Below are 284845 nucleotides of genomic sequence, written 5' to 3'. Positions count from 1 at the left end.
GGCCCCCTAGGATATAGGACCCTGGCAGCTGCCCAGTTTTCCTCCCCCTAAAGCTGGCTAGGATGAGGGTGGCACAATGTTTCTGCCACTTGATAGTCACAAGTCACTTTATTAGGACTTTGTAAATAAGTGAGTCTGTCCTGGTGATTGCTCCCGTTGCCTCTTTAAAGCGCTGTATTTCTATGTGTACAAACCCCCATCTGTACACGACATTCATATCACTGTATATGTGAAGATGTGCAATCCACCGTCTCGCTGTCTTAATGTATTTAATATGCATGCCGGTTGCCAGTGACCATCCATCTGTTCCTCTGTCCTCCGGCCAAGAGGGCATCTGTAGCTGCTGATGTTTGTTCTCTTTGGCAGCAGCGAGCCAGCGGTGATGTTCTGTGCGTCCGGCGCAGATCATCGCTGCTTATGCTTACGTATAATAAATGACCCATCCTTTCCTCGTACTCAGTCCTGCAGAATATCGGAGTTTCTGAATCAAGTCCATTCATACTACATGCGTTCTGTTGGCGTTCTACACCTGATCATACCAAGTTTATACACGTCCATGTTCCAGTAATCAGCACCATCTTTACTAGCAGTGTAAATATATATATATATATATATATATATATATATATATATATATATATATATACACAGAGATATAGATCCGACAGATCTAGACAGATATGAGTCGGAAAAACACATCGACTGATAGATAAAAGAGGAATATATAAATATATATAAATAAATATATATATATATATATATATATATATATATATATATATACACTGAGATATGGATGCATAAATAAACGTACCGACAGATAGATAGATAGATAGATAGATAGATAGATAGATAGATAGATAGATAGATAGATAGATAGATGGATGGATGGATGGATGGATGGATGGATAGATAGATAGATAGATAGATAGATAGATAGATAGATAGATAGATATGAGATAGATAGATAGATAGATAGATAGATAGATAGATAGATAGATAGATAGATAGATAGATAGATAGATAGATAGATAGATAGATAGATGGATGGATGGATGGGTGGGTAGGTAGGTAGGTAGGGAGATAGATAGATAGATAGATAGATAGATAGATAGATAGATAGATAGATAGATAGATAGATAGATAGATAGATAGATAGATAGATAGATAGATATGAGATAGATAGATAGATACAGACCTATGAGATAGATAGATAGATAGATAGATAGATAGATAGATAGATAGATAGATAGATAGATAGATATGAGATAAATAGATATGTGATAGATAGATAGATAGATAGATAGATAGATAGATAGATAGATAGATAGATAGATAGATAGATAGATAGATAGATAGATATGAGATAGATAGATACAGACCTATGAGATAGATAGATAGATAGATAGATAGATAGATAGATAGATAGATAGATAGATAGATAGATAGATAGATAGATAGATAGATAGATGGATGGATGGATGGATGGATGGATAGGTAGATAGATAGATAGATAGATAGATAGATAGATAGATAGATAGAAGAAAGACAGATAGAAGTTGGAAAACACATTGACTGCTAGATAAAAAAAATATTTAAATGTTGATCTATATGTATACACTGAGATATGGATGCATAGATAATCACACTGATATATATATATATATACACACACAATATGTGCAGATAAAGGGGGAATATATAAACACAACAGATATGGATGCATAGATAGATACACCGATTGATAGATAGAGGAGGAATAGATCAAATATGTATATATATGAAGATATAGATGGATAGACAGATATTACATATAGTAAACTGATAGATAGACTATTGAGTAGTGAATTGTGTCATATTCTACAACATGGCAGCAATTAAAATAATTTAATGATGTGCAGATGTTGTTTTTGGCACAGCGAGTCCTTTCTTTTTACACTTACACTGGTTCGTATGAAGCCGCCTCAAGTTTAGTTAAAAACAATGCTGAGATTTATTTGAATACACGGCACAGTGTAAAGTCAAATACTCTGCAGTCTGGGCTGAGCTGTACCTCTTCCTGTATCCTCAGGGGAATATATAGTACCGAAGATATATGTAATGCCAGAGCCGGGCCTTCCGGATATGAAGTTTGTGCTTACACACAGGATGCAGCAGCCTCGCCTGTTAGGCCGCCTGCACACGGGCGGAATCCGGAGCGGGCGTACGCCTCTGTGTCCTGCAGCAATTACCGCCCATAGCATGCTATGGAAAAGTGATTCTTTCAGCACACAAGCGGAAATCAATTGCAATTTCCGTTTGTGGAGGAAAAATTGCAGCCTGCTCTGTTTTTAAGCGGATTCTGCAAGAACGTCTGCCATTGAAGTCAATGGAAGCTGTCCGAGCAGCGGCCCTTCTGCAAGTAACATTGCGGAAAGGTTGTGGGCACCCTCGTTCTTGCTTTACGATGGCGCTCCAGAAAATCTGTACCGCTCATGTCCAACGGCAAGCCATCAGGACGCTCCACAATACAGAAAAAGAAGACGACTGACAGGTATGCAGGGTCGCCAGCCACAGTCAGGGCAGGATTCCGCTACGGGATTCTGCATATGGAATCCGGCTCTGTCGTGTGCAGGAGCAACTTAGCAAGCATGGCACCTGAGGCTTGCCCTAAAGGAATCTTTTACGACTGTGATACTAATAACCAATCCTCAGGATAGCTGGGGTCAAGTGAATGGGATAGAGCTTGCAGTTCCATTTAGACCCACTACACAGTGTACAGAGCTGTGCTGCTTCCAGTGCGTGTTCCAGTTTGCACACAGTTGATCAGTGGGGGTACTGGTTGTTGAACCCCCAAAGATCTGATATTGGTGGCCTATCCTGAGAACAATGGCCTATTAGGTCAGCAATATTATAGTCCCAGCAAACCCTTAAAGTATTACTTGTATGCAGTATTAGTGATACATAATATTATTACATTATATCATGTATGGAGCTGTTATATGGTCACTGTGTGTTAGTATTATCTGAGCACTGTATGGTGGTTATTATGTGTCGCAGATTATTATTGTAGTCTATAGATGTATTATTAGACCAAATATGGAACCTGCTGTTTGCTATGCTTATTTTTATACTGTATTAGGCCTAATTCCACCCGGTGAATTCAATCGTACTCACCCGCGGCATGTTCTATTTGCTGCGGGCGTACACGCAGACGGCTTCCATTGCAGTCAATGGAAGCCGTCTGTCACGCTATCTTCCGCTGTAGCACAGCGGAAGATAGCGTGAAAACGCTTCCCCGCCTACCGCTGGGCGCGTCACATGACACTGCCGGTGTGTCACGCGCACCGGAGCCTCATGCAGGACGTCGGACAGTGGATCCAGAGGTAAGTATGGGGTCTCTGGGGGGGGCGCCGTGACGGGCTCTGCTGCCGTATTCCACTTGCGGAGCCTGTCACGGCCATGGGCATTAGGCCTTACAGTTCACAATATGGGGGCACCAACAGAAAGCACCACAAAAGGTACAAATTGCTACAATTTGCTTTCCAAGCACAGAAATGGGAACCATAACTTTGGATGGTGCTAAAAGTTAAGTAGTTTAGGGCAAATTACCGAAAGATCCGACTGCTCATGGTTGTTTACAGTCTGTATGCATAGAAACACATAGATCTGCATAGGAGCTGGATACATAAAATGGTAGATTTTTAATTAAAAGAAACATTAAAACCACCTCCAGCGTCACGCTCCGCACCTTCAGGCCCTGCATTAGGTATTTCACAGTGGATTTGTTTTTTTCTGCAGTTTCCCTTTAACAGCTTGACAGAAGAGACAACTCCAAGACTCACTAAAAATTTTTATTTTTATTTTTACTTCAGAGAGATGTGCTCTTTCAAACTTCACTCTATGAAGAATATTTACACCTGATCTCATAATAGAGTAAACCTCCAACATGGTCTCACTGCATGATGCACTGGCCATGAGATCCATGAACATGTAGCAGACTTCTACACTGACACCTTCTGGTTGAAAAGGCTATAGCAGGGTATTTCTTTTTGCATCACACCACCTGTGCTCTGTACAGGTAATAACTATCTACCAACTTTCAAAGTGCGACTGTGCTTTCAAAAAACTTTTGACATGTCATAGGGATGAGTCGAAAGTTTTGATCGTGGGAAATTTGAGTGTTAAGACCTCTGCAGGCGGAGACGGGGTTCGTTACTACATGTATATCATCTATACAGTTGTCGCAATAATATTCCCAAAACAACGAAAGCTGCCACTGCTCACTAGCTAAAGACAGACCCACAGCGACTGGTGAGGGTTTCAGCACTAAAGCGATCAAAACTTTTCACATGTCCCTACAAGAAGTCAAAAGTTTTTGGAAAGTGCAGTACACTTTAATCCAAATTGCTCACAGTGCTGGATATCATCCATTATTATAGAGTAATGTCGGGGCACTCACTAACAGCCATTTAGGTAGAGTTAGTATAGCTGACTTGTTAAAGGGATTTTCCCACCTCCAGCTAAGGATAGGTCATCATCAATAGCAGATCGGCAGGGAACTGTTGCAGGGCACCACTAGTTGCTAACTGTTCCCCCGGGCAGCTGTCTTACTGCAGGCTGAGTACAACTGAAGTGAGTGGTGATCCGTCTGCAGTACCATGCCGGGCTATTGCACATTGTACGGAGCTGCCTGTCTTCGGCAGCAAAATAGCTTTATACATTAAGCTGTAGTACTCCGGAGTAGGGGTTCCATAGCATTGCTATTGTTACCTCATGTGGATTGTATATATATTTGTATATGTGTGAAATTATGTGTGTATGACTTTAATTGGCCTATTATGGGTTAATCTTTGGTGTTATTGCTACCTAACACTGTATGACTGCGCAGAATGCACCCTAACCTAGCCCCTGTTAATCACCCCTAGCTAGCCTGGGATTGGGTAGACAGATTTGCCCTAGCTCTGGATAGATGTCAAGGGAGAGTATAAAAGGGGAAGAGTGGGCGGGGTTAGCCAGTCTAGTCCAGGGGAGCCAGAGATTGAGACCGGGGAGGAATTTAGAGAAGATCTTACCACTCATCAGAAGTAGTCTAGTCCTGGAGTTCATGAAGATAGATAGAGACCGAGGAGTTATCAGAACATCCTTCACAAAAGTCTTCCACAGAGAACATCTACATTAGCCAGTGCAAAGGGAAGTTAGGATACCTAAAGTGTGAGTACTATCCAATTAAGTTGTTCTGGGGTGTAAGCAGAAGGGAGAGAAGAAGAGAGAGAGATAGAAAAGAGGGGACAGAGAGAGGCAAGAAATCCAGTTAGGAATCACTGTTAATTCAATAGTCAAAGCCAGGGAAGAAAAAGTGGGAAGCTAATGTCAGTCCCCTGTGATAAGGGTCAGAAAACGTTTCATGTCTGCAGTGAATATAATGCAAGGGATGTAACTACTGCCACATCAAGTACTCTCTCTCCCTGCAATAAAATGTTCAAGTGTTTTCACTATCCAAAAGTCTGCCTCCTGAAGTCTCATCCCATCACCAACATACTGCACTGAGGTACCACACTACTGCTTCAGGGACAAGGACTACTTTTTGTTTAGTTCTCCACTTTTTGTACTTTATTATTTTTGTCCGGAATGGGTCCATACCCATATACAGACTGGCGTCAAGACACACTACCCTCTTCCCCTACCCGACTCTGCAGGTAGCAGGCAATAACAGCTGCCTACTGTTAATTTTAGTTTACTACGCTTACCACTGGTCTAGCTTGACCCTAGGACTGATATTTTTCCCACCTGCCATAAAGAGCAGCAGAGCCCCCGTGACTGTCATCTCAATTTCCCCTTGCTGCTTAATACCGCCTATATCTGGGTCACTGCAAAGACACCAGTCAGGAGGACCCCCAGTGATCTGCAGAAGATAGGTCAGAACTGCTAGAAGTGGGACAATTACTTTAAGCATGACACACATAGTGAATTGGGACAATTCACCTTATAGAAAAGTGTGGGTTCACTTCATGTACGACTGATACATTGGGGGGAGTTTATTAAGGCAACTGCATCACTTTTCTGGTGTAAAAATGTAGCAAATTTTGGTACACAGATTGCTTGTGGAAAAATGTGCAACTTTTTAACTTCAGGGACATGCATCAGGTTTCCAAAGAGATTAGTCACAGTACTTACATACAGAATTCTTCAACTTCTTCTGATCAAGGCCTCCACCCCCTCTCTCTCTATATATTCTTGCATGATGATGTCATGTTGTCCATAGAGATTAAATGTCACTAAGGATGAGCGAGTATACTCGCTAAGGCACTACTAGTCCGAGTAATGTGCCTTGGACGAGTATCTCCCTGCTCGTCCTGAAAGATTCGGGGACCGCTGCGGTTGACAGGTGAGTCGCGGCGGGGAGCAGGGGAGAGCGGGCAGGAGAGAGGGAGAGACATCTCCCCTCCGTTCCTCCCCGCTCTCCCCCGCAGCTCCCCGCTCCGCGGCGGCTCCCGAATCTTTAAGGACGAGCAGGGAGATACTCGTCTAAGGCACATTACTCGAGCGAGTAGTGCCTTAGCGAGTATACTCGCTCATCCTTAAATGTCACATGTACAGGCCTGCTAGTCACCACCTGCTATCTTGTGCCTAGCTATAGGGGGTGCAGAGGCAGCAGTCTCGCCTTGTTCCTGGAGCCTCAGGGGCCCAAAGGCCCCTGTGCTACATAAGAGAGCACCAGTATTGTAAATGGCTTATGGTAGATGGAGCCCTTTTAATGGTTTTTCCATTGCTTAATTTGGTGCGCTTGACAAGTCACTGAAGTGGGATGTGGTTAGCTGGCTCTTTCAGATCACACATTATCATGCAATGTGGTTGGAGCCTAAACAGCCACATTAAGGAAGTGGCAATGACTTCTGGTGCCAGTTACTACGGTAGGAAGTTGAGCTATTGTGAAAATTCCTTAAAGTAACCTACTAGTCTAAGACAGCTAAACCAAGTTGACCACACTACTTCTCTGACTACCTGATGCACACTGTGCATTATTATAACAGGCTGAATGCCGGGTACCAGGTTACAACACAGCGGATGGAGTAACCAAGGTATACAATATTTTTTTTAAGAAGACAGAAATAAAAGCAAAGAATGGAATAGCAATTGAATTTTCACCTTCGATCTAGTCACATTGTACTATCTGCTATAAAGTAGTAATACCTTCTAAGTAATATCCGCACAACTTTATTAATATAATCCCGTTTGACAGGAATACAGAGTTCAAACCATAAGACACAGCTACGTCAGCTTTTGTCACATGCTACGATTTTGGTGCAATTTTTGGTGCATTTCCCCATTACATTCCTATGACAATATTAACTACTGGGGTGTGTCCCTCACATTAATATGCATTGGTAGTCTAAGACAGTACACACTGCATCTCACATGAACAGTACTGGCCAATGAGAGTACCATGTACAGTCTTAGACAACTGATGCACTGCTAATGCACAGTATGAAGCAGGTAGTCAGAGAAGCATTGCAACCACTTTGGTTTGTCCAGGACTGGAGGCTCCCTTTAATTGTTGGTAAAAGAATAGACGTGAGATATTCTGACACAGTTTTATCCTATTATTAGGTCCCAGCTAAATCATTAATCTTCCATTTAATAAGCCTCTTCCCAATAAATAATTAGCACCATAACAGGAATGATATGATGAATGGCTTGCTCAAGGTCAGGGGAGATGGCTGGCCATTCATTACCAGTGTGCAGATAGCTTAGCTATGCTGTTTTTATTTTTACTTGTTTCAGAACTTTTCTTCTGTTCTGGCAAATATCACTAGTTTGGTCTCTGAGGTCCGATGAGAAATGATCACGGATCGGGAAGCTCGGCTCAGGCAGATTTTATAATGTAAAAGAAAAATGTACATTAATATCATATGCTGGAAACAAGAATCAAGGGAAGTTATGTAGAAGGCTTTGAGCCCTACTTTATGGATTTATTGTGTTCATTAGTTTTTCATTCAGTCATAACAATTTTTTGTCTCTTCACCACCAGTGATTGACAGCCACAGTGTATACAGCAAGAGTCATCGTAGGCTATCAATAATTGGTGAAGAGGTGGGGGAGTGCCGGGCTCATGAATACTGCATGACCCGGGTATAACAGAATTGCCTCCGCTGCAGCCATCCCTTCCAAAACCCCATCTTACCTAATTAACCACTGACACTTTTTTCTTTGGATCAAATTGGCCACAGCAGCCATTTTTATTACAAACATAGCATTAAATATATAAACAACATTTTAACCCAATAGGAAACATCGGGAGAGATCCTTGGAGCCCCGAAAAATTCTGCCGCCTCACCAACCAATAAAAAAGTCTAACTGCCTCCCGTCGCATACCAACCGAATCAGGAGATCCTATTTCCCAAACCACGCCACCTGCCACAAGCCATCTGACTCGGGAGGCCCACCACTCACCAGCAAGCCTTTAGTTGCCAACCTCCCGACACTGAGGCCGGATAGCCATACCTCAGCTAGTGACTCCCACCATCTTTGCAGGGCACCGCCCTGTCAAAGCCAAGAGGCGACAGACCCACCTACTAATCAACCAAAAGGGGATAGGTAGCTATTCAGCCACTGCCTTCCCCTCCACCACACTTTTATGCTGACTCCAAGGACCCCTCACCCTCTCCGCCACAGCCAGCAGGCTTGACCCCCTTAAGCCTGCACCGCCCTCCACAAAAGTAAGGCTCGCTCAATGCCCTCTTGCACAGCCAACAACCACAAATGGATTCCAATTTCATTTAAATTCTCCATACCAGCCTCCAAATCTGCGTGCCTCACTGCCACTCCACCATTCCGACCCATGAACCGAGACACCTCTCTATTTAACTTTATCCTTGCCTTGTCCATACCCTTCATGGATCGCATGTATCTCCACATGTTCCGGGGAACTATTTCCGATCACACAATTACCAAGTCCCGATATGACGCTAACAAACGAAGCATATCACACCTGATGTCCCTTGACAGATCCCTGAAGGCTCTTCTGCCTAAATCATCCCCCCCCCCTATGTGCAGGACCAAGATATTCGGTACGCTATCCAGACTAATCATTCTCTCAACCTCCTGTAATACGCTACACCACAACATCCCCCTCACACCCATCCACCTAATCATCGCATCACTCCATGCAAACCTTAACTGTCTCCCATCTGGTCTAACTCCCGCCCTTTCTCCTCCTCAGTAAACGTAGGAGTGCCCCAAAATCCACACTAACACTGGTCGACTTATAACAAAAACAAAAACCACAGAATGAGTCACCCTCGCCCCTGACAACCAAACTCCCTTTCTAAAGTAAGTGAGGTTGTACATTCGACTTTTAACGCCCAGACTCCCATCTTCCAATCCTCTTAATCGCCTTTACCTTCATTCCCTGAACAGATGTCTCCGTTGCTGCACCTACCCTAAATGAGTGTGTCCCAAACTGTGAACTAACTAAACTATACTCTCCAACACCCTCTTGAAAACAATTGTAAATTAAAACTTTGGTAAAAGCTGCCCATCTTCATGCCTCAAAAAAGGTATTCACACTTGAAACACTTTTGTAATTCCCCCAAGATTGTAAAGGGCACATCCTCACCCCCTTAACCCCTCCTAAACGTATCAACTGCCCCCAAACTGCCTTGATCCATTTTGGAGCGAAGGATAGAAAGTTCCATCGGCCCCCAACCATTTTAAAAGGCCCATTTACACTGACGACCCAGCTTCCCCTTGAAAGGGCTGACCAAAATGCACTGGAGCCATTACCCTCAGCCACAACCTGATGTCTTTCTGGTCCCATCTGATTGATGGCGAAACTGCTTTCTGCTGCCTAAACTGCTCATCATAGCGCAACCAGGTCTGACTTCAGTATACCCGATAGGCTTCGCTTATCGAGTCTAAGTAGCAAAAAAGGCTGGAACAGTTTTCCGTTGCCTTTTCCCCAATTATGCTCACCAGAATGGCAAATGCCAATTCGTGAACATCTGAGGAATTAGATGCCACCTACATTTCTTCTCCTCCTCCTTCTTGTACTCTGTCCTTTTTCCTTTATCCAAATTAAATTTTTCCAAGGGAAGGAGGGAGAATATTTCAACATATTTATCCCTCCCTATTTTTTCCCTCACCTCCTTCTTTAAGTGAGCCCCCAACAGCCCCTCAAATCAAACATATACTTCACCTTTCACCCTATTATCTAAGTGGATCCCTTCCCCATCTTTCTCCATCTAAACTGCCACAGTTACCCCCACCGCTTGTTTGCTCCCCGTCTCCCCAGCCGAGCTTCCTCCTGGAATACTCTCCCTGCTGGACGATTCACTCAGTGGTATGTTTCACATCATAACAGGCAACGGGACATGACCTACCTCCTGCCATCGCAAAAATTCCCACATGCATCCTACTAATCCCCGCCAACGCTGCAAGCACCCACAAACGCCTCTCCCCCCCCCCCACACATCGACTCCTAAACTACCTCCCGCAGGCGCTACTTGGCTAATGACAATTGACACACCAGACATAGATGGTATATCACCAGGCTGCATAGGGGCTGTGGACCCACCAGATGCCGATCCATCTTCCAGCCAATCCATCCCTGCATTTGCTCACAGCCACCACCAAACCTCTTGGCGCCGAACTCCTCCTGCCTACCACTGAGCCAGTCGACCGCCGTCCCCAGGCATCTTCCACCCAAAGTCTAGCTCCTCCTGCCACTTGGTCACGCATCCCTCCTCTCTTTCTTTGACTGCCTCCACGACAGCGCTGTCCCCCGACTGGTTCATTGCCAGGTGAGGAGCTTACCGCTATCTCCTCTCTCTCCAGTGTTGGTCCTGTACTGGGCTCCGCTCCCCTCTCAGCACGAGACCTAGTACCGGGTGCTCCGCCACCATGCAGGATTTCTTCTAGGCCTACTCTTCCTGCTTCATGGAGTTGCAGGAGAGAGCCTGCCCGGAGGGACCTGGGACAGGCTCCCTATGTGATGCCAGAGCGTCAGCGTGTGCTTGGGGCTCAGCCTTGCCGGCGCACGTGTGCTCCGCGGCCTTCTCTCTCTCACCGCTCCAGATACCGGACCCGACTCCACCGTGACCAAGGCCTCTCCTGACATTCGTTCCAGACACTCAAGTCCCTGCTCCTCCTACATCGTTCAGATCCTCGCCAGCATCACCTCCATCTTCTGATCGGTAAGTGCCGTCCTCTTCGGGTTCCTTCTTCTTGCCTTTCTTTCTACTCTTCTCACTTTTCTGCGATCTCCTTTCTCCTTTCTTCACAGTTCTTTTCTTCTTGCATCACTCTTCTCCGCTCTGCTGATCGTTCTTCTTCCTCTCAGCTTTTGGACTGACTCCATCTCTAGACTTTCATGCTGTTTTTCTCCTTAGACCCCCTTTTCTCTGCCCCCCCCCCCCCCGTTACCCAACATTCAACTAGCCAACTTAATCCCTTCCCTCCCCATTAACCCTGTCATGCCTGCCTTTCCCTTATTGCCCTGCGAGCTTCAGTTCCGGCATTCCTGGAATGATAACAGCAGACCTTCCAACTATCCTGGATCCAGCACTACAGTCCTAGATTTCAAGGACTGCCCCAGAAGATCTTCTGCATGTACACCTGACACCTAGCCCTAACCTCATAGTTGGCTGCCTAATCTTTTAGCACCAGTGGTGCAATATGTTTCACATAGGGAACCGGAATCAATGCCAGTTGGGCAGTGAGTTGCTTTTTTGGTCTCTGGTAGCAGTGTATTACCCCAATTAAGATTGATTGGTAAACAGTAATAATAAAATGGTCAACATCATTAAAGTGTTTTTTGGGCATTTAACGCCCTACAGCACTGATTACCCATTCCCATTCCCTAAAGGGGTTATCAGTTTTAGAAAATACATTTTTAAATGCATTATTAGAGGGCTCTTTGAACAGGAGCTAGAAAGAGCTTAGAAAGTGCCAGGAAGACCCATGTCTCTGCATTACACAGGCAGCTTACTGATTTTTTTAAAGGCAACATGTAATTCTCCATTTCACCTGTAGTGGTGCTGTAGAAAAATTGAGCACTTACTTCCAGTGCAGCGGGCGAGGAGCGAGCCCACGGTCGAGGAGATGGTGGGGCTAAAGATGTCACTTGTCACGGTGGCTCTACCATGTCCTCCCTCGTAAGGGAAGAACGAGACCCGTCCAGGCCACCGCTAGGGGGAGATGTCAAGGTTAGAACAAATCAAGCAGTGATTAAGAACTTACAGTTTGATATCACGTGACGCCACCGTTCCTTCCTCCACGGTGAAGCGGGATGATGAAACACACACACAGAGTATAGTTAAAAACAATGCCGGGAACTGTCGGCAATGTTGCTTTACTGGAAAATGCCAACTTTAGACAGTCCAACAGTAGATAGGCCAGAGCATAGCACTGGGGCTGGCAAAGTGGGTAGTGAGACAAGGAGGCAGAACACAAGATGAATATCGGGCCCACAGTCCAAGTTATCTGTGTAGTTCCGCTCCTGGACAAAAAACACACTCATCTCCTCTCCGGACTCTCAACCTGTCAACACTCACTCTTTCCAGCTGCCTCACAGCGCTGCTTAGCCATCTCCTCTCCTTTGCTTAGTGGGAAGCACTCCTGGGGGTAATAGTCCCAGGGCAACTCTCAGGAAATCGCTCGGCCTCTTCCATTCTCCAACTCCTGTCTCAGACTCTGACTGAATGAAAACTGACTTGCAGCCACCTTCCAAACACATATAAGAAGCGTGGTTAGGTGACCACCAACTCACAACATAAAACGATACATTTCCAGACAGAAATCTCACATAGCAGACAGTTAACCCTTTCAGTGCTGCAGCTATGCAATACACATCAATCATGCAACACAGAAGATACTGACAATACAGTTAGACAAATGCATGCACATTTTTATGTAGGGGCCCTATTACTCTGGGCTACTACACCAGGTCCACTCACAGATTAAAGGGAATCACTAGTGCTTGTGTCATAAGTTTACCATTAAAGGACCCAACTAACATAGTGGACAATGCTTTTATGTACTTTATCAGCTCTATTGGTTTTCTTTTGAGTGAAATTGACCTTGACCTACAGCTAAATCCCCAGATTCTCCATCCTTCTATTGATCTTGGCATACATTAACTTACATTCTTTTAACGTCCTCTTCACATTGACATCCCCCATCTCTGTTATTCAAACTTTATGAAAAAGTCAGGGACCTTTCAACTCAATTATAATGACAGTCACTGAGCAGAGACACTCCAGAGAGATTGACAAGGTAATGGAACATTCTGCGCAGATCACTTATTATAATGCAAGGAGAAGACTGTAGTTTTGTGCCTCTCTAGTGGTTATAACACAGCACTAGAAAACTTGGAGGACATCATCAAAGGTTTCCAGCAGACTAAGTGAATATCATCCTACTCGTCATTTTCCCCACTCTTAGAGATTATACATGTTGGATCTGTCACATTTTCTATACACTTATGTTGATGGTCTGTGATAAAAGTGGGTTCATTATGTAGGGGCAGGAGGGAGAATGGCTTACAATGTCTGCGGCTGATGTGCATTATGTATTAAAAGTCACAAACAGCCGTGTTAACTCGCTATTAAGCATCTGTTATATTCGCTGCCTGCAAACATTACTGGTAATGTCTTAGGACAGATTTCACATCCAACATAAAGTCTACTGCAGCCTTGTGTCATCATCTTGTCTCATTGTTTTGCTGGAGGTTTAGGTCCATATATCCCTCTAAACCATATTTGAGGATTCAACATGCCACCCCAAATGACGCTAGACCAAAGGAACCTCAATACTCTTCCAAGAACCACCCCTTTGCAGAGGCATGACATGAAGCTCCTGGGCCATAATGCAAAATTTGGATGATTGTTCCCAGCTACTATGTCCTATTTATAATATTGGGACTTTCTTATATGGCAGAGCAGCCTGTGGGCCCCTTCAAGCACTATGGACCAGCTGTGACTGCTACCTCTGCACTAGATAGATAGATAGATAGATAGATAGATAGATAGATAGATAGATAGATAGATAGATAGATAGATAGATAGATATGAGATAGATAGATAGATAGATAGATAGATAGATAGATAGATATGAGATAGATCGATGATTGCCACAATCGCTCAGTGAATGGAGATGGAGTGGACTGTAGAATGTTCTGGCCCTCCCACCTCCATTCACAGTAAATTGGCAGATGCAGCAACAGACCAACAGTGATTTTATGGTCTGCATAAAAGATCCAATCAGCGATTTATCACTGATTGGTCTTTGACTGCATGTATTTGCACTGCACAATTATTGCGCAAACAACTTGATCTAATGAACAGTTTGCACGAAAATAATACAATAAAAGGGGATTAAAGGGTTAAAATTGGAATATTGGCTTCTACCTCATTGTTTGTTTTTTTTTACTTCCTCTGGATCAACATTGAGGGTTGTAGGCTGAACTGGATGGATGTGAGTCCTTTTCTCGGCCTTACATATTATGTTACTATGTATTTTTTAAGTTCTGCAGAAAGTGCCCTTGTCATATGACTCTAACCGTGGACTGAAGTCCCGTAGACATTGTATGGTCCTTAGTCTGGTACCATCTGACCCTGGTGCCTGGTCTTACTAATGCCATGACATAGCAAGTGTCATTGATGCAGAGTAGCATCCTGCATGCTACAGTCTTTGTGGCTTTTTGGGTTTTATCAGCGGCACCATTAAAGTAACATTTTATATGTAAAAACTAGCTGTGAAGCCGATGGATTTGCCCCGGAGTCCGATTATGACCTTGGTGTCTTCTGTCCTTCTGATGCTCTTTTTCTTTGATAGAACAAAATGTTTAAAGAGCCCTATAGACACAAAAAGAAAACCGCTCAGTAAGTTAGAGAATCCCTCGAGTATCTGCAAGAGTAGAGCTGAAAACTACCATTAAGTGCCAGTGGCAAAATATGCTAAATAACTGGTGACATCAAAATGATGAAATGGTAGACCTAGACCTTTCATTAACTCCTCCAGGACCACACTAATTACATTTTCATCTCAGAATTCTAAAACCTTAATTTTGCAGTCAGGTAGTAAGGAGACTTGATTTTTGCAAGTCCTAATTTCTACACATACATATACATTAACGTATTTTTGTTTAGGAATAAAGTGGAAAAAACACCTTTCAGACATATCTTCTTTTCTTTATCTACAATGTTCATCGCTGTCGTACGGTATATGTACTATGTATAGTTATGGTAAGATTTTAATAAATTAAATCAAACTGCTAACCACCACTTGTCTTAATGTATGTGTGTGAGTGCTTCTGATGCTCCGCCCCTGCCGATGTCATTTTTCCGCCCCCTGGAGACACCATCGAAGGTCCTACAACATATATAAAACACAAAGTCTGACCAACAGAAGAACAACACAGTTAGGGCTTTTGGAAGGGGAGGACAAAAATAACACACTGAGAACACTGAGGGCCCTCAAAAATGATTTCAGGAACCTAGGATCCAAGTTTAGGGCAAGAACCTGCAGGGTAGTTTTCTCGAGAATACTACGTGCACCAAAAGCCACACTAGAATGGCAGCAGGATCTTAGATAGGTAAACAAGTAGCTCTGGAGTTGGTGTAGAATGGAAGGGTTTGGGTTCCTGGAGAACTGGGCTGACTTTGCTGTTGGCTACAGACTCTACCTTAGGGATGGGCTGCATCTCAGTGGGGAGGGTGCAGCTGTGCTGAGGGAGAAGATGGCTAGAAGGCTGGAGAAGTGTTTAAACTAGGGACTGGGGGGAGGGCGAAATAAGAAACACGGGGGTAGACAGTATAGATAGCGACCTTGGTCCAAGTAATGGGAATGGGGGTCAAGCAGGGGGTAGGGTTAGTACAGTTAGATCTGACAGAACAGCCAATAGTACGATTAGTAGCAAACTGAATTTAAAGAACAAAAACAACCATGTAAATTGTATGGCTACGAATGCAAGAAGTCTAATCAGTAAAGTGGGTGAGCTTGAAGCTAGAATGACCGATGAAAACTATGATATAGTTGGAATAACGGAAACATAGCTTGATGATAAGTGCGATTGGGCGGTGATTTGACAGGCTTACAATCTCTTCAGAAGAAACCGTGGGGAACAGAAAGGGGGAGGGGTATGTATATACATTAAATCCTACTTAATGCCGCGGCTATGGGAGGATATAGGGGCATCAGATGAACACGTGGAATCTCTGTGGGTAGAAACACAGGAGGAACCTTCCTACAACAGAAGGAACTGAAATATTATTAGGGCAGATAGAAGAGGTGTCAAACCACAATGAAGTAAATTTTATGGGGGACTTTAATTATCCAGATATAACATGGGAAAACAAAACCTGCAAATCTCACAAGGGTGAAAAGTTATTGAGAACAAGTAAAGATGACTACCTTTCCCAACTTGTGCAAAAGCCAACTAGAGGGAGGGCCACTCTAGACTTAGTACTAACTAACAAACCAGACCGAATAATGGGGGTGCAGGTTGAGGGACACTTGGGAAATAGTGACCACAATATAATTAATTTCCAGCTGTCATTCAATAAGAAACCTTACCAGGGAGCGACAAAAAAACTAAACTTTAGTAAAGCAAAATTTGATCAGCTCAGAACTACTATCGGTAACATTAATTGGGACAACATCCTCATAAATAACAGCACAGACAACAAATGGGAGAAGTTTAAAAACATCCTAATGACCTCATGTGGGCAGTTCATACCCCTTAAAAAAAAAGAAACACAAGTAGAAGGAAACCAATGTGGCTCAACAAGTCTAAAAGGAGGGTGATAAACAAAAAAAAAAGAAAGCATTTAAACTACTAAAACAAGGCAGCAAAGAAGCGCTAAAATCATACAGGGAAAAAAACAAAATATGTAAAGAAAAGATCAAATTTGCTAAGGAAGAGGCAGAAAGACTGATCGCCAAAGAGAGCAAAAACAACCCAAAACTATTCTTTAATTATATTAACAGTAAAAGGATTTGCACCGAGAGCACTGGCCCTTTAACGAATAATGCAGGAGAAATTATAGAAGACGATGGGGGAAAGGCAAATCTATTAAATGTTTTTTTTTTTTTCAAGTGTATTCACGAACGAAAAGGAAATGTCACACGAGATGCAGGGAAATAAAAAGAACCCCCTGCTAAATATTGCATACCTAACAAAGGTGGAAGTGCAGAGACATTTAAAGAGGATTAAAATCGATAAATCGCCGGGCTCAGATGGAATACACCCAAGGGTTCTACGGGAACTAAGTGATGTGATAGCTAGACCACTATTTCTTATATTTATGAACACTATCAAGAGCAGGGTTGCACCATTGGATTGGCGCATTGCCAACGTGGTTCCAATTTACAAAAAGGGGTCCAAAAGATAGCCTGGTAACTACAGGCTGGTAAGTCTCACTTCATTAACTGGAAAAATATTCAAGGGGTTTCTGAGAGACGCCCTCCTAGAATACCTCAAGGAGAACAAAAAAATAACTCCTCTCCAGCATGGGTTCATGAGGGGTCGATCACGTCAGACCAATCTGATCAGCTTCTATGATGAAGTAAGTTCTAAGCTGGACCTGGGAGAGTCTATTGATCTCATATATCTGGATTTCTCTAAAGATGAAAGAACTGGGTGAAAACATGTGTATCTGAGTAAAGAACTGGCTCAGCGATAGAAAGCAGGGGTAGTAATAAATGGTTTGCACTCTGATTGGGCCACCGTTGCTAGTGGGATGCCTAAGGGCTCAGTACTAGGCCCCATTCTGTTCTATATATATTCATTAACAACCTGATAGAGGGGCTGCACAGTAAAATATCAATATTTGCAAATGATACAAAATTATGCAAATTAATTAATGCAATGGAGAACAATGTACAGCTACAAACGGACCTAGATAAGCTGGGGGCTTGGGCAGAAAAATGGCAAATGAAGTTCAATATTAATAAATGTAAGGTTCTGCACATGGGCAGGAGAAACGGATGTCACCAATGGGGTACTGCTAGGGAAAGGTGATATGGAAAAAGACCTGGCGGTACTAGTGGTTTGTAGATTAAACTGGAGCAACCAATGCCAAACAGCTGCTGCAAAAGCTAATAAAGTCTTGGGGTGCATTAAAAGAGGTATAGGGGTGAAGGACGAGAACATTATTCTTCCACTATATAAGGACTTGTCAGGTCCCACATGGAATACTGCGTACAGTTCTGGACATCAGTGCTCAGGAGATATGGTGTAGTGCTTGAGGGGGTTCAAAGAAGAGCAACTAAACTAATACATGGAATGACGGGACTGGAATACCCAGAGAGGCTAACAAAATTAGGATTATTCACTCTGGAAAAAAGACGGTTAAGGGGCGATCAAATAACTATGTATAAATATATGAGGGGACAATACAAGGATCTCTCCCATGATGAGTTTATACCCAGGACTGCGACGGTAACAAAAGGTCATCCTCTACATCTAGAAGAAAGCAGGTTTCATCACCAACACAGAAGGGGGTTCTTTACTGTAAGAGCAGTAAGACTGTGGAACTCTCTGCCTGAGGATGTGGTGATGGCAAAATCCATAGAGGACTTTAAGAGGGGACTAGATGCCTTTCTAGAGCGCTACGATATTACAGGGTATAGACATTAGGTGACCAGCGGGGGGTTGTCCCGGGTCTTACATTTAGGTAGGAACTAAACGTTGATCCAGGGATTATTCTAACTGCCATTATGGAGTCGGGAAGGAATTTTTCCCCCGAATGGGCTAGTTGGCTTCTGCCTCTTGGGGTTTTTGCCTTCCTCTGGATTAATAAGGGGGGGTGGAAACACGCTGAACTAGATGGACACTGTCTTCATTCAGCCTAACCTACTATGCTACTATGTAAGCCATTATTATCTCAGAAGATACAACTCAGCGGTCCTGACAGAAGACAACAACCTACCTTCACCAAAGAGATCCAGTGGGCTAAACGACATGTGGTGATGTCACTGCTGTGGGAGGAGCCAAGCTGTGTGTGTGATGTGTGGGGAGTAGTAGAGCTGTGTGTGGGATGTGTGGGGATCATAATGCATCAACCATGTAGCAGAGCTGTGTGGCGCATTGCGCCACCAGAAATACTGGTACTATAATTTCCTACACTACTCAGCAGTCCTGACAGAACACACTGACCTATCACCACCAAAGAGATCCAGTGGGCTGAAGAACCTGTGCTGATGTCACTACTGTGGGAGGAGCCAAGCTGTGTTTGCCTTTTGTAATCAAGCTACTATGTGTGTTTGAAGTTGGTTTGTGTACTTTTTCGCTTTATTTTATCATACTTTACTACGTGTTTATGTTAGAGGTTTTTTGTTTCATAAGGGAGTTTTTTTTATAGATGTTTTTCTTTTATACTATACTGGCACCTGTTAGGGCGTACAAGTGGCTCAATGGTTAGCATTGTTGCATCGCACCACTGGAGTCCTAAGTTTGAATCTGAGCAAGAACAAGATCCACATGGAGTCTGGGTTTCCTCTGGATATACTGGGTTTCTGCTACGTTTCAAAAGCATACGGATAGTTTGGAATTTAAGGCCCATTTAAACACAACGATTATTGCTCAAAAGCCATCTTTTGAGAGATAATCGCTGTGTAACTGCACTGACATCAAGCAGTGTTCGTAATCCCATCGCTAATCGACGATGAATCTTATCAGGGATTCACAGCAGGATACAGCTGATACTATTGTTTCAGCTGTATCCTGCTCCCTGATGACAGGCTGGGTATAAAGAACAGAGCGGTCCAGCTGTGTTATCGATACCCCGCTTGGAGTGCTCGGCTGTATAACAGCCGGGCGCTCGGAGCAGAGAACAGCTGGATGCAGAAGACAAGCGGGGACACCCTGCTTGTCTTCTGCATCCTCCGCTTGTAGTGCTCGGCTGTATAACAGCCGGGCACTCCGAGTGGGGAACAGCTGAATGCAGAAGACAAGCGGCCGCGCTTGTCTTCTGCATCCTCTGCTCGGAGCGTAAGGTGATCGCTCATCATTTGAGTGATCATCTTGCACCGTAAATGACACAACGATTATCGCTCAAGTGTTGTGTCTAAATGGGCCTTTAGATTGTGAGCCCCAATGGGGACAGGTACTGATGTAAGTTATTGACAGTTCCAGTACAGTACCATGAAATATGTTGGCATTATACTCTATTCTGCCAAAAGTAATTGGACACCTGAATCAAACGTAGTATTTATTTCCATATGTTAATACGTAGTGGGGCTCCTTTGGACCTAATTACATCAGATACTCTCCATGGAATACTTTCTGCTAATGTCTGATACACTTCAGCTGGTATTTCCCTCCATTCATCCAGCAAACAACTGGTGAGTTCTCTCAAAGAAGATTGACACTATTCATATTTCCTGAACTGATGTTTTAGTTCATCCCGAAGATGTTCAGTAAGGTTCAGGTTGGGACTCTGTGCAGTCAGTCCAATCATGGAACATCCATATCCTTAAACCAACATAAAACAATGTTGGATCTGTGACAAGGCACATTGTCTTGTTTGAAGTATTGCTGACCATTCCCAGAGTATTACCACAGTGTCAGCAGCACATTATTGTCTAGAATGTCAGGGTACAGCTCTGTATTCATGGTTCTTGTCGCTACAACCAACGGACTGAGACCATGCCAAGTAAAACATCCCCAAACCATAATGGAACCTCGGCCGTACTTAACTGTTGTCACAACACACTCAGACAAAAGGCTTTCCCCAGGCTCCTCCACAACCAGGTACCTCCATCTGATTTGAAGATGGAGTTGTGTGATTCGTCACGCTATAAAACGTTCTTCCATTGCTCAACTGTCCAATGATCATGCTCCTTGTACCACTGTAGACAGGCTGATGCATCTTCTTGGAGAGAAGTCGTCAGACATTTGCAAGATGAATGGAGGGAAATACCAGCTGAAGTATATCAGACGTTAGTAGAAAATATGCCACGGAAAGTATCCAAAGTGATTAGGACTAAAATAACCCCCCTAAGGAGTAACATATGGAAATAAATACTAATTTTAATTCTTGCTCAAGTGTCCAATTACTTTTGGTAGGATAGTGTAGGAAGGGGGGATCTTTGTCAGGTCCCAGGCTGCAAAAATAGCAAGACCAAAATCAACATTTTGACGTGTGAAGACATTACGATTTAAGGCTGCACAGCTCTGATGTTGGAAGATGTGTATCGGGGTTCTCTTACTGTATATTGCCAGCCGCTCTGCTGTCGGAGTCTATCCAACGTGTCACCTCATGCAGTACTGGCTTTAGCCAGCATATAGTGCCATTGTATAATGGCAGAAAAAGAGTAAGCCCTCTAGGAAAAACCAGGATACAAATTGGATTGGAAAGGGTTAAGGCAGCAGTATGCAGTCCTAAGCTCTCGCTCACGACCTGAAGGTTGCAGGTTCAATCCCTGCATGGTTCAGCTCAGCCTTCCATCCTTCTGAGGTTGGTAAAATGAGTACCCAGCTTGCTGGGGGGTAATAAATAAATTACCTGAAAGAGCTGCGGAATAAGTTGGCGCTATACAAATAACAAGTCCTTTTCCCTTCCCTACTTTTGCTCACTACCATACATGAAATGAACACTACAATAGTAGCGTCAGTAGACCTTTACCTACTAAGGACCTTTCAATACCATTACCGCGGCATGCGTGAAGGGGTTAAATGAAATTTCCGCTTTTCCATCACGCCGACCCTGTGCAGCACTATAGAATGTCAAGTGGTAAGGAAGAAAACAAGTGAATAAGGACAATGTTTTCTCCCCTCATCAAGTCGCCGTGTGATAAACAGCCCTGTCTGCATATTATAAATCACATTAATGCCAAACACAATTTACAGCTGCTTATTGAGGGGCACAGCGGGTTACGGCTTTACAGACAGCGCCACTTGGAACTTCATACATCTCGAGTGACTGAAGTGCTGTTTTTAAGTAGCCCCGGCTCAGAGGACCTGCCGGGAACATGTCCTGTTCACAAGCTCGCAGCGAGGGACTCAACCAAGGCACTTTGCGGTAGTCAATTTTCACACAGCTCTGTGAAAGCCAGTCCTATAGGCTTCTATCCACTTCCCGGGAGTTAAAAGCCCACATTAATTCCCTCTATTATTTCTGTACCAGGCTGCATGACGGTAGTACTGTAGAGATTTTCAGACAAAAAAGTGAGTGGGATGTTAATTGCAATATGTCTAGAAAAGAGGAGGAAAATAAGAACTGTATGACAGCTGTTGAAGAAAAGCTTGGCTGCATCTTCATTCACAAGAGACTGTTAAAGCATTTCACCCTTAATGTATTTTTGGGGATTGAAGGCGCTGTGCAAAAAAAAAAATAAGAGGAAAAAATGATATGACATCGGATATGCAGAATGACAGCGGGGAATGTCGGAGCAAATTTGTGAAATAATTGTTCCTTTTTTTTTGAGATTTAGAAAAAAGGGAGAAAACAAAAACATTAATGATAAAAAAAAAGACTCGAAGACAAGAGCAACACGGTAGAGCTTATACTACCGCTGTATAGCTTTACTAAAAACAATACGACATGGTTGGAACATATGCAATGAGGAAATATCCACATGTAGTTGTGCTGCAACTGTCATTCATCTCGCCAAGAAATACTACAGTATATACCGTACTGGGGCGTTGTGATGTGATAGAGTGTGGAGCTCCGATGAGGGATAATGGTGGGATGTACTGAATGTGTATGACAGTCACAACTTTACATGGTATAGATGTACTTCTCACTTTAGCTTCCCTGGATAGAAATTAGACCAGTGACTGCAGCATAAAATGAAGGGAGTAAGTTTTCAATTTCAGTATGAACCCACGTTAGAATGGAAGAATCCAGTGATCGGAGTGACTTTCAATGAAGCCTGGTCAACGGTGCTGTCTTGTCGGAAGTATAGCTGACTAGAGATGAGCGAGCGTACTCGCTAAGGCAAACTACTCGAGCAAGTAGGGCCTTAGGGCGAGCACCCACTGGCGTTTGCGTTTCCCGCGGGAAAAAAACGCAGCGTTTTCGCCGCGTGTCCCGCGTTTTTCGCGGCGTTTTCGCGGCGTTTTCGCGGCTTTGCCATTAATTTCCATGGAGAAAAATAAGGACACATATGCAACTGACAGTTCCTATGTTAAAAACGCAAACGCAACGCAAAAAAAACGCCAGTGGACAGGAACACATGTTATCTCTATGCCTGTGCAGGAAAAACGCAAAACGCAAAACGCAGGTAAAAAAACGCCAGTGGGTGCTCGCCCTTATGCGAGTACCTGCCCGCTCGTCTCTAAAGATTCGGGTGCCGGTGGGGGCGGGGGAGAGCGGGGAGGAACAGGAGGGGGGAGATCTCTCTCTCACTCTCTCCCCCCCGTACCCCCTGTTCACTCCCGCAACTCACCGCTCTCCCCCGCCGGCACCCGGATCTTTAGAGACGAGCAGGCAGGTACTCGCGTAAGGCACTACTCGCTCAAGTAGTTCGCCTTAGCGAGTATGCTTGCTCATCTCTATTGCTGACCATTCCCAGAGTATTATCACATTGTCGGCAGCACATTATTGTCTAGAATGTCAGGGTACTCCATGTTCATGGTTCTTGCCACTACAACCAACGGACCGAGGCCATGCCACGTAATACATCCCCAGTAGGGTGGCCCAAGAAACTCAACTTTCAACTGCAAAGCAAGGCACCCTTCAATTTTTTTTCCTTTTAACAAACCTTTATTTGGGGCAGTTGCAGGTTCCTATGTCTACTACAGGGTTTGGTTCCAAGACCATGAATTTTCAGACCTTTTACTAATGATGAAGAAGAAAAACTGTTGCTTCAAGTCGTGGAAGCAAATCCCAAGGATGTTCCAACACAGATTACCAAGACGTCTGCTGTCCAGTCCTTAAGCACTGACTGGCAAGTATTTGTGTCCTAATTGTGACTATTTTCATATATTTGGAAGTATTTTTGTAGGAACAGCCCAATGTGTTGATTGTCAGGACAAATGCCATTGTTAATAGGTAATGTTTTATAGTATAGTGGTTCTTTTGCAAAAAGATGGAGTACCATGATTTGTCACTCTATAGAACGTTCGTCCCTTAACATAGTAACATTGTATTTAAGGCTGAAAAAAGTCATATATCCATCCAGTTCAGCCTATTACCCCCCCCCCACCCTTCCTTCAATGTAGATCCAGAAGAAGGCAAAAAAAAACCCCAATGAGGTGGAAGCCAATTTTCCTCATTTAGGGGAAAAAATTCCTACCTGACTCCAATCTGGCAATTGGAATAATCCCCGGATGAACTTTCCAATGACGATGCTAATTGCCCCATTGACTGATGCATTTCACTTCATGATGGACGGCTTGTGTGCAGCGGCATAACCCTTATAACTAATAGCATGCAGTTCCCATGACAAACTATGGCTGATACCTTCAAGGGATTGCATCTTATGCAGCATGGTTTAGGACACGTGATATGCTAATAAGTCACGATCCATTCCACTGATAGAGGTGTCCAAATACTTTTGGTAGGATAGTGTATCTTTCAATTTGTCATATTCATCCTGCTCTCAGCAGAGAAGTGGATACAATTGTATTCAATGTAGACAATGCTCTGTGAGCGAAAAAAACTGGACTCCACAGTGACACATTGCAGCAAGCTACCAAATACATTTCAGCGGCAGCTGTGGATATATTTAGCTCACAGAGCATTGTCTAGACTGGATACACTTGTATCCACTTCTCAGCTGAGAGCAAGACTAGTTATGTACTCTATCATACTGCCTCTGAACGGAAACAAGGGTTATCATTCACTGACAGCAAACTAATGCCTTGAAAAAGTTCATTAGAAAGTGTAGAACTTTTCATTACACACTGATTAAGCTTTATTTACATGGAAGCAGATAACTACTTTAAGCTTTCTATCAACAGAAAACTGAGTTTTTTCCATAAAATTGGAATTGTACGAATGCCATCTCACCTGTCAGCCATTAATCTGGCTATTCTTAAAAGTAGTGACTTCTGTTCATATTTCTATTTTTTTAATAGGAAAATAAATGTTCTAATTATATGTAAAATAATTTTGAAATAAAAACATATTTCAGTCGAGAGACAAATGATTAATTCATAGTGAAGAGATTGAAAGGCTGTAATTGACTTGAAATTAACGTAATACTTTGATATCTGACAACTCGTACTGGTTTCATTTAATATTCCGTTTTATCAGAGACGGATGGATGGTAAGAATGCATTTTTTTAATAAATTGGCTCGGGTTAGAAAAGAAAATAGAAAACAAAGCAAAAAATGTGTGAATTTGACATCATTTTATTCTGTATGTCATCTATGAACCTTGTGTGAAGGTATTCTATTGATTATACCCAAAATGAATGATGGTTAAAATAAAAAAAAAGTTAGTTTGTACATCTAATGATGTATTCTTCTGGATGAATACCCTCCAGTTACATTTGCTTTGCAAGGTCCCCATTAGAGGGTTGGTCTGGCTTGTAGAACCCAGTTTCAAACAAACTATTAGGATATTCTAAGTTAATAGATTTTGTTCCAAAAGTGAAGAAATTGGGGAGTGGCTACGAGGAGCACCCTGCCTGCTCTGGAGGACCCAGCATATCTGTGCATTACAGAGACAGACAATTCATTTCAGTGGGAAATGTGTAATACTTCAGGTACTCTGTGGTGGTGCTACAGGGGAATGAACACTGCCAGATTCACTAGGATTCCAACAGCAGAAAACACTATTATCCACTTATTGTTGTAAGACTCTTCTAACCATGGATTGTTCAAAGAGGACAACCCCTTAGAATGCCAAAGTCCATGTCACACTGCATTGGATACATTATTGAAAAACAGCAGAAAGTTTTTACATCTGACCAGGACGTACTATTTGTGTCCTTATAGGCCGGATATACGTACCAGGTATAAATGCATAGAACACAAAATCGAATAAGGAAACACAAAATTGAGGAAGGAAAAAACAGGTCCTAAATCTGTAGAACACACAGACCCAACCTTAAAGCAGAGTGATCGCCCTAATGAGAGTGACCCCATGTAAGAAACCTACAGCAATCTTGTCTGTCCATGGGTGGTGACAAGGGGCGTTACAACTTACAGATGGAACTCACAATTGACACCACAGTACAAGATAACTGCTATTACAAAGCCAAATAATAAGAATGGACACCATAGACTTATATGACAGTATGCTGGGACTCGGAGGATGCTGACAAGACTAGACTTTCACCAAGCAAATGAATAACCAGTGCCCTCTGAGAGATGGGCTTGAACAGTGGGCTGTGACTAACAGAATAGTATTTAACAAGGAGAAATGCAAAGTCCTACATCTGGGCAAGAAATGAAAATAGCACATACAGAATGGGAGGAATTGAGCTAAGCAGCAGCCCATGTGAAAAAGACTTGGATATACTAATAGATCACAGACTGAACATGAGTCAACAATGTGATGCAGAAGCAAGAAAGGCAAACACAATTCTGGGATGTATTAGGAGAAGCATGGAGTCTAGATCACGTGAGGTCATTATCCCCCTCTACTCTTCCTTAGTCAGACCTCATCTGGATTACTGTTTCCAGTTCTGGGCACCCCACTTTAAAAAAGACATAGACAAACTGGAGCAAGTTCAGAGAAGAGTTACCAAGATGGTGAGCGGTCTGCAAATCATATCCTATGAAGAACGGTTAAAGGATCTGGTAATATTTAGCTTGCAAAAAAGAAGGCTGAGAGGAGACTTAATAGCTGTCTACAAATATCTGAAGGGCTGTCACAGTGCAGAGGGATCAGCCCTATTCTCATTTGCACAAGGAAAGACCAGAAGCAATGGGGTGAAGCTGAAAGGGAGGAGACACAAATTAGATATTAGAAAAAACTTTTTGATCAATTACTGGGACAGGTTGCCACAGGAGGTGGTGAGTTCTCCTTCAATGGAAGTCTTCAAACAAAGGCTGGACAAATATCTGTCTGGGATGATTTAGTAAATCCTGCACTGAGCAGGGGGTTGGAACCGATGGCCCTGGAGGTCCCTTCCAACTCTACCATTCTATGATTCAGTACTGTATGTACTTTTTATCTGAACACACTATTTTCATACTATTTATAGGTATTATTTAAAATCTGGGCACCATGTGGTACTATTTGCACTGCCTGCACTATCTATCTGGGCTATGAATAGTGCTATCTGAAATGTTAAGTCTTTGTTTTACCCTCTGCCAGTGTTTTTGTCTCTCCAAAATGGTATATATGGCAAGTAATGATACGAGCTGCTACACAATGCATACAATCTTGATAATGACTAGTGGAATATTATTGGAGTATAAAAATATATCTGTCATTTTTGGCACCATGAAGTCTTCTGTGGATCATTTTGCCAAGGAAATAATTTCAACATATTTTGATCTTGTTTTTGTTCTCGTGCTCATTGTGTATTTAATTCCCAAGGAGAAGAATTTGGTCACAAATGAACAAGATGTGTTTGTAGAAATGATGAGGAAAGTCTCCATCTGCCGCAATGTGTGTATGCTGTATGTCTGATTGATGGCATTGTATCCTCACAGCTCCCGGTGTAGATCGCCAGGCGGAGAAAATGGATCCAACTGATGGAGACAATAACAGAAGGAAAATAAAATCTATTATACAGTGAGTGGCATTTTGGGCACATTTCACTACACACTATAGCTTTTTTTCCCCTTGTCTTGGATTTCAGCTCTACAAATACATGTTTTCTCCTGTCATAAGCCTGGCTGTTGACAAGCATCCCTTTTGGGGCAGTGCCCATTAGAGCATAATGACGGTATGGCAGTCTGTCATGGATGAACAAGTAAATACACACAGAAAATACCTAAAACACCGACTGCAGCAGATAATCTATTTCACTTGTATGGATAATGAAAGGGATACATTGGCAACATGGGGATGGGAGGCTTGGTGCTGCACCCGTTGCCAACGGTCCATCTACAGCTTAGTCCCGCTTTTGGATTGTCTGTCTTCTGCCCCCGTACCTGGATGATATCTCTCCCAAGTTTCTTCTGCTTTGCTGGAAGGAGGGTAAAATAGAAAGTAAATGCATATTAAAAGGATTGTTGACTCTTATCGTTTCCATGTTTCATGTCATGCATGGAGGATAATGACGTGCTTGGTGTGGTGTGCACCTACTATCAGGGAAAAAGAAGACTGACAGCCGCACTGAATGACCCAAATGGTGTCTTGTAATGTGACCATTCGCATAAGGTAAGGTAAAGTCCCCTGGTGCAAGCACCGAGTCATGACTGGCACCTAGGGTGACGTCACATCGTGATATTTCTTGGCAGACTGTTTTTGCAGGGTGGTTTGCCATTGCCTTCCACAGTCATCTTTACCCCCTGGCAAGCTGGGTACTCATTTCACATGGCATGGTCTCAGTCCGTTGGTTGTAGTGGCAAGAACCATGAACACAGAGGTATACCATGACAATCTAGGTAATAATGTGCTGCCGACAATGTGGTAATACTCTGGAAATGGTCAGCCATACTTCCAACAAGACAACACGGCTTGTCCCAAATCCAACTCCGTTTTATGTTCGTTTGAGGATATGGATGTTCTACAATTGGACTGATCTGCACCGATTTCTGACCTGAACCCTCGGACAAACTAGAACATCGTCCATCTTCTCTGAGAGAACTTGCCAGATATTTGCAGGATGAATGGAGGGAAATACCAGCTGAAGTGTATCAGACGTTAGTAGAAAATATATCCTGGAGAGTATCCAATGTCATTAGGGCCAAGAGAGCCCCACTAACTATTAACATAAGGAAATAAATACTATTTTTGATTCTTGCTCAAGTGTCCAATTACTTTCGGTAGGATAGTGTATATCTGCGCTCTATGTGGTACTATTATTCTCCCTCTTTCTTTTCTCAGAAATCTGTAAGGCCTAAAAAAGGCTAATAAGAACTTGTATTATTCCAACTAATATTACTTGTCAAAGTTTTAACCCTTTCCAATCCAATTTTGGATTCAGGGTTTCCTACGAGACTTTCTCTTTTTGATGTTATATAATGGCGCCATCTGCTGGCTAAAGCCAGTGTGTGCGCGCCAGAGAGGCTCCAACAGCGGAGTGGCTGGCAATAGACGGTAAGAATACCCTGTTGGACGTCTTCTGATATTGGAGCTGTACAAGCTTCGATCAGAATGTAGGAAGACGTCAGACAGTGGATTGGAAAGGGTTAACATGCGTGGCATCACAGACTCGGAGAGCAAATAAACCAACCAACAACGTCTGGCTTAGTAACTAAAAATCGAGTTTATTAAAGCAATCATGTCCAAATATTTTTGTATCAAATATTACAGCTTGAAGAGTGATATTCAGAAAGCCAAAGTATAGCATCTTCAGTGTGCGGTATACAATCAACATAAATTGAAGAGATGCATCGTTGTAACGAACGTCGCGGATGGAAATTAACATTTAACGATGTTCTATAGGAAGAATACAATAGAAAACTTTCTCGCTTTGCACAGAAAAAACAAGAGAGAAAACTCCGGCATTAGAAAACTATTAAACATCCATTCACTCCTACACAGTGTAGATAATATTTGCACGCATTCTTCTCACTTATTACCAGTTATCAGACGCTCACTCGTTAAATATTTAGACTTTGTATCTTGCTCATTTTTAAAAAGTGAACCCCACTGATGTTAAGGAAGTTTTATTCCCCTCCGCCCACCCAATGACATCCATCGTTCCTCTTTAGGAAGCGTTGGCAGTGTACGAGGTTGTGTCTTTGGAATGTATAATAGAGAACGGTAACGAGCCTGGCTCATGTATAGAAGGCTCGTATATAGGAATAAGTGCCTCGAAGACACACAGGGGGTCATATATCCATAGATAGTTCATACAAGACATTTTTCATTGTGTTTTTGACAAAAATAGAGGTATTTTGAAACTTTTGCATGGCATGTATTTGGGAAGTGGAAGAAGTTTGTTCGAGTGGTTTCATCTTTCGATTTTTGTTTGAGTCATGAAGCTCTTTCCTTATAGAAGAGAGTTGATATGTTGCTCTATATGGGCTTTTCTAGTGTTGCAAATAGCCCTCATTTGAATGTGGGTGAGCTGCAATACCAGGCAGAGCCTATAAACAAGAGTGGTGCTGTTATTGGAAAAAAGACCCTTTTTAAAATCTATTTCCAGACAACCAATTTATGTTTTTTTGTATATACGGTTACGGCTCACCGAATAATGCTTTATGTCTCAATGACTCTGCTACAATAATAAAAATATTATAAAATATTACCTTTTACAATGGTGGACTTAGGACTCATAAATGCAGCCAAAAATGGTCATAAAATTTTAATGTTTTTTTTTTTTTATTAGAATTTTAACCCTAAAAGAAAAAAAATAATTAATTTTAAAGACTTTCAAGCTTGAATTTGTGAGGAGATTATTGCATATTGTAGAGCATTTCCACCATAATACATAAACACGTTAACATAAAAATTGTCAGAAGTTAGATTAAGAGCAAACTTCATGAAAAGGGGTTTTCCAGGACTTGGACTTTCCTCAGGATAGGTAATAAATATTTGGGGTCTATCCCTCAGGATCTCTATTAATCAGTTGTTTGAAAAGGCCATAGCACTCACCCAAGCACCATGCCCTCTTCACTGCATACCAGTTATAGCGCCATACATTTTGTACTGGTTGTTTGTGGTATACAGCTTATTTCCATTCACTTAAACAGGATAGAGATGCTGAAAGGACATGTGACGAATGAAGGTGACATCACAGGCCTGAGAGGATGCAGCTGTTCGGCAGGGGACCTCCAACAATTGGATATTAGTGGCCTATCTTGAGAATAGGCAACTGGAAAACATGAGCCTGGTGTACGGCGCAATCTACCGATAGGAAATAGTTCATGGGGGTAGAATTTTTTATTGTAGATTATAAAGTGCCAGCAATAAAACACATTTCAAGGGACAAAGCCTCTTCATCAGTTATGTTGGGTTACAAGCGGAAGAAACAGTAGTAGGAGTTCAGAACCGTTGTCCTAAAGGAAGGTACGTCAGGCACCTATCGTATTGGCTGCTGTAGCGCCGGAGATCAGGCTCAACCTTAACCTTCATCCACCTGATCTCTGGGGCTATAGCAGCCCATACAATAGCTGACATACCTTCCCGAATTCCTACCATTGGTTCTTCTGCCTGTAACCCAGTGTAACTGATGAAGAGGCCTTGTGTCTCGAAACGAGTTTTATTGCTGATACTTTGTAATCCACAATAAAAGATTCAAACCTCCTGAACTTGTGAGAAATAATTTCTATCAGTAGGTTGTGCCATGCACCAGGCTGATTTTCTCCAGTCTCCAAATTCCATGCCACCCACCTGGGTCAGACATTCGAGCTGGTTAACAGCACCGCCATCAGGATTACATCTCCAGTTTTTGAAACATGGGGCTACACAATGCTTCCCCAAACTAATATCTTTAGAGGTTTGCTTTACCCATCTTTGGTGTGTTCACCTAGTTGACCGTAGACTAGGTCATCAATATTTTGGTCCAGGAAAACCCCTTTAATGTTTTATTTCTACTTCCATTCATTCCCTCCACTACTATATTGCTTGCAGAAACCCCACTAATAGGAATGACATACCTCCTAAGAGAGGGACATAAAGGACTATAAAAAGGGACAACCCCGATGTTAGGATGTAGACTGGTCACTTTCTACCCACACTCAAGAAACATTCTAATAGGTATGTTCAAAAAATCGTTGGATCTTGCGAATTAAAACATTAATTATTCAGTGTAAATACTGCTAACGATTGAACGACAAACGATAATTTGTTCACTTATCATTTATCATTGGGTGCGAACAGCGATCATTCAGTCCTACACATTCACTGGCAACGTGAATGTCCGAACGATTTTTCGCTCCGTGTAAAAGAAGTCTAAGTGATGACAATCTCTGTATAGTGCTATAGAAAAGAGTACAAAAAGTAATCTACAGAAGTGCCTGGTAGGTAAATCACTGACTTTAGCAGATTACATAGGACTATGGAGGTCTGCCATTGTCCCCCAGTGGATGCATGGATTGCTGCTATGCAATAACCTAGGTAAATTCTGGTAGATATCTTACAATGAAGCAGCATTGGCTTCAGCAATCATGATCTTAGCTAGCAATTATCTGGGGTTTGGACTAGTGTTAGCCTTTAAAGGATTTGTACCAGGATCATAAGTTAGTCTCTATCCACAGCATAGGGGATAATTCGCTGATGAGTGGGGTTCTCGTCACTGAGACAATCACCGATCTCGAAAGCAGATGTCTCATGTCCTCTTCTGTCTGTCATTGCAGGGTTGCTTCTTCCCCCAGTGACGTCAGAATGAATGGAGCGCTCACTGAGCATGCGTGGTCAGCACTCCATTAATTTCAATGAGGTTGACGGAAATACCCAAGTGCTTGCTGCTCAACTATCTCCAGCAGTCCCATTGAAAGTGAATGAAGCAGCGGTATGCTTGTGAAACCGTCGCTTCATTCAGTCTCCTCCTTACTGCGGAGGGGTTGGGGTTAGAGCAGTAAGCCCGTAGTGAGTAAGACATGGGACCCTGTGGAGAGGGGATAACTTGTGACTCTAGAACAACCCCTTTAAGAACAAGGCCGGATTCACTCGCAGCCATGTTGCTAAGCGCTAAATCAATTAAAACCGAAGTGTCAAAAAATCTAAAATTTTTTAAAATGTTCGGCCCCAACAGCCAATCAAATCACTGCAATAAATGTATCTGCATTAGGAATATGGAATCAGACATCTTATTGTTTTATTACCCATATACAGATGTGGAAATCGCCACCATGCAGGGGCATAATTATATGGGGTGCAGTCACACCAGGGCCCTGGAGCCTATGGAGCCATAAAGTTTCTCTTCCCCATATGAGGAGCCAGTACTATAAATGAAGCATTATAGTTGGGGACCCTGTTGCAGATTGAACAATCTGCACAGTAAATTCATTCACATTGTGAGTTGGATGTGGAGCCAAAAAGACAAAAATGTCAAAACCACTCTGATGCCATTGTGTGACACCAAAAGCAGTCATAGTGGTGGATTACTTAAGAACTTCGAGGTCTCCTGTATGGGATAGAAAACCCATACAATTGAGTACATGCTTTAAATGGGTTGGTCCACTTCTAACTGTTTTGATACAGGGAGTAGACAGTGCTGTACATTGCGCAGTGACCTGGGTGGGTACTACAGGCTCAGTCTCATTCAGTTTAGTAGGACTCAGCTGCAGAAGGAACCCGGGCCACAACAAGAAGTGAGTTAACTCCTTTAACTCAATGCTTTTCTGATAAAAGACCATGAAAATATATTAATGGCCTGTGCATATGGCAATGGCATGTACTGCAACCCTGTATGGTGGCAGGTAGAGTCTCCACGGTTGCACAGTATGGAATAATAGGCACACTGCATGCTGGTGTGAAGCATCATTCACAAGATGTTATTAAGCCAGGTACATAACTATGGAGTGCCTGAAGCATGAGGGGATTCAAAATGTCTCTGACATAAGGAGAAATGTACTAGATATGGTGTTGTGGGGCCTAGAGGCTACAAGTCATGACTCTGCATGGATTGCAAAAAAATTAGAACCACATGGACTCCCAAAACTGTATGGCCTCTGTATTATGGAATCGAAATATGGCCATGTGAAGAGACCCAAAAGGTACTTTTCATGGTGCTCTAGTTAAACATGGGTACTCAACTAGGATCCACCATGGTTTTATATAAGGACGTATGCTAACATTTTGCCATTTTCGCTCATTTTAACTTGTAAAAATTCCGGCTCAGATACCAGATGTCACTTTTTGCTCTAGTTGCCAAAATATTTATTGTGAGTCAATAGTAGACATCCAACATGAGTCCTCAGCTAGATGAGATCTTTGTGTAGGTCCTACACGCCTGTGGTTATGAGCAAGATCCTGACACCTGCATGCCGTTTTCTTAAAAGATTGTTTTCTTCGAGTGGCTACATCACAGAGCAATAGTTTTGGTTGCTATGTGGGCGGTTGAGCCTAGATTTGTCATATTACCACCTCTGAAAGTTGTTTGGATGATATTGGCTAAACTGCTGCATCTGCTCTGCGAAATGCAAATGTAACGTGAAGATTCACTGGGGCTTACAAGATTATATGGTTCAAGCCTAAAGGCCCATTTACTTTAAGCAATTTTTCCCGTGAAACTGGTACCGAATAACGAGAATGGCGCTCGTTTGACTGGCCTTCACACTGGCTGATTCGGACTCTTATTAGGGGATGAGCAATATGTTCATATGTTTGTATGACTTCCTAAAAGTTCATATGAATGTTCGTTAACCATAGTGTTTCAACATTGTTGGCAGCACATCCCCCATTCACACGGAGAGATGTGCTCCCAATGATGTTTTTTTGTGACGTACAAAAGATGCCACGATCACCCGACTAACAAATAAACACTCGTTTGTCAGAGTGTTTATTTGTTAGTCGGGTGATCGGTGGCATCTATGTAGAGAGGTTGCCCCTTTACACAGTTGCTGCCATGTAGGAGGTCCCGGTAAAAAGAATTATAGGGGAGTTTGCGCGGCCTAGAGATAGAATGTATAAATTATTGCTCTGTCCCAGATGAAGGACCACTATGGGCGTTGCCTGGTCCCATTCGTCTATTGGCCAGAAAGCAAGCCTGGGTCTGAGTTCCTGTTGAAAATAAAGTTGAGTTCTGACAGTAACCAGTGGTCAAGGCATGTCTGGGTTTGAATGTCCAATTCATTGCGGATTTTATCCTCTGCAATGCATAGGGTGAGTTCTGAAGAGAATCCGCGTGTAAAGCATATGCGACTAGTGTAAGTGTTGCATCCCTTCACTTATAACCATTATTATCAATCTTCGCAGCCTGTACCTTCCTAACAGTTCTTTTAAGTGCTGCTTTTGAAATTGCTAAAAAAGACACAAATTGCCAGACAATTTTAAGCAGCGGGGTATACTTAAATTTGTAAAAATTGTAAACATATGCTGTAAGACACTTATATATTTTAACCTCATGTATGCTGAGTTACTGCACCCAGTCCCTGATGTTCAGCGTCCTGCAGGTTCCTGCAGTATTAGGGAAGTCCAAGTTCTATACAATAATGATCTCCTGCTAACATACAGGTTTACATAGTGATTACTGAGTTCAAATAGTTTTGAAGGCTTCATAAACTTTATTGGCATGGGGCACAGGCAATTCTCAGTCCAACATTGGCAAGTGTCATGTTTTTAGGGAATGCCCTAAACTGCACATTCCCCAGTCCCTCCCCTCTGCTGCAAGTGGCGGCTGTAGAAGTCTCCTGATTGGAGGAGAGGGAAAAGGTCTATGACACCTTTCCGGGGCTATATGGGTGAGCAAAAACTTGTTGACCCTACAGCAAAGACCATATATCACTTGGAGGGGTTACGGGTTAAAAACAGGGTTACCCAGGTGCTGCCTCCTCAGATAGCCCAAAGTCAAACCAGTGTGTGGCAAGGCAGATCCACAGCTTTCTAATCTACAACTACATATAAAGTACCCGCCCCCGAGGAACTTGTGGCTTAGCAAAAGGGGGCTTAAAATTGCATCCTGTGTGATACAAACATGAGTAACCATCAACAGAGGTATGTTTAAAATATTCTCCCTATCACCAATACAGTGTAGTCAACTGTTCTGAGGGGTCAAAAATGTTGACAGTCTCCCTTTAAGAGATCTGGCTAGCTACCCTCCAGCTCTCCTGAAGAGCTTGTGCACATCTGAGGTTACATCCATTAAAATGCACAACGAAATAGTGCAATATGGTGAGCTATTTCATCCTGGAAGGTGCTGAATGGCATGCTGGACTCCGGACGGACCCCATTAAAGTAAATGGAGTTCATTTGGTGTTGTTCGTATTCCCTAAATGGCTTTCTATTTTTCTGGTCCCAAAATGAAACAGGAAAGCTGAAACCCGGTTGGTGATGTGAATAGACCCTAAGCTCTCCTACAAAGATTATGCATGGCTGCCGCAGTACTTGCCCAGCGTTAATGCATTCTTTCTCTGGATCAGAAGAGGTCTCAGAGGTCGGACCCCCACCTAGATGCATATCTACTATATTTAAAGTGTCACTAGCCCGGCTGTGTTTTGTATATGTGCTTTGCCACAAGGAATCCATGTTTGCTCCTCTTTATCCTGTAGGTTTATTGCACATTTTTTATATGAGGTATCAACTATGTAGCACTGACACCTTAGTAAACCGTAATACAATTTGGATATTACATTCCGGGGCTTTACATGATTTTAATGTCTCTAATTATCTCTAGTTGTAATGTTTTGACATGAGAGATTTGTATTGTAGTAATGCAATTCTTTATAAGCTGCAGTATATTAACCCGCAATAAGCAGCGGAAATACAAAGAGAGGCGATGGAATGATTACAATGGCTTCAGCCGCTTTGTATGATACCAGTGCAACACACGGAATTCATTCCACATAACATGATGGCCGCGCAAAAGACAAAATCAGCTTAAATTTAACTGATAAACAAGTCCGATCCCCTAAAAAGCCAGAAGCGTGCTGCTATTAACAATGCCTCGTGTATATGAACAAGAGCAGATAATTAGTGGAGCCATCGGCCCGCTGTGGGCTAGCATGACCTCCTCCTCTTCCTGGCTGCACGTAATGAGACCCAAAGTTGTTTCAACCACATTCACCTTGTGATTAAAGGCACCAAAAGACAACATGGGAAAAATATATCAAGTGTTCTCAGCTTCGCCTGCTTTTTCTTGGATGTCTTAAAGGGACTCTCCACTTTGGACAATCCCCACTTGTTTGAAGGTTCCCTTGACAATAAACTGATCACAAAGTGTCTTCCTGCTGGCAACCCCAGCGATCAGCTGTAATCAGCAAGGAAATCTGGCAGTAAGTATTCAATTTCCCTGCAGTGCCACCACAGGGGAAACTAAGCATTACACCATTCTCATTCAGATCAATGCGTTTTCTGTATAATAAAGGATCCTGAACAGAAGATCCTCTGTATTAACTTTGAATTCTCCAATGTGATGTATGAAAAATTGGTTTTATAAATCAGAAAACCCCTTTAAAGTGACACAATGAGTTTTTTGCATAGTTAGAAATAGTTGCATCTTAAAAATTCTCTGTTTTTCGGTTCCATAAGTTTTCCGGAAGAACGAAGAGAAATGTTTTAACAGAGATCCCTATTTATTTCAATGGGATTCTTCTGAAGACATATACTATGACTTAGAGTCAGACTCCATCCTTACAGCTCGTCGCCTGCTGTCCTCCTGGGCGTCAGCGCAGAGAATTGGAACACAACCCCACTCTTTATCACTGGCAGGGACATACTGTGAAGGGGTGCACAGTTTAGCTAGTGCTATAGCCTCTTCATTCTAAGGGTTGTGATGGTTCCATCAAATGGACCCCCAGTAATCAGTAAGTAATGCCATGCACCATAATTTGGTGGAAAAACCCTTTAACCCCTTGACACTAAAGGGCACACGTGTATGCTCTATGGTGGTGCAGTTTGTATGGAGTAGGCCAGGGAGCCAAGCCTACTCCATACCCTCACACAACAGCCGTGATCATCATTCACCCCAATCGCAGCCGTTAACCCTTTAAAGTCTGACAATGACATTTAAATGGCCCAATTGGGATTTCAGGGGTCCCAAATGCCCCTCGCCCCACCCCGATAAGATCACGAAGAGCTCAGAACCTTCTGAAGGGCTACCATGTATTTCTGCCTATTAAAATGGGCCTGTGGCCTCTCTTAATAAAGTATCGGCAGAAATACCCTATACTGCAATACTAAAGCATTGTAGTATATTGTACGAGCGATCAAACGATCACAAGTTCAACAGCCCTATGGGTACTAAAAAAAAAGAGGTAAAATAAGTGAAAAACAAAGTTTTTTTCATTATTGGAAAAAAATAAAAGGATATTAATCCCGCTTTCCTGTAAAAACAAAACATATTTGGTATTGCCATATCCATAAGAGTTCGATCTATCAAAATAATACATTATTTGTCCCACACAGTGAACATGGTCAGAAAAAAGAACACAAAAAAAGTTAACTGGTCTTAGACATCCACAAACTTTTCAAAGCATGAAGTATGTGAACCTTAATGCAAATGCCCCCTTTGACTTTCGTAGAAAACTAAAGATTTTGAAGAAAAACAGCGCACATCCAATGAGAAGCAAGGCAATTGGGTGGTGCGGTTTTACATTTCTTGGATTTACAGGGTGAACATGAATATATAGAATTACCTATATATGAAGGCCATATGGTATGTAGTGACCAATCACAGCAGCTCTAAACTATTTAGGTTTACTTTGATACAACATTATCTTTTTACATGTGCTGAGATGGTTGGCCGATCAAAAAAATCCAGCCCCTAGAAGGAGTTGTTGTTTTGCTGCAAAACTCGGCATGCAGTTACATCTCAGGCAGATATATGAATGATTAAAGTTGTGGGGTGATTAGATGAACAGTATTGCTACCTGCGGCCCTAGAAGTGGTTCCACCCTTCGCCTGTCACATTTTACATTCAATCTAGTGGCAATAAAACGGGATCCTAAAGCCTCCAAATTGTATCCTATCTAGAGGCGGTACAACAGGGTACTAGCGCCTCCATGCCTGCCCATATCACATTTTGTATCCAAGCTAGAGGCGGCCCAACAGAATAGTAGAGCCTCCATGCCTGCCATATCACATCCTGTATCCAACCTAGAGGTGGTAACATAGTAACATAGTTTGTTAGGCCGAATGAAGACAATGTCTATCTAGTCCAGCCTTCTAGAGCCTCCATGCACTTCCGTATCACATCTTGTATCCAAGCTAGAGGCGGTACAACAGGGTACTAGAGCCTCCATGCCTGTGCCGTATCACATCTTACATACAACTTAGACGTGGTAAAACAGGGTACTAGAGCCTCCATGCCTGCCCGTATCACATCTTGTATCCAAGCTAGAGGCGGTACAACCGAGTACTGGAGCCTCCATGCCTGTGCCATATCCCATCTTGTATCCCAGCTAGAAGCGGTGCAACCGGGTACTAGAGCCTCCATGCCTGCCCGTATTACATCTGGTATCCAAGCTAGAGGCGGTACAATGGGGTACTACCCTTTTACTCTGATATTCTAATCACTTATATCAACTTTACAATCACACAGAGAAAGTTTCATTCGACTCCAACAACTTCTTCTAGGGAAGGGATTTTTTTTACAAGGAGTATACAAGGCAAAACCCATGTGCTACAGGTAATTAACATGAGTTTGCTTAAGGCTAGGGCTGCACAGCTTCTTGAGCCATGTTTTGCATGAAACGACTACTATAATAGCCCACAGTAATCTCGTGTAGAAGTTAAAACTTGACTCTACCCAAAGCCTAAAACAGTAGGTGTGACCAGTGCTACCATCAGAAATGTCAGTGTCCCATACAATTAAACTGCTTCTGCCTGTTTAAGGGTCTGGGCCCTTATTTTTTATTATAATGATAAGACATGATCCCTACAATACGCCCTTCTAGAGTGATCACCTGGGGGGAAAAATCATCTCTTTGTTGGCTAACAGTCATATTATTTTTACAACTTACTATCATGGGTCCGGGTGTAAAGGATAGCCACTACATAAAAAATTCTGTGCAGTTTGAAAGGGTTGCCCAGGCTTTTAGCACCGCGTATTATGCAGGCCATATGCGCCCATGTGAGTGAACCCTAACAATGATGGACTATCCTTAGATATTAGATCAATGGAAATCCAACTCTCACATCCCCATAAATGAGCTGATTGTTTACCAGGCATAGCTCTGTATATTCTGTAGTGGCTGCTCCTGGTATTACAGCTTACTACAACTTAATCCCATTCAAATGAACTGTAGTACCAGACACATCCACTACTTAAAGGGGTTGAACTGATTTAAGGAACTATTGTGCTGCAGCAAGTGCCATGTCCACTTCATTGTTTACAGCTTCATACTTTAAAGGGATTATGCACTTAAAAAAAATGTAACAGCTTGCCATGACCTAAAACTAGAAAATAAGCAATTCTCACCTCTTTTCACCTCCTGGAAAGCAGCACAGTGGATCCCATAGTGTTATCAGTCAGTGTTTACAGAGGAAGTCATGGGAGCCATTGTCATGCTTACCAGAGGGAGAAGAGAGGTGAGTATTGCTTCTTTTTTTGTTTTGAGTCATAGGCAGCTGTTTATTTTTTTTTAAGTGGACAACCCCTTTAAAATACAGAGTTGTGCCTAGTAAACAATGGAGGGGACATGGCACTTGCAGCAGCAAAAGTTGAACCTGGAAGAAATGTATCACTGATAGTGATTGGTGACTGCAGTCAGGTGATCTCCCCAATATTCAGATCAAACTTCCCAGCATTCATAGCGATATTAAAAACATGGCCCCTACAGCAGCAAACGTGGGTGTAATTTCACCATCAAGAAAAAGCCTATGAAGCTATCAGCCTAGTCCGCCATTTTGTATTTTGGCTGCTAAATGAAGTTCAACTAGTTTGATCCGCCAAAATTGGGGTATCAAATTGAACCTAGATTTGAACCAAGATCACAGGCTAAACCATGTTGGTGCAACGTTTTTCTACTTGGCCTTAGATCAACTTTGGTGAGACCAGCCCTACGTTGCACAGACCGTACACTATGGTCTATGCAGTGGGCCTTATACTGATGTATGGCCGGAGTCACTGGCTAACCTTACTCATAGAATGAAATTCATTGGGTTTGTTGAACCCGGAGAGGATTTGGACAAACTAGGCTGGGGTCTATTTTGTACAACATGGTTGAATATGTCCAGGTAAACACCTAATCTATCCCAAACTACCAAAAATGATGGACCCCAAGAGACAAGTCTTAACCCTTTCCAATCCACCGTCTGACCTCTGAAGACATTATGATTTAAGGATTTACACCTCTGTTGTTAGAAGACGTCTGTCGGGGTTCTCTTACTGCATATTGCCAGCCTCTCTGTTGTCAGAGCCTATCCAACTGTCACCTCATGCAGTACTGGGCTTTAGCCAGCAGATAGCGCCATTGTATAACAGCAGAAAAAGAGTAAGCCCCCTAGGAAAACTAGGATACAAATTGGATTGGAAAGGGTTAAACACAGCCTCAAGAGCTATTTCCACTACAGTCCGAATACATATAGCACAAGCCTTCTCACATTTACTGTGTCTTCGAGTTATAGTATACACAAGGGTCCGTAAATAAACTAATATATCTGTCACCATCATTGTATACAACCTCTCGACAAAATCTTCCCCGAAGTCCACGCTACAGCTCAAGTAACAAATATAACATGCAAATGCTTATGTCTGGTTGTGGTATGAAAATAACAATAAGACAAATTTATATCCATTGTTGAGGCAACCATTTTGTGATTGACTTTTGATGGGATACAAAATGGCTGCCTATAAAGAAAGATTCACCATACAATCCAAGAAAAAGCGATACTTAAAATCTTTTTTACCACTTTCATCAAACTTAATATAAGCAATCTCAGCTTTACAGACAACATAGAGTACATTGAGTAACAAACATGCGGGGGCAGATGTATCTTAGCTTACAACTTGAACACTTTAAAGCCATCAGTGCTGGTGAATTTCTCTGTGGTCTTTCTTGTTTCTTGGCTGCTGATACCTTAAAGCGACTCTCTAGGCCTGGAGAAACAAAAATGGCCAAACCGCTTCTTTGACTACTTGATGCACACTGTGCGGCTCTGACTTGTTAGTGCTGCTTATGTGGGCAGCACTGGTTAATCAAAGCAGAGGTCATGTCTTCGACTAATGATGTATAATTATGCACAGTGTGCTTCAGATGGTCACAGAAGCTGGTGTGGCCATCTTTGTTTCTCCAGGCCTAGAGGGTCGCTTTCAGGGAGTATAGATTTTAACATATTCATAAATATAATCCGAGTAGTACAAATGGGTCATAGAAGGGGTGAACTTCCTTTGGTCGACCCCTTTTCAAAAGTTGTACTGCAGCATGTTCAAGTGTAATTCCGCTTAGAATTTTCCGTTTTCCGCTCAGCTCCCACCAATTGAAACTTATTTTAGATGATCTTGCATGGAAGTCCATGGACTTCTGACCATGGTTATCTCCTGGAGAGCTCCCTCTGCTGAAAACAACTAGTCAGGGGAGTTCCCAGAGGAAAGACCACCCATGAATAGTTTCTTCAACTGCCCAATGACAGACGTGGCTGCTTAAACTAGACGATCCCTGTAAATAAACATTAGCAGCCTCACGGGTTCTTCTTTGACTTATCAATAAATCCTTGAAAAAATGTCTTCTATGATTCTATGTAGATATTTTTTGTGCTTTATACTTTCATATAGGATTTCATATCTGATAAGAATACGAGCAAAGTTGGAATTTTATTTCTAGACTGAAAGGCTGACCTCGGTGTAATCTGTTCTCCACATCCAGCTTACCACTATTAGGAGGTCTACTGTAATAAGAGCCTCCGGCTGACCCTAGCTATGGACAGCACATAATTACATATGAGACAGGCAAATTCCTATCAATTCTCTCGATGACACCAAGACCTTACGTAATATTTGAAACGTCACATGTAAGGTATCCCTGCATGAACCAAAACCTCAACCGGTGTATTGCTCAGCTTGTACCATTTTATTTGGTGATACCTTCAGACCGGTTTCATCTTTGGACCTCCAATAGAAATTAAAAGACCTTTGGCCCCGGCAATTGACTTTATTTCTATACTACCAATGGATTCTCCCTTTGTGTACGATCCCTAAACTTTATGTAAGAGACAAGACCTTGACCCAATACAAAATAATTACCCTATCACTGACAATTAAACAAAAACCATGCCGAACGTAGATGAAGTCCAATTAACCTCCTGAACGGAAAGGAGCAACGTGACATCAACTCAAAGAGGAACGTGCCAACTTGACTCAAAATCGGATCAGCTGTCCAAACCTGCTGGACAGCAAACGTACTTATTGCACCACCAGGGCTAGCTGCTACTAGACTACATTTCCCATGTACTGTATATAACGCCAAGACATTGGGCAGCATGGCAAACATAGTTCAATATCTATGGTGGCCCGGGTTTGATTGCAGACATAAGACAATATAAGACTCAAACAAGGGTCTAACCCTTACCCTTCTTCTCTGATCGAGCCAAAAAGTATCAGGTTAACAGTGAGAACCTTGTACAAAACAGTTTAATCAAGACAAAATAAGAAAAGCACCTAAGAAGTGATTGGAATATTATCTAGAAATCCAGCTTCATGTTGCTCACGTCTTGTGCCCGTCTCCGCTCGGATACACAGGAATACACACTGCGGCATGAAACCTCATCTCTGGTGTGTACTGAGCTTTCCACGGCATGTCAAAGCCATTACCTGCAAGGAGCAATCTTATGCAGGTGGCTAAATTACATCCTGTCCTTTCAAAGAGCAGATGAGCTCTCTTGAGTCACGAGAGACCTACCGATGGCAATTACGATTCCAGCAGCGTATGCCATCTACATACTTGCTGTCCTTTTGACTCTTTCATTTCAGTCCAATGATTAAGCTCTTCATCGCCCGAGCTGTTCAGACCTAAGGATATCCAGCCTATCATCTCCTTGCGCTTCATGCTGCGCTTGTTATAAACCGACAATATGAGAGTCACATCAGAGAGTTGGAAGAGAGCCACTTGGAAAATGAAGGTTTCCTTGTACAGGGGGTTCGGCTGACCTCGTCGGATGGATGTCTTACATTTGGACATTTCCTGACCCATGGAGTTCAGCAAGGTTAACTTTACATAGGTATCTACAAAAATGAATGAGATGGTTAAGAATCATAAGTAGGCACGCCGGCACTAGGGCACATTTTCAAGTCAATGCATTAGTGTGGGTGAAGGATATGGAGTATACCAGTCAATTGTGAACCAAATGCAATTTATTCAGCTTTTTTTTTTTTGACATAGGATTTTAAGAAAATGTCAATAGGAAAATCCAAGCGTTAAATATTTAATGCTTAAAAAAAAAAAATCAAATATTAGTCTTGGAATGATTCAGACTATTGCATTTGCATATACGGTATACCGCATAATCCTCTTGCATTCTTAATCGTTGCACTAAGCCAAATAATATAGCATTGCTAACACTGAGCAAGCTCCGTCTAGCCACAACACTTGAAGCATACCACTGAGTTTTTGGAGAGTAAAAAGACATCAACAGAGGGAATGAGAACAATTGATGGAGGAGGGGGGGGGGGGGTTAAGGAGCAGAAGTGCAATGGTGACATCAGAAGAGCTGAGAATGTGATGCCAAATATGGGAACTGACGAGGAACACTCTGCATGGATGCGGTTTAGCACCGCAGATCTGGGCTTTAACCCGTTCAGAACGGGAGGAGTTTCCCACCTTGTACACTGCACTGTTTTGCTGGCCCTTTTCGGCTCTGATTGAGTTAAAAGTATCAGCTCGGAAGCCAAGCATCACTTGAATGTATCCAGACTGCAATTTTGTTACATTTGTCTCCAACCTGAGTGCGGGTAATGTACGAAAATTTGTTCGACAGACGGAGGAAAAAAATTTCAGCGTAATAGTTTTATATGCAGTATCTGAAAAATGCGGTCATTTTGGTAGCAAACAGCGTGAAACCATTAAGGAAAAGGAGAGGGGCATTTACTCCATTGTGCTGGCTCCTCTTCAAAGCAGAATGATGTAAAATGCCATTGTACAATACAGGACTCGAGATTATTAGCTGCTTGCACTAAAAAGTGAGGTAGACAGGCGTAATGATGTGTTTTGGGAACGTGATATGGGGTTAAAGTGGGAACTGTATCCAGAATTGTCACTGAACTAGGGTAAATGCAAAAGTTGGTTTATTACTAGGGGTTGGACTGTCAATGTACACCAATGATGCCCCATGTTGGGTTCATCTTACGTCTACTATCCTGGTCAAGAGTATTCTAGTCTACTAGCCTAGTCAGAACTAAAACGTAGTACTGGTGAGTCAATGATGACGGCTCCAACCAGTCATTGGCTCATGTTCTTTATTATCTCATAAGTGGTCCAAAAAGGAAGTGCTCCATACTGTTGGATAGCTCTTTCACTTAAAGTCCCCATACATATTAGTGTTCAGTTGTCTGAGTCTTCCGATAATGACGAGGCCAGATGACACTAATGTGTATGGGGACCGCTCAAACCTCCCCTGATAGGAGATGTCAGGGTAAAGAAGGATTGAGAATGTTGAATCTTGAACATTCAATCCTTTTCTTCTCCAGGAGATAAGCCACCACCAGAGCTATCTGACTGTGGCTTACCTCCCTAAATACATAAATACTTGGCCGAGCCAAACGTTTATGTGTATATATGGAGAAAAAAAACTGCTTGCTGAACGATTGTTCAACTGATAGTTCACAACCTTAGTTCCATACTGTTCTAACTCCACTTTTGGCCGATTTTCTATGAAATAGACATCTGTGTTATAACTCCAAGCACTTATGAGGATACAGTGTTGCATTAGCTCATATGTCTACGAGTCGGGAGGTGTATTATCCCTCCTTAAGGAGAGCACCAAGAAGAGGAGGGAGGAGACTTATAAGGCCTTTGATGCTTCTCTGGGAAATTTATGCAAATAAGGAATATGGAACAATACTTCTGCAGCGCCACCTATTGGATGGCAGCACTCCTGCCCCTAGCCAAGCCAGAATCCTACTGCACACTGATGAGGGGCAAAACCCCTGAAACAGCTGTCTGTGTATGGATTCAGGCTTGGTTTTCAATTCCCAATCATTGCTCCAAAGACCTGTATAAAGCAAGACTTAATTGACAACGCGTTTCACCACCAAACCGGTATCTTCATCTGGCGCTTCACAAGCCTCAAACATACTACGGAGAATTTAAAAACTGCAGGTAAATGCAAAGAGGGCGTCAAGGCGGTCATGTGGTGTGTCACGTGACCGTTATAGGATACTTAAACCACGTATGCAGAACAGAACGTAACATGGAAAAAAAGAGCAGTAAAATAAAAATAAAGAAAGAACAAGCAAACATGAGCAGAACTGGTGATCATTAACAAGTATAAGAAGTGAGAGTACATCAATTAATGCATAGCGCTATTAAGTCACAGAAAATTGAGGGATACTGACAAACCATGTCAATCAACGGTAGACAGGATAGCAAATCAGCAGGTTAGAAAGAAGAGGGACCAGAAGGATACATGGACTGAAACAAAATGAATGGTTACCTAAGAAGGATAGTGTTGAAAATTAAAAATATGTGAAACAAATAGAAAATACTAATATGGTGTATTAAAATGGCGTCCATATGCAGGAAGGGTCGTTTAGGCCTCATGTCCACGGGGAAAATCAGGCCCGCTACGGATTCTCCATGAGGGCTGAAAATAAGAATAAACTCACCTGCTGCGGGCCGTTCGTGTCTTTCCTTCTTCCCGTCCGGATCTTCTTTCTTCGGCAGGGCGGATGTGCTTGGCACACCGGTTGCGTGCCGCGCGCATGCGCCGGGCACATCCGCCGTGCCGAAGAAAGAAGATCCGGCCGGGAAGGAAGGAAGACAGGCACGGCCCGCAGCAGGTGAGTTTAATTCAGGCGTGGGTCTCCTGCGGATCCGGACGGCTTCCATAGGCTTCAATAGAAGCCTGCGGGAGCCGTCCTTGCGGGAGACCCGCACCTAAATGGAGCATGTCCGGATTTTTTCCTGCACACGGGACCCGCGCCTGCAGGGAAAAATGACATTCGCAGGTATTTAACTACCTGCGGGTGTCTAATGCATCCCTATGGGGCGCGGATCCACGTGCGGGAAAAACGCTACGGATTTAAAATTCGAATTTGCAAGTGGACATGAGGCCTTACCAAGGCAGCGCTGGTGTGTTATAGATTATATGACCAAAAACTAAGGGGATACAAGATGAGTCACAAAATAAAGGAGAAATCGAAAATATCTAGATAGGAAATAAATGCATTAATAAACTAGATATATAAGGAATAATTAAATAAATAAGGAATAAAATAAATGAGTAGATATATTGAATTGTTGGTTCAGAGAAGAATGAGGGCTTCTACCCACTAACGCTTTTTTTTAACGCTGCGATATCGCTGCGTTTTTTTCAATGGGACTTTCTAATGTTAAAATCGCATCGCACAAGTTTGTGCTTTTTGCGATTTTTGTGCGATGTGATTTTAACATTAGAAAGTCTTATTGAAAAAAATACAGCGATATCACAGCGTTAAAAAAAACGTTAGTGGGTAGAAGCCCTAATGGAGATAACCAAATAGAGAATGGCCAGGGGAGCAAAAATATGTCAAAACTAATAATCACCCTGACCAGAGAGGCAGTGGAATAACAAATGGAATGCTTTGGTGTTCTTTCTTTATTTTTATGCTAATGCACGCAGTTATGTTCTGTTCTGCATACGTGGTTTAACGTAGTCATGTGATTCATCACATGACCGCCCTGACATTATCTTTGCATTTACTCATGGCTTTTAAATTTTCTATGGTATGTATGAGGCTTTTGAATTACATATTAGAAAAACCTTTCTGACAGTAAGGGTGATCAATGAGTGGAACAGGTTACCACGGGAGGTGGTGAGTTCTCCTTCAATGGAAGGGTTCAAACAGAGGCTGGACAGACATCTTGTTACGTTGTGTTGCTGGGACTTTTGGTACTAAGGTTTCTAGCAGCACAGCTCGACAAGTGGTGAGTGATTGAGCTGGCTGAGTGTTGTGATCTCTTGCTAGCCAATTTCTCGGGTCTTTGCTCACATATAAACCCTCCTCCTGTCAGGGTCTGTTTGGTATCCAGAGTGAGCAGTCATGTATCCTTGTCCGTTGCAGCTTGCTGTGTGACTTGTGTCCTGTTGTCTGTCCTGTACAGCTTGCTGCGTGACTTGTGTCCTGTTGTCTGTGCTGTTGCAACTTGCGGTGTGAACTGTGTCCGGTGCCACTGGACTCCTGGTTAGTGTAGGGACTAGCTGTATAGCCAGGAGCCATGATGTGGCCTGCTAGCTTCCATATTTTGATTATTTTGATCAAAAAGTCAACTAATACCTGGTATTTATATTCAGCTTTACCATGTGCTATTAATGTTTGCATTTTGGCTGCTGTATGCTGTGTTTCTGGCTCTGTGTGTCTCCTTACTCAGTCCACTTGTCCCTGTCATGTGGCATGTGTATGTGTCCTGTTCTGGTGGTGTGGTTCCTAGGAGCAGCTAGGGCCCAGATCTGAAGACCGCTGGGCCGCCCTTTATCAGGGCGATGTCCCCGCTCAGGTAGGTCTTTGTCACTAAACCTAGTAGTAGATAGATAGGGATAGTAGTACATAGGGAGAGGTGTAAATCTGTGGAAGTTCCTTGTGTTCCCTATCCTTCTTGGCCACGGTCATGTGGGCACTGTGCTTAGTTGCCCACACGATCGTAATACATCTGTCTGGGATGATTTAGTGAATCCTGCACTGAGCAGGGGGTTGGACCTGATGACCCTGGAGGTACCTTCCAACTATACCATTCTATGATTCTAAGGGCCTAAAGTAGTGAAAGATTTATTTTATGGTTCCTTAGACTCTAGTACTTTGAATTTCTTGGTTGGATCAAGGTGGAACCCACCCTTAAAATAAGCACGCCATGACTAAACTTAGGGCACATGATACTAGTTTGGCTATATGGGCTTACAAGACAAGCATCATGCGGTCATTATCTATTCATTAAACAAGTATGAACAGAGCCAGTACTTTTCGATTTGTCTAAGGAGCTAGTTGGCCACATCTCATCAGGCCTGCCCATACCACCAATGATCTACCAATGGATCGGGCAGCAAGTTCCAGTGTTTGGCGCCAGCATTACAATGCAGTGTTACATTTTAGATTCACCTCTTCTGTACATTTTGCAAACCGTCATCCATCAGCAGAGATAATTTCCATTTACAATCCCATCTGGTGAACCACAGATAAGAGATATAAAACAAAACAATATGGTGGACAGCTTTACTGCAAGTTCTCCTCTGCATGAGAAAGACAACATCCAAGCTAGCCTCTACGGAACTCACCTCGAATTATATAAACCTGTCCACCTATCAAGTGTTTTAGACAACAGAACAGTCCATCTGACAACAGAGGGTGGAGAGCAGAAAAAGAAATAATGACAATAGTTGGGTGAGAGAGGGTTAAAGGTTAAAGTGCAACCATTTCAGTACCAGAGGTCATGCATTTCTATGACATGACTTCTTCGGCGTTGAAAAAGTATACAGGAACACATTTTTTTTTGTAAATTGAAGTGGAACAGAATAGAAGTAGAAGACCATTCTAGGGACACGACCAATGATAATGAATTAGCATTAACAATGGGACTACTGTATAAGTGACACCAAGTGTTCATTACATTTGCCATAACATACACATAATGCTTTATATAGTTTCAAGAGTGGATCAGATTGGGTGTACATGAACAAAGGTAGGTCCACAAACGTTAGATGAAAGTTGGCAGGTGCCAACGTTGTAACATTGCTAGGAGAAGACATGGAAGATGGTTACCACCTATAGCACTCTAGTAATATCATTCGGTCAATGAAAGAGGGCATTAATATATTTTCATGCAAAGCTTGCTCATAATTGGCTGATATAACGATAAACACATGACAGGTTTTAATGAATGCTTGAAAAAATCCAACCAGTCCGGCCTTAGAGGGGATTTCCAGTCCTTTAATTATTTTTTTTATAGAAACACTCAAAATGCCTTAAAATAATAAAAGTAATACTCAACTTACCGATCGTCACCATTTCTGTTCTGATGCTTCCAGGGGTCCCTATAGGGTTCCATAATTCCTGTTCCCTATTGACGTGGACATGTGACTACTGCTGTTTTGGTCGCTATTAATCTCTGATTGGCTGCAGCAGTCACAAGTCCATGTCGAGACTAGTGGGGAACCCCAGGAAGTGTCAGATCAGGATTGGTGGGGGATTGGTCAGGAAAGTAATACCTCTTTTATCATTGTAAGGGGATGTTTGCATAGCAGAATCTATCATAAATCTTTCCATGTGGATTCCTCCTCTAATGTTGCGGAAATTTGCAGCTATTCTGCCGGGGGTTCCATATGTGGACTTAGTCCTGTCAATGGGCAAAATCTGGGTGCGGAATTTCCACCATGATCAGTGTTAATAAGTGACACGTCTCTTGTTCATACGGATCCCAAAGGAATCGCATCAAACATTCTGCACATGTATTTTACCACTGACAGAGCTAAATCAACATGTGAATCTGCTGCAAAGTCCGCAGCAGAAATATGCGGCTTAGCTGTGGATTTCCGCTGCAGTTTTAGTGGCAGAATCCGCGTGGACAAATTCATGCCAGATTCTACGGTGAGAACATTCCCTAAGGCATTCTAACCAGATTTTAAATATTTTAATTGTCGGACCACCTCTTTAACTTTGTCGGACCACCTCTTTAACTTTGTAAGAAATCAGCCGTCGGTAATGATTCATTTTCAGGCCAACAGGCTTAAGAAATTAGGTATTTTGGCCAACATTTTTCCAATCTCCACGGGGGCCGAAAATGTTTCGCATTTTTACTTACTGAGCCACTTATGTTCTTACAGTGAAAGTGGGATTTCTATAGGTCAGCATCACTACGATAATATAAATTACAGAATCCAATTTTAGAACAGATTTTGAGCTGGTGGGGGGGAGGGTGTTTTTATGTAAATTTCAGTTTCCGATTTTTTTTTTTCCAAAGGAAGGGTCCATTGCACCTATGTTTTGATTGGGATCAACAAGAGTTGATCTAAGATCAAGTAGAAAAGAGTCGTGCCAACAGATCATGGTTCAAATCTAGGTTCAAATTTATCCCCAAACTTAATTTAGCAGCTGAAATCCAAGATAGCGGACTCGGCTGATAGTCTGTTAGCCCCTGGTGGTGAAATGACATCCATGTTTGCTGCTGGTAATGGCCATGTTTTTACTATTGGGAAGATAACCTGACTACAGTGACCGATCGACATTCGTAATGCATTTTGTCCTGGTAGAAGCTTTGATCGCAGATCGAGTGAACTTGGTTTTGCAAATCTTAGATCAAAAAGTGTTGGTGCAAGACTTTTTCTTAAATCAAGGTCAACAGCTGATTGAAGTTTAACTAAACCTGGATCAACAGCATCGTTGGCGCAACTAGCCCATGATCTTTTAATTTTGACCTAGCTAAATTCGGTTTTTTTGGCTAAGAGATTACTGGAAATCCCTTTATCACAGGGAACCATTCCAGCAGTCAAAATAATATCGTAATGTATTCTCAGCCATAGGTTCTCAGCTTGTGTTATATGTTCCCTAGGAGGTCCACAAGTAGTCTCCAGGGGGTACTTGCACTGTGCTAATGCTGTGCTTTTAATAGATTCGGCTTGGTGTATGATCATAGCCTTGAGGGTACTTTCATGCCATTTGAGAAACATATATTGGTCTATAAATTACATCGAGATAAACCCAACACTATGATCATACACTATGCTGCACATTAATAGCACTGCGAATGCAAGAGCAAGACACATAGTGTGCCCAATGTGCTGCGAATAGAGAACCTACCGTCTTGCCGCGCAATTTTTTGCTAAACTAAACCACTGAGATGTGACATCATTTTGCACCTCATGTGTGCTAATTGGATGGTATAATTTATAAGCTTACTCAGGAAGGATTGTATTAATGTTTAGTGCATTTATTATTTGGGCTTTGCAGCATTATTTTTTGATTTTTGAAAAGTCTACTTTTTTGTGTTGTTTGTCATCTTTGTAGCTATTTCATGGCCGGCCGATATACGCTGCCCATCTGATACATTGGTTTACAATGCATCAGATCAGATGGGTGTATTCCTGCGGCGTAAAAACGCCCAGCCGGCCAAGATAGAGCATAGAAGCGCATTTTGGACAGGAGCTTTTATTTTGGGCAGGAAAGATAGTTCAGAAACTATCTTCCTGACCGGCTCCCATAGACTCTTATGGGAGTCTATGGTAGCTGCTGGAGAAGGGAGGTGGAAGGGAGTTTAGCAGCCTGACTGGCAGGGGGCGGAAGCTTAGAGAACTAGCTCCCGCCCCCTACTCTTGCAGAGAGACGGCGAGGGGGCGGAAAGGGGGAGGCAGTTTAGCAGAGCTAAACTGTCTCCACCCTCCAATGGCATTCCAGGCTCGGTGTGTATCCACCGGACCTGGGCCATCTGAACAGGCGCACAAACGGCAGACTTGTTCGCGCAGTCATGCGATTTTCAGTCACGCTGTGGCCATGACACAGCCGACCGAAAAGCTCTACGCTCGTGTGAAAGAGCCGTAAGTTAATGCCATTTGTGCGCTGTTCCAGGCAGCCCGCGTCCGGCTCATATACGCCAAATTTGCCATTGATCGGGGGAATACAATTTAGCTTTGCCAGCTCTCAGCAAGGGAAGGAGATGGGGGGTAGTGTGCTAAGCTCCCGCCCCCTCTCTGACCCTTGTTGGCTGCCAGCAATGGGAGGGGGCGGGAGCTAAGCAACTAGCTCCCGCCCCCTCCCAATGCAAACATCCGGCAAGGGGCGGAGAGAAGGAGGGGAGGGGGTGGGAGTTTAGCAGACATGCTGCTAAACTCCCTCCCACCTCCCTTCTCCAGCAGCTACCATAGGCTCCCATAGAAGTCTATGAGAGTCGCCGCCATATTCCGACCTGGAGGATAGTTTCTGAACTATCTTTCCTGGCTGACATAAAAGCTTTTACGCCGCAGGAATCTGAACTGATGCACTGTAAATCAATGCTTTTGAATGGGCAGCGTATATTGGCCGGGCGTGAAAGCCTTAGAGGTAATGGCCGAATGATCTTCTTCCTCTGTGTTGCATGTTCTTATGGAGCTACATGAATCTGTCAGCCCCTTTGGAACCCCCACAACACAATCGCTTAGTTATGCTATGAGTTTGGTTCTGGCATTGTATCTATGTGTTGAGATTGGTTCACGCTGTATTTGCGTACTGAGCTTGGTTTTGGTGTTGTATTTTATTTTATGAGCTTGGTTCTGGTATTTTATGTATCTACTGAGGTTGGTTTATGCTGTACTTATGTACTGAACTTGGTTCTGGCACTGTATTTATGCACTGAGCTTGGTTTTGGTGTTGTATTTTATGTCATGAGCTTGGTTCCGGTGTTTTATATATGTACTGGGGTTAGTCCAGGCTGTATTTATAATACTGAGCTAGGTTCTGGTTCTATATTCACATTATGAGCTCGGTTCTGGTATTGTATATATGTACTGAGATTGGTTCATGCTGTACTTATGCACTGAACTTGGTTCTGGTGCTGTATTTATGCAATCAGCTTGGTTCTGTTACAGCATTTAGTCATTGAGCTGTTCTGATACGGGTATGCAGCTATTTTGCTTCTTTCCGCAGAAGTAGAATACAAGTAGACTGCCTATTGATGTAATATATAAAGTTTTATATAATGAAGGTGGGCGCAACAAAAAATTCCAGCCAGGGTGCCATCTAACCTAAGGCCGACACTGCTTTGATTTTAATGACACAAGCATGCAGATGAGAAATAGATTTCACAATTTTTTTTAGCCATATGGAAAAATGGATTAAAATGCAACTATAAGATATTGGCATGATATTTATCAACAATGCAGTTCATGATCACAGATACAGTTTACAGGTAAACAGCGGTGCCTTAAAGATGTCACAACATAGGGTTAATAGGACTGGGTCAAAAAAAAAAAAGAAGTAGGACCAATAAGAATATTTTATATATCTTCATCAATGGGAAAATGTATAGAATGCATACAATATAAAAAAATATAATATCAGGGAATTAAACATATGCACTTAAAATAAGATAAGGGGCGAAATTTTTTTTTAAAGAGGAACTGAAGGTTTTCGTTTGATGAAGATATACAGTGTATGAGCATCCCGGTCCTTTAGCGGTAATTACAGTGGCTGAACGTGATCCCCATAGCAGTAAAACTCATTAAGGAGGAGAAAACAGAGAGGCATTTCACTCACTGGGAGGTCTGTTGGCTGACAGGTTTTTGAAGTGGCTTCCTTTTATCACTTCTGCAGAGAGTCTGCCAGTGGTGGCATTATAAAGCAGGCCGATGAGGATTTCGGGAGCCACTCCGTGGACCAGAGATTGACAGGACGAGGTGCTCTCTGTGCATGACACTTCTGACATACTCATCTGGGAATCACAGCCCTGCAAACAGAAAGAAATCATATAGCAGGTCCTTGTGCAGAACAAACATAATGCTATGTGAGATACACAAGGAGGGAGATGACAGTGTGCTCTGTGCCAGGACCGAGTTCTAAAAGAGTAATGATGGCCTCATACGGGACAGCTATCATCTGAGTAGTCGCTTGAAAAAGTCGCGAAAGCATAGCCGCGACTGCTGTTTGTGAGCTTTTATAATTGTTCAATTTTGTGATCGATGAACAAATTGTTGGGATCGTTCACACGAGGCAAAATATGATTCATCAACTAGTTAGGGTGTGTGAGATACTTTGGCGGGTGTAGACCTTTAATTTCAAGCCTTCCCCCAACACACGCTCATTGGTTGCTGAGTCCACTGCATGCACATATATACGTGCGAACGGTCTCTGAGTGAACACTTGTTGCTGTGAAAGGAACAGCATTGAGTGTTTTGTTGAAGGCCAAAACAACGAGAGACCAAAGCAACGAGAGACCAAAGCAACGAGAGACCAAAGCAACGAGAGACCAAAGCAACGAGAGACCAAAGCAACGAGAGACCAAAGCAATGGGAGACCAAAGCAACGGGAGACCAAAGCAACGAGAGACCAAAGCAACAAGAGACCAAAGCAACGGGAGACCAAAGCAACGGGAGACCAAAGCAACGGGAGACCAAGGCAACGTGCGTATCTCCAAAGACAAACCCCAGCCCAAGAGTGTAAACAAAGTGCTTTCAAAGAACTGTGCCATTGAGGACCACTTCCACATATTGGTGTTTCAAGGGACCAATGAGAGTTAAGTGGGAGGGCAAAATGTTTTAAAAAAGGTGGGAACCAATCAGAGTTTGGCGGGAGTGCATACTGAACAAGCACAAACCTCCTTGTAAAGTTGTTGAAAGACAACCATTACCTGTTTACACCAGACGATAATTAATCAACCAGCGACTATTTTTAGGTGAGCTGAACCGAAGTGACTAGCAACTAGTGAATGAATTGTCACCTGTCAGCCAGTTGGTGGCCATGTTCAAGCGTAACAACTGTTGCTTACATTCGCTCTTTTGAGCGACTATTTGGATGATCCAAAGCCACCCTAAAATGTCAACGTTCAAAACAGCGGGCGCATTAATACTGGTACATTATATAAATGGGGCAAGAGTATCTAACTCCTAGAGAGCGCTTGTTTTCTTACATCCCAGGAGCGGCACCACTTGTCTTTTGCGAGCCACAATAATAGCAAGTCAGGCGTGTCAATAGTGGAAGAGTAGAAGCGTATGGTGCAGCCAGTATTTTATATCTATACCTCTGTCCATAACTTCTCACCCAGTACTAGTGTTGAAGATGATAGTCCTTATAGCTCCATATAGTAGTGCCAAGAAGAAATATTCTCACCCTATGGTCACATAATCGCTACCAACACAGTGGTATCTCCTCAGGTTTATTCACACTTTGGGGCAAATGAATGTGGCGTACACAGAACAAAGGTGCCCACACAGTAATAACATCAACCTAGTAGGCCCATACCATTACATTCACCATGCTTATTACGCATATTATTATGCCTATCGTATATTAATTTGAATTATACATTAGTGCCCACAGAGTAGCTGCCTATGCCTAGACATATATAACATCCGTAGCAGCGCTCAATAAAAGGTACCATCCAGGCACCAATCACAGTGCCCATACGATACAAAAGATGTATCTCCTCTATGGAGGCAGGCATAAGCAGAAGAGACACCCTATGCAAAACAATATATGGTCCCCTAGCCTGCTATCAAGAGTTAAAGGGACTTTTCTGGTTAGTTGATGAAGTTGCATTGGATGGTGAAAACTGAAAGATCGGTGGGGTCCGACCACTGGGACCCCCATAATCCTGAGAATGGGGGACCCATATACCCCCTTTTCCCAATGCAATATGGATTTTGCCCATTATCCCTCATGTCAAAGTGAATGGGCTGCTGGTCGTACATGTGTGGCTATTGCTTCATTCATTTCAATAGGGCAGATAGATGGCGAGAGCCATGCTCTGCTATTTTCGTGGAAGTCAGAGCTTGCAGACTCATCTCCACAGTTCTCTATAGCAGTATTTAAGTCGTTAAATGCCCATACATATATCTATGAATATTAATTCTGTACTATACTTACGTTCCTCCCAGGAACTTCAGAGAGAGGTCATATGACAGTGTTTTTGTACTCTTAACTTTACTGCTGAGGACTAACAGGACCTGAGCTGCCTGTTGATTGGCTGATGAACTATGTATAAAGGGCAAGCTATGGTTTGACGAAACAGTTTCAGAGAGCGCAGAGAAGAAAGACTCTGCTAGTGAGAGCTGCAACAGAGCTGACCTGCAGCGGGACTTGTGAGATTCTGCATATAGGGTTGGACTGTTTTTTGCAGAGAGCCTTGTGAAGAGTGAGCTGCCTCAGAGCTACTGGAGAGCTGGGTTTTCCTGTTCCACAGAGAGAGCGCAACTCGGATTCCTAGAGTGGCGCTACCCAGCTAGCGCAACATGAGTAACACATGGAGATCTTCCGATTGTCCAAGGAAACATCAGGCAATTACTGACTGCAAGCGCTGAGCCTTCATGGGGAAAGAGACCACCAGTGAGAGCACATAGACAGACAGCCAATATCCGGATATTTAAGTTTTGGTGGTGTGTAATCATTAGTACCATCGCCCAGGCTCTTTGCCAATAAAACAGATTATCACAACCACCCCTGTGCTAATAATTTGTTCATCAGACAGTGACTGTATATTTCAGTTCGTGGATTTAGTCATTTGGTTAATTGAAGTTCCTGCAAGAATATGTTTCTTCAAAGGAGACTCCTATTTTCAGCCAGCATCTGTGGAGCTATTTATTCCTGGTTGGGTTAACCATTTATTGACTGTGATAATTCTATAGTGTGTGCACCGTACTAAGGACACCCTGTTCATACGGTACGGACTGAATTATAGTTTTAATTGAATGTTAGTAAGCTGTTTCCATTGTAGTCAAATAAAGGCTGTCTCACAGAAGGCTATGGTGAAAGCTTATTATGTGCGCGTGTTTTGTGTGCGTAACATGCTGTACCAATATCCCATGTTGCGTAAATTACACTAGCAAGAAGTCGTGGCATGTTCTATCTTCGCACGTATTTCGTGCACATACACGCCAAGATGGGACATGACGATGAGCGGTACGCAGCCAGTACGCAATTTAATTGCGTTGACTTCCACAGGATACAGTGCAGAAATGTAGAGGCAAGTGAATATAAAAACTACATTAATTCTGTAAATATTAAAACCAATCGAGCTGATAATAAATCCAAAGATGCTATAATACACCAAATGTGGGGAAAAGTGGGGAGAGCAAATTAGAACAGATGAACTTGATGGATTGCTTTGTAGTTAGACCAACAGCAAAGATACTGAAAGTTCAGGATAAAGTGACATCCTCTCTAGAGTTGTTCACTTTTCTCATTTTTTCCATCTGGTCCAGACCGCCATACAGATTTCTTACAGCCAAGACTTGTCTACCTCTGTCAGCTCGTCACTGCCCAGGCTGGCTCCGCTACAAAGCAATCCATCAAGTTCATCTGTTCCAATTTGCTGCCCCTGAGAAATTTCTGCAGCTAGCCGTGCCCTAATCCAGCCAAATGGAGGAAGAGGCCTGGCCTCAAAACACGTTTTTCTGCTGGCTTATAATTTCATCCAATAAAACATTAAAATCTACTTTCACGTACAATTGTTCTTCAAAAGTGTTACATCAGTAGTAGAGATGAGCGAACGTGCTCGTTTAGAGCAATTACTCGATCGAGCATCGCTTTTTTCGAGCAACTGCCTAATCGGGCGAAAAGATTCAGGGGGTGCCGGAGGTGAGTGGGGGTTGCGGAGGGGAGAGAGAGGTCCCCCCTGCTACCCCCCACTCCACCCTGCAGCCTCCCGCCTCCCGGAGACCCCCGAATCTTTTCACCCGAGTAGGCAGTTACTCGAAAAAAGCGATGCTCGTTCGAGTAATTGCCCTAAACGAGCATGTTCGCTCATCTCTAACTAGTAGTTCTACCCAATTTTCTTCACCAGTTCTGCACCTTGTTCATATAGGCGCTACTCTGGTTTGCAGTGCCGCCACACGGATCTCCAGATTTAGAGTCATTCAGTCAGACCGATGATCCCTGACTGTTCTACTCCTTACATAGGACTATCAGTCCCTGCATCTCCCATGAGCAAGACCCTAGATACTCCTATTCATATAGTAGCCTTTGCATACATATAGGACCTTGCTATATCAATGTATAAGGAACAAACCTGATAACTGATAACTGAACTATCACTGTTCTGGTCCATGCATTTCAGCACAAAGACAAACCCCTCTCCCTTTCTGTTTTTTTGCAATCTCTTCTGAACAGACTGTAACAATATAAGTTGACTGCCCAGTCACAGCTTTCATCCAACCAGGTCTCTGTTATTCCCACTATGTTGTAGTTTTCCTCAGACATTATTACTTCTAGTTCATCTACTTTATTGGTCAGAGTTCTAGCATTAGTCACAATAACAATTAGAAGGTTTTGGTTATTTTTTATGCTATGCGTATCCCTACTAACTATTTTGCCAGGTAAAACTGTACTAACCCCTTCTACCACTTCACCCCTATTTCCATTATTTAGTCCCAGTCCACTGTCAACACTGTCTTCCCCTCTATCTTTCTGGTGGCCCTTCCCTCCCAGTCACTAGTCTAAACGCTCCTCCAACTTTCTATCCATCTTCTTCCCTAGCACAGCTGCACTCTCCGCACTGAGATGGAGCCCATTCCTACGGTTAAGCCTGTAGCCGACAGCAAAGTCAGGCCAGTTCTTCAAGAACCCAAACCCTCCTTCCTACACCAACTGTGGAGCCACTTGTTTACCACCCTAATCTCCTGCTGCCTTTCTCATGTGACTTGTGGTACAGGTAGTATTTCCGAGAAAACTACCCTGGAGGTCCTTGCCCTAAGCTTACATCCTAGTTCCCCAATATTGTTCTTAAAGACCTTCTATCTACTTCTAACTTTGTCATTGGTGCCAATGTGTACTATGACTGCTGGATCCTCACCAGCTCCTTCCAGTAATCTGTCAACCCGATCCGCGATGTGTTGTACTCGAGCGCCAGGAAAACAACACACCGTTCAACAATCCTGGTCTTTGTGTCAAACTACCTTGTTTGTCCCCCTAATAATTATAATTCAATCTCCCACTACCAGGACCTGCCTAGCCTGCCCTCTGCTCCTATTCCCTTTCTTAGTGGAGCAGACATCCTCCTGGCAGCCAGAGGGCATGTCGTGCTGCAGCAGTGCTAACCCTGTAATGGCATCCACCTCATCTGCCAACTTTGCAAACTTGTTGGGGTGTGCCAGTTCAGGACTAGCCTCACTGTATCTCCTCCCTCTACACCTCCTTCTGTCACCCAGCTGGCTGCATACTCATCCTGCTCTCCCAAACAACCATCCACCCCCACATCTACCCCAGCGAGTGCCTGCTCGGTGAGTCGCAAACTCCTTTCCACGGTCTCAATGGATCACAGTGTTGTAAGCTGCTCATTTAGATCCAGGATCTGAGCTTCCAAATGTGCAACATGCTCCCATCTCGTCCAGCAGTATGCACCCTCGACCGGCTGTTCAAGGACCGCATACATGGCACAAGATGTACACTGGACGGTATTGTCAATCATGGAGCACATTCAAAATTGGGATCCTACAGATCAGATGAAAGCAGTATAGGCAAAAATTCAAACAGATAAATAATAATTACATACAAATGACTTCCAAAGTCCCTGACTCCAAAATCCCAAATCACACTTACGACACAGTACAGTTATGTCAGCCACGCACACTCACTTAGGTTTTTGGATAATATAGCACTCAGCTGTAGCACTTCTGTTCCTCCTCTGTTTGGAAAGTCAATATTAACTTGCATGCGATGCGTTCATGTGCTGTCCCACTTCTTCTTCTGAACTCTGATATTGGGGCCCTAGTTAGTGTAACCCGTTGAGACGAGCACCATTTGCAAGTATTGTGTAAGTGTGGCCACCTAATAGTATAGATAATATTTACTGTAGTTATGTCCTCCTTTGCCAATTTCTACAGTCCAAGATCAGTATCAGAGAAGACAGGTGGGCCACAAAGGACCCAAGATGTGTTGTGCACCAAGACAGTGCGAGGAACCTACAAATCGAATAACAAATAGGATTCTTTTAAATATACACTACACTACCCAAAGTAATTGGACACCTGAGCAAGAATCAGAAGTAGTATTTATTTCCATATGTTAATACTTAGTGGGGCTCCTTTGGCCCTTATGACATCAGATACTCTCTGTGGCATACTTTCTACGAACGTCTAATAGACTTCAGCTTGTATTTCTCTCAAAGAAGATGGACACTATTCCTATTTCCTGACCTTATGTTTCAGTTCATCTCAAAGATGTTCAGTAGGGTTCAGGCTGGGACTCTGTGCAGCCAGTCCAATCATAGAACATCCATATCCTCAAACCAAAGAAAAAGAGTGTTGGATTTGTGACAAGGAATGTTGTCTTATTGGAAGTATGGCTGGCCATTCCAAGAGTATTACCACATTGTTGGCAGCACATTATTGTCTAGACCTGTGTTCCCCAACTCCAGTCCTCAGGGACCACCAACAGGTCATGTTTTCAGGATATCCTATAGTAAGAGCACCTGTGGCAATGTCTGAGGCACCGGCAATAATTACATCACCTGTGCAACACTGAGGAAATCCGAAAAAAATGACCTGTTGGTGGTCCCTGAGGACTGGAGTTGAAGAACACAGTTCTAGAATGTCAGGGTACGCCTCCATGTTCATGGTTCTTGTCACTACAACCAAAGGACTGAGACCATGCCACGTAAAATATCCCCAGACCACAATGGAACCTCCGCCGTACTTAACCTTTGGCACAATACATTCAGGTAAAAGGTGTTCCCCAGGCCTCCTCCACACACAGGTACATCTATCTGATCTGTAGAAGTAGTAGTGTGATTCATCACTCCATAGAACATTCTTCCATTGCTCGGGTGTCCAATGACAACGCTCCTTGCACCATTGTAGATGGGCTGATGCATTGTACTTTGTGATTGATGGCTTGTTTGCAGCAGCATAACCCATATCTCCAATAGCGTGCAGTTCCCATCACAAACTATGGCTGACACCTCCAAGGATCTGTATCTTCTGGAGCATGGTTTAAGACATGTGCCTTGCTAATAAGACACAATCAATTCTACTGATAGAGGTGTACAAATACGTTTGGTAGGACAGCGTACCTATAAATCTTGGTATTTTGCTAAATTGTATCTATTGCAGCAACACAGCCTATAACAATATGCCATGGAGAACTGATACTGTAGCTACAGTGGATGCCCAGTCTTGGCCAGTCCTTTGCCAGTCTTTGCAGTCCAAGATCAGTCCCGTGAGGATAGGAAGGCCACAAAGGATCCCAGATGTATTGCACTCCGGTATAGTGCCAAGAATGTATAAATGGTATAAGAAATAGGGTTCTTTAAAACCTGCCTATGAATCTTGATATTTTGCTGACTTGTAGGCCTCCCCTTGCTATAACAATACAGTATGGATCATTTTTACTTTTAATATGAGTCACAAATTCTAAACAACCAGCGCTTGTCTATCACCTGACATTATGTTAGACAGGTAGAACAAAGGAGGTGTCAGTCACAGCCGGTGTTATAATGACTCCGTACATATGATAACCCTGGACAGCTGAGATCATAATTTCTGCGGTTGTGTTCCTTGGAAACAAACAATCATTAGCACATCGGAGCCGATGCTGCCAACTTTTCCAACAAAAAGTCTTACGATGACGCTCAAAGTTTCCTATTGGGTAATCTTTGGATCGAAGAACTCCTATAGTCTTCATGTAGTCTCAATACTTTGCTAATTACCGCTTACTGTACTTTCGCCATGACTTGATCGTTTTGTATCTTATTACTGGTATCTGGTCGGTATTTCTTAGCTGTGAAACAAAGCAATGTCTTGTAAGCTCAGTGACATGTAGAGCTTACAAGAAAAGCCTGTCCACAGGGTGCTGGGCTTTATCTTGCCTTAACATTTTCCATAAATTATTCAGAGCGTGCCTTTTATTTAATGTGGCTACTAAAATCCAACTGCCTACACACTCCGATTAGAGAGCAGCTTGAATGTCACAAAGCCTCACACCACAAAGCCTTTAGTACTTACTAAGGAATATATGGCATATGTTGTGGAATTGCATAATGACGGCGAAACATGGGAAGAGATTGGATAGTAATGAAAAGCTGCGTTGATGATTACTGTTGGAATATGTAACATTTATGTAGGGTTTTATAAAACCCATCGTATTTTCCGGCATATAACACGACGGGGCGTATAAAAAGACCCCCGACTTTTCGTCTTATATGCCGGGAATACAGTGTGAAAAAAAAGAAATCAATACTCACCTCCGGCGGCGCTGCTGCAGGTTGTTACTCCCCACAGCCATTCAATGACGTCATGTGATTGGCTAACGCCAGACTAAGTTAGCCAATCAGAGCATTAGCTTTCTGGAGGCGGAGCATTCAAGCCCCGCTTGCAGAAAGCAATGCTCTGCTGGCATGCACAAGTGAGCGACAGGCTGCAGCAGCGCCGCCGGAGGTGAGTATTGATTTTTTTTTTCCCACTGTATTCCCGGCATATAAGATGAAAAGTCGGGGGTCGTCTTATACGCCCCGTCATCTTATATGCTGGAAAATACGGTAGGTTTTATAAAACCCTACATAAATGTAAGAAGGTGAGTATTGAGGTTTTTTTGGGACACTGTATTCCCAGCATATAAGACGACCTCCGACTGCAGAGCAGATTTTTTGGGGTTAAAAGGTTGTCTTATACGCCGGAAAATATGGTATTTAAATACATGTTCAGGACCCTCATCTCCTAGGCCCAATGCACAAATACCTACCATAAGCATGCAATGTAAAAGCCGGTTTTCATGTGCATGAGTGGAAATCAATTGCCATTTTCCGCTCGCGAGGAGAAAATCGCAGCTTGCTCTATTTTGAGCCGGATTCCGTGCGGACGGCTTCCATTAAAGTCAACGAAAGCCATCCAATCCTCGGCCCATCTGCAATTCGATCGCGGATCGGCCGCTGATTCCGCAAAAAAGCAGGGGTTTAAAAAAAAGAAACTCCACTGCGCATGTGTGGCGGGGCATCCGCCGATTCTTCCGCACACATACGCAGTGAAGAGAATAGAAGACCCGGACAGGTAAGCAGAAGACCCAGACGGGTACGCAGGGGTCCCTAGCCAGACACAGGGTTGGAATCTGCTGCGGGATCCGACCTGGCTATGTGCATTTGGCCTTAGCCATAGCAAAGAATAGTTACAAAGAGTTCTGCAGGACTTGTAGTTATTCTTCTCTGTCATCCTTCTAATCCACCGCTCCCATTTTCGGATGTCCAAAATGGCCGATGCAATCTTTAAACTACCTAATCCCAGAGCTCCTTACTATCAGGCAAACATTGAGCTATGAAAAAGACCCTTACACTGGGGAACTTTACAGGATACGGACCTTAGGTTTACTATGAGTGTAATGTCAGTATCTAGAAAATCTGGAAATTTCATCATTACATCTAAGTTCACTAAATATATTTGGTCACCCTTAGAAATGTAGGTATTTGTGTCATGGCCTGTCACCATGTGCTCTTGGTCATAGCGATGTTAGGCGCTTGATAGGAGCACAACTCTGTGTTCTGTGCACACATATTATGGCCCCACCTCTCTGAGGGCACCAGTTATTATCTCTACTATCTTCAGAGTGGTTTTAACATGCATGCATCCAGTCAATCCTAAAACTACCTAATCCCTACTGAGCATTAGTAGTGCTGGAATACTAATACACTATAGATGCTCTATAAGTGGTTAGAGGATGCTCACATGATCAGCACTGGCAAATCAGAGAGCAATGTACAGTGTGCATTAGGTAGTTAAAAAACTGCTGCAGCTACCTTGGAAGGCTGAAAATGGGGTGTGAAATCAGTGGATAGGAAGGACAGAAAAGAAGAATGACTGCAGGTGATATATGCAATACCCCTCCTGTGCCGAGACAGAACTTTGTCCTGAAACTGCAAAGTTGCTTTAAAGTATACCTAGGTTGTCAAAAAGTTTTCTAAAATAGATTCTCCTATCCAACTCATTTGCCACTGTTTGCACTGTTTCCTGTTTTAAGTTCTGATTTTCAAGTGGTCTTCCCCATTTTTCTGTAGCCCTGCTTTTGTAACCCACTTTCATGCAGTAGGTGTGTAGCAAATCTAGCATTCTGCCAGTATTTCACTGTCCTGCACTTCCTTGCCATGACTTTCCATGCTGCATTGCACTGTCTGTGGTCTAATCAGCAGGGGAACAGTCTGAATGCCCGACCCTCTGCTCTCCCAGGATTTGGGCCAAATGGTGAGTAAACCCAATATAATATGTACACACACACTTTTAAGGCCCATTTACACCAGCAGATGATCGCCTAAAGATCGCTCAAACGACAGTTTGAGTGACAGCTTTGAGCAATCATTTTACATAAATTATTAATTGGTATTTAAGTAGCTACTTAGCTACTTAAATATCAATCAAGTGTGCAAATGAAGCCTTCCCTGAATGCAGTTAATAGCTGGAGGCTATTATCTGCGCTCAGATCCTTTGTTCTCCACAGGGAAACAATGCTATCAGCACTCCCCTGTGGAGAACGACTGATAAAAGTGAACCACCGATTTTTAGGTTAGCTTGAATTTAACGATCAGCTAACAGTGCCCGAAAAACGGATGATGATCGCTAAATCGATCGCCGATTAGCAATTTTTTTTTGCTATCATCACTCCATGTAAATGGGCCTTTACATACACACCTCCAGAAGAGGCAGAAATTGTGGAGATCATTGTCACCACACCTGCAGAGCTGTTATCCTGCAGCCTCTGAATGTACAGTAGAGCCCCTGTGAAGGTAGCTCCTTTCCCCATTGCTAAGGAATCGTCCCTGGATTCTTGACACTAAACAAGCTTTGTCTACAACGACAGACAGAGGATTGCAGAGAAGCTGGAAGACCCCTAGTTTTATTAACTTCAAATGTGATTCTGTGGTAAAGCAACAATATTTTTATTGCAAGTATATTACAGAAATCATGAGACTAACCCAAGCTAGTAGATGAGCACAAGTTGTCTAAAAAGTTAAGGGCCATTTGCACGGGATGATTATCGTGCAAAATTCATTCAAACGAACGAATCTGCACGATAACCGCCGTGTCTGCATGCACAGCCATCATGCACTATTCGTTTGCAGTTCGCTGGTCGCTCACTTTCAACCAACATAAAAATCATCACTGGATTGCGGTCTTCTCGCTGAGTGTAAATGCTCCCCGCTCAGAGCTTCATATAGCATGTGAAGCGCTGTGCAGTAAATTGGCGAGAACCCAGCAACAATCTGCCTGTCCAAACACTCTGCACAAGCGCTGAACAACCTAGCGGTGACGTCAGGACTCATGCAGTTGTTCAGTCGACAGTCGTCCCGTGTAAATGGTACATTAGTGGTGCCTAGAGATGAGCGAGTATACTCGCTAAGGCACATTACTCGAGCGAGTAGTGCCTTAGCCGAGTATCTCCCCGCTCGTCACTAAAGATTCGGGGCCGGCGCAGGTGACAGGTGATTTGTGGGAGCGGGGGGAAGAGAGGGAGAGAGAGATCTCCCCTCCGTTCCTACCCGCTCTCCCCCGCCGCACCCCGCCGGCCCCCCAATCTTTAGAGACGAGCGTGGAGATACTCGGCTAAGGCACTACTCGCTCGAGTAATGTGCCTTAGCGAGTATACTCGCTCATCTCTATTGGTGCCCATTTAAATAAACAATTGTTGCGTTTCTTCAGACCATCTAGGACTGACCTTTTTCTTCTGACCACAAGCAAGGCTGAAAATTCACATCAACCAATTCAGCATTAAGCACCCCCCTCTGAAATTAAGCCGCCATCTTTTTCTGTTTAGAAGAGAAACAAGTAGACACACATAGCGCAATCAACTCCCAGCTGGCTAAAACTCCATGCAAAAGGTCTTTAGTCATACAAATGGCAATACAATTCATGCATTTAATGACCAAATCAAGTCCTTTCAAAATCAAGTTGCGGGCCGGTGCCCTTCTCTCTCTGTATGAGTGCAAAAGCCACGAAGACAGAGTTGTCGGAACAACGATTATAAATACGTCTTATATATTGGCTCCTGCGGCATCAAAGGTTATGCCCCAGAAGAAGCTGGACTAAAGGCAAACCTCGAGTCGGAGATGGAGACTGGTTTCCAAAAGAACTTGATTTGATTATTTAATGCATCAGTTTTATTGCCGTTCGTATGAATAGCAGTTGATTGCACTATGTCCGTCTGATTGCAGTTTAATTTCATCGTGGAGGTGTGGTGCTTAAAGGGGTTTTATCATTAATAGAAAAACATTTCCAGTAACTGGGCCCATAAAATAAAAAAAAAATAGAGAATACTCACCTCTCCTTGGACCCCCAAAGTGGAGCTAAGCGACTCATATTGCTTCAGAGCTGGCTTCCGAGTAAACAGACAGGTGGGAGCATGTGACCGTTGCGGCCAATCAGGGCTACAGCGTTACCGTCGGTTCTCCTGGCAGCAGCCACTCATATCCTGGGTGCCATGATGCCAAGTGTTTGGGGATGTAATGCTGTGGCCTTTGATTGGACGCACCAGTCACATACTTCCACTTGGCCGGAAGCTGGCTACTGGGCAATGTGAGCTGCTCAGCTCCACTTTGGGAATCCGAGGAAAGGTATTATCTATTTTTTACTTTATAATGGGCTCAGCTGCTGGAAAAGTTTTTATATTTATGATAAAATCCCTTTAATGCTGAATTGGCTGGTGTGAATTGTGAACTCAGATGGATCAGATGTGTAGCCAGTGGGAGTTGGGGATGTCAGCTTAGGTTCAAGGTGGGAATATTCTGACTTTCATCCGCTATGCTTCAAGGGAAAGATGAACTAGCTAATGAGATCACTGGCTTGTAACCCCTCACAATAGCACTTGGTCCACTTCAGGTCCAGTCCAGGTATGCCTCACTGCTGGTCTCCATACACAAAGGCTGGCAATAATCGTGCAGTTATCAGGTGTCTATGCTGCACCAGTGGAGTAGGGATAAATAAGTCACTTAGCCCTCTGCTCCTGCTCAACACTCATGGATCGCGCAGTGTTTTAGTACTGGAAATAGCCAGTGGTGAGCTGGCATTACCGCGTATGGCAGCGATAGTGAACTGACCATGACAGCGTATCTCGTATCTCTTGTTTCTTTTTTTTATTATTTCCCACTATGTCTAGTGTTTCCTTTTGGGGACAATCACTTTGCTTATAAGTAGGGTTCCCAATGTCCGGAATGGCTGTGATTGGTGTATCGAGCGCCAGCTCTGATTGGCTGAGCCAGCTGATACTCAGCGGCCTCAGCCAATCAGAGCAATCTCTTGCTGAAGGTGGGGATTTCAATCCTCGACACTAGCAATAGATGCTTTGTCGGCCATGACAAGTGCCCGGCAGCCTGCATGGACCTCTGGAGAACAGCGGCAGGGACCCAGACAGCACCAGCTAGGTAAGTATTGATTTTTTCTTTTTGGTAGTACAGCTAGTGCTGAAAAGGCAGCGGTAACTGCTGTACAAAAACATCCGTGTGAGGGAGGCCTTATGCTGTGCTGGCCTCGTATAGATAAGTCCAGCACGGTTGTAATAGGGTGCATATAGGGCAATTTATTTGCGCCCATAAAGGCTGTGTAAGGATTAGCCTTGCACAGATGTAACAATTTGGTAAAATTCAAAATCTCATACTTTTCTTTTACAGTCACGTCGCCCATATTTTGTTAATTTAGGTGAAGAATCTAATTAAAGCTTCTTCATGGCATGTTCAAGATTTTTGCGATTTTATTAGTTTACCTTTTTTGGTCATTCTGATCATAGCTTTTCTTTTATGATGGTTTTTCCATAATAGGTCTAATAAGAACCAGTCCATTATCATTATGTTTGATCGTGATTCTTTGTAAATCCCCCAACCTGTACTCCAACTGTTTTGATATCCAGCCTGGTTTCCTGTCCTTTGCTAGTTTTTGCCCCCTTTTAACATTCTTTGCTACTCTGCTTCAACTTTGCCTAGTATTTAACTATGTTCCTGCTACAATTTTTGACACAACCCTCCACCGGTTAATCGTAACTTGACTAGACGAAAACAAGACCTTCGGTGGTATTGCAACCTCTTGCAACTCTACGCTGCTTTTGCCTCGGCTCCACCAACATTAGCCTGAGAATCAATAGCCAAACCACCGTGCATCAAAACCAACGGACCCAAAAAAGAGTTGTGAGAAAAGGGGATAAACTTGCGATCTGGCTTAATCCTGTTTCTTAATATCAGGCCTTCTACCATGTCCAAAGTAAGCCTCAGGCCAGTCAATGCTACGTCAAGAGGAAGGTTCGGCTTCATCCAATGCATGGTAGTCTTAAGTCTTTGTCAACATTAAAGCTGAAAGGCATCAATTCTTTCCATGTTCTGCTTTTGCATCCGGAAAATCCCATCTAATGGGGCATCATCACCTTAGAAGGCTGTTTTCAGGTCCTTCAAATGCCGATGTGTGCCAAATTTTATATTACGGCATAAGTCTACGTTGAAGGCGAGAAGACGTTTCAAAAATCATCAAAGGAGCGAGCCTGTCTTTATGTAATAATTGGATTTTTTGTCTTAAAAAACACTCAGCTCCGAGAGTCATAGAAGATATTATGCCACCATTACAACCGGTTCTGCCGTCGGAGGCGACTGTTATGTGTTTCAAACAGCTGCTTAAAATACAAATCAGATTGCTAAAGCTCGTGTTTTGTATGCGCCATAATCTGACACTGCATTATTCATACATAAATCAATTATAGAAAAAAAATGGATTTGAATGTAGGACGGGGATACAACAATGCGAAAAAAATGTTCTGCGAATGTGGAATTAAATACAACACAAAATATAATCAGATAAATAAAATATATACGCGTATAAACACTCGGTGGCAGCACCGGTGAAAGGTTCATACAAAATTCATAAGAGATGTAGAGACGAAGAGGAGAAATAAACGGGGTTAAACGCATTGTTGGAGAAGATCTAAAGTTTATAATTCACCAAAGAGGCAAAAGAATATCCAATATCTTCCGCGTGTCATCTTTAAAAGTGGCCGGAACAGAACGTGATAGCAAGACCATACTGGACTAATTGCAAGTAACCGGTGCGCCGATCCTATTGAACTTTGTTTTACCGTAAAGCGCAGGTGAAGCGGTTGTTTATGGATAAGACATGTCAGAAGAGCAGCAGCACTCAACGTCAAGTAGTTGCTAATAAAGCAACCAAAAATGTAGGTTGTATAGAAAGAAAGGCATGTATTGCATGTATATTATTGTCCCTATATAAATCCTATAGAAAATCCCTTCCCCTGTGAAGGATGATTTAGTAAATCCTGCACGGAGCAGGGAGATGGACCCGATGACCCTGGAGGTCCCTTCCAACTCTACCATTCTATGATTCTAAGTTATCCCCCTATGCGCAGGATAGCAGATAACTGGCTGATCGGTGGGTGTCTCACCTCTTCCAGTCTTGAGTATGGGGTCCCGTGTCCCCTTCTGCCTGCTACTACAGGGGTTGCTTCTACCCTTATAATGACATTAGAATGAATGGAGGGTTGGCCGAGCATGCAAGGTCGGTACTCCATTCATTTCAATGGAGCTGATGGAAATACCGAGCGCTGGCGGTAGTTCCATTAAAAGTGATAAAGTGTCAGCATAATTGCAAGACCAGCGCTCCATTAAGTCTTAATGCAGGGGGTACAGTAAGCCCACTGTGAGGAGAAAGGGGGGCACGGGACCCTCACCCCGAATTTGGTACAAATTTTATCCTTTTACATGGAACAATTTGCTCTGGCCGACGAGCGCCGAATAATGAGATTAATGCTCATCTACTATGTCTTTACACACACCAATTTAGACTCTATTAAGGACCATTTACATGGGTCTATTATAGCTCAAAATCCGTGCTGGGGTCAGTAGAAGTGGCATCTCCCAAACAACAAACCGTAAGTGAGATGGGCCTCTGGACAGACTTTAGGACTGTAGGTGTGCATACCGATAGGATTAAAAATACCTAGCCAGAAGGCCTGCTACAGGGAACAGAACTGAGGAAATAGGACTGTTCATCACTCGAACTTCCATTCACGAACTGAGATATTGTTGCAAGGTGGAAAGTGCAACAGCGGTTCTGGTAGTGTGCAAGCCGTAGGTGAAAAAGGCATTGCGAGTGTGTTCTGCAGGCTGAATCCCTATGGAACCATAGCGATGGAGGTAGAGTGGTAATGACATTGCTGAGGCCTTAGTCACAAGGGTGTTTTTTGCCGCGATTTGCGCATGCGTCGGCCGATTTTATAAAACCATAAAGCCGACCCCATTGAGAACATATAGTAGACAAATCATTCTTCTCTGCCACAGCTGTAGCAGCTGTGGCAGAGAAGAACGATGTTTGCCCATTGAATTCAATGGAGCCGGCAATACAGCCGGCTCCATTGAAAGCAATGGGCTGCCGGCGATCGCGGGATGAATTGTCGGGAAGGGCTTAAATATATAAGCCCTTCCCTGCAATTCATCCAGAAATGTGTAAAAATATAAAAAATGTATACTCACCTTGTCCCGGCAGACGGAGTTCAGCCGCGGCCGGCGGCAGTTCTCCTGAACTGCTCAGAGTAGTATTCAGCAGCCGGGGATTTAAAATCCCCGCCTGCTGAATGAGCTGCCTCTGATTGGTCACAGCGCTAAGCCAATCAGAGGCAGCTCTCACACCCATTCATGAATTCATGAAGTGGTGTGAGTGAGAGCTGCCTCTGATTGGTCAGGCTGTGACCAATCAGAGGCAGCTCATTCAGCAGGCGGGGATTTTAAATCCCCGGCTGCTGAATACTAGAGGGAGCAGTTCAGGAGAACTGCCGCCGGCCGCAGCTGAACTCCGTCTGCCGGGACAAGGTGAGTATATATATATATTTTTTTTACACATTTCTGGATGAATTGCAGGGAAGGGCTTATATATTTAAGCCCTTCCCGTCAATTCATCCCGCGATCGCCCGCAGCGCATTACTTTCAATGGAGCCGGCTGCATTGCTGGCTCCATTGAATTCAATGCGCTGGACAGCTCCGGCCCGTTTCTATTGAAACGCGGCTAGGAGCAGTATTTTCGGGCGATTTTTCGGCCCCGGTCACGCGATTTGCGGATGCGCATCCGTCATGCGATCCGCAAATCGCGGGAAAAAACGCCCGTGTGACTAAGGCCTTAGAAGGTATAACTGATTAATAGTTGATAGCACATTGTGATTCATAGGGAATCTCCACAATTGCTTTTTCGTTATCATTTTGTTGTTCACTTTCATTTTTGTGTTTACAAATAGATATTGTACACTTTGGTTACTCCATCTGCTGCATCGCATCTTGAATCCTGACTCATTCTACCTCCACCTGCAACATACGAAGGGGGGCAAAAGAAACAGGAATTCATTTAGTAAAACTAATCTGTTTGACTATTTTGAAATTTGAGTCTTTTTCATAGTATTCTCCATTTGAAGCAATGCATTTGTCCGAATGTTTTTTCCACAGCTCCAAGCTTTTTGAAACTCATCATTATTGATGCCTTTTAGGGCTCCTTCCCACGGACGGATTTCCGCTGCGTAGCCCACAGCTATTAGGTTCTATTGAACCTAATAGCACAATGCTCACAGTGCAGAATTCCATCGCGGAATTCCGCCCCGTGAATTCACCCGTCCTCACCCACGGCATGCTCTATTTGCCGCGGGTGTACGTGCGGACGGCTTCCATTGCAGTCAATGGAAGCCGTCCGTCACGCTATCTTCCGCTGTAGCACAGCGGAAGATAGGGTGAAACCGCTTCCCTGCCCACCGCCAGCCGCGTCATGTGCTTTATTGCGCATGCGCGCCGAAGCGTCATGCGGGACGGAGGAGGTAAGTATTGGGGTCTCGGGGGGCGCTGTGACGGGCTCCGCCACGGAATTCCGCGTCGGAGCCTGTCACGGCCGTGGGAAGCCTTAGTACTTGTAGCTTTTTTTGTTTCACCTTTAGGGCTCCATAGGACTTTCTAATGTTTAAAAACGCATCACGTGAAAACTTGCAATGCGTTTTAACATTAGAAAAACCTATTGACTTGCGTGTTAAACAAATGCGCAAGAAAAACGCAAGCGTGCATTAGGGTGCCTTCACACTGGCGCTAAAAATCGCATGGCTTTTACGCGATGCGAGAGTGAGTGAAAACGCTGAATTATGAAACCAATGATTTTCAAATGGTTTCAATGGTTTCCTTCCCATCTGCGATGTCACTCGTGCGATTTTAAAAAATTAAATTTGAAAAAAAAAAAAACGCACTGCGCATGTCCATGACATCATGAACCAGTGCCTATCGCAGCCCGTACGCAATCTCTGCCAGCTCTTTTGCAGGCACAGCGTGGGGGCTGTGATGAGTACAACGCTGTGAGGCTGGCAGCATTGTACTTATACGGCCATGTGACTGAGCTCTAACTGTTTGACCCTGTGTTACAAATTCTGACTGCACAATTCCTCTCACATCAAAGAAACCAATGAGCATTGTTTCCACCTTCGACTTCACTTATTGTATGAATCAACTAATGCAAAATAAGCGAAAAACTGAACAACTTGTAAGAGAAAAAAAATCACTGGAGCTGAATGCAACCTTCCCCAACAATATCGGCAGGCATACTGCTTTAGAAGGGCTCTGCAGACATTCACCTAGCAACTGAAACCTTACTAGTACAACCCCATATACCTGATGAAGGTTTCTGTTTCTTTTAGGTAGAAACTAGAGATGAGCGAGTATACTCGCTAAGGCACATTACTCGAGCGAGTAGTGCCTTAGCCGAGTATCTCCCCGCTCGTCTCTAAAGATTCGGGGGCCAGCGCGGGTGACAGGTGAGTTGCGGCGGGGAGCGGGGGGGAGAGAGAGATCTCCCCTCTGTTCCTCCCCACTCTCCCCCGCCTCTCCCCGCCCCCTGCCGGCCCCCGAATCTTTAGAGACGAGCGGGGAGATACTCGGCTAAGGCACTACTCGCTTGAGTAATGTGCCTTACCGAGTATACTCACTCATCTCTAGTAGAAACCCCTTGTGTATGAATACGTATGAAATTCATTGGACTCATTTCCAAAATTAGCAAAACCACTAAACCATTTGGCATGAGTGACAGACCACTGAAGTCAGCGTGACTGTCACAATTCCCTGCTGCCTGCAGCTGAACCAGTTTAGGGGACCTGACCAGTTCACCTAAAAGAGAGGAAAGGTACACATTTTAACAAACAGTGGCAGAAATTATTGAATATATTAAAGATCCTTTTAGGCGAACTGATTGTCATTTGAACGAGCGGGTGACGTCACCGCTAGCTCGTTCACACTCGTGCAGCCTGTTTATACAGACAGAAACATACGTTGGTTCGTTCAAACGAGAATCAGTCAGTCGTATAAGTGACTGATGTTATAGTAAGGATATATTTATTCTATTGTATATAACTCCCAACACGCCTATATATTTTGGTATATCTTCCTTATTAGTAAATAGCAGCTAAATGGTTAACGTGTTCAATATTATACCCTAGAATGTATTGTATTCACCTCCTATAGTCCTTTTTCACGAGAGGGGCCTACATTCTGATAAGAGGAGCTGCTAATCCCCCCACCTTTGCATTCCTTAAGCCAAGCAGTGATATTAATAAGTTTATTCTCCATTAGTTTTGTTTCTCCTTGTTTCTTGGAAATCACGTGTTTTAGTAGTAGCACACACCTTATGGCATTAACATATGTGAATCGTTAGAAACTAGAACCTATCCTGAGATCTTATGACTTTAAGGGCATGTATCTCTACTGTTACACAAAATGACGTATCCAATCAGATGTAAATACGATTACCCTTCTGTACACTCCTCTTTTGTGATGCAATGCTTTGTCTGTAAAAAGCTATGTTACTTCCTGATAAAGAACTGAAGTATATTGCCTTCGATACAGTTCTGCGTCCTTAGCTTTATCGGCATGCACGCCATTCACAATTACAATTTGGAGCAGACAGTGAAATCAAAGGGACCCATTAGGGTTCCAATAACACAGAGAAGGACTGAACGAGCTCTGTTTAAACTGAACGATAAATGAACGAGCCAACAATGGTTTTTCTGCCTGCATGAAACGTGAATGATTCTCATTCGGTCATTGACTTGCGTTTAGATCGAACGATTCTCATTCACTTTTGCTTGTTTGAACGCTTTTTTGAATGATGGTCGTTCCATCTAGAAGCACCTTTATACAGACATTCTGTTTTTACTCGAATCTCCGAAAATAAGCTTAAAGACAGATTCAACGAGATGGACTTGCTGATATATACACTACCGTTCAAAAGTTTGGGGTCACATTGAAATGTCCTTATTTTTGAAGGAAAAGCACTGTACTTTTCAATGAAGATAACTTTAAACTAGTCCTAACTTTAAACAAATGCACTCTATACATTGCTAATGTGGTAAATGACTATTCTAGCTGCAAATGTCTGGTTTTTTGTGCAATATCTACAAAGGTGTATAGAGGCCCATTTCCAGCAACTATCACTCCAGTGTTCTAATGGTACAATGTGTTTGCTCATTGGCTCAGAAGGCTAATTGATGATTAGAAAACCCTTGTGCAATCATGTTCACACATCTGAAAACAGTCTAGCTCGTTACAGAAGCTACAAAACTGACCTTCCTGTGAGCAGATTGAGTTTCTGGAGCATCACATTTGTGGGGTCAATTAAACGCTCAAAATGGCCAGAAAAAGAGAACTTTCATCTGAAACTCGACAGTCTATTCTTGTTCTTAGAAATGAAGGCTATTCCATGCGAGAAATTGCTAAGAAATTGAAGATTTCCTACAACGGTGTGTACTACTCCCTTCAGAGGACAGCACAAACAGGCTCTAACCAGAGTAGAAAAAGAAGTAGGAGGCCGCGTTGCACAACCTAGCAAGAAGATAAGCACATTAGAGTCTCTAGTTTGAGAAACAGACGCCTCACAGGTACCCAACTGGCATCTTCATTAAATAGTACCCGCAAAACACCAGTGTCAACATCTACAGTGAAGAGGCGGCTGCGGGATTTTGGGCTTCAGGGCAGAGTGGCAAAGAAAAAGCCATATCTGAGACTGGCCAATAAAAGAAAAAGATTAAGATGGGCAAAAGAACACAGACATTGGACAGAGGAAGACTGGAAAAAAGTGTTGTGGACGGATGAATCCAAGTTTGAGGTGTTTGGATCACAAAGAAGAACGTTTGTGAGACGCAGAACAAATGAAAAGATGCTGGAAGAATGCCTGACGCCATCTGTTAAGCATGGTGGAGGTAACGTGATGGTCTGGGGTTGCTTTGGTGCTGGTAAGGTGGGAGATTTGTACAGGGTAAAAGGGATTCTGAATAAGGAAGGCTATCACTCCATTTTGCAACGCCATGCCATACCCAGTGGACAGCGCTTGATTGGAACCAATTTCATCCTACAACAGGACAATGACCCTAAACACACCTCCAAATTGTGCAAGAACTATTTACAGCAGAAGCAGGCAGCTGGTATTCTATCGGTAATGGAGTGGCCAGCGCAGTCACCAGATCTGAACCCCATTGAGCTGTTGTGGGAGCAGCTTGACCGTATGGTACGCCAGAAGTGCCCATCCAACCAATCCAACTTGTGGGAGATGCTTCTAGAAGCGTGGGGTGCAATTTCACAAGCTTACCTCAACAAATTAACAGCTAGAATGTCAAAGGTGTGGAATGCTGTAATTGCTGCAAAAGGAGGATTCTTTGACGAAAGCAAAGTTTGATGTAAAAACAATGTTATTTCAAATACAAATCATTATTTCTAACCTTGTCAATGTCTTGACTCTATTTTCTATTCATTTCACAACGCATGGTGGTGAATAAGTGTGACTTTTCATGGAAAACACAAAATTGTTTGGGTGACCCCAAACTTTTGAACGGTAGTGTATGTCTTCTTGGAATCTAGTTAAGTAGATACCTTCACACGTGGCTATTGTAGTGCTTGTTTGAGCTTTTTGTATACAGGGATAATCATTTTATCTCCTCTCAGCACTGCAGGTTGTATTTTAATTGCATTAACACTGTTTTACAGTGCCGCACACACAATGGCAGCCTGTAATGTACCGCTGTAGAGCCTTGGAAGGATGATGAGCGCTGATGTTATTTGCTTTCGCCTAATCAGTCACACACAGGTTTTACTCCAGAAATAATTTTGAAATGCAAATGTGATTTCTTTTATTGACAAAGGATGAGCTTGTGGCTTCTGAAACACAAGATTTGTATACTGAAGGGCTGTAATGAGATTTTTTTTGACTTGAGGGTTTTCACTGATCCCTTTATAAATGCTTTTAGACTATATGGATGGTTTATTTATTATGTATTAACTGAGCTAAAGCTCATTGATTCATGCTGGGATTCCACTGCAGGGAAACTACTGTAACTACTCATGTCAGTTGTGTCCCGAAGATCTCGGGGATCGCTCCGCATGGATTTGTGTATGCCCACGCCAAATAGGCACAATGGTCCACGTTTACCAAGCCTGACAATTTTACTTCGTTCTACATAAAGGAAGCAGTTGAAGTAATCAGTGCCCCGTTTCTCTAAATATATTTGGCATATATGTAACTGTCTAGCGATGAGGAAATTAAATTTACATTTGCTAGACATTTTTTTTTTTCCGACAAATTTGGTGAGCTATCGAGAAAGTTTTTCAACTTTTTAGTGATGCTGTTTACACTAAAACTTGGCTTCACACTGTACAATGAATCTTCTCCAATGGGTATATTACAGTTGCTCCTTCGAGGCTCTTTCACACGAGCGTATATCGGCCCACCATTTTCACGGTTGACCGATATACGCTGTCATCTGATGCATTGGATTCCAATACATGGCCGTATTCCCACAATGTAAAAGCGCCCGGCCGGCCAATATAGCGCCGGGCGTTTTTAAGTAGGGCCCAAAAGATAGTCCTGGAACTATCTTTTGGGCCGGAATACGTCGGCTGCTGCATGGGCTCCTATGGGAGCCAATGACAGATGCTGGAGAAGGGAGGTGGGAGGGAGTTTAGAAGCGTGACTGTTAAACTTCCTCTCCTCTCCTCCGGTTGATTCCAATGGAAGAGGGTGGGATGTGGGTGGAGCTAAGCGCCGCCCCATCCTGCCTACTCCCATTTCTGGTTGTAGACAAGGGGGGGTGGAGCTAAGCTCCCACCATCTCCCCACCCCTTGTCCACAGCCAGCAATGAGAGGAGGCAGGACGGGGCGGCGCTTAGCCCTGCCCCCTCCTATTGCAATCAGACAATGAGGAGGAGAGAGGAGGTGAGCTGGCAAGGGGGAGGGAAGGGGAAGGCTCAACGGCATGGCAGCCTCGACGTATAGCGCCGGGGCCCATGCTGTCTGAACGGGTGCACAAACGTTAGATTTGTGCGCCCGTTCACGAGCTTTTACTCCTCATATCGTAGAGTATATTGGCTCTTGTGAAAGAGCCCTTAGAGTGAGTCGGCTGACCACACTGCTGCAGCCTACACTCGTTTGGAGAGAAGTGTCTGCTTGGTTAGCCTGTGTAAATATTCTTGGCTTCTGCAGTGTGTTGCTGGTGATAGGGTGGCTTGTATTCAGTATTCCTTGTATGATTCTAGCTTGTTGTTCTAGTCTTGTCTTATTTCCCTGTTAGTATAATTTTGCCCTTCAGAAATTTTTCAGTCCAGTCATTACTCCTAGTCTTTTAGTTTGTTTGCTTATTTGCAGTTTGTATCTGCTCTGTCTGCTTTCAAAAGAGTTTGGTTTTCTTGTCTGTGTTTCATTAGGAATATATGAGAATTATTCAGGGACAGTGGTGTCTGGTGTTAGGGTCAGTGTCAAAGATAGATTAGAGGTAGCCGTATGGCCCTTTTAAACGACTACACAAGCACCAATGTAACTCTTGTGGTCATCAGCACTCGTGCAGAGCATTTAGCCTAAAAGACTTCTTGCTGGATCACAGGGTTTTCACAGGCTTCTCGCTCAGAGCTTCAATTTCTATGTGGAGCGCTGAGTGGGTAGCATTTACATGTAACGAGAAGCCAGCGATCCAGCAACAGTTTTTTCGCTGCCTGAAAGTCAGTGATAAACAACTGTGAACAAATAGTGAGCATTTTTTTTCGCATTTACATTCGTTTGAACAAATTTTGAGCGATAATCGTTAAGTGTAAATTGGTCTTTAGGGAGAACTAGCGTTAAGGCCACTCTGACACAGGTGCTAGGCCAAACACGGTACTTCGCCATGATTTTATTTTAGCGCACCCCATCATTGTGATGAGGTGCGCTAAATGTTAAAAAATAGAGCAGACAGCGCTCAAAAATCACGAAAAGGTGACTGCTGCACTATGCATATATTCAAAACTACAATATTCATATACCTCTATAGGCAGAATAGTAGTATATATAGTAATATCCCGGCATGGTTCAGGTAGCCGGACGAAGGTTGACTCAGCCTTCCATTCTACCGAGGTTGATAAAAGGAGTACCCAGCTTGGTGGGGGGTAATAAATAAATTAACTGAAAGTGCTGCGGAATAAGTTGGCGCTATGATAGTACATACTATTGTGTCCACCATGCAGAATTATCCATAAGATCCATGTCCAGAAAGCCAGAAAATAATCAGAAAATATATTCACAGAGTAGTTACTATGTCTTCACAAATTTACAAGACGGTACAATTCGACCTCCCTCTTTCCTCCATGAACCTCTATAATAATGTAAGGAACTTACACCTGAGCAGTCAAACAGCTCCTTTAATGTAGATAACTCTTCCTGTTGCAATTTGTACTGCCACAGACACATGAAGTCCATGGGGTACAGGTGAGCTATGATTGAGATATTTTATGGTATTCAATTTTTGACAATTTCCCTGAATTTTGGATACTTGATTGTCTCGGAATTGAATAGTTGGAAGCTGCAGGAAGGAGGCCATTTTGAATTTGCTGTACTCATTCCCCCACAAGGGAACACAGCTGGTGGGGTTAAGCTCTGATCAATTCCTAACCATCTATATACAGAACGGTCTGGTGAATTCAACCTCTAACACTACCCTTTGTATATCTATGTTATCCAAACAGAGGATGGCTACAATCTGAAGTGCTGACAAGTGCAATGGGATTGATGTGATGTTTTATAATGCACTTCACCCATCACTTCCTTAGACAGGAATTGACAGTGGAATTGCTCTGGTCTTATAAAGGTAATTCACTTATCTATTCACTTGACTGCTATAGTGTCTGAGCATGTCACTGATAGAGAGTGACACAGTTTCTTGGTTGGAAATCTTGAGCTTTCAAATTGCTTATGTGACCTGCTTAGAAGTGAGGCTGAGCTAAATAAGATAGGGATGTGAGCATGGAGGGAGATGAAGGCAGACGGGAGAAATCATCACTTCCCATAAAGTTAAAGTATTGTACAGGCATCTGTAAGCATGTAGCTTATATAAAGAGATAATCATCATACACACAAACATATATATAAATGTTTCTGGAAATTCTTAGAACTGGAGATATGTGAGATTAAAAGAGTTGTGCAAGTTATACAATTGTGATTGTTCCCAGCAAGAGAAGCCAAGTAATCTTGTAGATATGATACCTTTTAATCGCTAACAAAAATACATGATGTTAATGCGAGCTTTCGAACCTCTCAGGGTTCTTCATCAGGCATAATGAAATAGATCCGAAGAGGCATGTATATATATATATATATATATATATATATATATATATATATATATATATATATATACACATATACATATGACACGGCACAAACCGCAGAATACCACAACAGGATGAGTAGAGAAATAAATAAATACTTAAATAGTCCACTGGTAAAGATGTGAAGGTTTTATGAATTAGTGCTAGGAGGTCACCAGGCTCCAGTTATATAATTGTAATGAAAACTCACCTCTCGTGGCTCCCTGTATTTCCTGAACTGCTGCTCGGTCCTGCATGTCCGGTGTTTGTCTACAGGCTATAGTCAGTCTATGAACGGGATGTCAAAGGCTGCTGCAGCCTGTAAACATAAGCTGCTGCAGTCTGTAAACATGATGCCACAGGGGAGAGCTGAAGCTGTCAATGCTAGAAACAGCGAGGAGTCGGGATAGGTGAGTAAAAACTGATTTGTTGTTTTAACCAAAGGAGAGCCTGTTAACATTACAATTGTACAACTCAGATAACCCCCTTAAGTAGCAATTATTGGGGCAGCCATTGTCAGTAATCCTACAGAAAAATGTTCAGTCGGCATCTCTACTTTAGGAATCAAACAAGATCATTTACGTCTGGGCTATATATGCATGCTATATGAGTATTTATTGTGTATTACGCATTTAAATAATACACGCATAATGCAGCTAAGTACACTTCTAAGTGAGCTCTAAATGGTCTTTCCTACTTGTTCATGAACATGAAGAAATGCCAAGCTGTGAACTAAAATATTATTCAAAGGCAACGACAGCAGAAAACTGATATATGAAGGTATTAAAATACAGATTGAGAGTTTTTCAGACTGAGTCTCCGGAGTTTCATAGACATAGTAAGACAAGGCTTTGATTACATGAAGCTGAATGGTTAAAAGTATCGCTGACATCGCTAACAGCGCTGCCGGAATGGAGGCGGAGCCACCAGGGAACGTTCTATTCCCCCTGCCCTCCCCATTCACAGTAATGAAAGACTGTTATTTACACTGAACAGCACATCGTTGAGTTTTCTGCATGCAGAAACTGAACAATTCTCTTTGTCGTTTAGTCGCTGAATGCATTTGCACGGGACAATTATCGTTCCGTTCAAATTTCCATGGGAACGCGGGAATTTGGACGACTGTGATTGATAATCGCCCCGTAGGTAAGGGCCATATGTTTGCTCTACTCCAATTATCCCACTTCATCAACTTTCCTCTAGTACAGACTTTCAGTTGTCATTGTGTCTTCCAGACGTGCTTCCCAATTACTCCCTAGTGTTCTATCTATCTATGCCAACCAAGGAATCAAACACCAGACTAATTTTGGACCCTGAAGTTCTTGGGCCAGCTACCTCAACACAAGTCATAATCAGGAAAAAAAAGGGGATGCCATAATTATGCCATCTGGATTTTTTGCTTTCCTATGGGTATCGCAGGAACCAGAACATTACACTCAATCATTTTGTATGACGCCGATGATTTCAAGGTGCATTGCATGTAGTGTTGAGCTAACCGAAACAGTCAAATCCCATTTTAGTTTGAATTTTGCTAGAATTCCAGTTCACCGCAAACCAGAATCTCGAGATGTTCGTTTTGGCCAAACTCACTAACATTTTTTTTCCTCTTCTTCTGCCTTCCTTCTCCGATGGAGATGCAAAAAAAAACTCCATGCAGATGTTGACGCTGATCCAATTTGAACAAAGGACCCTATTACTGCAAAGCAATAGTACTAACCACTGAGCCACCATGCTCGTCTACCTTCTTCTTCTCGGGAGAAGAAACACAGAATGCTAACTCCATGTAGTTGTTGTCCTTGGTCCAAACTGAACCTAGGACCCCAGTGCTGCTAGAAGCTAACGGCTGAGCCACCATGCTTCTTCCTTATTTACCTCCTCCTCCGGAGAAGTATTATTTTATGGCTCAGACATTATTCCGCTCCAGTATTAGCGATTTTGGCGTAGTTCCAATTCGGTTCAAACTAATTCGAACCAAAGTGAACTTTTTGCAGAACACCAGCAGAACCAAATTTTTCAAAAGTTTGCTCAACACTAATTACATGCATGGCTTTTATTTAGCTTTTTTAGTGAAAAAGTTTTTTTTATTTTCAAACCCTTTAAGACCCTCTAAGAATATACATAAACCTTCTAAGAGATCAGAATAATCTTCCCGTGAAAGTTTAAATTCTGTTGAACCCAACTTAGGTAAACGCTATATTCTTAACGCCACATCAAATTTCCAATTTTACATTTTTCAAAAAAACGTACCAACTAGCGTTTTCTTATCTTTGTTCTGTATATCACTTACCGAGAGACTGTATGCAGGCTCTAATACTACTGGGACCGATAGCTTTCCTTGGAGATTCAGCTTTGTCAGGTAAAATACCTTTTCCCCGATAATCCTTTCTTTTTTCATCCGGCGTACGAGGTAAAGTCTGAAGCGCACCGCGTAATTTGCAATCATTTCTGATTCTATATGATTAAACTTGAAGGTCTCTGTGAACATCGGGCAAGGTCCCTTCTGGATGGCGGTTTTGGCTCTCTGTTTTTTCATAGGTAACAAAACAAGATGGACCTGCCAGGAATTACTATTCCCAGTCCTGTTGTGTGTGGGCAGGTCGGTGACAGCTGTCACGGTGACAAGAAGTTTCTGCTCTTGTGAATCATAGTCAAAAGTTACATCCAATGTGCCGTATTTAGCTACTGGCTCCGGATCAAAAGACTTAGGAAGCTGTGAAGATGATCCTCTGGCTGACAAATCCTACAGAAAAAAAATAGAAGTATGCATGTATTTATTGCATTTGCTTTCAGATCTTTTCGAAAATAAAAAAACAGCGTTTCTACGTCTGCGAATGTCAGTTTTTTTCGGAAAAGAAAAATAATGTAACTCAAAAGAAGTAAGAAAATGTACAAGATAACAATGACCAGATAACAAGACCTGAAAATAAACCTTCTGGAAATTCATAGAATATATTATAGCTTCTTCCCTGAGCTAAGAACTTGTCAAAATTGACTACTAAGTATACCCTGAATTAGTGTTATAGCCTCAGGACGTTTTATATCACTGGGGAATGTGCAGGAGAGACATAGATTGGCACTCGGCAGAGTCTTAGTACATTAGAGTCAATGAAGAAATTATTAATTAAATGTCTGGGAGTGAAGGAATGCAGGAAAACTAGTGTTTTACCGTGTGGAAAAGTTGTAGGGTTAGTATCATGATGTTTGTGCAAACGGAAGGTTGCGCATCTTCAGTACAGTTCAAGAATTGTTACATAGTGGGCGTGAAAAACTGTAAATGTGGCGTTAAATGTACATTAAAATTTATTTGGATATTTTGGTTGACATAACTATCGTTTTCCCCCCAAAGTAAGCCCTGCCCTGATTTTCAGTGGAGAGTTGAAATATAAACCCTCCCCCGAAAATAAGCCCTAGCTAAAGTACATGGGGAAAAGCCCCATCAATACTCACCTGGGCCTCGCGATGGTACCTGGTGCTGCGGTAAGCTACCATGTCCTCGGCGCTGAGAAATCCTCTTCCTTCTGGTGAGGGGTCTTTAAATAACCCGCCTCCAGCAAAGCGAGCGCTGTGATTGGATCGAGTGCAAGCCAATCGATCATTCACAGCCATTCAGTGAATGACATTGGATCGAGCGCCAGGCTTCCGTTCAGTTCTCAGGACTGTCAGAACATCGCTTGCTGTTAACGGAGTTTGAAAATCCCGTCTCCAGCAAGTGATTGCTCTGATTGATTTTCGAGCGCCACGGCCCAGCCAACCACTGCGGCGCTCATTGAACCAATCCCAGCCATTCTATTCCTGGCTGCGATCTGATCATCGAGCGCCGCAGTGATTGGCTGAGCTGCAGTGCTCGAGAACCAATCAGAGCAATCGCTTGCTGGAAGTGGGGTTTTCAAACCCCGTTACCAACAAGCAATGTTCTGTCGGCACTGAGAACTGCACGGAAGCCTGTCGGATCTGCAGAGACCAGCGGGAGGGACCCTGGACGGCACCTGGTAGTTAAGTCTTATAGGACATCCCCCGAAAATAAGACCTTGTTCTTCTTTTAGGCCAAAAATTAATATAAGTGAGGGTCTTATTTTCGAGGAAACGCGGAATATCAATCAGTAATCATTCAGAATGGCAGAGAGAGAGGAGGCAGGTGTAAAAGGACCCTTATCTCCTCTCTATAGACTTCCAAGATCTTTGGATCAACAACAAGAAGGTCTATGGACAGAGTCTTTGCCAGAAGTGTTCTTCGTTATCTACAGATTGTTGGCAAAAGTTCACATTTCAATCATTATTTTAATAAGATTGGAGATTAATTTTGCTTCTAATCTGGTCAATATTTACAGACTGGAGGAATTATAAATGAGCTCAATTTGTGCTCGGAACCACCCTTTGACATTTACCAAGTGGAGCTCGGGGGAACAAATACACATAAAACCCTTGATGAGAACATATTTGAATCTTCCGACCAGTTGAGCCCTAAACAGTGAGACAACAATAATTATTTAGCTCACATTTGACATTTTAATTATTAGTCTGCTCTGTATTCTCTTCCTTATTACTAGTAATGTCTGGAGCTGCAGTCCTGCTTTACCTACCAGCTTGATGCCTTTAGAGGATTGTATCCACTAATTTCACTTTGTGTCGGATGTTAAAGGGGTTGTTGTAAATAGAAACCCTACCCTATTAACCCTATTTTGGCCAGAAGGAAGCAATGATTTTGGGGGGATTTTCTTCTCCAATTTCCAAAAGCCGTACTTTTTTATTTTTCCGTTGACATGGTTATATGAGGGCTTGTTTTTTGCGTGGCAAACTGTAGTTTTTATTGGTACCATTCTTAGGTCCATTTAATGTATTGTAAAACCTTCATAAATTTTTTTGGGGTGGGGTGGCAGGGAGAGAAAACACATCATTTGGGCCATTGTTTTATTTTTTTACAGCATTAGGTCAGTCTCACATGGACGGGTTGGATTCCGCATGCGGGAGCCCACAGCAGAATCCAGCTGTGACCGTGGCTGCCGACCCCGCGTACCTGTAATTTCTTTACTGAGGATAACCGCGGACGATCGCTGTCGGTCATGTGCAGTAGAGCTTTTTTTCTTAAATATCTGTAATTCCCGTGCCATTGCTAGGCGATGACATGGGTTCCCACGGCCTATTCGTAATGTCAATTGCAGATGGGCCATGAGTTGGAGGGCTTCCATTGACTTCAATGGAAGCCGTCTGTGCAGAATCCACACAAAAATAGAACATGCTGCGATTTTAATTCCATTATTGGTTATCTGACTACCGGCATTACCATCTAATTGCTATCAACATTCTGCTCTTGTTATCGATTGGTACGTTCCTAGTCTTGCATTTGTGTTTCTGATTGTTTTTGATACATACTTCATATATTTATTCTTTCAACTGTCCGTTTGTTACTGTCATGGTCACCAGGCGCCACCATCCCGCTTGTCCTGCTCTTATTCTGCATCCCTGTGTCTACTCGTATGACTCACACGTGCTCCCGCCCTCTCTTAAAGGGCCAGCACCCTCTCTACACATGTCCCCCACCAATCCTATTCCTATACCTGCTATATTGGTCTCTAAGCATATGGCCTCCTACTTCCATTTGTGATAAAGCCCCTGTATGTATATATTCTGGTTTTGACTCCTGCCTGACCCTCTACTACTCTGACTTCTGTGCTCCCTGACTCCGACTCTGAATACTGAACTACGTTAGTTCTCACTGCCTGCCCTGTCCTTTTGCCTGATTGCTGTTATTACTACTGTGCCACCAGCCCTGACCTGTGCTATGTTCCAAATAATCATCTGCTCACACCATGAGGCCCTATGACTCAGCCCAGTACAGTTTCAGTAGCCGCACAACTGGGTCAACCCCCCCACCCCCACCCCATAAATCTTTACTTTAAAAGTCATAAAAATCTTGTGTGAAGTCTGAAAAACAACAGTATTATCCATGCAATCACACGGTATGAGCAGCACGGAAGCTTACATACCTCTGGGCTGAGGACGGCAGTGCTATCGCTGGGGACATCTTCTTCGTAGGCTTTATTCTGGAAGCTTTCTGCTTCATGCCCGGTACTCCCCTCACTGGGGCACTTATTATAGGAGTATCTGGGACTATTGCTACAATGGGACAGTGCACATTTACTATCCCCAATTTCTGAGGGAGTGCAGGAAAGGTGAGGGGATCCGGAGTCGTCTTGGTAAGGGGGTGGCTGTAGCTCATCGAGTGGTGGAGTCCTCCTCATTCTTTGGATGCTGTTAGCTGTAAATAAGCAGATCGGTTAGTTCTGTATCTTCAGGCTTGCTAAACTACAATATTCCTAATCCTATAACTCTATACCTTCCGGTATGGAGTTACCTAATAATCCAGTATTTACTAACAATCCCGATTTTTATGGGACTGTCCAGCAGAAGAGGTGTGGTTTATGCTCATTTGCATTTAAAAGGGGCATTTCTGTGTAGCTTTGTAGGTGGTCTCAAGAGACACCAACCTGATTATTTATTTTTTCTGGACAATTTATCAGATTATCACAAACGACTAATATTTTCACTGCCAATTTCTAAAATCAGAATAAATCATGAAGAATAATAATAATAAGATGTGTTTACAGCACCGATATGAACACACTAGAAGTATTCACTGTGAGTTGTGAGCTACAAGAATCTGTACAAATGTCTCCAGTTTCAGAAAAATCATGGACGCTTCTCTTTTTTTTTCAGGGAACTAGAAAAATGGCCACTTTTTTACAGACTGTCCAAGAACTTATGGACAGTTGACAGTTGGTGGTCTCATGGGATGGTACGTAACTTCAAGGGGTTTTACTATGAAAGTAAATTATTCCCTATCCACGTGGTAGGTGATAACTTGCTGATTGGCCTCTCTAGTGTTCTAGCATGAATGGATTTACAATGGGACCATTGAAGAAGTGTACTGTGCATTACACGCTTAAAAAAATATGCACATAATACACAGGCTAAATACGGTCGTCAGAGTGAGTCCTTAGGCCTCTTTTACACGGGCGACAGCTATATCGGCGACACAAAATTGCAACGTCATGACAGCGACTTGTTTTTCTTGTGAAAATTCGTGCATCGCTTTGCTGCTGCCACCGAAAAAATTGTGCAATATTTTCACGAGAAGGTTAAGCCCTCCCCGTAAAATAAGCCCTAGCTGAATTTCCTTTAAAAAAAAACAAAACCTAAAATGCTTGGTCCGGGTTCTCCTGCTGCTCTCCGGAGCTCCGATGGGTGTCCTGCAGTCCTCGGTCAACCACAGAAGATCACTTCCTGGTTGCGGGATTCAAAAATCCCGCCTCCACGAAGCGATGGCTCTGATTGGTTCATCCAGCGCTACTCAACCAATCAATACAGCGCTCGATGAACCAATGCGAGGGCTGTGATTGGTTCATTCAGCTCTGCATTGATTGGCTGAGCAGAGTTTGAAGAACTAATCACGTTGTGGAGGTGGAATTCATGAATTGGCTGAGCCACGGCATTGCTTGGCCAATTTCACATCCGTGCGTAGCACTGTTACATCGTGCGATTCTGCCACGCTGCGATAGCGTGAGAAAACGCATGTATGTGAAGCCCATGCTTTCCAAGGGGTTCCTTATCAATGTTTTCTCTGATGCTATCTTACGAGAGAGAAAAAAAATCGCACCGTGCTCTATCTTGCAGTGTGATTCGTAATTTTTTTTGGTAGCCCATATTTTAATATTAAACTTCCTTGTTTATCGCACGAACTTGCGATTTTCAGGCGATGCGATGCATTTTTAGCATTAACTCTTTGAAATCCAATTTTGGATTCAGAGTTTCCTAGGGGGCTTTCTCTTTCTGCCATTATACAATAGCGCCTTCTGCTGGTTAGAGCCAGTACTGCGGTATGTGACATGCTGGAGAGGGCCCCGACAACAGAGCGGCCAGTAATATACAGTAAGAATACCCTGCTGGACGTCTTCCGACATCAGAGCTGTACAGCCTTCAATAAGAATGTCTTTAGACGTCAGACAGTGGATTGGAAAGGGTAAGAAAGTCCTATTGACTTTTACATTGAACTTTAGGTCATATGGATTGGCAGCCAGCAATGATGAATGCCAAACCGATGCTGGACTCAGTAGAGGTTTTACCCGCCTGACAGTAGAACACGGCGGAGGGTCTGACCGCGTATGTTTCTTTATTGTAGGTGGAGACGCGTATGTTTTTGAAGAGCTTCCACGTACATAAATGCCGTCCTAATAACAGATTACGAGATATCTGCATAACCATAGAAACTAGTGAGAGAGCTGTCACTCCGAGCGCGGCAGTCTGCCGGGAAGACCAATACGACACGGAGAAGAGTTGGACAGGTTGTCAATAGATAATGTCACTTCTATGGCAATTAAGAGGCAATCATTACCGGGTACTCCAGCCTGCCAGATGCGGACTGACAAGTCTCTGGCGCATATTTAGCTAAAAGCAGTGACACCTTCAACACTGGGGACCGAAGCCGCTCAGGATGTTTCCCAGCAATGAAGTGACATCAAATGGTAGAAAGAATAAGATTTAATTGCTTAGTGATTCCATAGCCGGCTACAATGATGAGATGTTTACAAGTATCTGCAAAGAAGATGGCAGATATGAGAACATTAAGATGTTAACGGGTTGTCTCATTGGGGATATTGATGGAATAGCATTACGAAATGTCAGCAATGTCCATTCAATGGGTTCTGACCCATGGGACCGTCGCATTACTAAAATGAAGTAGCGCTGTGCCAATTTGATGCCTGTCAGCTTCCCTCTGCCATTTATGAGAGCTGTAGGATTGGCAGGGGTCACAGTGGTGTCTACTGAACCTATAAGCTAGTTGACGTCCTGATTGCTAGCGCCAGATCAGAGTGACATCACAATGTTAGTCCCAGATCACATGATGCGTTGCCCGGCGCATGCGCAGTGCCATCTAGTGCTGGACACAAAGGGATTACCATCTACTTTCAGTTCCAGTGCTAGTACGCTGGCTGTGCTGTCCATCAGCCCTGTCAGCCTATCAGTTTTTGTGTGAAGGTATTTGGATCGGCTCCTTTTTGTTAAGGATGATGGTTATACTTATTGTGTTCTGGTCGGTGCTCTGTGCTCGGTTTATCTGTATTCTGTGCTTAGTTCATTAGTACTCTGTGGCTTGGCATTCCGCGGTTGGGGTCGCGTGTTCCTCTCAGACTATTGACTTGGCTTCTCTTCTGCAGCAGGGTCATCCTTTTCAGGGCGGATGCTCTGCTTGAGTGGCAATCAAGTTTGGACAGTTCAGGTGGTACCCTGTCACCACTATCACAGTCATTTATGGAAGTCCATTTCAATCTCCTATATTTGACATTAGATATCTCAGGCCGGTTTCACATCAGCGTTGGAACCTCCAGGCGGAAGTTTCATCACAGATCCGGCTCAAAATATCATTTAAAAAACCCGCTGCATGCAGTGCTTTTTCTTCCGTCCAAAGGCCAGCTAGCTGGGCAGAAAGTGGACAGAGCCCATTATAGTCAATGGGGTTCATCCAGCGCTGTTCAGTTTCGTCCACAGACGGGGCCGTTTGGCTGCGGGATTCCCCTTCTCTTCCCCCCCCCCCCTGAATGGAGCAGGAAAGCGGAACCCCGAGCGCAGATGTGAAACCACTTTCATTATTCTGTTGCCTGGGCTTACCTTGTGCTTAGCTCTGGAATTTATCATCTTCGCTTGCACTGTCCAGTCTAATAATAAGTGATGCTACTCATGAAAACTAGGAGGCGAATATAACTCTTTAAGTATGATATTAAAGAGAGAGATAGATATGAGATAGAAAGATAGATATGAGATAGAAAGATAGATATGAGATAGATAGATAAATAGACAGATATGAGATAGGTAGGTAGGTAGATAGATAGATAGATAGATAGATAGATAGATAGATAGATAGATAGATAGATAGATAGATATGAGAGGGGTAGATAGATATGAGATGGGTAGATAGATATGAGAGGGGTAGATAGATATGAGATGGGTAGATAGATATGAGAGGGATAGATAGATAGATAGATAGATAGATAGATAGATAGATAGATAGATAGATAGATAGATAGATAGATATGGGGTAGATAGATATGAGATAGATATGGGGTAGATAGATAGATATTAGATAGATAGATAGATAGATAGATAGATAGATAGATAGATATGAGATAGATAGATAGATAGATAGATAGATAGATAGATAGATAGATAGATAGATAGATAGATAGATATGGTGTAGATAGATATGAGATAGATAGATATGGGGTAGATAGATATGAGATAGATAGATAGATAGATATGAGATGGGTAGATAGATATGGGGTAGATAGATATGGGGTAGATAGATATCAGATGGGTAGATAGATATGAGATAGATATGGGGTAGATAGATAGATAGATAGATAGATAGATAGATAGATAGATAGATAGATAGATAGATAGATATGAGATAGGTAGGTAGGTAGGTAGGTAGGTAGATAGATAGATATGGGGTAGATAGATATGAGATAGATAGATATGGGGTAGATAGATATGAGATAGATAGATAGATAGATAGATAGATAGATAGATAGATAGATATGGGGTAGATGGATATGAGATAGATAGATATGGGGTAGATAGATATGAGATAGATAGATAGATATGGTATAGATAGATAGATAGATAGATAGATAGATAGATAGATAGATATGGTGTAGATAGATATGAGATAGATAGATATGGGGTAGATAGATATGAGATAGATAGATAGATAGATAGATATGAGATGGGTAGATAGATATGGGGTAGATAGATATGAGATGGGTAGATAGATATGGGGTAGATAGATATGAGATGGGTAGATAGATATGAGATAGATATGGGGTAGATAGATAGATAGATAGATAGATAGATAGATAGATAGATAGATAGATAGATAGATAGATAGATAGATAGATATGAGATAGGTAGGTAGGTAGGTAGATAGATATGGGGTAGATAGATAGGAGAGGGGTAGATAGATATGAGATGGGTAAATAGATATGAGATGGGTAGATATATAGATATGGGGTAGATAGATATGAGATAGATATGAGATAGATATGGGGTAGATAGATAGATATTAGATAGATAGATAGATAGATAGATAGATATGAGATAGATAGATAGATAGATATGGGGTAGATAGATAGATAGATATGGGGTAGATAGATATGAGATGGGTAGATAGATATGGGGTAGATAGATAGGACATGGGTAGATAGATATGGGGTAGATAGATATGAGATAGATATGGGGTAGATAGATAGATAGATAGATAGATAGATATGAGATGGGTAGATAGATAGATAGATAGATAGATAGATAGATAGATAGATAGATAGATAGATAGATATGGGGTAGATAGATATGAGATGGGTAGGTAGATATGGGGTAGATAGATATGACATGGGTAGATAGATATGGGGTAGATAGATATGACATGGGTAGATAGATATGAGATGGGTAGATAGATATGGGGTAGATAGATATTAGATAGATATGGGGTAGATAGATAGATAGATAGATAGATAGATAGATAGATAGATAGATAGATAGATAGATAGATAGATAGATATGGGGTAGATAGATATGAGATGGGTAGATAGATATGGGGTAGATAGATATGACATGGGTAGATAGATATGAGATGGGTAGATAGATATGGGGTAGATAGATATGAGATAGATATGGGGTAGATAGATAGATAGATATGGGGTAGACAGATATGAGATAAATAGATAGATATGGGGTAGATAGATATGAGATAAATAGATAGATATGGGGTAGATAGATATGAGATAAATAGATAGATATGGGGTAGATAGATAGATAGATCAGCAATGTGTCCAAGTTACTGACATTGAACCCAAAGCTTAATAAGATGAGGGAAAAGCTACTTGAATCATATCTGGCTAGTTCAGAGTTTTCAGAGGAAAGACAAGATTTGTGATTGACACGGTTATTGTTTCGCTAAGTAAATACAATGGCTGTGAGTCACTGGGATGAGTTCCATTATGTGTCCCCATGGAGCGCAAGCAGCGCGCTCAGCGTAGGTAGAGCACTGGTAAGAGGGGCATTATTATTTCTGACAAACAATGTGAAAAGAGAATTTAAAAAAATTACTTGTGATGTTTGGGTTCTCTAATGTGCAGAAAAATATGAAATGTTTCAGCCAGAAGCGCTTATTGATTTACTACAGGTGCATCTTACACAAGACTCCTTGCATGCACAGAAATCTCTACGAGCGCACACTGAATGGCCACTTTATTATAGACACCGGCCCTTTTACGATTGGAACTTCCTTGTGTGAGGGGGCAAAGAATGGGGTATGTGAAGGTACTACATGCGCCTCGCTGTTGTAACGTAATTCAGGCAGAAGCTCTGTTGGGACAGATGGAAAAGGAAGGAGAAGGAAGTCTACAGGACCTTGCACACAGGGCGGGAATACTTCGCAAGAGCGTTGTGGAATAAGCTGGCCCTGAACTCTGCACCAAAATCTGCTCGGCTAACTGCGGATTTTGATGCAGGATTGGCAACAAGATTTTGCCATTTCGCCCCAAATTCCACATGTTAGCAGTGTGCATTTTGGGGTTGATTATTCCGCAGGAGGGCATATTGCGCAACGTTGCTGCTGAATATACCCTCCTGTGTGAAAGGTCCCTAAAGAGAAACTCTGCTCAGTGCGGGTACTCTCCATTGCTGCAAGGCAGGAGAGGTAAGTATTTGTAAAGCGTACAACTATGTGTGGGTCGGATATGCATGTATAGAATGTGTAGGTATGTTCTGTGGTTAATGACTGAGGAAGGACCTGATCCAGGTCCGAAACGTGTTCTAACTTACATAAAATATAAAAGGATTTTAAAAACGGCAACTTTGTTCGATGACCATTGATGACAACACTGAAAAAGGCTACAGTTTTTACTTTATTGACATTGATTGCAAGAACTAGCTGAAGTGAACCGCTAACTGGGCAGAACCATCGGCAGCAATCCCAGTAAAGTAAAAAATGCTTTAGCAGAACCACCGGAGATACATAGCAGAACTATGTTAGCGTGTAGTGTAGTGGTATATATGTTACGTTATGCTTTATGGTTGTGGACAAATTCTGCCAAACTCTAGGGGGGTGGGGGAGGCGCCATTCTGATTTTTCTGCATCCTCCTATAGTTGAAGGTGGTAACTAGCTGGTTGTCTGCTCCATGTCAAAATATACATTTTCAGTAGCTCAGACCAGGGCAAAGTTTTATCCCCTGCAAGTAAACAATAAAGGTGTTACGTTCGTGCATCGCACAGGTACAGCGTGCGCCACAGATGTCACCAACATATTAGCCCAAGATGCAATTATGGTGCATCATTACAAGCCTGTGTCTGTCAGAACCATTTCCAGGTGATTGCCTGAAGGACATTTGGTCTGACTGTCTTTAACACCCACCATCGCCTTCGTTTACAGTGGTGTTGTGAATAACGAAACTGGACTGTTACGGAGTGGAAACGAGTTGTCTTTCACCAAAACGCAGAAAACATAAAATAGGGCAAATAACAGTACCAGAAATACAGGGATAGTAACGTTGTCCCTAACAGACTAGGCCCCCTAGATGGAGGATAAGGAAGATGTTTAAAGCAGATGGAAAAAGCAATTAATTAGGTAGAATAGTCTGCACATAGAATTAATAGCCACAGGTACTTAACTGATAGGAGTCTGCTGCCTCACCAAACACCTGAGGCAGGACAATAACCAGCACCCATGAAGAGGCGGGGCTAGAATTAATACAGTTCTATTATGGCTGATTATCGGGCTTGGGTAAACACCTCCTTTTCAGCCATTCAGCCCATAGACCACAGGAGAGTTCATGCATTCATCGATGCCCAGCACCAAAAGGACAGGGCGCTTGTGCCGAAGGCCGAGCCGGCTTTATGATATCACTTAGCTCCACTTCCTAACTGCAGCCAGAATGCTGCAACAGAAGGTTCCAACTGAGTAACAACAAGCAGAGATCTTGAAAATCATGTGGAATTGATACAGAAATTCTATTATCAGAAAATGTTATATATATATACATTCATTACATAAGGAACATTTACCTGCTGAAACCGAAATACCCTTTAGGCATGTGGATGAGCGATGCTAAATATGTAATATGTTGTGATTCCTGCAGATGGGCTAACAAGTCAGTTTTTCGCACATGTAACAGAGTACGCATTTAATGAGCAGACCTGCGAAGTTCTCGAGGTTCTCTACATCACAATTTCAGCGCTGAAGTGTTCTGATTGATGCCGCACCTGGAAGGCATTTAATCTAAAGACGAGATAATAATCTTCTGGCCGTGGAATTTACAGGAAATTTTACCAAATTTTTATTTTTAAGTTCTCAAAATTAATGAAGTAGAAAGTGTTAACACTTGCTAAACTGCTACATTTCCAATTACATTAATGCATACAGTATGTCTCATAATTGCAATTAATCAGCCACTTAGACAACATCAATGACTTCATGGATGATAAGAAACACCGCACGTTAGAAATTAGGTAATACCCATGTAAGCAAGACCTGCCTTGAGCAACCGTTAATGGCTATTCAACTGAATAAGAGTTAATTATCTAACGACTATCGTTAGCAGCCAATTAAAAATAGGTGTGGGGGGGGAACGAAGCGAAACATTGTTATGCTGGGGATCCTTGTGAGATCTGAAGGCCACGTAATCAAAGAACAATAGAATTAATGGAATTTACATAATGATTTATAGCAAATTAATACTAAAGACCCCCTACTAGGGAAACGGTTATCCTCTAATATGTCGGCTTATATATAACCGTTCTTAGCTGGAATAAAGTCCTGATATTAGAATGGGAATGTGTTATCCTAATGGAGGAACGGAAAATATTTTTGAAAAGTAATGTAAATGAAACAACTGAGATGTAAAGTAGGATAGAGGTTGAGCATGAGCAAAGGATTAGTTGCCCGAACTGCGCCATTCGGTAGCCTCAACGCCCCACTCTCACCCCTGACCATTGCCATATGCACATGGTAATGTATTAGTGGGGTTTATGCATTATAGACATACACTTTAAAAAGAATGCATCACATATGTAATTTTAGTCTTATTAACCCCTTAAGGCCTTAGTCACACGGGCGTTTTTTCACGCGATTTGCGCATCGCATGACGGATGCGCATGCGCAAATCGCGTGACCGGCGCCGAAAAATCGCCCGAAAAATCGCCCGAAAATCTGCTCCTAGCCGCGTTTCATTAGAAACGGGCCGGAGCTGTCCAGCGCATTGCATTCAATGGAGCCGGCAATACAGCCGGCTTCATTGAATGCAAGCGCTGCGGGCGAGTGTGGGATGAATTGTCGGGAAGGGGTTAAATATATAACCCCTTCCTTGCAATGCATCCTTAAATGTGAAAAAATAAAAAAAATGTATGTACTTACCTGCTCCTGGCAGCCGGAGATCCCCGCGGCCGTCCTGCAGTGGGTGTGAAGGGGGTGTGACTCAGGCTTGCCCCTGATTGGCTCAGTGCTCAGCCAATCAGAGGCAAGTCTCAGTCACACCCATTCATGAATTCATGAATGGGTGTGACTGAGATCAGCCTCTGATTGGCTCAGGCTGAGCCAATCAGGGGCAAGCCTGAGTCACACCCCCTTCATACCCACTGCAGGACGGCCGCGGGGATCTCAGGCTGCCGGGAGCAGGTGAGTACATCCTTTTTTTTTATTTTTTCACTTTTCATGATTTGTCTTCTATATGTTCTCAATGGGGTCGGCGCTGCTGCCGCCGGCCCCATTGAGCGCATATAGAGAAGAGAACAGGAATCGCAGATCGCAGATAGGTGCGATCTGCGATTTCTGTTCTCTAATTTATCGGACGAGCGCATAAAAAGCGCTCATGTGTCCGATACCATTGCAAAGCAATGGTTTTAAAAAATCGCCGGACGCATGCGCATGCACAAATCGCGGCAATAAACCCCTGTGTGACTGAGCCCTAAGGACACGGCCTATTTTGGCGTTGAGGACCGAACGATTTTTGGTATTTTTTCATCTCCATTTTTCAAAAGCCATAACTTTTTTATTTTTCCGTCGATGCGGCCTTATGAGGGCTTGTTTTTTGCGTGGCGAACTGTAGTCTTTATTAGTGCAATTTTTGGGTACATAGACTACATTGTAAAACTTTTATTATTTTTTTTTTATGATCGTCGGGAGAGAAAACGCATCAATTCTGCCATAGTTTTTTTTTTTTTTAAGCGTTAATCATGCAGCATAAATGACACACTACATTTTTTTCTGCGGGCCGGTACGGTTACAACGATACCAAAATTCTTAATTTTTTTAGGTTTTTCCACTTTTCTTTAATAAATATTTTTTTGGAAAGCTTTTTTTTTCTAAATCGATGCATTCAAAGTCCTATAACTTTTTTATTTCTCCATAGATAGAGCTCTCTGAGGGCTTATTTTTTGCGAGATGTAGTTTTTATTGGTACCATTTTGGGGTACATACTTTTTAAATCACTTTTATTGCGTTTTTGGGGAGGCAAAATGCTAAAAATTAGCATTTTGCCTCAGTTTTTTAACGTTTTTTTTAACACTTTTTGCAGTGCAGGATAAAAAGCATGTTCAATTTATTGTACGGGTCTTTACGGAAACAAAGATACCAAATATGTGGGATTTTTTTTATGCTAATATGAGAAAAAGCATAAAAAAAGGTTTTTTTTTAACATTGTTTTTTTTACATTTTTATTTTTTGTACATTATTTTGATTCTTTTTATTTTTACACCATTTGTGTCCCTCTGGGAGACTTACACTGTAGCACCAATGATCGCTACGATAAGGCATTGCAGGACGTCTCTCCTGCAATGCCTTATTGCTTATACAGCGATCACAGGCTCTGGCAATACAGGACGCTGGTATGTGGTGTCCTGTTGCCATAGCAAGCAGCCGCGCTCTCTGCGATAACATTGCAAGAGCCGGCTGAAGTCACAGAGGGAGTGATCTACTTAGAGGGGTTAACAGCGGGGGGGGGGGGGGCGCATTTCCGATGCACCCCCGCTGTTGCATTGGGAGCCCGGCTATCAGTGACAGCCGGCTCCCGCTGCCCGATGGCACAAGATCTGTCATGATCTCGCGCTATCCCTATGACGTAAGGGTACGTTATTTTGTGGGACGTACCCCGCTCCCATGACGTACCCTTACGTCATAGGGGGAAGGGGTTAAAGGAGTTGTCTGGTTAAAATTAAAGGGGTGTGCCATTCACGAATAAACAATTGGAACAGGAAATATCTGGCCCAATGCAACTACAAAATATTCTCCATCTCCCATATGCAGCACTGTCAGGGACTATTAAACGTAACTCCCTGGTTCTCACGGCCTGGAGGGCATGGGACAGACTACGTCAAGACAGCCAGGCATCCCCGCATGTGTCCCCATACTTATCTTTTATCAATAACCCCAATTTTCAGAACAATAGCCTTCATGAGATTTTTTCTGTCTGGTGGAGACAGGGGGTCGATTCTATAGATAAACTGCTACACAAAAAAAGAGAAGCGTATCCTATCATATGAGGAGATGAAACAGAAATACCCTGAGCTACCAATTCCATTATTCTCCTACAAGCAAGACACTATATCCAACAACTCCTGCCACATTTCAGAGAATTTGACTGGATACAGACGGGTGGTGCATGGATCTCTGGATCTGGGGCATGATGGGTATGATCTCCAAATCATATAGAGCAATACGGAACATGCGAGAGAAGGATGGCATGGATACGGAGGTTGGTAGGTGGTCTCGGGATGACCCAGGCCTCACATCAGAATTAATTATGAAGTCCGTGTCATCAGCCCATAAATACCTGCCCTCAGCTAGGTTTCTGGAGATGCGACTCCAGGCCGTCCATAGATCATATCTGACCCCAGTAAAGGGACATCATATGGGAATATACCCCACGTCAAATTGTTTTAAATGCAAGGCTCCATTTGCCACTCTATACCAGAGCCTATGGGCGTGCCCTGAGATACAAGCCTTCTGGTCACGAATTTACGAATATACCACCACTAGAGAAGAGCGAGTATACTCGCTACGGCAGATTACTCGAGCGAGTAGTGCCTTAGCCGAGTATCTCCCCACTCGTCTCTAAAGATTCGGGGGTCGGTGGGGGGCGGGGAGCGGGGAGGAATGGAGGGGAGATCTCTCTCTCCCTCTCACCCCCGCCACAACTCACCTGTCACCCGCGCCGGACCCCGAATCTTTAGAGACGAGCGGGGAGATACTCGGCTAAGGCACTACTCGCTCGAGTAATGTGCCTTAGCGAGTATACTCATCTCTAACCATCACGCATTTAACGAATTTCTGTCCACAGGAGACTGCATGGGAGATTTTGGGGTACTTAGACCCAGCTATATATCACTGCTCAAGACGCGTGCGCAAGCTCCTACATTTTGTGGCAGCTGCAGGACTAAAGGCTATCCTACAGATGTGGATAAAACTGACTGCCCCCCCCCCCCCCCCCTTCCCCATTGAGAGTGTTTCTAGATAAGCTAGCATTCCTGTTCCAGATGGACTGGGCTGAAACATCGCGGTTTAAAGAGAAGATGGTGCAGTCCTTTTTTGAGACCTGAGAAAGCTTTATCGGAATGCTTCCACAGAGGATAAACGAGAAACTGCGGGAATGTTTCTATCACACGTGTTGGTATCAAGAACAAATGGTGTTGGGGGATCCTCCCCTCTAGAGTGTCACATTTGCCATGTCGGTGCCGTGGGGGGGGACTCTAAGACTCTAAGCCAACTCTCTATTTATAAATTTGGGACTTGTCTCGAGTACATGAGTACACCCTGAAAATACATATATACCGTGTTTCCCCAAAAATAAGACAGTGTCTTATATTAATTTTTGTTCAAAAAGGTTTAACTTTTTTACATGTATAGCTGCCTGGACACTATTCAAATTGACTTTTTAAATTAACTGTTAGCAGGGCTTAATTTTGGAGTAGGGCTTATATTTCAAGCATCCTCAAAAAGCCTGAAAATCATTTTGCATCCTCAAAAATGCTGAAAAATCATGCTATGTCTTATTTTCAGGGTATGTCTTATTTTCAAGGAAACAGCGTAATATCTAAAGATAAGAATATTAAGTAAAAAAATAAAATTAAAATAAAGGTAGATGGCACATAATTCTGAAGTCATAGCAGGTCTAAGTTTGTTTTTGTGTGTTATTTTTGATTATTAGTTTTAATATAATAAAATATATATATATATCTCGAGATTGTAACTATACACATATATGCCAATAGACAGTCATCATGTGTTCCAGAACTATAATTTGATCCAGACCCAGGACTTCGGAAATGTCAAGAATAACCGATTGACTGATGTATTGTGGGATGTAAATCTCGATTGTTTAATAAAAACATTTTTAAAAAGGGGGTATTCCCGTTACACAAAGCTGCTGTCAGATGAATGATAATCAAAAGTTGTTAAAGTTTGTTATGTGGTTCTGCTTCAGCCCTTGGGTCTGTAGCTCTATAAAGCATCACCTTTACCTAGCACTACGCAACATTGCCCCTAAATATGACCTGTAGGTGTCCGGTGCTACAGGTTGTACTTGCTCAGTAGGAACAACCAGGGGCAGATTTTTTTATATTCTGCTCTTGGGACTCGGATGGCCGACAAATAGCAGTCCAGCGCTTAGCGCAAGAAGGAAGTACAGAACGAGGAGTATTTTGATAAGTGTAATTTCAAGCTGCATATCAGCAGGGATGTGGCGGCCATCTTGAAAAAGAGTGATGCAGGAAAACGTCATAAATGGAGGACAGGATAAGAAGATAATGGCTGTGTGATTTATACCCATAAGCAGCTTGCATAAATATGGCGCAAACACCTTTCATAATTTTTAGAAATTCACTTTCCAACTGGAATAAATAAAAAAAATAAATAAATCTTGTTATTTGTATAGCACCCACATATTACGCAGTGCTTTCAGGTAATTGTTTTTATTTATTACCCCCCCACCAAGCTGGGTGCTCATTTTACTGAACTCGGAAGGATGAGTTGACCTTGAGCCAGCTACCTGAACCATCCAGGGATTGAACTTGCAACCTTCAGGTCGTGAGTGAGAGCTTACACTCTGCACCACACAAGGCTCAGTTCCTCTTTAACTTTTTAAAATCAGAAACAAAAGAATTAAAAACAATAAAACAAAGGGTACTTACCCATCCTGAACCTCAGCAATCCAACTCTGCACCATGCAATTCATCCAGTCTGTTTACAGTGATAGTCATTAACTGCTGCTTGCCAATCAGAGGCCACAGCATCACTGTTCCAAACTCCTGGCACATGGCACAGGATGAGAGCGCGGATGCCAGGAGAACTGACAATAACCCCATAGAAGTGAATACAGAGATAGTTGAGCATGCACGCCACCGCTTTATACACATGGAACGCTCTCGAGTACCAGTCTCAGGATTCCTGGGGGTCCCAGCAGTTGGACCCCCAATGGTTAGTCTATCCTGTGGATAGCAGATAAATGTCTTTAATGGGGAAACACCTTTAAATATATTTCTCGCCGATGGCGATAAGTACAATTTAAAATGGTAATCACTGGCATCAAGAGACCGGGGACACAATGCCATACTAGCAACACCATGTGGTACAATAATAATTGGCTATTTGTAGCCCTCCATTTTGTCCTTCATCCTCCATTTTGTCTTTCATTCTCCATTCTGCATTTTACATACGAATAGCTATGAACATTCATGTGGCCTTCAAACCTGTTTGGTGTAGAAAGCTTTGATGTAACTGTGAAATGTGTATGCGACTTGTTAGTTCTTTGTATAAGATAGAGGTCTAACATATGTATATTGGTCTTACTTATACAGAACAATGCTACCTGCTTTTACTACAATTCCATTTGTATAGGTTTGTTTGCGCTCGGTCCATATACATTGTATGGCCACGAATCTGTTGAGTCTTGTTAATCCTGTGATACCATCATCATTGTCTAGGGAATTGAGTTGTTGATTCTGCAAGTTATACTAGTATAAAGGACAGGAGAGGGACGAAGGAGTAGAAGCTTTTGGAATGAAGAAGGAGAAGCTCTTGGAATCTTTGATGGAAGGATGAGAAGCTTTGAGTAGTAGATGAGTATGTCATCTGCTGAACCCCTAGAAGTGAGGGAACCTTTGGTGATGGTAATATGTGATCTGTAATCTTTTATGTAATAATGTAACTTGCTATCTTTATACTTTGTGATGTGACATCTGCAACCTTTATGTTTTGTATATAGAGCTGATAGTTTACAAATGTAGGACAATTATTCACTATGCTCAATTATCATTTTATTTTAATAAATTCTTATTGTTAACCCTTTTATAGTGTCTTACTCTCTTTAAAGCGTAATCTGAACTAAGTCTTGCTCCTTGCAGCAATACATAAATGGCGCTGTGAACAGGATTACGCAGAGAGTAATATACTAGTTTGTTTTAAAGGAAAATTGTGATAAACTGATATTTGAAGAATTTCTTGTGATAATCTGGCATAGTGTGAAAATGTCGCTGTTTAAGAAAATCCGCAATAGTACGAAAATGTCGGTAGCTAAGAACAAAGAAGTGTCTGATGAATTGTCAGTTATCCCAGGGTGGACTAAAGCACCCTATAATGTATTGGCCGCTGAGTGGTCGCAGTGTGGTGGATTATGTGAGCCGTGGGATGATGTGTTGGAGGGTGGAGAGCCCGTGGATGTTGTGAGATGTTTGCAGAAAGTAAAAGTAGAAAAAGGCAAAGAATTTGCTTCTGTGTGTCGGAGAGGATGGATATTGTTGAGTGCATATCGGAAGATGCGCGATAAATATCAGAGTGCGTTGCAGGAAGTGCAGCAACTGGAAAAGGAGATGTGTGATGTGCGTAGTTCTCTGGTGATGGCCCAATGTCAGAACAGCTTGCTTATGGATAAAGCAGATCAGTACAATACAGTAGCAGAAAAGGCAGTTGTCAGGGTCGCACAATACAAATCCCGCAAACGCAGAGGAAGAGTAAATAAGAAAAAGGTTCATACTGTAGTGGCTAAAGCAGGAGTTGATTGGGACCCTAATAAGTGGGATGGAGATATCTGGGACTCTTCCTCGGATGAATCTGAGCATTTCTCGAAATCTGCTGAGGAAGTTGGGCATTTTAATGAACATAGAAAAATTGATCCGCCTCCTATAAAAGCAAATCACGTCATGAAGTGCAGAACATTGAGCACTCCAAAAGGACCAGTGAAGAGAGATGTAGTGGAGGAGTTGTCACAGCAGGAATTAAGTGACATTCATGAAAGATTTGCACAGAAACCATATGAACCATTGATAACCTGGATAGTGAGATTGTTTGATGGCGGAGCAGATGGTGTAGGTGTAGATGGTAAAGACGCACCCAAATTTGTTAACTTGTCAATGAACCCAGTGGTAGCTGAAGCATTCAGGACTTTACAGGTCCAGCAGGGCCGATCCACTCTACTAGATGTGGTGGCGACGGCTATAAGATATAAATATCCTACTGATTCTGATTGGCCACACACAGAGAAGCCTTGGTATACTCTGTCTGATTGTATCCAGAGAATTAAGGAAGAAATGATGAAACATGCAATTGTGATGAATGAGCAAAATGATCTGATGAGAAGAGTGTTGACTACATGTATTAGGAATAAGATGATCAAAACCGCTCCCCCTGCATATAAAGAAGTAATCATGCCTGTATTGATAAATCAGACTGGTCATCCAGTGGCTGAGGTTCTGGAAGCGGTAAGGCAGTTGGGAGATTTGGGAGACTTTGGTCCGGTCCTTAATGAGGACGGATCACAGCAAGATCAAAATCCAAATTTTACTAGAAGAACTAAGGTGAATCAAAGTGGAGTAAACAGGAGAGATATGTTCATAGCTTTATTGAAAGCTGGGGTCCCATGGGAGAAAATAGATGGGATCCATACAGATGAGATGTGGAAACTGTATAAGAAAAGGGGATTATATGACCCCGGGGGAGAATTGGGGAAAAACGTACCTGATAGAACCCCAAATGCAATGTGGGATTATAATGATTATAATCTTTTGTTTAATGTGCTTTTTGTCTCACTGTACTTTTATTTTTCCTTTTCTTCAAGATAACAGGTGATGAGAGATATTTCGGCAAGGATGTACTGGCTGAGATCTTTGGCTTTGAAAAATAAATGTTTTTCCTTTTTCTAATATGTTTTGTTTTACAGGGTAGACTTCGACTGTTTGTTTGAGGGATGGGATGCTAACAACCCATTTGTTTGTTTCTAGGGATAACCTTGGTCATTCACTGACATCTGATATCGCCTTACAATAGATTTGCTAGTTTTTGCTTTTGTAAAAAACAAAAAAAAAAAAAAAGGCCTAAATTCAAAGAAGGTTTTTTTTTTGTTTATTTTTGGGAGCTCCACTGCATATGGAGTTCAGAAGAACTCATGTGTATTGAAAAACACGGACAATGTTTTTATTCTGCACATTAGCTGCAGGAAAACCCTTGTTCAATGTCTAATGTTTGTCTGTGGTCTGTCTACATGTTAATTGTTTGTATATGTTCAATGTTTGTGGATCCTGGTAACAGGTTTCTGAGAAAATGCAGAGTGTAATACAAAGGTATGCAAATGTATGGTTCTTTGTATTTATGTAGGAGACTTCTCTGCATATTGAATGAATGAATTGAAGGCAGGGAAAGTGTGAATGTGAGATACTCATAATTGATGATTGTGTGATGGGATATTACTATGTACAAATTCATTTACATGAGTTGGACTAATACAATATCTATTTGGGTTTTGTTATGTGGGAAACTAGTAAAATTATGGGAATATATTGCATAATAATGTACTTGTGAAAAAGTGTGTTGTGACAAATCTAGGAATGGGATGTGGTAAATATGTAACTACCAATGAAGAGGATCATGACAAATCTAGGAATATTGAGTTATAAAATTTGCTTAACTTGGTTCGCAGTGTTTGATAACATGTGAAAAATAAGTAACTGTGCTGATGATGATATTGATCAATCTAAGATTATTGTATTGTAAACTTGATTGATTTGCAATGTTTGATATTATATTGTTTGTTTACATAGTAAGAATTCTTGAGTTATATGTCTACTGTATGTAGAAGGTATTTGTGCCGTAATGTAGGAAGATTAGGAATATTAGAAATATTCATTTGCTACAACAGAAAATTAATCCGGTCCCTCTGGGCAGAGTTTGCTTTATTGATAAATTTGACCTACAGATTTTTGTTTTATCTATTTTTTTGAAGGGGTGAAGAAAAGCACACAAGACCCCAGATTGTGATTTTGTTTTTGTTTTGTTTGATTTGCCATGGACTGATTTATTCTGCATCAAATTTATTTGGGACTCAGAAAATTTATGAACTGAGTTATTTCCACCAGGACATTGGGACTTTCTAAGTGTGATTTGAAATGTCATCTTCTCTAAGTGCATGCTGCACCTATCCACACGCTATGACTATTCAACTGAGCCTGAAGAACTGACAAGTGTGCCTGACTGCTGCTAAATTGCCACTGGGGTGATCCTCATACTCTGCATAATAACCGCCAGCAGATGACGTCAAAGGAGGGCTAAGCATCACCGCTCCTCCCTGAAGACCTTGGGCAACAAAATGCTGTACAGAGGCAGCTGCTACATTGGAATAAAGGGGCTCTATAGTCAGCTGTGGATACTTCTGGATATGGAGAATGGAGAAGATTGTTTGATACCAATGTAATGGGTGGGGACAGATTCCTACTTAGGGTCTGTTCTTTGGCTAACCAGGGAAAGCAGTGAGGGCACAATAATCCCCCTGCTTCCCTGCATCGGAGATCCTATAGGTTTAGGATCTAAAGAAGATCAAGAGAAGAAGAAACAATTTTACAGGAAGAGACATTTGTATTCAGCATCTAACGGGTTTTGAATTTTTTGTTTTTCGTTATTTTCTCGAGCCCAGATTTGACAAGATTGGTTTTATGTTGATAGCAAATGGATATATATAGGGAACAGATATTTGGTTGTTTATGTAATATATTTCAGAAGTTGATTAATAGAACTTGAAGATCAAACCATGATATGTCAAAGTACATATTCCAACCCTAAATTGTATGCTAATTTTATGTATCTTGATGAAATAGTTGTATGATGGCTACAAATAGCCAAAGGGTGGATTGTGGTACAATAATAATTGGCTATTTGTAGCCCTCCATTTTGTCCTTCATCCTCCATTTTGTCTTTCATTCTCCATTCTGCATTTTACATACGAATAGCTATGAACATTCATGTGGCCTTCAAACCTGTTTGGTGTAGAAAGCTTTGATGTAACTGTGAAATGTGTATGCGACTTGTTAGTTCTTTGTATAAGATAGAGGTCTAACATATGTATATTGGTCTTACTTATACAGAACAATGCTACCTGCTTTTACTACAATTCCATTTGTATAGGTTTGTTTGCGCTCGGTCCATATACATTGTATGGCCACGAATCTGTTGAGTCTTGTTAATCCTGTGATACCATCATCATTGTCTAGGGAATTGAGTTGTTGATTCTGCAAGTTATACTAGTATAAAGGACAGGAGAGGGACGAAGGAGTAGAAGCTTTTGGAATGAAGAAGGAGAAGCTCTTGGAATCTTTGATGGAAGGATGAGAAGCTTTGAGTAGTAGATGAGTATGTCATCTGCTGAACCCCTAGAAGTGAGGGAACCTTTGGTGATGGTAATATGTGATCTGTAATCTTTTATGTAATAATGTAACTTGCTATCTTTATACTTTGTGATGTGACATCTGCAACCTTTATGTTTTGTATATAGCTATTATCATTTGTATATAGATCTGATAGTTTACAAACGTAGGACAATTATTCACCACTATGCTCAATTATCATTTTATTTTAATAAATTCTTATTGTTAACCCTTTTATAGTGTCTTACTCTCTTTAAAGCGTAATCTGAACTAAGTCTTGCTCCTTGCAGCAATACACACCACTGGCACTCAGTATCTTCCTGTATTGTATTTATGTACACATGTGCTGTTTTTGTAGCTGTCATAATGCACATGTGTACCGCCACTCCATGCATTTCAATTGGACTGCCGATTACAGCCAAGTTCAAGCACTCAGTCATTTCTGATGGTCCCACTTAATTGAATGGAGCAGCAATGCACATGTGCGACCACCACTGCCCTCACTACAAGATGCCCTGAAGCCCCATTCTCAGGACTGGTGGGGGTTTGACCAATACTCCATTTGTTTAAGTGGGACAGGAGATAAGTTGCTGTCTTGGGACAACCCCGTTAGCGGTCAGAAAAGTGTCAATAGACTACTACTAGAGATGAGCGAGCACCAAAATGCTCGGGTGCTCGTTACTCGGAACGAACTTTTCGCGATGCTCGAGGGTTCGTTTCGAATAACGAACCCCATTGAAGTCAATGGGCGACCCGAGCATTTTTGTATTTCGCCGATGCTCGCTAAGGTTTTCATGTGTGAAAATCTGGGCAATTCAACAAAGTGATGGGAACGACACAGCAACGGATAGGGCAGGTGAGGGGCTACATGTTGGGCTGCATCTCAAGTTCACAGGTCCCACTATTAAGCCACAATAGTGGCAAGAGTGGGGCCCCCCCCTCCCAAAAACTTTTACTTCTGAAAAGCCCTCATTAGCATGGCATACCTTTGCTAAGCACCACACTAGCTACAACAAAGCACAATCACTGCCTGCATGACACTCCGCTGCCACTTCTCCTGGGTTACATGCTGACCAACCGCCCCCCCCTCCCTCCCACAGAACACAACAAAGTGTCCCTGCGCAGCCTTCAGCTGCCCTCATGCCACACCACCCTCATGTCTATTTAGAAGTGCGTCTGCCATGACGAGGAACCGCAGGCACACACTGCAGAGGGTTGGCACGGCTAGGCAGTGACCCTCTTTAAAAGGGGCGGGGCAATAGCCCACAATGCTGTACAGAAGCAATGAGAAATAGAATCCTGTGCCACCGCCATCAGGAGCTGCACACGTGGGCATAGCAATGGGGAACCTATGTGCCACACACTATTCATTCTGTCAAGGTGTCTGCATGCCCCAGTCAGACTGGTAATATGTACCTTAACAGTAACCGCGTTGGTGGTAATGTGGTGGTGACTGCGGACCTAGTAGCGCGGTTTTATTTTGTTGGTTTTCGGAATGTGGCCAGGATTAAGTGGGCCATGGCGGGGGGATGGTGGGGGGGCTCTCTTGTAGTGTCGGTAAAGGTGAAATTCTTGGACTGCCACCAGACGAACCAATGCAAAGGCATTTGCCAAGAATGTTTTCCCTGTTGCAGGAGGAGGGGGATGTTTTGGAGGCACTACGTGTCCTCTCCACGTGTCCGTGGTTATATGCACCTTAACAGTAACCGCGTTGGTGGGAAATGGCCTCGCCGCCATCATGTCTTTGGGAAGCCTCTGTTTCCACACCCCAGAGACATACCATTACCAGCGGTATAGGCAGAGCCCATAATTCGTAACATTTCAGCCGTAGCATTAGGACAGGCCCCACTAACATATTAATAACAATTCCGAAGCAGCAGTATAGCGGGAGCGCAGTCTTCGTTCCATGTCAGCAATAGTAGCACTCAAGACAGGCCCCAGTAACAATTCCGAAGCAGCAGTATAGCGGGAGCGCAGTCTTCGTTCCATGTCAGCAATAGTAGCACTCAAGACAGGCCCCAGTAAGAATTCCGAAGCAGCAGTATAGCGGGAGCGCAGTCTTCGTTCCATGTCAGCAATAGTAGCACTTAAGACAGGCCCCAGTAACAATTCCGAAGCAGCAGTATAGCGGGAGCGCAGTCTTCGTTCCATGTCAGCAATAGTAGCACTCAAGACAGGCCCCAGTAACAATTCTGAAGCAGCAGTATAGTGGGAGCGCAGTCTTAGTTCCATTTCAGTAGCCTTAGTATAGCCAAGGCCCAAGTTACATTTATGTAGCTAAAGTGTAGGCCAACCCCACACACACTTCTGTACCATGAGTGCAGGCGAAGAACATACAAATTGCTATGATTACACTGTAGGTGAGGGCCCCAAAAAATTGGTGTACCAACAGTACTAATGTACCTCAGTAAAAATTGGCCATGCCCAACCAAGATGGCAGGTGAAACCCATTAATCGCTTTGGTTAATGTGGCTTAAGTGGTAACTAGGCCTGAAGGCAGCCCAGTTTAACGAAAAATTGGTTCAAGTTAACGTTTCAACGCTTTTAAGAGCATTGAAACATATAAACATTGTTTAGAAAAATTAGATGAGTGAGCCTTGTGGCCCTAAGAAAAATTGCCCGTTCAGCGTGATTACGTGAGGTTTCAGGAGGAGGAGCAGGAGAAGGAGGAGGAGGAATATTATACACAGATTGATGAAGCAGAAATGTCCCCGTTTTGGATGGTGAGAGAGAACGTAGCTTCCATCCGCGGGTGCAGCCTACGTATTGCTTACGTATCGCTGCTGTCCGCTGGTGGAGAAGAGAAGTCTGGGGAAATCCAGGCTTTGTTCATCTTGATGAGTGTTAGCCTGTCGGCACTGTCGGTTGACAGGTGGGTACGCTTATCTGTGATGATTCCCCCAGCCGCACTAAACACCCTCTCCGACAAGACGCTAGCCGCAGGACAAGCAAGCACCTCCAGGGCATACAGCGCTAGTTCAGGCCACGTGTCCAGCTTCGACACCCAGTAGTTGTAGGGGGCAGAGGCGTCACCGAGGATGGTCGTGCGATCGGCTACGTACTCCCTCACCATCCTTTTACAGTGCTCCCGCCGACTCAGCCTTGACTGGGGAGCGGTGGCACAGTCTTGCTGGGGAGCCATAAAGCTGGCCAGGCCCTTAAAGACTGTTGCACTGCCTGGGCTGTACATGCTGCTCGATCTACGCACCTCCCCTGCTACCTGGCCCTCAGAACTGCGCCTTCTGCCACTACCGCTGTCGGATGGGAATTTTACCATCAGCTTGTCCGCCAGGGTCCTGTGGTATAGCAACACTCTCGAACCCCTTTCCTCTTCGGGAATGAGAGTGGAAAGGTTCTCCTTATAGCGTGGGTCGAGCAGTGTGTACACCCAGTAATCCGTAGAGGCCAGAATGCGTTGAATGCGAGGGTCACGAGAAAGGCATCCTAACATGAAGTCAGCCATGTGTGCCAGGGTACCTGTACGCAACACATGGCTGTCCGCACTAGGAAGATCACTTTCAGGATCCTCCTCCTCCTCCTCAGGCCATACACGCTGAAATGATGACAGGCAAGCAGCATGGGTACCGTCAGCAGTGGGCCAAGCTGTCTCTTCCCCCTCCTCCTCATCCTCCTCATGCTCCTCCTCCTCCTCCTGAACGCGCTGAGATATAGACAGGAGGGTGCTCTGACTATCCATTGACATACTGTCTTCCCCCGGCTCGGTTTCCGAGCGCAAAGCGGCTGCCTTTATGGTTTGCAGGGAACTTCTAAAGATGCATAGCAGAGGAATGGTGACGCTAATGATTGCAGCATCGCCGCTCACCACCTGGGTAGACTGCTCAAAGTTTCGAAGGACCTGGCAGATGTCTGCCAACCAGGCCCACTCTTCTGAAAAGAATTGAGGAGGCTGACTCCCACTGCGCCGCCCATGTTGGAGTTGGTATTCCACTATAGCTCTACGCTGCTCATAGAGCCTAGCCAACATGTGGAGCGTAGAGTTCCACCGTGTGGGCACGTCGCACAGCAGTCGGTGCACTGGCAGATTAAAGCGATGTTGCAGGGTGCGCAGGGTGGCAGCGTCCGTGTGGGACTTGCGGAAATGTGCGCAGAGCCGGCGCACCTTTACGAGCAGGTCTGACAAGCGTGGGTAGCTTTTCAGAAAGCGCTGAACCACCAAATTAAAGACGTGGGCCAGGCATGGCACGTGCGTGAGGCTGCCGAGCTGCAGAGCCGCCACCAGGTTACGGCCATTGTCACACACGACCATGCCCGGTTGGAGGCTCAGCGGCACAAGCCAACGGTCGGTCTGCTCTGTCAGACCCTGCAGCAGTTCGTGGGCCGTGTGCCTCCTATCTCCTAAGCTGAGTAGTTTCAGCACGGCCTGCTGACGCTTGCCCACCGCTGTGCTGCCACGCCGCGCGACACCGACTGCTGGCGACGTCCTGCTGCTGCTGACACATCTAGATTGCGAGACAGAGGTTGAGGAGGAGGAGGAGGAGGAGGGTGCTTTAGTGGAAGAAGCATACACCGCCGAACATACCACCACCGAGCTGGGGCCCGCAATTCTGGGGGTGGGTAGGACGTGAGCGGTCCCAGGCTCTGACTCTGTCCCAGCCTCCACTAAATTCACCCAATGTGCCGTCAGGGAGATGTAGTGGCCCTGCCCGCCTGTGCTTGTCCACGTGTCCGTAGTTAAGTGGACCTTGCCACTAACCGCATTGGTGAGGGCGCGTACAATGTTGCGGCAGACGTGGTCGTGCAGGGCTGGGACGGCACATCGGGAAAAGTAGTAGCGACTGGGAACTGAGTAGCGCGGGACCGCCGCCGCCATCATAGCTTTGAAGGACTCCGTTTCCACAACCCTATACGGCAGCATCTCAAGGCTGATAAATTTGGCTATGTGGACGGTTAACGATTGAGCGTGCGGGTGTGTGGCGGCGTACTTGCGCTTGCGCTCCAACAGTTGCGCTAGCGACGGCTGGACGGTGCGGTGCGAGACATTGCTGGATTGGGCTGAGGACAGCGGAGGTGAGGGTGTGGGTGCAGGCCATGAGACGGTCGTGCCTGTGTCCTGAGAGGGGGGTTGTATCTCAGTGGCAGGTTGGGGCACAGGGGGAGAGGCAGCGGTGCAAACCGGAGGCGCTGAACGGCCTTCGTCCCACCTTGTGGGGTGCTTGGCCATCATATGTCTGCGCATGCTGGTGGTGGTCAGGCTGTTGGTGGTGGCTCCCCGGCTGATCTTGGCGCGACAAAGGTTGCACACCACTGTTCGTCGGTCGTCAGGCGTCTCTGTGAAAAACTGCCAGACCTTAGAGCACCTCGGCCTCTGCAGGGTGGCATGGCGCGAGGGGGCGCTTTGGGAAACACTTGGTGGATTATTCGGTCTGGCCCTGCCTCTACCCCTGGCCACCGCACTGCCTCTTGCAACCTGCCCTGCTGCTGCCCGTGCCTCCCCCTCTGAAGACCTGTCCTGTGTAGGCGTTGCACACCAGGTGGGGTCAGTCACCTCATCGTCCTGCTGCTCTTCCTCCGAATCCTCTGTGCGCTGCTCCCTCGGACTTACTGCCCTTACTACTACCTCACTGCAAGACAACTGTGTCTCATCGTCATCGTCCTCCTCACCCACTGAAAGGTCTTGAGACAGTTGCCGGAAGTCCCCAGCCTCATCCCCCGGACCCCGGGAACTTTCCAATGGTTGGGCATCAGTGACGATAAACTCCTCTGGTGGTAGAGGAACCACTGCTGCCCAATCTGAGCAAGTTCAATCTGAGAAAAGTTCCTGGGAGTGTTCCCGCTCCTGAGCATGTGTCATTGTAGTGGAGTGAGGAGGCTGGGAGGAAGGAGGAGCAGCAGACAGAGGATTCGGATTTGCAGCACTGGACGGCGCAGAACTCTGGGTGGATGATAGCTTGCTCGAAGCACTTTCTGCCATCCAGGACAGGACCTGCTCACACTGCTCATTTTCTAATAAAGGTCTCCCGCGTGGACCCATTAATTGGGCGATGAATGTGGGGACGCCAGAAACGTGCCTCTCTCCTAATCGCGCAGCAGTCGGCTGCGACACACCTGGATCAGGAGCTCGGCCTGTGCCCACACCCTCACTTGGCCCTCCGCGTCCTCGGCCGCGTCCACGTCCTCTAGGCCTACCCCTACCCCTCAGCATGCTGTATTGCCAGTGATTTGATTTCCCAGGCAGGAAATAAATTGGCGCAAGCCTGCAGGCCAAATATAATTTTTTCGCTTTTTTGCAAAGGGAAGGCCCCACTGCGGATATTCAATGAACAATACGTTTAATAACTGTGGTGTGGCCCTGAAAAAGTGTCACACAACTTTAGTGTAGCAGAGTTATTAACTCTGGCAGAGCAGGTATTTGCCAGTTAGGAAAGACAATGGCGCAAGCCTGCAGTAAACCGTAGCTGGTTGCGTTTGATTTTTGTACGTTCTCCACGCAGCACACACGTACACGGAGACCTTAGGACTGACACAGGCAGGCCAAATATAATGTTTTCGCTTCTTTGCAAAGGGAAGGCCCCACTGCGTATATTCAATGAACAATACGTTTAATAACTGTGGTGTGGCCCTGAAAAACTGTCACACAACTTTAGTGTAGCAGAGTTATTAACTCTGGCAGAGCAGGTATTTGCCAGTCAGGAAAGACAATGGCGCAAGCCTGCAGTAAACCGTAGCTGGTTGCGTTTGATTTTTGTACGTTCTCCACGCAGCACACACGTACACGGAGACCTTAGGACTGACACAGGCAGGCCAAATATAATTTTTTCGCTTTTTTGCAAAGGGAGGGCCCCACTGCGGATATTCAATGAACAATAACTGTGTTGTGGCCCTGCCTACACAATTCTGTCCCTGTAGTATCAATGGAGGGTGCAATGCTCTGCACAGACGATTTTTTGAAAAAAAAAAAAAATGCAACACTGCTAACAGCAGCCAGCACAGTACTGCACACGGTTAAATTTGGCCCTAGAAAGGACCGTTGAGGTTCTTGAAGGCTACACTCACTCCTAACACTCTCCCTGCCTAAGCACCACTTCTGTCCCTAATACCGGGTGCAATGCTCTGCACTGCCGATTTTGAGAAGAAAAAAAAAAAAATTTCCACTGCTAACAGCAGCCTGCACACATGTAGATGTGGCCCTAAGAAGGACCGTTGGGGTTCTTGAAGCCTACACTCACTACAAACACTCTCCCTACAGCAACTCCAATAGAACAGCACTTTCCCTCACTAACTCACACGGCATCTGAGGCGAGCCGCGGGAGGGGCCGACTTTTATACTCGGGTGACATCTGATCGCCCCAGCCACTCACAGCAGGGGGGTGGTATAGGGCTTGAACGTCACAGGGGGAAGTTGTAATGCCTTCCCTGTCTTTCAATTGGCCAGAAAAGCGCGCTAACGTCTCAGAGAGGAAACTGAAAGTAACCGGAACACCGCGTGGTACTCGTTACGAGTAACGAGCATCCCGAACATCCTAATATTCGCACGAATATCAAGCTCGGACGAGTACGTTCGCTCATCTCTAACTACTACCATGTCCAAAAAGTGATAAAGTACAGCCACTTCCCCAGAGACCAGGGTGGCCGCATATAGAGCCTTATTTGTACTATAATATACAGTGTTCCTATGTTGTCTGATTTAGGCCTCCAGCAGTAAAATAGAGCTGTTATTAATTCCCCCACCCTCTAATGACAATAAGATGTCTCTGCTGGTTGTTTTAATGTACACTACAAAGTTCCCAGTCTATTGCGCACGTGTCTATCTTTAATGGCCTGTGTGTCCTGAGCACCAAGATACCCATGGCACATAGCCCTGGTGTTAGGTTGTGGCTAAACCACAGCTGAAAGCTGCAATATCTGATGCACACATATTCTTTCTCTATTATATGTATATAGAGTGTAATAGTTTTCTGACAGCTGAAATAAATGTGAATTAATGGTCAGAAAAGTATGAAAAGACTATTGCAGTCTCTAGGAAGTTATGAAGTACAGTCACTCCCTGAAAGACCAGGGAGTGACAGGGAATCTGCATAGAGCCTTATCTCACCTATGTATAGATTAATGCTATTCCAACTTATCGAGACCCCCAGTAGTAGACCTTATCATCTAGACCTCCAGTAGTAGACCTTATCAAGACCTACAGCAGTAGACCTTGTCATCTAGGCCTCCAGCAGTAAACCTTATCTAGACCTCCAGCAGTAGAGTTTATCCAGACGTCCAGCAGTAGACCATATCATCTAGACCTCCAGCAGTAGACCTTATCAAGACCTCTAGCAGTAGACCTTATCATCTAGACCTCCAGCCGTAAACCTTATTTAGACATCCAGCAGTAGACTTTATCTAGACATCCAGCAGTAGACCTTATCATCTAGACATACAGCAGTAGACCTTGTCATCTAGACCTCCAGCAGTAGACCTTATCAAGACCTACAGCAGTAGACCTTGTCATCTAGACTTCCAGCAGTAAACCTTATCTAGACCTCCAGCAGTAGACTTTATCTAGATCTCCAGCAGTAGACCATATCTACACCTCCAGCAGTTGATTTTTTTTCTAGACCTCCAGCAGTAGACCTTATCTAGACCTCCAGCAGTAGACCTTATCTAGACCTCCAGCAGTAGACTTCATCTAGACCTCCAGCAGTAGACTTTATCTAGACCTCCAGCAGTAGATCTTTCTGACAGCTGAAATAAATGTGAATTAATGGTCAGAAAAGTATGAAAAGACTATTGCAGTCTCTAGGAAGTTATGAAGTACAGTCACTCCCTGAAAGACCAGGGAGTGACAGGGAATCTGCATAGAGCCTTATCTCACCTATGTATAGAATAATGCTATTCCAACTTATTGAGACCCCCAGTAGTAGACCTTATCATCTAGACCTCCAGCAGTAGACATTATCTAGACTTCCAGCAGTAGACTTTATCTAGACCTCCAGCAGTAGATTTTATCTAGACCTCCAGCAGTAGACTTTATCTAGACCTCCAGCAGTAGACCTTATCTAGACCTCCAGCGGTTGGTTTTTTTTCTAGACCTCCAGCAGTAGACCTTATCTAGACCTCCAGCGGTTGGTTTTTTCTAGACCTCCAGCAGTAGACCTTATCTAGACCTTCAGCAGTAGACCTTATCTAGACCTCCAGCAGTAGACCTTATCTAGACCTCCAGCAGTAGACCTTATCTAGACCTCCAGCAGTAGACCTTATCTAGACCTCCAGAAGTAGACCTTATCTAGACCTCCAGCAGTAGACTTTATCTAGACCTCCAGCAGTAGACTTTATCTAGACATCCAGTAGTAGACCTTATCTAGATCTCCAGCAGTAGACCTTATCAATACCTCCAGCAGTAGACCTTATCTAGACCTCCAGCAGTAGACCTTATCTAGACCTCCAGGTGTCATTTAATCCTCCACTCTCTCATGATAATAAGAGGACTCCAAAATATTTTGACAGAGACACTGGTAAATATAATCTAGATTGATACGGTGAATATGGCGCCGTCTTCTGTGTTACATTTCCTAATTTAAATTTGTTGTGCTTATGTCGTAAATTGATGTGAATGTGTAATGTATTGTATCCATAACCATGAAAAACAACGAAAGGGAATAACATTGATTTGCTGGGGTATTAATGTGTTATAGTAGTCGCCTTAAATGATTAAAGAGTCGCAGTAAAAGGTATGAGAATTTCTCAGATGCCTTCTAAGTAATTTCAGGGAAATGTCAGATTAATTATTGCATGCAGTATTTTACCTTGTAATTAATACTACTGCTTGATGGTTGCAATTTTAATAAAACAATGAAGAGTTCTTGCAGTTATCACAAACCACAAACTTTATTATATTGTTAGCCTTCAAAGATAAATACAATTTTATTTGCATTTTGCTATTAATCCTGTGTTTCAGATCACTAAAAGAAAGTTTTGTAGTGATCTGTGTATCACGTAGGGCTACAAAGTTGGTGTTAGAGAGATCTGAGATCCTAACCTACAACTACACAAAACCTGTTCCCTTTAAGGGATAAGTCAGGCGAGCGTATTTTTCACACATTATAGGCGTGGGAGGAAAAAAAAAATGCACATCGCGTATAGAAAAAAATCACGCGATCGGGTGCATTTGCAGTCACTCACATGTCCTATCTTTTGCAGGTGCGAATTTTTACTGCTTCTAAAAAACGGACATGTGACCGCTTTCATTGGAAAGCGTTGGTTCTGATAGACCCATTTTGAAAACGTGCCTATACATGCTTGAAAAGGGCGTTTCTCATTAAGGGCCCTTTTATCATTCGGATTCTCACTGGATCATGGGAATGTGAATAATAATTGTTCAGTGTAAATGCCTGCGCAATCTGAACAACGCTTGGATCGTGTAGGAATAAAAGTCAAATGACGATTGGCCTGTGTAAACAGGCAGTTGTTCATCTATGAATGACTGTCTGTTTACTGCGAATGAAGGTGAGCGGGCCGGAGCGATCTCTAGCGTGTTCTATCTTCATTCACTGAGTGATCGTTACTCCTGTGTGAAAGCACTGGGACGGATGTCAGATGCTTCTACTCCGATAGTCGTCCTGTGTAAAAGAGTCCTAAGACAAACACTTTTTAAAAGACGTCCAGCTTCCCCAACCCCTGATGATCAGTGATCATGGAAGGATGCCATGCCTGGCTATACATTTCACCTCCATGCATCTTCTCTGTTCTCTGTTTGGCTCATACAGGGAAGTACAGAGCCTGGCACTTTTCTCAGTATTATCCATACTAGTAATCATTAGAAAATTGCTATATGGTACATTCATTATGATGCCCACACACAGCTCTACTACATGGTACATGGTACATCAATTTATGGGGGAATTCTTAGAAAAGAATCTCAGCAAATTCTTTTCTAAGAATTCCCCCATAAATTGATAAATAACACCCACGTAGGGGAGGAACCAAACGGACCAGCCTCTCTTCCTCCCCTTTCTTTCCCCGCCCCCCTCCTTCCTGTCCCTCCATCCTTCTTTCCTCTTCATTTGTATGTTAACTATAAATAGAGACAACTTGTAACCTGCTCACTATGCTTGAGAAAGGCTTGGCACAAGCTGAAACGCGTCGCAGCATTGTCAATTCATTTTAAACATATTAAATTTAATCTACAAGAACACGTTCTTCTCAGCTGGGCTTTTCTGCTTCTCTGGATGTGAGGGGTGCCAGAAGATCGGGCACCCCCTAACAAGTAAGATCCTGATGTTCACCGATATAGTTTAACGGAGCGCGAAAGTTTTTTTCCTTATTTTGATCACATATCTTTCCTCCTCAAATGCATTTGTTTGGAGTTACTTTCTGTCGCTCTCCCTCTGGGATGTCCTAGGACCGCTGACCTGCATCTATTCTATTGGTACAAGAGGCTCACGTGGATCTATAAAACTGACCGGCTCCCAAAACCTTGGGACCGGTTCAGTTGCGGTGAGTCCCCCTGTATACTAGTTTCTTGTCTATTTTTTCTACGCACCATTGGAGCACCGCTTCTGATCTATATTGTATTCTCATTTTGTTATTTTTGTCCTCCCCCTTTCCAAGAGCCCGAACTTTGTTGTTCTTCCGTCGGTCAGGCTCTGTGCTTTATATATGTTGTAGGACCTTCGATGGTGTCACCAGGGGCAAAGCATGAGAAACACCCACACGCAAACAGACAGCACATACTAAGTGGTCGTTAGTAATTTGATGGCTTATCAGGGCAAATAGGCAGCATAAAATATAATCATAGTAAATTTCAATGTAAACTTTGGTGGCAATTAGTGAGGACTTAACTTTTCACAAATTCACATGTGGCCGGTTGGCTAAACCTCGGTACAAAAAGTTTAGTTCAGTTCAAATTAATTTGAATCAAACTTGAACTTCACCAATATTCCTAAAACTGGAGTATAACACTGTCCAAGTGTCATAAAAGCCCTGTATAACACTCTTAGGTCACCTAGGAGGGTATCTAAGTATTTCTTAGTTGTTTTAAGGCAAAGTTAAGGAAAAAAAAGAAGGAAGATTATTTTTCATTTTTTCTTCTTTTTCCTTATCCTTCTTTGCTTTCTTAGTCTTCTTTTAAAAAGAAGAAGACAAAGAAGAAGCTACCCTCAAGATGTATGCTAGCGATCGGATTAGCGCACGTAATTATGTGCACTTACCGATATGTATGTAAAGAGCGGTCCAGTCAACGCCAATGCACAAACCCCGGTTTATGTACAGTGCAGTATACACTCCGCTCTGAACCTTATAGTACTAAACCAGTGATAATATCAAGGAGGCTAGTTGCGCATACAGAGTGGAGCAGGTATGCTAATTCTGCAGTTCTATTCAAAATAAAGGCATCGCTGTAAATCACTTCTTAGATTAAGACCGCTCCCACACAGCTGGCTCGTTACCGCGATTAAAGCAATGTTTCAAACTCCGTGCCAATCGCGGTACAACACTCCCATTGGTTTCAATGGGGCCTCACAGACTAGCGCTCAAATGCGGCGTTTCTAATGCCGCAATTTTTGAGCCCCATCTGCTCTATTTTCGTACATTTTAGTGCTTGCTAACACACCTCATCACCCATCACAATGATGGGGTGCGTTGAAAAACTCTGCCAAACGCTGTAGCATGTGTTCAAAAACGTAGTGGTTTCGGACACAGCGTTTTGTGAACATATGTGTGAGAGCAGCCTAAGCCCTAAAGGAACAAAGGTCTGCAGGTTTAAAGACCAAAAGGCTCCTCTCTTTTTTAAATACATTGTCTGAGATCCCCTCCTCTGATTGGACGCCTGAGTTTCTCAACTTCATAAACTCTAAGCAAAGAAACTGACCTAAAATGACAATAAATAAAGTGTTTTGTGGCATTAGACACTGCAATAGGATGAAGAATTTATGCTCTGAAGTTGTTCCAGAAAATGCACCCTTAATTTCTTCAAGCGAACATGCCGAAATTCAAGCTGGCCAGCACGTTCGATGGATCGCACGGCCGCTCCATAGCAGGGGAGGAGAGTGGTTCTCTTTCTCCTCTGCAATGGCGCCCATATGTAGTGCTGATTGGTGGTGAGCACTGGCAGGAACTTCCTCCTGCCATCCCACGAGTGCCACTGTTACAGAGAGCCCCGCTGTTACACAGATCCGCTGCTCCTGTGGGTGAAAGAGAAAGGAAAGTCCCTGTGTAAATACAAAATTTTTTGGTCCTATTTTCCTCCCCTAAAACCTAGGTGTGTCTTATCATCCAGTGGGTCTTATAGAGTGAAAAATACAGAAATATATGGATTAATTGAAAAAGTTTTGGAATTATTGGCGTTCTAAAAATGTTTGTCTGTTTGACAAAAAGGCAAGCTTTACAAAGAAAAGCCACCTCATTTCTAGAACCCTTTGTCTAATTACCTTGTTTGGTTAGTAGAACACGGAGGAACAAATAAACTCGAGGACAATATAATAGCCAAAGTTGGAGCTCTCTTATACGCTATCCTACATCCATTTTTCAATATGGCACCTAATCTATCATCTTCTGGAAGAACCGGCAAATATTTATTGACAATTTTCTTAATCTGTTCAAACTGGGGAAAATAATTCTGTAGCAACACAGGTTTAGTTTATTTCAAACTGTGATCTGCCCTACGGGAATGGGATAACCTGTCAAAAAGCTCTATAATTTACAAGGTTGGAAGCGCGTTGTAAGATCCAATGAGGATAACCTTTCTTCAAATGCCTACCATGTGTAGGCGCTTGAAGAAGAGAGGTTATCCTTATTGGATGTTTATGTTCCACAATATAGTCCCCAGTCTTAGAACAATTTTCTTTTAGCCCTCAACATCTCTTCCACTGGTATGGCTTTGGCGGTTTGACATGGATGATTGCTATCTGCATGAAGCATGGTGTTCTTTGCCTAAGGCTTACGATACATTGATGTACTAAAAATTCCTCTCGAAAGGACATAACAAGATTTGCGAAAAAACTGGAATATCTCACTGCCATTGATACACCTGAAGTCTAAAGTAATTTGCCGTCAAATAAACTGAAATGGTGAGACGTTAAATAAGACGCAACCATCCAAACAAAATTCTGCAAATCCAGTGTATATAGATTATGTTTGGTAAGATGATGTCATAATGTCATCAAAGCAGTAGTATGGGGAATACAAGGAAATAACGTCACATGATAACTATGTGTATTACATATCCTATACAACTTGCAGTAAAACACCAAGAACATCACTAAAGTCCCTAACATACCCAAGCACCTCCTGAACAGGAGGCTGCAAAAGGGAATCAAGCCACCCGCACAGCATCTAGTTCAGGGACCCAATACCTGCAACAATAGGCCGCATAGGCAGAGGAAATACATCTTTATGCACCTTAGGGACAGCATGCATGATGGGAATAATGGGGTTATCTACATAGCTGCAATCTACCGGTTTCTGTATTAAAACCCCAATGACAGACCTTCTGGCAACAGGCAGGATAATTCATGAACAGTAGTATTGGTGGGTAATATACGGTAAGTATGGATGTCAGTCTACATGGATACAATCTGAGATCTATGCATGCTGGTATCCATCACAACAACTGAACCCCCCTTATCAGCCATTTTTATGATCAGTTCCTTATTACCTTTGAGAGACTGAATAGCTTTCCTCTGATTGGAAGATAAGTTTGTAGGAGATCTATTGTTAGTAGAACAGTCATTTAATTTCATGAGATCTTTATCGATTAAAGACTGGAATATTTCCAAAGCCTCCGTCCTCGATTCAACAGAGTAAAATTACAGATTGCGTGTGTGAAAGTCAGTAGCATAAGAAATGGGATGAATATTATTATTTGAGTCACTTTGCAAATCCCTTAAACACATTATGGCCACTTGATCTTGAAAAGTAAACGGGGAAAAACTGGTACCAGTGGTGGAGCTAATTTCAGAGGATGAAGAGTCCTCAGTATAGAAAAATATTATGTCTTACTGTCAAGTTCCTCACAAATTTATAAATGTCTATTATAGTTTAAAAAAAGATCAAAAGAATTTCTGGGAGAAAAATTGAGGCCAAGAGCGAGAACTTGGATTTGTTCAGGGGACAGAACTTTGGAAGATAAATTGACAGTTTTTGGAACCTGTGTATTAGAATTACATGGCTGAAGTGGAGCAGGTTCATAGATGGCAAGCAAAGGGCCTATAAGCTAAGTTTATAGGCTCAAAGCAGCTGACCCACCGAGTTTTATACTTGCTTTCCCCACCGTTCCCCAGAGTCAATGCTGAAACCGGATGCTGCAGGGCATTGAGTGGCGGGCTAAGTTGTCTTCCCAAGTTTGAATGGCGGGGAAGGTAAGTATAAAACTTACATCCACGAAGTCAGTGAGTTAGCTACCTTGAGCCCATAAGCTTATCTTGTAGGGCTCAAAGAAGTTGACAAAGTCTTTTGAAGTTTGAGTCTGGTGAGGGTTGGCCCCACGTCAGGAATTTGGGGTGCCCCTGACCTTCCCTAGTTGGTGACAAGGAATATGGCAAAGGTTAGATGAAATATAATTGTAAATATACAGGGATAAGATAACCAAACTCAGATAAAGTGAATAACCAGACAGACCTAGCTTTAACTTGAGGCCCAGATCAGGCAGGGAACCACAGACCAGTTAGTCTTGAGACAAGAGTCAGACAGAAATGAATCTGACAAGGAATCGCAGACCAAAGTTGCAACCGTGTGATCAGACAGAAAGTCAGACCAAATTAATAACCGGTGTCCTCTGAGTGGAGCAGCCGGAATAAATGTACACAAATTAATGGCGATTGGCTGTCCCATACCTCAGCCAACCAATCAGTCCCTATAAAATAAAAATAAATCCTGTTATTTGTATAGCGCCAACTTATTCCGCAGTGCTTTCAGGTAATTTATTACCCTCCCCACCAAGCTGAGTACTCATTTTACCGACCTCGGAAGGATGGAAGACTGAGTCAACCTTGAGCTGGCTACCTGAACCATGCAGGGATTGAACTCGCAAGCTTCAGGTCATGAGCGAGAGCTTAGGAGTGCATTTCTGCTGCCTTAGCACTCTAAAGAGAAGTGCTTATGTTGGTGCCTAACACTAAATTTTCAGTAAGCATGCGCAGAGCAACAGGTCACATAGGCTGGGGCTGACACTGGAACGTCACACCGGCCCTTTTCATGAGCTGCAACCGGTGTGCCGTGACAGTTGTCCAATGTAACCAGCATCGAACATCTGTAAGGTGCATTAAAGCATTCAGCAAACAGTTCTGCAGTCGATACCATCTAATCACCGGGAGCCCAGCAGTATGACCCATGCAATAAACGTATTATTGGCGAACCTGTCCGTTGTAGAGGGGTTGTCTACATCATACAACCTCCTTAATGGTCCAATCATTTACTCTAAATGATGCTGCTGACATAATAAAGGACTCTGTTCATGTCTCACACGATCAGGCAGACAACCTCAGAGAACTACACCATTTAGAAGACAAGGCTAATCTGGTGACATTTACATAGATATCCCATAAATAAGACATTAATGATCTTTATTCGGTAACAACCACAAATATGTAGCTGTGTAAATCTCCAGTACAGTTTAGCACGACGACAGACACAAACTCTATTTTTATACCTGACACTTGTATGGAATACTTAAAATTCAGGGCATGTTTACATTACTATCTAGCAGGCTAATGGAAGTACGCACCAGACACTCATGCATAATTCAAATTACTATCCCCGGGCTTCTAAAGCTGAGTTAAATCTGCCTTCAAATTAGCTGAGGTGTGACTTCTCGTTGTAGAGAATGTAGCAGTGACAAGAGTGCACTGTTTGTATAAAAGAATCCTCGGCACAGAATTGATATTTATAGGTTCGGCATTATTTCGCAGCGACGAAAAGTAACAAAGATTGCGAAGTTCATCATTTTAAGAGATTCTCTTATCTATTAGAAGGCCTGGGATCTTGAAATTCTACCAAAATTCTGGATGAAGGGGCCTTAGTCAATGACAAACCGATTTGGGTCTGTAGAGCCAAGCATAGAATTTGCTAGTCTACTGAAGTCATGGTCTTCTAATGAGGGAAGGTCCACCATTGCAACCAATTGCTGGGGTTTTTTTTGTTCCAGTGCATCTAAAATGAAAAATGAAGCAACTTTTGCAAGTAGTGTGCATATAAGGGGTTGTAAACTATTGATAGCCCATCCACTAGATAAGCCATCAATAGTAGATCATTGGGGGCCTACCGCCTAGGGTTACTACTGTTTGCCGGGTTAATGTGCCTGTGATTTCTGCAGGCAGAAGAGAGCTACATTTCCACTGCCGTGGCCAGGCTTGGTGTTATAGGCCAAGTTCCCGTCAAAGCGAATATGAACTTTGCATGTAATACCAAGACGGGCCACTGCAGTGGGGACGGAGCTAATTGCTTCCTGCAGAAATCAGCTTACTGCATGAGCACACTGGCCTAGTGAACAGCTGATCAGCAGTGATTTGAAGCAGCGGACCCCCGCCAATTTATTATTAATGGCATATCCTAATAACAGGCTATCAAAAGTTTACAACTTGACAATCCTCCAAAACTTTCACACCATTTTTGCATGTAGCTCTTGTGCAGGCCTAGGTGTCTCCATGGTAACAGACTACAAACAAGCCATGTGTAGTCTGATCCTTCAGTCATACTCTTCTCTTCTTTACCAAATGTACCATCGAAAGAAGCAGGAGATAGATGGAAGGATAGGACACTGCAGGATCAGACTAAGGCCAGTTTCATAAGAGCATACTACAAAAGCATTTTTCATTTTGGATGAGTGTTCTTTTCAGTTTTTTTCCTAAGCCGTTTGTTTCCGGGAGAATTGAAAAAAAAGAGTGTGTAGAATATGTTCTTTTTCAATAATAATAACATGCCATTCAAAATATATAACATAAAAAATGGGTTTGGAAAAAAAATTGTTTTTTTCCAAATTTTTCCAGACCTTCCAATCTCTAGTTGGGACACAAAAATACTACACTTGTAATACACTCGTCTAAAGCTGGCTTAACCCCTTCGGTGGCAGGTTTATTATTACCATGTCAGCGCAGCAAGCCCCGAGTTATTGTACAGTGGCACAATAACTGTGTGTCCTGGCCAGCATTTTAGCACTAGAGCTGTCCACGGAAATCTTCCAGGGTTTAACTGCATGGTCAGTGCAGCAAGCCCCGGAGACGGCATGACTTAGCGCTGGTGTGAACCCACTCCTATACTTCTTTCTGCTGAATCCACTTTGGGCTTGGGCTCAAAAAAACTACATGAAAAATACCACAAATCTGTTGCTTTTCACAAATAAACACTGTGTAAAACTATCCTAAAAGGGCTTTCTTTGAAGTTTGCAACCATAGAGATGCATAAATTTGTGTAGGCACTTTAGACGCAAAATGGTAGAAAATTGTTAATCAAGACAATATACAATCTTGGTTCATTTTGGATTTTAGAGGCATATCAACAATACAAATGGTTGCTAAAATGCACAATGCCTTTTAAGAAAATGAACAGGAAGTTAAAGGGGTTATATTAGAATCGCAGGTTATCCCCTATCCACAGGAGAGGGGATAACTTGCTGATCGGTTAGATGCCCACTGATCCAGACAATGGGGGTCCTATATCCTCCGTCCTCTTCACTGCGGACAACTGACTTGTATTTAAAAAGGGGGCTGTATTGATAAGACAACCTGTTTAATACAGCAGGTTCATCTATTAGCCTGTGTAAAGATCATCAACTAAGAGAGTCTCCCACTCCAGATGACTCAAAATGTTTGTGCATTGCACAGATGGCAGATTGACATTGTGTAATACTTCACTTCTCACGTGGTGGTACTGTAAGCCAATTTACTGTTGGGTCCCTTCCGCGTTCGAGGTTGGACCTCACTGGCTATCCAACGTTACCCATTGACAGTAAGCGGTGAGGACCACCAACTTGATACACTGACAGCACCCAAGAAGAGCCTGGCCAGGCGACAGAAACTGGGAATATGAAAAGTTGAGGATAGAGTAAGCAGAAGTATGCAGCCAGTCCCACTGATTGTGATAGTCCTGGGTTGTCCATGACTTTTTGGATTTTTTCTTTTGATGACCTATCCTCAGGACAGGGGATCTGCCACCTGAGATCCTGCCAATTCAGGTGATTACCAGAGCTGCTGTCACTACAGACAGCGCAGGAAGCAGATTGTGCTGTCCAAAGGGCAGCAGCCCAGGATGGTATTGCAGGCATAGCTTACTTTGAATTTAATGGGAACTGTGCCTGCAGTACCAAATCAGGATCAGGCCAATCAGGATTCCGAGCGGTGGACCTCCGCCAATCATCTATTGAAGTCCTGGATGGCCTCTTTAAGTTAACATTGACCAGTACGCTAATAACATGATAGGCGACAACCACTAATGGCAGCCATTATAGTTGCCAGATGGGTTATCATTAGCTTTTCATCAAATCCTGAATGACTCATAAATCAAATATATCATGAAATATGATGTGTAATACGAACGGAGACCCCCCTAATTCTCCAAGTAAGGGACCTTTCAAAGCCCTTCAGTGCTGCAATGAGATGTCAGTAACTGGAATGAAAGTGGCTGTATTGTAAACCCGTTGTGTTGGAGGTTTCCAATTAGGAAAATCTCAGAGTAGCACAGACGGATTTCTATAGAACTCCACGGCTGGAGTCCTATCTCCTGCTTCTTCATTGGTGTTATTTATAGTATCTCTATGTTACTAGTCAGACAAATGGCTTGGTATGGATTTGTATCACCTATATACTGTATTTTTTGCTAATTAAAGCCAGATAGTGAAACATATTTCTCTCAAACAAATTTCATTTTCTCATTGTAGATTTTTTTTTTTTTATCATACTTTCTGTACATGACTATGAAAGTGGCCATCTTGCTTGAGCTACTGTTAACATTAAAGGGGTTGTCCTGCTGAATACTATTGATGGTCTGTCCTTAGAATAAGTCATCAATGGTAAATCAGCAGGGGCCCATTGTCCGGGAACACAATCGGCTGTCCGTTGGGCTGGTGCACTTGTGCACTGAGCTGACTTCTGCTGGAAGCAGACAGCTCTGTTTTTACTGCAGTGGTCTGTCATGGTATTGCAGGCCAAGTTCCCATTCCTTTCAATAGAAACTTGTTCTGTAATACGAAGCCTGGCCTCTGCATGGGGAACAGAGCTGTCTGCTTCCTGTATCTCACTGTACAAGTGCAGCAGCCTAGAGAACAGCTGAACGGTGGCGGTCCTTAGCATCAGACTCCTGCTGATCTAGGCTTTTGCTAGCTGCTGTCTCGCACTGTCTGTAGAAGTCTATGGAGAGGTGATTCGTGGTGAGGAGGGGGATAGAAGGAGAAATATAGACAGACTTACTGCTGGATCTTGTAGTAAATGTATTACTGTTTCACACTTACTGAAATAACAACTACACTGCTCAGTATTGCTGTATAATATCCTCCATACTGCTTCTGTATGTTTGAGCAATAGAGATAGGAGAGCAGGATCTCATATTCTCTGTGTGCAGTCTTTAGGAGACATCATAGCAATTAGTCTAAACCCACCAATCAGCTGTCCATTGGGCTGGGGCACTTGTGCACTGAGCTGATTCCTGCTGAAAGCAGACAGCTCTGTTCTCACTGCAGTAATCAGTCATGGTATTGCCGGCTAAGTTCCCATTCCTTTCAATAGGAACCTGTTCTGTAATACCAAGCCTGACCTCTGCATGGGGAACGGAGCTGTCTGCTTCCTGTATCTCCCTGTACAAGTGCAGCAGCCCAGAGAACAGCTGATCAGTGGCGGCCCTGAGCATCAGACTCCTGCTGATCTCATTTCGATGACCTATCCTGAGGATAAACCATCAATAATTTTTCAACTGGGCAACCCCTTTAAGAGATATACTTTACAGCATCCAAATTGACCATAAGGGACAATAGACAGACGATGTTCATTGACTTCTATGGGAGAGTGTTGTGGGCATGGGCAGAAAGGGGAAAGAGGTGAGCTGGGAACATCACCAATTGTGAATGATGATTCCTGTGCTATCTACATAAAGGCATTACCTTTCATTGTAACCATGATAATGAGATGACTGTTGAAAAGTTTTCTCTACAGGAAGTGTCAGCCTAGTCTAAGTGTGAAAAGAACCCCTTTTACAAATATCTACTTAAAGCTATCAATACATCATATAAATTCAAATTGGAATACTCTGGGTGAAAACATGATTAGAAGTATTATTACGGCTTGCAGGCCATAATTCATTGCACATAAGATGTGTATATGAGTATATTGGTATATATGAGGGAGAAAGAACTTGTACAACCAGATTATACACGTTACTTCTAGGCCTAGAGCTCATTAGTAGAGGTAGTTATTAATCTCCAGAAATCGAGCAGTACATACGGAATAACATCTCTCAAGTGTCTCTCTTTGTCAGCTGTTCTCTTGATCATTCAGCTCTTTGCAACTTTTCCTGTCTCTTGTCAAATAACCCCCATAATAATGTATTCTTCATCCGCTGCTGTTCACTTGCATATAAGAGTCAGAGACAATTTTAATGAAGGGCTGGATGTACATATCACCCTCACCAAAAGCTTATATATAAGGTTATTGGAAACATTCTAAGGGGACCCGGTTTACATTTTTCCATATAAAATAAACACTGGAGAGTGTACAGGTCCAGTGCCCAATGACAGGTGATACACTATATAGCTAAAAGTAAATGGTCCCTTAACCATTACACCTATATCAGCTTATTGGACATTCCACTCCAAAGCTACGTGTGTTAGAATAATTTCCAAAAATGGAGTTTGCGTTAAAATAACAAACTGAATTTTACTCACTGCATTAAATGTCCCAACACTCTAGTATGGTCCCCTCCAATCCCCACATATATCCAAGCAGCTGATCACATGCTGTCTAAGTAGGTGGCTGCTGCGGCCACTCATTGACCTCAGCGGTACCAGTCATGAAGTTGGACTTCCTTTTGTGGGTATAACAGTCCCCATTCTTCTTGGCAGGCTTTCCACAAAAGTTTGTAATTAGTCTGTGGGAATATTTGCCCACTCAGGCAAAATTAGGAGGAGTGTCCACATACTTTTGACTATATGGTATATTGTGTGATTTGCTAAAAAAAAAAAAGCTGCAACTGTCAAAGAGTAGGATTCATCTAACTCAGACCTCTTTAATAGGTATTGCACTTTGAACAATTTTGTGCTTATCTGATTTGCTGTCAACAGCCTGCTGTCATGTGAAGTGTGTGTTTAGTAATAGAGACACCAGGAGGAATTACAGGAAGTGGAAAGGCTTTTGCTAGCTGCTGTCTCATGCTGCTTGTAGAAGTCTATGGAGAGGTGAATGGGGGTGAGGAGGGAGATAGAAGTAGAAACATAGACAGACTTGCTGCTGCATCTTGTAGTAAGTGTATTACTGTCTCACACTTACTGAAATCACAACTACACTGCTCAGTACTGCTGTATAATATCCTCCATACTGCTTCTGTATGTTTGAGCGAAAGAGATAGGAGAGCAGGATCTCATATTCTCTGTGTGCAGTCTTTAAGAGATATCACAGCAATTAGTCTAAACCCACCTGCTCCGGGAAGACTAAAAATTAGAGACAGAGTCTTCGGAGGGGAAATCTGGTGATAAATGCAGGATAAAAAGTAATATACTTGTCATAAATATTATTATTTATATTCCTAAATCAGCGCTCACTCAAACTGTGAGATGGGCCTCGGTGGTAAAGTGCCCACCAGTTGTTGGTGAGGTGCAGTCATGACAGAAGTGATCATAGGCTGCACAGACCTTTCTGTGAGGGTATAATTCTTTGGTTTACATTTTTTGCTTTGGCATAGACCAATGGTGCAACCCAGGCATCACAATGTTCTGTCTGCTGGGACCACAAAAGAAGAAGGCTGAGAGTCCCTGCAATGGAATCTGTTGGTCCAGTTACATCAAATGCCAGAACACCTCCCATGATTTTTTTTTTGTCTCTCTTGCTCAAAACAGTTCACCTTATTTTTACTCTTCGGTTCTTTTTTTCACAACCTAAATCTGAAGAACAGGAATACTTATAATTCGCTTTTGATAAGACCTGCAACCAAGATGTACTAGAGCCAAGACAGCAGCTTGTTTCAATGGTGTCAATTAAGTGTCAATAAATGCATTGATACTAAATGTGTCAAAGACTCCAGCTGTGAAATCATTAAAATAGGATGACATGATTGGCACTCAGGTCCACCTCAAGGCTCTTCGAGCGAATAGGAGACTGTTCACGAGTCAAACTTTCACAAGGGCATGAAATCACAGATTCAATGACAGCCAAAAGTTGACACATTAACATAACATATGATATTATTAAGCTGGCTTCACACGAGCGTAGGCGTATTTGCGCATGCCTGAGCACTGCGTTTTTGCGGAATGAACTATGCTTTTTGGACGCGCATCGGCATATTTTACTGTACTTTTGCGCCCGCAAGGCATGTTCATTTGTGAAAGAAAGACGCATTGATTGAAATAGCTAATTTGTTGCAATTGTGTTCTTTTTCCAGCGAAATTATACAATGTTTCACGCATATCCTTGCATGTTGTGAGCGTATTTGAGCATCCTCCATTGACTTCTATGGGGACCTTTGGTGCACAAATACACAAAGAAATAAAGCACGTTCCATTGTTTTTTTGTGCAACCGAAATGAGCGCTCAAAATATGGAAATGTGAACGAACCCATTCAAATAAATGGGTTCTATTCTCTGCGTATTGAGCATGCAAATACGCCTGAGTGAAGCTGGCTTTCGACTTTCTATTTTTTCGCGTACGCGTTATCCACAGTGTTCATATGGGAACACAGACAAGGATAAAGTTTCAATTTTGGACGAAAAGCTAAACATTTTGGTAGTGCCAATCCACCAAAAATCTTACTTCAGGGTATGGCTCTAGAGCTGGCAACAAATATATGATCATCAGGCGCAGTTTGGCTTGCCTAACTGACTATACTTTTTCATGTCAGTACAAACAGAACAAGACGTTAAAGTAGTCTCTACTATTTTATACTTGAATTGCAATAGAATGCAGGCCACTCAGGAGTTGCCATGGGTGAGATTTCTCTGCATCTCCTGTAAAGCTCAATGGCCTCTAACACAGCTCGCATCCCTGCTTATGATAATTTGTGCCTTGTTTAGCGCCTGGCTGCACTTTGGACTCCCTCTCTTAAAGGTACATCACGTTCCAAATAGTTTTCATATAAGTGTTAAGATTAGCAGGCGTTCTCTTGTTGCATCATCATCTCCTGCTTTCTAAGTTTGTTGTTTGGGCAGCTGACCACACAACTTAGTCCAGAATCTTTTACGGAGATCTTCCTCATTGGCTAGCCTCTCTTTAAATATTTTTGGCTTCTGCAGTGCAGTGCTGGTTATAGCGTAGCTATGTGTGTTTGAACCCTGTATTCTTTGATTGCTTCAAGTTGCTTCTTCCTAGTCTATTCTTGTTTTTCTTTCAGTATAGTTTGTTCCTGTGGTTATTTCTAATCTACTCCATGCTCCAGCCCTGTCTGCATCTATTTTAGTTTGGTTTTCTTGTTTCCGGATAGCAGTGCTGTCTTATAGTTTGTCAGGGACAGTGTTGCAGATAGGGTTTGCCACTAGGGATAATGGAGTAACTCAGGGACAGTGGTGTCTGGTATTAGGGTCAGTGTCAGGGATGGATTAGGGAGTTTTAGCTAGTGTTAGGCTTCAGTTTCCTCAGGCTGTATTCCTGTTTCCATTCCCATCTTTTCCATTATCTTTCGCCATCGTCATCATCACCTTTCTGCTCCTGTCATCTATTGGTGAGTTCCTAGTCTTACATTTGTGTTTCCTATTGGTGTTGATACGTGCTCCATATATTTCTTTTGTCACTGTCCGGTTGTTACACTATTTAGCCCTACTGTAAGTCGTGAGAGTTTTTGAGAACTAAGAGAAATTGCTAGTACCCAGTAAAGGTGACAGCTGTAGGTAAAGTCAAGTTCTGCCATCTAGTATCCAGCCAACATTGTTACATTCCATTGTCTGAGCGTTGAGTTTCAGGATTCTTACATTCCTGCTGTGTTTATACATTTTCTACACTTGGAATTTGACCTCAATTGTTTTTTGACTAATCATTATCTGCTGGACCTGTATCTGCATAACTGTACTGATTAAACTCTCCAATCGTTTAAGAGTACCTTCACTTTCACTTCGGAGAGTTCTTGCTCCATCGGCCATTTTCGGCTCCTTCCGGCACCTAAAGGCAGCCCCATATAGAGCTTACATAGATGGAAATATCCAAATGGCCAGTGGAGCAGGAGTGCTCTGAAGTGAAAGTGCAGGTATTCGTTAACCTCAGATTATATGGCCATGCTTTTGCCTAGGATTTTGTATCTCACATCTGCACAGCATCTGCAAGTCCTCATTAGTTGCTATCAGAAACTATTTTGGAGATGCAACCTGCACTAAAACCCATCATCTATGATGAAGCTTTAAGGTGCTGCAAAGCCCTAAGGTTAGGTTCACAACTGCATCGGAGACTCAGCATAGATCCAGCATGAAAACCTGGATGAAACAGCGCAGCATGCTGCGCTATACCATATGGGTAAAATTCTCCCCACATGCACCTCATTATAGCCAATGGGGTTCATCTTGGAAAATGCTAGAGATGGCAATTCATGTATTTGTCAATAGGGTCTCACCTAGCATATATTTCGGAACTGGTACTTCAGCTTTTTCTGTTGTTTGGCTTCAAGGACAGAGCCGAACAATGGAAACCAACGACAGCTGTGTAAACCAAGTCTTACACTCCACTTCCCAGTTTAGCCTTTAGTCAAATCTGATAGCAAGTTTTCGGTACCTGTCCTGAGGTTAATTCTTGACAGGAATGCATTGTTCGTGGACTTGAAATATTAACCCATGTCATCTACATTATTAAATAATACACCTATAGCTCTTGATGCAATGTAACTTCATCAACACCTCCTGAGGCGTCTGATTATTCCCCTTTATCCCTTCAATGCATCTGCCAAGATACTCCTTATGCCTGAGCGTCTCTTGCCTCCGCCGGAAATTGTGCAATCTATTGAACTGTAACACTCCTTTAATTTCATTGTCTTCTTCCAAGGTACAATTTTTCATTTCTTCATATTTATTCCTGCAAACAGTGGAAGATGGCTGTACTCCGTGGGCTGAAGAGTCATGTTAATTGACAGGCTTCAAAGCCAGGAGCAGCCTTCATTCACAATAATAAATCATCCTATTGTTTTTCCCAACCATCATGTCAGTAATAATAGCTTTAGCGCAAATAATAACAGTGACAAAATCCGAAGCTTGAAGTTCTGAGGCAGAAAGCGTACAATTTTTCTTATGAAGGTTTAAGAAAAAAAAAAAAAAACACGAGTATTTCCTTTCTTTGCTGCATATTGTAAGAATTTTCAAAAATAGGTATTTTCCGCTGACAGCACGCGACGAAACAATTCCGTCTTAAAAGTGTGCTAAAATGTAAAAAAAACAATACGTATAAAATAATACATTACGCTGAAGGACGCAGCTAGTATTCTACGCTACAAAAGGATTTGGAGTGAAATAGATTTTAATATATTTTACTGTCGCGTGATTGACAGTCGTTTACGAGGAGGATGATAATCTATAAGAAGCATTCACTACTTCGCAGAATGTCGAATCACAGTGGCAATAATAGATGTGGCTTTCCCGTAAAGTTAAAGACGTGCTTGACAGTTCAAGAAGAATTTCAAGCACATCATAAGGAATCTGTCGCAGGCCACTTTACGTTAGGATGTCTTACGGATGGCCTAGTAATACTCAAATAAAGGGGGTTATTGGAAGAGCATTCATCACCTATCTACATAATAGATGCAAATACTGCAATTGTATGGTCATTGGAATACCCTTCAGGGTTGTTTTAACCCTTTCCAATCCACTGTCTGACATCTAAAGACATTATGATTTAAGGCTGTACAGCTCTGATGTTGGAAGGCGTCCGTCGGGGTTCTCTTACTGTATATTGCCAGCCTCTCTGCTGTCGGAGGCTATCCAACGTGTCACCTCATGCAGTACTGGCTTTAGCCAGCAGATAGCGCCATTGTATAACAGCAGAAAAAGAGTAAGCCCCTTAGGAAAACCAGGATACAAATTGTATTGGAAAGGGTTAATACCCAAGCGTATTGGTATTAAAGGGATTTTCCAGGCAAATCCTATTGATGACCTATCCTGAGGGTAGGTCATCAATAATGATTAATAAGCTACTCAGGATCCCCAGCGATCAGCTGATCACACGGCCTGCTGTCAGTGCAGCGGGGCCAGATGTCGTCATTGGTGTCGGAGGTGGAAGTGTCATAGACAGCTTCAGTCCTGTTGAAATCAATGGGATTTTAAGCCTCCTATTACATTTAAGCCACTAACACTGGAGTCGGAGGAGGAAGGGTAATAGGACACTGAATTCAATGGGAGTGAAGCCCTATATGATGCTTCCATCTCCGACACCAATGACGACATCCAGCCCCGCTGCACTGACAGCGGGCCAGACCATGAGATGATCAATGGGGATCCTGAGTGATGCGTCTCTAGTGATTAACTATTGATGACTTATCTTGAGGATAGGTCATTATTAGGATTTGCCTGGGAAACCCCCAAAACAACTGTTTTCATCTCTCCACAGGATAGGTGAAAAAAGTTTGATCAATGAGGGGTCACTACTGAAACCCCCACCAATCCCAAGAGTTCCATGTTTTTCTTCTTCCTCGCTGCAGGCTTACTGCACCCCCCACAGTGAGGAGGAGATTGAACGGAGCAGCAGTCAGGCATACGCACCACGGACTGCAGAAATAGCCAAGTGCTTGTACTTGGCTAGTCCCATTAGATCCACTAAAATGAATGGAGCAGCACACCACTTCATTACAATGAAGTGCGTTAACAAGCGCAAAAACACACTAAAATAGAGCATACAGCGTTTCAAAATCACAGCAGTAGAAAAGTCGCATTCGAACAGTAGTCTGCGAAGCCCCATTGAAATCAATGGAGGCGTTTAACAGTGTTTGGCGTTCAATGCTGTAAAAAGCTGGGAGTGTGAGAGTGGCCTAAGGATGCAAATACAGTTGAAAATGGTGCCGGTGTCCAGGACGCCTGATGAAGATACGGTGTGCCTTACGGTTAAAGAAGCCCTGGTCCCACTGCTGGGAGCTTGAATGAAGTGGTGGTCGTGGATGTGTCATGGTGCTCCATTCATTCTCTATGGGACTGATGAAGATAGCTAAATAAAGTGCTCAGTTATATCCATCAGTCCCAAAGACTTAGACTAAAGCAAAAGGGTGCATGTGTGACCACCATCCCATTTAAACTAATCCGGACTAGATGTTCGAGACCAGTGATATCCCCAGTGCTCTTACATTATCTATGGCGCTTCTGATGTGAATGTTCATTGCTAGAGATGAGCGAAAATACTCGTAATGAGTACTTACGCACCCGAGTACCGCCATTTTCGAGTACTTCAGTACTCGGGCGTAAAGATTCGGGGGGCGCCGGGGGGCGGGGAGAGGCGCGGCGGTGCGGGGGGTAGCAGCGGGGAGCCCTCTCTCCCCCCCACTCCTCACTGCTACCCCCCGTGCCGCCACGGCGCCCCCCGAATCTTTACGCGCGAGTACCGCTGTACTCGAAAATGGCGGTGCTCGGGTGCGTAAGTACTCGTAATGAGTACGTTCGCTCATCTCTATTCATTGCACATGAAAAACACTGGTGAAAACCCTTTGCATTTTACTGAGAAACGCCATGGTTTTGCAATGCAATTTTCAGCTAATAAGCTTCTACAAGTGAAACAATGCTTTTTCTAAACCTGATCAACTCCTTTAAGTGGAGTAGGGACTTATTTGTCCAAGTGCCAACTTATTCCACAGTTCTTTCATTACTTATTACCCCACCACCACCACCACCACCAAGCCAGGTACTCATTTTACCAACCTCAGAAGGATGGAAGGTCAACCTTGAGCCGACTAACTGAACCACGTGGAGATTGAACTCGCAACCTTCAGGTCGTGAGTGTGAGCATAGGACTACATTCTGCTGCCTTAGCACTCTGCGCCACTCGAAGATAGCAATCGCATAAAAAAAACTGAACATGCTTAAGAATGCATGCATATTTTTAACATTTCCTTCTAGTGTACTACAGGGTGGGCCACGGAAAATTAGCCTGCTCTGTCATTACTGCAGGAAGAAATAGCAAGTGGCTTGTTTTTCAAAGCCTTCCTGATTTACCCACATGTCACAACTGATGCTGGAAGTGGTCCCTGTTCGCTTCTACAGATCTGTAGGCATGTTGCAACATGTTGGCTGATACTGTGTGCAGCTCTTCAACGCTGATGCTGCAGACAGTGTTTGTGATGTCTGCTTGACTTCATCCAGGGTATGTACACCCTACTGAACAGTGGGTCAGATTTACTAATCCTGTCTAATAGCTAAGCAGTGCAACCTTGGGGATCTCTAACACAAGCATTTTCTACCGAATATTACATGTGCGGGCTCTGCACGCATAGTACGCGGTAACAAACTTTACATTACTTTCAATGGTGCCTCTCACACACACAGCGTGATATGCACGTTCGAAAAGAATGCAACATGCACTACTTTGGTGCGTATTACACATACATACACACTACGATACTATATGGAGTGCACTACCTTGGTGCGTATTACACATACATACACACTACAATAGTATATGGAGGTTTGTCAGCATGCAGCAGTACACAAAACACTGCGTGCTCCCCGCGTGGGAGATATCCGCGCGGTAAACTATCATGTGAGACAGTCATAAAGTGTGCCAAATGTAATCACTCTGACTCATATCGGATGATAAAGCCGGCACATCTTTAAACATGTTTGTCTAACTTTATAAAAATTATTGGTACATGATGTCAAATTTAGGACACGCCCCTTTTCCCAAAAGGCCACACCCCCTCCATGTTAAGCCAAGAATATTTACTGATAAGGCAAAAAAGTGTGTAAGAAAAGTGCAGAAAATTGGAGCATTTTTCATAATAAATCAGTCCCATTGTTTTTCACGTACCCCAACAGGTCATGATTTGAGGATATCCTATATAGAGATCATCTGTTGCAATGTCTGAGTTGGTGACAATAACTACCGTGTTTCCCCGAAAATAAGACAGTGTATTATATTAATTTTTGTTCAAAAAGGTTTAACTTTTTTACATGTATAGCTGCCTGGACACTATTTAAATTGACTTTTTTTAATTAACTGTTAGCAGGGCTTAATTTTGGAGTAGGGCTTATATTTCAAGCATCCTCAAAAACCTTGAAAAATCATTTTGCATCCTCAAAAATTCGGGAAAATCATGATATGTCTTATTTTCAGGGGCATGTCTTATTTTCAAGGAAACAGGGTATATTATATCGCCTCTGCAATATGAAAGAAATCCTGAAAGCATGATCAGTTAGGAGTTGAAAAGCACGGTATTAGAAGCTCAGGACCTCTTTAGTTCATGTTCTCATCGACTTTCTATATAATCCAAATCTGAAAGATTTGCTTGAAAAACTACCTGCTGTACTAAGGAGATATAACAGCGAGTAGGTACTTTTATTAGAATGTAAAAGTAACTAATATTAGACATTACGAGGGTGCGGAGACTGATATCGGGTGAAGTATACCGCACGCCATTATTATCACACTGCGATGAATATAAGTGTGTGCGCATTTGCCTTCTTCCGTAACGACAAGGCATAAAAGAATCATTGCCGTGATAATGGCCCCGTGTTGAAAGGAAGTTTTACATGGCCATCTAGAGGAATCATTCTGGAAGTGCTGCCATCACAGTCCTCATATGGTAGAAATGGAAAAATAGATGAAAACTTTTTTTAATGGTTTTTATGTTTTTTGTCTGAAACATTTTAAGCTAAAATAATCAGGAAAAGTGAAGATATTTATAGCAAAAACATACAGTGATACAAAACTATAAATATATAGCCAATAAAGGGATAACGGAACAGTCAGAGGGACCAGAGATACCATATAAAATGGGATGGTAGGAAAAATAGAGAAAAGAGAGAAAAATGGGTAAAGGCAACGGGGATTATAGAAAAAGGTCAATAGGTTAAAGAAGACAGCCATCACTTCTAGGAGGAGTCATGCTCCTCAGTCATTTTAAACTTCATCTGGGGGAACTTTTAATGTAGATAGACGATATCAAAATCTTAAACTTCAGCATTTTAACACATCGCTATAGTACTTTAACCCTTTCCAATCCACTGTCTGACGTCTGAAGACATTCTGATTGAAGGCTGTACAGCTCCGATATCGGAGGATGTCTGGCAGGGTATTCTTACTGTATACTACTGGCCGCTCTGTTGTTAGGTGGGGCCTCTCCAGCATGTCCCATACCGCAGTACTGGCTCTAGCCAGCAGACGGCGCCATTGCAGAAAGATAAACCCCCTAGGAAACCCTGAATCTAAAATGGGATTGCAAAGGGTTAAACTAAAAATTCTCACAAACCGCTTAAAAGGGTTATACGAGAATTACAAGTTATCTAGTAATCACGGGATAGGGGATAACTTGATGATCGTGTGGGTCTCACCCCTGATCCCTCTCTTCTCGTCACTGCAGGGTTTGCTTCTCCCAGCTGCAGCGACATCATGTTGAATGGAGCGCCGGCCGAGCATGCAAGGTTGGCGCACCAATCATCTCACAGCAGCGGATGGAAATACTTGACGCTCGGCTATCTCCGGCAATGTCACTGCAAATATATAGAATGCCAGCCTCATGCACTCCCTAATCCTGTGAGCATGGACTGGCAATGATAGCGCACGGACTGCCGACAGCTCTACATTATGGACCTCTAGGTAAGCAATGTGCCAGTCCCATAATAATCAGTGGGGTTCACTAGGATCAGACTTCTTAATAAAATATAGTAACAGAAACACAAGTCTCAGCACCCCTACACATTTAATAGCTGAATACACTTGTACAACTGTTGTTTATACCAAGCACATACAAATGCAAGGTTCTGGCCAAGAACTTATGTCTGCGGTCCTCTATAAGTACATGTAAAAAGGACCCCAATAAAAATGAACATGTCTATTTAAGCATTTTAAAACTTTACGATTGTATGTAGAGATGAGCGAACGTACTCGTTTAGGGCGATTTCGCAATCAAGCAGCGCTTTTTTCGAGTAACTGACTACTCGGCCGAAAAGATGCGAGGGGCGCCGGGGGTGAGCGGGGGGTTGCAGAGGGGAGTGGGGGGGGGGAGAGAGCTCCCCCCTGTTCCCCACTGCTACCCCCCGCTCCACCACGCCACGCCGCCCCCCCGGCGCCCCCCGAATCTTTTCACCCGAGTAGTCAGTTACTCGAAAAAAAGCGCTGCTCGATTGCGAAACCGCCCTAAACGAGTACGTTCGCTCATCTCTAATTGTATGCATTCAAATTTAAATTCCCATTTTTGTACCGTTAGTTGTCACAAATCATATAATATTCAACCGCTTTGATGCATTAAGATGATAGCGATCCTCCAGACATTATTATTTGCATGCTGAAGCCACAGACAAAGGAAAGAGAGTGGACTCTGTCACATTTGCTTTCATCCTCTCTCTGTCTCACATCATTATCTCTCTGTTCTCTCCTTGGACGTCACTCGTGGATATATAGAGACTCAGTGGTTCATATATTTCATGGCTTAATGGAGAATCCATTGGCTTATCTTTGACATCTTGTGTAAATTATTAATGTTTACATGCATCATGCCATTTTGAAGTTGTGCTTTTGTTTCTCAGTACCAATATAAGGATCTGTTCACACTAGTGTGTTCTTTCCTGTTATTGGATGCTCACATGTACAAGAAGGGTTGCACTGGCCCAGCATACTACACGAGGATCTCAGTGGACCCAGACAGAAGACAACCTAATATGGAGGGGAGTTTGGAGTCAATCACTTCCCACAGTTGCTGCAGTTCTTACATATGATTTTTGTTAATGGTTCATCCAGCGATGCATTGATTGGCTGAGCAGTAGTCAAAGAACCAGTCAGAGCTATCGCTTCCTGGAGGCGGGATTTATGAATCCCGTAACCAGGAAGTGATGTTGTACGAGTGGTCAACGACTGTGGGAAGCACGTTGGAGGACCTGGACCGAGCCTGCAAGGTTATTATAATAAGACCTCCCACAAAATAAGACCTAGCGCCTCTCTTGGGGCAGAAATTTATGTAAAACAGGGTCTTATTTTGGGGGGAACATGGTATTTGTTTGTCTGTCTATCTATTTGTCTCTATGACTCATATATATCTAAAATCTATTTATACTGTATAGCATTTGACTCCTTACCTTCATCTGCAGAGACTTCGCTACTGTACCCATCATATTCTGCAGACAGTGGGCTGTACTTCTGCCTGGTTTCCCACATGTAGTTCTGTTGTTTGTCTGAGGCAGGTCTGGAGCCATGCAAACGGCTTTTTGCCTCATGGTATTTAGCCAGGCCTTCATCTTCACTTTCTGACGACGAACCATGGAAGTCTCGGCCTAGTAGAAAATAAATCAAAAGATACATTTGGGTATATAGTAGCACCAATATATTACATACTGTTGTCGGCTGTATACGGGGCCAGGTTTGGTCGGTAGATTTATAGAAATATACTTCCAAGAGACATGGGCCACATTTGCTTCTATCAATTTTCCAAGATATGTAGGGGGAATGCAGGAAATGTAAGAAAATAACGAAGGCTATGGTCACTAGTTCGTTCCCCCAACACTCCAGTCCCTCCAGTCCGGGCCTCCCTGTTGGGCTTTATTTACATGGCTGCATCGGTGATATAACAGCTTACCCACATGACTATTGCAGCCAATCACTGGCCCTAGTGTTCTAGTACCGCATACTGCTGAGGGCAGCAATTGTTTTTGAGGACCAGAGTGATTCCACTGGGGTGGTGAGGATCGAACCAGTGAATACAGCTTTTTGTTTTTTCTAACATTTCCTGTACTTCCCCAACACTTTCTACAGCGTGGAAACCCCTTTAGTTAAAGTATATACAATCTCAACCCACATCTTGAAATGACATAGATCAAATCGTTTACAGATGTAGAAGAAACCATGCAAGAAACCAGAAATCAGAAACGTCTCCGTGCCTCAACATGTGCATGAAAACAGCTGACATCACATTGATGACATCACTAATATTATATATATATGTATGTATGTAAAAATCTTAGCAAATTACCTATCAAATATTTAAAAAAAAAACATTTTAATGGTATCAGCAATTTTCATACTGGTTTACGAGAAACCCCTAGGATAGTTCATAAGGTAACAAGACGTGTATCAACCGTATTCTTGTAAAAATGTAACATCCACTCTAAAACCACCAAGAAAATGGCTGCTCCCACTTTATATACTTGACCAGTACTAAAACAGAGCTAGAAGATGAAAGAAACTGGGAAAGAAGGATTGCAGGACAGCAGTGAGGAATTGTTGCACGTCAAGAAGTGCTGAAGATCAGTTTACCTTTATGTTGCCCTTTCTTCTCTTCAGAGAGGTCTACGTCTCTTTCCTTACCCTTGTGAGTTGGCTTCTCCTTCCTTCTTCTGTTTTTGCTGTCATTAATTCTATTGGAAGGATTTTCATCATCCCTTACATAATATTCTCCAGGATCTTCACACTGGTTCCTCTGCTTTTTAGATTGGTCGCCTTGAAGATGTCTAATATCTGGAAGTCTACGATGCTTTGTATGGTTCCTTTTCTCCTCTTCGAACCTCTTTCTTTCACCCCGAGGAGATAAGTGATTATTTCTGGGTGATCTTGACCTAGATGTTTTTGAACCCTGAACCATTCCATCATTTGTCTTTGTACGCTCTCCAGGATCATGGTCACTTTCCCTAAGATCATTGGATTTATGAGTCGTCTTTCGAGATTTTCCCTTTCTTTCTGCTCCTTCAGTGTTATGCCCATGTCCATGTCCATCACTGCAATCACCATTTTGATTTCCTTTTAACATGCCTTTTGAATCATGATGATATTCTTCTCTTTCGGATGTTGGGAAGTCATTTTTATCATGCAAGAGTTCTACAGCTTCATGATGTCTACTGTAGTTGCTATCATGAACATTGTCATATCTTCGATTTCTTTCCCTCTTGTGTCCTTCTGATGACTGCTGTTGAGTTGTAACTGTTTTCTGGGTGGATCCATGTCCATTTGTATCCATGGGGCCAAGATCTGTATTACCTCCATAACAATTAGTTGGATTACCTTGATTTATTTGACTGTTGTCTTTATTATTAGCTCCCTTCATTTGGTTTTCCTCCTCGTCTGTACAAAGCACATGTATCATACTTGTAACCTGCTCCGTAACAGAGTCTGCCACAGAATAACTGACCCCTTCGACAGCACTAGCCAAACCGTCCACGGCATTACTCAAAGTGTCCACAATAGAAGACATGGATGGGAGAGCGATGTTTTGCTGAAAACTCCTGAAGAATGCCATCAGCGGCGGCTTCTACTTCTTATGACCAGGAATCGAATATATCACCAACTGGCCTTCCGATTTTGCAATAAGAAGTAGTCAACTAAAAATTCTTCCCGTTTTATTGATGTCGTCCAGTTGTTTATTGATCATTCATCTAGTTGTGGAAAGGGCAAATAATGATCTCTGTGGTAACAGTGATACCGTGTATTATATAATCTACATTAGATCTAAATTTCCACATGGACAGATGTTGCATCTAACAGACTTTAAGAAAATGTGAAATTCAATAAATACATTTTTAAATAAATTATTGAATAAGCTTACTCGACTCAAAATCAGCATTTACAATATATTTGTGTTAGGGCAGCAGGAATGCAGTCCTAAGTGCTCGCACACGACCTGAAGGTGGCAAGTTCAATCCCCGTGTGGTTCAGGTAGCTGGCTTAAGGTTGACTCATCCTTCCGAGGTCGGTAAAATGAGTACCCAGCTTGGTGGGGGGTAATAAATAAAATTACTTGAAAGCGCTGTGGAATAAGTTGGCGCTATACAAATAACAAGATTTATTTTTATTTACACTGTATGGTTCATAAGTTCTTCTCAACAGCAACTATTGGTGGTTGCCTCAACATGGCGAAATTGGCTTGAAAGCATTGTGCATGCTAAAGAAAGCCTATGGCAGGGCAACTGCTGAAGAATCCAAGGGGTTGTCCGGTTATCATACAACACTGGTCCTCTAGCTCCAACTGTGTTAAAATAATAAAAAAAGAGTAGTACTTACCTCTCATCTGCCATGGGGATCCAGCACTGTTGCTACATGATGGTCCCAATGTTGTAGCAGATGATGTCAGTGAAAGTCACCTGACTGCTGCAGCCAATCAGAGGCTGCAGCATCACCGCTCATTCTCCTGGCACCAGTGCTTGAATTCCTAGGTGCCATGACGCCAGGAGTTCAGAACAGTGATACTACTGATGACATCAGGTGACTTCTGATGACATCATCAGCAAAAACAAATAGTGGGACCACATTGCTGGATCTCCACAGTAGAGAAAGGGTAAGTAACATAGTATGTTAGGCTAAAAAAAAACATATGTTCATGTAGTTCAGTCTATTACCCCCCCCCCCCCCCCCCTTTAATGTTGATCCAGAGGAAGGCAAAAAAATCAATGGGGTATAAGCCAATTTTTCTCATTAAAGGGAAAAAAAAGTTCCTTCCCGACTTCAAGTCTGGCAATTGGAATAATGGTTTCTCATTTAGTGTGTAATGGTGAAATGTATCTCCTCTACCCATGTGCATAACCTTACATTTATCAGTGTTACCCCTCATTTGCCACTTTTCTGCCCCCAACTTAACCAGATCCATTTACAACCGCATTCTGTCCTCTTGTGTTAATTACTTTACATAGTTTTGTATCATCTGCAAATATTGATTTTACTGTGCAATCCTTTTATTAGGTCATTAATAGATACAGTAAAAAGAATAGGGGACAATACTGCCCCCCTGTGGTACCCCACTAGTAACAGTGACCCAATCAGAGTATGTATCACTAACAACCACCCTTTGCTTTCTATCACTGACCAGTTACTTACCCACTTACACACATTCTCACCCAGACCAAGCATTCTCATTTTATATACCAACCTTTTATGCGGCACAGTATCAAACACTTTGGAAAAGTCCAGATACTAGAGATGAGCGAGCATGCTCGTCCGAACTTGATGCTCGATCGAGCATTTGTATATTTGAAAGTACTCGCCACTCGATCGAGCACCACAGGGTGCTCGGGTAAATTTCAGAGCGGGTGGGGGTAGGGAGAGAGAGAGAGAGAGAGAGAGAGAGAGAGAGAGAGAGAGAGAGAGAACCATCCCCTATGCCGGGCATGGGGCACCTTGAAAAATGCTCGAGTCTCCCATTGACTTCAATGGGGTTCGTTACTCGAACCGAGCTCTCGAGCATTACAAAAAGCTCGGCTCGAGTAACGAGCACCTGAGCATTTTGGTGCTCGCTCATCTCTACCAGATACACAAGATCCAGTGACTCTCCCGGGTCCAGTCTAGAGCTTACCTCCTCATAGCTGATCAGGTTGGTTCGACAGGAGTGACCTCTCATAAACCCATGCTGATATGGAGTTATACAGCTCTTTTCCTTGCTCTTCTGGTTATTTTAAACACAGTTGAAGCCATAGAGACAATGTTGACCGTTAACCGGACAACCTCTCTCAGCTACCAAGAAACACTTGGGAAAAATGTATCAAACCTAACTTCTGTCTTGGGTTATGTGTAACGTACTTAGAGCTCTTACTCCCTATATTCAATCACTTACAGCCTATGTCACCTGCACCTCCGAAACATCTCCGGAATCTGCCTTTTCTTCATTAGACACCCACAACTAATTGCTGTTCTGATTGTTTCTGAACTTGATTGCTGTAAGTCATTACTAATTAGATTCACCTCACGAAGCCATCTGAATGCAGCAGCCTGGCTTCTTTTCTGTCCAACCAATATTTTGGTGGCGATCTGTAGCAGATTTCACCCCTTCAATTTGAATTCATTTACAACTATGAAATCTGCTGCAGATTTACCAAAATCTTCAACAAAATCTGCATCAAATCAGCATCATGTGAACGCACCCGCGAGGAAAAAATCCATCTTGAAATCATATCAGAAGATGCCAATCTTACAGCCTGTGAATTTGGACCATGTGCAAGTTCTTAAACTGAAGAATTTGTGGCTCGGTGTGAAGTGTCTGACCACAATGAGAGCTGATCATGGCGCAAAAATGTACATACACTCATTGTCCAAAAACAGGCAGGAGTTGGTAATACAATATTAGAGCAAGACTGACAATTTATTGCGGAAAACTGGACTCTTGAAAGGAGGCTCTAGTACCCTGTTATACCGCCAGTAGCTTGTATATAAGATGTGATACGGGTGGGCATGGAGGCTCTAGTACCCTGTTGTATCGCCTCTAGCTTGGATACAAGATGCGATACGGGAGGGCATGGAGGCTCTAGGACCCTGTTGTATCGCCTCTAGCTTGGATACAAGATGTGATACGGGAGGGCATGGAGGCTCTAGGACCCTGTTGTATCGCCTCTAGCTTGGATACAAGATGTGATACGGGAGGGCATGGAGGCTCTAGGACCCTGTTGTATCGCCTCTAGCTTGTATATAAGATGTGATACGGGAGGGCATGGAGGCTCTAGTACCATGTTGTATCGCCACTAGCCTGTATATAAGATATGATACAGAAGGGCATGGAGGCTCTAGTACCCTGTTTACAGCCACTAGCTTGTATATAAGATGTGATACGGGTGGGCATGGAGGCTCTAGTACCCTGTTGTACCGCCACTAGATTGTATATAAGATGTGATACGGGTGGGCATGGAGGCTCTAGTACCCTGTGTTACCACCTCTAGCTTGGATACAAGATGTGATACGGGTGGGCATGGAGGCTGTAGTACCCTGTGTTACCACCTCTAGCTTGGATACAAGATGTGATACGGGTGGGCATGGAGGCTCTAGCACCCTGTTGGGCTGCCTCTAGCTTGGATATGTGATACGGGCGGCCATGGAGGCATTCAGGTTCAGTCCATCAATAAGCAGGAAGCAGCACGGCAGAGAAAGTCCTTATTGAGTCATTTCATAGGTAAAAAATCCTCATCTTTATTGGAGCACCCAGGTATAAAAAAAATGGCAGAACGCGACGTTTCGGACGACACAGCGGCCTTTGTTAGCCTGATTTTTTTACCTATGCAATGACTCAATAATGACTTTCTCTGCTGTGCTGCTTCCTGCTTATTGATGGATTGCTCGTTTTGATATAGTGAAGCTTGCATGGACCTTCTTGTACTCCCCCACCAAAGTGGTATTATTTTCAGGTGTGCTGCTGTCTCCTTTGCTCACGGCATTCAGGTTCAGTATCCTGCGGCATATTGCTGCATATTTGCTGTAACTGAGCCTCTAGAGCGTGTAAACCCATCGGCTATCGAAGTTGGCGTCCCAGATGGTCCCATACATGTTCTATTGGGGATAAATCTGTCACTGCAGGATGTCCTGAACATATTGCTGAGCTGTCATTGTAGCTCGTACCACTGCTAGGAATGACTGACTGTCATATGTGATGGCTTCCTGACCATCACACCAGCAGGGGGCAGTGTGCTGCTTCACAGCAAAGGCAGGATTGAGGCGCTCACCCCTAGGTCTCCATGCCAGAACTCTAATCATTTGTATATCTGCCTGAGATGTAACTGCATGCTGAGTTTTGCAGCAAAAGGACAACTTCTTCTAGTTGATTGATTTTTTTTAGACAAAGAGTGTAATTGTTGACGTATTGAAGTTAAAGGTGTAGTAGAATAAGAATTGTGTAATCTAAAAATTTTAGGAGGTTTTCAGGCACTTTTCAGTGCCTTCAATTTAATGAATGTGCAGCTATCTGGGATTGTGTACCCCAATCAATAACATTACAGGAGGTGTTTTAAAGTAACCCCCAAGGGTCAGGAGCTCACAATTGATATGTAAGTCAGTACTTATAGGGGATGATTACCTGCTATTTATATTTCCTCCGATCTTGTTCCTTGGCTGCTTTTTAGCTCAGTTCTACTAGGATCTAGCTGTGATCCGTGACTATAGTTTAGCTATGTATAGTGCTAAATTTGAAGTAGTCTGGGACACACCCCTTGTCTCATCATTGGTTCAGAGGAGACAAAAGGTGCATCTCCTTGAACCAATGATGAGACAGGGGTGTGTTTCAGACTACTTTAGATTAGGCTGCATAGGAGAAAAAAGGTGCATCTCCTTGAACCAGTGATGAGACAGGGGTGTGTTTTAGACTACTTTGGTTCAAGGAGATGCACCTTTTTTCTCACCTGCAGCCAAATCTAAAGTAGTCTGAAACACACCCCTGTCTCATCATTGGTTCAAGGAGATGCACCTTTTGTCTCCTGTGCAGCCTAAGCTTAAGTAGTCTGAAACACACCCCTGTCTCATCATTGGTTCAAGGAGATGCACCTTTTGTCTCCTCTGCAGCCTAATCTAAAGTAGTCTGAAACACACCCCTGTCTCATCATTGGTTCAAGGAGATGCACCTTTTGTCTCCTCTGCAGCCTAATCTAAAGTAGTCTGAAACACACCCCTGTCTCATCATTGGTTCAGGCTACAGAGGAGACAAAAGGTGCATCTCCTTGAACCAATGATGAGACAGGGGTGTGTTTTCGACTACTTTAGATTAGGCTGCAGAGGAGACAAAAGGTGCATCTCCTTGAACCAATGATGAGACAGGGGTGTGTTTCAGACTACTTTAGATTAGGTACTGTAGCTGAACTATATAGTCACAGATCACAGCTCTATAGAAGCAGCCAAGGAGCAAGATCTGCGGAAAAACAAATAGCAGGCAATGAGGTACCTCATTAGGTATTGACTTACATATTAATTTTAAGCTCCTGACTGGAGGGTCGCTTTAAGGTGAAATACACAGTATGAATGCTGGGAAAGTTAATGACAATTCAGAAAGTCGGTTCTGGGCCACATACAGTCAAAAATCATTATGATTTTTTTTCTTCTTTTTCCCTTGCGAATACGCTTTTGAAAGTAACAAATAAAATCAGCCTACTATAGTCCCGGGGTGTTTTACAGTGAGCAACTTTTCAATGAGCATGTTATAATTTTAGCACTTAATATTCTTCTACTCTTACTGAAAAGCCGCTCTAGAATTATGTTACATTGTCCTCCGATGAATGACTTACCAAGAAGGAAAATGTGGTTATTCTTTTGTCATTGCTGAGCTACGACTTAGCATAACTAAGTGACATTTTAATGATGGTGCCAATCACAGCGATACATTATTGTATGGAATATCCGAGTATTTTTATTCACATTCTGAAATGGATACTGAGACAATTCCGAGGTATTATTAATAACGCCGGCGGCTATGTATAGACTTCTATGTGGAATTGTTTTTAATATGATATTCTTTTCCCCCCACCCGATAGTTTCCTATATTAGTAAGTCCAATTAACCCCTTACAGGGAATGTGTCGCCTAGATACTTTTTTTTTTTTAAATTAAAACGAGATAGGGAAGCATTTTCCGTTTTTCTAATCTGTTCTTATTTTATGATTGAAGTTTTTTTTTTTTTTACTCTGTTGTCTGTACATTACTATGGGGATGGGCATCTTGCCTTGGCTGCAGTTATCAGGATTTAGAGATGCATTACAGCAAAACTCATGGGCCATAGAAGCAATGGACAGGTGGAAAACTATTGGCTTTTATAGGGGACTGTTCTACACATGCTCTGTGACGTGTGCAGGGAGGGGGAGCAGGTGAGCTGTGACCATCACCTATTGTGAATTGTGGATCCTGTGTTATTTATATATGCGTGTTACCTTTCATTGCCTGTGATGATAATGAGCTGCCTGCAAAGAAGCAGTTTTTACAGAACAGGAAGTCTCAGACTACTATTAGGCCTAGTGGTCAGTATGAAAATAGCAGGATTTTAGGATTTCTTAAATATAGGCTGTGACATTGAAATTTTTTTTTTTTTAAATCACCAAAAATTCTTTTAAAATATGTTTAACCCCTTAATGACACGGCCTAATTTGGCATAGAAGACCAAACGATTTTTGGGATTTTTTCATCTCCATTTTTTAAAAGCCATAACTTTTTTTTATTTTTCTGTCGACCCGGCCGTATAAGGGCTTGTTTTTTGCGTGGCGAGCTGTAGTTTTTATTTGTACTATTTTTGCATACATAGACTATATTGTAAAACTTTTATTTTTTTTTTATGATCGTTTGGAGAGAAAATGCATTAATTCTGCCAGAGATTAAATTTTTTTTTTTTTTTTTTAAAGCATTGATTATGCAGCATAACACATGACACAATCCATTTTTTTCTTTGGGTCGGTACGATTACAATGATACCAAAATTCTTATATTTTTTTTAGGTTTTTCCACTTTTGCACAATAAAACCCCTTTTTTGGAATTTTTTTTTTTCTAAATCACTGCATCCAAAGTCCTATAACTTTTTTATTTTTCCATGGACGGAGCTCTGTGAGGATTTTTTGCGAGATGAGCTGTAGTTTTATTGGTACCATTTTGGGATACATACGTTTTTTTTAATCACTTTTGTTGCGTTTTTTGGGAGGCAAAATGCTAAAAATTAGCATTTTGCCTCAGTTTTTTAGTGTTTTTTTAAACGCTTTTTGCCGTGCAGGATAAAAACCATGTTCAATTTATTGTACGCATTGTTACGGACGTGTCGATACCAAATATGTGGGATTTTTTTTATGCTAATATGAGAAAAAGCATAAAAAAACTGGTTTTTTTAACTTTTTTTTTTACATTTTTATTTTTTGTACTTTATTTTTCTCTTCTTTCTACACAATCTGTGTCCCTCTGAGGGACTTCCACTGCAGGACTGAAGATCACTACGATAAGGCATGGCAGGACTTCTCTCTCTCTTATAGCGATATTAGTCAATGGCAATACAGGACGCCGGTATGTGGCGTCCTGTTGCCATAGCAACCAGCTGGGCACTCGTAATTATATCGCGAGAGGCGGCTGAAATCACAGAGGGAGCGCGCTCCCTCTGTGAACCCTTTCCCTGCCGCGATCTACTTAGAACGCGGCAGGGAAAGGGCTAACAGCGGGTGGGCGCAGCGGGAGGCTGGCTACTAGTGACAGCCGACTCCCGCTGCTGGATAGCGTGAGATCTGCTATGATCCCGCGCTATCCCTATGACGTAAGGGTACGTCATTTTGCGGGAAGTACCCCGCTCCCATGACGTACCCTTACGTCATGGGGAGGGAAGGGGTTAAAGGGCCTCTCTGACAACAACTCATTTTTCTATCCCTGTCTCCCTCACTTGATTACCTCTCACACTTTAAACATCTTCGTTGTATACTTCAGTCACTTTTATGCAGTGCAGCCTCCTGTCAGATAATTACTTGGCTTTGATATTGAGATTTTTTTTCCTGCTTTCTCTTTTACTATTCTGTGCTATCAATTCCATGATACATCAGCACATCAGATAAACAACTAGACCCTGTACCATCTCTGTCTGCTGGGAGGACACTGTAATTATCATCATCTTACATATTAACCTAAGTAAGCTAGAGAGCACAAGAATATAGTTAGGTTGAACTGTCATCTCCTTCATTTTAACTATATGACAGCAGCCTCTAAACATTAGCAGTAACTGTGATAGGAGTTACTATGTACCCTTTTACAGAGCTTGTGTGGTAGAGTCCATCACACAGGAATTATGCTGACTTAAAAACGAACTCCATCCACCGAGCGATGATCACTCCTGTGAGAATACACAGGAGCAATTATCGCTAGAGCGGTTGCTGGCTGCTGGAGCGTCTGACAGTCATCCTGTGTAAAAGGGCCTTAATCAAGGTAATACTAACCAACTTATATACATACTTGGGGGCTAGTTTCATAATGAATTAAAACATTTCTTTTACCAGAGTGGCTCTTTAAGACAGTTTTATATGAGCTATTTTTGTAAAAAGGTTATTTATACAAGTTATTTTCTGATGACACATTTCCTTTAAAGGGGTTCTGTCATTTAAAAAAAATTCTATACTCACCTATTTCTCCCCCGTCAGTCTTCTTACATCTTCTCCTAGCTGTGCTTTTGCAGTGCCCCCTGGGTCAGTTCACTGCACGCTAGCTGGCTTCTTACGATGCTGGCATTCCTCATATTCCTTCTGGTCGGGTCAGTGAAAGTCACGTCCCTTTGCTGTAGCGTTCACTGGCTAAGAAGGAATGCTAATCTATTTCAGAGACAGTTCGCATGAGTAGCCTCTGAAAAAAATCGTCACTCCCCCTGCTGGTCTGTGAGCTGTGACGTAACGTACATTGGCTGGCAGGAAGAAGACTGCCAACCAATGTACGTAACCTCCCAGGAAGCAGAAGAATCAGGCAGAGGGGAGGTGACCTAACCAGACTGCAGCAGACAGCAGAAGATCGGTGAGGTGAAGATCTGGTAAGTAGACTGATGGGGTGGGAATAGGTAAGTATAGAATTTCTTTCTCTATTTTTTAATGACAGAACCCCTTTAAGGGCTGGCCTTCAGAACCTAGTGTTTTGGTTTCTGGTAGGAGGACTTGTTGTTAGTGTGATGAATTGTAGATTTTATTGACAACTGATTAGGGTTTATACAGTTTATCAATATTTGGAAGGAACTTTCAAAATGCAGTTCTGCTAATGTTTTTTGACAGCTTTCTTTGTTAACGTCATATATAAATAATATGTTAACTTTATGCTGCAGGTTCATAAGATTACGGCGGTGAGAAATTGGTTTAGTTTTTTTAATATGCATTTGTACATTTGCTGAATAAAAACATCTATTTTATGTTGCCACATTTTGAGACACAACTTTGTTATTTTTCCATCAACGTAGCCACTTGGGGCTTATTTACTGTGGGGTGAGTTTCACTGGGGCTTTTTTTGTATCACGCTGTGATACAGTATATATAATTTATGGTTTGCCTTTTATTTGCTTAGTTTTGTTTTACCGAGAATGCAAACAAACTGGAATTCCAGCAATTGTGTTTGGCACTCATGTATTCATGGCATGTGTGATGTGGTTTAAATAATGCGTTATGTAGAGGCACCAAACATCTATTTTTTAACTATACAAAAGTTTTGAAAGAATGATTTCCTTCATTTTTTTTCTTAGACGAAGGGTTCTTTATATTTCATCAGATTTTTATGAACTTTATTTTTACTTTAATTTGGTCCTACAAAGGGACTAGAAAGTGCGATCCTTTGTTAACTTACATAATGCTCTAAAATATAAAGTATCCAAAAGTACTATTGCCTGTCAGTGTGAAACTGACAGGCAAACTGCTGTAATGGGCCATACCTCTGCAGAACGTAGGGGCCAACTGCCATGGAAGCCAATCAGCGCCCCACAAATGCGTCACAAGAAGCGGAATAGCTAAAAAGGCAGCCTCCTTTCTTTATCGAACTCCCTAGATGCCACAGTTGCTAATGACTGTGGCATCTAAGGAGTTAAATGGGTGGCATCGACAATCCACTGGACGCACCATTACATCCTATTGCAGTAATGGTATGTTCATTTTCAGGAAGGGTTGAAATGCGTTGTATGAGATTGGACTTGTCTGCGTTAGCATACTTTTACATGAGCCAATTATGACCCGAAAAATTGCACAAACAAGCAATTTTAAGCTATAGTCGTCCCTGTAGATATGGGACCCGGCAGGGCAATTAGGCGACAATGTTTTTTGTTGGTATTTGCAGCTAATTACAGAAAACAGAATGTACAATAGTAACAAAGCTCCATCTCACCTTGATGATTCTTTGCACCAAACTCTGAGCTTCCTCGGTGGAACCCTCCAGTTTTGCTAACACACATTTTCTTATTGATGTAGATAAAAAGTAACAGGAGGAGAATGATGGACACGCCAACTGCTGAAAGAAACCCAACAGCTTCTGGGGACACTAGAACAAGAAACAGAAACAGATAATCAGGAGGCCACAGAACTATTATCAAACATGAGAGGGGGTATTTACCCATTAAAAGGACTGTCTCTGGGATCAACAATAAAGAGACAATGGTGGGCCATGAAATAATATAATAAAGCTGTACTTTACAGTTGGGGCTCATTTACATATAAACGATTGTAAGATTGACAGTTTAGCAATCATTTTGCATAAAGTACTAATGGGCACTAATGCCAATTAGCGCTTTATCAGCTTCATTTGCATGTAAATGAGCCTCCAGGAGCTGTTCGCAAATCCCAGCATGTGGTCTGGACTTTGCACTCAGCTGCATTATCCTTGCATGAGCTGCCTTGGGCTGTCAGCTGAATACAATCTAATCAGCTGCTCCCGTGGAGAACACAGCGTGCAATCCCTGCTATCTCTCTCTAGCTGAATGTTGGATTTTATGCTCACCTAAAAATCATCATTCAGCTGAAGAGTGAAAGCGTTTACAGGCAACGATTATCACTTGAAAGCCAGTGTTTGAACGGATTTTGAGTGATGATCGTTGCATGTAAATGGGACTTTAGACCACTGAGATCAATGATTGACTGCCATGGTCATGTGTGTCGAAGTGACATCAGTCCTGCAGTTCAGTAAACAAAGACCAGCAGGGGGCACTGGAGTGGCAGCACTAGGACGACAGAGCTTATTACCAGAAAGTTCTGCTTCTTTGATTATTTTATGGCATTTCCCGCCACGGACCCATTTTAGTCCCGGACAACCCCTTTAAGGACCAAGCTAGTTTTGGCCTTCAGGACTACATGGTTGTCTTTTATTTTCCTAATTACTAGACCTAGCAATAGCAAAGAACTGTCCTTCCTTTATTCCAGTAGCACATTATATTGATCATGTTGGCACCTGTATCCTACTGTGTAGCTAGTGGGCACATCAGGAGGCATGAATTTTACTGCCATAGAACAAATTTTGTGTACTCTGGTGGTTGTCATTTCATTGAGTCCATTCATTTGCTGGAGATCAAATCAGTACTTTTGGAGAATCAGTGATTTGTGTTTAAACAATTTGCCTCAACCAACCGTGTGGCAACAAAGTAAATCAAGAGCAGGCACCATCAATGGTGCAAAATTATTCCACGGGACATATCTTTATTCCTCAACAGTCCTTGATCAGTGACGTTTCACCAATTTGATCAGCTTCTATGATGAAGTAAAGTCTAGGCTGGACCTGAGAGAGTCTATTGATCTCGTATATCTGGATTTTTCTAAAGCATTTGACACCGTGCCGCATAATAGGCTGATATATAAAATGAGACAGCTTGGATTGGGTGAAAATGTGTGTATCTGGGTAAGGAACTGGCTCAGAGATAGAAAGCAGAGGGTGGTAATAAATGGTTCATACTCTGATTGGGCCACCGTCGCTAGTGGGGTATCAAAGGCCCCATTCTGTTCAATATATTTATCAATGACCTGATAGAGGGATTGCACAGTAAAATATCAATATTTGCAGATGATACAAAATTATATAAGACAATTAATACAACGGAGGACAATGTACAGCCGGCTACAAACGGACCTGGATAAGCTGGGGGCTTGGGCAGAAAAATGGCAAATGAAGTTCAATGTGGATAAATGTAAGGTTATACACATGGGCAGGAGAAAAGGATGTCACCAATATACACTAAATGGGGTACTGCTAGGGAAAAGTGAGATGGAAAAAGACCTGGGGGTACTAGTGGATTGTAGATTAAACTGGAGTAACCAATGCCAGTCAGCTGCTGCAAAAGCTAATAAAGTCTTGGGGTGCATTAAAAGAGGTATATGGGCGAAGGACGAGAACATTATCCTTCCACTATATAAGGACTTGTCAGGCCCCACATGGAATACTGTGTACAGATCTGGACACCGGTGCTCAGGAAAGATGTTACAGTGCTTGAGGGGGTACAAAGAAGCGCAACTAAATTAATAAATGGAATGAGAGGACTGGAATACCCAGAGAGCTATCAAAATTGGGATTATTTACCCTGGAAAAAAGACTGCTAAGGAGCGATCAAATAACTATGTATAAATACATGAGGGGACAATACAAGGATCTTTCCCATGATCCGTTTATACCCAGGACTGCAACGGTAACAAGAGGGCATCCTCTATGTCTAGGAGAAAGCAGGTTTCATCACCAACACAAAAGGGGGTTCTTTACTGTAAGAGCAGTGAGACTGTGGAACTGTCTGCCTGAGGACGTGGTGATGGCAAAATCCATAGAGGAGTTTAGGAGGGGACTAGTTGCCTTTCTAGAGCGCTATGATATTACAGGATAAAGACATTAGGTGACCAGCGGGGTTGTTAATCTCAAATACTGATCCAGGGATCACTCTGGCTGCCATTATGGAGTCAGGAAGGATTTTGTTCCTCCAAATGAGCTAAATTGGCTGGTTGTGGGTTTTTTGCCTTCCTCTGGACCAACAAGGCGGGGGGGGGGGGTTTAAACAGGCTGAACTAGATGGACATTGTCTTCATTCAGCTTAACATACTATGTTACTATGTTTCAAGCTTTTGAGTAGGAGCTTGATAAAGACTCCCTGTAGGAGTCGAAACGTCGCTGATAATGGACTGTTGAGGAATAAAGATATGTCCTATGGGATAATTTTGCACCATTCATGCTGCCTGCTCTTGATTTACTGTGATTGTATCCTGGATCCGGATCAGATCCTTTCCCTAGGCGTGCATCGGATATCGGTCCACCCCGTGTAGGTTCTCTGGTGAGTGCTGCTGACACGATTCTCTTTTGCAACTAACCTTGTGGCAACAGTTTGGGAAAAGCCATTTGCTTTGACGGTCCCTGTACATGCAGAGAGGTTCATAAAGACAAGATTTGGCAAGCTTGGTGTGGAGGAAATTGAGTGGTTGCACAAAGCCTTGACCTTTACTCCATGCCATTGGGATAAATGAAAACGCTGTGTGCTAAGCCTTCTATCCTAACATTAGTCCCAACCTCACAAATGGTAATTTTGGCTAAATGAGCACAAATTCCCAAAGGCATACTCCAAAATCTTCTGAAAAGCCTCCCCAGAAGAGTGGAGGCCATAAAAGGTGGTCTAATTCCATATTAAACGGGTTGTGCCAAGTTCTAAAGTTTCTGACTTAACAAAAAGACCAACATGTTTTACCGCTGACTCAGCTTCATCAGGGGATAGGGACAAGTTTGAGTGGGTGAATCTGTTTTTTTTTTTTTAATTTCTGGTAGGCAGTGTAGCATTGTCCCTAGATCTTCCACTGCAGAAAGTTATGTCCAAGTTTTAGTTCTTTTACTCAACTGGATTGCTACCTATAAGTAATAACTGGGGGATAGAAGCTTCAGTCTCTCCTGTCCATGCTGCCACCATGAATTTTTATCACAATTGGTTGGTAATAGACAATAACTTTTTATGAATCAATAAAACTTATATTTTATGTGAATGGAGCTTTAGGATTTCATTAGCAGTTTTCATACCCTTTTTTGCTTTCTAACATTATAAAGTTATCCCTATCCACAGAACAGGAGTTAATTTTATGATCCATGAGGGTCCCACTGATCTTGAGTACAGGGGATTTGAACCACCACGCATGAATGGAGCAGAGGACGGGCATCTGTGCTGCCGCTCCATTAATTTTGATGGGAGTGTCCTAAACTGCTGATTACGTGCTTGGCAATATCTAGTGCTCCTGCTGAAAAGAATAGAATGGCAGTACTCATATACGGACTCCGCTCCTTCATGATTGGACCTTCGAGACCTCTTCCCAAGATTAGGCGTCTCACAGCAGTGGGACCCTAACATCACTTCCTGGTTGCGGGCATCTGTGCTGCCGCTCCATTAATTTTGATGGGAGTGTCCTAAATTGTTGAGTACGTGCTTGGCAATATCTAGTGCTCCTGCTGAAAAGAATGGAATGGCAGTACTCATATACGGACTCGCTCCTTCATGATTGGACCTTCAAGACTTCTTCCCAAGATTAGGAGTCTCACAGCAGTGGGACCCTAACCCATTAAAAAGTTATTCCCTATCATAGGGGATAACTTTATATCTTTACACAACCCCTTTAACGTCCATAGTTATAAAATGAAATGTCGATCAAGTTCATCTACCGTGTTTTTCCGAAAATAAAATTATTTTTTGGAATGTGTAATTTTACTTACCTAGCAGCTGCGGTCCGGGTTCCTCCCAATGGTCCGCCGGGCTTCCTGCACTCCTTGGCCGCCGACAGAACATCACTTACTGGTTGCGGCGTTCATAAATCCCGCCTCCAGGAAACAATGGCTCTAATTGGCCTTTGAGTGCTGCTTTCAGCTAGTCAATGCAGCGCGCGCTGATCAATGCGATGGCTGTGATTGGCTGAGAGCAGTGCTGCCAATCACAGATGTCTCAGCCAATCACAGCCATGCAGGAAGCCCAGTGGAGCTACGGAACTTCGCAGACCAGCGTGAGGGACTGCGCCTGCTAGGTAATATATTCATTTTTTTATGTAGTCTATCTGGGGCTTATTTTCGGAGTAGGCCTTATTTTCAAGGAAACACGGTGGGTGTGATGGTCAAGGGTCCACAAACTTTTAGCCATATAGTCTGTATATCAGCACTGGGCCTCAGCTTGACTTTGAGAATGAGTGCAACTATTTTATAGATTCAATAGCTTTCAAAGGAAAACAATTAAAAGGAGTCGTGTAAATTAGAGGACAATTAAGGCATATTTTTCCAGAGCTATCATTATATCACCCGTATTCTATGACAAACTCTACCATTAAAGCAATTAAGTACTTGGCATTTCAAAAGAATGTTTGGCAGATAAAGGTTGTCCCTGAAAACCATTTATGATAATTACACAGGGTGATACGCTGTGTGGGAATGCCAATACATGTACCGGCTTCTAAAGATTCACTAAATATACGCGGGGTTAACATTATGTTATATAAGTAAACCATTTAGTACTGTAAGCTGCTCCAAGGTTATAGACTACAAACAAACCCTATATCCTCTGACCCTGCAGTCATACTCCCTATTGTATGCCACCATACATCGGAGAGGTTAGCGGCAGGTAGTATACACACCGGATCAGACTGCACAGGGTTTGTAGTCTAGAACCTTGGAAGCACATATACTGAATGGCCACTTTTTTAGAGCCCCTGGCCCTTTCATGATTGGACTTCGCTGTATGGAAATTAGATCCTTGACCTCGAAGTGCCGCATAAAATCAAGTGACAATTTTCCATGGATCAGTTTCAGTATGAATCCACATTAGAATGGGAAGTGATCTGAGTGACTTCCGGCATGGCCTGGTCACCGGTGCTCAACTAGCTAGGGTCAGTATTTCATACATTGCCAGCCTCGTGGGTTTTGGCGAGTATACTGTAAATTATGTGATCAAGGAAAAATATCCAGTGTAAGGGGATCCTGTGGAGATAGACAACTCACAGCCAAAAGGAGTCAGAGGAGGATGTCAGGAATCGTTCTAATGACTAGGTGATGCACAGTCAAGTAAATTTCAGCTGAATACAAGCCTGGTGCTTCAACTAATATCTCTGAATGCACAACGTCTCATTAGGCCCAATGTCCACAGGCAGATCGGATTCCGCATACAGGAGCCCACAGCGGAATCCGACTGTCTGTGGCCGAGGACACTGCTTACCCGTCCGGGTCTTTTGCGTGCCTGTTCAGGTCTTCTATTTTCTTCACTGCGAATGTGTGCGGAAGTTCCGGCCGGCGCACCGCCACACATGCGCAGTGGAGTTCTTTTTTTTTAAACTCCTGCTTTTCCGCGGAATACGTGGCCTGTCCACGGATCGGACGGCTTCCATTGACTTCAATGGAGCAGGCTGCGATTTTTTTTCCGCAAAACAAATCCGCATTCTTTATTTTAGGTGCAGATGCCAATGCTTCCCTATGGGCAGCTTGATTTACGGATCTTCTGTGCAGGTTGTTCACTTCAATGGGAACTTTGCCTGTAATACCAAGCCTTGCCACTGCAGTGGGAACAGAGCTGTCATCAGCTCACTGTACAAGCGCACTGGCTGGGAGAATACCTGATCAGCACAGGTTCTGGGCAGCAGATTCCTGCTGATCTACTAGTGCTGATCTATTCTAAGCATTGGTCATCAAAAGTTTACAACCCCTTTAATTTTTTTATTTAACAAGCACAGGAGGAATAAAAATTTGGTTGCAAAAGTGCATATAACCTGGGGAAAAAACCTGGAATATATTCCTACACTGTGTCAGTATGTAAATATCCTTCGGATCTTATTTAGTACATATTAGCGATATAATCTCTATTTATAATAGACCTATAGCAGGCAATACACCACGACTGTAGGATCAGCTCAAAACTAGTTCAACTACTTAATTGCTTTCATCTACATATAACATAGAGCAATGAAGGTGACTGCTATGGGCCCATGGAGTGGGAGACCCAGCCCTCCTAGTGGTAATATAAGCATCAACATTGCCCCAAAAGGCAAACATAAGGGGAGGGGGGCAAAAAGGAGAGGTGAAGTGGGGCAAACCAATACCAGAATCATTTTTTTCCCTTAACTCTCCAGTTTTAATCATACAATTTCCCTTTAAAATTAAATTCTGACGCGTTCCACATCTGTAGATAAGAGTAAATTTATCCGCAGCGAATACATGCAGACTAGTGAACGGGATACGATGACAGGTCACTTGTAGAAGCTGTGGAATAAGCAAACTGTCATTAGAGAAGTGCATCTGCCCCTTACCTGCGCGTTTCGGAGCTCTGCTGATAGAATTTAGGACCATCGGCTTCTGTCATCTACCAATACGTAGGATATAAAGAACCCCATATGTAATTCCTGGTATCACAAGTCACATCCCAGGACCACGCCGGCTACCAGACGATGCTCAGTGCCTCCTTTGTGACCATATGGCTACCTGCCTATATGTCACTGAAGCGTTAATTATTGATTTCATTGCTGCAATTCTATCTGACTGATGTACAAATAAGGAAGTCACGTGAGAAGCCGGGGAACGTGACATGCCGCCTGCTCCTCATTGTCTTATGCTGGATTTTGTTTTTAGCAGTTTGCCTTCCCAGCTTTGCACTATTTACAGCTGTGAGACGGGGTGCGAAATAAGCTGACGGCAAAATAAAAATAGAGTATTGCGGTATATTGTAGATTATTATCAACTCCAGTCAGTAGGAGCCGGCACTGCAAACTGTATCTTATTATTTACTATAGATGAATGTCCTTAATAGTATCATCTGATGCTGGTTCCAGGCGGGAAGGGGTTAAATTACTGCAAGTAACAAAAAAAAAAAAAAAAGGGCTTCTTAAAGGGGACCTGTCACCAGCTATGAGCACCATAAACTCATGGTGGTCATAGGACACTTTCCAATGAGTCCGGGAAGGTTTTTTTTAAACTTACCCGATTCCTGCTTTGTCGCCCCCGAAAGTCAGACCATGCATCGGACTCAAAGCTGTATGCTGTGGGCGCACATTGCCATAGAAATCAATGAGCGGGCACAGTCTGGAGCTTTGAGTTCGATGCATGGTTCATGCACCAACTTTGAAGGGTGACAGAGCAGGAGGCGGGTAAGTATTAAAAAAATGCCACCAGGTCTTCTATGAACCTGCCCTATAAGCACCGTAGTTTAGATTACCGTGCTCACAGTTGGTGACAGGTTCCATTTAAAGGGACACTAAACCTATAGTGCACTCGGAGACCGCCAGCTGGTATAGGGAGTCTTACAGGCAATGTCATTTTTTTAGAGTTTTCTTCCTTCTAGAAGAGAGTTAGTTTGCATGACTTTATTGAAGGATCACCCAGTCCTTCCCTCGGCATGAAGTGGCTGATCACAGGGAACAATATGTTACAGTCAACTGAATAGCAAGGGGATATAAGCTACAACTTCTCCATAACCCACTTCTGTTACTGGTTCTCCAACCTGGAAACAGCTGAACACGGCAACCTTACGCTCATTGAAGTGATTGGGCGGTATGCAAAGAGCGAAGAGCGCTGTGTTGCACTGTTTCCATAATTCCCATTCACTTGAATAGAAATTATGTAAACAGCGTAAAGCTGCCACCTAGGTCATTTCTGGTGAGGTGGTCTGAAAACTGGCAGTGGATTTCTCATCTCAGCCAAGAAGTGCTGAGATTGGAATACTCCCTTTAATTCAAAAACACAGACCAGATCCTCTAAATATATTAAGACTTCCTATATTAATTTCAGACCCCACATTAGACAAAAATTAATGTTGGGTCACCAGACTTTATACAACTCCGATTCCCAAAAAGTTGGGACGCTGTGTAAAATGACGTGTGTACTTGCACTATCTTGGTATGCATGTGCAGGTAGTATGCACCAAGATAGAGCAAGCTGCGATTTTTCTTGCGAGCATATTTTGCGCAATTCATGTGAGCAGCAACATGGGAGACTGGAACAGCATATTATGTGTGCAAAACCAGCATGCATGATATGCTGTGACCACACGCTTGTGTGAGCCTGGCCTTAGAGTCTCTCAGAAGATGTTCAGAGGTTCACCAATCTATGAAAACCTGCATCAAAATACTGCATCCTTCACAACAGCATGGCTTCCCAAAAGAAGGGTCCGGGTGCTAAATTGGCCGTCTGTAGTCTAGACCAAACTTTCGGTGCATTCTGAAACACAAAATCTCCTAAAGACGACCCGGGACTGTTGAGCAGCTAGAATCTTACATCAGACAAGACTGGGACAACATTCCTCTCCCAAAACTCCAGCAATTGGCCTCCTCACTTCCAAGATGTTTACAGACTATTGTAAAAGGAAGAGGGAATCTGCACTATCGTAGACATGGCCGTGGCCCGACTTTTGTGAGATGTGTTGCTGCCATCAATTTCTTAATTACCATATATTCTCGAGTATAAGCCTAGTTTTTCAGCACATTTTTTTATGCTGAAAAAGCCCCCTCGGCTTATACTCGAGTGAGGTAAAAAAAAAAAGAACAAAAAATCCGCAATACTCCCCTCCCAGCCGGTGTCTGTGTCCCCGGCGCGATGGTTTCCCTGGCGGTGAGGCAAGCTGCTTTAGAATTCTCCCCACTGTCATCTCCCTGCTTAACTTTGAATTTCCCCGCCGTCAGCGCTGTGTAGGTAAGCACTGTGATTGGATTTAGCGCCAGCCAATCACAGCCAGCGCTCGATCATTCACAGCCATTCAGTGGATGACATCGCTGAATGGCTGTGATTGGTTTATCAAGTGCCGGCTGTGATTGGCTGGCGCTCGATCCAATCACAGCGCTTACTTACACAGCGCTGACAGCAGGGGAATTCAAAGCCGAGTGGGGAGAATTCTCAAACAGCTTGCCGCACCGCAGGGGAAACCATCGTGTCGGGGACACAGACGCCGGCTGGGAGGTGAGTATTGCATTTTTTTCTTTACCTAGTATATACTCGAGTATAGCTCAGTTTATACTCGAGTCAATAAGTTTTACCAGTTTTTTGTGCAGTTTTTTTTATTGACTCGGCTTATACTCGGGTCGGCAAATACTCGAGTATATACGGTAGTTGTTTTTTTGTTTTTTTTTCAGGAAATGGAACAATATCTCCCTTTCATCTTCTGATATGTGCTCTATGCTCTATTGTGAATACAATGTGGCGAGATGAGATTTCAAGATCATTTCGTTCTTTATTTTTTTATATTTATTTACATTTTACACAACCTCCCAACTTTTCTGAAAGCGGGGTTGGACATACTTTACTCCCACCTCTTGTGCAGTTTTGGTCACTGATGTGCTGGGTCGTGACGCCATCCAGCATCAAGATGTTGCAAGCACCTCCCAATACTACGCCCTGATGTTGGTTGATGTTGGACTCAGTGCTGCAGTGCTCAGAGTTGAAAAAGGGTCGGGAGGGAGGATTGTAGCCTTCTTCCCCAACAACAAATCATGTATCACAGTGTGACTGAGTGAGGGAGGCCAAAACTAGGGTAACTCCTTGTAAAACTGGGTGAGTTGATCCGGCTGCGAGAATTCTCGCAGCGGGACCCGACCCGAGTGTCTGCAGAGAGCAGCGTGACACTCACCTGCTCCCGCGGCCCCGGCTCTTTCAGCCGGCACATGTGCAGAGCGGAGCTGGCGAGCATGCTGCAATTTATTTGCCGCGCGAGATTTCGCGCGGCCAAATCGCAGCCGTCTGCATAGGATTGCATTTGTTAACGCAATCCTATGGCAGTTTCCAGGGGCGGAAATTCTGCAGGAAATCCCGCTGCGGAATTTCCGCCCGTCTGCAGGCGGCCTAAGGCCTCATGTCCACGGGCGGATAGGATTCCGCATACAGATTTCCGCAGCGGGAGACTTGCAAAAACCATTTGTGGAAGATCGTGGATGTAATGGTTTTCCGTGCAGATGCACTGCAGATAATCTGTGCGGAGAAAAATCCCCAACCCCACCTCCCAGCCTTTTCCTCACCCCCCTAATTAATTTTAGCCTTCAAATCTGCAGTGCATTCGCAATTGTATTTGCGGATGCACTGCAGATCGCCGCACCCATTGACTTCTATTGAGCCAGTCCGGAAGGAATCTGGACTGAAATGGAGCATGCTGCTATTTGTCTTTCGCACCAAACAGGCCGCAAATCAAATCCGCCTGCTTAAATTCAGTTGCGGATGCCAATGCTTCCCTATGGGCACTTTGAATTGTTGATCAAATTAAATCTGCCTTTGGGCCTTAGTAAAGTTCGACCTGAAACAGGGTTTCGACTGGTTTGCTTCGCTCAAATCACTGATAAGCTCTCCAACTTTACAATCTAGCCAAACCTAGACCCCTTTTTCTCACATAAACTAGCTGTCATGTCTGTGTAACACACGAGCACAACACTAGCACGGACGTAGGGTGACGTTCACATTTACTGCAGTTGTTTACACAATTCAGAACGGGTGATAACTAGCAGCACTAGGGTGGGAGGAAGCCTGGCCCTAACTTAGAAGGGAAGTGAAGGATCTCTGCCTAAAAGCAGTCATCACCTCAATTAAGGCGGCCCTACTGCCTTCTTCCTGGGCCCTGATTGTCCCTATAGGAGCCCCTGAAGAGATGAAATGACACAGCAAAGCAATACACAGATGGAAACAGAAATACAACTGAAAAGGAAACTGCAGTACTAATCTGGATAAATAGCAATACACCCAGCACAGAGGAACACCACTCTCCAACAACTTCTCTATGGAACTGAATAAGCAGCGGTGAGCAAAGGGAGGGGTAAGAATATAAAGCTCTCCACACCTGAGGATTGGCAGAGCAACTAGAGAACCACAGCTCCAACCTTCTCCCAGGAAGGACTAATCATTAGCATGCATCCATACATGGTGCATTAACCCTTGTCCTGCATAACAACGTGACAGGTCTTGGCCTGCGTCGAGGCCACCATGCCACAATGCTGTCGCCACCAACAAGCTGTGACACTAGCCTATTATTCACCATAAAACCTCCCTACCCACAATTTCACTTACTCAGCCTGCTCCCAGCACCACCTTAGCTAAGTACCCCATCGCTCTATGCCCCAACTTTATTTGTCAAGCCCATGTATTGCCTTCTTCTCTGATAATAGGACACCTCTTTGACTTGGCAGTAATTCATACAATATAAAACCTCAAATTGAACAAAATACAATTTTACAGGTCTGGAAAGCACAAGGCAATAAAATACCGTACGGGTCTAGGGTTGTATGTAAAGAGCATATTATGTATTGTAGACACAAAGGGAGATGTAGTAACATGATCAGCAGCAGCCGCCCTTCACAAATTGCACAATACTTTCTTGTTTACTTCATTGGCTTTGTCTGTGATTAGACCTTCGACAATTGTTTGATGGTGAATAAGTGCAATTATGTCTAACATGTCCATGGAGATTCTATAAACTGAGTGATTGAATATTTAACAAAATATTAATTAACCTCTTAAGGACATGGCCCTTTTTTTCCATTTTTGTTTTCTCCTCCCACTTTCACAAAATCATAACTCTTTAATATTTCTTTTGAAGTAGCCACATAAGGGCTTGTCTTTTATGAGACAAGTTGTGTTTTTCAATGATACTATGTAATGTACTATATAAGGCCTGTTTCACAGGGGCGACACAATATCTACGGTCGTCCGTGCAATATCGCTACATTTTCTCACGGCAATACCGCGATTGTGCGGTGCTACAAAGTTGGAATTGGTACTACAATAGTGGCCCTAGCTACAGTAAAAAAATTTATAATACATCACCTAAGACGTGCTGTCATATCCAGAGTGTCTTCTCCCCTGAAGCTTCCTGTCACTTGCTTGAAGTCTTCTGCCAGTCCTTCATTGACTTGATTCATTGAATGGTTGTGATTGGTTCATCGAGTGCTGGCTCTGATTGGCTGGACCACGGGGATTTTGATCCTCCAATCCAGGAGAAGACTTCAAGCAAGTGCCAGGGAGCTTCAGGGGAGAAGACGTGCCTCTTAGTGGAAAGGGGGGAAAAGGGACTAACTTATTCCACAGCGTTTTCAGGTAATTTATTTATTACCCCCCCCAGCAAGCTGGGTACTCATTGTACTGACCTCGGAAGAATGGAATGCTGAGTCAACCTTGTGTCGGCTACTTGAACCACGCGAGGATTGAACTTGCAACCTTCAGAACGCGCTGCCTTAACACTCTGCGCCACACACCATACTGCTGCCTTAACACTCTGAGTGGGTTTTTTTTGTTTTTTTTCCTGCAGCCAGGGCTTAGTTTAGGGCTTTGATAGTAGAATTTCCTATTGTCAAAGTTGCATTGCACCACACGAAAACCGTGTTTTCGTCTGATGCGATGCAACAGAGAGGAAGACTTTATAGGGAAACATGGGCTACAAAACATCACAAGTCGCGTGCATTTCACGAAATCTGCAATGTCACATGCTACAAAACATCGCAAATGTGAATGAACCCATAGGAAAGCATGAGCTTAACATACAAGCAATTTGTAGCATTGTTGCAACGCAAGAAAATCGTGTGACTTTGTTGCCTGTGTGAAACCGGCCTAATGTACAGAATAACTAAAAAGACTTTCATAGATACAGTGATACCAAGAACGTTTTCTCTTTTTGCTTTGATGTTTTATTATAAATACAGGAAAAGGAGAATTAAAAAAGAAAAAAATTCTATACTTTATTTTTTACAATAATACTGAAAACAGTTTTTGCACTTATTTGTTTTTAGTTCCCATAGGGGACTCGAACTTACGTTAGTTTACTTCAGTATTGCAGTAGAAGGTATTTCTTTAGGTATCTATTAAGGCGAGCCATAGGCCTGTCTTAATAGACAGAAATACATGGCAGTCCTGAGGACTTCAGAATGCCCCCAGCTGCTATGACACTCAAGTGATACCAATCTCATTGTGGAGGATGGGGAGTGGGGGGTGGGAGAAGGAACTTGAACATAAATTGGGGCATTTAAATTCAGATATCACAATCGAACTCCAATTACAGCTGTATTGCTGAGCGACATTTATAAAAGAAAGCTGATACCGACTGTGTATGGCATAAACTTGACCCCGCGCACATATAAATATGCCTATACATCCTAAGGCGCTAAGAGCCTAAAAGGGTTTTAAGGAACTCAAATACTGATGACATATCCTTGGATTTCTTACACCAGATCACTGGAGGGCTGACTCCAAGCACCTCCACCAATCAACTATTCGAAGAAGCACAGCACTCAAGTAAGCGCTGTGGTCTATTCATTGCATCTCAGTGACAGGTCCGTGCACTGAGCTTCTAAAAAGCTATGTGACCCACAAACAGGACATTACAAGCCAAAGAAGAAGCCACAGCACACGTGCAAGTCTGCCATGGAGTTTTAGGCAGAAGGATGACTTTGCCAACCTTTGCAGAAATCTGAATGGCCCGATAAACTTTTGCCCCAGTTTGGGAGAGGGCAAATGCATTTTTAAGTTCTTATTGGACAGCCAAACTTTATCACCCACTTGGAAAGTAGGGGGAGCCTTGTGGTGTCTATATGCTGCCTCTTTATAGTGTTCCTTGGCTTCTCGTTGGATTTGTTTTAGCTTTTTCTGGGTTTCTCGGAGCGTAGTTAACCTGTGAGGGCTCATAGAGGTGGTAGCATTCACAGGAAGGTCAGAACTATATCTGAAGTTGTTATAGATTAATTCTATTATTATTGGGTGCAGGTCCACCCAATCATCCTGGAGGTAGGAAATGAAACAGCGGAGGTATTGATCAAGAGCCTGGTTGGTTCTTTTGGTCTGGCCATTGAACTGGGCGTAAAAATCCGAAGACAAGTTGATAGAAATCCCCATGTTACATAAGAGGCAATAATTTTTTTCACATTGTTCTTACAATTACGCCACCAAAAGGAATGAAGCAATAGTTCAAGAGTTTTCCTGACTCCAACTTGGCCTACAAGTTTAGAATCATGGACCAGCTTAAGAATTAAGTCGAACAGAATCGGGAACATACAGTCTGTTTTCCTGCATCCCAAACCCCTTCTTAAAAGAGAGGTCCATGTTCTTAGAAGGAATCATTTTGGTACCCATCTTTGAACTTTGTTAAAAATTCTTTTGAGTCAAGTATCTCCAGAAATTTGGGGGGGACAAAATGGTACAGTCGGTATTAGGCCCCTCCTCCGGTTCAGCTAGGTTCCTAGATAAGACATCGGCCTTGCCATTTATTGAACCAGGCCGATAAGAGATGGTGGAATTAAATCTGGAGAAAAATAAGGCCCAACGTGCTAGTCTTGCTGACAGTCTATTAGCTCCGTGGATAAATTCTAGATTTTTGTGGTCAGTATGGACAATTACAAGATGATTGGCACCTTCCAAAAGATGTCTCCATTCAGAAATGGCAACTTTAGTTGCTAACAGTTCCTTATTTCCAATGTCATAGTTTCTTTGAGCAGGGACATGATATGAAACAGAAATGCACATGGGTACAGTTGCATCTTGTCTCCGATTCGTTGAGGCAAGACAGCTCCCAACGTAGCATTGGAGGTGTCCACTTCCATAACAGAGGATAGTTCCGGATTTGGATGAAGCAGTACAGAAGTTTTCAAAGGCGCCCAGTGCCTCTGCAGACCATGAATATGTTTTGACTTTCTTGGTGAGCGAAGTGATTGGTAAGATAATTTTTGAGAAGCCTTTTATGAATCTCCCTTAGAAGTTCACGCTTCCTATAAAGTGTTGAACATCTTTCAGATTTCTTGGAGTGAGCCAATCAACTACAGCTTTAATTTTGCTACAGTCCATACTCAGACCATCTGGTGAGCTGATACATCCAAGGGATTGGAACCTGGTTTGTTCAAACTCACATTGTTCCAGTTTAATATAAAGGTGATTTAAAGGTAATATAATATAAAGGTAGTTTATAGCCGGACATGCCTGCGGTGTTCCTCCAAGCTGTCAGAAAATATAAGAATGTTATTAAGGTAAGCAACAACAAATTAATCCAAAAAAATCTCGAAACACATCATTAATAAAATGACGAAAAGTGTCAGGAGCATTGCAAATGCCAAAGGACATAACCAGGTATTCAAAATGTCCATATCTAGTTCTAAAAGCAGTCTTCGATTCCTCCCCTGGGCGGATCCATATGAGGTTATAGGCCCCTCTCAGATCGAGTTTGGTAAAGATCTTAGCAGAACAGAGTCTTTCCAGCAATTTCGGGACTAAGAGGAGAGGGTAGCGATTTTTTACATTAACTTTATTTAAATCCCTATAATCAATGCATGGCCACAAGGTTGAGTCCCCTGTTGGGGATAGTTGGTCAGATTTTTTCTTGCTGCAGACGTAATTGAATTGCTAGTATTGAATTGGCAACTTATCAGAACTCTGCTTGCTATCCTCAGAGGTTTGGGTATGTTCGAGGGCGGGTAGTGACAGCTGACATTTTTCTTTACAGTACTCAGAGGAGAAGGTAATGGTCCTTAAGTCCCAGTTGATGGAAGGATTGTGGGTAGAAAAGCAAAGGATTCCTAGAATAACTGGAAACTTGGGAGAAGAGATAAGATGAAACCAATCGTTTCATGGTTATGGAATTTGGATTTGGTTCTGCTTGAAATGTTATCATCAAGAACTTATTTAAAGTCCATGAAATTCCATCCAGCTCCAGAATCTAACATTTTCGAGCATTGTAACTTTTGGTCCCCAATTAGGACCTGTATGGGAATGATAAAGTGAAAAGATGGGGGACAGATCTCATCTTTATCTTGGGTTATTGATGGGGAGGCCGGTGACACCAAACCCGGCTGTTTGGGAACATCAGATTTGGCAATGTTCTTAGCACTGGTAAAGACAATAGTTTTTAGGAACTTGTTGGGACAATTAAAAGCATAATGTCCCGTGCCCCCATAATAGATACATAGATTCTCCAAAAGGCGCCTTTCCTTCTTTGCTAAGGATGACATCTATCTGCATTAGTTCGGGTATGGTTTCAGTCATTTGCTGGGTGTTAAATGCAAGTTGACTGAAAGAATAGGCAGAATCATTCCCAAAGACCTGCAGCTTCTCCTTCTTTCGTTCTGTGAGTCTCTGTTAAATTCGAATACATAACCGAATAAAGTACTCCAAATTGTCAGGGATCTCAACTCTGGCATTCTAATCTTTTACTGGCTCTGATCTTCGTCGAAAATGACTCTTTTGGGCTAGGTTCCAAGGGCTATCAGTCACCCATTGATGAAATTTTGCCGTTTATTTGGCAACAAAATGTCGCCCTTGTCGCAGGTTATGTAACCTACCCTCTGCTGTGGCACAGCGATTTCGGTACATCAAAAACCTGATCCAGGGTGGTAGTGAAGCTATTGAGGCTGTCAAAGAGGTTACTGTTGGTTTCCACATACGGCGAGGTTGACGATAACTAATACCTTCTTCCTGTCACTGGTAAACGGAGTAGGTTGCATCTGGAAGTAGATATGGCTCTGGTTTAGGAACCCTCAGTATTGGCAACAAACCCCACCGAATTTTGCTGGCAGTGGCACAGTGACATCTGAACCTGAATTGCGCAAGGAGTTGCCTCTGTAAACCGTCTAGCTCTCTTTGTAATTCAGCAAGCTTTGCCTGGTAGTTAGCACAAAACTCTTTGAGTTCAGTAACCTATTTCCTTAGGCCTCATGCCCACGGCTTTGGTGGACTCCGCTAGTGGAATATCGCAGTGGAGTCCGCCAAGGTGCTCCCCAAAACCCTCATACTCACCTTTCGATCCGCCATGCTGCTCCTGTCCCTCAAGTCGTCGCGGATCTGTAGTACAGCACGTGACGTGCCGGCAGTGCTGGATGACGTGGCTGGCGGGGGGTGGGAACGCGTTTTCACGCGATACTTCTGCTGTGCTACAGTACTACAATGGAAGCAGTCCGCACGTATTCCCATGGCAATTAGAACCTGCCATTGTTCATTTCACACAGCGGAATTCCGCAGTGAAATTCTGCAGCGTAGACATTGAGCATTGGACATTGAGGTTCAATACAACCCAATAGCTCCGGGGTAACACCGCGGATTTTCGCCATGTACAACGTGGCAGAAATCCAGCCATGTGCATTAGCCCTTAAGGTGGCCACAATGGACTCCATTTTGGGCAAGATTATTCTGTAACAATCCGGTTCTGTGTTGGAGCCTCTTGTTGCAACCAATACAGGCTGATAGCATAGTCAGGGTAGCCAGTGGTCGGTACATGGGTATTATTGGTTGCAGTATAATAGGAGCAAACAGGTGCCGTACTTAGGGTGAAGCTAGGCTCGATAGCTCACTGGGGAGAGCCGTTACCCAGAGTACAAGAAGTCCCGGGTCTGAGTTCCGACAGTCAATGTCCTGTAGGTGGGGCATGAAGAAAAAAGTGGTGGTCCACGTTTCATGGCACCCTCAAGAGTTGTGGAACACTCATCCTTGTTTGTCCTCTACTTATACTACCTTTCAGCACCTTCAACAACAGTACAGATATCTGTATGTGACAAAACCAGACCTCCATGCAGTGATGCAGTTCTAAAACCAATATGTCTTGGGGAGAGCAGCCACATGGCCGTAGAGCTGTTGTCTGCTTTGCAGGCCTAGGCTGACATATGGTTTACGCCACACAATCTGAAGTCATGCAAGGTCACGTTTAGGGTTTCCACGTTTGTCACGAAAAAAATACCAGCCATGGTAAAAAGGGGCGTGTTGGGAGCGTGTCTTATCACAGCATTTTTTTCTTCCTTTATCTCCTGGATCCCATCCAGCGGCTGTGTGCATGTGTGGGATCCAGGCTGGCTTGTTCTTGTGAGTAGATGATGTTTAGTGCAATTCACACTACTCGCGAGAACACGCTGCAGTCTGCTAACGCTCGCATCACACACAATTTACACATATATAATTATATACATGAGATACCCAGGTTACCCCAGCATGGTCCATATCACTATATACGGGAGATATACCTCCCCTGTATATAGTGATGCTGATGTAACCTGGATATGTCCTGTACGTAATTATATGTACAGTTAGTATAACGTATACCACCTAAACATACAAGATTACATGCAGTACATGGTATATACCTCGTACCGCATGTACTGCTCATCCCCTCTCCTCCTCGAGTCCCGACACTGCCACTGCAGCGCCGGACAGACATCCATCCTGACCCCCACACATCGCACACACACAACTCCGCTACATCCATCCTGATCCCCACACATCGCACACACAAAGCTCTGCTACATCCATCGTGATCCCCACACATCACAGACACAGCTCTGCTACATCCATCCTGATCCCCACACATCGCACACACAACTCCGCTACATCCATCCTGATCCCCACACATCGCACACACACAGCTCTGCTACATCCATCCTGATCCCCACACATCACACACACAGCTCTGCTACATCCATCTTGATCCCCACACATCGCACACACACAGCTCTGCTACATCCATCCTGATCCCCCACACATCGCGCACACAAAGCTCTGCTACATCCATCCTAATCCCCACATATCACGCACACACAGCTCTGCTACATCCATCCTGATCCCCACACATCGCACATACACAACTCTGCTACATCCATCCTGATCCCCACACATCGCACACACACAGCTCTACTACATCCATCCTGATTCCCACACATCGCACACACAACTCCACTACATGGGGGTCTACTACTTCCATCCTGACCCCCAGACATCACACAAACAGCTCTACTACATCCATCCTAACCCCCACACACATCACACACACAGCTCCACTCCATCCATCCTAATCCCCACACATCGCACACACACCGCTCTGCTACATCCATCCTGATCCCCACACATCGCACACACACAGCTCTGCTACATCCATCCTGATCCCCACACATCGCACACACAACTCCACTCACTCCATCCATCCAGACCCCCACAGCTCCAACAAACACACACAGAACCCTGCAGAGTCTTACATTTACTGAGCCCCCTCCATGGTCATGTGATCCCTGACTCCTCCCACACAGGATATCACGACATAACATCATCGGAGGTCCTGAAAGCTGTCAGCTCTGCAGGTCTGTGTTTCCCCTGATGTCAGTACTGCCGGAGGAGTTAACCGGCGCTAGGGGGCAGTGCAGGCTCTGAAAATACCGGCCTGTAATAGGGCCGGTAAAAAAATACCGACTCTGGCCTGACAGAAAAAATACAGGCCAGGTCGGTGGATTACCGGCCGGGTGGCAACCCCTAGTCACATTTAACATTGGGGCTAACCTACTGACTGTCCTTCACCTCGGGAATCTCACACACATACCTTGCCTTGCCCATGTGATGAACCTGGCAGTGTAGCACTCCCTAAACAATTACTCAGGTTTACATCCAATACTGAAAAAGGCCAGGAAGCTGTGCTTGCACTTTTGGCATTCACACCCAGCAATCTCTCATCTGCTGGAGGTGCAACAATAGTTTGGGCTGCCACCCAACTGTCTCATCTGTGACATGCCTACATGATGGAATTCCAGGTTGCATATGTTCTTCCATCTTCCTTATTTGCATATATTACCCAGAGGAGCATGCATAGCCTTGTAAGTCTCCTCACTCACCTCTTAGGTGTCTTCACACCCCTTCTGGGTGCTCTCTTTTGGGAGAGACATGCCTGCCCCCCCCCCCCCCCCCCGCCTTCCCCCTCACCTACTAAGTGTCTCCACACACCTTCTGGGTGCTCTCCTTAAGAAGAGATGACACCCCTTCCAACCCATTTCACTGGAGTAGAAGGAGGAGGGGATACCAATCTCCCAACTGCCTGGCCAGTCTCCAATTACTCAGCATCGCAGAGAGGATAGCTTTGAAGGAAAGAAAGCAAGAAAGGGGGTGGGTTTTATCTTACAGGTTTGTCCACCCATTGGAGAAGTGCAGAAGAGGAGGGGGATAATATAGGCCGCGTTCCTTCCATCCATCACTAACCCTAGCTCTTCTACATGGATAGTGGGACCAGCCAGAGGACAGCTTAGGCCTGACTCCGAGGAATGTGGGCCCTCACCCTTATGCACTTTTAGGCATATGAGTGCTTTCATGTTGCAGTGCTTGCAGAAAGACTGTCACATACCGCATATCAAAACATCAGATAATTACTGGGTGGCCCTGCTACAAGGCCAGAGTGACAAATCTCATTCCGGCAGTGGAGAGGGACTTCAAAATGCAGGACAGACTGTTAAGCACCTTGAGCACAGCTTTTCCCCATGGCCACGGGGATGCATCTGCTCATGGCGGATGATCAGGAAGCTGCCACAGCAGCATCACCAGCAGTGATAGGGGAAGTCTAATAGAAGTGTAGCATAACTTTTTCAGCCTGTCGCAGCCTGCAGCAATAGCACAGGGTGGGACTGACAGTCACATGATGGTCCAAGAGCATATCAGCTCCCGCGTGGATGTACTCACACATGTGTTGGCCCCTTTAACTTCTTGGTGTCTAAGCTGGATGAGTAGCCAGAGCTTGCCTGTACCACTGACAGTGTGCTATCAGAAGCTAAGTTCAGAAAAGCTGAGGATGTGATAGCTGAGAGACACGTACGCCTGTCCACAAACATTGTGGATCGCCTGGAGTTTTTAAAAATTGGAGGGGGGAGGAGGCATTGAAGACCATCTGGAGGTTTTACTCCCACTAACTTTAATGAGAATCAGAATCGACCATCCGGATTCCTGATGATTTTCGTGCAATTGGCCCAATAGTGAGACAAACCAACTATTCCACTAATCATTTATCATTAGAATCCTAGAATGGTAGAGTTGGAAGCGACATCTGGGCTCACTGGTTCCAACCCCCTGCTCAATGCAGGATTCACTAAATCATCCCAGACAGATATTTGTCCAGCCTTTGTTTGAACATTTCCATTGAAGAGGAACTCACCACCTCCCATACTAACCTGTTCCACTCATTGATCCCCCTCACTGTCTAATATCTAATTTGTGTCTCCTCCCTGTTACGATCGTGTGGGCAAACTAAGAACGGGGCCCACACGATCGCGACCAAAGCAGACTGGGTTCGCACACATGTTTCTCGCAAACTGACCCTGTTCTACACGGGAGAATGGCATTGCCCTACCTAAGCGAGGACATTGCCCCAATAAGGGCAGCCCAACGGTCTTCGGATCTGGGCCCTAGCTGATCCTAGGAGCCACGCACCAGAACAGGACGCATTCACATGCCACATGACCGGGACTGAACAACAGGACACACAGAACCAGAATACACAGCATACAACAGCCAAAATGCAACCACTAGTAACAGATAGGAAGCTGAATATAAATACCAGGTATTAGTTGACATTTTGTACAAAACATGAAAGCTAGCAGGCCACTTCACGGCTCCTGGTTATACTGCTAGTCCCTACATTAACCAGGAGTCCTGCAGAACCGGACACAGTTCACACAGCAAACTTCAACAGACAAGGATTCATGACTGCTTACCCTGAACACCAGACAGAGACTGACCAGGAGCTGGGTTTATATGTGAGAACAGACCCAGGAGATTGGCTAGCAGGAAGTACTACACCCAGCCAGCTCAATCAATTAACCCTGTGAGGGCTGTGCTGCTAGGAAGCTTAGAACTACAGATCCCAGCAGCATACGTAACACTCCCTTTCAGTTTCATCCCATTGCTCACATTAGTCTTCAGTCTAGCTTCTATAACCCCAGTTGATCAGCTATTATATCCAGAGAATCAACATTTCACCTGTAGCGGCCACGGAAGTGGAAATGAAACATTACATGGCAGCAAATTAAAATAACGGCTGTCCATGTGTTGCATGGATATGCTGGGTGTCAGAACCGGCAACTCTCGGGGCCGCCGTGCCCGCACCACCGGTCCGGCCACCCGGGGTACAGGAGCGCGGCGCAGAGGTACCCCGGTTCTTGTGATCTCCCCGGGCCGCTGTAAGACTGGTCGCCGCCGGGTTGCTAGGGAGGCAGCTGGTGCTTCTAGTCACTTGACTACCAGGCTGGCTTCCCTAGTAACTGTCTGTGCAGCTAGACTGGGGGCGTGCCCCCAGCACCGCCCTGATTAGCCCTGCTGCTGTCAGGCTCCCCGCCCCAATCAGCTTCTGGGGCGGGAGCGCTGACAGCATTTAAATAGGTGTGTTTTCCTCTCAGGCCTTGCCAGTGTTAGTTTGGTCTTCCAGCTGCACCCGCGTATTCTTTGACTCCTGTTTGTGACCCCGGCTTTCCTGACCTCTGCTTTTGGACCTTGACTACGTTTTTGCCTGACCCCCCTGTACTGCGCACCCTCCTGTTGCCGACCCGGATTGTCTGACCATTCTACCGTTGTTTGTCTTCAGTGTCTGTTTGTCTTCCCGTGTCCCGCTTCCCTAGTGAGGGTAGGGACCGCCGCCCAGTTGTCGCCCTGGGGGTTAGCCCAGGGGGGCAAGTAGGCAGGGACAGGGGTTGCGGGATATCTCAGGGACCCCCATATCCCGGACACTGTCCTGACAGTAACACTGGCCGAACGAAGGTCAGACCCTTGCATCCGCCCGGCAACTCTGAACCCCTCGATGGAGGCCATGGCAGCTGTAGCGAACCAGGTCCAGTTCCTTACGAACCTTGCCCAGGACCTAACAGCCCGCTTGCAGCGACAGGAACAAGCGGCAGCTGCAGGTCCCATGCAACCCGCTTCCGCTCCAGGAACAATGACAGAACCTCGAGCCACGCTTCCGGATTGTTTCTCCGGAGAGAGAGGTCAGTTTTTCGCATTTAGAGAGAGCTGCAAGCTCTACTTTGATCTCCGCCCCCACTCCTCTGGTACTGAATACCAGAAAGTGGGAATTGTAATTACCCGCCTGAGGGGAGAGCCCCAAAATTGGGCTTTCTCATTACCTGCTGGCTCTCCCGCCCGACTATCCCCTGACGCCTTTTTTTCCGCCTTGGGTCAAATTTATGACGAACCCGACCGTGCCGGCTACGCAGTCTCCAAGCTTCTGGCCCTGCGCCAGGGTTGCAAGATGGCGGAGGACTACTGTTCCCAATTCCGCCAGCACTGTACAGAATCCGGGTGGAATGATGCCGCCCTAAAAGACCTATTTTTGACCGGTCTGTCTGAGGGTCTGAAGGACCTACTCGTGGCCCACCCGGAGCCAAGAACCCTGGAGCAAGCCATGTCGCTGGCTATTCGGGCTGACCGACGTTTGAGGGCCAGACACGCCGCTCGGACCACTCCACTCCCCACGCCCACTTCTTCTACTGACCCGACTTTTCCACCTCCCACCACCGAGGCCATGGAGCTGGGAGCCCTGAACCCTAAGCAACGACGGGAAAATCGCCTGAAGAAGAACCTCTGCTTCTACTGTGGGGAGCCGGGTCACCGCATTGCTACCTGCGCCAAGAAGCCATGGCAGGGAAAACGTCCGCTCCTAGGCAGTTGTCCGGAGGACTGTCTAGGAGCCAAGGTACTCCCTGTGTTATCCAAAATGTTATTGCCTTGCACCCTAGAATTTCATGCTTTCCACCGTACTGGGCAAGCCTTTGTTGATTCTGGGGCTGCGGCAAATTTCGTTAACTTTAATTTCGTTGCTCAACTGTCCGGGGTTTTTTTACGTTTAGAGACCCCGATTCTGGTTTCAGGAGTGGACTCCACCCCATTGCAAGCAGGGGTGGTTAATCTGGTTACCCCTGAAGTAAGGTTTACTATAGGAGCCTTACACGTGGAAACCTGCACCTTTCTAGTGATGAGAGATTTGTCTGTGGACGTCGTCCTAGGCCTCCCCTGGCTCCGGGAGCACAACCCGGTAGTAAATTGGGACACGTTGGAACTGGTAAAGTGGGGTCCCCGCTGTGCCAACCACCTTTGTGCGGTGAAGATGGGAATCTCCACCTGCGAGGGGACCCCCCTACCAGAATACCTCTCCGAGTTTTCTGACGTGTTCTCCAAACAATTATCTGAAGCTCTGCCCCCTCATAGGGAATGGGACTGTAAAATAGACTTGATTCCTGGGGCCAAACTTCCTAAGGGCCGCATTTATAACGTTACGGTTCCTGAGAGAGAATCCATGAGGGACTATATCCAGGACAGCCTGGCCAAGGGGCACATCCGGCCCTCAGAATCCCCGGTGGGTGCCGGGTTTTTCTTCGTTGAGAAGAAGGATGGGGGTCTCCGGCCCTGTATTGACTATAGAGAGCTAAACAAAATCACAGTCCGAAACCAGTATGCTCTTCCACTCATTCCTGACCTCCTCAACCAGGTCGCTGGTGCCCGATGGTTTTCCAAACTTGATCTCAGGGGAGCATACAACCTCATCCGCATTCGGGAGGGGGATGAGTGGAAAACCGCCTTCAATACGCCCCTCGGGCATTTTGAATACCTAGTTATGCCTTTTGGATTGTGTAACGCCCCCGCCATTTTTCAGGGGTACATGAACTCAGTGTTTCAGGATATCATGGGGGTGTTCGTGGTTGTATATCTAGACGACATTTTGATTTTTTCCTCCGACTTGCCGAGTCACCATACTCACGTTCAGACTGTACTAGCTCGACTCAGACATAACAAGCTGTTTGCTAAACTCGAGAAATGTGTCTTCGGGGTACAAAAGATATCATTTTTGGGGTATATCATCACGCCATGCGACTTCCAGATGGATCCTGAAAAGGTGAAAGCCATCACGGAGTGGGCCCAGCCAGGGTCGTTGAAAGCCCTTCAACGCTTCCTCGGCTTCGCCAACTACTATCGCAAATTCATCAAAGACTTCTCCGTGGTGGCCAAACCTCTAACGGACCTCACCAGAAAGGGGGCAGATGTGAGGACCTGGTCTTCTGAGGCTCTGAGGGCCTTCGATACCCTAAAGGCGGCGTTCTCTTCTGCACCTGTCCTAGTACAACCGGATCTGTCCAGCCCTTTTTTGGTGGAGGTAGATGCCTCTGAGTTTGGTGTGGGAGCGGTACTGTCCCAAGGTCCCTCCACTCTCACCAACCTTAGACCGTGTGCCTATTTTTCTAGGAAGTTTTCTTCCACCGAACGGAACTATGATATAGGCAACCGGGAATTGCTGGCGATTAAGTGGGCTTTCGAAGAGTGGAGGCATTTTTTGGAAGGAGCCCATCACCAGATCACGGTACTCACAGACCATAAAAACCTCACCTATCTAGATTCCGCTAAGAGGTTAAATGCTCGGCAAGCCCGCTGGGCCTTGTTCTTCTCTCGGTTCAATTTTGTTGTTACCTATAGACCCGGTTCTAAGAATGTCAAGGCTGATGCCCTGTCTAGGAGCTTTGGTTCTCCGGAACCTGCCGAGCCGGAGCCTGAGAGCATTCTCTCCCCTGGGGTGGTCCTCGCTGCTGTCTCCTCCGACCTTTCACCTCTCATTCACGCCGCTCAACAATCTGCTCCTGAAGCCCTTCCGGAAGGCAAATTATTTGTCCCGTTGTCACTGAGATTGAAAGTGTTAGAGGAGACACATGCTTCAGTCCTAGCTGGACACCCCGGCATCAGGGGTACGCTGGAGTTAGTGTCCAGACTCTATTGGTGGCCGCACATGGCCAAGGAGGTACGGGGATTTGTGTCCGCGTGCCCGGTTTGCGCAAGGGGGAAGAATCTCAGGAGACGTCCTGAGGGTCCTCTTCTTCCCTTGCCCATTCCGTCCAGGCCATGGTCCCATTTGTCCATGGATTTTATTACTGATCTGCCATCCTCGCTGGGGAATACGGTCATCTGGGTAATAGTAGACCGTTTCTCTAAAATGTCACATTTTGTTCCGCTTTGCAAGTTGCCTAACGCCAAACTTCTGTCGGAAATGTTCATCAAGGAGATTGTTCGGTTACATGGGATCCCCGAGGACATTGTGTCAGATAGAGGGGTTCAGTTCGTCGCTCGCTTCTGGCGAGCCTTCTGTAAAAATCTAAACGTAAATTTGTCCTTCTCCTCCGCTTTCCATCCCGAGAGTAACGGACAAACGGAACGAATGAACCAAGAACTTATCCAGTATCTGCGACTGTTTGTCTCTGATAACCAGTATCAGTGGGTCAACTACTTACCTCTCGCCGAATTTGCTATCAACAACCATGTTAACTCGTCGACCCAAGTGTCACCTTTTTTTTGTAACTATGGGTTTCATCCCCGGTTCTCGCTTTCCACTCCTGTGGTCTCGAACAATCCGGCCGCCGACATATCCTCTGAGGAACTGTGCACAGTTTGGGCCCAGGTTCGTAAGAACCTTCAGGGTTCCCAAGAGAAACTGCGTAAATACGCAAATAAAAGACGTACCATCTCTGCACCTTTTGTAGTCGGGGAGCAAGTTTTGTTGTCATCCAAGAATCTGAGACTCAAGGTTCCCTCCCTGAAACTTGCTCCTCGGTTCATTGGCCCATTTACTGTTTCTCAGGTTATCAACCCGGTGTCATATAAGTTGGCACTTCCTGACCCCTGGAAGGTCCACAAGGTTTTTCACAAAAGCTTACTTAAGAAGTATGTGACTCCAGTTCTACCCACCCAGAACCCGCCTCCTCCTTCTCTGGTACAGGGGGAACTGGAGTATGAAGTAGAAAGGCTGGTGGATGCCCGACGGGTTAGAGGTGTGCTGCAGTACCTGGTCCACTGGAGAGGATTTGGCCCTGAGGATAGGACGTGGGTCCCTGCCAGGGACGTTCATGCGCCACGCCTAGTCCAGGCATTCCACAGGGCTTTCCCGCTTAAGCCCGCACCTGGCCATGGGGGTCCGGTGTCCCCCCGTAGAAGGGGGGGTACTGTCAGAACCGGCAACTCTCGGGGCCGCCGTGCCCGCACCACCGGTCCGGCCACCCGGGGTACAGGAGCGCGGCGCAGAGGTACCCCGGTTCTTGTGATCTCCCCGGGCCGCTGTAAGACTGGTCGCCGCCGGGTTGCTAGGGAGGCAGCTGGTGCTTCTAGTCACTTGACTACCAGGCTGGCTTCCCTAGTAACTGTCTGTGCAGCTAGACTGGGGGCGTGCCCCCAGCACCGCCCTGATTAGCCCTGCTGCTGTCAGGCTCCCCGCCCCAATCAGCTTCTGGGGCGGGAGCGCTGACAGCATTTAAATAGGTGTGTTTTCCTCTCAGGCCTTGCCAGTGTTAGTTTGGTCTTCCAGCTGCACCCGCGTATTCTTTGACTCCTGTTTGTGACCCCGGCTTTCCTGACCTCTGCTTTTGGACCTTGACTACGTTTTTGCCTGACCCCCCTGTACTGCGCACCCTCCTGTTGCCGACCCGGATTGTCTGACCATTCTACCGTTGTTTGTCTTCAGTGTCTGTTTGTCTTCCCGTGTCCCGCTTCCCTAGTGAGGGTAGGGACCGCCGCCCAGTTGTCGCCCTGGGGGTTAGCCCAGGGGGGCAAGTAGGCAGGGACAGGGGTTGCGGGATATCTCAGGGACCCCCATATCCCGGACACTGTCCTGACACTGGGTTCACCAGAAAGTGGGAATCACAAACAGAGGGCCTCTCTCTATGACATCCATGTCCTAATAGAGTATATGAATGGGGAATGTCTGTATAACACAACCCTTTAAAGCAATACATGACTTAAAATTAACGTTTCAAGGATGTTAGTAGTTTATCATTAGAACCGCAGGGGTTCAACACAGTACATCTCCACCAATCAGCTGATGTAAAAGAGCTGCTGTGGTAGTGCAGTCCATTCCGGGCTGTGGTACAATGTACAGAGCTGTGCGTTTCTGGCATGCAGCAGCTCCAATAGGGTTCTGGATGTCGGACCCCCAATGATCTCCTATTGATGACTTGACCCATCAAAGGTATGGTCTACTTGATAGGTATAGTCTAAGGTGCCAGACATTCTGTGCCACCGATTCCTGAGATGTAACTCCCATACTGAATATCGTAATTGTTTACTCTATCTAGGGGCTCCATTTAGTATAGTATGATATTACAAAAAACACTCAGATAATCTTCACATTCAATGGCATTCTGTACTACAACGATCAACTGTACAGCAGTGCACTTAAGTAGCGCAGCCCTCCTTATCATGTACTGGCAACACCAAGACACCAAGTACACCTGGTCTTCACAACACTTGATACATAAATGTAACTTGACAGCAGGAGCTACAGTCATCTGAAACTAAGTATCCATCACTTATCTAATGTAATTACCTAAAGGAGTGTTCAATTCATTGTGGCCTAAACACAGTTATCTTCTGTCAATTATCACTGCAATAAAGCATTGAAAAATCACCGACATGACTAAGAGGCTTAAAGAAATTCTCGATCACATGAAGAATACTTGGGCTGGATCGTATCCTCTGGTAGAGCCCCAGGCTAATAAAACAACGAGTTGGGCTCCTTCTCGACTTGGCTCCCAAATGTTATTGAACTCTGGACTATGACTGCAGCGACCACAACACAAACTGTGACTAAAAGGCAACCAAAAATTACAAATGGCAATCAGAATTTAGTTTTGCTCTTCTTTGGCGACTACCGATTCTGATGTTCCCTACTGATATTAATATTCTCTTCAATGTCTCTTTAGAAGTCTTTGCTTTGATTTTTTTTCCTTCTGCGGGCTGCGGTGGGGAACAGAGTGCTGAGGCTGCCAGGGACAGTCACCGCGTGCAGGTCAGCTCAGCATGCCGTTCAGCACAGAGATCGCAGGGCAGCGGGACCTGAGCAATGATTACAGCCTGCCGGGCACGCTGTTCGTTCACAGTCGCCGGGGAGTCACAGTGGGAAACCCCAAGCACAGCCACTGCAGAAGCCTCCCAGCCATTGCAGCAGATCCATCACCTTAGCGGAGACACTGACAACGGGGTGGTAAGTGGAACAGGCCCTAATCATAACCCTAGCCCTACGCCTCCAGCCTAATCCTAACCCTCCAGACCTAACTGTAACACTGCAGCCATGGCAAGATGCCACCCTAGCCATTCAGGAGCTTGGGGGCGTTAACTGGGCAGATACGGTCGGTCACTAGGTCTCCACCCTTGTCGCCATCATTATTGTAGAGACAAAAACAACAGTACCTAAATCATGATCTCCGGGTCCGCCATGTATGGTGGCCTGTGAGGGTCAGTATCAGCACTGACTGCAGCAGTACTGTCAGTGATGAACGATCAAAGGATTGCATCTTCAAGTCCCCTTGCGGGACAAACAATTGTGGTTATTAGAAAGAAATAAAAAATATTTTCACATGCAAACCCCTCACCTTAAAAAATAAATCCAAAAATCGCCATTTTTCCAATAATATGCAATTTATTATTGGAAAAAGTAAAATACAAAAACCCATTAGCCAATGGCTAATGGTGATTGCATGACCCAGAGTCGGATATGCTGGCCCCCCATGACGGCTCCAGGTTGTCGGCAGCATGGATCTGTCACGTCCACAGCCCACGTGGCTTTAATCCCCAGAGCGAGCGTGTTTTTACAGCCCTGGGGATTAAAGCCCACTAAAGTAGGATGTAAAAAGTGCATGGGATGGTCACTAAGGGGTTAAAAAAAGGTATATGAAACCCGCCTTTGCGTCATTTGCTTTTGAAGACATTGATTTAACATAAGCCTCAGAGCCCATTAATATTAGTGTACAACCCATGCAAACTGCAAAAGCTACATGCACGGATGCTGTATGGCAACACCTAAGTCCCTACAAGCCCATATCCCACTGTCATTTACTCCTTATAAACACATGGAATAATAGTATAAGAACCTTGGACCAATCCAAAAAATCAATATGACATAAAAGAATCAAAGGGAACTCACCCGGTGCAAACGGTCAAACCAGATGCGAACTGGGATGACCGCTACACCCAAAGTCGCTCTCAGAGACCGATGTAGATTTCCTTCCAATTCTCACATTCCCCAGGGAAATAGAGCTGCCTATCTAACACCAGATACCATCAGGTTCCCAGGATTAATAATGCAAAAACAATGAAAAGGGATCCCGCGCTCCTTGTGGGGATAAAATGAATGTGGAATAGAACAATAATGTTCACTTACTTTGGAGGGGGGGGGGGGGAGATCTCCATGAAGACCCCCCTAAACTGGAGAAGAGACGTATAGAGGTAATATGCATTAGTGACTTCCAATTTGGTCCAGAGAGGTACTGATACTCAAAGAGGTAATGTATTTAAAAGCTATTTATTAGCTAAATAATATACTTCAAACAAAAAAAAACTACACAAAAAACGTACAGATGATTGTAGGATGGCAATAAAGCTTACCGAATGTGTCAGTGTTCTATCTTTTTATAGCATATGGGCCTAATTAAGCCCCCAGTCCTCCTGGATGAGCCCTGCGTCCCCTGACTCGAGGCTCAATTAGGAGAGGGCGTCCCCCAAAAGTAAGTGAACACTATTGTTCTACTCCACATTCATTTTATCCCCACAAGGAGCGCGAGATCCCTTTTTATTGTTTTTGCAGTAACATAGTATGTTAGGTTGAAGGGAGACTATGTCCATCTAGTTCAGCCTGTCCCCCCCAACCTTGTTGATCCAGAGGAAGGCAAAAACACCCCCAATGAGGCAGAAGCCAATTTAGCCTATTTGGGGGGGGAGGAATTCCTTCCAGACTCCATAATGGCAGTCAGAATGATCCCTGGATCAACGTTTGAAAGTTGCTGCCTGACTCCAAGACCCGGATCAACAACCCCGCTGGTCACCTTATGTCTATATCCTGTAATATCATAGCGCTGTAGAAAAGCATCTAGTCCCTCTTAACCCCTTAATGACACGGCCTATTTTGGCGTTGAGGACCAAGCGATTTTTGGTATTTTTCCATCTCCATTTTTCAAAAGCCATAACTTTTTTATTTTTCCGTCGCCGCGGCCGTATAAGGGCTTGTTTTTTGCGTGGCGAGCTGTAGTTTTTATCGGTGCCACTTTTGGGTACATAGACTATATCGTAAAACTTTTATTATTTTTTTTTATGATAACAGGGAGAGAAAACGCATTAAGTCTGCCATAGATTTTTTTTTTTTTTACAGCGTTAATCATGCAGCATACATGACACACTAAATTCTTTCTGCGGGTTGGTACGGTTACAAGTTACAACGATACCAAAATTCTTACATTTTTTTTAGGTTTTTACACTTTTTTGCAATAAAACCCCTTTTTTTTGAAAATCTTTTTTTTTCTCTATAGCTGCATTCAAAGTCCTGTAACTTTTTGATTTTTTTATGTATGGAGCTCTATGAGGGCTTATTTTTTGCGAGACGAGCTGTAGTTTTTATTTGTACTATTTTGGGGAGTGTACGGCTTTTTTGATCACTTTTATTGCATTTTTTGGGAGGCAAAATGCTAAAAATTAGCATTTTGCCTCTGTTTTTTAGCGTTTTTTTACGCTTTTTGCCATACAAAATAAAAAGCGTGTTCAACTTTTTGTACACATCGTTACGGACTAGAGATGAGCAAGCGTACTCGTCCGAGCTTGATACTCGTTCGAGTATTAGGGTGTTCGAGATGCTCGTTACTCGAGACGAGCACCACGCGATGTTCGAGTTACTTTAATTTTCATCTCGGAGAAATTTGCGCGCTTTTCTGGCCAATAGAAAGACATGGAAGGCATTACAACTTCCTCCTGTGATGTTCCAGCCCTATACCACCCCCCTGCAGTGAGTGGCTGGGGAGATCAGGTGTCACCCGAGTATATAAATCTGCCCCGCCCGCGGCTCGCCACAGATGCACTCTGACAGAGATCAGGGAAAGTGCTGCTGCTGCTGCTATAGGGAGTGCGTTAGGAGTTATTTTAGGCTTGAAGAACCCCAACGGTCCTTCTTAGGGCCACATCTGACCATGTGCAGTACTGTTGAGGCTGCTGTGAGCAGTGTTGCACTTTTTTTTTTTTTTGTATATCAGGCGTGCAGAGCATTGCGTCCTCAGTCTGCAGTCATTGTACAGAGTATAGGGCCAGTACTGGTGAGGCAGGGACAGTGGTACAGGGAAAGAGATATACAGGCTATATAGGCAGTGGGCTTTTTCAAAAAAATTGGGGAAAAATACTGTATTTGTGCTGCCTGTGACCGTCTTCGGTGTACTGCGTGTCTGCTGGGGGTAGTAGTCCTATTTGTATGCAGCTAAGCATTACAGCAGGCGTGCGCAAAATTGTTTCCTGGCTCTGCTGTCTCCGTTACATCACCGCCGTCATCCCGCCAGAGGGAAACAGTATACATAATATACGCTGCCTACAGTATCTGTCTGCTGTATCAGCTCAGCATTTTAAAAAATGGAAGCAAAATACTTAAAGGGGTTGTCCCGCGGCAGCAAGTGGGTCTATACACTTCTGTATGGCCATATTAATGCACTTTGTAATGTACATTGTGCATTAATTATGAGCCATACAGAAGTTATAAGAAGTTTTTCACTTACCTGCTCCGTTGCTAGCGTCCTCGTTTCCATGGAGCCCGCCTAATTTTCGGCGTCTAATGGCCAAATTAGACGCGCTTGCGCAGTCCGGGTCTTCTTCTTTTCTCAATGGGGCCGCTCGTGCAGGATGCCGGCTCCGTGTAGCTCCGCCCCATCACGTGCCGATTCCAGCCAATCAGGAGGCTGGAATTGGCAATGGACCGCACAGAAGCCCTGCGGTCCACCGAGGGAGAAGATCCCGGTGGCCATCTTCAGCCGGTAAGTAAGAAGTCACCGGAGCGCGGGGATTCAGGTAAGCGCTGTGCGGATTTTTCTTTAGGTCCCTGCATCGGGGTTGTCTCGCGCCGAACGGGGGGGGGGGGGGGGGGGTTGAAAAAAAAAACCTGTTTCGGCGCGGGACAACCCCTTTAAGGCCTACTAGTGGCCTTTGGCCACTTGACTGCTTCTGCGCTGTGAATTCCACTAGCTCAGTCATACGCACCTACGTCTCAGTGCAGGTGTGCGCAAAATTGTTTCCTGGCTCTGCTGTGCGTTTCGTAAGTGAAGTCAGCCTCCAACCACAGGCCAATAAGCGGCACATTTAATTACAGCGTTCTGTTTCTGCTCTACTCGTAATACACCATGCTGAGGGGTAGGGGTAGGCCTAGAGGACGCGGGCGAGGACGCGGAGGCCCAAGTCAGGGTGTGGGCACAGGCCGAGCTCCTGATCCAGGTGTATCGCAGCCGACTGCTGCGGGATTAGGAGAGAGGCAAATTTCAGGGGTCCCCAGATTCATCTCACAATTAATGGGTCCACGCGGTAGACCTTTATTAGAAAATGAGCAGTGTGAGCAGGTCCTGTCGTGGATGGCAGAAAGTGCATCCAGCAATCTATCGACCACACAGACTTCTACGCCGTCCACTGCTGCAACTCTGAATCCTCTGGCTGCTGCTCCTCCTTCCTCCCAGCCTCGTCACTCCATTACAATGACACATTCTGAGGAGTAGGCAGACTCCCAGGAACTGTTCTCGGGCCCCTGCCCAGAATGGGCAGCAATGGTTCCTCTCCCACCGGAGGAGTTTGTCGCGACCGATGCCCAACCTTTGGAAAGTTCCCGGGGTCCAGGGGATGAGGCTGGGGACTTCCGGCAACTGTCTCAAGAGCTTTCAGTGGGTGAGGAGGACGAGGACGATGAGACACAGTTGTCTATCAGTGAGGTAGTAGTAAGGGCAGTAAGTCCGAGGGAGGACAGGTCTTCAGAGGGGGAGGCAAGTGCAGCAGCAGGGCAGGTTGGAAGAGGCAGTGTGGTGGCCAGGGGTAGAGGCAGGGCCAGACCGAATAATCCACCAACTGTTTCCCAAAGAGCCCCCTCGCGCCATGCCACCCTGCAGAGGCCGAAGTGCTCAAAGGTCTGGCAGTTTTTCACTGAGAGTACAGACGACCGACGAACTGTGGTGTGCAAGGTTTGTCGCGCCAAGATCAGCCGTGGAGCTACCACCACCAGCCTCACCACCACCAGCATGCGCAGACATATGATGGCCAAGCACCCCACAAGGTGTGACGAAGGCCGTTCACCGCCCCCGGTTTGCACCACTGCCTCTCCCCCTGTGCCCCAACCTGCCACTGAGATCCAACCCCCCTCTCAGGACACAGACACTACCGTCCCCCGGCCTGCACCCACACCCTCACCTCCGCTGTCCTCGGCCCCATCCAGCAATGTCTCTCAGCACACCGTCCAGCCGTCGCTAGCGCAACTGTTTGAGCGCAAGCGCAAGTACGCCGCCACGCACCCGCACGCTCAAGCGTTAAACGTGCACATAGCCAAATTGATCAGCATGGAGATGCTGCCGTATAGGCTTGTGGAAACGGAGGCTTTCAAAAACATGATGGCGGCGGCAGCCCCGCGCTACTCGGTTCCCAGTCGTCACTACTTTTCCCGATGTGCCGTCCCAGCCCTGCACGACCACGTCTCCCGCAACATTGTACGCGCCCTCACCAACGTGGTTACTGCCAAGGTCCACTTAACAATGGACACGTGGACAAGCACAGGCGGGCAGGGCCACTATATCTCCCTGACGGCACATTGGGTGAATTTAGTGGAGGCTGGGACAGAGTCAGAGCCTGGGACCGCTCACGTCCTACCCACCCCTAGAATTGCGGGCCCCAGCTCGGTGCTGGTATCTGCGGCGGTGTATGCTTCCTCCACTAAACCACCCTCCTTCTCCTCCTACGCAACCTCTGTCTCGCAATCAAGATGTGTCAGCAGCAGCACGTCGCCACCAGTCGGTGTCGCGCGGGGTGGCAGCACAGCGGTGGGCAAGCACCTGCAGGCCGTGCTGAAACTACTCAGCTTAGGAGAGAAGAGGCACACGGCCCACGAACTGTTGCAGGGTCTGACAGAGCAGACCGACCGCTGGCTTTCGCCGCTCAGCCTCCAACCGGGCATGGTCGTGTGTGACAACGGCCGTAACCTGGTGGCGGCTCTGCAGCTCGGCAGCCTCACGCACGTGCCATGCCTGGCCCACGTCTTTAATTTGGTGGTTCAGCGGTTTCTGAAAAGCTACCCACGCTTGTCAGACCTGCTCGGAAAGGTGCGCCGGCTCAGCGCACATTTCCGCAAGTCCAACACGGACACTGCCACCCTGCGGACCCTGCAACATTGGTTTAATCTGCCAGTGCACCGACTGCTGTGCGACGTGCCCACTCGGTGGAACTCTACGCTCCACATGTTGGCCAGGCTCTATGAGCAGCGTAGAGCTATTGCGGGGAGGGAGAAGAGACAGCTTGGCCCACTGCTGAGGGTACCCATGCTGCTTGCCTGTCATCCTTTCAGCGTGTATGGCCTGAGGAGGAGGAGGAGGATCCTGAAAGTGATCTTCCTAGTGAGGACAGCCATGTGTTGCGTACAGGTACCCTGGCACACATGGCTGACTTCATGTTAGGATGCCTTTCTCGTGACCCTCGGTTTACACGCATTCTGGCCACTACGGATTACTGGGTGTACACACTGCTCGACCCACAGTATAAGGAGAACCTTTCCACTCTCATACCCGAAGAGGAAAGGGGTTCGAGAGTAATGCTATACCACCGGACCCTGGCGGACAAACTGATGGTAAAATTCCCATCCGACAGCGCTAGTGGCAGAAGGCGCAGTTCTGAGGGCCAGGTAGCAGGGGAGACGCAGAGATCAGGCAGCATGTACAGCGCAGGCAGGGGAACACTCTCCAAGGCCTTTGCCAGCTTTATGGCTCCCCAGCAAGACTGTGTCACCGCTCCCCAGTCAAGGCTGAGTCGGCGGGAGCACTGTAAAAGGATGGTGAGGGAGTACGTAGCCAATCGCACGACCGTCCTCCGTGACGCCTCTGCCCCCTACAACTACTGAGTGTCGAAGCTGGACACGTGGCCTGAACTCGCGCTGTATGCCCTGGAGGTGCTTGCTTGTCCTGCGGCTAGCGTCTTGTCAGAGAGGGTGTTTAGTGCGGCTGGGGGAATCATCACGGATAAGCGTACCCGCCTGTCAACCGACAGTGCCGACAGGCTTACACTCCATCAAGATGAACAAAGCCTGGATTTCCCCAGACTTCTCTTCTCCACCAGCGGACAGCAGCGGTACCTAAACAATACGTAGGCTGCACCCGCGGATGGAAGCATCGTTCTCTATCACCATCAAAAACGGGGACCTTTTAGCTTCATCAATCTGTGTATTATATTCATCCTCCTTCTCCTGCTCCTCCTCCTGAAACCTCACGTAATCACGCCGAACGGGCAATTTTTCTTAGGCCCACAAGGCTCAGTCATATTACTTTAGTAAACAATGTTTATGCGTTTCAATTCTCATTAAAGCGTTGAAACTTGCACCTGAACCAATTTTTATTTTAACTGGGCTGCCTACAGGCCTAGTTACAAATTAAGCCACATTAACCAAAGCGATTAATGGGTTTTACCTGCCCTCTTGGTTGGGCATGGGCAATTTTTCTGAGGTACATTACTACTGTTGATACACCAATTTTTTTGGGCCCTCGCCTACAGTGTAATCCTAGTAATTTTTATGGGCTTCGCCTGCACTCATGGTACAGCAAGGTGTGTGGGGTTGGCCTACACTTTTGCTACATAAATGTAACTGGGGCCTTGTCTATACTGCAACTACTGAAATGTGCAAGAGACTGTTATCTCCCTAAACTGCTGCAACGGGAATGTTACTGTGGCCTGTCTTGACTGCTACTACTACTGAAATGGAACTAATACTGTGCTCCCCCTGTACTGCTGCTTCGGAATTGTTACTGGGGCCTGTCTTGAGTGCTACTACTACTGAAATGGAACTAATACTGTGCTCCCCCTATACTGCTGCTAGTGATATGTTACTGTGGCCTGTCTTGACTGCTATTACTACTGAAATGGAACTAATACTGTGCTCCCCCTATACTGCTGCTAGTGATATGTTACTAGGGGCCTGTCCAGACTGCTACTACTACTGAAATGGAACTAAGACTGCGCTCCCCCTATACTGCTGCTTCGGAATTGTTACCGGGGCCTGTCTTGAGTGCTACTATTACTGAAATGGAACTAAGACTGTGCTCCCCCTATACTGCTGCTTCGGAATTGTTACTGGGGCCTGTCTGGACTGCTACTACTACTGAAATGGAACTAATACTGTGCTCCCCCTATAATGCTGCTAGTGATATGTTATTAGGGGCCTGTCCCTAATGCTACTGCTGAAATGTTACTAATTCTGGGCTCTACCTATACTGCTGCTAATGCTATGTCACTGGGGTGTGGAAATGGAGGCTTCCCAAAGACATGATGGTGGCGAGGCCATTTCCCACCAACGCGGTTACTGTTAAGGTGCATATAACCACGGACACGTGGAGAGGACACGTAGTGCCTCAAAAACATCCCCCTCCTCCTCCAACAATGAAAACATTCTTGGCAAATACCTTTGCTTAGGTCCGTCTGGTGGCAGTCCAAGAATTTCACCTTTACCAACACAACAAGAGAGCGCCCCCACCATCCCCCTGCCACGGCCCACTTAATCCTGGCCACATTCCGCTAACCAAGTAAATAAAACCGCGCTACTAGGTCCGCAGTCGCCACCACATTCCCACCAACGCGGTTACTGTTAAGGTACATATTACCACTCTGACTGGGGCATGCACTGTGGGCCGAAGCACACCTGTATTGTATGTGACGTTAGCTCTGCTGAGCAGGGCACTGCAATGGGATACATTAATGTACCGCCGAAGCCCACCTGCATTTAATCTGACGTTAGCTTTGCTGTCCAGGGCATTGCAATGGGATATATTTATGTACCGCCAGTGGCTTCCTGGGACCCACCCATGCTGTCGGTCCACACGGACTTCACAATAGGGAGTTGTACCTGCCTGTGTCTACTTATAAAAAAAACCCAGTCTGACTGGGGCATGCAGTGTGGGCCGAAGCCCACCTGCATTAAACATGACGATACCTCAGCTGTGCTGGGCACTGCAATGGGATATATTTATGTACCGCCGGTGGGTTCCAGGGAGCCACCCATGCCGTGGGTCCACAGGGACTTCACATTAGGGATTTGTACCTGCCAGTGTCTATGTATTCAAAACCCCGGTCAGACTGGGGCATGCAGTGTGGGCCGAAGACCACCTGCATTTAATCGGACGTTACCTCAGCTGTGTGATGGGCACTGCAATGGGATATATTTATGTACCGCCGGTGGCTTCCTGGGACCCACCCATGCTGTCGGTCCACACGGAGTTGTAACTGCATGTGTCCCCTTCTAAAGAACCCCAGTCTGACTGGGGCATGCAGTGTGGGCCGAAGCCCACCTGCATTAAACATGACGATACCTCAGCTGTGCTGGGCACTGCAATGGGATATATTTATGTACCGCCGGTGGGTTCCAGGGAGCCACCCATGCCGTGGGTCCACAGGGACTTCACATTAGGGAGTTGTACCTGCCAGTGTTTATGTATTAAAAACCCCGGTCAGACTAGGGCATGCAGTGTGGGCCGAAGACCACCTGCATTTAATCGGACGTTACCTCAGCTGTGATGGGCACTGCAATGGGATATATTTATGTACCATCGGTGGCTTCCTGGGACCCACCCATGCTGTCGGTTCACACGGAGGTGTAACTGCATGTGTCCACTTCTAAAGAACCCCAGTCTGACTGGGGCATGCAGTGTGGGCCGAAGCCTACCTGCATTAAACCTGACGTTACCTCAGCTGTGATGGGCAATGCAATGGGATATATTTATGTACCGCCGGTGGGTTCCAGGGAGCCACCCATGCCGTGGGTCCACAGGGACTTCACATTAGGGAGTTGTACCTGCCAGTGTTTATGTATTAAAAACCCCGGTCAGACTAGGGCATGCAGTGTGGGCCGAAGACCACCTGCATTTAATCAGACGTTACCTCAGCTGTGCTGGGCACTGCAATGGGATATATTTATGTACCGCCGGTGGCTTCCTGGGACCCACCCATGCTGTCGGTCCACACGGAGGTGTAACTGCATGTGTCCACTTCTAAAGAACCCCAGTCTGACTGGGGCATGCAGTGTGGGCCGAAGCCCACCTGCATTAAACCTGACGTTACCTCAGCTGTGATGGGCAATGCAATGGGATATATTTATGTACCGCCGGTGGGTTCCAGGGAGCCACCCATGCCGTGGGTCCACAGGGACTTCACATTAGGGAGTTGTACCTGCCTGTGACTATCTATAAAAAACCCCGGTCTGACTGGGGCAGGCAGACAGCTTGACAGAATGAATAGTGTGTGGCACATGGGTTCCCCATTGCTATGCCCACGTGTGCAGCTCCTGATGGAGGTGGCACAGGATTGGATTTCTCATTGCTTCTCAGTGTCTATGTATTAAAAACCCCGGTCAGACTGGGGCATGCAGTGTGGGCCGAAGCCCACCTGCATTAAACCTGACGTTACCTCAGCTGTGATGGGCAATGCAATGGGATATATTTATGTACCGCCGGTGGGTTCCAGGGAGCCACCCATACTGTGGGTGCACACGGAATTCCCATTGCGGAGTTGTACCTGCCTGTGACTATCTATAAAAAACCCCGGTCTGACTGGGGCATGCAGACACCTTGACAGAATGAATAGTGTGTGGCACATGGGTTCCCCATTGCTATGCCCACGTGTGCAGCTCCTGATGGAGGTGGCACAGGATTGGATTTCTCATTGCTTCTCAGTGTCTATGTATTAAAAACCCCGGTCAGACTGGGGCATGCAGTGTGGGCCGAAGCCCACCTGCATTAAACCTGACGTTACCTCAGCTGTGATGGGCAATGCAATGGGATATATTTATGTACCGCCGGTGGGTTCCAGGGAGCCACCCATACTGTGGGTGCACACGGAATTCCCATTGCGGAGTTGTACCTGCCTGTGACTATCTATAAAAAACCCCGGTCTGACTGGGGCATGCAGACACCTTGACAGAATGAATAGTGTGTGGCACATGGGTTCCCCATTGCTATGCCCACGTGTGCAGCTCCTTTAAAAGAGGGTCGCTGCCTGGCCGTGCCAACCCTCTGCAGTGTGTGCCTGCGGTTCCTCCTAATGGCAGACGCACTTATAAATAGACATGAGGGTGGTGTGGCTATGAGGCCAGCGTGTGGCATGAGTGCAGCTGAAGGCTGCGCAGCAACATTTTGGTGTGCGCTGTGGACACTGGGTCGTGCGGGGGGTTGGGCTGCATGTTACCCAGGAGAAGTGTCATGCAGGCAGTGATTGTGCTTTGTTGGAGGTAGTGTGGTGCTTAGCTAAGGTATGCCTTGTTAATGAGGGTTTTTCAGAAGTAAAAATTGTTGGGAGGGGGGGGGCCCACTCTTGCCGCTATTGTGGCTTAATAGTGGGACCTGGGAACTTGAGAAGCAGCCCAACATGTAGCCCCTCGCCTGCCCTATCCATTTCTGTGTCGTTCCCATCACTTTCTTGAATTTCCCAGGTTTTCACAAATGAAAACCTTAGCGAGCGTCGGCGATATACAAAAATGCTCGGGTCGCCCATTGACTTCAATGGGGTTCGTTACTCGAAACGAACCCTCGAGCATCGCGAAAAGTTTGTCTCGAGTAACGAGCACCTGAGCATTTTGGTGCTCACTCATCTCTATTACGGACGTGTCAATACCAAATATGTGGGGTTTTAATTTTTTTTATGCTAATATTTAAAAAAGCACAAAAAACAGGGTTTTTTTTACATTTTTCTTTTTTTTACATTTTTTAAATCTTTTTTTTACACAATTTGAGTCCCTCTGAGGGACTTGCAGCACTGTGCCTATGATCGCTGTCATAAAGGCATGGCAGAGCTACTGCCCTGCCATGCCTTATCGCTTATACAGCGATCATAGGCATTGGCAACACAGGACGTCAGTGTCTGGCGTCCTGTTGCCATGGCGACAGGCCGGGCTCTCGCAATAACATCGCGAGAGCTGGCCGGATACACAGAGGGAGTGCACTCCCTCTGTGAACTCTTTCCCTGCCGCGATCTACTTAGATTGCGGCAGGGAAGGGGTAAACAGCGGGACGCCGGCTGTGACTCACAGCCGACTCCCGCTGCGGGATAGCGCGAGGTCTGTCATGATCTCGTGCTATCCCGATGACGTACCGGTACGTCTTTTGCGGGAAGTACCAGGCTCCCATGTTGTACCGGTACGTCAAGGAGCGGGAAGGGGTTAAACTCCTCTATGGATTTTGCCATCACCACATCCTCAGGCAGAGAGTTCCACAGTCTCACTGCTCTTACAGTAAAGAACCCCTTTCTGTGTTGGTGATGAAACCTGCTTTCTCCTAGACGTAGAGGATGCCCTCTCGTTACCGTCCTGGGTATAAACAGATCATGGGAGAGATCCTTGTATCGTCCCCTCATGTATTTACACATAGTTATTTGATCGCCCCTTAACCGTCTTTTTTCCAGGGTGAATAATCTCAATTTTGATAGCCTCTCTGAGTATTCCAGTCCCGTCATTCCATGTATTAGTTTAGTTGCCCTTCTTTGAACCCCCTCCAGCACTGTAACATCTTTCCTGAGCACCGGTGTCCAGAACTGTACGCAGTATTCCATGTGGGGCCTGACAAGTGCCTTATATAGTGGGAGGATAATGTTCTCATCCCTCGCCCCTATACCTCTTTTAATGCACCCCAAGACTTTATTTGCTTTTGCAGCGGCTGACTGGCATTGATTACTCTAGTTAAGGCTATAGTCCTCTAGTACCCCCAGGTCTTTGTCCACATCACTTTTTCCTAGCAGTACCCCTTTTAATGTATATTGGTTGCATCCATTTCTCCTGCCCATGCGCACAACCTTACATTTATCTTCATTTGCCATTTTTCTACCCAAGCTCCCAGCTTATCTAGGTCCTTTTGCAGACGTACATTGTCCTCCTTTGTATTACCATATATACTCAAGTATAAGCCGAGTTGTTCAGCACATTTTTTAATGCTGAAAAAGGCCCCCTCAGCTTATACTCGGGTGAGGTAAAAAAAACCAAAAACAACGCAATACTCATCTCCCAGCCGGCGTCTGTGTCCCAGCGTGATGGTCTCCCCAGCGGTGTGGCAAGCTGCTTGAGAATTCTCCCCGCTGTCATCTCCCTGCTCAGCTTTGAATTCCCCCGCAGTCAGTGCTGTGTAAGTAAGCGCTGTGATTGGATCAAGCGCGAGCCAATCATAGCCGGCGCTCGATCATTCACAGCCATTCAGTGATGTCATTCAATAACTTGATAAAAGGACCCAGATAATTTATAGGTGATTATTTTTTTGTTGCACTTGTTTTCTTTTTTATGGGGAAAACTTCTCATCATAGCTGGTTTAGCTATGTGCGAACCGTGCGGTCGCACAAGGTCCAAGCCATCAGCTTGTAGAGGGGCACCAGGAGAATGTAGGCTGGGGAGATTGCCCCCCTTAGGTCCACCTGGCCGGATGATCTTCTTACTCTGTGTTGCATGTTCTCATGGAGCTACATGACTCTGTCAGCCCCTTTGGCACCCCCACAATACAATCGCTTAGTTATGCTACTGTAGTTATGCTATGAGCTTATTTCTGGCACTGTATCTATGTGCGGAGGTTGGTTCACGCTGTATTTACGTACTGAGCTTGGTTTTAGTGTTGTATCTTATGTTATGAGCTTGGTTATGGTATTTTATATATGTACTGAGGTTGGTTCATACTGTACTTATTAATGTATGGTTCTGGTATTTTACCGTATATACTCGAGTATTGGCCGACCCGAGTATAAGCACAGTCAATAAGTTTTACCACAAAAAACTGGTAAAACTTATTGACTCGAGTATAAGCCTAGCAATACTCGAGGATATACTACGTTAAAAAAACAGAATGCAATACTCACCTCCCAGCCAGCGTCTGTGTCTCCAGCACGATGCTGTCCCTGGCGCGTTCCCCCCCCCCCAGTAGTGAGGTAAGCTGCTTCAGACTTCTCCCCACTGTTATCTCCCTGGCTTGGTTTTGAATTCCCACGCTGTCAGCGCTGTGTAACTAAGCGCTGTGATTGGATTGAGCGCCAGCCACTCACAGCTGGCACTCGATAAACCAATTACGGCCATTCAGTGATATCATTCACTGAATGGCTGTGAATGATCAAGCGCTCAATCCAATCACAGTGCTTCCTTGCTGACAGCTGGGAGAATTCTCAAGCAGCTTGCCGCACCGCCGGGGAGTCTATTGCGCCGGGGACACAGACGCCGGCTGGGAGGTAAGTATTGCGTTTTTTTTTACATAGTATATACTTGAGTATAGCTAAGCTTATACTCGAGTCAATAAGTTTTCCATTTTTTTTATAGTAAAACTTACTGACTGGGCTTATACTCGGGTCAGCTAATACTCGAGTATATACGGTAATTACCTTGTATAATTTCATATCGCCTGTAAATATTAATATTTTACTGTGCAGTCCCTCTATCAGGTCATTGATAAATATTTTGAACAGAATGGGGCCTAATACTGAACCCTGTGGCCCCCACACTAACAACGGTGGCCCAATCACAGTACAATCCATTTATTACCACCCTCTGCTTTCTCTCTCTGAGCCAGTTCTTTACCCAGATACACACATTTTCGCCCAGTCCGAGCCGTCTCATTTTATATATCAGTCTATTTTGCGGCACGGTATCAAATGCTTTACAAAAATCCAGATATACGATATCAATGCACTCTCCCAGGTCCAGCCTAGAACTTACTTCATTATAGAAGCTGATCAAATTGATTTGACATGTTTGACCCCTCATGAATCCGTGCTGATGAGGAGTTATAGCGTTGTTTTCCTTGGGGTATTCCAAAATGGTATCTCTCAGAAACCCCTCAAATATTTTTCCGATTATTGAAGTGAGACTGTTACCATACAGTGCGGCATGGGGTCCCGCGGTCGGCGCGCGTCGCTCCGGCGTCGGCTCCAGCAGCCTGGAGCCCTGTGTCGAGGTCATCCCAGCAGCTTGGGTTGGCCAGTGGGCGGCGGCGTGGGCGTGCCCGCCCGTAGGGTGCCGCCCGCACTCCTCTGTGCTTCTTATACAGCAGTGGGTGGAGTTGCCTCCTCCCACTCTCCGCCCCTGGGCGGAACCTTGTGGTTAAAAGACTGGCAGTGAACTGAGCTCATCGCCAGTTATTGGTTCTGCATGCACCTAGCCAGTCTGTCTGCGGTTCTCCTCAGTCAGTCCCTAGTTGTCGGTCAGCTCCCTCTGGTCCCCTGTTACTCAGTCTGTTTTTGTTGGTTCTGTTTGCCTCTAATCTAGTCTGGCCCAGTCAGCACTAGTTGCTATCCAGCACCCTGCCAGTTGGCCTGCGAGTTCCATCTCCAGCCTTGTCAGTTTTGTTGGTCTGATTCATCTGCCTTCTCTGTCGGCACTCTGTTCCCCCCATTAGGTAGGTTCCTGCTTGTCAGTCGCCAGGTCCCTAGCCAGGGCAGGGCCCGCCGTCCAGTTGTCCGCCTGGGGTTAGCCAGGGCCGAGGCAAGTAGGCAGGGACAGCGGGGGTGCGGGAGATCAGGGCACCCCAACTGGCGCTCGGGGGGCAGAGTGCCGTAACAGAGACTTACTGACCTGTAGTTACCAGACTGCCTCCTTGACCTCTTTTTGTATATTGGAACCACATTGGCAATACGCCAACCCAGTGGTACAAGCCTGGTCTCAATAGTGTCCCTAAATATAAGAAATAGTGGTCTGTCTATCGCGTCACTTAGTTCCCTTAGTACCCTTGGGTGTATTCCATTCGGGCCTGGCGATTTGTCGATTTTAATCTTTTTTAACCAGCTCTGCACTTCCTCCTGAGTTAGGCAGGTGATATTTAGCAGGGGGTTCGTTTTATCGGCCTGCATCTCGTGTGACATTTATTTTTTCTTTGCGATTACACTTGAGAATAAACTATTTAATAGATTTGCCTTTCCCTCATCATCTTCTCCTGCATTATTTTTTAAAGGGCCAGTGCTCTCATTGCAAATCCTTTTACCGTTTATATAATTGAAAAATAGTTTAGGGTTATAGCCAATTGTAAAGCCCTGAAATTTTGCACCCAAGACAGTGCCATTGCTGCAGGAACAATAGAGCCTCCAAGGTTTTGGACAGTTGAGATCCTCAAGTAACACTAGCCTAAAATGTGCTAATTTGTATACAGAATGCCATAAGAATGCTCTGTAACACTGCTTAAAAAAAATAAAGTTATCTCCACACATTTTCCATCCTTGTGTCTTATCTTAAACTTTATTGGCACAGTGACTTTGCCCAGATCTTCACAGAGTGGCTTTATTAAACTGACTTCTCTGGAACAGATGGCTTGCTGTACCGTACTTGTGATCACGATTAATTTTAGCATGACTTGTTTACTAATGCTCGCTGTTCCTGATGCGAAAAATCTGTTTCTGTGAGTCAACAGGAGTTTCTATGTAGTATAGGAGCCTGAGAATATCAAACCAGAAGGTTACCACAGAACTGGAAAAAGAGGTCGGTTAACCCCCAACCCGCAAAATCTACCTATGATGTTTAACCCTTTCCAATCCAATTTTGGATTCAGGTTTTCCTAAAAGGCTTTCTCTTTTTGCTGTTATACAACAGTGCCATCTGCTGGCTAAAGCCAGTGTGTGTGCACCAGAGAGGCTCCACCAGTGGAGTGGCTGGCAATAGACGGTAAGAATACCCTGTCGGATGTCTTCTGACATTGGAGTTGTACAAGCTTCAATCAGAATGTAGGAAGACATCAGACAGTGGATTGGAAAGGCTTAAAGTGTTGCATTAGCCCCCCCCCCCCCCCCCCCCAACAGCTTAGGGCAAGCTCTGTTCATTTTGCAGAAAAAGAATATTATATTTTTGGACGAACAGAGCAGTTCTATCAGTACTGCCAACATGGTTTGGGTGCAATTCTAAAGCCAAGGTCATGTCAGTAGCGCTTCCAGAAATGGTGGTGCGCTTCCCCAAATCGGAATGGTAGCTCTACAATCCACTTGAGATAAATAGTTCAAAAATGTATTAACGCCGCTGGAACACATTTTGGAGCAGGTAGCACTTTTATCAGCCATAGACAAAAGAGCAATGACATATGATTACAAAAGCCACACTTATATATTGCATTGGGAGGAGACAGAAAGTGCTCATTAAAGTCCAACCTTATTAGTAAACTGCAGATGGCTCATATGACCACATCTGCTGATGGCTTGCCCACTGGCTGGCTGATCTCTCGTCACTCTAACACAGTGCGCTCCTGTAGCTCTCAACGCCCCTGGATACTAATAAATATGTAAGTTTCTAATCTTATTTTATAGCTAGTTGTTTCACTAATATGAGCCATCCGCAGTTTACTGATAAGGTTGGACTTTAATGAGCACTTTCTGTCTCCTCTCAATGAAGTGTATAAGTGTGGCTTTTGTAATCATAGGGTGCTGTTTTTTTGTATGTTTTTGACAAAGGAGTTACCCCCTCCAAAACGCGTTCCAGTGGCATTAATAAATCCAATTCCATTAAAATGTAAATAAATGTAAATAAAAGTTAGACATTTTTTATTTCATTAAAAAAATGAACTCATTTTGAAATTGATGGCAGCAACACATTTCAAAAAAATGAGGACAGGGTTAATAAAAGGCTGGAAAAGTAAGTGATACTAATGAACAAATGGAAGGTCAATTTTCTATTAAGGCTGGGGTCACACAGGGCGGATTTGCCGCGGTTTTGACGCGGATTGCCGTTGCATATCCGCACTGCGGCAAAACCGCTGCATTTGCAGTGCAATGCAGCACAAATGAGATTTGCCAAAAAGCTGTTCTCACAGGACGGATTTTTTCCGCACAGCCGCAGTGCGGAAATGCAACTGCGTCACGGTTTTAAAAGATGCAGCATGTTCATTCTTTGGTCGTTTCCGCAGCGCTTTTTTGTCCATAGACCTCTATGGACGCAGCCAAAACCGCACCAAATGCGCGACAAATACGCGACAAAAGTAAAAAAGCGCTGCGGAAAAAAACGCTTGCAGATTTTTCTGCATGAAAATTCGCAGCAAAATCCGCAAGCCCAAATTAACCTTTGAAGCGGTTTTGCCGCAGAAGCAGTTCTTCTGCGTCAAAACCGCAACGGAAAAACCGCAGCAAGACCGCAACAAATCCGCCCTGTGTGACCCTAGGCTAAGTCATATGACTGTGTACAAAAAGAGCATGTTAGAGAGGCAGAGTCTCTCAGAAGTAAAGATAGTCAGAGGTTCACCAATCTGTGAAAAACTGCATCTAAGAATTGTGGAACAATTTCAAAAAAATGTAAAATTGTGAAGATTTTGAATATCCCACCATCTACAGTACATAATATCATCAAAAGATTCAGAGAATCTGGAGAATTTCATATGTACAAGAGACAAAGCTGATGATCGGAAAAATAATATTTTCTTTAGACATAAGCAAAGTACAAATTTATTGAATAAAATATACTGAAGCTCAATTTCATTGTTCCAATGGAGTCGGCAATAGATAGTTACACAAATTAATAATTGAATAAATCATCTAAATAATCTTTCCTTATTATTTTTGTTTCAGCTTTTTTTAAGGTTATTTAGAATATTTATTCAATTATTTATGTGTGTAACTATCTATTATTGACTATATTGGAACAGTGAGCCGCCGCCCGGGAGCAGGAGCCGCTGCCAAATCTCCGCCAGTCATCCCTATCTAATAGATAGGCTGACCACGGAGAATCGGGGCAATTCGCAGCATGATGCGAATTACCTGCCGCGAGCGGAGAATCGCAATGATTCTCCGCTCTTGGACAGGTGCCGGCGCTTTCCATAGCAATGCTATGCCGGCGAATACACTGCCATGGACAGGGGACCTTACCCAGGCATTTCTGAGGAAGGAAAAAGAGATAGAAGGCGGTGGAGCAAACCCGGTGTGTGAGGGTCCGGAGCCCGGTAAGATGTCCGGGGACCAGAAGCCTCAAGGAGCTGAAGAAAAAAGGGGTGTGAATTTGTGTGAAAGTTAATTTCACGATGAGGCGCTGCCAACCAGATCGAGCCAGCCACTGGTGGACAAAATGGAGCAAACAGAGAAACAATACTGCTAATCCGGTGTCGCTCTCCAAAGAATTTTAATGGGCAGTTGGATAAGATTTATCCAACTTCTCTTTTTATTGTGTCAATTAAAACCAGCAGATACGCATTTCGGGGTAGGCCCCTATAGCAGTCAAGCTCTTCTCCTGGTGTTCCCTGGTAGGCTCACAGCGCCTTCTGAGTTTATTGTCCAACCCAACTTGACTGATGAAGAGGCTTTATCCTAAGACGGCTGAAATTCATTGGAGAACGGCGCCGGATTACCAGTATTTTTTCTCCATTTGCTCCGTTTCTGAGGAAGAGGCTGTGTCCCAGAAGCGCGTCTATTAGGTGTTTTTAGTAAATTAATAGAGAAGAGTTGGGTTAATTTCTTCGTTTCAATGATCTTTGCGCCTTGAGTCCACGTATTTTAATTTTCTACAGGAATTCTGGTAACCGCTGCAGCCAATCAAAGGCTGTAGTGTCACGTCACTGAAATCCTAGAATCATGGCACTCAGGATAGGAGCGCTGACGCGAGGAGAAAAAGAGGTGACACTGCAGCCTCTCATTGGTTACTACGGTCAGGTAACTTCCTGTGACACCATGGGTCACAACAATCACCGGGACCACAGCAGGGCTGCAGTGCTAGATCCTGGTGGCAGTAGAGGGGAAAGTATAGTTCACTTTTTTATTTCAATACAGGCAGCTCTATTGAGGCGGCGTTGCCCAGTAACAGGACAAGGCCTATTAACCCCTTAGTGACCAAGCCTGTTTGCGCCTTAATGACCAGGCCAAATTTTGCAAATCTGACACGTGTCACTTTAGCATGGAAAAACACCAGAAAGGTTTTGCATATCCAAGCGATTCTGACCGTGTTTTTTCGCCACATGTTGTACTTCATCTAGGCGGAAAAAAAAGACTGATAGAATTTGTATTTATTTATTAAAAGCGCCAAAATTGGGAAAATTTTGAAAAAAATCGTCATTTTTTCACATTTCCAACTGCAATATCTCAAATATGTGCAAACATAATATAGAAATTTTTGTTAAGATATACATTTCCATCCATTTACTTTATTTTTGGCACACATTGGAAAAACTTAAAACTCTTTTTTTTTTAACCATTTAGGAGACGTACAAATTTAACATTACTTTTCAGCATTTTGAGGAACACTTTGTTTTCCTACACCAAACCAAGATTGGAAAGGCTCATAGGAGTCAAAATGATAGATACCCCCACAAGTGACCCCATTTTAAAAACTACACCCTTTAACGTATTCACTGAGGGGTGTCATGAGTATTTTAACCCCACAGGATTTTTTTAGGAGTCTATGCAATTTAGAAGAGAAAAACTAAAATTTCATATTTTTGCAAATATGTCATTTTAAAGACAGGACTTTTTTCTATAGTACACATGAAAATTAGGATTTGCACCCCAGAATGGATACCCCTGTTTGTCCCGTGCTCAGAAACATACCGATTGTGGTCCTAATCTTATGTCTGGATGCACAATGGGGCCCAAAATGAAAGGAGCAACCGGTGGCTTTCGGAACAGAAATTTTGCTTGAAGGAGATTTAGGCCCTATTGCACAGTTGTAGAGCCATTGAGTGACCAAAACGATGCAAAACGTCCACAAGTGACCCCATTTTGGAAAGTAGACCCCTTAACGAATTTATCTAGGGGTACGATGACTTTTTTGACTTCACAGTTTTTGAATGAATCTAAGCCAAGCCGAAGGAAAAAAATGACGATTTTCATTTTTTCGGTAATTCTGTCATTTCAAAAGCAGTTTTTTTTGTACCGCACATATATGAATGAAGACTTGCACCCCTAAATGGATACCCCTGTTTGTCCCGTGCTCAGAAACATACCCATTGTGGCCCTAGTATTATGTCTGTATGCACAATGGGCCCCAAAATGAAAGGAGCAACCGGTGGCTTTCGGAACAGAAATTTTGCTTGAAGGGGATTTAGTCCCCATTGCCCACTTGTAGAGCCATTGATTGACCAAAAGGATGGAGAACCCCCACAAGTGACCCCATTTTAAAAAGTAGACCCCTTAACGAATTTATCTAGGGGTACAATGACTTTTTTGACTTCACAGTTTTTGAATGAATCTAAGCCAAGCAGAAGGAAAAAATTATGATTTTCATTTTTTTGGCAATTGTATCAATTTAAAAACAGGGTTTTTTTGTACAGTGTACATAGGAATGAAGACTTTCACCCCAAAATGGATACCCCCGTTTATCCCGTGTTCAGAAACATACCCATTGTGGCCCTAATCTACTTAAAGGAAACATAGCTAGGCCTATAATGGAAGGAGCACCCGTTGGATTTCAGGGTACAACTGAATAAATTCCAGTCCCCATTGCCCACTTGTAGAGCCATTGAGCTGCCAAAACGATAGAGAACCCCCACAAATGACCCCATTTAGAAAACTAGACCCCTTAACAAATTTATCTAGGGGTGCACTGCGTATTTTGACCCTACTGTATTTGAATGAATCTAAGCAAAGCAAAAGGAAAAAATTACGGTTTTTAATTTTTTTGGCAATTTTGTCAATTTAAAAACTGTTTTTTTGTACAGTGTACATAGGAATGAAGACTTTCACCTCAAAATGGATCCCCCCGTTTGTCCCGTGTTCAGAAACATACCCCTTGTGGCCCTAATCTACTTACAGGACAAATGGCTAGGCCCATAATGGAGGGAATGCCCGCTGGATTTCAGGGCAGAACTGAATAAATTCCAGGCCCCATTGCCCACTTATACGTAAAAAAATTTGACTTCCTAAAAATAATCCCCACCACCACCACCATCCCCATTTTTTGGCATTCCCTAAATATTAGATAAAGGTAATAATATAAATTGCGTTTTATGTCCGAAGACGGGTAATTACGGAGGCTGCTTGGGATGGGCACATGGGGCAAGAAAACCGGGTATTCCCTCCCTCTCATGTATTTTGGGGGGTATTTCGTGACCTCAGCGGTGGGGATGGGGTGTAGAAAGTGGCCCTCTGTGAGTCTCTGTAATCTTGCCGAGGTCTGGCAGTCTCACTGAGAAGGCGCTCAACAAGCTGCTCCTGGAACTGCATGAAGGCGAGCGTTCCCGGGGCTTCTTGTAAATTACGGATTACAGGTAGCGGTCTGAATAACGCCGGGCTCACACGGCCGTATGCAGAATCCGCTTGCGGAGGCCCGCAGCGGATCTCATCTGTGAGCCTGGCTGTGACCCTGCGTACAGCCGCGTAATGTACTGCGCATAACAGCCTACTCACACAGGCGGTCATGCGCAGTACACCGTTGTTTGTTTTTATTTCCCGCGCCATCGCTTAGAGATGACCCGTGTACCCACAGCCCGTACACAATGTATTTGCACATGGGCTGCGAGTATATCCGCCGTCATAGAGCACAATGGGATCTAGGTCGCGGATATCCGCGGTAAAATATAGCATGCCGTGTTCTGTTTCTGCGAATGGATTACGTAATTCCGACCCGCTTATTGGGGGGAATTGTGTGATCCAATGCATGTGATTGATCCGTGGATTACCGCTGATCAAGCGCATGCAGAACCCATAATTCCTCTCCGGTCATGCGTGACCGGCCTAATGTTAGATCACTACTTTATCACGTGACCGGGGACCGCTCAGTGAGACCTCCGGTCACTGCTCCAAGCACTCGGCGACGGGAGCAAGGAGATTTAAAATATCCTGGGCTCCCCGGTTCCTGCGAATGTGTCCGGCATTTTGCCGGCGGGCGCATGCGCAGCAGCCGGAAGGGTCCATGGAGGATAATCGCATCTGGATTTAAATGCGGAAGCCTCTGAGAAGATGTTTCATCTCCCCCCATCGATCGCATCGGTGAGGGGAGATGAAACTGCCACTTTTTAAAGAACTTTTACGTGATCGCCATTATGCATTGTATAACGGCGATCACGTGACCAGTAACCGCATACCACGGCCCCCCCGTGATATCTCCAGGCTCTTGGCTACCTTTGGTAGCCAGCAGCAGGGAGATTTTACATTTCTTGGGCAATATTTCACTTTTGTGCATGCGTCCGCCAAGCTGGGGTAAGGTGCGCGGATCAACATCCCATCAGGGAACAAATCCGGGACCTTGGGTACGTAATTTCATACCCCCTTACGGATACGATCCATAAGGGGAGATGAAACTTTAACTTTTTAACCTGTTTTTTAACTTTTAACTTTTTTTTTTTTTTTTTTACTTTTTAACTTTATATGATCACCGTTATCCGATGGATAACGGTGATCATATGACTGGAAACCGCATACAGCGGTCCCCAGTCATATCTCCCTGCACTCGGCTATCTGTGACAGCCGGGTGCAGGGAGATTTTGAATTTGCCGGGCACGCCGGCCTTCTGCGCATGCGCGTCACATCGGCGCATGTGCAGAAGCCAGCGGGGGTCCCGACATCGGCCGGAGGACATCGGCGGACCTGAGGTGAGTATTTTCACCTCCCCTCATGGATCCGATCCATGAGGGGAGGTGAAACTTTTCTTTTTTTACACTTTTTTTCACTTTTCCGCGATCGTCGTTATCCATTGGATAACGACGATCACGGTACCGGGGACCGCTCACCGTGGTCGACACTGACATCTCCTGCCTCCCGGCTACCTACAGGAGCCGGGAGATTTTAAGTCTCCCGCACCGCCGGGCCTTCTGCGCATGCGACTGTCGTAATGCCACCCGGCGCGCATGCGCAGAAGGACGGCTACGGCGCCCGGAGCATCGGGACAGCGGGGAGTCGTGCGGCGGACCTCGGTGAGTAATTTCAGCTGCTCCGATGGATCCGATCCATCAGGGCAGCTGAATATGTCACTTTTTTTGCAGTTTTATTTACTTTTTTGCGATCGGCGCGCCGATCACAATGCCGTGCGGGGGGGTCCAAACAGCCCGGGATGACAGCTCCATGCTGTCGGCTACCTGCGGACACCAACAGCATGGAGCTGTCACGTCCACAGCCCGAGGGGCTTTATTCTCTGCAGGACACATGTTTTTACGTCCTCAGAGAATAAAGCCCACTTTGGGAGGACGTAAAAACACTATGGGCTGGTCGTTAAGGGGTTATAAAAGAAAATAAATATGCAAAAATAGCAGTCTTTGGTTCATCTCGCTTCGGCAAAGCAGGAATAAAATTAATCAAATAGTTCTATGTACCTCAAAATGGTACCAATAAAAAACAACAAATTATCCCTGAAAAAAAAAAAACAACATACAGTTCTATCGACAGAAAATTAAAAATGCTGTCTGGTGCATCAGACCGGACATTGTCATCCAGGAATATAGTGTAGGTACCAGCTTCACTCCCGTTGAAAGCAATGGGAGTTTTGCACTGCTCCTCCACTTCCTGCTGCTCTCCTGGTCAGATGTAATTCCAGAGCAGGAGGAAAGCAGAAAGTGGAGGAGCAGCACTGATGACAATGTCCGGCCCGCTGCACTGACAGCAGGCAGACAATCAGCAGATGGAAGGGGTTCCTGAGCAGCAAACCTCGGTCCATCAACTACTGATGACCTATCCAAAGGATAGGTCATCAGTAGAAAAGAGGGCAGACAACAGCCCAACTGTTGAGCTGGAACAACTCTTCTAAGACTGGAGGTCGATTTAAAGTAACACTAAACTTATAAAAAACTTCTGATATGTCAAAGTGACATATCGGAAGTATTGAATGGTGGTGGTCCTGGTGCTGAGACTCCCACCGATCGTTCCCGGAAATCGAAAAGCCCAAGCCCAGTTCTAGCATCCTTTTTTGTTTCGCCTTGGAGTTTCATGACTATCTAAGTAGTCAACTGAACTGTTTCTGCAGTAAGATTGAAGGCATCTTGATAACCATGTGATCAAAAACTTAAAATAGCTCTTTAAGTCACCGAAGAATAAGAAAGGAAGATAGAAAAGTGATGTATTTTGGAAATGAGCCAATTTCAATAGGTGTCACAACTCCATGGATTGTATGTGAGATGCATGGAGATTTACATGTATTAGACTCAGTACCGCAAATAATGGTAATTGCAAGTAAGGGTCTGCCAGCTGTGGTTATATAAGCTAACAGCTTGCCATTCTTGTCTCCACTTTTAAAGGCAGCAGCAGATTTGTATAATAGGCACGTGTGAGCTTTGTCAGTGAGAAAAAAACCTTCCGCGCCGCATGCCGTATTATTTGGACTTTCAATAAAAGCTCTAAAAGCACTAACCCACTAATCACGCTGGTCCAAATCCAGACGTGCCAATAATAAATGCACCTCTGGAAAACAGCTTTAAAGGTATCCCAAGGGGAAGGAGAGACTGCTTAGCCATTACTATTAACCCAATAGTCACTGTGTAGAAGTAAGACCGGGCATGCACAGGTTGGTTCTTGGCGCTTCAGCACAAATGTTTAGGACGGGCTCAGTTAGACGCCATATATGAGAATTACCTGTCATGGCAGGAACATTTGGTTTAATAATGACTATGCAGTGATTGGGGAGCTCCTCCATGAGTAACCGCCAGGAACCTGAGATATAGACTTTCGCACCGCGTACTGATGGATGACGGACAACTCAAGAGTCAAGAAGTGACAGCAAGTGTCAGTTTATTGTGAAAACTGCAGGATTTCAGGTCTTTTAAAGAACAAAAATGACATGGAAAACTTGGGGAAAAAACACCACCGAGCATTAACCCTTTGTGGGCACAGCCATTTCTCGTTTTTCTCTTTATTTGTCCCCGGGTTCCAAGAGCTCTAATTTTTTTATTTCACCCTCGACAGAGTTGTACAAGGATTTGCTTTTTTAGGACAAGTTGCTTTTTTTTTTTAAATTCCATATAATGTATTGAAACATTTTTAAAAATGTCTAAGAGGGGTGAAAGGAAAAGAAGCAGCAAGTGCACCATTTTTGGGGGGGGGGTGGAGTGGGTTGTTTTTATGGCATTCACACTGTGGTAGCAATGACCTGTTGACTCCCTTTTGCGAGTCAGTAGGATTACAGCATTACCAAATTTATTTGGTAATAAATATTTTTTTTTTTTTAAAATAGCTTTTTCCCGCCATATTCTGAGATCCAGAACTTTTTTATTTTTCTATCACTAAGGGCTTCTTCACACTTTGCACACGGTTTTGCATGCGCAAAAACCCAGCGCACAATACACTGAGAATACAATCCATCATAGTTGGTTTATTCTTTTTTTTTTCTTGCACGCAGTTCTTGCCTGCGCAAAAAAATAGGGCCTGCTCTATTTTAAGCGCATTTGCGCACCAAAGAGCCCCATAGAGGCCTATGGGAGGTGTGCAAATACACTGTACTGAACCCCGGAACCTGCTGTGACTTAATAACCACTTAAATCAAGGCGGATTCGATAACCCCAAACCAAGTGAACTTGCGGTGCTTTCGCAAATGTGCACAGTATTGTGCGCAGGCACATGTGTAATGTCCCCTCGTTCACTGCGCAAAAAAAATTGCGCAGGAGCAAGCATATTTTGCAATACACTTGTCTGAAGCCACACTCAGGCTGTGTAAGGGTTTATTTTTTGCAAGTCAGGCCTCAGTCACACGGGCGCGTCGGCGCCCGTGTTACTGCAGGAAGGAGACGGACGTACCTGAAGACGGCCGTCTCTCTGCAGCGCCGGAGGAAAGAACATGTGACCGGCTTCATTGCTGGTCATGTGTTCTTTCAGCAGCGCTGGAGAGAGACGGCCGTGTTCAGGTACGGCAGTCTTCTAACTGTCAGTCACACGGGCGCATCGGCGCCGGTGTACGGGTACCAATGCGCCCGTGTGACTGAGGCCTCAAGCTGTAGTTTCTATTACTATCATTTTGGGGAACATATAGCTTTTTGATCGCATTTTATTCAATTTTTGTAGGGAGACACAGTGACCTAAAAAACACAATTCTGGCAGTGTGTATTAATCTTTGATGGCGTTCATTATGCGGGATAAATGCAATATTCTAAGGGCTCACACGCGGGTATGGGGGCTGCGATATTTTCATGCATATAATACGCATTCCCAAATACCCATTGATCTACATTGGGCCATTCAGACGCGCATCTATTTCATACACATAAAATATCAAACGCAGCATGTCCTATTTCGGTGCGTATAACGCACATTATAGGCTGTGAGTGAGCCCTAATAGATCAGACTTTGAAAGGGGTATTCAGGGCATTTATTATAGATGACCTATCTTCAGGATAGGACATCAATAGTTGATCAGTGGGGGGAAATCCACTGGGAGCAATGCCTTCTATTACACTTTCAAATCTGACCACAATGAGGAGCCGAAAGAGTAATGGAAGGCACCACTCCCATTGATTTCAGTGGAAGTGAAGCCTTTCTATTAGGCCTCATGTCCACGGGGAAAATCAGGCCCGCTGCGGATTCTTCATGCAGAATCCCGCAGCGGGTCCCTCCTTTCCCGCGGACATGAGGCCTAAAAATAAGAATTACTTACCTGTCCGGACTCTGCGGATCTGCCCTCCGTCACAGCCGGATCTTCTTTCTTCGGCCCGGGGGATGTGCTCGGCACGCCAGCAGCGTGCTGCGCGCATGTGCCGTGCACTCTTTTTTTTTTTTTTTTTGAACTCCTGCTCTCCCGCGCTCCTGCGCCGGAGACCAGTAATTCAGCTGCAGGTGTGCCGCGGATACGGGTGGCTTCAATAGAAGCCTGCGGAAGTCATCCCCATGAGAGACCCGCACTAATATGGAGCATGCTGCGGGTATCTTCCCGCACACGCAATCTGCGCCTCAAGGGAAAATGACATCTACAGGTATTTAATTACCTGCGGGTGTCCAATGCATCCCTATGGGGCAAGGATCATGCGTGCGGGTGACCCACTGTGGATCTGTCCCCGTGGACATGAGGCCTTACACTTTCAACTCTGATCACAGATGCAGATGTCTGGCTCCGCTGCACTTACAGTAGTCAGAGGATCAGCTGATCGGTGGGGATTTCTCGAGCAGACCCCTGCAATCAACTTATTTTCACTTTTTCTTTTTAGTCCCACTAGAGGACTTGAACTTGCGATCATTGGATCACTGGCATGATATATTGCACTACTTCAGTATTGCAGTATTTAGCGCTTTAGCCTATCCATACTCCCCATGCGTACAGGTGATGTATATATACATCACATGTCACCGAAGGGGTTAAAAATATAATTCTAGAAACTTTAGAAGGGAATCTATAATGTTCTTAATCAATACCCAGAGTCAGATATTTGCTAGTAAATGTATTCAAAAAGTAAAAAGCCTGTAATATTTTCCCCGCGTCAAATGAATGTGATTTGGTTGGTCGGTCAAGGTTGGAAGAACACAGAGATCTTTTATGTTTAGTTGCAGAGTGTTACGCATCATATGGTCCCTTTATAATCCTACGGTTCATTACACAAAGCAGAATGTACGACTCAGCTTTTATTAAAGACCGCAAACCACTCCCTGAAAGGCAGCAAGAACAGTCCAGTCCATTAAGCATACCCTAAAGAAAAGCACAGCGGCGGGTGGACGAGGGCACAAATCTTACAAGCAATGGGAGATCTTCAGGCGTATAAGACATAATTAAGGACAAAGGAGAAACTTTTGCCATAAACAGCTGGAACTAGTAGTTTTTAACTCTAGAACAAATTTGAGCCATGAGGCAGGAGAACATTTAAATAGTTGACGAAATATCATATTTTACATCCCAAAAAAGTTTTCTTAGTTGTGGCAAACTGGAGCACAGCAATCCATCTATGTGGCAATGCAAACGCTGAGACGGCCATCATAATGAAGACCATAAAGAATGTTTGCATCTTGTAGAAGAAAACTTTGAACAACTGTGTGGAAAATGTCTTAAACTGAACCTGTCAGTACTAGTACCTTTTACTGCATTATGGGGCTCAAAGGTGAGGGTACGGGGAGCTCTGTTTCATACTCACCGGGCGGCCTGTTCCTGTGCTGTGCCCGTGTGAAGCTGGCGCATGTACTAAAAAACTGACTAGTGTGCCCATTCATCTCTATAGGAGAGAGAACGTGCACAGCCGTCTAAAAAGAGTCATGCTGTGTGCATAGGCCGGCTTCACAGGGACACTGCGCAGGAACAGGGCGCCCGGTGAGTCTGACACACTGCTCTCCTTTTCCCTACATTTAAGCCCCATAAGATAGTTCTTTGGGGCTCAAAAGTGATGACAGGTTCCCTTAAAAGACTATGGATGCCCTTGGCATTAAAAAATTACCTTTACACATGTTAATCATCACCTTGAGTTTTAAAAGTTCCACTAAGTTTCAGGCCAAAATTTTCATTCCCTTAGATCCAATGATTTGCAGTTTACAACCAAGTTTCAGACTTTTCCCATAAGGCCATATCTCTTCTACTGTGCTTCCTCAAAAATAAGACCCTGTCTTATATTAATTTTTGCCCCAAAAGAGGCACAGGGTCTTGTTTTCAGGAGGTGTCTTATACTAGTCTAGCAGTCGTCGTCTGGGTCCCTCCCGCTGGACCCCTGGGCTCCGGCAGGCTTCCGTGCAGTTCTTAACACAGACGGAGCATTTCTTGCTGGAGACAAGGCTTTAATACCCCACCTCCAGCAAGCGATTGCTCTAATTGGTTCATGAGCAACGCCTCAGCCAATCAAAGTCGGCACTCAATGAACCAATAACAGCCATTCAATGATGACATTCAATTCTTAATTGGCCGAGGCGGCGCTCGTGAACCAATCAGACCAATCGCTTGCTGGAAGCGGGGTATTCAAGCCCTGTCACCAACAAGAGATGCTCCATCGGCATTGAAGAGTGCATGAAAGCCTGCCGGAGCACCGGTGTCCAGCGGGAGGGACCCGGACGGCACCTGCTAGGTGAGTATTGCTTTTTTTCATGTTGTGTACCTAGGGCTTATTTTCAGGGTAAGCCTTATATTTCAAACCCCAACCGCCCAACCCCTGCAAATCAGGGTAGGTCTTATTTTTAGAGGGAACACGGTAGTAACACATTCTGGATGTGAGCTTTTTGTGCCCAGGATTCTGCTGTCTTCATTAGCTTTCATATATCAGAACAGCTTCACCTCTGGACTGATTTCTCCAGGAGGGATCTCTTCTTCATTGTAATGACACTGATGTGGCTGTGTGTGTATGATACCCTAGTCCCCTGCGGAGTATAGTGCAGTTCTCTTCACTCTGTACATTGTACACTGATACACAGACTATGTGATTCTCCTTTCCCTGTGCTTTGCTCCCTATCTACATCTTGTGTGATCTGCCCTCCCTGAAGATTTGGATGCTCTCCTGTCTGTGCACCCTCTAATTTGCTGTGAGCATCCTCCTCAACCCCTGCTGCTCTTTTCTAACACTGATAGAAAACAGGAGAAGAGCACAGAGAGCTGGCAGCAACAAGGGCAGTGTGCTGTCCAATCTATGCCACATTTAGAAATACCACCAGCAATGTAAAAGAGTTAAGGCCCTTATACGTCGACCCATGACTGGGCACCAAGATTTGCCCAAATGTTTGTTTCACCGATCATGGGCCTGTGAGAGAATGCACACAATCAGCCAACAAATGGGTAAATGCTCGATCATTAGCTGATTGCGTTTTTTGAGTGGGCATAAAAATATTTCCTCGTTAGTGGCACATCTCCCTGTGTAAAAGGGAAGACGTGCTGCCAACAAATGTATTCTGTATAAAGATGAATGATCATAGTAGCGGTTAGAGATGAGCGAACATACTCGATAAGGCAAACTACTCGAGCGAGTAGTGCCTTATTCAAGTACCTGCCCGCTCGTCTCTAAAGATTCGGGTGCCGGCAGGGGGCGGGGAGCGGCGGGGGAGAGCAAGGAGGAACAGAGGGGAGAGTAGTTTGCCTTATCGAGTATGCTCGCTCATCTCTAGTAGCGGTCCTTCGTTCCCATACTATGTATGAAAAACAGGAACATGCACTAATCAATACCCTTCCCCGATTGCTGCTCATTTCCAACTGCCTGAGGATTGTTTAGTGTAAAAGGCTCTTAAACTAACTCTACAGCAGCAAAACTGTAGGAACTTTTTAAGAAAGGGGCACAGCTATATACATAGGCCCTGATGCAAAAGCTCTCTGCATGTTATCTCTGGCTTTCCGAAATGCAAGGGAAAATGTAAGCACTTACCTTTTCTAATGCAGATTAGTTCATGGACTCCACAAGTTCTCTCCCCACCTGCAAAATTTAGACACATAAGGAAAAGGAATGACTTAATGCATTATGTCTTCATACATCACACTGGTTATTATGTATAGAAGAACAAAAAATATCCTCAGCTGCTCTTTATTGGACTCTTCTATGGCGATAAACCAGAAAAAATAATAACTTATCCAAAAATCCACTCACCAGTGATGGAGACAGGAGGCCATCTTTCTTGAGGGCTACCAGTATCCAAAAGCAGGGTTGGACAGAGACCCTTCATATAAAGGACCCAGAGTTTGGGTTTTCTACAAATTACTTATTAGCCACTATTGATAATATGGTCTGAGTGTGCAATAACAGCCCTAAGTTCCTTTAAGAACAAAATACAGAGAGAATATTCTAATATGAACCAGATACTGATAAGGCATATAAATCATCTTTATTCACTGGGCTCATTGACATCTGCATTGGGGTCTCCATTATAACAGAGTCGATAACACAGTTCCGGATGTATTACACGATGGAGACCACCGGCACCTGTGATTTACAACAGGGTCCGCTAAGTTCCACCAAAGTATTTTCAATGGCCTAATCTGGATTTTATGCTTATTTCACCATTCACAAAAATAAGGGTTCCATAGGTTCCCCATGAGAGGAGCAGCAGTCATGCTACCACTCTATGGTAGAGCCAGAGATTGCTAAGCGCTTGAAATCGGCAATTCCTCATACTTGCATTGAAATGAATGGAGCAACAGCACACATGCACAACCAAAACTCCATTCATGCGGGGAACTTCAGGACCCTCGTTTTTGAACTTAATGCGGGTCCAACCACTAGGATAGGGTTAACTTTCTATCTTGGCACAACCCCTTTAAATGTGACTAAAATAAATAAAATCTAGTGTTTTGAGTCTACAGCTTCTATGCAGATCTATGTGTCTCCATGGTTACAGACTACAAAAAAAATCCTGTGTAGTCTGATCCTGCAGTCATACTTCTGCTGCCATTTTTCTACTACTTCTTGCTTATCTATGTTAGCATGAAGCATAGGACTGATAGAAGGGAGTATATCTATATGATCAGACTACACATCAGGTGTGTTTGTAGTCTGTAACCGTGGAGACGCATAGGTCTGCTGTATATACAAAACAGATTTTTAATCAAGATTAGTTGCAGAGTTGCATTACTGGATGGACACGCCTGCACCATATCCTTTGCCATCTACTGTATACTTCATAGAAAAATGAACACTATTTACTGTTCGAGTACAATTTATAACACTCATACTTTTATAACTATTGCCGCATTGTACCAGAATAGCAGTAATAGCGAGCGAGAAAGGCTGTCTACTGCAGTCCTGTCATGTCTGATATGGATTATACCAGCTGTAGTATACTTCTCATTGTAGAGTCCCCCCTCCCTGTGTACACCAATGTACAAGAGGGGCAATGAAGTCCTCTGCAATTATAGTAATAAAAGGAATAGAAAAGCGCATGTTTATCGATCTCCCTCAGATCTATACTAGTGTGATGACCTCATAAAATTTATGGGTTGTTAGTCACTGTGAATATCGAAGACAATGTATCATGCACACTTACCCCGCCATTATACAGGCTTCTCCTTCTTCACCGTGGATGGCCCATTTCTTTTATATATGTAATTTAAGGTAAGGCTACAAGGTGACTTTGGCTGCAGGACCCGTCGCACGGCCAAGGATCGCAGTGTTGACATGCCACATTAGACCATAATGTTGTCATGGTTGGGTCTCAGAAGTTTGCAAGTCGCAACCCGACTGCTTTAACTTTCGTTATGTTTCACACAACACTGTGATCTTTGGTAGCGTGAACTATGTGGTGGCCAGAGAGGATCGGCAAGTGTTTCCCATTGTTTTCAATGGGAAACCTCGCAACGCGCTTGTGTGCACATCGCACGACGCACAATGTGTTTTACTGTCCCATTGAAAACGAGGATGCGAAAAGATAGGACATGCAGTGATGCGGTGCGGGAAAAGATCGTTCATGTATATGCCTCCATTCTCTTCTCTGCCGTCCGAATATTCCGATCCCAGGCCTTGTATTCGGCTGTCCAGGGTGGTTGATGCAATCTTCAGCCTACCTTTTCCTCATAGTGCACTGGTTGTGTTAGGTTACAAATGCATTATACCTGCTCTCTGATTGGCCAGTGCTGCTCAAGGGATCAGTTCCAGCCAATCAGAAAGCAGTGCATAGTATGCATTAGAAAGTTGGAGGATTGTATTGAACCAGGACGGGAATTGCCAGATCGAATGGACAGCAGAGAAGACCAAATGCAGGACAGGATTTTGACCCGAAAATGGGGGATTGCTTTAAAAAGTACCTGTCACTAAATTAATACTTCCCACACTACATGAAGGTCAGGGATGTACAGTGCAGCGATGTACTGTATGTCTCAATCTGAAGCTCTGAGGCGTTTCAGAAAAAATGTACTTGAAAGAACTCCCAGGAACAGGGCTTGGAGTCAGTGGGGTGGAGCCTCTCTGGCTTCTCCCTGCCCAGATTCAGATTGACAGGTTTCTCCCTATACAGAAACAGTGAGAGACCGGTGGTCTAGGCTACCTGGGCAGGGAGATGCTAACGAGACCCACCACCACCACGACTCTGAGTCCTGTTTCTGGCGGTTTTTCAACTTTTTTTTTTTTAAGGGTAGAGTCACGCAGGTGTGTCTGCGCAGGTATTTGTGCACGCTAAACACAAAGAATAGAACCCACTGATTTCAATGGATTCATTCTCAGAAGTGCGTCTTGTGCACGCAAAGTGTGTCACGTGCGAACTGGCCCTGTGTGCGCAAAAATTACAGTAATATGGGCAGACGCGCACGCAACACACTGATTATGTTCCTCTTCAAACCTCATTCATCCGTAAAAAATGCATATTTTTGCCTGCGCTCGTGTGACGCCGGCCTAAATTCTGCAACGCTTCAGAATAAAACATAGACGGCCGCAACGCGAGTCCCTATTCCACATTCACGCTGCCCGTGTGCCCTAGCCGGAGCATGTCAGGTTGCAGAGCACTCATTTACAAACACCAGCACTTTCGTCACAGCAGACAATGACCAGAGGCGAGTGTTAGGTTCTTCATGCATCTCATGAATAAATGTGACAGCGGCTTCTTGCGCCTGTCACTTGTGTTATCTCACAGCAGACACAACTACTCCGACTATCCTCCCATATGAAATACTCAGAGCGGGAGGGGGGGGGGGGTTGATATCTACAGCCCTAATGAGGTGTTTATTTAGCTAACATCTCCCTATTAAATGTGTGCGAACCATAATCTAATGGGAGGAGGTCTCTGGGGATGGCAGGTGACGGGTGTATGAAAGCCAAACAATGTAGTGCCATCTGTGCCTAGAACACACAAGCCTGTGCAGTCACACTGCGGTGCCCAGATAAAGGTGCCGCCTGACAGATCAGGAGCCCTGGAGGCGTCACGAGTGCTTCATGCACTCAATGGAATTGAGCAGCACCCCGTTGCCGCACATAGTAGCCGCCACTCATGGCTGATGGGACGTCAAAATCCTTAACTGCATGTATATTCATATTTGGGACTAGATCTAAAATTTAGGTAAGGGGCCTATGACTACTTACCAATGTCAGCAGGAGTAAAGGTGGTTCAGAAATGCTATCTTTTCTCCTTAGGGAGAGCACTTAGAAGGTGAGTGAGAGAGGAGACTTATAAGGCCATGCATGCTCCTCTGGGTAATACGTAAATAAGGGAGATGCAACAAGACCTATGCAGCGCCACCTATTGAAGAGCTGCACATTGCCCTCAGGGAGTATTATCAATACCTGCAGATTCATCACTTCTAGAGATGAGCGAGCATACTCGTTAAGGGCAGATACTCGTGCGAGTATCGTCCTTTTCGAGTACCTGCCTGCTCTTCAGAAAAGATTTGGGTGCCGGCGGGGGGCGGGGGAGAGCGGGGCGGAGATCTCTCTCCTCCCTCCCCCCCTCGTCTCGCTTCCCCCTGCTCACTCCCGCAACCCACCGCTCACCCCCGCCGGCACCTGAATCTTTTCTAACGAGCAGACAGGTACTCGAAAAGGATGACACTCGCTCGAGTATCTGCCCTTAACGAGAATACTCGCTCATCTCTAATCACTTCTTATCTACCTCTAAATTCATACGTAAGGATCTGCAGATACGGGATACAAAATTCTGTGTTGCAATTCACCCATGGAAAAGGAGGTGATATCGGATTTGTATAGCTAATTTAGATACTCTCTATTTACTGGGTTCACTTCATATGAAGTTGGGTAAGCAAACTGGGTGCTATCCCATGGGAAGGCTCATGGCAACAGATATTTGATAAAACCAGGTCCATTTCTTGGTCTAATAATTTTAAAAATAGCTTCTATAAAGTGCTCACTCAATGGTGTCTCACCCCGGAGAGACTTTCCAAAATGTTCCTCTCCAAATCAAAGTTATGCTTTTGCAATTGTGGGGACTGTAGGACCTTGGCTAATATCTTGTGGATCTGCCGCGTCACTCAAACGCACTGGGAAAGAGTCAGGGGACTCTTAAATTCTAAACTAGTAGTTATTAAGAAATTATAGTACCAGTGTTTCTGGTGGCGCAATGCACCAAGACAGCTGTGCTACATGGCACATCACACACAGAACTGTACTACGTCCATCCTGACCCCACACATGACACACACAGCTCTACTACATCCATCCTGACCCACACAGAGCACATGACAAACACAGCTCTGCTACATCCTGATTCAGACACACAGCTTTGCTACATGGTACATCCATTATGATCCCCACACATCACACACAGCTCTACTACATCCATCTTGAGTCCCACACAAGACAAACACAGCTTGGCTCCTCCCACTGTAGTGACATCACCACAGGTGCTTTAGCTCACTGGATCTCTGTGGTGGCGGTAGGTGGACGCCTTCTGTCAGGACCGCTGAGTTGTGTCTGAGATAATAATGGTTTAGTTGTATTGTCATTGTGTTATTTTTGTCCTCCCTTTTCAAGAGCCCTAACTGTGTTATTCTTCTGTTGGTCAGGCTTTGTGTTTTATATATCATATAGGACCTGCAATGACGTCACACAGGGGGCGAAGCATGAGAAGAACCCACATATAGTACTTTCTACATTATGGATAATGGTTCCTCCCACAGCAGTGATGTCACCGCAGGTCCTTTAGCTAACCGTATATATGTGGAGGTGGTAGGTCAGTGTATTCTGTCAGGATCGCTGAGTTGTGTCTTCTGAAATAATAACAGCTTAGTTGTATTCTCATTTTGTTATTTTTGTCCTCCCCTTCCAAGAGCTTTAACATTGTTGTTCTTCTGTCGGTCAGGCTCTGTGTTTTATATATGTTGTAGGACCTTTGATGTCGTCACCAGGGGGCAAAGGGATAATGTCACCAGGGGTGGAGTATAAGAAGCACTCACATACTCACAGACAAGTTGTCATTAGTAGTTTGACTAAGAGTCCAGAACCAGCTTTCACCTTGGTCTGCACTTTTAAATGCTGACATAATAGACCTACCCAAAAAACATAGTTGGGTAGCGGCACACATACTATCAACAGCCAAGTAGACAATCGCAGTTAGTTATAAGTCCTCAACTATTACCTTTCGTAAGACCCTAGATAAAATAAGAGATTGAATGCTTTGAAAAGCTAACCAATATTAATGAAAATAAGCTGCCCAGGTTCGAGGCCAAATGGTCGGAGGGGAATTCTAATGAATTTAGCTATATAATTTTACCCTGGCCTTTATGTGTTCTTCCGTGTGACCTTCGTTAACATTTTTGGTTATGTTCCTTAACGAATTCATTATCCAGTGTAATCTGTTTTTTAGGTTTGATTGTCATTCTCTAGCTGTTCCCACCGTACCAGGGACTCCATGTTCTCTTCCTACATCTTTATTGAGAAACGACTCTGCGTAGTCAACTTGTTCCTGAGTTGTGGGATTAAATGATCTTTCGAAAAACTCAATTTGGAGTTTGAAAAAAAATACCATATTTGGGAAGTTTAGGTAAAAGTAAGGTTTTCTACTCACAATAGAGTGCCTCCCGCTTGAAAGGACTTCTCATGTCCAATTAAATCAATGGATGACCTACTGATTTCAATGAGACGTTGTGCAATATTGCTTCACTGCCCCCAGATCACGTAGATATTGGGGGATCCAGGAAAAGAAAAGTAGTTATACACTGAGCGGCCACTTTATGAGAGGCACTAGTCGTTTCATGACTAGAGCTTGGAAATTAGACCCGTGGCCCCGGAGTGCAGCATAAAATCACATGAGGACATTTTCCGTGGATCAGTTTCAGTGTGACTCAACATTAATATGGGAAAATCCAGCGATCTGGGCGACTTTCAAACAGGCCTGGTCATCGGTGCTAGACTAGCCAGGACCGGAATTTCATACACTGTCAATCTTCTGGGGTTTCTCGTGCAGCAGTATGGAGAATATACAGAGAATGGTGTTATTGAGGAAAAACATCCAGCGAAAGGGGATCCTGTGGATGTAAACAACTCATCGACAAAAGGGGTCAGAGGAGGATGTCAAGAATCATTCAGATGAACAGGAAATGAGCTGTCAAGCAAATTTCAGCCAAATACAATGCTGGTACTCCAAATGATGTGTCCAAACTCACAACTTGGATGGGTTATAACTGCAGATGACCAGTTCCAGTACCATTGCTGTCTAATAGAAACAGAAAAGGCTCCAGGGGGCGAAAGAGTCCAAAAAGTGTATCACCGAGCAGTGGACAGACCTCACCTGGTCAAATGAATCCAGATTTCTGTCGCACCATGCTGATGGGATGATCAGAATGTGGAGCAAGCAGCATGAATCGATGACCCCGTTCCTGTCAGCAGTTCTGAGCATGACAGCACCTCCAACTAATTTGGAGCAAGTACGAGAAGCTTCCTGTCCGCAGGGACAGTTATTGCTGCAGAACGACTTGATGAAAATAATACCACAACGAACTCCTTGAGGCTTTGAAAGCCAAAAGACACCCAACTAGGCTACTGGATGGATGTTTCTAATAAAGTGGCTAGTCTATGTGCCAACCAATGCACCCGCTTAACGTAGTGCTCACGTCAATCCGGATTGGATTTGCCGTTTAAACGGCTCCTAATTGTATGAATAAAAATTGTATTCTAAACTACAAAGAAATCCTCCAATTAAATTTTGACGGGGAGGATTTTTCTATTTCAAATGCAATGCCTTTGTGCTACCATGGGGACAGTGAAAACGCCAAGCGACTGTGAGTCATTCACCCCGGTGACTTCCAAGGAAAATTCACTGGAAGATCATAAAGCACCTAGAGAGCAACTCTACTGATATGTGATCACGTAGATTTGTGTGCATGTCTGCACATAGTGCTATACTATTTCACATGCAGGGCTACTTCACATACCCTTTAAATGGAATAAAAGACTACTTAGCTCATTGAGTTCCAGATGTTGTTGTGTTTTCCCTGCAAAGTGTTTCACGCTTCCCCTTGCATATTTGTGGACTTTCCCAAGACTTCTATGGGGGCCTTTGCTATGCAAAACATAGGAAAAATAGCTAATTTTTACCACCACGTACCATAATCGTTACTGCTGGTTCTAGTACATTTCCTATCTCACCCCACCTCACATCTACACTGCTCATTACGGCCTTAGTCAGACGGGCGTTTTTTGCCGCGATTTGCGGATCGCATGACGGATGCGCATCCGCAAATCGCGTGACCGGTGCGCGCAAGTCGCCCGCAAATCGCCCGAAAATCTGCTCCTAGCCGCGTTTCATTAGAAACGGGCCGGAGCTGTCCAGCGCATTGCATTCAATGGAGACGGCAATACAGCCGTCTCCATTGAAAGCAATGCGCTGCTGGCGAGCCCGGGATGAATTGTCGGTAAGGGCTTAAATATATAAGCCCTTACCTGCAATCCATCCTAAAATGTGTTAAAATAAAAAAAAATTGCATTCTCACCTTCTGCCTGCAGCTCCGGGCAGCCGTCCTGCAGTGGGTGTGAAGGGGGTGTGAGTCAGACCTGCCCCCTGATTGGCTCAGCGCTGAGAGGCAGCAGTCACTCACCCATTTATGAATTCATGAATGGGTGTGTGAGTGAAACCGGCCTCTGATTGGTCAGGCTGTGACCAATCAGAGCAGATCATTCAGCAGGCGGGGATTTTAAAGCCCCGCCGGCTGAATAGTGCCGAGAAGCAGTTCAGGAGAACTGACAGCGGCCGCGGCTGGACTCCGGCTGCAGCGGAAAGGTGAGTATACAATTTTTTTTTATTTTAACACATTTTAGCATGAATTGCAGGGAAGGGTTTATATATTTAACCCCTTCCCGACAATTAACCCCGCGCGGCTGTATTGCCGCTCCATTGAATTCAATGGGCAAACATCGTTCTTCTCTGCCACAGCTGTTACAGCTGTGGCAGAGAAGAATGATTTGTCTTCTATATGTTCTCAATGGGGTCGGCGCTGCTGCCGCCGGCCCCATTGAGCGCATATACAGAAGCGAACAGGAATCGCAGATCGCAGATACGTGCGATCTGCGATTTTTTGTTCTATAATTTTTCGGACGAGTGCATAAAAAGCGCTCATGTGTCCGATACCATTGCGAAGCAATGGTTTTAAAAAATCGCCGGACGCATGCGCAAATCGCGGCAAAAAACGCCCGTCTGACTAAGCCCTACTGCTGTATAATGTCCTCCATGTTTCTGCTTCTTTTATGTTATGCTACAGAGACTTAGGGGAGCAGTATCTCCTGTTCTCTGTGTGCAGTGTATGGAAGACTTCATAGCAGACCTCATAGTCTCCACCCACCAGCATAGGGAAAACCAACAATTATAGATGGAACCTACAGAGGGAAAAACTAGTGAGAGATTCAATATACAAGTCATGTAATGGCCAAACATAGTGTTACTTCTCATGTACACACACTACAGCTTATTCTGAAAAGTCATCTAAAAGCACGGGTATACTTAACCCCTTAAGGACATGGCCTATTTTGGGCATAAGGGTGTAATGATTTTGGGGGGGATTTTCATCTTCACTTTGCAAAAGCCTTAACTTTTTTATTTTTCCATCGTCACGACCGTATGAGGGCTTGTTTTTTGCATGGTAAACTGTGCTTTTTATTAGTGCCATATTTGAGTAAATATACTCTATTGTAAAACTTTTATTTATTTTTTTATAGCTGGGAGAAAAAAAATCAATTTTGCTATTATTTTTTTTACAGCATTAATCATGCAGTATAAATGATACATTTTTTCTGCAGGTCGGCACGATTACGACAATACCAAAATCCGTCTAATTTTTTTAGGTTTTTTCACAATAAAAACACTTTTTTTTTTTTAATTATGTTATTTCTACATCGCTGCATTCAAGGTCCCATAACTTTTTTTTATTTTTCCATGGAAGGAGCTCTGTGAGGGCTTGATTTGTGCGTGATGAGCTGTAGTTTATATTGGCAGCATATTAGGGTACATACAGGTTTTTTGATCACTTTTATTGCGTTTTTTGGGAGGCAAAATGAAAAAAAAAAGCATTTTAGGGGCATTTTTAACGCTTTTTTGCCGTACAGGATAAACATCGTGTTTAATTTATTATCCCAGTTGTTACAGATACTATCATATTAAATATGTGGGATTTTAATTTTTTTTATACTGACAGGAAAAAGAGCACAATAAAAGGTTTTTGGGGAATTTCTTTTACACTTTTTATATCTCTGTAAGGGACTTGTACCATAGCAGCATTTATTTCTGTACTGCAATGCCTTATCATTTGTAATAGTAATCATAGGCAATGGCAACCCGGGACGCCTGTTTCTGGCGTACTGTTGCCATGGCAACCCATCGACTCTCCGCGATTACATCGCGGGGGTCCGATGATGTCACAGAGGGACCGCGCTCCCTCTGTAAACCCTTTACATGCCACGATCTACATAGATTGCAACACGTAGGGGGTTTAAAGAGGAAATCAATGTTCTCACTGATCTCAGGTGTTGCAGTGGAAGGCCGGCTATCAGTTACAGCCGACTCCCACTATGGATGGCGCAGGCTCAGCTTCTGATCCCGTGCCATCCACATGATTTAAGGTTACGTCCTGTCGCGTTAAGTACTCTGCTGTCATGCTATAACCTTACGTCCTGTGGCGTTAAAGAGGCCCTCCAGTTTCAGGACAAGAATTAAAGTTGAAGGGGGGGACCTGGCGTCCTCCGTGTGCATCATTCAGCTATAGATCCATCGGTTTCTGTGTCCCTGTTCTGTCATCTAAAATGGCCATATTACTTCTCTGACTACCCAAGGCACACAGGGGCACATTTATGAAAGCCTTTTTGCCAATTTCTGGTGTAAACATTTTTTAATTTTTTGCGTAAAAATGTATTTAAACAAAAAAATGTAACTTTTATCCTTTCTGCACTGGCCCGCCACTTTTTTGAAAATTTGTCCTCATTGTGCCTTGGAATGGGCTTAAACAGATGGGTGCATGCGCTAATACACTCGCCGCTATGGAGCGTATTAGTGCATAAACAGTTTTTTTTGCTTTTTTTGGACTATTCAAACTTCGCACTATTGCCCACAAGTTGGAAAAGAAAAAGCAGTAAGATTGGTCCTGCCCTATTTTTCTCGCACGCGGTATTGACGTGCGAGAATGCAGCTAGCGAAAACGAAACCATTGCAGTCACTGATTTCGTTTCATCCTGTTTTTCACGGCCGTAAAATAGCATAAAATCACGAAATTCTGTTCAAGCCGTAAGAAATTAATAGACTAGTGCTGCTCATGTGACTGGTGCAAATGGAGTGCACCAGAAAATAGTATTCATTTCCCACCTTCAGTCTAACTTTAAGGCCTCACTTACATGAGCGACACGGCATCACTGCGAGAAAATCACAGAGATGTCACATCGCTGGTCCGCGCGATATCACTGTGGTTTCTCGCGTTGATACCGTGATTTTGTAGAGCTACAAAGTCGCGTGTAATGGCACAAAGTTGCGCGACTTTGTAGCAGCACATGCAAGGATTTTCAGGGTGGGGCTTGAAATGTAAGCCATACCCCGAAATTAAGCCCTCGCTGCAGAAAAAAGAAGCGCTGTGCGGGACTTTGCTGCAACTTCTCCCCAGTCCCGGGCACTGTTTTTCATCTCTTCTGGCTGGGGATTGAAAAATATCCGCCTCCTGGGAGCGCTGGCTGTGATTGGCTGACGCTTAGCCAATCAGAGCCAGCGCTCGATGAATGGCTGTGATTAGTTCATCGAGCGCTGGCTGTGATTGGCTAAGCATTAGCCAATAAGAGGCAGCACTTCCAGGAGAAGGGGATTCTCCAATCCCCGGCCAGAAAAGATGGAGAACAGTGCCAGTGAGAAAATATGGCCAGGCTGACAGCGTTTCTAAGGTGATGTACACTTGTTTTTAAATTTTTTGCTGCAGCTAGGGCTTAGGTTACGGCTTTGACAGTAGGATTTCCTACCGTCAAAGTTGCATCGCACCGCACGAAAATCGTGTTTTCGTGCGATGCGATTGAACAGAGGAAGACTCCATAGGAAAACATGGGCTACAAGACCTCACGAGTCTCATGCATATCACGGGACCTGCGAGGCTTTTGTGTTGGGATGTCGCAAACATTGCATGTGTGAAGTAACCCATAGGAAAGCATGGGCTTCACATACATGCGATTTGTAGTATTATAGCAACGCGACAAAATCCTGCGACTTTGTTGCCCGTGTGAACGAGGCCTAAATGTTGTAGCGTTAACTCTATGTCCATGCAGAGAGATTTGGAGGCCTGTGTTAGAAAAACTAAGCTGCAATTGCAATGAAGATATATTATGAATAAAGATGAGCGAGCATACTCGCTAAGGGTAATTACTCAATCGAGCATTGCCCTTAGCGAGTACCTGCCCGCTCGGAAGAAAAGATTCGGCTGCCGGTGCAGGTGAGCGGTGAGTTGCAGGAGTGAGCAGGGGGTAGCGGGGGGGAAAGAGGTAGAGAGAGATCTCCCCCCGTTCCTCCCCGCTCTGCCCCGCTGCTCCCCGATCCCCCCCCCCCCCCCCGCCGCCGGTACCCAGCTCTTTTCTTCCGAGCGGGCAGGTACTCGCTAAGGGCAATGCTCGCTCAAGTAATTGCCCTTAGCGAGTATACTCGCTCATCTCTAATTATGAATTAATCAACACAGAATGGCAAACGTGACATGATAGGGCATCATAGAGGATCGGTCGTGGAATAAAATCAGAGTAAGTTTTCCACTATATATTTCCTTTAGCATGCATATAAAAGTTCTTCTGGAATCTTGTTGCAGAGAGGACATTGTGCTCAGATGACGGTGACACAGTTAGGCTAGGGTTACACAACGAGTTCTGTCAGAACATACATGGTGCGGCAAAAGACTGCAGTATCACCCTGCCTGTATTTCGTGTAATGTACGTGAATGTGGTCATGTTGTGGTTTCCAAGTTATTGTGACTCTACAGATGCAAGATATTCAGACCTGCTGGATTTTTGCGATTGCTGACCATATTCATTTACATTACATGTAAGGAAGGCACGGCAATAATGTGATCATTAACGGTGTGCCATTTGGAAAGTTGCCAAGTAGCTTTATGCCTACGTTTTTGAGTCAACGGCAAGAGTGCAAGTTGTCTGTTTCCAAGGGCAACCAGCAAAATTTTTAAAGAAATTTGAATATGAATGGAAAATACTACTGTTACAGATAGCAAAAGTGGCTTTTGGACCAGAACTGGTGTGGCTGGTAATCTCTAGTTGCAAGGTAATCTCAGATGAGAATCTTGCCCTTAGCTAATCAGGAAGATGGGAAGCGCCTAAAAGCAGGGTAGGCGTCCTGATAAGAACAGCCCCACACTGGAACATCAGGGCTAACTATGCCTGACAGGACACAAGGACAATGTACTAAGCATAGGATACATGCAACAGGACTGACTTACCACAGAAACGGGAACAATGCACAGACTGGAAGGAAATGGACAAACGCACACAGGCTAAAGCACATACAGAATAAACAGATACAAAAGCAGGATCAAATACACAAAACAGTCCTTAGACAGGTGAACTAGATGTGCTGAGTGTTTGAGACAAACACATATCAATACTGAGGAAAAGATGGAGGATTCCCAGCTCAGCTAAATAGGGAGGTAATTACCAATTAAGCTGCAGCTGGGCTGTGAGCACTGAGCATGGTTAACCAGCATTGCTGGTAGAAAATAGAAACAAGTACATTTATACAGAAGGAGCAGAGCGATGCCCGCGTCTGGCCGGAATAGCAAGAGAGCATCAGACACAGGTAGCAGACCTAACAACAATATCAAAGCCGGTACAAAAACCTAATTTGAAGAATTCTACATCAGGGAATTCCATTTATTCTACTCAGATTAAACTTATAAGGGACTTTCCTATGGACAATCTTAAAGCATAAGGAATTAGGAACTACGCTTACAAGACAATAATAACACTTGTATCACAGACTTTGTATTGGGAGAAATAAAAATTTAATTTCAAACCTCACTAGCAATTATGCAAATGACTCCTAATGATTGTTTTACATGGCAGGAGCAATTATAGAGGAATCAACATTGTAACACAGTGTGGGAAAAACACAAGCTGATTATATACGTAATGGCGTTATAGCTGCTTGTATTGTCTTTGTTTCTTAACCTTTCCTATTAAGGCCCTTTTACATGGAACGATTCATTCCAAAAATCTTTTGAGCAAGCAAAAATGAACGATAATCGTGCAGTGTAGACGCAGCGAACTATAGAACCATAAATCGTTTGCTTTACCTTCATTTTAGGCAGGCAGAAAAATAACACTGCTCAACAAATCAACATTTTTTTTTCTGTATCTGGTTTGGAAACAGGTTGATTCAACTAATTTTGGGGTGCTGAATTCAGTGGAAGAATCAGATTTAGAGATGAGCGAACGTACTCGTTTCGAGTACTTACGCACCCGAGTACCGCCATTTTCGAGTACTTCAGTACTCGGGTGAAAAGATTCGGGGGGCGCCGGGGGGCGGGGAGAGGCGCGGCGGTGCGGGGGGTAGCAGCGGGGAACAGGGGGGAGCCCTCTCTCTCTCCCTCTCCCCCCCACTCCCCACTGCTACCCCCCGTGCCGCCACGGCGCCCCCCGAATTTTTTCGCCCGAGTACGGAAGTACTCGGAAATCGCGGTATTCGGCCAAAAAAGGGGCGTGGCCGAGCACGTTCGCTCATCTCTAATCAGATTCTGTCTATCACGTCACATTTCTGAGATACATGGAACTATTACATAGACAATAATGCGGTATTGCCAAATATTGTCTGGTTTTAAATACTAAAAAAAAAATACCACTCAGAACTTATGGTGCAAATATAATTGGCTATTTGTAGCCCTCCATTTTGTCCTTCATCCTCCATTTTGTATTTTCCTTTATTCTCCATTCTGTATTTTACATACGAATAGCTATGAACATTCATGTGGACTTCAAACCTGTTTGGTGTAGGAAGCTTTGATGTAACTGTGAAATGTGTACGCGACTTGTTAGTTCTTTGTATAAGATAGAGGTCTAACATGTATATTGGTCTTACTTATACAGAACAATGCTACCTGCTTTTACTACAATTCTATTTGTATAGGTTTGTTTGAACTCTGTCCATATACATTGTTTGGCCAGGAATCTGTTGAGTCTTGTTAACCCCTTCATGACACGGCCTATTTTGGGCTTAAGGACGCAACAATTTTTGGCGGATTTTCTTCTCCGTTTATCAAAAGTCATAACTTTTTTATTTTTCCGTCGACACGGCCGTATAAGGGCTTATTTTTTGCGTGGCGAACTGTAGTTTTTATCGGTGCCACTTTTGGGTACATAGACTATATTGTAAAACTTTTTTTATTTTTTTTTATGATAGCAGGGAGAGGAAACGCATCAATTCTGCCATAGATTTTTTTTATTTTTTTTTACAGCGTTAATCATGCAGCATAAATGAGACTTTCCATTTTTTCTGCGGGCCGGTACGGTTACAACGATACCAAAATTCTTACTTTTTTTTAGGTTTTCCCACTTTTCTGCTATAAAAACCCTTTTTTTGGAAATCTTTTTTCTATTCTAAATTGCTGCATTTAAAGTCCTGTAACTTTTTTATTTTTCGATGTACGGCGCTCTATGAGGGCTTATTTTTTGCGAGACGAGCTGTAGTTTTTATTGGTACCATTTTGGGGTACATACGGCTTTTTTGATCACTTTTATTGCATTTTTAGTGAGGCAAAATGCTAAAAATTAGCATTTTGCCTCAGTTTTTTATCTTTTTTTTAGCGTTTTTTTCCGTGCACAGTCAAAAGCATGTGCAACTTATTGTACGCGTCATTACGGACGAAACAATACCAAATATGTGGGGTTTTATTTTTTTTTTACCTTTTTTTATGCTAATCTGAGAAAAAGCATAAAAAATGTTTTTTTTACTTTTTTTACATTTTTTTTTTATTCATTTTTTTAATCTTTGTTTTTTTTACACTGTTTGTGTCCCTCTGAGGGACTTTAACCACTGCTCTGATGATCGCTGTCATAAGGCATGGCAGAGCTACTGCTCTGCCATGCCTTATCGCTTATACAGTGATCATAGGCATAGGCAATACAGGACGCCAGTGTCTGGCGTCCTGTTGCCATGGTGACAGGCCGGGCTCTCGCGATGACATCGTGAGTTCCGGCCGGAGACACAGAGTAAGTCCGCTCCCTCTGTGAGCTCTTTCCCTGCTGCGATCTACTTAGATCGCGGCAGGGAAGGGGTTAACAGCGGGGGGCGCATCTCCGATGCCCCCCGCTGTTGCAGCAGGATGCTGGCTGTGACTGACAGCCGGCTCCCGCTGCGGGATAGCGCGGGATCATATGTGATCCTGCGCTATCTTTAGGACGTAAGTTTACGCCCTGCAGCGGGAAGGGGTTAATCCTGTGATACCATCAGCATTGTCTAGGGAATTGAGTTGTTGAGTTGAGTTGAACCTTTGATCAATGAAGCTGGCTCCTTCAGATGGTGGGGGGTCTCAGATTGATAACATCTTGGTTTGCAAAGCTTGGAGAATATGGCCTATGACTCAGCAGGTTATACTAGTATAAAGGACAGGAGAGGGTACGAGGAGTAGTAGCTTTTGGAATCTAGGAGGAGAAGCTCTTGGAATCTCTGATGGAAGGATGAGAAGCTCTGGGTAGTACGGACTCTGCAGAGACCAGATGAGGAGGTCATCTGTTGAACCCCTAGAAGTGAGGGAACCTTTGGTGATGGTAATATGTGATCTGTAATCTTTTAGGTAATAATGTAACTTGCTACCATTATCAACCGTTATGTTTTGTATATAGCTATTATCACTTGTATATTAGATCCGATAGTTTACAAACGTAGGACAATTATTCTCCTAACTATGCTCAATTATCATTTTATTATAATAAATTCTTATTGTTAAACCTGTTATAGTGTCTTACTCTCTTTAAAGCGTAATTTGAACTAAGTCTTGCTCCTTGCAGCAATACAGAACTCAATAATGTTTTTTTGGTAATGTATTTCTAAATGAAACTCAAAAAATACTGATATGCTGCGGTAAGAATGAAGAGAAGTGCTTCATGCAGATTACAACAAACACTAAACAGCGGTACAGATAGGCTCATGTCGGTAACCTTCCTGCTCAACTACATTGTTCTGCCATCTATTGACCATTTTTAGAACTTCATCCACTGTGTTCCATTAAAATAATGAGTTTAGCTTAGTCACTGATTAAATTTTATATAAATAAATCACCAGAAAATAAGCACAAGCACAAAAACCTGTTTAAAAAAATTGAAAAAATCTAAATGACATAAAAACCATACGTGATACATCATTTCTAAAGGTAAATTCGGATTCTACACCCAAAAACCCATTCACATGTTGCACACTAGATGCAAAAATGCTGTTTAGCAGTGTAATCATTCGCTCGTTCCCTAATCTTTCGGTTTAAGATTTCTCGTTTGAAGGAGCCAACAATGTATCTGCCTTTATAAACAAGCCCCCCGAGTGAACTCTGGCTTCGTTCGCTCATTCAAAAGATATATCATTTGGTGTAGATGGGCCCTTATTACTAAGAAGGTTGTCCAAATGGACCTATAAGGGTGTGTTCACATCAGCTTTGATCAACGTCCGAGGGTTCTGCCGTGGGGGTCCATCTAAAACTCTTCAAATGAGATTCACACAGAACCACAGACTTGCATTAGTCAAATGGGGACCAATAAGATCTGTTTGACAAGTTTTCCATTCCTTTCTGTCATTTATGCCGGACAGAATAATATAACGGAGCCTCCAACATAGATGTGAATGGAGATTTCGAGGCTACAATGTGAAAGGGCTGTCCTTTTGACACATTCCCTTTAAGAGGGAAGAACCCTTTGTGTATATACCAGTTAATATCTATCATTGCCATAATGTAACAATGGCCTCAGGATTCAGAAACCAACACAATACTCCACTTTATATAAGCAAATTCTCCAAAATGTCAGTAATCAATAGATATATTTTGAGCTATTACAGATGGGACACACAAAATATACTGCATAATGAGATATAACTGCATGATATATGCACCCATTAATTATTTTCTAATTATTTATTTATGTAAAATGACAACACATCCCAAGTTAAAGCGTGGCGAACCATTCAGATGACTTTTCAAAAACCGCTGTCATGTGTACATGAGGAATAGCACTATTTCTGATCATTATATAACTTGTATCCTGTATTTGTTCCCCATTTTCCTCCTCTGCAAGGTGTATACCTGATGGGAGGAGCTGCTATTATGCTGTGTTCTATAGACTGTGCACAAAGAACTGCAGATCTTGCTCTCTAATTGTAGCACACAAGACAAACATAACATCATCATGGAAGACAATGTGCAATAGTACTGAGCAGTGAAGATGTGGCTTCAGTAGTTATAACACAATAAACTAATAGTTCTCTCTGTGAGTCTCACCCTCCCTACTTCCCCCTCCCCTCTGCTCTCTATACAGTTCAAAGAGTAAGATGACTCATCTTTTAACCACATCCTGTTCTGTAGTAGGCCAGTCTGCTAGTATTCATTTGACAGCAGGCAGGGGACAGCAAGCTAGCAGGAAGGGAGACCCCTAGTGGCCAGAACGTTAGAATGTTTTTTCAGCACAAAACTTCATTTTCAGTAAATAAAGTTAAAAGTACTTTTGCTAGCTATCACACTGGCTATCATACAAGCAGTTTAAATGTTTGTGACTGTTCAAGGTGCCCATACACCTCCAAAAAGTGTTGGATGAACTATTGCTCGCTGTTTCCACCAGCATCCCCATATGCACAAATATATAGCTAGGCCAAATATTTGTGTGCTCAGAAAGGTAAGGCTGCTCTCACACAGGCGTCTGGAAAAACACTGAGTTCTTAAAATTGGCATTTTACAGCGTTTTCAAATATGTTTGACAGCATTTTTAAACGTACCCCATGATTGCAATGGGCGATGGGTTAAAAATAGCTGAAACACACTAAAATAAAGCAGCCAGCGTTCAAAAATCACGGTGATAGAAATGTCGCGCTCAAGCATTCATCTGAGAAGCCCCATTGAAATCAATGGGAGCGTTTTACAGCGTTTAGGCCTCATGTCCACGAGGACAGATCCGCAGTGGGTGTCCCGCATGCGTGATCCACGCTCCATAGGGATACATTGGACACCCGCAGGTAATTAAATACCTGTGGAGGTCATTTTCCCTTGAGGCGCGGTTTGCGTGTGCGGGAAAACACCCGCATCATGCTCCATTTTAGTGCGGGTCTCCCGACCGGGTCGGCTCCCGCAGGCTTCTATTGAGGCCTATGGAAGCCGTCCGGATCCACGGTACACCCGCAGCTGAATTCCTGCTCTCCGGCGCAGGAGAAGAGGAGTTAAAAAAAAAGAGTGCACGGCGCATACACGCGGCGCGCTGCCAGTGTGCCGAGCACATCCGCCGGGCCGCAGAAAGAAGATCCGGCCACGACGGAGGGAAGATCCACAGCGTCCGGACAGGTAAGTAAATCTTTTTAGGCCTCATGTCCGCGGGAAAGGAGGGACCCGCTGCGGGATTCTGCATGAAGAATCCGCGGCGGGCCTGATTTTCCCCGTGGATATGAGGCCTTAGCGCTGCGCTGAAAAAAAACGCCTGCGTGAGAGTGGCCCAGGGGCGCTTTTGTGTGCTTTTAAATGACATCTATTTTACGCACAAATAATTGTTTATATTTTATTAATATTTTTTTTGTGGCAGCGCGTTCAGTCCAAGAATCGCTATGGCCATGTGTGGACAACTAAAGTCTAATTTGTATAGGATCGCTTAGGCTGGGCGACAAAATTGCGTGATTTTCGCCCGTGAAAATGCAGAATTATGAAACCCATGCTTTTTAATGGTTTTCTTCACATGTGTGATGTTTTCATTCCTGCGGTGTTGCAGATGTCACCCATGTTTCCCTAAGGAGCCTTCGTTTTATCGCATCACAACGCACAAACGTCGTGCAATGCGTTTTTAACATTAGCAATTTCTATTGTCTTTCTCAAGAGAAAATCACAAGCAGCAGCCATGTGTTTGTGAGAAAAAGCAGCGCTGACGTTCAGAAATCATGTGAGCAAAGAAGGGATTTTACCGCTATTTACTTGCGGCGATATCACAATCGTCCGTGTGAAACTACCCTTTAGAGTAGAAAATATTCCTAATGGTATATAATTTACAGGTAATATAACCATCAAAAAGGCAAGAAAAAAAGAAAAGAGAAAGGAAACAATAAAAAAGAGAAAAGCAGAAAAAAGTAAACAAGACAAGAAAACAACGGAGAGAAAAAAAAAGTGAAGAAAAGAAGAAGAGACAAGAAAGGACTAAAAAAAGAAAGAATAAAGGAAAGAAATAAGAAAAAAAAAGAGGAACAGGAGAAAGGAAATGAATCTAGCGAGGACCGAGCCCCTCCAACTCTATAGCATGAGGACGCACCCGTTCTTCAACTTCGAGGACCACAATAACCAAACGAGTCTCAGGAGGATGTACTGTAGGCATTATGAGGAAACTCCATCATTGTGTTATGATCTCCTCCAGCTATGTACAAGATACTGCAGCAATAAGACAAAACCGCCGAGTCAGCACCAAGACGTCCCCTGATAACCACTCCGAAGAAATGCAACGTCTCTAAACCCGACCGTCCATATTAAGATTGGCTATTCTTGTTTATGGGGTTGAATCACCTATCGTGAGCAATCAGCAGCCCATCGTTAACTCCATACATCTTCCTGTATCAGATGGGACATCATCTGCCCAAAAATGATTCAGACAGTCCAAAATCTCACAGGCCTTTCCACAATGTATTTCTGTTATCAGCCAATCACTGAGTACTAGGGAAAAAAAACCTTCACAATTAAAACTTTTCATAATTTACTCTATGTGATCCGCGTTGGACTGTGTGTCGGCAAACTCTTTACAAAGAGAATGGAAACACCCGGCTGCCAACTTCTTCACACATTTCTAGGAGGAATAAGGGAACTTTTACACGGGACGACTTTCTGGCGCTTGCGGCTTTCTTACTATTGACAGTCATCCCAACAGTTATTGCATTCACACAAGAGCGATAATCACTAACTGAATAGAGGCGAAACGCGTCGGAGATCTCTTCTGGCCATTCGCCTCGAATCAGAGTAAACAGGCAGTCATTCAAAGATGGACAACTGCCTGTTTACCGCAGCCACTTGCTTTTCAGGAGAGTTCAGAATCAAGTGACTCCAACAAGTGAGCGATTCTTGCCCTGTCCGAGACAACAGTAGTCCGTAATCACACTTTTAAGTGACTGTCAGCCCTATAAAAGTATCCTAGCAGAAGAAACTTATAGGAGATGCTCCAGAACTGTTATTTTATAGGAAGTACAATTATTTTAGGAAGTTGGCATAACTGGAGAGTAGACAGGTCCTAGTGTGGTCTATTGATGCCCCTACTAAACACATCCCTGACATCACTACCACCCCTAATAAACTCTTAATCTGAGATGGTCTGTCGAGAGAGATCTGTTCGACTAGAGTACTTTGTTAGAAGGTTACCAAGAGGGACGCACCATTCACCATAAAGCCATACTTTCCCGTGACCACTGCCGCTCAGGATTCCAGCTAATTAGAGAGACAGCTCAGGTGAGCACTGCTGTCACTTATACGTCCGCACCAAACGCAGCACCGTAAATTGCATATCCTATTCTAGTGTGCGGCTCGCACTGACAGCTTCCATTGCAGTCAATGGAAGCCGTCCGTCCCCCTGCGAGTCTTGACGGATTCGCATCATCACCGGCGCGACTCTCTACACTGCGATAAGCGACACATTCGCAGAGCAGAGAGGAAACAACTGAAAGGTAAGCCGGGGGTCTTTCGCAGATTTCGCAGTCAGAATCCACCCCGGCCATGGGCATTGAGCCTTAATGGAAAACAATATCATTCACACATCAGCTGCTGCAGACCTTCTTTATCCCCTTAGCGCAGAAGCTTTTTTGTTTATTTCTATTTTTGTTTCTTCCTCAGCCTTTTAAAAAATCGTAGCTCCTTTATTTATCCAACGATGTCGCTGTATGAGGGCTTGTTTTTTGCGGGACGAGTTGTATTTTTCAATGGTGCTATTTAATGTACCATATAATGTACTGAAAAACTTTTAAAAAATTCTAAGTAGAGAAATGGAAAAAAATTTTTGTTCCGCCATCTTTCGGTGCGTCTTGTTTCTACGGCGCACAAATGGCAACAAAAATGACCTGATAACTTTATTCTATGGGTCAATATGATTACTGCGATACCAAACTTATATTGGTTTTTTTTTCTGTACTACTTGTATTTTATTTCAAAGATATTTGAGTTTTAAAATTGTTTTCTGCCGCCATCTTCTGCGCGCAATAGCTTTATTATTTCTCCGTCTACAGAGTTGTGCGAGAGCTCATTATTTGCAGGATGTCCTCTAGTTTACATTGGTACCACGTTGGAATACATACGACTTTTTGATCGCTTTCTATTGCATTTTTTCTGGGAAACAGGGTAACCAAAAAAGCGCATTTCTGTTGTTATTATTATTTTTTCTGATGACGTTCATCGTGCGGAGTAAATGATGCATTACTTGATAGATCGGACTTTTACGGACGCAGCGATACCAAATATGTATTTCTGATTTATTATTTAGATTATTTTATTATAAATATGGCAAAAGGTTTTTTTTAACTTTTATTACCTTTTTCTTTAATAATTAGCAAAACTTTATTGACCTTATTTTTACTCTTTTTTTTAGCCCCCCTAGGGGACCACAACTTGTGATGCTTTGATCGCTCCTACAGTATGATGTAATGCAATAGCATTACATCACACTGCCATCAGGCAGGCAGACAGACAGACAAACCTCAGCCTTTCAGTAGGCTCCCGGATACCATGATACCTGCATGGCCTCCTGCAATCTCATCGCGCGGGGGGGGGGTACGGGACCCCCAAACATCATTCGGGGGATTTAAATGCTGCTGTCAAAATTGTCAGCGGCATTTAAAGAGCTAACAGCCCTGATAAAAACAGGACATAAAAAGACGATAGGGCCGTCACTAAGGGGTTATCAACAGTATAAGGGAGTTTCATATCAATCAATAGTGAACAGGAATTTCTCCTCTTTTCTTCAAGAAGAGGTTCTGCATCAGCTAAGGTGTGTATTATAAGGGATAACAACACTAAATAAGTGTTCGCAGCGGCAATGCAATCATGGCAACGACATTGTGAAAAACGTGTACGACAAAGACAATACTTTCAACTTTCTGGAGTGAATAGTTTTTTAGAAAAAAGTTAGGAGACCTTAGAAGCACCTCGTAAAAACGTGTTTTACTTTCAATATTCCTATAATTCGCAGCAGGGGGCACATTATCCCATATGTCCTGCCCATATAGTAAAGGTATAGGCGCACAGCCCGCTCCCAGCTGTGCATACAGGCGGCACTATAACACACTGCAGTTATAGGATCCGGCTGGTTTACTCCCCGTCCGCCCCCGGGGACATGGCTTGTTTACTTGCTCTCTAGCCAGCATCACTTAACCAGCAGATCCACAGAGAGCCGTGTGCATGTCCCTGCAAGCATGATGCCCAAGAACAACATGTAGGAGGCAAATCAAGTGTTATTATATTTGGTCAAGAATTACACGATCCGACCAAAAGTAATTGGACACCCGAGCAAGAATCAACAGTAGTATTTATTTCCATATATTAATGCTTAGTGGGGATTCTTTTGCCCTAATGACTTCAGATTCTCTCCATGGTATACTTTCTACTAATGTCTGATACATTTCAGCTGGCATTTCCCTCCATTCATCCTGCAAACGTCTGGTGATTTCTCTCAAAGATGGACGCTGTTCATATTTCCTGACCTGACGTTCCAGATGCTCAGTAAGGTTCAGGCTGGGACTCTGTGCAGGTCAATCCAATTGTGGAACATCCATATCCTCAAACCGACATAAAAAGGCGTGTTGTCTGGTTGGAAGTATGGCCGACCATTCCCAGAGTATTACCACAGTGTCTGCAGCATATTATTGTCTAGAATGTCAGGGTACACCTCCGTGTTCATGGTTCTTGTCACTACAACCAATAGACTGAGACCATGCCACGTAAAACAACCCCAGACTATAACAGATCCTCCGCCGTACTTACCTGTTGGCACAACACACCCACGTAAAGGTGTTCCCCAGATGTCCTCCACACCCAGGTACATCCATCTGATCTGTAGAAGGAGTAGTGTGATTCATCACTGCAAGAACGTTCTTCCATTACTCAGCTGTCCAATGAGGACCCTCCTTGCACCACTGTAGACTGACCATTGCATTGTGCTTTGTGATGGACGGCTTGTGTGCAGCCGTATAACTCATATATCCAATAGCCCGCAGTTCCCATCACAAACTATGGCTGACACCTCCAAGGGTCCGCATGTTATGTAGCATGGCTTAGGACATGTGACATGCTAATAAGACACAATACATTCCACGGGTGTCCAAATACTTTTGGTGGGATAGTGTAGTCCCTATTGTATGTCCCTAGACCACAATAATAATATGAGACGTAGGTGCGTGAGTCTCCAAGGCGTCCGTGGGCCTGTGAAGCAGATCCGGAGCTGTCCGTTCAGCACCACCTACAGCACTGCAGCTCTCCAGCCTCACACTTCCCAGTATACTACAAGCTGCTTGCGTCTGCCATGTGAACACGGCCTTCATATATGTTCCCACATAGGGGGTCCGTTGCGAAACTCCACAAAAAACATCAGTTACAGCAGCAGCGAAGTGGATGAGAGTTACACAAACCTCACAGCGCGGGAAGGGTCAGCGCCAAACGCAATGCAAGGGCTTCTTCAGGTGCGCCTGATTTAGTCCCGTTATGTGGCCATGATAATCATGGACGCATAACGGGACGAAGCAAAACCATTAATTCCAATCTTGTCATTTTCGTTAGCGGTATTAGCTCCCGCGAGAAGAGATAGAACGTGCGCTACGGTTCTCGTATGTAGGTAATACTGCTTGCGGGAAGGATAGGGCACGACCTAGTACCAAGTTTAAAAAATGTCCGACAGAAAAAAAAGGTTCATGCGCAACTACGCTCTATAGCGGTGAAGGTAGTTGCGCATATGCCCATGTGAGGCTGGGTTCACATGGGATGGAGATCTTGCGGAATGTCCAGACCGGGAACGCACGGAAATTCCAAGAGATTTCTGCGGTGAAGAGGCTGCTACAAAACCCGTGCCATTTGTCGCGGGTTTAAAGCAGCTTTTCCGCCTGTATTTCACTGCGCAAATCTCTCCCCATAGAGAGAAGAGAGTCCGCAGTGGACAGGACGATACAATTGACATGTCGTGGATTTGAATTCCGCGCCGCATGTCAGTTTCTGCGCAGCTTGTCTGCAGCGTGTGAACGAGATTTTTGCAAATCTCATCCACTTTGCTGCTTAGTCTCAGGTTTAAAAATGCATGTGGAATTTACGTGCGGAAAGTCCACACGGACATTCCGCGGCAATTCTGCCCCGTGTGAACCCAGCCCAATGGTGCAGATTTGGTATGGATTTTCTGCAGCAGAAAAATACGTAAATAATCCGTGTCAAAATCTGAACTTCGGAGTCTGCTGCAGATACGCCGTAAAATCGGTATCAAAATCCACGCCGAATAGTGGGGGTTACGATGCGAATAGCGGTACAGATTTTCCTGCTGTGGGGAAACAGGCACCAAATCTGCTGCGTGAGAACGCACCTCTAAGAGACGCTGACGCAGCGGAATCTGAGGCGGAGTTCTCTGCATGCATTCCACCTGTAAAACCGCGACTGAACTCCGTGGTCGCATATCTCTGTCACGCATTATGCCACGGATCCGCATTCGGCTTTAGCCCTCTGAAGGGGCGAAATGTAATTCCGCGTGGACCCGCGTTAAAAGTGAAACGTCACTTCTAAACGCAGATTCAGACAGAACCGCATCAAACATTCTGCATGCAGATTTTACCCGTTCCCAGGGCTAAACCTGCATCTGAATCCGCGGCACGATACGTGGCAGAGAGTTGCAGCTCAGCCGCGGATGTCGGACGTAATTTTAGATGTGGAATCCGTACAGAAAGATCCAAGATGGATTCCGCCGTGGAGAAACATAACCTTGGATTCAATAGGAGCTGCACATGTGATACCAACACAGGCCACTGCGCAGCGGTCAGCGAGATGCGCTTCCCATAGTGACAGCGGCGCCCGTAATCAGCTGATCGGCGGGGATCATCTATTGATAATGTTCTGAGGATAGGCCATCAATAGAACAAAACCTAAAAAGTCCCAGACGAGCCCTTTAACGATTGATGAGCTATCTTCAGGATGGATCATCACTAGTACATTGGCGCAGGCCCCCAGCGATCAGCGGCTGTCAGGGAGCACAGACCAGGAAGCAGACAGATCTGTATACATTGCAGCGGCCCGGGTTAGGGCTCATTCACATCTGCGTTAGGGCTTTCCTTCTCTCCGTTCCGTTTTTGGAGCACAGAACGGAATTAAAACACAATTGAACGTTTCCGTTTTTCTCCTCGTTGATTCAAATTCAGGGCATTCAAAAAAAATGAAACGAAATTTTCAGTTTGCTTCCATTACGTTGTTTCCGTATTTTTAACGAAATTGAAAAAAATTTAATTTAACGGACTGGAAGTAAACTGGAAATCAACGGGGAGAAAAAAAGGAAACATTTCATTCTGTTTGCCCCGTTTCACATCTGCGTCGGAGGTTCCGTCGCAGATCCAACCAAAAAAACGGAAGGAAAAGGCCGGGCAGCTGGGCGAAAAGTGGGTGGGGGCCCCATTATAGTCAATCTGTCCAGCGCTGTTCGGTTTTGTCTCTGGACAGAAGTGTTCAGCCGCGGGGATTCCGCTTGAATGAAGCGGGAAAAATCGGAATCGCCAAAGCGGGATGTAAAAACCACCCGTTCTCGGCTCTAAAAACGGAACAGAAAGCCCTGGCAGAGCCCTAACGCAGGTGCGAATAATGCAAGTGCAGCGCCCGAAATCCAACCTACCAAAACCTTCTACCTATCCAACAAAGGGCGCACAAATCCAACCTACCCAAACCTCGTCTTCCAAGATGGCGGCCTTTTAGCGACCCTCGAGGTGACCCATTTAACTGTCCGCAAATTCCGCAGAAATCAGCGCGATCTGTCGGCAATTGTCTGCCATCTATAAGGAGCCAAAATAGTTACGAAAAATAGTGCAGCGGACCTACATAACAAAAAGGAAAGTCGCGGGACTCAAAACGCCCCCCAAATCCTATCATTAGCGGCATACAGTAACAGCGGAGCCCTCGCTTATAAAGTTGCATCGCGCAAATTTAGCATCAAGCAGATTTACATCGACTTCTACAGGACGGCGTCTATTTACAGGCGACTTTTTGCGTCCGACGCCGCAGGGCGCCAAATTTCATCCTAGACTCCAAGTCTGAAGCTAACACAGAAAAGTGTCTGCGGGCGCCCACAAACCCCCAGAGGAGAATAAGTGCCATATAGCATGTAGAAGCCATTATCACCTGCCAGACACTGGCAGCAGTCACAGGCAGTGGGCACAGGGGCATACCCACCGCCGGGTCACACAGGTACACACACGGGTTACAGGGACGCCTCGCCCTGGGGTGGCCGCAGAGTCTCAGAACCCCCCTAACGACTTGGTAATGAGCCGATCAGCAGACGGTTATTGGCCTACTTACCATCTATCGCCATGATTCTTCCAGCACGGAGCGTACCAACTTCTCAGGTTATGGGGGGGAGGGAGTGAGCTGGAGAGTGACAAGGAATGAACCACGCGCCGGCTCTGCTGGCTGCCCGGCACTGGGGACAGTGAGGCTGTGACATGAGGCAGCTGCTGTCACCGAGCCCTGTCAGCAGCAGCTGGCTGTCAGCACTAATGCCACAGCCCTGTAGTACGCGCTCAGTGGCTTCCTGACTGCTTGTGTTGCCCCTAGCAACCAGGGTGCAGTTTACACAGTGCAGTTCAGGCCCTTCCTGCGCTTCACCATTTTCGGGTTTTTTTGTGTGGGCACCAACATATAAGAGCCAGAACTTTTTGTTTTTCTGAAAGCTTCTTTTTTTCTCTATGGTGTCATTTTTGCAACATTGTTTCCTTTTGGGTTTGTATTTCTATGGTGTTCGCAATGTTGCAAAAATGACTATTTCCTATATTCCTTAGGTCGGTACAATTACGGCTGTGCCAAATTTATGTTGTTTTTTTATGTTGCGCTAGTCTTGAAAAATAAAAACTTTTATGTTTTTGTTTTTTTTAATTACTTTCTGTCCCCTTATCCTGAGGTCAATACGTTTTTTAGCTTTCCATCGGTGCGGCCGTGAGCGGGTTTGTTTTTTATGGCGGGAGCGCTAGTTTTCATTGTTACCATTTTGGGGGACGTAAGACTTTTTAATCACTTTCTATTCAGGTTTTTAGAAGACGGGATGACCGATGAAAACACAATTCTGGCATCATGTGTGTAAATACATATATGTATAGTGTCCCAGATGGTTCCATACATGTCCTATAGGTGATAAATCTGGCAACCGGGCAGCAATGGAAGCATGACAATGTTGTGGGGGCATCAGGTGACCCTCTTGGAACACACGTGGCTGCAGGATGTCCTGAACATATCGCTGAGCTGTCATTGTCCCTCGTACTACTACTAGGGGTGACCGACTGTCGTATGTGATGGCCCCCAGACCATCATACCAGCAGGGGGCAGTGTGCCACCCTACAGCAAAGGCAGGATTGAGACGCTCACCCCGAGGTCTGCAGACATGAACATGGCTGTCGTCAGTGCCCAAACTAAACCTGGATTTGTCTCTGAAGACAACCCGGTTCCACTCCATAGCAGTCCAGTTTCGGCGGTCACGACACCAATGCAAACAAAGGCGTCGGTGGATGTCAGAGGCCATACATGTAATGGGCACCGTGAGACTAAATGTCTTTCAACCAAGTGCCTGGAAATAGTTCTGACAGACACAGGGGTGTAACGATGGCGCCCCCTGTCTATGGCAGGCAACAAAACAGTTGGAGCTGCTCGTGCTTATTGGACGATAAGAAGATCCTTTCTACTGGTGGTCGGTCACGGGCGTCCTAAGCCCGGTCACCTTGTGTGTGCTGCCACACAACCACTGGTCCCAACCCCTCTAGGCAGAACAGCTCAGGTGTTGGGCAATTCATTGATACGACCATCCAGCTTCTTGCATTCCAGTGATGTCCCCCCTCTCAGACTCTGGTAGCGGGGTGAAATCTCTCTGATTGAGTCGTAGAGGCGACTAGTGATCAACAAGCTCCACACAAGCGGAAGAGGTCACTACACACAAGGAGCCTCTGTTGTGGCCAAGGGTGCGACCGGTTTTAGGGCCTCAGGTGGCAAGACCGCTCATCTAATCATACCACAACTCTAATCATTTGTATATCTGCCTGAGATGAAACTGCATGCCGAGTTTTGCAGTAAAATGACAACTTCTTTTAGGGGCTTGATGGGTTTTTTTGGCAAAGAGTGTATACTTTTGTATTGATTTTTCTCTTTTAGAGGGATTACCACAAACAGGGTAAGGCGCGATGGGTCACTGAAGGGGCCTCCCATGGCTAACATCTTAGAAGCTGTGGTCAGCACTGACCACGGCATCTAAGTCATTAAATGGCTGTAATCAGAACTAGCTGTTGTGGGCAAGTGTCACCTGTTTCACACAGCTCGTGCCCACCAGGTACAGATCATCTCAGTTCCTGAGCCTGCTGCATAGTCCCATCCTCGCAATTGCATGATATACATGTACATTCCATTGTGAAGGGATTGCAAAATGAAACTAGAGTGTGATTGGTTGTGATGGGCAGCAAAGAATATTTTTTTCTTTTAGGATTCGTTCACACGTGGCGGAAATGTGGATATTCCATATAAAAACACTACTGAGCGCCGCCGGTCAGGTGATGTGGAACTGGGTGCATCACCTGACCTGCAGCGGTTGCTGGGTGAGGGATGTGCACTGCAGTGAGGGCTCAGTATTCCGAGGTGAGAGGAATGGTGTTGCAACCTGAAATCAGCTGCGGATCTACTGTTAAAACCCAGTCAAAATCCAAACCAATGGTATGAATTTTGCAGTGGATTTTGAACATACCCTCAAACCGTTTTGATAATTGAGTCCCAGTAGCCATATCTTCTTTCTGTTTTTCATTGACGTAGTTTTGTTTTAATGTGGGAGAATTTGTAATTTTTTTGACCATGTATATAAATAACCGTGTATTTCTACGAAACGCGTCTTTAACCCTCTCCAATCCAATTTGTATCCTGGTTTTCCTAGGGGGCTTACTCTTTTTCTGCCATTATACAATGGCGCTATATGCTGGCTAAAGCCAGTACTGCATGAGGTGACACATTGGATAGGCTCCGACAGCAGAGAGGCTGGCAATATACAGTAAGAGAACCCGACGGACATCTTCCAACATCGGAGCTGTACAGCTTCAAATCATAATGTCTTCAGAGGTCAGACAGTGGATTGGAAAGGGTTAAAGTAAGGTCTAGTTTGAAATTGCCACCTGGGATCTGTTCCTTTTTAGTAACCTAGTTCAGGTCTTGCATTTGTTTCTCTTCCTCTTTTTGGCTCTGGTGGGAATGGTATTAGGTGAGACTTGCTTGGTCTCACCTGTGGAATATTTGGGAGGACTATTTAACCTGGCCTTGCGCTTAGGTCATTGCTATTTAATTCAGTCTTCCTCTGACTGTGGTGGAAGTCAGAGCTTGGTGCTGGATCTCCTGTTTGCCTGATGCTATACAGAACTAAGTGCTGCGGTTACTATTGTTTATATCTTGTTGTCTGTGGTTTTCTTCTATCCCACAGAGGGTCTATTAGTGGCCTAGGTACGTGGTCAGATTCGCCCTTGTTAGGGCGGGTTATCTGCGTATAGGCAGGCCCCTTTCATGGATTTAGGGCTTATACGGGCAATGTTTTCTTGGTGTCTTTTCTTTATTGTTTACCACTCTTTTGTGTGCCGTTTCGGTCTGTTTGTTCACGGCCCATGAGTATTTCAAGGCTATGGATCAAGCGCGTCCTGTTTGGACGTGACAATAATTCAGAAGCTAGCTGTCAGCCATATTGTCACAGTCAGATCCGTATTTCACGTCAAGTGTGAGTAATTTAAAATGAGTGCGACAACAGGTAACCCTTACAAACGTTTTTTCTTCAAAGGAATCATAGCCACAGTTTTTTGGGACACAAAAGGGATTTTGCATGTTGATTTTCTTGAATATGAGTAGACGTAGGCTGCTGACCAGTGGAAGGGCTGTCACTGTGCAGAAGGATCATCCCTATTCTCATTTGCACAAGGAAAGACTAGAAGCAATGGGATGAAACTGAAAGGGAGGAGACACAGATTAGATATAAAAAAAAACAACTTTCTGGCAGTGAGGGTGATCAATGAGTGGAACAGGTTACCACGGGAGGTGGCGAGTTCTCCTTCAATGGAAGTCTTCCCACAGAGGCTGGACAAATATCTGTATGGGATGATTTAGTGAATCCTGCACTGAGCAGGGTGTTGGACCCGATGACCCTGGAGGTCCCTTCCAACTCTACCATTCTATGTAGATATATTTTGCCCATAACAAGTCATATTTATCCTATTTTCATGAACATGCCAACAAATATGATGCCAATCCAGATTGCTCCACCTCCGCCGCTAGCTCTCCCAGGCACTTTTGTTTACACCAGTGGTCATCAACCAATCCAGGAATGGTGACACTTTTGAGATAGCGGCTCACCAGCTCCTACTGGAATACACCAGTGGGTGTCCAGACTCTGTGGGTACATAGCAATCTGTCAGGTAGATGTGGATCCGACTTACCACATACCAGATTGACTTAGGGCCAACTGGGCAGGCAGCACCTGGGAAACCCTGGTTTTCAGTCTTGACTTGTCCAAGTGAGATACAGTTTTTGCTGCTGCGCCCCCAAGCCATTACTCATCCAGATAGTCCCTGTAGTGAGGCTGCTGATGCTGCACAGGGCCGAGGCATGATAGCTGATTTTGTGATCTGTGGTGTAGTGGTTAAACGGGTAATGGTCATGGCTGGCAGGACAAGTGTAGTAACTAGGTCTAGGCAGAAGATTAGGACAGACGGCAAACAATAGCAAAGTCCAATAAATCACAACTGAGTTCAGGGAGCACAGAAGGCAGTATCATCAGGAGTCAAAACCAGAACAAACATAAACCGGGACTTAGCCATCCTCCATGGGGAAAGGATGCCTAATACGACCAGGATTTGGATTGGGGTTGGCTAAGGACATTATTAGGGAGCTCACACTGGCTTTTTAACATGGGCCTGTGTGTACATATACCCTACGGGCAGCAGAGAGAGAGTAAGCAGGGGATGCATAGTATGGAATGGAAAGACCCTGTGCAGGATAAGAGAAACCACAGTGGCCACCCGCTGCTACAGTGACAGGTGAGTTGTGATGGTGGCGTGACGTGACAAGACATCTTACAAGTCTGAGAATGCAGAACGGAACTAATGTCAACTTTGTAATGGGGCAAGTATTACTTCTGTGTGCTGCCATATGGTACCTACATGAGGCAATTTAATCTCCCCTTGATGTAGTGATTAAGTGCACCATTTTTCAGCATTTTTCCATTGTTTCTACCACCATTGTCTCCTATGCACCTGCCTCATACTCTATATAAAAAAAAAAGAAAAAAAAGGCATGGCCCAGACTAAGAAGAACAGTGGCATTAAAAAACACCATAGATTTGCAAACCATGTCTCAGGTTAACGTAGGCTTAGCTAAGGTCTCTTACTTGCAGTTGTTGTACACTTGCATCATTGGGCTTCTTGACTTTCAGTAGAACATATGCATTGTATGACTCTGCTGGATCTGAACCTGCAGACTATTTCAGTGCTTTCTATGTACCTCTGGGCCAGGGGTGCACAACCTTTTTCTGGTCTGACGGCCACATTGCCATACTGAATCACTTCCGAGGGTATTCCCATCTGAACCATTTATGCTATATCCTTAGTATATGCCATAATAAATCAAAGTAAGTTCCACTTCCAGGACTCCCACCTTTTGGGAGAATAGGGATCACCTTTGCCCTTCAATGCTTGACAAAGACCTATTCTATGGTCTTAACGTGGCATTTTTTTGATATGTAGGAATAGAGTTTTGAACATTGTTTTGCACCAATATATGCTGCCACAAGCCTTCTTTGTATGTTTGATTATTCCCTCCCCAATCAGCACTCCAGAGAGGAGGAAGCCATGCATGTGACTCTCTCCATTGTAGATGATGGATGCCGAGCTAATGGCCTGGCATTACCAGACCATTGTTTCCCCTGCTCTACTATGTACCAGCCCTCTCCTTACAAGGTTCTTCTGAGTCTCAGACCACTCTTCCAACCATTAACCCTTTCCAATCCACTGTCTGACCTCTGAAGGCATTATGATTTAAGGCTGTACAGCTCCGATGTTGGAAGACGTCCGTCGGGGTTCTCTTACTGTATATTGTCAGCCTCTCTGCTGTCGGAGCCTATCCAACGTGTCACCTCATGCAGTACTGGCTTTAGCCAGCAGATAGCGCCATTGTATAATGGCAGAAAAAGAGTAAGCCCCTTAGGAAAACCAGGATACAAATTGGATTGGAAAGGGTTTAAGGGAATTTGTCACCATCTCTTTACAGCCCTCTCAAAGAGCAACATTAGGTAGTGACAGACACACTGATTGCAGTGATATGTCTGCTGTATGTATCTGTGCAGTAGTTTTGGAGAAACGTGCATTTTATTAGTAGCCACCAGACACAGAGAACTGCAGGAAGTAGTCCTTAATACTCATGAACTGCAGCTAGCCATACCAACTCACACCATATGGTATGGGTTTTGAAGCAGGTTTTATCGCAATTTCCTGTGCAGAATTCACCTTCTCATTGAGAGGAGGCAAAATCCACAGCGGAAACGCCAGTAAAATTGACATGCCGCAGCATTGAAATCTGAACCGCATGTCATTTTCCGCACAGGTTTTGCGCAGGTTATTTCCGCAGCTTGTGGATGAGTTTTTCAAAATCTGCTACTGTAAATGCCGTGGTACTTCCATGAGGAGGATTTGGACAGAAATTCCACCTCAAATCCACCCCTTGTGAACCCCTTAAATGCGTTTTCTGATATTTAAAACCGTGCCCCAGGGTAGGGAATGGTGCTTCCTGCTGATACAGGAAATAATCATGTAACGTCATTTGCTCACATGACCGCTGCAACCATTCACTCGCTTCAGTGGTCATGTGTGGAAGAACGGCATATGTTTGCTGAGGCCAGTGACTGGTTGCAGTGGTCATATGAGCTACCAATGTTATGTCATCCCTTCCTGTATTAGCAAAGACCAGACTGGAAGGAATTAGGTCAGCAGTGCTAAACCGGAGGCACGGTGAAAGGGTTAGAAAGTTTTTTTGTTTTTTGGGGGTTTTTTTTAGCACTATTCGCTTCTTGGGGCATTTTGTTTTATGGCAGAAAATCCCTTTAAACAGGGTCATTTTCTGATAACACACCATCATTAACCCCTTGAGTGGCGGGTTTCCTACCACCCTGTCGTGCCCACCAGGGCAGGTTTTTTAAAATGGTCTAATCATTGAATTTCAACTAATTTTGCAGTTGCGTCTCAAGAGCCATAACTTTTTCATTTTTCCATTGACATGGCCATATAAGGGCTTGTTTTTTGCAGGATAAGTTGTGATTTTTTTAAACAGGGGGGAGGAAAAAAAGAAATGGGGAAAAAAGAAAAAAAGCGGCCATGTCATTAAGGGGTTAAATAATGTATTAACTTCCTTCTCTGGGTCATTACGACGCATGGATACCACATGTGTGATTGTATTTTTGATTTTTTACAAAGTAAAGGGAGACAAGTGTTTTTATTATTTTTTTAGGGGACTTCCACAGGGACCCATCAGGACCCCCTGATCACATTCCGGGGGTCCGATGGTGACGGCCCTTTACATGCTGCAGTGACAGCCCTTTACATGCTGCAGTCACATAGACTGCAGCATGTAAAGGGTTAACACAGCAGAGATCGGAGGTTTTCTCTGATCTCTGCTGTAAGAGCTAGTACCTAGCTGTCCTCTCACAGCCAAGCACCAAGCTCTCCCTGCCACAGAGACCATCGGCTTGCTTCTGACAAGCCGATGGTCTCTATGGCAACCTGTAAACAAAGCAGGAGATTGCCGGCATATCGGCAATATCTTCTGCTGGTTTTTCAAAGCCCTTGCTTTGTTCTCTGTGGGTCTGTGCAGGCAGAGCACACTGTCACAGCTTGTGGCATTGTGCTCTGCAGCTCCCATAGTGATACATAGCCCGGAAATCTTCCGGGCTATGTCGCTATGAGCAGTGGAGCTCGTCCCGGAAAATTTCCGGGCGTGCCACTCAAGGGGTTAAAGCTAGAATTCTTGCTAGACCTTGGGGTTCTTTTACACGGGATGATTGTTGGGCACTTTAGCACCCAGTCATCCCAGCGGTTATCATTCCTACACTGGAGCGATGATGGCTTAGTAATTGGAGGTAGAGTGGTCCGGAGATCACTTCCGGCTGTCCACTTCGATTCACAGTAAACAGGCCGTCATTCATAAATGAGCAACTGCCTGTTTCCAATGGTTGATCATCAATTGACTTTTATGCCTACATAAACTCAACAATGTACGATGTGCAAACAAATGATCATTCCTCATTCAATCGCTGGTAGCATTTGCACTGAATGACTAGCATTCAGATTTGCGCGATCCAGCAATAATCCGACCAATAATCGTTTCGTGTAAAAGGGCCCTTAAAGGGAACCTAGGATGACCTTTTAGTCACATAAACTACATTAAGGGGCTCGAAAGTCAGGGAACGTGAAGTCTGGTGTGCGGTGTTTGATACTTACCGAGTGCCCCATTCTAGCGCTGTGTCCCTGTGAAGTTGCCGCGGGCATACAGCGTGACTCTTGACAGCCCTATCTGTGCAGCCACTCTCTCATAGAGATTATTGGAAATGCGTGTGCACAGAATGGGCTGAAAAAGAGTCATGCCGTGGGCACACAGCACTCCCCGTTGACTGATCTTTGAGCCCCATATTGTAGTTCATGGAGCTCAAATATGAAAGGTTCCCTTTAATGTGCGTCTTGTACGTTATCTACTGTATCTCATCCTCTTTCTGTATCTTACCTATTGATCAGATTTTACAGACAAGGGCAGACTTGTTCACACAAGGACATTCTGCAGAGTTGACTACATGTGATGAGAGTTGGCAGAGTTGCGAAAGACATCCATGTGTTATCTGGGTTTTAATCTTGTGTATTCAGTACACAATACATGTTATCAGTAATGTAATTAATAAAACCAACGCAAGCAGTATTTCCTTCATTTAGGGCGGCCTCACACAGGCGTATTTGTGCATGCAATACGCAGAAAATGGAAGCCATTGATTTCAATGGGTTCATCCACATTTCATTTTTTTTGCACACAGCATGTTCTACTTTTGTGTAACAGAGGTCCTATAGCAGTCTATTGGGGGAGCACAAATCTGCATGCAATACACATCAAGGTGCACAATACTCTGCAAAAAAGAACACCTCTGGAACTCATTAAGCGAAATAGCCATTTAAATCACGGCGTGCCTTGTGAATCCCTACTCTAACAAGACAACGAAAACCCAAAACAGGAGTCCTGTTTACAAGTAATCATCCCAATAGGAATGGCCCCATGCTGGAACCAAGGGGACAGGCTCACCCTAGATGGTAACATGCAGGAACACAAGACAAGGTAAAAACAACATACACACTGAGGCTGCCTTCACATGAGCGTTTTATCGCTGCAATTTTACTGCGATAAAACACTGGTCGAAAATCACGTCCGTCTGATGCATTGGATTCCAATGCGTCCGTTCAGATGGGCTATTTTCCGGGTGCGTAAAGCCAGCCGGCAGGAAAAGATTCATGCGCATTCTAGCCAGCCGCTTTTACACAGGCCGGAAAAGATAGGTCTGGACCTATCTTCCGTCCGGAATACACCGGCTGGTCCCCTAAACTCCTATAAGAGCTGCCGGAAGAGGGAGGTGGAAGGGAGTTTAGCAGCATCTCTGCTAAACCCCCTCCCCTCTCCACCCTTTGCAGGCTGCTGGCAAAGGGAGGGGGCAGGATATTAGCACACTAGCTTCGCTAAGCTCCCACTCTGTTACACCCCCTCCCATTCGTGGCAGCCGCCAAGGGGTGGGGAGGGGGTGGGAGTTTAGCATACTAGCTCCTGCCCCATCTCACCCCCAGTATTATTGTATCTTGTCACCACCAGGAAGCTATGGGGGTATTAGTGTATCTTGATGCCACCGGAAGCTAGGGGGTTGACAGGAGGAATGCCCCTCTCATACCCCCAGCTCCCAATTGGCTCAAGAGCTGAAGGTCCTGGAAGGGGGAAAAGTTTGCTCCTCTGGCAGCGGTCCTGCACCACTGTCCCCTGCCATGTGTCAAACAGCTTTGGTGCTAGCACTGCGGGCCCCTGCCGCTCTACACACCTGACCGCTCCTGCATGGCCACCAGCACTTACATGTGTTACAGCAGTGCTCTTATGAGGTATGCACGTGTGAGCCGGAGGAAGGGAGAGACAAGCGCAGCACCCTCTGCTTCTTGCACGCTGGTGGCAGTCCACTGCTGGGACGCCTATCCCGCGGCTGAGGACAGGGCAAACAGCTGGAGAATGCTCATCTTGCTCTGCGATGCTGCCAACCCAATGCCGAGGAATACAATCGGATAGTCCTGAGCTTATTCACCACTGGTGAATGGCCGAGGACTAGGGGAGACAGCCGCAGAGCCCTCTGGTTATTGAGTGCTGCTGCCATGCCACTGCTGGGACGAGGGGGCAGACAGCCAGAGACCGCTGATCTTCCTCACCGCTGCTGCCAGCCACATGGCACAGAAGAGACAGCCGGAGACCACAGAGCTTCTTCTATACTCCGGAGAGGACCTGTGAGGCCGAGGACAGGTGAGGCAGTCAGAGAGCCAATCAGGAACAGGGGGCGTGAACCCCCTGTGAAACTGCCTGTATCTTGACGCCACCACCAATTCTGGTGCCGTCAAGATACACTAATACCAGCTAGGAGTTTGACAGGGCTTGGATGCAGGAACGCCCCTGTAACACCCCTAGCTCCAGATTGGTGACTTCTCAAAGGTCCTAGTAGCAGAGTCTGTAGTGATTTGCTGGACGGTTAGGGATTAGTGTAGGTGTTAGGCTTACATTATTAGTTGAAAAGGCTTCCATGTAGGAGACAAAATAATGTAAACCTAACACCAAAACACCCCTAACCCCAATCCTCCTGGCAAGGATAAAATCACCATACTGTTTGTCCATAAAAGAGGCTGCTTCTACATGTGGGGAAACTTACAGTGCTGGCCACAAAGACAGATGAGTCCGCACCACCGGCACTCTGAACCACTTAGATGTGCGGACCAACGCCTTTCCGCTGCATCCTACAAGGGAGCGGACCCACAGATGTTAACACTGCTGGCAGTCTGTTACAGTTCAGACGGGAATACTGACAGCGGCCCTGAAGAGTGGAGGGCACTCTGAGTGCAGCGCTGCAGCAGGGAGGCCGCTGCCGCCTGCGGGGAGAGTGCCGCCACGGTAAGGGGAGGCCACTGGCAGCGCTGCTGGGGGGATGCCACCGCCGGGAACACTGCAGGCGCCGACAGTGACAGCGGGCCCAGTAAGGGCAGCCCGCAGGCCTGCCACCGCCTACAGTCACTGCGGGTCCAGCACCACACACGCGGTGTACTCACATGAGGATACCGCTGTACTGTGCTGAGTGCCAGGACCTGCTGTGAAGCAGAGAACTTACAGCCAGCCTATCAGGAACCCCCTTGTCAAGCACCAACTATCTTGTCACCCGTGACAAGATACAAGAATACCCCCGCCCCCTCCCTTTGCAGACAGCCAGCAAGGGGCAGAGAGGGAAGTGGGAGTTTAGCAAAGCTAAACTCTCTCCCCAACTTGATGGTATCCCGGGCTCCGGCGTATATGCCCTGCAGCCCCGGCCGTCTGAACTGTCAACAAAACGGGAGATGCAGCCATGACTTGGTCATGGCTGCCTCTCAGACACGGCTGACAATCTTAGTGCCCATGTGAAGGTGCCCTGAACAGGACAATTCACACCCAATGTCTGAACAGCTACAGACACTGAACATGTCACTGTTCACACCAACAAACAATCAGAGGAATCTCACCCAGAACCTCATGCATGCAGCTCACACCGAAGGACAGCATACATGACTCCAAGCACCAGAGTTCTGAGAGGGAATGAGATAATTAATAAATGAAGGGCACCCTCTAGTAAGAGGAGCAATACACACCCAGCTAGCTCAATCATCCCACACTTGTTGAAGTGTGCTCCTGGAGACCCATAGAAGTACAGTTCCCAGGAGCACAATTTCACAGGTTCGTTCTCATTTCTTTTTCTTTTTTTTTGCGTGCACATTTCCCACCCCCTCTCCGCCCCTCACCACTATTTGCAATAGGAGGGGGCGGGACGGGGCAGAACTTAGCTCCCACCCTGTCCCGACCCTCCTATTGCAAACAGTGACGAGGGGCAGAGAGGGGGCGGGAGCTCAGTGCACTGCTCCTGGCCTGGCCCGCGTCCTCCCCCTGCAGAAAGGAACACCGTATATCGGCCGGGCATAAAAACCCGTCAGCATAGGTGTAGCATCAGGGGTCGCTGGGGTGCAGTGGCGACCCAGCCCCTGCGCTCAGGGGGCCCTGAGGCCACCATCTACAATACCCATAGGCATAAAAAACGCATCAAAACCACATGCAGTTTTTGATTGTGTCTGCAATTTTATCATAACGTATGTGGTCTTTAAATACTGCATGCCTCACTCTTCTGTCATATCTAATTAACTTGATTAGATTGTTTCTATACCTTTCCCTCCTTTTTCTTTCATCTCCCTCTTCTTCTCTCCTTCAAATGAAAGGGATTCCCATCACATAAATTGTAACACTCATCACGACGTAGACCCCACCTCTACTTTCAGTTAGTTATGCATTGCTATAGTAAAAGAACAGTTGATTGGGGTGAGGTGGTCCGGGGGTTAATCTATGGGCTAGACGAATTGACTGTTTTATTTGTTGTTCACAAGAAGACGTGCCTAATTGTTGTACAAAGTGAATTGAAGGCCCTGTGAGGCCTGTTTCCATTTTACCTTTTATTGTTTTTCTTTTTCTTATCTTATTGATATTTTCTAATGTTTGTAAAATATCCTGAAAAACTTAATAAAAAGAGATTAAACATAAATACTGCATGCAGGTTTTTTATGTGCTTTTCTTAATTTTGGTTCTAAAGTACAACAAAAACATGAATCATGCTAAGGCCACTCTCACACATGTGTTCAGAAAACGCAGCTTGAAATCGTGGTATTTTTACCAGAATTTCGAGCACCGTTTTCGAACACAGGTAACAGCGTTTGACAGCGCTTTTTAATGCATCATTGTGAGGAGATTGTTAAAAACCACAAAAACTCAAAAATAGAACAGACAGCTCTCGAAAATCGTGGCGCTAGAAACACCGTGCTCAAGCGCAGATTTAAGTAAGTTCATCAAAAAAAATGAGTGTTGTACCGTGGTTAGTTCGGCGCTCGGGACACCACGCTAATAACAGTAAAAAGCGGTGTGTGTGAGTGGCCTGCAGGGCTACAGGCAAATTTTCATGTGCAGGAAATGCATCATGTTTGGAAAGATTACGCCAAGGGGCAGATCATGTATGCAGCACAATCTAGGCATGGGTACGGGGGAGTGTGTGGTGGAGGCCCCGAGCTGCACTTTTGCACCCGGACCCCTGAGCCTTTACGTATGCCCCTGCCCGGCTGATATACGGACGTGTGAATAAGGCTTTTTTGTGCATGTAACAGAGCATTTTACTGAGCGTCCAGACGTGTTCTTTTTTCAGCAGCATTACGCAGCGTATTGTGCATTTCCTTGCACAGACTTCTATAGGAATGGTTGGTGCACAAATGCACACAAACGTAGAGCATGCTGCTTTTTTTTTTTGCACCACCCAAATACATACCCAATGTTCTATTCTATGTGTATTGCATGCGCAAATTTTGCATGCGCAAAAACGTGCATAAATATCCCCATATGAAGCTGCTCCAACTGTGAGTCTTTAGTGGTTGTTTAAAAAGTACCAGTAACTTCTCCTGACATGTTAGATGTATTCTTTTTCCTGACTAATTGTGCAGTGGTATTGATTGCCCATTTGCACACCTCCCATAGGCTTCTATGGGGCTCTCGGTACACATGATATATTTTTTTTAATTCTTTATTTTAAAGTACTGCTAGTCCATGGTCTATTGAGGACGATGGCATTTAACTCTACAAGGTAACCTTCCATAGTCTGAGGTTATACAGTCCAATTTGCCTACTGCTCAATATATTCCTCTTGTGTGAGTCGGTGTACTTGAATACACCAGTAGATTTGTATCAAACATGGAGAACCACTTAACACTGCAAAGCTTTTTGGCAATGGATAGTGGGTAAAAAAAAAGGAGAAAGTCGTCCTAACCAAGACTGAGCTTCAAAGAAAGGGACAAAGAGGGTTTGAGAAAGAGGACACACATAGAAGGGAGAACAAGAGAGGAAAGAGAGAATAAGTAAAAGGAAAAAAAGGGGGGAGGGTGAGGCTTGGTGAAAGGAGAACCAGGGTCCTATCTGGCTATGCGTTAGTGTGCGGTTCACTCCAGAGGCTTGTCGTCATTCTCGCCACTCGCTGCCCTCTCATACTCTCTCCCCAAGACACCCTACCCAAGGCCCATAATTGCTCAGTACTTCAGGATGCCTTGAAAGCTAACCCTTGGGGTCCGTGTCAGTGATTTTGGGGTCTGTCTGTGTAAGATCCTGAAGGTACTGTGACTGACTTGACCCAGTGGTTACGTAATAGTGTGCTTTCCCAGAAGATGTGCAATAGAGATCCCACACATCGCCAGCACAGCAAGGATGATAATCGGTAAATTTTATGTAGTTTCTGGGGGACCAGGTACCATCTTGTGAGGTGTTTAAAGCTTGCTTCCTGATATCTACTTACAATGGAGGATTTATGTGTGAACTCGAACATTCTGTCCACTTGGGCCTTATAGAAGGGGCAGTCGAACTCTCTCTCCCATTTGCTCCAATATGGAGGCTTGAAGTGCTGTGGCTGTGGAATCAATAGAGTATATCATAGACAATGCTCATTGGCTAGGTCCCAGTCAAACTTTCTCAAATACCGTGAGGGGTCTATCAAAGCCTCTTGCCTACAGGAGGGAGCTCAAAAAGTGGGCTGTCTGAATGGTTCTCCAAAAGCTGAAGGGGACCAGATCTAAAATCTCCAGCATCTCTGCCCTGGACATCCACTCGGAATCCAACAAGAAGTGTACTTCTCGTCCTCTATCTTCGAGGCGCCAGGATTGAAATGACCCAGAGGACAGTCCCGCGGATCTTGGTGCATATTTTAGTAGGTCGTTTCATTCTTTTTTTTTTTTTTTTTAAATAGAGCAAGTCCTATTTTTGTGCGAATGAAATGCACACGCAAACACATTCCGGGGAACGAACCCAACGACATCAATGGGTCCTATTCTCTGCGCATTCCACACGTATATTTCACGGACATAAAAACGTGCACAAATGTGATCATCTGTAAAGCCCTACCGGCGACCTTGTATCCTGTGCAGTTTCGAGCAAATCAGTCATCAGCTGAACCATAAATACATTATAATAGATAGATATTATACATGTATTCAGACACCTTGGACCGTATATAGATATTTCATGTATAATTTCTAACAAAAATGTATAACATTGATTGATTTCCAGATTTTCATAATTTCTTCTCTGCGTTGCAGTTTTTGTCTTTTCATAATTCCTGACATAATGTGTAAATTGTGTCTTTCTCTGGATACTGTGAATTATTTCATTTTATCTGTGAAGTATGCAGCATTTCTCTGCTCACTCTGCACAATGGATCAGCAGATTTAGCTTCTGATGAGAATAATACATCAATCTAAGACCTTTTATGCAAGGCCCAATGTAACCTGAGAGAGACCTGACAGATAATAGGGTACTGCGAAGCCACATCAATTAGCAGGATATTGGGCTGTGAAAGTGTCAGCAGCTTTGTGAGCGAGAACAAGTGTGAAAAGTGATGTAAGGAAATCAATGGTATGACTGCAAATAGATGGACCGGAATGGTCCTTATATATGGATTTGTTTTCAACAGATTTGTGTCTAAAACTGCGCCAGAATTACGGTGCGCAGAGTTTTAGACAAGTTTACAAATAGTTTGCGCCAAAAATAAACTATCACAATTTTTTTTTTACCCCAAAAGTGGGCAGGGTAAGCTACTGTCCTTCTTTCCAAGACATTTATTAAGAATTACTACAAGAAAGTGTTGATAAAAACTGGTGCTACTAAAAGCTAATGGGGCTCATTTACTAACACAAGAACCGATCTAAAAGTTAGACCCTGCATACCTAGACTAGACAGTCTAAAAATGTGCCGGATTTAGCACTGACTGATAAATGAGTTGTATTTTAAGACTGCCTAGTGTAAATTTAGACCACCTATTGGTTGACTTCGTTGACGTCAAAAATTGGGCCAAAATTTTGGAACAATGTTTGGTGCAATTTAGGCCATGTCCCTTTGTAGTGGCCCAGTACTTCACCCTGGTCCCCTCCATAAATGTCATACATATTTGTCTTGTGTTGATGCACTGTGCAAACCTGTCTCATTATTTCCAGTGTGTGTGTTGCGCAGCTGCAGCGCTAGAAGGGTTAAGTGTTTAATAAAATCCAAAGCCTGCATGTAAATGTATCAAGTCATGTCATGTGGTATGAGAGAGGATATAAATATGAGTGATTGTGAGCAGGAAGGAGCCCATGTTTTCAGGAGTGTTGCTGTTCAGGAGGTCCAGGTAAATAGGGGCACCTTCAGTTCCCATGTGCTGAAGCATGGAGGAAGAGGAGAGATTTCCCGTACCAAATGTGATTGGATGTTGATGGAGTGAGCCCTAAGAGTGAGAGAGAGCATTTGTGAGTAACAACTTTCTTTCAAGGCCAGTGCAGAGATACTATGTAATCTTCTGATTTTCCTACACAGCCATCTGGAGGCTGGATCACCGCATAGAGGTACACCCTTTATTTGTCACACCCACGCGTCTCCAAGGCTGGGTGGAGGTACTACAAGATGAAAATCTCTGTTCACACGTGTGTCTTTGAGCCTATAAGAGCTGTGTGGAGGTACTAAGTTCTGAAGTCTATTCATTTGCCTGCACTGTGAAGTCTACAATTGAACTGCCTTGTATTATCTGTTTTCAAGTTTCAAGTAAAGTTTATGCCGGGCTCTAACCATTCCTAGAGACCCGTGGTACTTAAGAACCTGTCTGTGGCTGAATTTCTTACCCGCTGAAGGTCATACCGATGTTTGTGTAGGAATGGTTGCGTCACGCATGACACCTAATCCCCTGTTATCTCAGTTTATTGGGCATCCCTAACCTAGGGGTGTCTGGGGTAAGCTGCAGCGCTACCCTGGCCTTGGCTGTGTGTATCCCTCGGGATGGAGCATGGTAGGTGCCACCATGACAAGCCAGTGCTATACCCTCCCAGCTCCCCACGTATGTCAGGTGTCCAGGGACTCCCTATGGGATGCTGCAGCTTTTTTGGACGTCAGAAGAAGTGGCTAAAAACACCTAATAAATGTGGCACAAGCATGTAAGGCAGTTTTTGTGGCACAGTTGGAATAGTAAATAAGCTCCAATAAAAAATTTTGGGAGTGCTCATTTTGGCGCAAATCCAACTACATGGATAGGCTGTAGAGATGAGTGAGCGTACTCGCTAAGGATTCAAAAGATTTGGGTGCCGGCGGGGGCGGGGAGCGGCGGGGGAGAGCAGGGGGAGATCTCTCTCTCACTCGCTCCCCTCTGCTCACTCCCGCAACTCACCGCTCTCCCCCGCCGGCACCCAAATCTTTTGAGACGAGCGGGCAGGTACTCGCATAAGGCACTACTCGCTTGAGTAGTTTGCCTTAGCGAGTACGCTCGCTCATCTCTAATAGGACCCACTAGAAAATCTAATTTTTATTATTAAAAAATAACTTTTATTTATCCTATTAAAAATTGACAAACATATATGACAACAAAAATTTTTTTAAAAATAATGCCTCCGTTATCAATGCTGTGTTAGCAAAGAATAACAGTAATTTTGATATTTGTTATTTCTTTTGTGGAGGTATCAAAGTGTAATAGGGAACACCCTGAAATTGGTCTGTTACCCAGAGATACAAGGGTCACAGAGTAACCAGTTGGCCCAGATTCGGCCTTGACTGTATTAAGGAATAAACCAAAGGTCTCCTATAATTATTCCACTACTTTGGTGCAGTTTATTATAATTTGTTGAAACTGGTACACACGTAGTTATTCTCAAAAAAACGTGGATATTTCGGAAGATATTGCACTCCTAAGGCGCAATGATTGATATTTTTTTTGCAATCGATGCGCCTTCTTTTGTTAAAACGATCGACGCGTTTCCTCGGCTCCTAATTATTCAGCCGATTCATCAGGATCAGAGTATCATGTTGTATTATTGTCCACTCAGGGATATATAACTGGGTGTTTACAAGATCGCACGAGGGGCGTGATGCTCAAATTACGATAAAGAGCAGTTAATTTTCCTAGCAATAATAGCCCACTTTGGTTACCAAGTTAGAGGCTACTTTACTGGAAAAAGAGATGTTTGCTCAGATACAGATATGCGATTGAGTCTATGATGACGTCTGATGAATTTAGGTCGCAATCATAGAAACATGTAATGCACTGCGGTGCTGTCATGCGTGTTATGTTTGCCGTTAAAGAGGCAATTATAGATGAGTGTATATGTTTCCACCATATAGTGCTGTAAGGTTATTCAAACGCCGAGAATGAGCTGAGGTAGCTGAATGAGCTAGATAACATTGCTCATTGAAAAGTCAGCTAACCACTGTATAGCTCAAATGAAATAATTGAGGCGCTATGAATCAGCTAAGGTAGCTGAATGAGCTAGATACTATTGCTCATTAAAGGTCAGCAAACCACTATGTAGCTCATTGCAATTGTTCAAGTGTTATGCATCAGCTGAGGTAGCTGCATGAGCTAGGTGATATTGCTCATTGGGGGTCAGCTCACCACTATATAGCCCATTGAAATTATTCAAGTGCTATGAAACAGCTGAGGTAGCTGACTGAGCTAGATAACATTGTTCATTGGAAATCAGCTAACCTCCTAAGTTGATTCATGCCTTTGCAAACGTTTGGAGTGTTTAGCTTGATGTTGCCCACTCCAAATGTACACACATACACACACACAATCGCAGAGCAACCGCTGAGATCTGTGTCTCATGATATTCTGGCAGGTCTGCCAGAATATCATGAGACACAGATCTCAGCGGTTGCTCTGCGATTGTGTGTGTGTATGTGTGTACATTTGGAGTGGGCAACATCAAGCTAAACACTCCAAACGTTTGCAAAGGCATGAATCAACTTAGGAGGTTAGCTGATTTCCAATGAACAATGTTATCTAGCTCAGTCAGCTACCTCAGCTGTTTCATAGCACTTGAATAATTTCAATGGGCTATATAGTGGTGAGCTGACCCCCAATGAGCAATATCACCTAGCTCATGCAGCTACCTCAGCTGATGCATAACACTTGAACAATTGCAATGAGCTACATAGTGGTTTGCTGACCTTTAATGAGCAATAGTATCTAGCTCATTCAGCTACCTTAGCTGATTCATAGCGCCTCAATTATTTCATTTGAGCTATACAGTGGTTAGCTGACTTTTCAATGAGCAATGTTATCTAGCTCATTCAGCTACCTCAGCTCATTCTCGGCGTTTGAATAACCTTACAGCACTATATGGTGGAAACATATACACTCATCTATAATTGCCTCTTTAACGGCAAACATAACACGCATGACAGCACCGCAGTGCATTACATGTTTCTATGATTGCGACCTAAATTCATCAGACGTCATCATAGACTCAATCGCATATCTGTATCTGAGCAAACATCTCTTTTTCCAGTAAAGTAGCCTCTAACTTGGTAACCAAAGTGGGCTATTATTGCTAGGAAAATTAACTGCTCTTTATCGTAATTTGAGCATCACGCCCCTCGTGCGATCTTGTAAACACCCAGTTATATATCCCTGAGTGGACAATAATACCACATGATACTCTGATCCTGATGAATCGGCTGAATAATTAGGAGCCGAGGAAACGCGTCGATCGTTTTAACAAAAGAAGGCGCATCGATTGCAAAAAAAATATCAATCATTGCGCCTTAGGAGTGCAATATCTTCCGAAATATCCACGTTTTTTTGAGAATAACTACGTGTGTACCAGTTTCAACAAATTATAATAAACTGCACCAAAGTAGTGGAATAATTATAGGAGACCTTTGGTTTATTCCTTAATACAGTCAAGGCCGAATCTGGGCCAACTGGTTACTCTGTGACCCTTGTATCTCTGGGTAACAGACCAATTTCAGGGTGTTCCCTATTACACTTTGATACCTCCACAAAAGAAATAACAAATATCAAAATTACTGTTATTCTTTGCTAACACAGCATTGATAACGGAGGCATTATTTTTAAAAAAATTTTTGTTGTCATATATGTTTGTCAATTTTTAATAGGATAAATAAAAGTTATTTTTTAATAATAAAAATTAGATTTTCTAGTGGGTCCTTTTCAGTGAATTAATCTATACAATACTAGAACCCTACTGTCTCAGTGAATAAAACTCATCTCTAATAGGCTGCTTTTTCTTGCTTTTTTTTGCCCCCATTTTTTGTTTTATTATTATTTTGACTGTTGACTATTCTGTGTTAGTAGATTATGCAGAATAAAATTTTTGGAGCAAAACGTATTTCCGAACGTAAACTGGCACACGTAGTATTATGCAAAAATTGGCGCATTTTGTGTCCCAAAATAAACTACATGGATAGGGTAATTATTTCATGTTTTTGCCCCTATTTTATGTGTTAAAATCAATAATTAGACTGCTGGCTAACTTTTTTATTTTGGCACATAAAGCAGAATTTAATTTGTGAAGAAAAACATATTTTGGAATACAAATCACATTTTTGACACACGCAGCACTGCTGTGCGAAAATTGGGGCATTTTTGGCGCTTCTTTCCTGATGCAGAGTAAATTGCTCCAAATTTACAAGTCCATGCGCCACTTCACAGGCTACTACATGCCTTGATGAATGTCAACCAAACTTGGTACACATACTTTTCACAATCTAACTTAAGGGGTTTCAGCTGTCTGTTGCTCATAGCGCCCAATTAGAGAACAGCATTCATTGTACTAGAGCAGCGACGACTGCAGCCAATCAGAGGCTGCAGCATCACGTCCTCAAACTTCTGGCATCATGGCACCCAGGATATGAGCACTGATGCCAGGAGCATAGACGGTGATGCTGCAGCCTCTGATTGCCTGCAGTGGTCACATGCTTCCGCAGTCCGACTTCCTAGAAGTCACCGCCGAATACCGGTGGCGACTGTTAGCTGCGTCCCGGAATGCCAGGAGAGGTGACTATACCCTGTCCCCCAGCTGGGGGACAGGGTTCTGTCCTAATGACAAAACCCCTTTAAGAATGATGATTGGTCGTTATATGCAACAAACAGATTTTTACACCGTTTCAATAAATTAGTCCTATTGTACAATCTATGGTAAAATAGGATGCCTTGTGATATAGCTTCAAAGCCAAGGAAAAAAAAGTAGAGAGCGCCACAGGTAAATCCAATCCACACTGACTGGGCTGTGTGGATACAATCACAAAGCGTATTCTCCTCAGTACTCCAATCCTCTTGATAAAAGGAGAGCTGCAGATACAAGCTGGGGGGTCTGTGATCAGAACTCCCCCAGATGAAATAGAAAGAAAACGACAAAACGTCAGAAAAAAGATCCGCGCTCGCAAGTGGAGTGAACTGAGGACAAATTCACGTGTGAATAATGGTGAGGTATAACACTTACTTGGAAGGAGGGGGGTATGATGTACAAATGCCCCCTCCTCAGAGTGTCCACCACCCGGTATAGAGCTATGCTCCAAATTGCATATTGAAGGTCCAGATGTTGAAACCAAACGAAACTTTTAATATGGCAACGCGTTTCGGTGCGAGGTAAAGCACCTTTCTCAAGCCATATAGCTTGGTGAATAATTTAGACGTGTGGTGGATACAGAATGTCTCCAAAAAACGGAAACCCATCGGACAAATCCAGCCAAAATTACTGTGAATGGCGAGTAAGTGAGACAAGCTAACAATGTGACCAACCACTCAAGAATGAGCTGGAAAGAGCCATGACATCAAGGGCTGCAGAGACCTCAGAACAGCATGAGGCCCAAATTCAAAAAGAGAGTGGAAGAGCCAGGACATCAAGGACATCAGAAACCACAGTCCTGGTATTTGATAACTAGAAATGTACATGAATTTTTTTTTTTGTAAAACTCTACAACCCCCCTGGAAGTACTGGAGTTCAGTGCTGCAGCGCTCTGTACACATCTTGAATGTGACTGTTTATGCAGTTTTTCAGTATTTGGGGCCCCATTTTCCATTGTGCCCAGGGTTACATTGACTGTAATCCCAGCCCTAAGTACAGTTTAAGCTCCACCTAGTGGTGGCTCGAGTTAGAAAATGGTTTGATGTCTTTATAGGGGTTGTTTGGTCCTTTATTTAATTTTTTTTAAAAAGAGAAAATAAAGTAGTAATACTCCACTGATCTGAGGCTTCCTAGTCTCTGCTGGTCTCTGTACCTCCTGCTTCATCTAGACGGATATTCAACTGCTGAAGCCAATTCAATGGAGACAGGCTGTGCATAGGTGCAGTACATGGGATCTGGGATGGCGAAATAGGTTTCTCAGTTTCTTCATCCCATTCTAAGGCATCATGTCAACGGGCATAATTGAATTGTGGAATCCACGGGGGAATGATCTGCAGTTCAGTATGTCCATAGACATTCATTGGGCACCCGCAGGTAATTAAATACCTGCGGATGTCATTTTTCCCCAGCGTGCAGATCGCACGCGCAGGAGAAAAAGTGCAGCCTGCTCTATTTTGTGTGGTTTCCCGTGCGGACAGCTTCCAATGAAGTCAATGGAAGCCAGCCATGCTGCGGATCTGTGGGAAAGCAGGAGATTTTTTTTTTTTTTTTTTAAAGCAAGACACATAACAATAGAACAACTTTGCACACTAGGAGACTAATTGGTAAGCCATCTGCTGGTGAGGGAGGTTACCCTAAATAGCCAGAGGCTTGCCAAGATTGGCTGGGAATGGAAAAGCTGGGTGAGTGCACTGGCTCCTAAAGAGGTGGGCCAGGAGCACACATACCTTACAAGTCAGAGATGCAGTGAGCCAGGGATGAGGAGATCTGCAACGTCTGCCACCAGCAGCAGACAGACGAGGACCAGGACCGCAGAAGGGAGTGGGTAAGGGAAGTCAGAGGCCATTGCTCCAATTTATGACCACTTGTAAGGTGGATAAGAAGGTTAACCTAGTGCAGCCAGGTAAATAGTATAATTTCTAGAGTTCAGTTAGAGAGATGATGTAGAATACTAATGCTTACCTAGGAAAGTGCTGTAGAGTGCTAGTATTTGTTGGTGAAAGTGATAGAATGTGGATGTCTTTTGGGGAAATGCTATATTTATTGATGTTTATTATATACATTCTGATGTTTGTTAAGAGATATGCTTTCATATTCATGGTTATTGCATTACAGCGTAGGCTTATTTGCATTGCCAATGTGTATTATGCAATTGGTCTGTGTAATAGTCTCTGTCATGGCCCGTGCAGACATTATATAAATGGTTTCATTCTCCAACATTGGTTGCCATTGGAAGGTGTACATCACCAGATCACTGTGCTGGGTGGAGTCTGTGTGATTCTAATGAATGAATGACAAGGCACATCATGCCCCCCAGCGTGGTGCCTGTTTAGATATCAAAGGTGGAATGCAACACATTATATGTGATTGCGTTGCTTCATTGATGAAGTGTGCAAGAAGTATTTGTGGTCAGTTGAAGGTTGAGTTGGGCCAAGTCATGAGCCACAAGAGAAACCTTGGAAACCTACAGAGAGGTTTGGTACAGTATGAACAGTGAGTTGTGAGAGAATCCCTGGAGCCTCCTGATTGGAACTGAAGTAGCCAGTCAGTCCAGAATGTTGAGTTGACATAACTCTGGTCATTGACCACCCACTGAATTGCAGGGAGAAAGCCTTACACCATAGAGACTGTGAATGTTGAGAGTGTCCAAAGAGTTACGCCAGGCCTGCTTAGTATACAAAGAGCCTGTGAAAATAAAACAGATTGAGACTTAATTCAGCAACCGCCGGTAAACTGAGACGGTGTTGCCGATATTCTAACATCTCTACTGTCAAACTATAGTATGCAAATGCCAAAGTTTCTGAAACTATGTTGCAACGTTTTGAAACTGTGTGACAAGTTAAAGTGACTGTATCACTAATTCAGCTGCTAAGTAAAGACTGTGATGGTTTACATCTTCTCTATTTCTTAATTTTCCTGTACATGGGGGGTCCCCTACATGTGACTTGATATTCACTACAGAAGCAGCCATCTACTTGTTTACAATGGTGAGAACCAGGTTAGTATTGGGGCAAGTTCATTTATGAGGTCAACCTAAATCTTAGCTGACAGCCTCATTTTTATGTTTGACTAGCTTACCCGTCGTGCGTTGCTGCGAAGACAGACAGACATACATACATTCGTTTTTATATATCTAGATAACAACCAATCACAGCACAGCTTTCATGTTACCTCAGTGGTATAATATATAACAACCAATCACAGCACAGCTTACATGTTACCTCAGCTTTATAATATATAACACCCAATCACAGCGCAGATTTCATGTTACCTCAGCAGTATAATATATAACAACCAATCACAGCGCAGCTATCAGGTTACCTTAGCAGTAAGAGAAATAACCAATCACAGCGCAACTTTTATTCTGCCTCAGCAATATAAAAAATAGCAACCAATCACAGCGCAGCATTCATTTTACCTTAGCGGTATAATATATAGCAACCAATCACAGCACAGCTTTCATGTAACCTCAATAGTATAAGAAGTAGCAACCAATCACAGCACAGCTTTCATGTTGCCTCAGCAGTATAATATATAGCAACCAATCACAGCACAGCTTTCATTTTACCTCAGCATTCTCAATATCCAGCAATTGTCTTGTGAAACGTTTGGCAGATGCATCATTTTGTATTTGAACACGCTTGCTCGTAATGCCTTTTGCTTTCGTGCTTGAGATGGAAATCAAACGATCTTTGTCTGGAGGGCATAACTGTCGACGATGCTCGCACACGTGCCACCTATCGTAGGATAGATGTACTATGCCAGTAATCTTCCCAGGAGTGTACTTAACAACTTCCCAAAGTTTCATGGCGATTGGATGAATGGTGTAGTAATGCATAACAGACAGACAGACATTCATTTTTATATATATAGATGACATCAGGAAGTGAGAGAATTAGATTCCGTACGTAAAATTTGGACGCTAATTCTTTTGCGCTTAGAATTGAATAATCGAGTTGGGACCCATTAGCGTTTCCTATTTATGACATAATCAATGCTCGTGCCAAATTTCGAGTTTCTATGACATTGGGAAGCGAGAAAATTAGATTCCGTACGTAAAATTTGGACGCTAATTCTTTTGCGCATAGAATTGAATAATCGAGTTGGGACCCATTAGCGTTTCCTATTTGTGACATATTCAATGCCCATGCCAAATTTCAAGTTTCTATGACATTGGGAAGCGAGAAAATTACATTCCGTACGTAAAATTTGGACGCTAATTCTTTTGCGCATAGAATTGAATAATCGAGTTGGGACCCATTAGCTTTTCCTATTTATGACATAATCAATGCTCGTGCCAAATTTTAAGTTTCTATGACATTGGGAAGCGAGAAAATTAGATTCCGTACGTAAAATTTGGACGCTAATTCTTTGGCACATAGAATTGAATAATGGAGTTGGGACCCATTAGCTTTTCCTATTTATGACATAATCAATGCTCGTGCCAAATTTCGAGTTTTTATGACATTGGGAAGCGAGAAAATTAGATTCTGTACGTAAAATTTGGATGCTAATTCTTTTGCACATAGAATTGAATAATCGAGTTGGGACCCATTAGCTTTTACTATTTATGACATAGTCAATGCTCGTGCCAAATTTCATGTTTCTACGACATCGGGAAGTGAGAGAATTAGTGGCAATGATGGAAATCGAACGATCTACATGGCTCTGTACGTGTCATAATAGAGCCTTAATGGCATCACAATGCAGCTTTAACTGTCAGACATGCAGTGATGGAAATCGAACGATCTACGTGGGGGGGGGGCGTAACTTTCGACGACGCTCGCGCGCGCCATTTATCGTAGGATAGTTGTACTATGCCTATAATCTTCCCAGGAGTGTACTTAACAACTTCCCAAAGTTTCATGGCGATCGGATGAATGGTGTAGTAGCGCATAAAGGACAAACAGACAGACAGACACGCACGCATACAGACATACATTCAATTTTATATATATAGATTGGGACACCCCCTGTAATGTAGTCTAACAATAGCAATGTGGTATGTACTAACCTATTCTTATCCCCAACCATTACATTCCTCAGTCACATCACTTGACAAACCTTTTTCAGGACGCATCATTGTGCCTGATTACACTGTTTCAGATTCCACACATTACCAGCAACAGACTGTTTTTCGGTCATAGAAGTAATCTGAAAATAGTCATTGTGAATTTGATTAAGTCTTCATCTTATATGCAAGACCCAGTACGTTGAGACGGCTGATGAAGAAATAAATTCCAGATTTGCTCCACTCTGCTGCAATTCTCTGCTAACTAAAATGACTTTTTTTTCACGACTTTGTGAACAAATCAGCTCATGAATCTAAAGTCATTCTTTACATAATAAGACCCTAATAATCCAAGGCCTAAATTACCAGCCATTGAGATTCTGCTCGGTGCAATAATGCATTTTTCATTCTTTGCACAATCAAGCTTTTTTTTTTCCTGCGAAATATACGTTTTGTACCAAACTCTATGTGCTCTTTTGTAAGGTGATGAAATGCAGCTGGTAAAAAAGTTACATAAAGAACTCTCACATCTCAGTATTAGGCTGCATTCACATCTGTGCACATTGGAGCAGGAAGACGGAATTCCCTGGATGAACGGATCCGGCTCATAGTGGAACCAAACTGTGCCGAACTGACTGCATCGACTATAATTGGGTCTGTTCGGCATCGGAATGAGGGGTCAAAAAGGTTTTACTATGTGCATTATAAAGCTGGCTATACTGGCATTACCAGTTTGGATAAATCTAAGGTTCAATTCATATCTCAGAGCCTTCGGCTAGAGATGAGCGAGCACACAAATGTTCTCTCTCTCTCTCTTAATAAGTTTTAAGAATAAAGGAAAAAATATCTAAAAGTTCAATGGAAATCCATTTTCCCAATCAAACAAATAAAACATAATTGGTACCACTGCATCCATAAAAGTATGAACTATTAAAATATTACATTTAGGGCTTATTCAGACGTCCGTATATCGGCCGGGTTTTCACGCCCATCCGATATACAGTGTTGCTTTCTGCAGGGGGAGGAGGTGGGCCGGGAACAGTGCGCTGAGCTCCCACCCCCTCTCCGCCCCTCGCCATTGTTTGCAATGGGAGGGGTGGGGGCGGGCAGAGCTAGGTTTCGCCCCCTCCCATTGCAAATAGCGAAGAGAGATCAGAGAGGGGGCAGGAGCTCAGTGCACTGCTCCTGGCTCGGCCCGCTTCCTCCCCCTGCAGAAAGGGACACCATATATCGTCCGGGCATGAAAACCCGGCCGATATACGGACGTCTGAATAAGCCCTAAATGTAATATTTTAATAGTTCATACTTTTATGGATGCAGTGGTACTAATTCTGTTTTATTTGTTTGATTGGGAAAATGGATTTCCATTGAACTTTTAGATATCTTTTCCTTTATTCTTAAAACTTATTTTTTTCGATTTGGTTTAGCCTAATCAGGAGACTTAAATATGTGGATGTTTGATTGTTTGTACAATATGCTATATACTGCCCTATAGCATGATGGCCTTAGATGCCTTGGTCAGTATTAACTAGCATCTAAATGGGTAAATGGCTACAACCAAGACTAACTCCAATCACAGCTCTTGCCAGCGGGTATCAACTGTTCAACACAGCTGACACTCTACGGGAATGGAACGGGCTCGGCTCCCAAGCCTACTCCATTTCTTTCCCTACAGCAATCAAGGACATACATGTACACTGTTGGTCATGAAGGGCTTGAGTTCCATGTTTTTGTTTGTTTTTGCTTTTTTTACTTTGGTATTGATGTAACAATCTGCTCCCATGATTGATCTATTTCCCAATGTTTGCTAATGTTGTGTTCCCTCCCTGCACAGACGGGGTACACTGAGTAGGTTTGTATCACCTATGGGAAGGTAGATGTCACCACCTTCAACTGCCTCCTCCCCACGCAACCATGTGGGCTATAACTGTGATACACGTGCCCTGTTAGTAGTAATAAAATTGCTAATCCCCCTATGAAGGTCAATTAGGTGACTGATGCAAAGTGATCACCATGTTCAAAAAGCATGCACTGCCTCACTGGTTTATGCTGAGGCTCTGACATCTGATGACTGAGGGCTCATGTTATTGTCTTTAGACCTCATTCACATGATTGTATTACAGCTTCATGTTGTATGAACCTGTAATAGGGCACCCAAGGAGGTGTATGGAGCCTCACTCTACATCTGTATGCCTCAGATTTTATATAAATACAATTACAGGGGGGGGGGTGTGCGTGCGTGTGCGTGCGTGTGTGTGTGTGTGTGAGAAGCCTTTAAATAGACCCCCTTACATTAGATGACTAACCATCTAATGTGTATGGGTGTGCCCCGACTCTCCCCTGATAGCAAATGTCTGGGGAATGATCGGGATGTTGAATTTCAATATCCCAATACTTTTTTTTTCTTAGGGGAGACAACTTGCCGCCAAAAGAGTCTGGCCACAGCTTATTCCCAGCTTATTCTCTCCCTATTGCAAACACAATATGTAATGGAGGGTCAGAAGGAATAGATCTTGTCTAAATGAACGTTTGGCCAACAGCTATCTAATGGCCCTTTCAGACACCTCGATTCTCGCTCAAAAGACATCTTTTGAGCGATAATTGTTGTGTGCATTTACACAGCAAGGCAAAATTCGCTCAAATGACAGTTTGAGTGCCAGTTTTGAGCGTTCACTTTGCATAAGTGTGTAAATGAAGGCTCATGCTGTATGCAGAAGACAAGCAGGACCGCTATCTTCTGCATTAGGCAGTTGTCTTCTCAGAGCGCTCAGCTGGTGTACAGCTGAGTGCTCCGAGCGGGGTGTGTAGAAGACAAGTGTCGCCACAGCTGTTGTCTTCTTTGAGCGCTCAGCTGGTATACAGCGGAGCGCTCCAAGCGGGGGTATGCAGAACACAGCTGGAATGCTGTCTTCTGCATACACCTGCTGTGTTCACAGAGCGCACAGCTGGTATACAGCTGAGCACTCCAAGTGGGGTATGCAAAACACAGCTGGAGCGCTGTCTTCTTCATACTGTCTTCAGCTGTGTTCTCGGAGCAGGATACCAGCTGAAACAATAGTATCAGTGGTATCCCCCTGAGAACTCAGCTTTGCACTGATAAGGATAAGGATAAATGACTTGTTAACAAGAACTACACAATATCAGCTTTGAGCGATTTTTGAGCCAGAATCTTTGGGTCTAAATGGGCCATTATGTGTACAGCCTTAGATTTATTTAAAATACGTATTATTTTGAGGTCTTTTTGGTAAGGGCACAGGTAAAGGTTGAACCTCCATATCTATAAGCAAAATCTGGAACAGGGCCCTTGAACCATTACATGGCATTTTAAGTAGGATGCCTTGTTATTTGTATAGCGCCAACTTATTCTGTAGCACTTTCAGCTAATTTGTTTATTACCCCCCACTAAGCTGGGTACTCATTTTACTGACCTCAGAAGGATGGAAGGCTGAGTCAACCTTGAGCTGGCTACCTTAACCATGCGAGGATTGAACCTGCAACCGTCAGGTTGTGAGCTAGAGCTTAGGACTGCATATTGCTGTCTTAAAACTCTGCGCAACTCTTTTATTCCATTCCCTGGCTTTGCTATGCCACTATCTGTGTTACAGGCAGCCTCCAAATTTGAGGAATTTTATAATCAGGAGTGCATTGCCCTCTGACACATTCAGGGAGCTGTAAGAGCTGTAAGACCTGCTCACATGCACAGACCAGTAAATGTCATGTTGGGGGCCTTTATGTTAGAGAAACAGGACAAAAACTGAAAGCGAGAATGAGGTCTCATCAGCACACAATTAAAGTAAGAAAGACAGAATTACCTGCGGCCGAGCACTTTTTTTTTTTTAGTCACGGACACAACATAGAACAAATGAGAGTCACCATATTAAAAGGCAATTTCAAATCACAAAGCCATAAAAGAATTTGGGAGTACCAATTTATAATAATTTTTGATACTTTCAACAGAGGGCTAGATTCTTCAAGAGGATGCATGCATGACTGGGAAGTATGAGAAATCCGTAGCACAGATAACACTCTGGCCCGGTGACCCCCTAACACTAATTCAGGGACCATAAAACCGTCACATCTTTATCAGTGGACTATTTAAGTGTTTATTTATTTATTTACTCATTCTGTCCTAGTATTTTTAAGTGGAAATTAATCACATCCATGTCTGTGCCTTGACATGTTTGTGTGTATATGTGTATATAGGCAGGCCTCTTAGGGTTCTTCCTAAGGCATTATGAAACAGATCCGGAGTAGGTTTGAAAGCTTGCTATAGCATCATGTATTTTTGTTAGCCATTAAAAGGTATATCTACAAGATTCCTTGGTTTCTCTTGCTGTGAACAATCACACTACCTGTGAACTAACGGATAATCCCCTCCCCTCTTTGGATTCCACCACTCCTCACCTGTTTGCTGTTTTCAGTTTAGTGTCTGCAGTATAACCCTGTGCTTGTTGGTCAAGGTCTATGTTCCTTTGTCTGTGTCTATGTCCTGGTCTCAGCTTAGTTCTGTTTCTGACCCAAGCCATCTGTTTCTGTACACTAGTGTTATTCTTGTTTTGACTTGATTCCTTCGTTATCAAGAGTCTTGTCTGGAGTAAAGTTTTCTTTTACTAAATATCCTGACATTTCTGTCATCCCTGCAAGGTCTCACCCTAGAGAGGATCAGGTATCGCCCTAGGGACTCTCATCCCTTGACAACTTTTATGTATAGAAGACTATTGGGACCCCTCTGACACCAGGGCCCAGGTGCTACTACAACCTGCGCAGTTCCTATTGCTACACCACCGGATGAACTGTTGTAGCAATAGGAGCTCAGATAACTGCTTTTCTGATTGGCCAAAAGGACTTTTTAAACTACTCATGGGAGGGTCTTTAGTGGCTCTAGATACACCCACTAGGTGCTTTCTTTTACAGAAATTAAAGTAGTCTTATATATCCTCAAATCAGTATAGTAAGGATGCATGCAGAGTAACGTTATATAGTGCAATGGGGAACATGTTTATAACTTCAGCCGGATTACATTGTACTCTACCTAATTATACAGCATCTTAAAACCTCATGCTCAGTCGGGGGTAACGTCACACTCAGTGATTTTTAACATTTCAAGTTCATTAATTAAAGACTATTCAACTAGTTGCCTTTTTATTCCTTTATGTGTTAATTATTCTCCTTTTGAAAATACCTAGATGAGAAATAAAAGACCCTGCCATAGGGCTGAACCGTCTCCTTGAGATGGGTGAATAAATACGTTATTTATTGGATTTTCCTGGAGTGCTGCGACTTCTTGGTGTTCGTACATGAGAAAAAAAAGATATGGATCAAGTATTTGCCATTCAGATACAATATAATTGCCAGCATTGGAAAACAATGTGCGAATCCTGCAGCGATCAGTGATGGTTGTAACAATTGTGTTTCAGCATAAGGATTGTTATACTGCTGAAATCACACAATGAAAACTGACAGCGGATGAAAGAAGCAATCATTCCATTTTCTCTGCCCATTACCGTGCCATGTTTGTTTGACTTTTATATTGTTTTATGCTAATATTGTTTGCTTTACTTTATTTATTGGCAGCCTAGAGTTTTCATGTTTTTTATACATGCTGTATACAAGTGTTTATTCAAAACCCTACTAGTTACCCATTAGGCTATAGGAATGCCCAGTCAGACTAGTGTCCACGCAGATTTCCTATAGCACCTCCTTCTCCTGCAATTTTGTTAACCCCTTAGTGACAGCTAATATTTCTGTCGCTGACCTCACTAAAGGGCTTTAACCCTTTCCAATCCAATTTGTATCCTGGCTTTCCTAGGGGGCTTACTCTTTTTCTGCCGTTATACAATGGCGCTATATGCTGGCTAAAGCCAGTATTGCATGAGGTGACACATTGAATAGGCTCCGACAGCAGAGAGGCTGGCAATACACAGTAAGAGAACCCCGACGGGCATCTTCCAACATTGGAGCTGTCAGCCTTAAATCATAATGTCTTCAGACGTCAGACAGTGGATTGGAAAGGGTTAAAGGTACACATACATCATACTTTTTAAGGGACTAAACAGACAAATATGTTTGTGCATGTGTTTTGCGTACGCATAATGCACGTTTCTAAAACAACCAATGGGTTTCTATAGAAGCGTTCATATGCAGGGAATTAGAAACGCAAAACAGCGCGCACCTAAAAAAAAAAATAGAACATAGGTGCGCCTTTTGCAGGAGTTTCCATTGACTCCTATGGGAACAGGAGTTGATGGCAACTCCTGCGCAGGGAATAGCTTCCCCACTGCTTACAGCAGGGCATTTGAAAGGTGCTTCTGGCCAGAAGCAACTTTTAAATGTCCCGCTGTTAACCCATTTGGTCCCCACAGGGATGAGGGAACTTCCCGAGGGTTCCGTTTAAGCCCGCGAGGAGTCCCCTCATCACTGTCACAGTGTTCAGTGATGCGGGGACAAAAAAATTCTTTGCCACAGCTATCACAGCTGTGGCAGAGGAGTGCGGTGCCATCCCATTGCTTTCAATGGGGCTGGCGCTGCTGCCGCCCCATTGAAATCCATGGGTTGAAGGCAACCCCTGCAGTGATGATTTTCAGGCGGGTTTGAGCAATTGTTTTGCATAAACTGCTAATGGACACTCATGTAAATGAGCCTCCAGGAATGCAGAGAACAGCAGGTGGTCTGTTCTCTGCATTCAGCTTCTTTGTTCTGCCGTGGGGCTGCAAGCTGAATACAATGTAATCAGCAATCCCGCGGAGAATACTGCACCATGGACAGCAAACGCAGCATGTGGTCTGTGTTATCTTTTTTCCTCCTGCATGATGGATTTTATGCTTACCTAAAAATCATCGTTCAGCCGAAGAGTGAATAAATGGGAGCATTTACACACAACGTTTATCGTTCAAACGATGGCTTTTGAGCAAATTTTGAGCGATAACTGCTGCGTGTAAATTGGCCTTTACCAAAGAAGAAGTGTAGAGCCATCTTAAAAGATTGAAATAGACACATCGGCGGGTCCCGATGGCATATACCCTGGGGTTCTAAGGAAATTAGGTAATGTGATAGACAGACCATTGTTTCAGGACTCCTTAGTGACAGGGTCTGTTCCACTGAGTTGGCGCCAATATACAAAAAAAAAAAGGGGTAAAGAATTAAAACTGGAAATTACAGGCAAGTAAGTCTGACTTCTATTGTGGGTAAAATGTTTGAAGGGTTTCTAAGACATGCTATACTAGAATACCTCAAGGAAAATAGCTGTATAACGCTGTATCAGCATGGGTTTATGATCAGCCAACGCAACCTGATCAGCTTCTTCGAGTAGGTAACTTCTAGACTGGACTGCGGACAAGAATAGTACATACTCTGATTGGGTCACCGTTACTACTGGTCGGTTTTGGGCCCTATCCTTTTTAATATATTAATGACCTGCTAGAAGGTTTACACAGTAAAATATTAGCTGATGATACAAAACTATGTAAAGTAATTAACACAAAAGAGAACACAGGGTGGTTGTAAATGGATCTGGATAAGTTGGGGGCTTTGGCAGAAAAGTGGTAAATGAGGGGTAACACTGATAAATGTAAGGTTATACACATGGGCAGAGGATATGCATGTCACCATTACACTCAAAATGGGAAACCACTGGGGAACACTGACCTGGAAAAGGACTTGGAGATTTTAGTTATCTGTAAGCTTAAAGGGGTTGTCCGGCCATAAATATTAGGTCTCATTACTTCTGTTTGCCCAATACAATGCACTTTGTAATATACATTGTGCATTGTAAATTAGGCAAACAGAAGTTATTCACTTACCTTTTGGGATGCCCCCCCCTGTGTTGCTCCTCGGTTGCCATGGTTCTGACAAGTCTCTTGTCCTCTTCTTGTTGGGACGACTGGGACGCGCTTCTCCAGCACAGCTCTGCGCATGTGCAGAAGAACTTCAGCCGCTGGGAAGCTCAGTTCTGCCTGCAGGGGAGGCGTGGCTGCTGGCTCTTCATCTCCAAGGTAAGAATGAGTGGAGGGGCGGGCTCTCGCGGGGGGGGGGAGTGGAGAGGGAGAGAGGGAGAGATGGATGGATGGATGGATGGATGTGTGCAAAGGGGGGGGTGCAGTGATGTGTGTGTGTGTTCGTGGTGTCTGGAGACCCGGCTAACAGAAGTCGGGGGGGGGGTCATTGTGAGGGGGGAGGTCGCTGTGGGAGGGGCACTATGAGGGCATGTGTGTGTGGGGAAATGTTTTGTTTTACTTTACTTTAGCAGGGTGGGGGGGCAGTAGGTAGCCTTGCAGTGGGGGGCTGCAGGAGAGTTCTCTCTCGGCTCTCCCCAGCCCCTCTCCATTCACTATACACTCATGCCAGGATTTTATCCTGAACCATGAGTGTATAAGTCTCCCCTGGCTACAACCCCTCTGAGTATAGTATGCAGCAGGGGGCGGGGCCTGGGCGGGGAGAGACTGTAGAGCAGTTCAATAGAGGTGGGCGTGTCGTGGGCGGGGCTAGGACGTGCGCTGAGGGAGGCCATGAAATACTGCCTTTTCATGTCTTACTACCATCGGGAGCGCGCACACAGAAGAGGGAGAGCGCAGAGCATTGTGGGAAGGCAGCACAGAGGCGCCATCTTTGAAAGCTGCAGTGAACATCAGATTCTAAGGTAAGAAACTGACATTGCAGCTGATCTGCCTGCCGGTTTGAGCCCCTGTATGCTGTGTGTTACTATCCTTACTGAAAGGGAAGCAGCAGCATTATAAAAAATTTTACCCTGTGTGGCCGGACAACCCCTTTAACTGGAGCAACCAGTGTCAGGCAGCTGCTGTCAAGGCAAATAGGATCATGGGGTGCATCAAAAGAGGTCTAGGGGCACATGTCGAGAACATTGTTCTTCCCCTTTACAAGTCACTGATCAGACCACACATGGAATATTGTAGACAGTTTTGGGCACCAGTATACAAGAAGGACATATCAGAGCTTGAACGGGTACAAAGATGGGTAACTAATGTAATAAATGGAATGGGTGGACTACAATACCCAGAAATCAAATTTGGGGTTATTTAGTTTAGAAAAAAGATGGCTGAGGGGTGACCTAATGACTAAATATATCTGGGGACATTACAGAGATCTCTCGCATCATCTGGTTATACCCAGGACTGTGACAATAACAAGGGGGCGCCCTCTACATCTAGAGGAAAGAAGATTTCTACATAGAAGGGGGTTCTTTACTGTAAAAGGATATGGTGATGGCAAATTCGATACATGATTTCAAGAGGGGCCTGGATGTCTTCCTTGAGTGATACAATACTATATGTTTGAATCATTATTAACTTCAAAGGAGTTATTAATACAGAGATTATTCGGATTGCCAGATTAGAGTTGGGAAGGATTTTTTCCCCTTTAAATAGGGAAAATTGACTTTTACCTCATTGTTTTTTGGCTTTCTTTGTCTTCCGCTGGATCAACAGGGGAAGGTAATAGCCTGAACTATATGGACATATGTCTTTTTTCGACCTTAGATACTTAAAAAAAACAAAAAAAAACAAAACAACTCTACTGCTATGCAGCTGGGTTAAAACAGGGCTGAGAAATCCATCATCACCTAGCTGCATAATAAGTATAACAGTAGAGGGCACTATGAAGGAAAGTCATTCTATGCTGCAGACGACTTCTTTCCTTCACAGCCCTCCCCGCCAGACACGATAAACTGACAGGGGCTCTCGGTACATCAGGGTTACACTACTATATGTCAGGCTTCATTCAAACGGTCGTGAAGGCTGGCCGTGCCAAGGCCACAGCGCAGCCAAACATCGCCAGAACGAGAGGCAGCCGTGACCAAGTCAGACGGCCGAGTGCAGCGATAATATGGCACACCCGTAATACCATCAGGCGGGGGGAGACAGTTTAGCTCTGCTAAACTGCCTCCCCCTCTCCGCCCCCTTGCCAGCTTTCAGCAAGGGGACGGGTCAGGAGCAGGAGCTTAGCACACTAGTTTCCACCCCCTCCCATTGCAGACAGCCGGCAAGGGGCAGAGAGAAGGAGAAAAGGAGGTGGGAGTTTAGCAGACATGCAGCTAAACTCCCTCCCACCTCACTTCTCTGGCAGCTCCATTAGACTATCATTGGAGTCTATTGGAAGCCTCCGTCGTATTCCGGACAGAAGATCTTTTCCGTCCGGCGTAAAAACGTCTGACCGAAATGTGCAATGTATGCGCTATCTCTATCGCTCGGACATTTTTACACATTGGGAATATGCCCATCTGAAGTGATGCATTTGAAACTAATGCATCAGATGGGTAGCGTATATATCGGCCTGCCTTGAAAACGTGGCCAATATACGCTCGTGTGAAAGGGACCAGGTTTCTATACAGATTACAACTGATCACTGGATGATCACAGCAGGAGAACACTTTGTGATCAGCCCAGGGTCCTTTTTAGACAAGCCGATTTATCAACGAATAAGCGAGTGACGTCATCGTTCACTCATGCAGCCTGTCTATACAGCAGATACATCAGTGATGTCATCGTTCGCGCATGCAGCCTGTCTATACAGCAGATACATCAGTGACGTCATCGTTCGCGCATGCAGCCTGCCTATACAGCAGATACATCGTTGACTCATTCAAACAAGAAGTCGTTTAGTCTTTCACATTCGCTGTATAAGTGACTGAGAGGGACTGAACAAGTGCTGTAGTAAACTGAACGATAAGTGAACGAGCCAACGGTGATTTTTATGCCCGAATAACGCGAACAATTGTCGTTCGTACGTTGGCTGCATTCAGACTGAACGATTATCATTCAAACTATTTTTTTGAACGATAATCGTTGTGTCTAAAAGCACCTTTGTCAATGGACCCTCCTAACAAGTAGGGACTGTCATAAGCAAAGGACTTCTTTAATTCTATATAGCCATGTATTATATTTCTTTCTATTTTGACTATTGTATAGTTAAACTGAAATTATTACAAGTGACACAGCCATAATAAACCCTATGACCTACCAAATCACATCACTTACTTCTAATCAAATGGCTTAACCGGCAGGCTATTCTATCTGACACAGGCAATTAGGTCATTTTTTATGAGCAGCAGGTAATCTCGCTTAGTCCATGGTCTTAGGTAAGGTGACCTGTTACATGCAGTACTTAGAGCCGAGCGGAGGTCGATGCCTCAAAGCTGAAATGTGATCATAGGTAAGCCTGTGAGCCGGGCTGGGTGGGAAGACAGAGGCTGTTTGATGAAATTACTCTTCAACAAAAGATACGGAGCAATTGTTCACCTGCCCTCGGATTAACCCAGAGACATTATGAAATGCAATATACCTGTCTGTACAGGCTTCCTCTGGGGAATATGCTGCAGGCAAACACGGAGAGGAATGAGAGTAGCAATACTGATATAAGAACAGTTCCCTAAAATGCATTAGTTTCAGCTCTAGGTAGTAAGTTTTTGGAATGAGCATGTCTATATCCTTTTTGTTACATGCTCAGGATTCTGCTAGGATTTAGACGCTGATACCTAAATCCTGACAATCTGCCAGTAATGCATATGAATCTAGTGTTATATATGCTATTCAATTCCTGGTACTAGCACTGGTCTGGGGTGACGTCACCATCAACCATGTGATGTCATTTAGTGCTGGATGCCGAGGGATTAACATCACCCATCAGTTCCAGCGCTGATAAGCTGGTTGGATTGTCTTTCAACCCAGCCAGCCTATCGGTTTCTCTATGAGGGTATTTAAACTGGCTTTTTTGTGCAAAGGATGCCGGTTCTACTCTTTGTTTTCTGGCCAGCGTTTTATGTACTGCGCTCAGTGGTTAGGTGCTCAGTGGATCTGCACTTTGTGGTTCAGTGTTCAGTACACAGATGTTTAGTGCTCAGCTTCCCTGTATTTCATGCCTAGTATTCAAGTACTCTGTGGTTTTAAAAATATGCGTTCATGGGTGCGAAAGTTCAAAGAAGGTCAAATGTCATGTGAGACTGAACCAAAGGAGCCTTGGCCACGCACCAGCCGGTCGGACAACATGATTGCATGAGTGGAGCAAGTGGTTATGGAGGACCACTGAATGACTGTGGCAGGGATTGCCTACAAAGTTGGCCTTTCCATAGAATCTGTGCACACCATCCTGCGTGAAGACCCGAAGATGCGAAAAATTTTCCCCTGGTGGGTACCACAAATGTTGACCGATGATCACGAGGCTGCACACATGGCAATATGGTCAGGTGACCTTAACATATGATGATGCCTTCATTCCATGGATGAGATGTAGATGTTATTTTTCAATCCTGTAACCAAATGGCAGTCGGCACGATGGAAGCACACTGATTCACCGCTACCAAAAAATACCGGGTTACCACTAGTGCTGAGAAAAGGATGTTGGCCGTATTTTACATAATCCACACTCTTTACGTTTCAACAACATTCTCCATGTGCTGTTAGAACGTGGAGTCATACCGTTCTTGCATCAGCGATTTTCTAGTGGGCAGCGTTCGCAGCAGCCATGCAATCATAGTGTCAACGTTGTGAAGATTGTGTATGGCAAGAGGGAGATTATATTGAGAAGTGACAGTAATTTCAGCTTTCTGGGATTAAGTCGTTTTTTAGAAAAAATTAGGAAACATTAGAGCTTAACCTCATAGATCACCATTGAGTCTGAGTGGTGCATATTATTTTACTTCAACAGGTTCTTCACCTTCCCAGGCTCACTGATTATGTCACTGCTGAGGGAGATTTAAATCCTGTTTTTCCTAACAATCACTGTCTTTGTGTCTTGTGCCTACCTGTAACCCTGATTCCTGATATTCCTAGCTCTGGTCCAAGTTTTAGCATTTCTCCTCAGTTGCGACATTTTGGCTCCAGTCATCTGATCTCAACATTTGACTACATCTGTCACCTTGGCCCCTGACGTCTTCTCATTTGGCTTGTCCATTGGTTCCTTAGACCTAACCTGGGTTACCCTGTGCCAAGTTTTAAGCGTGAGACAACCCGTTTAAAGTGCTGTCCTGCCAATAGAAGTTATCCCTCGTCCACAGAATAGGAGATGGCTAGCTGATCAGTGGGGACTGACCTCGTGGAACCTCCACTGATCATGAGAACAGAGGTTCCGAAGGTCCCTGCAAAAATGAAGCAATGGTCACTTGTGCACACCACCGCTCCATTCATTTCAATTGGATTACCAAAGATTGCAGAGTTCAAGGTTTTGGTTATCTCCAGCAGTCTCTTTGAAAAGAATAGAGCAGCAGCATGAATATGTGACCCCTGCACTTTTTATTCACAGATGCACCGGACTTACGTTCTTGGGATTGGTGGGGGTCCCAGTGGTCGGTATCCCATGGATCAGCAAGTTATCGCCTGCTTTCATGGGACAATGCTTTTAAGTACAAAATTCCATGCAGGATAGGTAGAGGTTAAAAAATATATAAAAAGCCTGTACTAGCCTTTCAACTCTGAGCTACTCTACCAGCTTCCCTGGACAGGTGGAGCACATAAATACTACATACAGGGCATGGAGAGTGATTTGCAATAATTCGGTTTTTGACATTTTTGCAGTATTTGTATGGACAGCATCAATCAGTAACTGACAGACGGGGCAGATGGGGATATCAGTTTCCTGGCAATGACTCCTTTGGTCTGGGAAAGGGATAAAATAGCTGTTTAGACTCATATCTAAAATTCTACCCAGAAGGCATATCCTGGCATCTAGAGCATTGGTGCCAGACGTGTATTTGTATTGGAAATAGACAAATGGTGGCATACTGCCCCATAAAGGCTACACGATACAGTATAGCAGTAGATTACATTACCAAGAGAAGATCCATATTTAGACAGTTCGGAAAATAACCAATAACTCCAATATGTAAGATATAAAGATATGAAAATCTTATAGAATAATATGCCACTATGGGACTAGCAGAAAGGTCAAGCACTCACTGCTCAGCTTGATTTCAATGGGGAGGGCCACACTTAAGCATTGTCATGTGACCGGGAATTGAAGAACGAGGATCAATGCTTACAATTTTCCCAACAGATGACGGTTTGTGGATGTGTCATAAGTGTCCTTTAAAGGGGTTGTCCAGTTCTACGCTATTGATGACCTATCCACCAGATAAGCCATCAATAGTAGATCATGGGAGTTTGCCACCTAGAATCCCTAAAAATTAGTTGTCTGTAGTCAGATCAATCTGGATCGGAGCAAGCAGCAAAACTTCAGAACGAACAACAAGCCAAAGTTGGGAATGGAGAATACAACAAAGTCAGGGATAGCTGAAGTCAGGAACCCGAGACTCAGAACTCACTGGAATAGTACCTTAAAGCGGTATTATGCAAAGTTGCTGTCGAATGATAATCAAAACTTGTTTGCAGAGTGGTTCTGCTTTGGCTTTTGTATCTGTAGTTCTATTAAGCATCACCTTTTCTTGACACTTATCGAGTGTTTATTCCCAGATTGCCCCTCTATATAGGGTGTATAAGCATTCCAGCGCTACAGGTCGGACTTACTCGGTAAGAACGACCAGTTACGGCTTTTTTTCTGTTCATCTCTCCGGACTGGATTGCTGACCAGTAACAGGGCAGTGTTAGTGGGGATGCACACAGGAAGGAAGTACAGAGCAGGGAATTGTGCAAAACACAGCAAGGGTGCGACGGCCATCTTGAAAAATAGTGATGCTGAAAAACATCAGAAACGGAGGACAGGATAATAAGGTAATGGTGGCTCGATTTATACTGATGACCAGTTGTGCATAAACATGGCGCAAACATCTTTCATATCTGGAATTTTTTAAAATTTGCTTCACAACAGGAATACGGCTTTAAACAGGATAAAAAGACCACAAACTAAGGCACCCTTCATAGAGGGAGCATGCCCGATGCAGCCAGAGGTACCTCATGATTGTCGAGGGCGAAATTAAACTATTCTAACAGGCTAAAAGACTAGGCACAGTGTTGCACCGCCAATGATCAGTGGCTTCGTCAAGTCATGTAAGTACAACTCAGGATTTAAATAGCCACATACTAACAAGTGAGTAGAGAGGGACAGTGGGTCAGAGGTCAAGGACTCCATTCCCCTGCGACTGTTTTCAGCACTAGAGATGAAAATGTAATCAAATGTACAAAAACACCAAAAGTCAATAATATTAAATTGTTAAAAAATCAATATTAAAAAAAATCAATAATTTATTAAATTGGAGTACACCCTATATCTCCTGTTATTGTCATTCCTCACCAATGTTTCAGAGCACCATTTCACCTGGACTCTATGTGAGGTTAGGAGTTTCTGGGCATCCACCCAGACTCCCCCTCACCAATTAGAGTACTATTGGAGTACTGCACGAGTGGGGGGGCACCTTGAGCGCAGGGGGATTTTTTTCTCAATACATTTCTTTCTCTGCCATTGCCCGAGATATCTGCCATATCCTGAGAATCTCCATGCCTGCTCTCTTCCGGATGTCCTTTGGACAGGGTGCTACCTCTACCAACGGCTACCTCCTCCCTGGCACATATGTACCAGAGGCGTAGCCAGGTGAGTCCCTCTTGATGCCACACATCTTTCAACTGTCAACTCCAACCACTGGCAGAGGCGCTGTCTTGGCAATTTTTTTATTTCCATAATTTATAGGTGAAACTTAAGAAAATAACTAAAAAGTAGTAAAATGACTGAAGATTCGTTAGAAATTGAGGTCTATACCTCTTTAGGACCAACACGTGGGAAATACCAATACAGGAATCTTAGCTCTCCCCCTAAACAAGTTTGGCTTCGTGGGGCAGAAAATAGGGCGATCGTCCTGATAAGAACAGCCCCACATCTGGAACCTAGAGGACCTAGTCTGTCCCTAGTTGCAGAAGGATATATAGTAGATGGAAATGCTATGAGACCAGTGGAACTTGGAACACAACGCAACACTGAACCAGGAGACAGCAAGGTAGATATTAAATTCTTTATTCCAACAGAATAAAAGTCAAGGTAACATGTTTCACCGCCAAGGACCGGCAGCTTTGTCAGTCCATGTTAGTACAACGCAGTGTGTGGACATTTAAATCTTAACAATCAGGAAGCACGGGTCAGGGGTCAAGGACTTTGTTCCCCTGCATCCACTATCATCATGAAGATAGAATTTAATAAATGTACAAATCGCCCCCAACCCCCACCCCCCCCTCCAAAAAAAAAAAAATCTGCACAAAACGTACAAAAAAAACCACTGATGAAATTAAATCAGACATAAACTAGTAAAACGATTGAAGATTCGTTAGAAGTTGATGTCCATATCTAAAAGAGCAACAGGTCCCCTAGGTTGGAGCCACGGCACCGTCTCTATTGGGCTGATCACCCAACTTTTAGGCAGAAATTGCCAAGCCAAACTAGCTAAGGCAGACAGTTCCCACTGTTATATTGGTGCTTCTCACATGTTGGTGTCTTGATTCATGTACATGTTGGTCCATTTTTGACATTAATCGCATCAAGGTTTGATGGGTTGGTGACATCCGAGAGGGTGGCAGGACTTGCGCCCTGCATGAACATAACACCAACCCTCTTTTTAACAAGTACAAGTAATAAATTGTCAAGATCCCACACATACAAGTGTCTGTAGGGTTTTTTTATAACTAAATACAATAACGAACACAAAGCCATTGAGTACTATAGAGCCATAGAACTGTCAGTCATTCCTCGCCAGCACACCGTGACTGACAGCTTCGCATCTCAAGAATGTATGAAGTATGGATTTGCACCCTATTTCAAAGGCTGCTTTCTTCCGAGCCTTAACCCGCTTCCGACATCTCTTCAGTTTGGTTGGCGGTGAATGAATGTGTTATAGAAAGGAGGTTATGATTTTGTATTCAGAAGAAAATACAATGCGACATGATTCATAATTCAGAATAGGGGTGAGGGGGGGACAAGTGTATAGAAGAAAGCCCCGCTTGTAAGGAATGTTTACTTTGCATTTGAACATTTCCTTTTAGGACGGGATAGTATAAACCTGGCCTCCAGCTGTTCCTTTCTTTCCCCTTAGTTTCCCCTGCAATCAAATTCAATTAAACAATCCGTATACCCTTCTCAATGGATGACAATAAAGCCAATTACGCCGCAATCACGCAGTCTTTCTGCACTTCCAATGTTCCTGCCTATTGTGCTGGGTATTTTTATTCCATGCTGGAGATTTTAACCTACACCTTCTCCGAGCTCCTCACCGCAGGCGATTTCACCATAGCTTAGCAACCAATCACTAACCCACGGCGGACTGTGCAAAGGGTGATTCAAAACACTAGTTAGCACCATCCAGCACCGGAACTCGCTGCAATCTATTGTACGTCTCTGTGGGCTGCTGGATTATACAGGCAGGGAGGCTGAACAGAATGAGATCCTACTATGCAAAGTCTGAATGTGATATCCGCGAGGAGGGCGATATTTCTTATTGAGCGGAGATTTTGTGCGCAATTTTGCCTTTAGAATGAGCTGATCCTTAAAGGGGTACTGCGTTTATAATAGGAGAATAATACTTTTAATTGCTTTAAAAGGGATATTTGATTAAATCTCACTAGCTTTTGTTCCGTTTTTAGCTATTTCAGGCGAGGGACTAGTGGCGGTAGTGTTCTGCTTTAGGGTCCTTTTACATTAAGTGTGGTACAGAATAAGTGCCAATTAACAAGATCGGTGCTCATCTATTTGGCCTGCACATAGTCCGATTCAGACTCTACTAGGAGATGAATGATTGATGATAATGGGGGATGAACACAGTCAGCAGCACATCCCCCATTTACATGGGGAGATGTGCCGCCAACAAAGACAATTTTTTTGCCGTATAAGGCACACGTGACAGAAATGGTACAGAAATTCCACAGCGTTTACAGTAAAAATATCCTTGACATGGTGTAAAAAAATGTCCACAACGATTCTACAGCTTTTTCTTTGAAAAATGTAGGCTGCAGAATTCAACCCTTGAAGTACAAGGGATAAACCCTGGAACAGATACGCAACTAGACATTATTTTGGTGCAGATTTAGAACATGATTGCTCCGGGTTATCCACTGGGGAAAGCCTGTAGTGAATGCACCATGTGTAAGGTTGGCCTAAAGGATGTTATCACCTGATGAACAGGTGCTTGTTGGTTCGTCAGGTGATTGACAGCACCTTCACACAGCACGATGATCAGGCAACAAATGTTCTTGCCTGATATGTGTAAAAAGCACTTTAGGCTGCCACTCTTTTGGTGGCATTTTTTGACCCCTCAGTAAAGGGCATGTAAATAAGAGAAGCTATAGAAATGTTTTTTAACTGATACATACATTCTGTTTTTAAGTGACATTTTTAGAACAGCTTACGCAAAAACAACCAGAGGGGGGGGAAAAACACTATACCCTACACTGATGTAAAACAAAAACAAACAAAAAAAACACACTATAGTGCTTTTTATATTTCCTTATTGAACTTCTGCTAGCTTCTGGGCAATGTGTTTCTTTGCAGCAAAACACGAGGAAAAGTGCCACTAAAAGGTGCCCTTTTTCTGAAAGATGCTGTTTGTGCCATTAGCCTTATAGAAGTTGCGGAGATTAGGGTTTAGTCGTCAGAATCCAACAATAACTGGGGTAGAAGGGGTTGAAACACTTTAATATAATTTGGGGCAGCTCAACTAAGAGATAGCCATGATCCCCTTGGCGTGGAGAAGACTTATCACTGACACCAGGACTTTTGTGAACACCCAGGGAGCCATAGCCAACCCAAACAGGAGAGCCACAAATTGTTAGTGTTCCAGTCGAACTGCGAAGAGAAGATACCACAGATGCGCTTTCCAGATGGGCACATGGAGGTATGCATTCTTGATGTCATGGACGACAGGAATTCCCTCGTTCCATAGACACAATTGAAGACTTCTGCGAAATGCAGAAATGCCATATTTTTACATATTGAATCAGTTTTTTTAAATCCAGAATGCGGCAGATGAATCCGTCCTTCTTAGGTACCATAAAAAGCATGGAATAAAACCCAGTGAAACACTTTACTGGTGGAACTGGAATGATTACATCCTGGGTGAAGAGATGGCACATTGCCCGATCCAAACCATTGATCCATCAAGGAGACATTGGAAGTCTGAACCTGAAGAACAGGTCTTGAGGACGGTTGACAAACTCTATGGTATAACCTGAGAAAATGAACTCCCTGACCCAGGCATCTGAGACAAAGGCTAAACAGGCGTTTCTGAATTGGGAAGTCGTTGTGCCCCCACCCCATCCTGAGTCACTGGAGTGGGGGTGCGGAGGAGGATGCTGTAGAGGACTTGGGAGTTCTGTGGATGGGGTCTCCAGCAGGGTTGGGATTTGAAGGAAAGCTTATTTCTATGATCCTGGGTAGTTTTCTTGACATCCAAGGTGCATAAACTGGAGTGTCAAAAGGAACAAAACTGAGATAGCTTCTTCTGAGTAAACCTTGTTTGGCTAGACTTGTTTTGTGCTAGGTGGGAGCCCTTACCACCTATGCCCTCTGAGATGATCTTAGGCACAAATGAGGTGGGTACCGACAAAGGCTTTTTTAAGAGCTTGCATCAGCATGTTGCTATGGAGGGCATGCACTGCCCAGGGAGAACATGTGAATGAAAAAAAAATGCAGAAAAATGGCACCAAAAGGCCCTGATTGGAGGGAAGTCCCTCCTTAGTCCCAGGCAAACGAGATAAGAGACACCCTCTCAACCAGGTCCACACCCTGCAAAGAAAGCCTCCTGACTGACCACAAGGCGCTTGCTCAGCCTCTATGGCCAAGATCAATACATGGCCCTGCAAGGCAATTT

The 284845-nt window shown here is 44.1% G+C and overlaps 1 protein-coding gene across 1 annotated transcript; it reads right to left on the bottom strand.

The window, feature by feature from the left end:
• Positions 1 to 43239: 43239 nt before the first annotated feature.
• On the bottom strand, positions 43240 to 239295 carry SYT14 (synaptotagmin 14). The gene is made up of 8 exons (XM_066595594.1): positions 239140 to 239295; positions 211898 to 211945; positions 151464 to 151616; positions 139016 to 139210; positions 85967 to 86238; positions 82270 to 82722; positions 53951 to 54140; positions 43240 to 43765 (listed from the first exon to the last, which is right to left on the bottom strand). The coding sequence occupies exons 1-8, from the start codon at positions 239150 to 239152 to the stop codon at positions 43452 to 43454; spliced, it is 1638 nt and encodes a 545-aa protein (XP_066451691.1). The 5' UTR covers positions 239153 to 239295; the 3' UTR covers positions 43240 to 43451.
• Between the last annotated feature and the right edge of the window lie 45550 nt (positions 239296 to 284845).

This window comes from Eleutherodactylus coqui, chromosome 3, assembly GCF_035609145.1.
Source record: "Eleutherodactylus coqui strain aEleCoq1 chromosome 3, aEleCoq1.hap1, whole genome shotgun sequence".
NCBI classification, from domain to species: Eukaryota; Metazoa; Chordata; class Amphibia; order Anura; family Eleutherodactylidae; genus Eleutherodactylus; species Eleutherodactylus coqui.
The sequence above is the reverse complement of the archived record's forward strand: the minus strand, read 5'-3'. Positions and strand labels throughout refer to the sequence as shown.

What these genes read in the sequence shown, in the direction of transcription:
- SYT14 (XM_066595594.1), bottom strand. An exon ending in ACTAATCTGCATTAGAAAAG is followed by an intron (nt 151,617 to 211,897) that starts GTAAGTGCTTAC and finishes TTCTTGTTCTAG; the next exon opens with TGTCCCCAGAAGCTGTTGGG. An exon ending in TGGTGCAAAGAATCATCAAG is followed by an intron (nt 139,211 to 151,463) that starts GTGAGATGGAGC and finishes ATTTTCTACTAG; the next exon opens with GCCGAGACTTCCATGGTTCG.